At 38.6% G+C, this 258,626-nt stretch overlaps 10 protein-coding genes across 36 annotated transcripts; 5 read left to right on the top strand and 5 right to left on the bottom strand.

The window, feature by feature from the left end:
* Positions 1–42,975: 42,975 nt before the first annotated feature.
* On the bottom strand, positions 42,976–46,099 carry LOC131970734 (GTPase IMAP family member 9-like). Its single transcript, XM_059332155.1, has 2 exons — positions 46,042–46,099; positions 42,976–43,964 (listed from the first exon to the last, which is right to left on the bottom strand). The coding sequence occupies exons 1-2, from the start codon at positions 46,097–46,099 to the stop codon at positions 42,976–42,978; spliced, it is 1,047 nt and encodes a 348-aa protein (XP_059188138.1).
* Positions 46,100–48,988: 2,889 nt separating this feature from the next.
* yif1b (Yip1 interacting factor homolog B (S. cerevisiae)) lies at positions 48,989–56,843 on the top strand. 4 transcript variants are annotated; one of them, XM_059331934.1, is made up of 8 exons: positions 48,989–49,151; positions 51,765–51,861; positions 51,981–52,110; positions 52,266–52,370; positions 52,928–53,064; positions 53,764–53,919; positions 54,115–54,208; positions 55,309–56,843. In XM_059331934.1, the coding sequence occupies exons 1-8, from the start codon at positions 49,115–49,117 to the stop codon at positions 55,462–55,464; spliced, it is 912 nt and encodes a 303-aa protein (XP_059187917.1). In that variant the 5' UTR covers positions 48,989–49,114; the 3' UTR covers positions 55,465–56,843. The 4 variants fall into 4 exon arrangements, with proteins under 4 accessions (XP_059187917.1, XP_059187916.1, XP_059187915.1 ...); XM_059331933.1 differs by having other exon boundaries at positions 51,765–51,867; XM_059331932.1 differs by having other exon boundaries at positions 48,989–49,160.
* Positions 56,844–60,286: 3,443 nt separating this feature from the next.
* tnfrsf19 (tumor necrosis factor receptor superfamily, member 19) lies at positions 60,287–84,486 on the top strand. The gene is made up of 10 exons (XM_059331893.1): positions 60,287–60,649; positions 61,550–61,638; positions 62,410–62,523; positions 67,861–68,039; positions 68,187–68,272; positions 76,846–77,010; positions 79,981–80,109; positions 80,278–80,380; positions 82,480–82,772; positions 83,705–84,486. Exons 2-10 carry the CDS (start codon positions 61,570–61,572, stop codon positions 83,707–83,709), a joined length of 1,143 nt encoding a protein of 380 aa, XP_059187876.1. The 5' UTR covers positions 60,287–60,649; positions 61,550–61,569; the 3' UTR covers positions 83,710–84,486.
* A 1,430-nt stretch (positions 84,487–85,916) lies between these two features.
* Positions 85,917–124,614, bottom strand: LOC131970515 (mitochondrial intermediate peptidase-like). Its single transcript, XM_059331928.1, has 19 exons — positions 124,090–124,614; positions 123,813–123,986; positions 123,073–123,161; positions 122,066–122,152; positions 121,870–121,933; positions 121,555–121,737; positions 119,378–119,534; positions 118,762–118,810; positions 117,602–117,662; positions 116,672–116,724; positions 113,348–113,501; positions 113,093–113,170; positions 111,831–112,038; positions 110,478–110,587; positions 110,141–110,215; positions 109,036–109,152; positions 103,524–103,645; positions 102,058–102,131; positions 85,917–86,551 (listed from the first exon to the last, which is right to left on the bottom strand). Exons 1-19 carry the CDS (start codon positions 124,234–124,236, stop codon positions 86,451–86,453), a joined length of 2,103 nt encoding a protein of 700 aa, XP_059187911.1. The 5' UTR covers positions 124,237–124,614; the 3' UTR covers positions 85,917–86,450.
* Positions 124,615–125,394: 780 nt separating this feature from the next.
* Positions 125,395–156,862, bottom strand: brwd1 (bromodomain and WD repeat domain containing 1). 2 transcript variants are annotated; one of them, XM_059331104.1, is made up of 44 exons: positions 156,631–156,862; positions 156,461–156,519; positions 156,312–156,341; positions 156,047–156,106; positions 151,828–151,978; positions 151,502–151,600; positions 149,848–150,008; positions 147,818–148,039; positions 147,209–147,309; positions 145,813–145,883; positions 145,625–145,725; positions 145,432–145,472; positions 145,240–145,341; positions 143,016–143,169; positions 142,788–142,922; positions 142,236–142,364; positions 141,322–141,470; positions 141,093–141,169; positions 140,128–140,367; positions 139,861–140,044; positions 138,900–138,990; positions 137,974–138,096; positions 137,791–137,861; positions 137,347–137,578; positions 137,031–137,147; positions 136,174–136,281; positions 135,714–135,838; positions 135,265–135,347; positions 134,788–134,899; positions 134,244–134,305; positions 133,978–134,133; positions 133,230–133,350; positions 132,934–133,059; positions 132,739–132,805; positions 131,866–131,916; positions 131,550–131,675; positions 131,278–131,430; positions 130,904–131,064; positions 130,164–130,336; positions 129,815–129,940; positions 129,513–129,701; positions 129,084–129,416; positions 128,113–128,268; positions 125,395–127,998 (listed from the first exon to the last, which is right to left on the bottom strand). In XM_059331104.1, the coding sequence occupies exons 1-44, from the start codon at positions 156,665–156,667 to the stop codon at positions 126,566–126,568; spliced, it is 6,798 nt and encodes a 2,265-aa protein (XP_059187087.1). In that variant the 5' UTR covers positions 156,668–156,862; the 3' UTR covers positions 125,395–126,565. The 2 variants fall into 2 exon arrangements, with proteins under 2 accessions (XP_059187087.1, XP_059187088.1); XM_059331105.1 differs by having other exon boundaries at positions 129,513–129,695.
* Positions 156,863–159,712: 2,850 nt separating this feature from the next.
* hmgn1a (high mobility group nucleosome binding domain 1a) lies at positions 159,713–163,213 on the bottom strand. 2 transcript variants are annotated; one of them, XM_059330559.1, is made up of 6 exons: positions 162,995–163,213; positions 161,867–161,887; positions 161,128–161,157; positions 160,961–160,999; positions 160,706–160,834; positions 159,713–160,614 (listed from the first exon to the last, which is right to left on the bottom strand). In XM_059330559.1, the coding sequence occupies exons 1-6, from the start codon at positions 163,010–163,012 to the stop codon at positions 160,513–160,515; spliced, it is 339 nt and encodes a 112-aa protein (XP_059186542.1). In that variant the 5' UTR covers positions 163,013–163,213; the 3' UTR covers positions 159,713–160,512. The 2 variants fall into 2 exon arrangements, with proteins under 2 accessions (XP_059186542.1, XP_059186541.1); XM_059330558.1 differs by having other exon boundaries at positions 159,713–160,617; positions 162,995–163,208.
* Positions 163,214–163,390: 177 nt separating this feature from the next.
* Positions 163,391–167,582, top strand: get1 (guided entry of tail-anchored proteins factor 1). Its single transcript, XM_059330557.1, has 5 exons — positions 163,391–163,994; positions 165,311–165,476; positions 166,583–166,650; positions 166,780–166,894; positions 167,138–167,582. Exons 1-5 carry the CDS (start codon positions 163,905–163,907, stop codon positions 167,209–167,211), a joined length of 513 nt encoding a protein of 170 aa, XP_059186540.1. The 5' UTR covers positions 163,391–163,904; the 3' UTR covers positions 167,212–167,582.
* LOC131969510 (lebercilin-like protein) lies at positions 167,383–172,488 on the bottom strand. Its single transcript, XM_059330534.1, is given in 10 exon segments — positions 167,383–167,870; positions 167,872–168,518; positions 168,732–168,843; positions 168,983–169,110; positions 169,187–169,256; positions 169,720–169,857; positions 170,038–170,280; positions 171,068–171,339; positions 171,446–171,707; positions 172,277–172,488. Coding segments are annotated over 9 exon segments (1,905 nt in total). The 5' UTR covers positions 171,684–171,707; positions 172,277–172,488; the 3' UTR covers positions 167,383–167,813.
* A 2,926-nt stretch (positions 172,489–175,414) lies between these two features.
* Positions 175,415–193,938, top strand: sh3bgr (SH3 domain binding glutamate-rich protein). 21 transcript variants are annotated; one of them, XM_059330537.1, is made up of 11 exons: positions 175,416–175,681; positions 178,024–178,209; positions 179,547–179,627; positions 181,462–181,551; positions 183,320–183,526; positions 184,995–185,027; positions 186,819–186,842; positions 187,258–187,284; positions 191,355–191,387; positions 192,264–192,324; positions 193,258–193,938. In XM_059330537.1, exons 1-10 carry the CDS (start codon positions 175,637–175,639, stop codon positions 192,279–192,281), a joined length of 744 nt encoding a protein of 247 aa, XP_059186520.1. In that variant the 5' UTR covers positions 175,416–175,636; the 3' UTR covers positions 192,282–192,324; positions 193,258–193,938. The 21 variants fall into 21 exon arrangements, 20 of the variants coding, with proteins under 20 accessions (XP_059186536.1, XP_059186520.1, XP_059186519.1 ...); XM_059330536.1 differs by lacking the exon at positions 187,258–187,284 and adding an exon at positions 190,284–190,310 and having other exon boundaries at positions 184,992–185,027; XM_059330540.1 differs by having other exon boundaries at positions 175,417–175,681; positions 183,320–183,511.
* A 2,433-nt stretch (positions 193,939–196,371) lies between these two features.
* igsf5b (immunoglobulin superfamily, member 5b) lies at positions 196,372–224,178 on the top strand. 2 transcript variants are annotated; one of them, XM_059331172.1, is made up of 10 exons: positions 196,373–196,489; positions 198,465–198,560; positions 200,363–200,686; positions 210,510–210,637; positions 212,820–212,985; positions 213,927–214,061; positions 218,378–218,405; positions 219,095–219,183; positions 220,666–220,733; positions 223,330–224,178. In XM_059331172.1, the coding sequence occupies exons 2-10, from the start codon at positions 198,512–198,514 to the stop codon at positions 223,438–223,440; spliced, it is 1,098 nt and encodes a 365-aa protein (XP_059187155.1). In that variant the 5' UTR covers positions 196,373–196,489; positions 198,465–198,511; the 3' UTR covers positions 223,441–224,178. The 2 variants fall into 2 exon arrangements, with proteins under 2 accessions (XP_059187157.1, XP_059187155.1); XM_059331174.1 differs by lacking the exon at positions 220,666–220,733 and having other exon boundaries at positions 196,372–196,489.
* Positions 224,179–258,626: the final 34,448 nt, after the last annotated feature.

Raw genomic sequence — 258,626 nt, 5'->3', positions numbered from 1 at the left:
CAAAGAACTATATTCGGTAACTTCAGTGGATATCAAAATGAGGTAATATTTCGAGAAAAAAGTAGCAAATTTACTAGATTAAAGTGGCAAATCTACAAGAAAAAAAGTCGCAGACTTACGAGAAAAAGGTAGGGGAAAAAGCAACTTTTTTCTCCCACATAAATCAAATCAAATAAAGAAATTTGGAATTTTCAAGAATTTCAATGATTGCCCTATTAAGGGTTAAAACAGATTTTCAATTGAACAATAACCCATTTCTCAAAATGTTAATGAAATGTCACATTCTATAAGGCATATTATCAACTAGAGGATGAGCAGTGTGTATACGTGCATGTGGTTAGTGTAGCGTGTGTGTAAATAGACTTACCGCTACCATCTGTGTCTCATTATTGCCCAGCCACCTTTCAGATCAGAGAGTGACTCCCATCTGGCTGGCTGTCAGATACTTTATCACTCTGCACTCACTGATAGAAACATAATCTACAGCCAGACGCTCCCTCGATTAAACAGATCGATGGGCTCTTTATCATGTTATGTAACTTCATGGTTCATCACTAGTCTAATAGATTAACATGACAAAGTGTTGATGAATGTATTCTTTTAAAGCTGGGTCTGGCATTTGATTAGACAAAAGCGCCAAAATACTTTTTAAAATTTGGAACTCTAAAGTCGCTGTTAAGGAAATGTCTGAATATTTTACGGCTGTTTACATCTGAAACTGAAAGTCTACAAAGTTATGAAGCCATGAGAAGATCAGATCTGCCGAGACATGATCCGACTTGTGCCACGTAACTGCTAAACACTTTCTGCAAACAGTGTTTATACTTGTAAAATGTGCTTTAAACCTTTAGAATGACTGAGTCAGTGAGTCAGCCTTTACTGGAAAAAGATGCACACACACACAGAAACACACACACAACTCTGCTATCAGGGCTGTCAGCACACTGACTCCCACACTGTCTCTATCGTTGTTTTATTCTTTTACAGACACATAGTGTGCAGATCCTGAGGTCATATTCTAGAGTTCACCTCAAGGACACTTACATTAACACAATTTCATTGTCATTTTACAAACTGTATAACATTGCCTTTTGTATCATATTTGATACACAGGTTTCTGATACCTCTCATCACCAAAATCAATAATTACCTGACAAACCATGTAAACAATCTGGCATGTGGTAAATTCCCTCTTGTGGATTTTCAGTGTAATGCATTAAGCAGAGGACTACACACTTTAACGACTGCAACAGAAATCTTGGAAGAGCACTTTGCTGTTGGTGGAAGTGGGGTGTAAAAAATTAAACACAGTTGAAATAAAAACTCTGTACAACAACAAAACAAGGGTCAACTCTAGTTACCTACCTAATTTACTGATTAAAATTAGATTCACCATCTTTTCTGAATCTTGCTAATTTGACCAGTGGTGGAAAAAGTATTTAGATCCTTTACTCATGTAAAAGTACTAATTCCACACTGTGAAATTACTCCACTACGAGTAAAAGTCCTGTTTTCAAAACTAACTTAGATAAAAGTACAAAAAGTAAAATTTTCTTAAATTATCAAAGGTAAAGTACTTGTTAAGCAGAATGGACCCACTCAGATTGTTATTTATATTCTAAATGTATTGTTGTATGATTATTTTGATGCATTTATGTAAGCAGCATTTTCATTTTGTCAAGATGCGGCTCATTTTAACTAGTTAATAAACTCTTATGTCATTTAACTTAAAAAGAAATGTCTAATCATCCTAAATCTTGACTTGAAAAGTAACTGAAGCTGGCAGCTAAATGTAGTGGAGTAAAAAGTACAATATTTGCCTCAAAATGTAATGGAGTAGAAGTATAAAGTTACATAAAATGGAAATACTCAAGTAAAGTACAAGTACTTCAAAATTGAACTTAAGTACAGTACTTGAGTAAATGTACTTAGTTACATTCCAACATTGAATTTGAAAAACACATAATCCAGTTAAAAAGCATGTGAAAGTATCATTCAGTGTGCGATTACGCCAACATCCACCCCCACCACATGTTTAAGCCTTGATACTTTAAGAACACACTATTTGCTGCATTGTGGCTAATAGCTAGCGGCTATTAACTATTAGCCGCTAGCTATTAGCCACAGATCACCGGCGTTATGGTAGCGGGGCTATTAGCGCCGCTAGCGGCTATTAGCTAATAGCCGCTAGCGGCGCTAATAGCCCCGCTACCATAACGCCGGTGATCTCAGCGGAGCCGCCGAGAGACCTTTCGCCTTTCAACTTTCGCTCTAAACTATTTAAAACACCATCTACAGCTAAAGAGAGTTTCGCGTCTGCAGCAGCCATGTTGGATCCGGAAAACTACAAGCTTCCAAGTGCCGAGTAGTACGCGTCATCGTCTTGCCGTCCCTCCCCGCTCTGTGATTGGATCCCTAAAACAGAGCTAAGAATCCTTCCTGGTTTCCAGACTGGATGGAGGTTCAAAATTAAATTTGAGCGCGCAAGGCAGTCTGGGTATACCCAGGCTAATGTGCTGTTGAATTTAGCAGTGAAAACAGATTATGCATAATGAATGATAATGTGAGGTCAATTTTACCTACAAATCTGATCATCCCAACTTCTCCTGCAGTGTTAGTGTTGGTGCACACTTCACTCAGCTGATCTGACTGTTAAGGTGACAGTGACCCGTTGAGGTAAAACTAAAGTGCTAAATTGCCAAGAAAAACTCTTAAAGTCTCAAAGAGCCACGTTTACATCATTATTTTCCTTTGCCCTTCTCACCATATATAGACATCTTTGTACTTGGCTGGTACAGCTACTCAATAACAAGTGGTGTGTGTGTGTGTGTGTGTGTGTGTGTGTGTGTGTGTTTGTATGTGTAAGAGACTCACAAGACGAAAGACAAAGACTCTTGTTGCAGATCTTTTTACCCCTAAAAACAATCATATTTATGTTCATTTAAAAGACCTACATATAAAATAAAATGGTTTTACATTATATATTTTTTTATTTTACATTTTGAAATGAAAGAATACTTTTTTTTCATTTTTAAACTTTGAAAATGGTCAATTTGCAACATAAGATGAGGGTTAAATATTATGTAAAAAACAAAAAAAACATTGTGATGTGTTTACTGCACACACTATTAGTCAATGATTTATGTCGCAATTCACCACATTTTTTTTAAATTTAATTTTATTATTGAATTTATTTCTCCAGCTGCTTATCTTTTGGCTTCAAAGTTTACAAAGTGTTTCAGCTGGAAATGTGTCAACTGGTGATTTCCAATGTGGAAGACAGTAAATAATAATTTATGTCTTCATTCTGGTGAGTGGTTTCTGCGTAACATCTTGCTCAGATAAAGCTGTCAGACAGCCCTGCTCTTAGGAATGAGGAGTTAATCATATCACATTATTTAACCTTGAAATTGTTCTTTCCTTCGTCATTATCATGCATTAATCCCTCCCCCCTGTCCTGGCATGCCCCTCGTGTTGGATTAAATGTTCTGCCAAAGAGGCTGGTGATCACTGTTTTTGTCACTATGCAGCCAAAAGGGCTCTGGGCTTTTACAACCTTGACTATAGGCCAACACATTGCTTTACTTCTCTGGCAAGAGATCTTTTCGCTGTTTTCCAGTGATGACTTACTTTATTTGGTCACTCTGAAGATTAGATTGTTTGATCCCCTCCTCGAGGCCAAGACAACTTTTGTTTGGAGAAACAGTTCTTGTTCTTTCTATCTTTCGGGCTGGTCATGGTAACCTCTAAACCTACTTTTATTTTCACGTTGTGCTGTTATCCTTAATGAAAGCAGCCGTATCATTTCAGTATGTTAGTGAACCACTCACAGCTCATAAAAATAATCCCTCTAAAACCTCCCTTATGACCCACTAAACTCTCAAAAGTAGATAGATAAAAATACGATTTAGAGTAAATGCTAAATTATGAGTCCTTAATTTATGTGATTATTACTGTAAATACAAAGTCAGAATAGAAACAAAAGGTGTGACCTTTGGAAGCACTTACCTTAATGATGCATTTCGGTGTGTGTGTGTGTGTGTGTGTGTGTGTGTGTGTGTGTGTGTGTCATGACTTAATTCATCATTGTGTTTTGGGGATCTCTCATCTCCCGAAAGGCAGCACAGGACTACAGATGGAGTGTCTGGGATAGCCTGAAGAGCCAGCATCCAAAACATACACACACACACACACACACACACACACACCTATCAACATTCACAAAAAGCACTTGCTTTCAAAGCAGTGTGCAGAAAACGTCACAGAAAGGAATATTCATTACATTATTGAAATAATTTTTGTCCTTCTAACAAAAAAACGATAAGAAAACATGGAGAAAGGAAGAAATTAGATTAATAATTAATGACTTTGGAGAAGCGGAGAGGTTGAAGCACTGTAAGTAGGACCTGATTCTGTCTCTAATACTCTGTGTCACAAGTCTATCAGACTACAATTAATTAATCCCATCAGTCCCTCTCCTAAAGTTTATGGAACTGGAGTGACGTGGGGTATTTTAAAAAGAGGCAACAGTCCATTAAGATAAAAATAAAAAAATTATGATCCACATGTGAAAATCACATCAGGCCAACTGCAGAATATCAATATCAAATACCTTTTTATGACATTAGTTTGAATGTTACTTTACTGAAATCATATATTTTTTATATTGGTGAACTCACTCAACCAGTAATAAGTCAATGTAAACAGTATGCATAGCTACTATTCTCAGTAATATTGACATATTGTAAGCAGAGTGTTACTGTAAAACTGATTAAAAAAAACTTAATTAGCTAATTGACTGCAGCAACATCCAGACATTTTCACCAAAATGTATCTGTTCACAAAAAACGTCTTTTGTTCTGTTTAACTTGCACCATGTGCTTGTGTTTCCCTATTTATTAAGTTTAGTTTAAAAGTTTGCTGATGCAGCATATTTGTAGTCGAAGTGAAGATGTTTTCTCAGTGCTTTCTTGAGTTGCCGTTTACGTGTCAGTGCAGTACTATGGGAGTTGTGCTCCGAGATACAGAATATACCAGTTTTATCACAAAAGCGGGATTAGGATGATTTCATACAATTATAGTAGAATGACACCATTGATATTCTTCTTCTTACGTCTTTATAATAAAGCTGCAGTCATTACTAGTTAAAAAAGAAAAGCCTGTGATCATTATGAAGTCAGAGGAAGCTGATTCAAGATGAAGCCACAGAACCATGAATATACATCTAGTCAGTGTCAGGATGAAATCCTGTCTTTTCACATTCACTGGTAGATATCAAGACCAACCATTCATCATCTCAAATACAGATCAGACGACCAATTATAGGAATGTATCCAGAATAAATTGATCGTTGTTAACACTAATTATTCACCGTTCTGTCTTGTACAGTTGAACTGGCCTTCCCTGTTGAATGAGTAAATTAAGACCAATACCGTTGAATTAATTTTGAGACCTTTCAAATCCCTTTTTCTTTTATTCTTCTTTTGCCCGGCAAACTTAATGTGACTGTGGTTGCTATTTTTAAGACATTAGATTGAAATCATCATTGCATGATGAACTGCATAGAACTCCTGCTACTGCATGTGAGAGCATGAATTCTAAGTATAAATGTAAATGTAGTAGTACAAGTAGAATTGAGTCGGTTGAGTTGAGTTGAGGACAGACAAACATCACACATTCTTATTAATTTAATGCAGTTATATTACAGAAATCATTCAGTGGAAAGGTCTACCTTTACAAAACTTCCTTTGAAGATGAAAAAAATAATAATAACTACAATTCAAGACCAGAAAAATGAGAATCAAAGAGAGGAATTCCTCAAATAATACTTAAAACTGAGATGCATATTAAAAAACAACAACTTTTTGAAATCTAGAATCAAACATAAAGAATTAAACCTAAGAATTATTTTACAATTTTAGTGCAAATGACTGACAGGTATTTGTGAAGAGGCGAACACTTTACTCCATCAGGGAGGACAGTAATGGGAAAGAGAGAAATCTGCTGGTAGCCATGCATGTTAAGGGAGGAACACATAATGCAGAAATCATGTTAACATTTAACACTGAGTTGTGTTCCTGTTCTTCTCCTGCTAACCATACAGTGCTGCAGATGTTTGCATAGCAATCCATTTCTCATCATGTCTGCATCTGTCTGAGTGAGTGAGTGCATAGTACTGTAATTGCTTTTTGCCAATTTGAACACGACAACAACAGAATTTGATCTCTTGTTCACTTTAGGCTTTAGTTGTCACTATTACGATTAAGATTTAGATTATCTTATTAGTACCACATTGGAGAAATTCAACCTCTGCATTAATCCATCCTTTTTCTGTTTTTACACACCAGTGAACACACCATGCTGAGGAACAGTGGGCAGCACATTTCTGCAGAAATGGGGTTATGTGCCTTGCTCAAGGGCACTTCAGTCCTTGACCTGTCAGTCCTGGGAGCCTGATTCTCTAACCTCAAGGCCTTGGGCTGCCTCACTATGAAGCCTCCTTACCTTTTTATAAGTACAAGTACATCATCAGTCCTCTGCAAGTCATGAAATGTGAAACAAGCAACAGTTTAATTTAATGGTTAAAAGTCGCATCACAGTTTGAATGGCTTGTCTGTACAATAGTTTTTGTCCAGTATATCGTCCACCAAGAAATCATCAATTATATCCATCCAGTTCTGCTTTTTCCTTATCTCCTCCAGAAAGTGAAAGATGAAACGTCTTCAACTCTGCATTCCGCAAATATACTTGTTACCAAGATTAAAATATCTCAGCAGCTATCTGTACCACCTTGGTGTTGGAAATTTGTGGAGGGAAGGGATCTTTAAAATGTTCTTTGTCATCCAGTCTGTTGAACAAGCCAAATATAACCTTTGTGAGACATTTTCCATCATAGGCTGTTGTTACTTTTGTCTGTTTTCCCAGCTGGCAAAGGCCCTTTTGTCTCCACACTGCAGGGTTTTTTTTACACACTCTCCACAGGCTGGAGTCACTCTTCATGCAAATCCATTCTGTCTGATGAGGGAGGACATGGTCATCCTGTCACTCCTGTGTCTCCATCTTAATTTATAATCCAGGAAGGTGGATCAGAATGAAGTCAGTGCCACAATGTCGTCCATCAGTTTGTTTTGTGGAAGACGGACAGGTCTGGTTGTCACTTCTCCAAGCCGCTGTTTCCAGTCCTCGAAGATTAATGATGGGGAACTCTAAGGAGGCAGAAAGCATGCAGAAAGAAAAAAAACTTATCATTGAAGTATTATTTATTATTATAAGTGTTAAAAGGGACATTTGCCATAAAAGTTTTATGATCCAGCATTCCAGCTCCAACCCTATTAGTCATTTAAGTCGTATTGACGTTTGTTGTTTTGCTGCAACTTTTAGTAGGCATAGTTAGTGAGGAAGTCAGCTGATGCCAAAGGAGACAGGAGACTGCTGTTTGTGTCCCGTGTGAAAAAGTCAATGTTGAGTTATTTTAATTTAACAAAACAACATAAAAAATGTACTTTTTTAACCCAAACCACAATCTTTTCCTGAACTTAACCTACTACTTTTGTTGCTTAAGTATAGTAGTGTAAATGAGTAAATGATGAGTTACATAAATGAGGAGAAAGACTTAAGATAGATGGAAGAAAAGAGATGGATTGCACGAGTCAGAGGTCTGGTGAGGACAGTGTGTGTGTGTGTGTGTGTGTGTGTGTGTGTGTGTGTGTGTGTGTGTGTGTGTATGTATGCATACAGTGTACAGAGGAGGGGTCTCACAATGTGGACTTCACGGTCTGGTGCCTCACATGCATGAAAGGAGGAATGTGGGAGACAACAGAGGAAAGATAGAAGGAAGAGAACAGAGGGTACAACGTGACACAAAAGAGAAACAGACCACGGTGAATAAATGACTTTAAATAATACAGTAATAAAACCATGCGGATATGCTTTTTTCTACACCAAGGAGCTAATGAACTGACAGATGAACTGGGTTTACAGTATAATCCCTGACTGCTGTTAACCCTGGCACAGTGATCCGGGATGAATCTGTTAGACAAACATGCGCTAATGTTTTCAGGGTCAGACTGAGTGGAGCAGATATGAACTCCTGCTGCTCAGATCCTGTCAGCTCAGTTTGCAGCATCATTTAGCTTGTTATGCTGCCATCTTGGGTTCAAAACGAGTATATAAGATTTTTGTTTTTTACATGGGTGTGAAGCTCTTTATTTAGCAGTTAAGATTCCCTATTCTACAAGAAACAACTCAAACAGTTTCCCTTTTATATGTATTTTTATGCACTTATAGGACATAATTTCTGTATGATGGGTTCATTCTGCAATGGCTCATTCATACCACTCAGTGGCACAAATAACATTCTATTGTTGATGTATTTATTCCCTTAACTATAGCTTTTGAAAGTGTTTTGTCATTTCTCCCACAACATTCTTTACTTTCAGAGTGCCTTATGCATTTACTGCCAGAACAAAAATCTTCCCCTGGGGAGGATGATCTCTTCTGAGTTACAACTCGGTGACTTATGTCTAGTGCACACTGGCTCATCACTTTAAGTGAGTGATGTTACAGTAATACTGCTAAAGAGCTGCTTTAGAGGAGGAAGAAAAGAAGAAATATATAAATGAAAAATACAAGCGGATGTTCTACCGCAAAGGAACTCTTATTCCATTTTTTATATCTTGTCTGTGGTGCTGTTTATGGAGCTGGAGTACATTACATTTACATTTAGTCATTTAGCAGACGCTTTTATCCAAAGCGACTTACAGGAAGAGTAAAAGCAAACAATCAAGGTATACTGCAATAAGAGCTATTTGTGCATCAATAAGTGCTGGTGACAATTCTTTGAGGAGTAGAATTATCCTAAATTCTGTATTTTGCCTCTCACCTCTGGGTGCCTGGTAGCCGGGGTTACTGGGTTGGCATCTGGAGGTGTTTTCCTTCAGTTCCATGAGAAGATGAAGATGGAGGGAATGAAAAAACACCTGACCGCCTGGTTGGAGGGTGTTATAGATGGGCTTGTCCATAATAACAGATGCTCATGTTTGCATGCTTTCTTCTCGGGGTCACCGGATAGAAACACATTGGTGGAGTCTCAGTGGATGTTTCTGTTGGTCCTTGCTTCCACAGAAACTGGCTGCTGATTGGACAATGAGGGAGCTGGTTGAGGTGAACTGTAGGTGGTGGTGAATGATCAACCTGAGCATCAAGCGACCAGACAAGGACCACAAACACACTCTGTCTGCAGTATAAAAATGTGAATATGTACTGTATGGTTGAGTTCAGGATGCTTATTTGAGGTCAGAAATATAGCTAAAGTCAAATTTAAAGTTTAAACATTGGCCATAGATTGGTAGTTTGAAGCTTAACCCTGTATAGGTGTCAATCGCCATTAATTATACTCAGATTACTGTTTTTTTCTATCATCAATTTTTTTTGAGTGTGCCTACTTTCCCAATTAATTCTCATTGTCTCCTATTCTTTCTGTCAAACATCGTCCTCCTTAAACTACCCCTGTCCTTTCCGTTTGCTCATGGTCCTCAAACCCATCATCTCTCCACTCATTTCCTAACTCTTACTCTTATGCAATGTCCCTTTCCCCATCAGTTGTCGTAAGTGAATGCACTAATGGCGGAAATGAAAAATGAGCATTTCCTGCCTCATTATCTTCCATCTCTCTTCCACATCCTCCCTCTTCACTTCACGTGTCACTCATTGCCGTCCTTTATCTCACATATCTCACTAATGTTACAACTTTTTCTCCGTCCGCTCCTTTAGGCTCAATCTTCGCCTCTGAGGGCTGAAGTTAGCTCTGCTCTGTCTGTAAACTCATCTTCTAATAAAGTCAGCTACAGAGATAGCGTTGACTGCTCTAATAGCCAGCGAGGACACACTTCTCTCTGGGATACCGAGCGTGGGAGGGGAAGAAGAAAAAAACGGATCGGAAGCTCGAGAGGCTCATTACTGTGCCAAGGGCTGACAGCAGGATGAGTCGGCTCACACAGGCTGAGATAGTGACATGCATGTGCAAACACATGTGAATGTGTAAACACGCGTGTGAAGTGGGAGACACTGGCTGCATGATTTGTTCTGACAAGACTGGAAAGTATGTTGATATGTTGTCTTCTGAGACAGCATAGTGAATGGCAGTAGAATATACAGAACAACTGCTACTGTGAAAATGTTAAAGAGTCTTTGTTTACCTTATTGATTCGATGATGATGCCACATACATACAGTGTACACTGAAAAAAGAACCAACTTAATTGAATTGTTTCATTTGGTAGCACCTAAATGAATTAAGTTCTTTCAAATTCATTGAAAATCAGTTGTGTTAATCTAACTTATTAAATTAATTTGAAAGAACTTAATTAATTTAGGTGTTACCAAATGAAACAATTCAATTAAGTTGGTTCAACTATTTTCTTATTTCAGTGTACACCAAAATAATTTGTCTGGACCTGACAAGAGTATGTTCTCTGATATAACGCCAAAATGGTTAAGGTTTGTTTTACTTTAGGCACAAAAAAGACTCAGTTACAGTAGGGTTCGGGTAATATTAATAATTTATTTCTTCGTTAAAGCAACCATAATGAATAATTTAATACTGTATGTACAAACTGACTTCTTGTATGTGTAAGGATTTGCTCATAATGACAGACCCACAGAGAATGTGGACATCTTTCAGCTTGTTATTCTGGTTTTCTGGACCACAACTTTACTCTTTTGGTCCAGATTCTCCATTCCCATCAGCTTCATTTTCAGTCACAGCATGCAGCGGACAGCAAAAAACTGCAGCTAAGTTTGCAAAGCACTGATGAACAAGACATAGTTCCAGTTCTATAAAGTTTCTTCCCCATAGCTTTTTAAACGCCTCTGACCTGATCTACCCTCATCTTTCTCATTCTGTATCTCCACGTGCTCTCTCTGCCTTTTCTTCTACCACTCTTGCCGTTCCGCTCTCATCTTTATGAGATCTCCTCACTAGCAATCTAAGAGTGATTTGAAGAGAGCTGAAAGCGAATGGCGCCACCGTTTTAATGATGTATTTAGCCTTATAATGGAGGAAAGAGTAACCCTGACAGAAAGAGATGCCCCTGTGTGACCCTCCCTGCTTGTTAAATTTCACCAAATCACTGCTCAATCACAGCTGAGCCCTGCTCCTTTCTAAATGTTTCCTCTGGGCCTTTTAAAGAAGGCTACACTTTCTTCGAATACAAGACATCAGATAGAGTTTTTAAGCCATCAGTTTAGATGTGAACACTGGGCAGAAGTATCAGTTAAGGGGAATGGGGGGGAAAGTTTTAGTTATGCTAGATTCTTCCTTATTTTGTATATTTTATTTAAAATAATCATACAGTATTCACTAGAATTATTTTATTAAACAGCGATATTAAATAGTTTTCAGATTTTAGCATTAAATGTGCTGTTCTTATTTGACTCAGGATTTCAAGTGGTAAATCTTCCATTTTTTTATCAGTTACTGCCATGTTAGAACTTAGGTCTATTAGTATTAGGTGTGAGGCATTAGTCAACTAAATATACAGGGTGCAGGAAATGTAAGACTAAAAACAACAGAATAGAAAAAATGAGCATAGACAACGCAGGTTGGAGCTCAGCGCTTTGGTCGAGCATCATCATGGATGTCAAAGGGCTCAAACCTCTGGCCTCTTAACTACTAAACCCTTTATTACACACTGTAGATTTCAATTACAAGCTTCAACAGTATATCTCTTTCTGTCTTTTGATCCCACAAAAGAGATCAAATAGTGATCTTGTCTAATCCCTGTGACCTCTGCTGAGCCTGTGGTGTAACCAGGACTGAATTGGTTTATATAATGCCAGCTTGGCTTGCATAAGCTGCTGACCATTGGCAAGTAAAGTACTGTTATGCTAAGGCCAACGCTTTTTTTCAGCCTGGAATCCAAAATGAATAATTTAGTATTTTGCTACGGGGCTGGTGCTCATTAAAAAGTGTTAATTTTGTGTTCACGTGGGGGCTAAAATAAACATCCCTGTGACCCATTTAGAGTCTCAAACCATAAAGGGCAAACCTGAGGACAAATTTATCTGATTATAGTTTCACTGGTATTTAGCTGTTTGTTTAGTTATTTGTAGTATTATTATTAGTTGTTATGTATTTGATTGTTGCTTTTTTTCCCCAGGTGATATACCTGGATGGCAAAGATACATTTCTAAATTAGGAAACCTTCAATGTATTATTTCAGCAGCAACCTCTGGGTCTGAAAAGTGAAGCCAATTTAAAAGTGCCTTAAACCTGCATTCTTTCTAGTGACCAGCAGGGGGCGACTCCATTGGCTGCAAAAAGAAGTCAGATTGTATAGGAGTCAAAATGACCCTCCTTTTAATATGACTTTTGTTTAATTATGGGCCCATTTAGAGTAAAATAGACGATATGCTTTTGGACATGGCTAACTTGACCTTTTCATTGTGTGTTTTTAATTGGGAAAAAAATAGTTAAACCATTGTGGTTGCCTAGAAAATGTTGTGTTCAACGTTCGGTTATACCAAAAGACACTCTAAGAGTTGGCTGTTCATTTTGAATTATGGTTGCATCTTGCTAACTGAACTAGCTAGCACTACCTGGTAACTTAGCATCCTCTTCCCAAGCTCCACCCTCTCGTCCAAATATGGTCACATCTGGTTCCAAAAAAACAAGATGCTGATGTTTTAAAAGCCAAGCTCAAGGCTTCAAAACAGTCGTCCAAAAACCAGTGGGTGACGTTGTGGTGACTAAATCCATTTCTATACGGTTTGTTTTAATGTTGAAGTAGTGTAAAGCTCTTAATAGTTTCAGGCTATTGTGATAAAAAAGGTTGGTGGTTTCTGACTTGCAAAGAAAATCGTAAAGAAGAGTGGTTCAAGAGAATGAATGAAGTTCTCCTTAAGCAAGGTGTCTTCTGTAACTCAAATTCATATGGCAGGTTTTGTGTTTAAACTTTTCTGTGTAATATAACAGCAACCTGTTTTGTTTTATGACTGACCTGGACGCTTGATTTGGTTTATCTAAATATGTGCTGGGTAGTTTTCTTACTGGTTAGTCCGAATAGAAAATGTGTGACAAAGTTTATACATGCACTGTTTGTGGTCTTGTTTGGTCGGGATCTATATTTTAAGTAAGCTCTGCTTTAGTAGCCATTCTCATAATCCATTTGTGGCTCTGATGTTAAGTTTAACCATAATTTGGGGACCTTTTCTTATAGCATTGTTTCTTTGTTTAGATGTACTTGTATCTCCATTAGATCATTATTTATATCTGAGGACAAGTATTTAAATATATAAATAAATAGTTTTGTGTTTCCCTAGTATTTTTACTATTTAAACTCCCATGCAAATTCCCATTTAAAACTCTTCAAAAATTGAATCTAAAAGTAAGGCTGTTTTACATAATTTCTGAAGAAAAATATATATATTTAGGATGTACAAGATCTCCCACTATCCGACAGCAGCAGTATTTTTGCTCCTTTCTTCCATCTTGTCAGAAGGCACAGGCGCAAACCACAGCCACCACCACTATGTTGCCAATGGTTGCCAGCACGGCGATCCACAGCCAGATGGTGTCGCTGGACACTTTCCCATCATCCTCTGTTTCTGAGGGTCGAGAGTAGCCGGCGTTGAGGTTGGAGGTGGACGTCTGCAGGGACGTGTTGCCATTGTACGGAGAATCCATGAAGGCTCCGCTCACAGCCGGGAAATGCTGTCAGGAGAGACAGAGGAGGAAGATTCAACTCAGTCATCCACCAATCTGGATTCAACTTATTCCTGATGAGCCCTAGACACTTTAAATTATTATCATTATTATTCCCATGTTTTTCTCATCATGTCTTTATTCTAACATATAATAAATACTTTTTATACTATTGCATACATTTACAGTACAGGCCAAAAGTTTGGACACACCTTCTCATTCAATGCGTTTCCTTTATTTTCATGACTATTGACATTGTAAATTCATCAAAACTATTAATGAACACATGTGGAATTATGTACTTAACAAAAAAGTGTGAAATAACTGAAAACATGTCTTATATTCTAGTAAGCAAAGGGTGGCTACTTTGAAAAAGTAGCCACCCTTTCATGTAAATAGTCATGAAAATAAAGAAAAACGCATTGAATGAGATGGGTGTGTCCAAAATTTTGGCCTGTACTGTACATGTACTAAACTTTTTATTTATTTATTTATTTATTTATTTATTTATTTATTATTATTCCTCTGTTTTTATTCTTTTTTTCTTCTCTTATTATGGTTATCTAATTTTTGAATGTTTTATTCTTTTTCTCGTCTTTACTATTACATACAATAACATATAATAAATATTTTTATAATATTGCATACATTTACGTGTACTAAACTTTTTATTTATTTATTTATTACTATTATTCCTCTGTTTTAATTCTTTTTTCTCTTATTATGATTATTATCTAATTTTTAAATGTTTTTTATTTATTTATTTATTATTATTATTCCTCTGTTTTAATTATTTTTTCTCTTATTATGATTATTATCTAATTTTTAAATGTTTTTTATTTATTTTTTTTGTCTTTACTATTACATACATTTACATATACTACATATTTATTAGTGTAATGTTGAAAAGAATTATGAAAGGAACCCAAGTATGAAGCAATGAATTATCATTATAAGCATCTCCACCATGTAATGTCTTATATGTACTGTCATCTAATAAATAAAAAGTTAAAAAAAAAAAAATTGCTACTGATTTCAGCAACAAAGACAAGGAGAAAAAGAAGATATAAAATACAAATACAGCATATTAGAACAAACTACCAAACACGATAACAAAATTGTTCAATGCAGAGAGCTGATGAATCAGATTGGATCATCAGTTCTGATTAAGATCTGATTTTCCCCTTTTTGCTAAAATCACTGACATTTTAATTCTTGAGATATCCTTTGCCTGAAAGCAGCTAAAAATTAGATGCATTCAGCCTTAAATGAATCTTACAATGACAACGATGGCATGGCTGAACAATAACATGTTCTGCTCAGGAGGATAGCCCCCCAGCTGTGCCTGGTCTCAGGACAGCTGTACTGTACAGTGGAGAGGAATCAACATCTCAAAGGGATTAATTCTCAGACGGATTAACAAAGACACATGCTTCAAATATAGTGGAAGAGACAAAGACACAGAGGATGGAAGGGAAAGGCCAAAAAAAAAAAAAAAACCAAGTGAGGCAGATAATGAATCCCAATTTTATCTCAGCTGGATGTGTTTGTCCCTGGGGGGCTTCCATAGCACCCAATCAAGAAAGAGAGTTTAGAGTCAGTATACATGGAGCTGCCTCTCTCTGGTAATTAATAACCTAGAATATAATAGACTACCCTCCTGTATTCATTTCTTTCCCTCACACACATTTAAACACACCAACAGTACAAGCCTCCTCTAGTTTTAGCTGCTTGTGTTTCTGCTCGCTCTTTATTCTGGAGGTGTCACACCTGCGTTACAGACGTGCAGTTGATAAACTCAGGTCTGTGAACTTAATTTACTGTAACTTTTCACACAAGCTCACAACACAAAGCAAAGAAAACACAAGCGAGCACACGGGCGGTTACACTAACATACAACACAGTCTGAGCAGCTTGATCCAAACAGACAGCTCAGTGGCCATTAATAATTTAAGCTTTCACTCTGACAGCTTAAAGGTTCAAGTGATTTTGACCCTTTAACTTGTGGGTGTTTTAGCATATAAAAGCACTATTTTGCGAACAGCATCACTTCTAACCCGACTGTGGAAACATTGAAGTAAAGTCCGACGTTGCTAGAAACATCCTCTTATATAAACTTGTGCAGACAGTTGTACAGTTATCTTTTTGGGGGGGAAATTAAAATATTTTATCTGGGAAAAATAGGATGCAAATGAACCAAACTGTACTTAATTTCAAGGGTCAATTTAGGGAGGCTGAGAAAAGTTCACCCAAATCATATTTTTTCACTTTCTTGTGTGACTATGTAAGCAGATAGTTTTGATTTTTTTTTAAAAATCTCATTAATGATAAAGATCCACATTCCTCGCTGTGAACAGTGTTTGAATTCTATTCATCCCAGAGAGGGAAGTTGTACATGTGGATATTTAAAATCTCAGGAAATAATACTTGAACATACAAGTATTTACTTGATTTATAGTTAGGCACTGGTTATAAAACTATGGTTTGTTTACCACTAGTGCTACACAAGCTTCACCTTGTGGAAGCATAAATATGATGCTAATAAAATCATCGGTAGAAGAAGTATTCAGATCCTGAAATTATTCCACTACAAGTACAAGTTCTACATTCGAAACTTACTTCAGAAATAAAATGGAAATACTCAAGTAAAGTACAAGTACCTCAAAGTGATACTTAAGTACAGTACTTGAGTAAATGTACTACAATTGAAAATATGAAGTATATAATATGTAAGTTTTACCATTCCTGTAAAACTAGTAGGAAGAGAAGTACGGATTTCTAGCAGCCCTGTTGCAATTGAAGTGCATGACAGTCAAGCAGCACCTGATGGGGGCTGGTCCTTGTGGAGTATATAAGAGTTGTGTCCATAGCTGAATAGTAGAGGTGGGCGAAAAAATCATTACAGCATAGTATCGCAATATTTTGCGTGGCAATATCATATCAATTCATGGCCGCGAAGTAATAATTTATTAATATTTAGCGTTCTGGCCCTTTTTTCAGCCTTTACCGGAGGCCGTAGCGGGCTCACTTTTAGGAATATACTGGAGGCTTCGGCCGATTGTTGAACTTCAGATTTAGGAGGAACAATGGGGCTTCCGGGCCGTGGAACAACGGACCAGCTCTTTACCCTTTCAAGACTCCTGGAGGGGTCATTGGAGTTTGCTCATCCAGTCTACGTGTGTTTTGTGGATTTGGAGAAGGCTTACGACCGTGTCCCTGCGGGAATATCGAGTTCCGGGCTCGTTGCTACAAGCTATCCGGTCCCTATATAACCAAAGTGAGAGCTGTGTCCGCATACTCGGCACAACGTCAAACAGGTTCCCGGTGGGCATTGCACTGCGCCAGGGTTGCCCCTTGTCTCCGATTCTGTTCGTGGTCTTCATGGACAGGATCTCAAGGCCCAGCCGGGGGGAGGAAGGGATCCGGTTTGGTGACCTTAGTATTGCATCTCTGCTTTTTGCAGATGATGTGGTTCTTTTGGCTTCATCAAGCCGGGACCTCCAGCACTCACTGGGGCGGTTTGCAGCTGAGTGCAAAGCAGTTGGGATGAGAGTTAGCACCTCCAAGTCTGAGGCCATGGTTCTCTGCCGGAAAACGGTGGACTGCCCCCTCTGGGTGGGGAGAGAGGTACTGCCTCAAGCGAAGGAGTTCAAGTGTCTCGGGGTCTTGTTCACGAGTGAGGGTAGAATGGATCGTGAGATGGACAGGCGGTTTGGTGCGGCGTCAGCAGTAATGCGGGCGTTGTACGGGACCGTCGTGGTGAAGAAGGAGCTGAGCCTGAAGGCAAAGCTCTCAATTTACCGCTCCATCTACATTCCAACCCTCACCTATGGTCATGAGCTTATGGTAGTGACCGAAATTACAAGATACAATCGGCCGAAATGAGCTTCCTCCGTAGGGTGGCTGGGCTCAGCCTTAGAGATAGGGTAAGCAGCTCAGACATCCGGAGGGAGCTCGGAGTAGAGCCGCTGCTCCTTCCCCTAGAAAGGACCCAGTTGAGTTGGTTTGGGCATCTGGTAAGGATGCCTCCTGGCGCTTCCCGTTAGAGGTGTTCCGTGCACGTCCAACCCGGGGAGGCCCCGGGGAAGACCCAGAACACGGTGGAGGGATTATATCTCTCTTCTGGTCTGGGAATGGCTCAGGGTCCCCCAGGAGGAGCTGGATGTTGTGGCTGGGGAGAGGGACGCCTGGAATGCCCTGCTTAACCTGCTGCCCCCGCGACTCGGCCCGGATAAGCAGCTGAGAATGGATGAATTAGGCCTAATGTATTTTAATGTCACACGTAGTGGTGGTACTTGGAGAGCCTATTTTTGAGGTGATACATGGTTAAAATGTAAAAAAAAAAAAAAAAAAAAATGACTAAACACATGGCATAGCACCTCAATAGAAAGAGGATGTTTTAAAGAATATTAAGCCAATGAACTGACTCTCTGCCTCAGTGTGTCTGCAGCTGAGGTCAAACCACTGTGATTGTAAATAGATTTGTTGTGTTCTTCCTGTGTGGCTCTGTGGTGCTTTAAGCATCAGGTTCAGTTTGACCCCAAGTGCTCTTCAGGCTCCTCTTGTGTCCTCATCCACCCTATCTCTACCCCTTAATGGCAGCTGTGACTCCAGGGCAAATTCTCACTGTGGAAGCCCTTCATGCAGAGGGTAGTGAAAGAAAATCAGTTTTGTTATCACTGAATATTACATGAGAAACCCATTATAACACATGCAGTGGTGAAGCCCAGGTAGGACTTATAGTTGTGGTTTGATTCTGATGTCTTCACAGGAGGGTGGCGGTATTTAATCTCAAATATTTTACTATGTCGACCCCTTGAGGGGTCAACAAGGGATTTACTGGGTGCATGACATTAGGTGATCTGACACCACTTAGTCGCTGATGCAGGGTTTAAATGCTTCTTCAACCTTGCAGCACCTGAGGTACACATGATTTACTGCAGAGTCTGTGAACAAGAGAGACACAGAAGTGTTTCCAAACATCATTAAAAAAAAAAACCCAAGAAACCAAAAACCAGCTCTCTATTAGTGATGTACCCAAATCTAAATATGATTACTTTAAAGTACAAATAATGTGGATAATGAAATATTTCTACTAACTGAAGTTGATTGTTATTTTCTGTGCATCATCCATTATGTTTCTTGAAATATTGTAGAAATATATGCCAATATTAAATCAATTTAATGCTTTGAAAGCACAAGGTTGCATTGCCAGTAAATATTAGGTTAGAAAATTCAACATTTGAACCACTGACTTCTGGTAGGGCTGGGCGATATGGACCAAAAGTCAGATCCCAATATATTTAGGCTGAATATCGATATACGATACATACCCTGATATTTTTATTGCAAAGTGAGAGCAAATGTTCAGTCAAAGCCAAATATGACATTTCACAAGTAGTTTTATTGAAACTCTTTATTTAAGTGAGCATAAATACTGTATAACAACAGGAGTACTTTTTTTTCAATCAAAGTTCCATAAAGTGCACATTTAAATTAAAAATATCTTAAATAAAAACAGCCTATGAAATAAAATAGTCTTTTTCTTCAATCTTTTTCTGAAATTAATATATTTATATGGGAAAAGAATAATGAACATTACAATAGAACTAAATATGACATATATATTTTTTAACTATATCGATATATGCGATATGGTCTAATTCCATATCACATTTAAAAATATATTGAAATATTTTTTATATCAATATATCACCCAGCCCTGACTTCTGGTATAAACCACACCAACTTATGGTCTTTTATCCTTGATCCAGTCACCAGGATAAATGTTGCCATTGTGCGTTTCTGCAAAACCACATGTATGTTGAATGTATATTTTTTTGCCCAAAATATGTTAAATATGATTGAGGGTTAGGCTTAAAAAATGCTTATCTCAGACATGACTTCTGGACAAAAGTTCCAACATAAAGTCCAGTTTTTATTGGTCCCATCCAACTCCCCTCTTGACTGCCAGACGGCAAACCATTGCTGATTAACTATGTCGTATATGGTTTCCAATCAAATACAGATACAAAGACAGATAATTTTGTTGGGTTTTTTTAAAGATATTTTTTTGGACATTTTTGGGGCTTCATTGGTATGACAGAGTGAAGGGGGAGACAGAGGGGAAGACATGCGGGAAAGGGCTCTGAGTCGGATTCGAACCCGGGCCGCCCGCTTACGAGGACAATGCGCCCATGGTTCGGGCTCTACCAGGTGTGCCACTGGGAACGCCCCTTAATAATATAATAATTTTGTTGGTTGAACAGATAATGACCTCTCACGAACAACATCTGGGATCAAAAATGATGGATGAGATCAAACCTCCAGTGACTGGTACTAAGTATTAACTTTTCAGGAATGCAGATATAAAGGTACTCATTAAATGTCCCAAGCGATAGTTGTGGATTCCTGAGCTTACATGGTATATATTAAATCCCAAATGATTTTTCCTTTATGCACCATTATTCATGCACAACTGTCTCATCTCATCCCATTAAACACAAAACCATCCAAAACCATCTTTTGTGTGTGTGTGCGTGTATGTTAATCCCTTTGCAGAGGTACAAAAAAATCTGCAGCCGTTAATGTATGGCAGCATAATTTATAAGAAAACTTTAAGAGCTCTCACATCAGCCACTTAATATGTATATTTAATTAACTGCCTCCCAGGGAATTTTCGTGAGTGAAGGAAAGTTACAGGAGTAAATTTTGCTGTTCTCGTGCTGCTTTGTAAAAAAGTTAAAGCATCCAAACATGCAACTGACTATGCAATCGTATCGGCACAATCGCAACCCCAGGGACAAAGCACTGAACTTATTCACCTCCTCATTAAAAAACCCTGTGCCTAGAAGCGGTGTCTCAGTCTGTGAGTAAAACCACACAGGAAGGTCATCAACAAAAACAGCAGTCAGCACAAGCATGTTCAGGAGTTATTACACCACATGCCTGGAAGACAGACTACCGGAAGATATAATGAGTTTGTTTTTAAAATGGCACAGCCTAAAGTCACAAAGTTAAATATCCACTCCAATATCCTGCAAGTCTACATGGTCAACTGAGAGCAGCAATTTAAGTGGGTTCTTGATTAGAAACATGTTGTAACCTCACCTTTCCTTTGAGTTTAGTGAAACTGGGAAACAAATGTTACAGTGACTAAATAAAAAATGAGTGATTCAGTATGATGCCAGACAGTTTATGGCAATCTGGATTTACTGGTGAAAACAAAGTGTGTCACTTTCATGATCTTGTAGATCTCAGTCTTAGGGCTTAAACCAGGCAGCAATCTCCGTGTCTGAGCATGGAGGCCAACCAGGAAGTGCCTTAAGCCTGCAATCTACAGCAGGGGGCGCTAAGTTTGGCTCCAAAAAAATCTGCCCATTCATTTCAGTGCAAAATTTGAAAACTTCTCTTGATTTATTACCTCAGAAAATGTTTTCAGGACAACACTATATGGTCTCAATCGCTAGTAAAAAATCATCTTCTAAACAATTTGATGTCAATAGTTCTAATAATGGCCCCATTTAGAAGAAAACAGAAGATAAAGAATCATATGATTTGGGGCGTGGTTAGCTTTGATTGACAGGTGGCTAACGGGCGAGCCGTCATCAGGAGAGAAGCAGAGCAATGCGTATCCACGGCAACGTGTCAATAAAGTTATATATATAACGTTATATAGATAGAAAAGAGGACGTTTACCGATTTGGTCTCATAACTTTGACCCTTTCACACTGTATTTTCACTTAATTTTGTTCAGTAAAAATGTCTTGTTCAGCATTTGGTTGGACTAACAGACACTCCAAGGAGTCGCTGCTCAGTTTTCTGAGGTAAGTAACATACATTTTGTTTTTGTTTTTTGCTAGCCAAAACTAACATCCCAGTTAATGCTCCGGTTAATGCTAACATGAATTAACAGCAGCTTCTCTCAGTCAGGTTGAGGTGTTGAGAGGCTGTAGTCACTGTCGTCAGATCCCTCTCACTCCTCCACAGTCCAATTATGGTCTGTTCCGCATATCGGAAACAAGATGGCGACCCAAGATGGCGACCCAAGATGGCGACGAGTGTAACGCTGAACTCGAGGCTTCCAACAGGCAGTCTACAAACCAATGGGTGACGTCACGGTGACTACGTCCATTATTTATATACAGTCTATGGCTTAAACATACTTAGTAGTGAAGATCACATTCGCATAGACAGCCGCTGCGTAAATGTTAACATACTTGCCTAAGTACAATGCGTGTTACTGGAGGTTTCCTCTAGAGGAAGCACCACATAAATTTAGACCACATAAGGGCTCAAATAATACACCAAAGTAGAGCTTCCGAATATGCAAAAACACGGCGACACTCAAGGAAGTTGATGTAATGTTAATTCTCAGATCACGGTGGAGTTAAAGGCGAAAGGCGATCCATTGTTGATGGTACGTAAGACCCCTGGATGAAGCACGTCGGGGAAATGGCGAGTATGTGTCTCTCATTTTGCCAACACAAAAAATAGATGGCAAAACTTCCGCGATCACCATACAACTCTACACTGCTCCTAGTGGTTATATGCATATTGCATTTTGCAGGTGTGTAGCATTAATATCTGAGGATGTGCACAACCAATGCTCCAAACCACCGCAGGAGACACAAGGCTGATGTCATGCATTTGTCTATGTGTAGATAAGAGCAAGTATATTTGAGCACTTACAGTATTTACCCAACCAATATTGTTTTCTCTTTCTTTCATTGCCTTATTTTTCATCCTGAATCCAAACTGACAAACTGCATCTTTCTGACGTAGTATAGAACCGCGGACTCTCACCAAGGTAAAGGTGTCCCGTGTGAAAACAAAAGTTTTACAAACAAAATTTTATATATATATATAAATTCAATTATATTCCAGTTTTAAAAAATGACGTATTTTATGATGTATGACATTATAGCTGTATTTTTCTGCACACATGAGTTGTTCCACCTTATAGCCATAATTGTGCTGATTCCATAGAGGATAGGATAAGGATAGAATATGAGTGTTGGACTTATATATTGCAGTGAAATACAATGCCACAGTGAGTTTAAAAAAAAAAACAAGAAAACAAAAAAACAACGGCTTTAAACGGCTTTAGGTTCAGAAAAAATATTGAATTTTAGTTTCACACAGATCCAGACACTGGTCTCTTTGGTGAAAGTACAGTGTCTGTTTAACCCATCCAACCACCACAATGCAAACAAAGTGAAGCTCTGACACCAGGATGCTATCTCTCTGGATGTGGACAGTTTGCATTAACCTCAGCTGTAAATTTTAATCTGGTTCAAACATATTCCAGATGTCTCTGTAAAATCCTGACCTTTGATTGGCTTTTCATATCATTTTCTCACACTGAATGCTAAACAATCCCACATGGAGTTAATGGTATGTAAAAAGGATTCAGCTAGATAAATAATAAAAAAACAGCTGTGAGAAATTAATTAGGTACTACAATGAAATACACTTCTGTACATAGTGAGTGTCCACATAATACATGTAGATCTTATAGAATAACAAATGAGCGGTGGGAACAGGAACACTCACTCACACACACACACACACACAGACACACACACACACACACACACACACACACGCTTACAGTCACTGCACTAGAAAAGCAGCAATCTGTTCATTCAGACTAAAGTTACAGTTATATAAGTAAGTGACCTCTATATGACTGCTTCTCTGTTTGAATTCATCTACTCATAATGTTACATTCTTATGTGTTTGTCTTGGTCGATTTAAATCCTTTATATATATTTTTTTATATTAAACATGTAAGAACTAAGTAAAACAACAACAACAACAACACAACAACAACCAAGAACAAAAACAATAAATAAAATGAATATGCAATTATCATACACAACATAAACCATAAACATAATAAATATTACATATCCGAAAAGGGGCAGTTCCATTACTCAAACAATTAACTCATTATTTCACAACACACAAATAACTCCCTTAATGCCGTCTACAACCCAAATATCCACCTCGTTCAGGTATAATTATAATTATATGCAATAATTACCTCACATTCATCCTATCAATGCTTTTTCACCCCTATAGCTTTCAGAACAAGTCTGCAAAGACTCACACCAAAAAAAAAAAATTAAATCAAAATATTATTAGAATATAATACAATATTATAAATATTTCATTTGTATTACACTTAAATAGTCACCAATTATAAACAATTTAAACATATGTAAATCATAGATATAGACGTGCAAAAAAAGTAAAATTTTAATAAATATTAAAATAATAAAATCTTGACATAAGTAAGGTGACTCCTCATATAAAGGGTGGAGGCTATTTCGACAACATACCAGGCAGCGTTACAGAAAACTGACACCTGCAATATAAGTAACCTACAAACAGCCAGTCAGCTCAGGACCCCTATAGTAAAGTTTGTAAGACAATCAGTCAGCATAAAAACAAGTAAGCCAGGAAGTAGCAAAAGCAAAGGAGCCTAAATATGGAGGAAAAAACACCCACTTTCTACACGCTGTTGCAAACCTGATTCTGGTGCTGAAACTAGAGATCTTTTTGCTCCTGTTAATCATGAAACACTGTCAACAATGGCAACATTACAGAAGTAAGTGCTCGACTGCAGGTATCATGTCAACTCTATTAGCTCATGCAAGACTGCAACTAATGCACATCTGAATGTATTACACATTATCTGTAGGTGGAAAGAAAGTTTGCTCACTGACGATAGTTTCGACTCAAACTAGTGTAATAAAAAATGCATTTCAATGTTAGATATGTCAGACTTTGCATTGCAGCTGTAGCATGTCATGTTCACAACAGCAAACACAAACAGCACTCAAGTTACTCAAGTTAAAAATGAAGCTTCATCATTCAAGCTGAGTTAGTTACTCCTAAAACATGCTCATAATGGCAGATTATAGAGCCCCTGCTACTTGTTCTTGTTAGAATATAAGCTTAGACGAACAGAAAACAGAGACGCTTTCATAGTTTGTGTTGGGTTAGAGAAGATAGGAGATACACACAAATATGGAGCAAGAAAAGTAAGAAATAGAGTGAGAACAAGAGTTGTACCTACTGCCGGCTGTATGTGAACAAAGAGATCAGTTGTGGTGTTCCTGTCTGTCCTGTCCACTCTGACTGAGGATGAGTGCATCTACGAGGGAGGGAGGCAGCAGCGCTTCATGTGAGCGAGAGGCTGAACTCCATGTGGGAGAGATAGAGAGAGAGAGAGAGAGAGAGAGAGAGAGAGAGAGAGAGAGAGAGAGAGAGAGAGCAATCCCTCCAAGTGAAAGCGAGAGAGTTGAGTATAAACTGTGAGAGCATGTGTGTGAGACAGATTTAGACATCCTGCTGTGTGTGTGTGTGTGTGTGTGTGTGTGTGTGTGTGTGTGTGTGTGTGTGTGTGTGTGTGCCTGTATGTCTGTGTGTAAGAGATACAGGCACAGAGAGACAGATCACACCATGGACACGTGTAGGTGTAAAAAAAAAAACTGTATTGTTTGCGTGTCAGGGACAGAGGAGGGTTTTTCAGGTGATACTTTCATCTATGAAACAGCTGAGCTGGATGATTGTAGCCTCACGCAGACAAACTTCAGCTCACCAGCTGAGTTTCATCATTGATTTTATCCTGGTCAGATACGGACTGACCAACAAGAAAATGGTCAGTGGTGATACAAAGAAGTTGTTAAAAATTGGTCAAATTTAGGCGTTGCACTGTAGATGTGAAATTAGGCATTACATGGCTGATTTTGGTGGATAGTTTCAGAGAAATATGACGAACTTTAAAGACAGAAAGCATGTCTTTTCCAAATTGATAGTCCAAAAAGATCAATTACAGCTGAGCAATTGGTCTCTTATCCAGTCTGTTGTAAAAACGAGAGGGAAAATGATAAAACTGTCATCCATCTCTTGTTCTTTGAAACAGTGTTTTTCTCAAACTTATACTTCACTGAAAACAATACAGTTGGAACAACAGGGTGACTTTTTATATGACGTGACAGAAATTCTAAATCAGATTTGAATCGACAGCATTTTGAGCACATGGCGGTCGACTCAGCCTGCTGAATCACCAGGAAAATCAGCTTTTCATCTGAGACTGTGCAGACTGGACACGCACGACACACAGCAAGTAACTCAATCAAAAGTCGAGGCTTCCTGTGTGTGTTATACATGCATACTGTATATGAGTACATATGGCATGCACCTGCGCATCTGCATGTACGCTGGGGCCATATATGTGCATATTGGTGTGTGTGTACAAATATTAATAGCATGCATCTGTATGCATGGATGAATGCATGTGCACAGGTTAGAGAACATTTGTTGTGTGCATCCTAATCTGTGTGAATTAATTTGCAAAACATCTATATAACCATACAATGTGAAGCTGTCAGTTCTCACTAATATTTTCTTTTAAGTGAAATGCAAGTAAGGAAATCAAATTATCTTCCTTTTTGTGTCAGAAACTAATATTTCAGAAGAAGATAGATATTTTCCACACTCTAACCATGCTAAAGATCAGGTGTTTCCATCAAAAAACAATACATAAATCAAATCAACATCACCTTTTCAGCATCTATTTTTTATCCACCTATATTTCTTTCTTTCCCCTCTGTCCAGCGCTCTAAATGACTTAATTAAAAAGAGTGTCTCAGTCACCACTGTTTATAATTGCTGTCTTATTAGCTTCTACTCCCAAAAGGAAAACAAAAATACAGTAAAGATGGGAGCAGAGGGAGTAAACAGAGAATAATAAAAGGTTATGAGAGGATAAATGTGACATCATGACATGTTCTCTTGCCCTTGTCATCTTTTCTCCTCTTGGCTATTTTTTCTTTCCCTTTGTATTCTCTATTTTTCCTTATTTACAGCTTTTTTTTGGCAATGTAGCCTTCTGTTCTGTGTCTCACTTTTTGATTTGCCACCCTGTCACTCTGGTTTAAATCAAACAGTGACTGCCACCTGCTTGTCCTTTCTCCAGGACAAAATACTGAAACTTTTACCCACTTCTGTCCAACTCTATCCTCCCTCTCTGTCTCTCTGTTTCTACAAACTTGTACGTCCCATGTCCTCATCGTCTATCACATTAACTCTCTTTGTCACCACCTGTAGAATGTGTTAATCTCTTTCCCTCACCTTCTCCTCTCCTACACCATAGATTGTCTCACCTCTCCCTATTTCCTCTTGCAACCTTCCATCCCTTTATCATTACTGTCATCTCAATCCAGGTTTGGATTAGACACAGACAGGACATCCTGGTAAATCGTGCAGAGCTGTGGGGCTCATGGAATTAGAGACATAAAATATACAGCTTCAATCCTCCAAATCTCTGGAAATGAGAATTATTTTGCTGCATGACGTATGGAGTGCACAATCTTTTGTGTATAATAAGTGGGCATATGAGTGGTTGTCCTGTCCTGTGGGGATTTAGGTCTTTGTCTGTGTGTGTCTCTGTACATGTGTGTGTGTACGTGTGTATGTGTATGTGTGTGTGTATGTGTGTGTCAGTGTCTCTGTGCCTTTGTGTCTCTGTACGTGTGTGTGTGTGTGTGTGTGTGTGTGTGTGTGTGTTTGTGTGTGTCTCTCTACGTGTGTGTGTGTGTGTGTGTGTGTGTCTGTATGTGTGTGTGTGTGTCTGTACGTGTGTGTGTGTGTGTGTGTGTGTGTGTGTGTGTGTCTCTGTGTCCCTGTACGTGTGTGTCTGTGTGTGTGTGTGTGTGTGTGTGTGTGTGTCTCTGTACGTGTGTGTGTGTGTGTCTCTGTACGTGTATGTGTGTATGTGTGTGTGTGTGTGTGTGTGTGTGTGTGTCTCTCTGTACGTGTGTGTGTGTGTGTGTGTGTGTGGGTGGATGTGTGTGTGTCTCTGTACGTGTGTGTGTCTGTGTGTGTGTGTGTGTGTGTGTGTGTGTGTGTGTGTGTGTCTCTGTACGTGTGTGTGTGTCTGTGTGTGTGTGTGTGTGTGTGTGTGTGGGTGGATGTGTGTGTGTATGTCCAGGAAAGTGACAGTTTCTAAAGTTACGTAACGTTCTTCTAAGAGGAGATTCAGATACTGCCTCTGGTGATTACACGTACACACACACATGCACACACAAGGCACAAATGAATGCTCTCATATGCAGCAGGAACACACATTTATCAATCACTCGACGCGCAAACACACACACACACACACACACAACGCCACACACACACAACGCTGGAGGTTATTTAAAATGAGAGGAGTTTGAGCGGGATTTTGGGTGGAGGAAAAAATAACTCTCTCATAATTAGCTAAGAATGGGGTCGGGGGAAAAAGGGGCTAGAACTCACTTATCATTTATGAGGCATTTGTCTTACAAGCTATTTGTTTCATAAGCTATTAGTGTAGCCTGTGACGTGAAGTCTGCCCCCGAGCGAGGGAGTTATTTCAGCCTTGTGCATTTTGTCTCAGATAACTGAGCAGAGGAGGATTACATTTGCATTTTATGGATGAATTTTAAATTCCTCAAAATATATTTTTCCGGGGCTGGAAATTTGAGTCTCCATCTGTGTCCGAGTTGATAGAAAAACAAGGACAAAAGAAAAGAGGGGGAGGACAGGAGATAAAAGAAATGAAAGGGTGAATAAGCAGCCCCACAGCAGCCAGATGTTCCTCTCCTTCTGAAACATCTGTAATAGAAGTAATAAGAGATGGAGAGAAAGTGAAGATGGGAAAGAAAATATAGAAGCAAAGGGTTAAAGTTGAGTATAAGAGAAACTTGATTGATTTAAAGCACTGAAGGTCTGGTGAGCTGGGTCTTTAGTTACTGTAAGTACAGAACTTCATTTATTTTGTGTAAAATATAACTTAAATGATCAAGCAGTGCCTCTATACTTACAGATTTGCATCAAAATGAAACTTAGTTTAAAAAGAATCTGCCATGGAAAAACAGAATTTCAAGTATTTGAAGGAGGCAGTACATTTTAACTTGTATTTTACTTTTATTAATTTTATTAAGACTTTTGAAAGTCCTGGAGATACACTGTCGGTGGGTCTTGGTTTTGAATAAAGGCAAATTTTATTGAGTTCATGTCAAACGGCTCTCATCAGATAATGGTTTTGCCCTGAAATGATAAACGGCAAGCAAACTAAATCAAAAAGTAGAAGCAGCTGAAAATAATTTCCATAATTTCCAAGTTATTGAGCCGTGAGATGAAAAGAAAATACTGCTGCTAGAATATGTCCAGAGGGGACCTGAGCTGACTGAATTCATGGCAAGAATGGAGGGAGCAAGAATAACTGAGAGAAAGGAAGACAGAGATGAGGAACGAGAGGAGAGAACGAGGGAAAAGATGAGCGTGACAAGGCAGAGGTGTCCTATCTGTAGGTTATGGTGGGCGTGAAAAAGAGAACACTCAAGAGAGAGAGAGCAAGAGTGAGAGACATAGAGTTAGTAAACGGGAGAGAGAGAGAAAGGCTTGATCTCATGGCTGGTTGAATCTTTTCTTAGTTTTGCTGGAGGCTTCAGAGCCTGACAGACGAGCAAAAGAACAGCATTCACTGACATCATTCACTGACCTTATCCAGCTTTCATTCACGCTTCAAACACACACACACACACACACACACACACACACACACACACACACATATACTGGAAGGTGCAAATATGCACTGATATTTCAACACAAATAGATACTCATGTGTTTGTTTTGAGAAGTGACTTTTTGGTACTCGGGACGAGCATCCCTAGAGGTCTAGATGTGTGCCATGTAAACACCGAGGATCTTTGTTGAGCAGTGGTGGTTCTACACAGGGGCCTACAGGGGCCACTGCCCCTGTGAAGAGGCCTTTGGCCCCTACTGTGGCCCCTGTGTCAAATTAATAATAAAATGATCAATTTATAATGATGAAAAATGGAACAATTCTAACCTTTTTTTGTTCAAACAAGGAACCCAGAATGTGTACATTGTATAATAGTTTAATTGTGCAATAAAATATTGTGTGTGTGTATATACAGTACAGGCCAAAAGTTTGGACACACACCTCCTCATTCAATGCGTTTTCTTTATTTTCATGACTATTTACATTGTAGATTCTCACTGAAGGCATCAAAACTATGAATGAACACATATGGAATTATGTACTTAACAAAAAAGTGTGAAATAACTGAAAACATGTCTTGTATTTTAGATTCTTCAAAGTAACCACCCTTTGCTTACTAGAATATAAGACATGTTTTCAGTTATTTCACACTTTTTTGTTAAGTACATAATTCTTTTTTTTTTTAATTTTTGAAAGATTTTGAATGCTTAAATATAATCTTTGCCATTTTTTTATGTGCTAATGTGTTATTACAACCCTATTATGTTTATCGTTAGGTTCCAGCCTCTTGTGGCTGTCGTGATTGTGACAGGAGCAAAAGAGGAAGTCAAGTGAAGTAGTATAAAGAGCGACAAAGTATTCAGAGGGCGGATGTTGGAGCAGATAGATAGAGACCACTGTTAGTGTCTGGTGTAAAAAAAAATCTACTTCAAAGGCTTAATGTTTGACCTTATACCATGATCTAATAGTATGGTATAACTTAACATAATTATTTGTCATATAGTCATGTACTTACAAACTGAAATTAAGTAATTTAACAAATGTATTCATTTTAAGCCAAACCATAATCTTTTTCCTAAAATGTACACTGTAATAAATTATTCTGTAGTCATTTCATTTTAATGAATATATTTAAATAATAAAATGTATTAAATATAAATGCGTCCTTGATTTTAAAGGCAGTTGTTTAAGTAACTTTAATATAAAAATGTTTGAGATAGAATCTACTTATTTTGATCACATTAAATATAATCTTTATGTGTATGTAATTCTAAATCAAGAGAATTTTGAATGAATCCAACACAATAGAATGTCAATAGTCTGTTTTAATTAACAGGCACTTCCTGTTAAGTTGTTATTAACTCAACTTGTAACGCAGTTAGATTTTATTAATAATATTTGTGGGCAATCTGTTGCCTTAATTTTATTGAGCTATTGTTTATCTTTTTTTTACAGTGTAACAAGTAGTTTTGTTGCCTTTGAGTAACCAAACTGAGACTGTTTCACAATGTTAACGATGTGTTTCACACTGCAACCTAATTAAGGAAACACTCCTGTGGGTCACCAGAGTCACCGAGTTTCCTTTTTTGATATAATTTTTTCACCTTTATTTTATCAGGAAGTCCGATTGAGATCAAAAATCTGTTTTACAAGAGGGACCTGGCCAAGGTTACAGGCGTACAAAAATGACAACATATTAGAAATACAACATAGTAGAAAAACATCTATTGTAAGTGGCCTCTCAAGAAAAACAACCACATGACTCCAACACCTCATTCTTTATAACGCCCTAAATTCCTCAATGGATATGAATGTTAAATTGTAGATCTTTTTCAAGATTATTCCTAACCTTAATTATGTGGTTATTATTCTTGCCATGATTTTGGAGGTCCCCTAACCATAACATAGTAAAAGAAATGTTTCTACGACTACTATTATTGCTATGGAGCAATGTTTTTTTGCATGCATTCTGAAAAGTCACAGAAATGCACAAACAAAGTAAGGGAGGAAGGACTCCTTTTTCCCATATGATGTATTAAATAATATTTGAGGTGTACAGACCAGATTTTCTGGGATGTTTCTTGGGGGCGTGGGGTCGAGCCATATTATATCATATCTTGATGTAATAACAGTGATATATGTTGTGTGAGAGAGAGATTATCTTAATCCTTGAATGAAACCGAAAACAAAAAGACTCGACCATTGCGATTGAGATAATATTATACTGGTAAGGTATCCCGGAAAACAAATGACAATTTTAAAGCTTAAGCAACATGATTAAATGTGCTATAGAATTAAGCTTCTAGTCACACAATACCCTTTTATGTAATAAGGTTCCAGGTTGAACAGGCTTGTGGTTAGAGAAATATCAGTCCTGAAATTTTTCCTATCAAGGGAAATTTTATTTTCTAACATTTTGATCCTAGATCTGACCTTTATGATTAAGGCTGGGCAAGAAAATGCAGTGGCAGTTCTACACAGGGGCCTACAGGGGCCACTGCCCCTGTGAAGAAGCCTTTGGCCCCAGCTGTGGCCCCTGTGTCAAATTAATAATAAAATGATCAATTTATAACAATGAACAATGGAACAATTCTAACCTTTTTTTTGTTCAAACAATATCTCATTGTACACAAAAGGAACCCAGAATGTGAACATTGTATAATAGTTTAACTCTATGGAGTCTTATAGGGCTATTTTGTCCATTTTTGAATCCTTTTCATGTCTTTACATGTCTTTGTAAGTCATTTTGTGTCTTTTTTTGGTAATTTTGTGTCTGTTGTTGTGTCTTTTTTTATTTATTTTGTGTCTTTTTTGTCATTGGTGTCATTTATGTGTCTTTTTTGTGTCTGTTTTAGTTATTGTGTGTCTTTTTATGGTCATTTTGTGTCTTTTTTGTCACTTTTATGTCTTCTGTGGGTTTTGTTTTTTGGTTATTCTGTCTTCTCATTTTGTGTCTTTTTTTTTTGTCATTTTGTGTCTTTTTCAAGACATTCAAAGATTTTGAATGCTTAAATATCATCTTTGCCATTTTTTCATGTTATAATGTGCCCCTCTGATTAAACACTGGCCCCTCCTTGGCCACAGTAAAATTGGTCTAGAACCGCCACTGAGAAAATTACATTTAAGTCAGATTCTTAATGAACAAGCCGGTTCATCAAATCAAACCTGAAATTAAATTGTGTAATAATATAATATATACACTGTCATTAAACAAAATATGAATGTATTCGACTATAATAAACAATCTCTTCGTGCAAGAACAGATTGATCCCTGAGGTGAAGTGTGGGTTGACAATTGACTCATTTACACAACAAAAGTGTGTCTGTGCTCAAACATGCATACATATGTGACATGTCTGTGTCTAAGCCGTCATGCAATCCTTTCTGACTGAATGAAGCAATATTACAGCTTACACTGTGCGTGCCAGGAGTGACTCATCTGCCTGCATGCTTCATGTGTTCAGTCATAACCTCTGCTTATCACCACAGGTTATCTCAACTCTCTGTGCTAGAAAAATAGAGGAACAGACACTGTAAATATGATTTTATATTTTCCACATAAAAGAACCTCATGCATATTAAACCAAATATAAGAATCCCTCCACCTCAGATGACTCCAGTACTGGTCTGTACTGTACCCAGACAGACCAGACATTTTGCCAAGCATGCAAAACAAGCCAGTCTCAAGTTAGATAAATTATCAGTATCAAAACTAAGCAGACCCAGTTGTTTTTAATGGGCCTGAACTTCAGACTTCCTGACTTCAGCATCATTTTGCTGGCATCAGTAGTGTCTGTGTTACAAAATAAAGTATATTCAAGCAGTGTGACCTGAGCTTGTAGGCAAAAGTTTCTGTGAGAGTATTTTAGCATTTTTACCACTCCTTGATGAGAGCCAAACAATACAAACAATTTCAGAATAAAAGTGAGGTGAAAGATTCTTAAGTCACCATGTGTGAAACGTAATTACACTGTCGCCCATAAAGTTGGAATAATTTTGGGTAATGCTTCATAATAAGGTCTTTGATAACCATTAATTAACAAGTAATAAAGCATTGTTCTCGCTTTAGATCCGGTAGTTGCAAAAAGCATAGTTAACTTATAGTTAACTTATAATAGATGAGCAATAAAGTATATTTTAACATCAATAAGCAAACAAAATAAGATTAATAAAGGCATGGCAAAGACATAATGGGTGGGTCATGGGTGTTTGTGATGCCATTATTAACACTTATATAAGCTTATAAACACACAATAATGTTAATAAGTATCTCGTAAGGACTTACAAGGACCTTATTACTTGTTAATTAATGGTTATTACAAGGACCTTAATATAAAGCGTTACCTAATTTTGTTTTCAGACACAATCCTCTGTTAATTGTTGTTTCATTTTCATTGTGATATGTTTGGAAGAGATTGATTGAAGTTTTATGAGAAGATTTACACTTTATCTGTCAAGATATACACTTTATCTGTCAAGATGTACACTTTATCTTTAAAGAATTAATCACATTGTCACAATCATTTCATGGAAAGAGGTAAAAAATATTTTTTTCCAACTCCATTGGCGACCATGTGTGTAAGAATTCATGTTGAATTTTTGGTATTTCCTTCATAGAAGGCATGCCAGTTTTCTATACAATAAAAACAGATAAAATTGTGTAAAATAAAATAAAAAAGACATTTCTTTACCAAATAAAAAAAAAAAGTTTCACATTATGATCCTATAATACTGATTTGGGATGTCAGAGTCTCATGCTAGGCCAAAAACATAAAAAAAAAAAAAAAAACCTGATAGGTAACACGAAAACATTTCAAAATGAGAAGGACACATACTTTCCTTGAAATAAACAACTTAACCCTTTATCGGGCGAAGAACCGTATTTGGAAACTTCAGCGGATATCCAAAATAAAAAATAATATTCTCTAGGGTTGAAATTTGGAATTTGCAAGTATTTCAATGAATGCCCTATTAAGGGTTAAATGTCAGAATTTTGTCCATTTCAAGATTAGTTGCCTTTCTACTTTTAGGGGGAGATGCTACAATACTTGATAACTTTACTGTACATTTACTGCACGCTGATAGAAAGGCAGACATTCTAAGTTATTCTTCTGCTGTTTCAATTGTTATTGCCAAGAACATGTAAGAAAACCTAGTTTCTATTACACACACCCCTTTGGGACTAACTGAAAGGAAGAGGTGCTCATGATGGATCAGATCTGCTGTCTGTGTCAAAGACATGACCCTCTGAAGTAGCTGATAAACTCTTTAGCAGATGGTAATCTGACCTAGCTCTCCTTCACACACACACACTTTGATAGACACAACCTAATTAAGACCAATCTCACATTCACTCTGAAAAAAACAAGGTTTGGGATAGAAAGCGATAGAACCAAGTCAGTGACAAAAGGTCAGTGTCTCGCTCAAGGACATTTCATCAGTGAACAGGAACACCATCTGACATGATGTATGAACATATGAAATGTTTTTTATGAAGCACTCTGAGATATATTCCTCTCCAGGTCTTAGAATTAGGCTTTTATAATACAGTTTATTACAAATAGCTTTCTGCTGCTGTTGCATGAAACAAAAGCTTTATTTCATGATGCATTTCAGTAAAGCCGGAGTTTTTTCAGCTGCAAAAGAAAAGAAGTCTTGGGAAACAAAGTTGTGAAGGTGCATGGTTTTCTCTAACGCCGAGGGTTTGACTGCAGAGTGTGCAGAGACAGTTAGCGTGCAGTGATTAAAGACCACACATTGAGCACACCTGATTAACTATCTGAGAACAGATGGCTATCAGATGAGGCCTTCCATCAAACTCCTTCAGCTGGACAGGGTTCACGTCTGGAGTAGACAGGCTCAGCGACAACGTTCAGAGAATTAAAGGGGAATGCCGTCTCAATCCAGAAACCAGAAAATGGGACCTGATTACTGTCATGCAGTTTTACCCTTTAATTCAGAAATCAAATGTGGAAAAGCTTTGACAAGACTGCAACATATTTTGTCGTCACTTGAGTGTCACTGCACAGAGGGTTTGCTGATTAAGTACCTTTGAGCAGTTGGTTATCATCAGAGATTTTCCATCTCATCTGCACAGCTGGACAGAGTACACTGCAGGAAATAGGGACCTTATTCTGCACAACAGGACTGCTGCATGTGTCAGGCTGTAAAGAAATCTTCCTGTTTGTTATTTAGCACCACTCCTGGTGCACCTTAGTGTCATAAACTGTTTGATGTATGAAAAGCTGTTGGAATTTTTTTTTTTTTTTTTCAAAATCAACCAAGCTGACTGAAACCCCACTGATCACTCTGTGGTTTTATGTCTCTTTGTTGTCAGTTAATGTCTTTTGCTGTTGTTTTGAGTCTGTGTCACTATGACTTTTTGTAGTTAATTTTCCCCCTATTGTAGTCATTTTGTCTCTTTGTGGTTGTTTTGCATGTCTTTGTCGTTTTTGGGTGTCTTCCTAGTCTGTTTTCTGTCTCTTTGTAGTCATGTTATGTTTCTTTATGCTCATCTTGAGTCTCTTCCTAGTTGGTACATTATCTATTTGAGTGACATTTTGTAGGTTAAGGCTAGGCTGGCCCTGGCACTTTGGGCCTGTGTCCAGCTGGCCTGTTTATTAAACCTGCCTGCTCAATAATACCATCTAGTGTTCAGCTCCAACTTGAAACCTGTTTCAGCTTTAGTCAATCCAATTGGTCCAAACTCAGTTGCTATAAATATACAGGTTAGAGAAAAGGCACGTGTGGAAGAAATGATTTCAAAAATTGAAATGTTAATAGTTTATTTTTATCAATTAACAAAATGCAAGTGAGTGAACAGAAGAAAAAATCAAATCAAATCAAAATTTGGTGTGACCACCTTTTTCACACCTGCCTAAGACTTTTGTACAGTAATGCATATATATATATATATATAAATAATATTTTTGATATTATATGCATTATATCATATATATATATATATATAATATTATATTTTTAAGATTATATGCATTATATATTACTTTTCAATGTATAATTCTCAGTGCCAGAATTTGACATGAACTTGAAAATAATAACCTCAGTTAATCTCCATTATTTGCTTTTATCACACACAAATGCAATGTATATTTTATTTGTTTCATTTTAGACATTAAATTCCACTCCATTACAACTTTGCTCATCTAAAGCTTTAAAAAAAAAAAACTTCTTCTCCTCACTTAACCATCACCCATGTTTTGTTTTGTTTTCTGATGAGAAAGGAAACACACTCTTAATGCATTCCCTTGCAAACTGAGCAATAAGTAGCGATCCAATGCAGTAAAAGTAGGACTTTCACTGCTTGCACTTAAAAGCTTCAGTACAGTAATTACTTTGAAGCGTATCCGTAGGCTGCATTGCTCTACAGCTCACAAAGAGACCTTGATTGTAACATAAAGCTTTGCCCTCAGGCTAGTTAAAGCTCAACATCATAGGTCAGAGGAGACTGAGAGAGAAATAAGGCGGAAAATGGGACACGAATGTTTTGCAATGATAACGAGCAAGTGTGTGCCTAAGACTGCTGCAGTGACTGTGACACTGTAACAAACAAAATAAGAAAAACATTTTTTGCTAGGCTTATAGAGAACCATCATATTTTTTAAGAGATGAATTTCCCTCAGTTTAAATTTAAAATGTGCATAACGCATGCCTTGAAATACTGGAAGCCGCTTATTATTGCTGTTGTTTTACAAATCATTAAAATGATGCTAAATTAGCAGCAAAATATGCTTTGAGAAATAAACGGATGCAATAATCCTCATGGGTATCTATGTCTTTATGAAACTTTAAAATTGTGTTAAGTTGACACGAAAAGAAAGCTTTAAAAAAGTTTTTTTCTCTGCAGTGCAATACATGTTTTTCTGGCTCATGGATGCTTCACGCTACTCAGTCAAGAAGTTGCTAAAATGAAAGGAAGATTGTGAAGCAGCAGCCTCGTAGTGACTCAATTGTTAACAGAAAGCATGAGCGTGCTGGCGTGTCTTCCTTCGGAGAAGCTACTTTGCTGTCCTCTTCTGTGTCATCTCTGTTTGTGTGGACGCCTCAAATTATATATCTACCATGCAAATTTGTACTTTGGAAATTCACAAAAACTTTTCTAGCGTTCCTGTGACTCAATGTGTGCAGCTATGTGTCACTTTCTTTGCATTCTCTGGCTGATAAAAATAGACCCTGTAGCATCTGCCTTGGATCTACTCATGCATCAACTTTAAATGCATAATGTCTCATCAGAAAACTACCTGAGTGATTTCATGATTATATTGAGACTGTGGGCATGAATACTTTGTCAGTTGGCAACAGGAACATCTGATATGTAGAAAAATTAACTTTGAAATAAAGCCAAAGCGGTAAACATACAAGAAAAATTACGTTCAGGAACATATTGGTGCATTTTCCTTTGCTAAACTTGGTTAATGTGACATTAGATGCCATCCAAAAACTATAATAAGTACTATAACCTAGTACATTACTATTTCTTAGTAAAGTCTTAGAAGTAAGAACTTCAGTGTATAAATGTACAACATATTTCTGCTCCCTTACCTGTGCTGCCATCAGTGAAAGCTCCATTATCCCTGGATCAATAGTTGCCAGCTTGAGTGTATAAAAGTAAGTCTGTTAATAATATAAGAAATTCAAAGAAGAAGAAAAACAGCAGGAGGAATGTCTCTGATACTGCACCACTGTGCTTCACTGGATGAGTGCCGTTGTGGATGTGCTACATAACGACACAATGAACGCTTTTCATGCTTCATGGAAGAGTTCATTCACTCTGCACATCTCTCTCTCGTCCTGTATGGATGTGTATGTTGGGGGGGCAGGGTTAAACTTGAAGCATGCCAGAGAAACCCTGCAGAATTATTGATGCTGGTGTGGCTTCCGCATGTAAGCTCTTTTGACACTGCTATCCAGAACATCTCCCCGCTCCCACTTTCTTTTAGATAAACTTCATAATCCTTGAATAATTTATCTCCATCTGAAAATTAACATCAGAATAATCTTTGTGTATGTGTTGTTTTTCTCCATCTTTGTCTCTCTTGCATCCATCTCAGGCTCATAAAAGATTTAGAAACTAATGGCTTTATTATGAGTAATAGATCATTTTCTAGTGTTTAGAGATCAGTAATATTGCATTAATGGTTTGCTTTCCATCCTCCTCAACCATGACTGCTGCTTTGACCTTTTAGCTAGATTTTTAATTAATTGGGGGGAAAGGGCTTCAGGGCTTCAACATCTGCAGACTAGAAACCCTTTAATGATGACTTATCAATATTTATGATTGCAGATAACTTATTAATCAGCAGCCCTTACTGTTGGTCTGTCAAAAAGTGAGAAGCGAATGACTTAATGAATATTTATAACTGCAGACTTGACAACCACAAAATTAGTTAAAGAATTTGTTGCAACTTGTCAAGAATTTGTAAAAGATGTCCACTCAGAAAGTGGTACAGAATGTACAGTCATGGAAAAAATTATAAGACCATTGTTTTCTTCAGTTTCTTGTTTATTTTAATGCCTGGTACAACTAAAGGTACATTTGTTTGGACAAATATAATGATAACAAAATTAACAAATTATGAGTTATTTTTGTTGTTATCATTATATTTGTTCAAACAAATGCAGGCATTAAAATGAACAATAGCCTACATTGAAGAAAACAAGGGTGGTCTAATATTTTTTTTCCATGACTGTATACGTATAATGTTATAATACTGTTATTTTATTCTTTTGTTATTATATTTCATCAGTTTGACTATATCTAATGGATCTTGATTGTTCATGTTTTAATCACAATCTGTTTTCACAGCTGAACAGCAAATGTTAGCAAATGCATCTTGTCAAAGAACTATTTAACCTACATTATCCATCTGGCACTTTGTATGAATGTGTGTGTGTTGTGGGTGAGGGGCACCTCATAGTATGTGTAAACTATATGAAGTGAGTAACTCCATATGTCTATTCGTCCATATATTTAAAAGGGACAGCAAAATGATTATCAAGATAGGTGTCAGTGCCTTCAAAAATTACTCATATCAGAATTTTGTCAACTTTAACCATAAGGTTTTCAAAATTTTGATGAGTAAATGAAATGAGTAACTTTTTATGAGTGCAAATTTTCTAGAAATTCTGCTAATGAAAATATGTATTAATGCACAGTTTGATTTTTCTTAGCAAATTCAGTTAAAGTAGGCTGCTGTCATCAGGGACGCTGAGGAGAATCGTCTTAGTGTAGCAATTTGGAATGTTGCTGTTTGGCCAGCCTGGGCAAAGAAGCTGACGTTTTGTAGCTCAAAGTTCAAGATCAGCTGTTTTTGGGAACAATGGACTTCTTCTTGGAGGCCATCTTTTGGAGTTTTGGTGGAGTCATTGTCAGAGTCTGTTACGTCCACTGACCAAACCCAGCCAGCAGACAATAACATGACAATCAGAAAATCAAACAAAGTCAAAAGTGACGTGAACAATTATGATTTATTTTACAAACAACAAAAGAAAGACACACTAAGGTGGAGGAGGATGGGACAAGTGATTGTGCCAAAAGAAAGTTGAAACAAATATAACAAAAGAAGGCCGATCTAAACTAGCTATGAAGAAAAACAAACAAACAAAAGGCCTAACTAACTTCTCCACAAAAAGTACCCCCAATTTACCTAGTCCTAACCTCACCACCACAAAATAGCACTAACAAGTCGAATTTAAATGTCATAGCACACGAAACACCAGTCTCAGAGACACAACAAGAACAAGATGGCCGCGGTGATCTTCACAATGCTCCTTTTTCAGCCTGAACGGGGGGAGGCAGAAACACACACAAACAGTCCTCTGGCACGTAACAGAGTCCCAACACAGACTTTAAACATCAGAATTAGTTGTAATGTGTCCATTGCACTTAATGAATTTCTGGCAGGTGCTTTATACAAAAGTGTAAAATGCCATTAAAGCATGTGGATAAGAAGATACTTTAAGGCTCAAAACATACAAAACCAAGCTGTGCTTAATGTATATCACTTTACTGTCCGGGACCCTGTGCTGTGTATAAAGTACATTTCCTTGTTGGTACAAATGGGATAGGAAGAATTGAAAAAAAATCTTGCACAGATACATCACATTAGGACACATACCAAAATGAAATGTTGCTCAGATGCACATGGCTTTTTTTTCTTCTTTTCTTGTCTGTGCTTGAAATAAGCTTGTTGAATTTAATTTCCAAAGACAGATTCACCTCAAGCCACTTACGTGTCTCTAATGTCACAACAGACCAAGCTGTTAACTGTAGACCTCTATTGTACTCTGTGGCCTTTGGAACAATTATTACCGCATGAGAAAAGCCCTTAAAATAGGCCCTGTTGTGGCCTTTGTGTGTGTGTTACAAGTAAGAGCGAGAAAATGACTGTACATTTATTTGCCCTGTGTGAGTGTGTAGGCATGTGCATGTGAGGCAGGGCTAGCTTAGCGCAATGTGTGGCTCCTTTATGCACAGCACAGTCCATTTAAGGAGAGATGGTCATTTTCCCTGAGGGCCAGTGAGTCCAGCTGTCAGCAGACAGAGTGAGACACAAAGGGATTTGGAACAAAAGACACACAGGAGCAATATGAATGATGCATAGACAGGTAATTGACAGTGAGGTTTTATTTTTCCTCACATTTACTTAAACATTACTCCACCACAATTTGATCATTAATGTGTGTGTGTGTGTGTGTGTGTGTGTGTGTGTGTGTGTGTGTGTGTGTGTGTGTGTGTGTGTGTGTGTGTTTTCTTGTACTTCTTACATAGTGAGGACCGGAACACGTTTTTAACCAACAGAGTGAGGATATTTCGACCGGTCCTCACTTCTTTAAAGGCTTTTTTGAGATTTCAGACTTTGTTTTAAGGGTTAAAGGTTACATGATAATGATAATTAACTGAAACTGTATTGTATGGGTACAAAACTAACTAAAATTATAGTGAAAATGTCCTTCGTTTTCATCTTTGTCAACTTTTTTCATACATAATGAAGATGGATCAGACAAAGGAAATAAAGGCTAAATTTACTGTGACCTCTTTTAATCTCCCACCCAACAAATACCCCATTACAAAAAAAAATAAAACTAAATCTAGCAAACTCATTAAAACTAACAGAATTTGAAAAAAAAAAGTCACAACGAAATTAAAACTAAAACTAATGAAAAATCCAAAACTATTATAACCTTGTAAGGGAATTCACTGTTACAATGAGGGTCCTCACAAAGATAGAAGTACAAGAATGTGTGTGTGTGTGTGTGTGTGTGTGTGTGTGTGTGTGTGTGTGTGTGTGTGTGTGTGTGTGTGTGTGTACTGTGTATTCATATTAAGGAATACTGTCTGTCCAAGATGGATTTGCCTGAAGACTTCCTGCTTATTGTGTAAAATTACTTCCACATCCACTTTCCATCTGCCTAAAACAGCTTTGACATAGATAGAAAAGCACTTTGATGTCAATGGAGCTAAAAAGGCACTTAAAAAAATATATACTGACGTCTACCCCCCCCCCCCCCAAAAAAAGGCTTCACACACATTCAAATGCACAACTACTTTTACCGTGTATAAATATGGTTTGCTGCTGATGACACACACATTATTAACAAAAGAATTAGAAAAGAGTTAATTTGCGAAAGCAGATGAAGCCATTTCGAAAATTAATGAACACCATTTTGACTGACTTGCCTTTGTTTTGTTTTTTATTCCCTTGATGGAACTATAAAAATGTATTGCGCTATAAAAATACACACGGAAAGAAGATTTTGAAAAATAATCAAAACAGGGATGGTTGTATTTGCAAATGAACTCTATTCATGAACTCATAAATCCATATTTCAATTCATAAAAAAGGGAAGTTAGTCCTCAACTTGAATGCATTGAATATTCAATAATTTAACTATTCATATTCAATTTTATGAATAGTTAAATTTCAATTCAATTTCATATATTCAATTTTACTTCTCAATGATTTACACATTGAGAAGACCCAGAGAGGCATTAACATTAATTTCAGTCCATTCTCATTCCCACGTCACAGATTCTTGCTCGGGAGGGTGACTTTTTAACACACTCGGTGGCCCTGCACCACAATTAACTCACAATTGACACTTTTTTTGAGTTCATACAAAACATGAACATTGGTCTTATGGGTCAAAGCCGTCCATCTACTCCAACGTCCGCCCTTTGCGGACTTTCTCACTCTTCATACTGCACCACCTGACTAAGCACATGTTCAAAGCATCTAATATTGCTGTCGATGGGTTTAAATTGTTTGTTAAAAGCCTGGTGCCCCTCATGCTAAAGGGTGCCTTGTGCGTCATTATCATATGACAAGGGCTGTGAAAAATCGGCTGTATTTGACAACCTTAGAATGAGAACAGTCTGTTAATTTGGAGTTGTTTTTCTGTGCATTTGACTAATGTTAGACTCAATTTGTGCATTACAGAGGGAAAACATAATCACTGAAACCCAAAACAGTAAAGTTGTGAGCCTTTAAACCAAAACAATAAACTGAAAGAAGCTAAAATGCTCCATGGAGTTGAGGGGAACTGCAGAGTTCATCAGAACCCAAGGGAACCATATTGTTCTGCTGGCACTTAGCCACAGGTTTTTGGAACAAATTTACAGGTTGTTGTGTCCGTTCTTTGGCCAGATCCTTTGTTTTCTGGCAGTACATGTTTATTAATTATTGTACAGCGCATTTATTTTTCAGAGCGATTATTGCAGCTGGTGCCGCAACTCCCATCACAGCCCCGACAGCTCCGCCCACCACTGCTCCGAGGCCTATGAACAGCGGTCCTCCAGCAGTTCCTGCAGCTGCTCCGATTGCGATACCCACTTCAGCGGTTGTTATGATCAAACCAGTTTGAATATATTTGTTTTTCTTCTCTGCCTTTTCTCTTGACTTCCTGTGATACTCTTTCTCGAGATTCTTTAACTTCTCCTCCAGCAGTTCTCCTTCAAACATTTTCCTCAGTTCTGCTTCTTCTTTGAGTTTCTGCTCAGCACTAGCCCTCAGGATCTTTTCTTGCTGTTCTTGGATCGCCCGCTCGGCCTCTGCAAACATTTGATTCGTGTAAAATTTCCCTCCATTATGACTGATCATCCTTTGTATCTTTGCAAGCAGCTCAGACACCTGTGTGTTATGTGTGGAACGTGTGTTATCGGAACATGTGTTACTCAGTACATGATACCGCCTGTTGCATCTTTCAATCAAATGAGTAAGTGGTTGACTTTTTCTGAAAAAATCTTCAATACTTGTGCGTCCCAGCCGATCGCCATGAGTGAAGATAACCAACGTGTAATCTGCAGCTTTGTCACCAAACACCTGCTGCAGAAGCTCGACAGTTTTCTGTTCTTCTTGTGTGAATCTGTCCAACTTGATCACAATCAGGAACGCGTGGGGACCGGGAGCGGAGAGAGAGATGCATTCTTTCAGCTTTCTGACCACCTCTGCTTCTTTGTACTTTGTGTCATAAATTCCTGGTGTGTCAATGATGGCGACCCTGCGGCCATCCACCGTTCCTCTGGCCTTTTCACACTCTGATGTCACAGAGTGTGGAGAGAGGACTGACGCAAAAGCCTCACGATCAAGGATGGTGTTTCCTGTTGAACTCTTCCCGTTTCCAGTCTTTCCAATGAGCACCAGTCGCATTTCTTCATTTGGATCAAAATCTACAGAACAGTGTGAGAAATGCCTTTAGTAGTTGACTAGTTGCAGTGAGTTATTCAATATGCTATAGGAACTGTAGTGCAGTTTTAATAATATATCACTGTAGATAAAGTACAGGCCAAAAGTTTGGACACACCTTCTCATTCAATGCGTTTCCTTTATTTTCATGACTATTTACATTGTAGATTCATCAAAACTATTAATGAACACATGTGGAATTATGTACTTAACAAAAAAGTGTGAAATAACTGAAAACATGTTTTATATTCTAGTAAGCAAAGGGTGGTTACTTTGAGGAATCTAAAATACAAGACGTGTTTTCAGTTATTTCACACTTTTTTTGTTAAGTACATAATTCCATATGTGTTCATTCATAGTTCTGATGCCTTCAGTGAGAATCTACAATGTAAATAGTCATGAAAATAAAGAAAACGCATTGAATGAGAAGGTGTGTGTCCAAACTTTTGGCCTGTACTGTACGTATCTAAGAGTGCAGGCCTATGACATCCATGGATTCATGCACAGTGCAATATCCCTCTTGAGAAAAGTCTGTGATGCAATTATTAAAGGTTTTTCAACCATATTATGTGTTTTTAAGGGATAGTTCTGATTTTTGAAGTGGGGTTATATCAGGTACTTACCCACAGTCATTGTATTATCAGCAGTAGATGATGTCTGCGTGTTCCGGAGACCGAGACGCGATCGAGACAGGCAACGAATGAGTGCATTGCTGCAGACGGTGCCTGCAACAAAACATGTTTTAACTACCTAAACAAAGGCCCACCCTAAAAATATTATACCCATTCATCATGATACATTACTGTATCGTGGTTGTTTAATCAGTACACAAACAGTATTTGTTCTTTCACAGTGAATAATGTTCTATTCTACTATTGCCAAAAGCCACAAGCTGCTGGTTAGGGTTAAGGTGGACATGGACTGCAGAAATTCCATGTTCCTTTGTATAAGCACACAGTGCTAAATGAGACAGCTTATTTGGTGGCACAGAGGCAACTTGAGTTTTTCAGTCTGACTGGATGTGACAACATGAGGCTTGTTTTTGTAGATTAAAGATTTTATCTTCAGAAGATTTTCTTCAATTTGTAGAAGAAGTTGGGCACTTTAATTTTTTCATTTTTAAATTGAAACATTTAACAAAAATGTAAAACTTTAATTTTGTTTTCTAGAAGTTCCTTTCCTCTGTGAGAAAAAGAAAGTTAGTTAGCTGAACCGTTGAATGGATTGTGTTAACTTTTCTGATTCAACTGAGTCTGAGTCTACAGATGGAGTCAAAGCTAGAGCACCAAACTAAAGAACACATTGCTGATGTATAAGTGAAAGCAAAAGTGTTCTGTGCATTTAGCCTCAGGTAAATACCTACAGCTCACTAATTAACCAGCAGCTTGTGGTTTTGGAAAGTTGAAGAACATCATTCCCTCTGAAAGAACAAATACTGTTTGTGTACTAATTAAACACTCAAGATACACCAGTCAGTGATGTGCTGTGAAAACTGTTAATCTCTGTCTTAATTTGCTTGAGTGCTTATTCCTAAATTTCAGTGTTTTGAGTCTTCTCAGCCACTAAATCAGCATACATATAATAGTCTCAATAATGCACATTTTCCCTGATGATATGGTGTGTATATTGATAAAAGATGTGAGGTTTTCTGCAAATAAAATGAATAAACCTTAAAAATTAAATAAATTAGAACCAAACGCAATGATCAATTGTGTTATTTTCCAGACTAAGAATCAAGACATGGCAGCATGGGAAAAATATAAAATTGATTTTAAAAAATGTCATATAAAGGCTTTTAATTACCCGTATCATGTTTTGTAAACACATTACTGTATATAATCAGAGTACAAAATACAGAAAAATTAAAGAATCTTAAAAATAGAGATTATTGATACATTATTGTTAGTGAGCTGGATCTATTTTGTTTTGAGTTTTTCAGTCAGATGTTAGGGTCGTCTCTATTTTTTACATTTAAAGCATGAAATAAAAAATAAAATACAAGGCTATAGTTTTAAAAAAATACAATATTATACTAAAAAAAGAGGAGAAAGGGCAGATTACCTGTGTTCTGGTTGCTTTCAGTCTGGCTGCCACTATTCTCTGTCTGCCTCTGAGCCATACTGTCACACATCTGGAGTCCACACAAATGTCTCAGTCAAAAAGGAAGCTCTGTCTTCTCCTGCACACTTATAAGAACTGGTGCCTTTCATGGAATATATATATTTATCCTTCCTTGATCTCCAGCTGGTAGCTTTCCATCAACCTTTAAAAGGCAGCACTCAAGTTCTTTCACATTCACCAAGTGGAAATACAGGAAATGCATTGGTTTCGTAAACACCTTTATGCTACCGAGACAACAATGATTGATTGACATGACAAATGTTTTGGGGAAATTTTCTCAGCATGAAAAACAGAAACAGAAACAAAAAACACGTCACTCATGCACATTGTCCTATTTATCTGCAACCATACCTTCACAAGGTCATTATAAACTGTAGGTTAGTATATTTTATATAACTTAATGAATGTCTGGAGGGAGTTTTTGTTCTGTACTGACATTGTGTTCTCCTGTCAACCTGTTAGTAAACATAAAAATAACATAACATCAGATAAGATAACAGTAAAGCCATCATTAGGATTTCTCTTTTGGGAACCATAAATGTGTGAAGCAATCCATCTAAAAGTCATTAAAATATTGCAGTCTGGACCTAAGGAGTGTGTGGACTGACCAACCAATATTACCATCTGCAATAATAAATGACAGCACTGACTCATTGGCCTACCTGTTCCCATTATTGTACCCAAACATTTCCTGATGACCACATTACAAGGTGAAATAACCATGGTCAGTTGGGGAAAAACCAACTGCCAATTTCTTGATGAGTCTCCTGAAATCCTGTATCTTTTTTTATTCAAGAAGCACAATAGAAAAACATTTTTGCTGACTTGTTTTTAATTTTTTTTTTAATTCTTCCCTATAAAAGAAGAAGGCGGTCTGCAGACTGTTGGATGTTTATCACCCGTTTTTAACTTAAGCAGGAATGTGGCTGCTCCAATTCCAAAGAAAGGTAATTTCCTGCTGTAAATATTTGCAGTCACACATTCTCAGGCACAGTTCATATCAATTTCCAAGTTTGGATGTTACATTTTTCTTTGCCTCTTCAAATTTGGGAAACGAAGGGGACATAAATGCAAATAATTTGAAACAATAATTGATTACAAAATGGCAATGATATTTTAGAAGTAGAAAACAATTTACATCAGTGACAGATAAGATAAGATCAGATCAGATAAGACTTTATTTATCTCACTGTGGGGAAATGTAGACGTCACAACAGCTCAAGATACAGACAGGCGAGTTTACAAAAATATGAAAACAGAATACATGCATCATGGAATGATACAATCCTTTGTTGGACTGAATGCACTACACAGTATATAGCATCATGAAAACACAGTGGTATAAAAAGTTTCAGATCATTCACTCCAGTAAAAGTCAAAATACCATAATGAAAATTATCAATCACAAGAAAAAGTCCCGTTTTGAAAATGTAGGAAAAGAAAATACTATCATAACCAAACTCCTTGGACATGAAAATAATAGGAATGGACACTTGACAATGACAAAGTGCTGCAATAAAGAAAACAACTCAAAAACTATGTCTGTCAGTTATATCAGTGTTATCAACATGTGAGGAGGAATATAAGGCGTTGTAAAGTGAAAGCAAAAGTTAAGCAAAGGTCATCAGGAAATGTTTGGGTACATTAATAATCCAGTTTACTGGAATGAGTTCAGGTGAAAAAGAGAAAGATCATGATAGGAAACCATAATAATGAATACTTGGCAGGAGCCCATATCTATTAGCAACAGTGTCTATCTAAAGTATTGAAAGTAACTTAGTCATGCATTAAAGATCGTCTTTAAGTGAAATATAAATCATTGGCATTGAAATACGCTTACAGTACCCAAAGTAAAAGTAGCTATTATGGAGGGGAAAATGTGTTTCATTATTGATTATAATTATTGATGCATCAATGTGTTCATAGCTTTAACGTTGTTAATCTGCATCTGCTATGTAATGAGTAACACAAGCTGTTGGATAAATAAGAGAGTAAAAAACACAATATTTTAAATGTTAGGCTTGTAAAATAAAAATGCTCTAGTACCTCAACTTTTACTTAAGAACTGAACTTGAGCAAATTACTTAGTTGGTAAAATAAATGTTGAATGTATGAGAAAGTAAAAAAATCAAGGCAAGAGGCAAATTTAAGATTCAAGTAAGTTAGAAGAAATAGTTATAAAATGGAGCATTACAAAATGTTGGAGATAAAGGACAAACAGAATATGTATGCTTTATTTAACCAGGATGCTTCGATACAGCAGCAGGGCCGGTTCTAGGCAGGCATATATGAGGGGGCGTCATGTGTACACATCATGCTCCAGCACTTTTTTTTCTGTGTTTATAGTAACGATGCTTTCTTCATTGAAAGGGGTCTATGTGCCCAACCCCAACCTGGAGAAGTGGATTGCACTTTGTTAGGCCTTCAGACCTGTCCAGGTGTCCCACCTGAAGACTAAGCTCCTGCTGGTTTAGCTCTTAAGGTCACTGAGGCACGTAAACCCCCTGACCACAATAAGGTGGCAATCCCTCAGGGGGGAAACTGAAAAATAAAAATAAAATAAATTAATAAAATAACAAAATAACAATAACAAACATCCTTCATCCAGATTTCAACCAACAATCGTGTATCGTGTGTCCCTTTTTCAGCGGATTTTCCCACTGCAGATAATTTTGTCAAATTGTAATGTATATTAATTTTGTGAGTATATTAAAATGTGCTTTCATAACTTCTAAAATTTTGATTTGAGGGGGCAAGACATTTATTTAAGGGGGCTCGCCCCCCTCTTGCCCCAGCGTAGAGCCGGCCTCGTACAGCAGGTGGCGATAATCACTTTTCGCGTTAGTTTGTAACCCGTCATTAAAACTAGCGAAGAAGAAGAAAAGGTTTACTTCCGTGTGAAATGTATGAATGACTCCAACATCCCTGTGTAGTTCTTGCTAACCAGTAGGAGCAACAGCATCTCAGTGGAGCTGGTTCACCGACAGCTACTGCTGCCATTAAGTGACTCCAAATGGATTATACTGCAACTCAAAGCGGGTTCAGACAGCGTAAGTTACGTACGTGATTTCATCGATCAAATTAGCCTTTGATTTTCTCTAACGGCTGTATGTGCACATTTTGTACTCGCTAGCTTTCTGCTGCCGGTTGAGGCTAACAATTAGCTAACTAATTAGATACCGTTAAATAAGTGGGGAAAAACACATTTGCCAAAAGTGAAACTAAATTAACCATGCTAAATCGCTAGCTTAATTTACCTAACGGTACATGGGCTAAGCTGGCTAACGGAGACCAGATACGTAACAGAGTCGGTACATTTAATCTGCGTCTCTTCTGTGTGGAAGTATCTATGCAATGACAGGATGTGAATCTGTACAGATTGTTTAATGTGATTGCCTGTTATGTGCAATTATACAACGGTGAGCGTTTACGCATGTTAGCTAACGTTGGCTACTGCATCTGTTTCCAAGCTTCAATCTGGGTCAGACCTCAGAGCTTTGGTTTATTTTTGACTCTGCTCCATAGGCAGGAATGTCTTGTGAGTTTAAGGGCTAGTAACGATGCTAAATATTCCCCAAGGCCTTAAAAACAAGTATTTGTAACCAGAACATGTGCAATCATTCAAATGTAAACAAGCATCCCTAAATCACGCTCTTCAGAGGATCCAAGCACACACTTGAATACTCGTAACCCTATAAAGCCAAGTGTATCATATTAGATACAGTAATTGTTGAGACCTCTACATCATCAAAAACCTGATGTATACATGTGTTGAAGATAAACAAACTGAGCAACAAATTGCACAAAAATATCAGATGTAGCAAAAATGATATGCAGGTTCCACGAGTGGATCAGTCATTGCTGCATTAAAAAACTTAATATCAGCTGATGTATGATGTTGTGTTATATGGAAAAAATATGTATTTTGCATGTATGAGGAAAAAGGAAAAGTCAAAGTCTTAATAGGTTAAAAATGTTAGGTTTTATATGTTTTTGTTAGTTCAAGAAAAACAATCTGTGAGCAACAAATTGCACAAAAAGACCTGATGTATCAAATATGATACAAATTAGAATTCATATATGCAATTTATTTATTTTTTTAAAATTCGTCAGCAGGTTAATAAGCACTCGGTTTTTAAAAAAAAATAATTTTCTGGCAATTATTTCATGGTTCAGGCTTTATAGGGTTAAATATGGCTTAAAATTTCAGCTTTTCCGAAATCGGACCTGCTATCGAGCACCAAAGCCATGGCACACTACGTTTATAAGTTGGAAATCACACGGCTACGGTTGACAGACTGTGCCAAGTATTTTACTATGTTTGAGGATGTAAATATGTCCCTTTGTATGGACCTAAGTAATACTGCAAGTTTTATGGCATATGTCCGGCATAGATTCTTTGCCATCAGGGATGACATGGAAAGTAGGTCCAACTGAAACTGTTTTTATGGCTCTTTAGGGATGATGTAATCTGCTCTTGTGATAAGTGTGTGATACTGTTTTTACTCCCTCAGGGAATTAAGCCCTTTCTGCATAGAGCATACACACTGGTGCACAGTTGCAAACAAAATTTTAATTTGTAACGTTACTCAAACCCCACAAAATCTGTTGCTGATCTGTGTTTCTGATTGCACATGCTGCTAAAGTCACTTTAGCAGTGTATAGCCTATATAGCCCCTTCATAAGTGGAGAATTAAATTAAATTTCCCACATAATGTTTTTCACTCAGGATACTACACTGTCAAGATACAGTAACGTTTGTACTCCAACAAGATTAGGCGACACTGTTAAGGTGCATAGAAGTTAACAAACAGAGATCCAACAGGGTCAAAGTTCACGTCATGCATATTTCACAGTGGTTAATATCTGTGATATACTGTCAGCCTCTAATATTTTGAAACTTTTGAGCATATGGCTTGTTTTTTGTTTTTTACATTTTTGGACATACTTTCCTATTACATTTATCAACGCAATATTCTTTTGCGGTTTTGGGCATTTTTATAGCATAGCAAAGTATGCTGTGGCAGTTTTTTAAGGTTTTTCGACATACTATAGAATGACGTTATTTATTGTTTTTGAACATGGGATTTTTAAAATATTTTGGACATACTATACTTTTACAATTGTCAATGTATTATTCTCTGGTGCTTTTTGGCAATTCTTAGAAGTTCATTGACAGACTATATAGTATGGTGTTTAATGGCATAGCCTATTTGGCCATACTGTACTAAGTGATTTTCCTGGTATTTTTTAACACATTATTATAATTCTGTGTTTTTTGGGGCATTTTTAGACAAACTTCAATAGGACAGTTTTTTCACATTTTTCAAGGATTAAAAAACAGAAAGGCAATAACAATTTAAAAACGATGCAAAATAGCTAAAGTATTATAACATGTAACATTGAAACTAACAAATAATGCTGACTAATTGACTGTTCTGAAATGTATATGAATTTGAATATTACATAACAAAAAAGAGTGAGGGAAACAAGGTAAAGTCTCTTCTTACAAAGTGGTATTTACTATTGTAAAAGGCTGCCTTGTATTTGCTTGCTTTGCTAATTTTTCTACACAATTTGCATCCTAAAATTGTAAGTGATTTGAGAGGTTTATATCTTTGTTTGACTATCTCTTTATCTAACCTCTCTTTCTATTCATCCAGAGCCAAATATGCGTCTCAGGAATAACTCGCCGGATGGTTCAGAAGGCAACCAGCTGTTTGAGGATACAAGTGGGGCTGCACCTGGACCAAACACAGGGTACAGGTGGGTGGGTCTGTCTCTGGTGTCATCCCTGAACATCATATTTGATGTTATTTTTTAGCTGAAGCATCCATCATCTTCTTTCACTTCACATATTTATTTTGTTATTTTGGCAGTAACCAGCAGGCCGGGCCTCAGGCAGCAGGGTTTACTGGTGAGGCCTTCCTGTCAGACCCCATGTCTAACCTGGCCATGGCATATGGCAGCTCACTGGCCTCCCAGGGAAGGGAAATGGTGGACAAGAATGTAAGACTCATTCATAAATATTTTTAAATTATTGCTTACCAGAAAGGATGCAGAAGGGCTCAGACAAAACGATCCCAAGAGCCTGGTGATGCATCAGGCCATGGCAAAAGCAGGCTGAATGTGTGTGTGAATCTCTGTTTGCTTGGTTGTTTCAGCTGGACAGGTTCATCCCAATTTCCAAGCTGAAATATTACTTTGCTGTGGATACAGTGTACGTGGGGAAGAAGCTGGGCCTTCTAGTTTTCCCTTACATGCATGAGGTAAGTCTGCTCACACCTGCTACGTAGAACTTTTTCTAGTGTGCCTGCTACTTAGTACAGGTAAAAGCAATCCTGTGCATGTGAAAAATATTCTTGTTTTACCTCCTTTAAATCACTTCTTAAAACCCACTTTGTAGGTTTGCTTTTATGTAATGCTTTCTATTTTACGACTCATTTTTACTTCTTTACTTTTTACTCCTTTTACCTTTTAATTGTGTGTATCTTCTATTGTTTTTCTTTTAATGTAAGAATTGTTTTTAGCTTTATGGCATCATTCTCATTGTAATTAACTGCACTCTTTCAAAGCACTTTGTAAGCTGCTGTTTTTAAAAGGTGCTATATAAATAAATGTATTATTATTAATAATAAGATTGAGCCCTATTTCTGCCTGTTGTAGTTTAAAATTAAAATTAAAATTTTATTTTTTGAAAAAGTAATCCAGATTATATGCTATAATATAGAGAATGTTACGGGAATCTATTCTTCTAAACTACATGCTTTCAGCGAGTGTAGTCATTAAGGATTTGTAAGTGTGTAATCATGCGTGTGTTTTGTAGAACTGGGAGGTGAGCTACCAGCAAGACACTCCTGTGGCTCCACGCTTTGATGTAAACGCTCCTGATCTCTACATTCCCGCCATGGGCTTCATCACATATGTCCTGGTGGCTGGACTGGCCCTCGGCACACAGAACAGGTACATGCGATACTCTATGGCAACCACATCTGGCTGTAGATATCTTGATTAATTGTTATGTTATGACATGTTATGTCGTTCTATGTTGATGACTTGTGAAGAATGTTGATGAATGTTTTTGATTTTTTAGGATTCTGCATTTTTGTGTCTGTTAATTTGGGTGCTGCCTATCTTGATTTTTTTTTTTAATCTCAATGAGAATTTCCCCTGGTTTTATATTTTTTTAAAAACTAATACAAGCATGACACAGGTTTGATAAAGATACTAATGGTTTTTGATAATTTGATTGTGAATTCCAGGTGTTTTCCACAAAGACACTGTCCAAGTTTTTTCAGCTTTATTTTATTGACTGCTCTTTTTTTTTGATAGACACCCACAGAACAACAATAATTTTTATTTTTAGTAGATGAAACCACGAAGCCATTTAAAAGGGTTTTTCTGTTGATGTAATGAAATCAAGATGGATAACTATGGTGTTGCAATGATTCAACTTTTTCCAACATTATAAATCTAATAAATGGATCTCTTAATCATATTGAAATTTAAACGCTCGCATAGCCTTGTGCTAAAAACAAGAATATCACTGCAGCTTGATAATGCATAATAAATACTTTTCACTGATGACTCATTTCCTCAGGCGACTATAGAGTTCACAGTATATAAATCTAAAGAAACTGTATAATTTTGTGCACACTTCAGGTTTTCTCCGGAGCTGCTGGGAGTTCAGGCCAGCTCAGCGTTGGTCTGGCTGATTATGGAAGTCCTGGCAGTCCTGCTGTCACTCTACCTTGTGACTGTTAACACCGACCTCACAACCATAGACCTTCTGGCTTTTTCTGGCTACAAATATGTTGGGTATTTATATCTCTGCGTCTCACTCCTCTCATCACTTGTATTTCTGTATTTTACTCAGTGGTTTATTCTTTTATAATGGCTAATTTTCTCTTAAAGGATTCTGAGAAAAAAAAGTTTTTTCTTAGTTTAACACTAAGACTCTGTGGATATTACATCTAACCTCTGACTCTGTCTGTCTTCTCTCTGTTTCCTCAGGATGATCGTAGGAGTAGTAGCAGGCCTGTTGTTTGGGAGGCCAGCATATTATCTCTCTCTACTGTGGTGCTGTGCTGCCATCTTTGTCTTTATGGTGAGTAGCAGCAGCTACTAATTCCAGAGAGTAAATCATATTGATAGTAATAGACAAACTGCTTATTTACAAATAATTAAGGACAGATATACTATACTATCCACACTTTTCAACCTGCTATTCTCTGGCATTTCTTGGTCAAACTACACATTGACCTTTTTTTAACATTCCCTGACATACTATAGTATGGTCTTTTTTTTGCATATTTGGACATAGTATACTAAGTGATTTTTATCGTATTTTGGACACATTATAATTTTATGACTGTCAACGCATTATTCACAAAACAAGGATAATACTCTTCTTACAAAGTGGTACTTCTTAAATGTAAAGGATTGCAGTTGCTTGATTCGCTAATTATTCTACACAACTTTGCATCCCCTAAAACTGAAAAGTTATTAGAGAGGTTAATGTCTTTGTTTGACATGTAATTAAGGGCAGATGTCTCCTGCACAAACATATTATATTGGATGCCATGTCACTTTAGATAATTATTTCCTTCTGTTTCCTTCTTTGCAACTTGGACATTTTTCCTTCAATCTGATCTCACCTCTACAAACCATAGCTCTCTGCAATACTTTTACCAGTCAAAGACACGAATACACACACAGACAGCCTGTACCTGTGTACAGGTACAATCATCTGTAAGGTTTTGGAAAAGTCATTGAAATATTGCTGGATAATATTTTTTCTTTTAGAATGTGTAAAATATGCCTGCCGAATTCTTATGCATTAGTATTTCTTAAGCAGGTGTCAAGTAACGTAACCTGGAACATGTTTCAAACACTGCATGTGACTTGGCTGTAGCGCAAATAAAATTTCAGTCAGAAGATTTTTTTTTAACTTTAATTCATGTAAATGTGTGTTAATAAGAATTCAAGTTACAAATAAAACATAGCAAGGTGTATCAAAATGTGTATGTGGTTTGAGTTAGAGGCACCGACTACAGTGGTCCGACTAAAATGCGTTCATTTTTTGGTCTTGAAAATTCATTGAAAGGTTATTAAGTAATTGAAAAGTTATGGAAAACCATTGCTAAAAAAGTGTACGAACCCTGTTTAATGGTTGATAACAGAATGTCTGGTTGCGTCTCTCCTCAGATTCGCACCCTGCGTCTGAAGCTGTTATCTGAGGCGGCGGCGGAGGGGAGGCTAGTCCGAGGAGCCAGAAACCAGCTGAGGATGTACCTCACCATGTCTATAGCAGCTGCACAGCCCATCTTCATGTACTGGCTCACCTACCACCTCATCAGATAAAACCTGGAACACGCACTCATTTTGTTGAAAATTAACTCTGCTGGCCCCTTAAAAACACATACTCACACACACGTACATCAGAAAAGCTGGACTTGGATACAACGGCCGCAGTTGTCTGAAACATATCTCACCACTTCCAGGAGATAAAGACAGGACACACTCAAGACTCACTCCGTGTATTCATGGAGCAAAACAACACATGCTACAAGATGATTAGGAGAGGATGTGAGGCGGTATTGCCTGACCTCTCACAGCACAGCCCCGTGTCATTAGTGTTGCCTTGTTTTTGTTTTTGTTTTGTTTTTTGTATGTATGTAATGTCAAACATATGTAGCAACAGCAAGTGGCTTTAAGTTGTTTTTCTATATTTTGTAATTATTTGTTAATTATGTTTTTTAGGAATATTTAAGTGTATGTGTGTACAGCAGAAGAATTATTGTCGATGTTGCTCTGGTCTGATATCTCGTGATTGTTTTTCAGAGCCAACTTTAAAGAAAGCACACTCGCCTCTACACCGTCCATTTAATGACGACAAAGAACTCAAATTCAGGTTGAAAAGCGATCAACTGGCTCTGTTTCAGTGTTTGACTAATGTTTATTTCATGGCTGGGAGGAATACCTGTTCTGTCGTTGGTGGATCTGGAAACAAGGGTTGTCTAACTGTAAGTGTGGGTGTAGCACCAACACCTCTTTTATCTGTTTAATCTTTTTGTATGTGCTTTGATACATGTATGAGCTTTGCTGCCTGACTTGAATAGAAATAATAACTGTGTTTAAGCCACGATATGGGGATTTAGATCCTGTGATGAATTGTTGACTTTGATATCCTTTTTAAAAAATAATTAAATTATTTACTGCTTTTCATATTGAAAGTCGGATGGAATAAAGGAAGGGAAGTGATGGTCTGTTCTGTGAAAATTGTTTAAGTCCCCTTTGAGATACTTGAAATATTTGTCAAAAATACTTTCTTGGGCTTCAATGTGCTTGTAAATTATCTAGTGTCCCCATGTCCCAATTTTTTAATGTAGCCAATGTTAACTCAAATGAAGCTTCACATTTTGCCTAATTAATTCACTTAACTATTCACAATTCATCGTTTTTTCTCTCAACTGAAACTTATGCTTATTGATGAATGTTTAAGCACTGATTTCAGTCAACTGAGATGCCAATGCAACCTTTTCCCAAATACTTTGACAAAATTTGACAATTTTAAGATTTTATAACACAGCAGGTCATTTACTTTTTCCTTGTTGATAGATTTATCATGGATGGATCTCAATTTTGACTGTCTAAGTAGGCTGAAAGCAAACGGAACAAATAAAACCAAGCCACTGAAATGATATGACGACTGTTAAATAAAGTCTGACTGATGGAGATAATGCTAAGGTGTGATTTTTTTTTTTCACAATTGCAATTGTGTTTCACTATTTTTGGACAAACTATACTACTACATGTATCAGCACAGTGTAATTGGGCCATTTATAGCATTTCTAAACATTTAGAAATTTGACACTTTTTGGCAAAAATCGACATGCCATAGTATGACTTTTTTGTAGGGGGTCATTTTTGGACATCCCATAATATGTTGGCGGGGGGAGTTGTGTTTTTTTGTGCTATTTTTGGACAAACTTTACTACTACTTGTATCAACAGACTATAACTGACCCATTTTAAGCATTTTAGGCATTGTAAAATTTGACAAAAATCGTCATACTTGAGTATTTTTTAGGGGGTTTATTTTTGGACATCCCATAATATGGTGTTTGTCAATTCTGACCATATTATGCTCTAATATGTATCAACAAACTATAATTGACCCAGTTGAGACATTTTTAAATTTTACCTTTTTTGACAAAAATCGATATATAATATGACTTTTTTCAGATTTTGATAACCTATAATATGGACATGTCCATGAGGACATGATCTGGACAGTTCACATAAAAGTTATTAAAATTTCCTTATTTGTAATATGTGTTCATATGTTTTATGTTAATGTAGTAGTTTTTGAATCAGGCAGTACTTTTCCTGAAGTGTTTGAGAAATATTACTTAAGGCTTTTAAGTAAACTGGTAAAATTGAATGAATTAAGAAGTAGGTGGATTTTGTTCTTGCAAAAGGGCCAAAAACCCTGATCCATTTAACATCCAGATTTTGAAAACATGTGCCATGGCATAAACAGTTATGAAGCAGTGCAACAAATTTCATTGTTTCACAGTCAAAATTCATAACATTGTTGAGATAACAGATGACAATATAAATTGCATAATATTCCATACATTCTTTTGTTAGGGTATTGATTTGATTTTTTTTTTAATTTGATTTAAGTTTATTTCGAATATGAAAACAGATAATAATAAATAAAAAAAGAGTCAGACAAAACATTTAACATGACAGAATACATATTCGAAAAGGAGTGAGAAGAAGTAAAACTTATAAACTCCCACCCCCTCTCCTTAAATATGACAAGTTAACATCCTTGTCTAAACATGTCATGTATTACAAAAACATAAATATAATTTACCTATACAGCGAAATTGTACATACATACATACATACACGCGTCCACATTTGGATACATACCCAAACACACGCACACATACATATGAAAGGAAAAGAAACAACACAAGGAAAAGAACAACAACACAAAATGACAACCAGTGTAAAAGATCAAAATAAATAAACACAGTATCCTCATAACACTTGGTGCTACACATAAGAATGCAGCTCTGACAAACATTTCACAGCACTGATATAGAAATAACTGTCTCATAAACAATGACACCAATGTTCCAGCAGATGGAGCCAACAACCAAACCTTAAGTCTCCTGCCGTGTGAGGAAAAGCTTCACCTGCAGTACAATGCTTTCACAACTAGATGACTCATGTCCCTGTGATGTGTAGATCACTAGTCCACAGATTTAATTCAACACCGGAAATTAATACTTATAGTATTAAAATGAATGGGAGAAAGTTTAATATTTGGGCTGTAACTGGTACACTTTCATAAAAAAGAACAAAACTCAAAGCTAATAAAAGAATTATGACTTGATTTTTCACTCAGATTTATAATAACAGATTTGTGCTGCATAAGACACATGAAGCATGAGAAATATTTGTACAATAACAGAAAGCAACTAAATAACTAAGCTAATTACATTTCCAAAGTAGACTCTTATTTCCTGGAATTGATATACAACATGCCCAGACATGTACAGTAATTGGCCACTTTAGCTGCAGTGCTGAACTTTTGTCCTCTGTGGCTTTGCCTTGGTGCAGACACACCAGTGTGCACATTGCAGGGACTTTTGTTTGGTACAGGTGGATATGATTATGTAAAGTTTGTCTTAACATGGCCTTTGTTAAAGTGGATTTAATCTGCAGCTCAAATTAAGAAAATATCTTGTTTGAGGGAAGGTCAAAAGAATAATATAATAACAGTGTTGTTTTTTGTTTTGTTTTTAGATTAAAATGAAACATGAACAATTCTCAAAACGTTTACTAACTGAATTCTATTGGACACTGTGCATATCTTTGTTAAATGTGGTTTCTTTTACTCAGTGGGATTCAATTAGCTTCCTATGCTGTGTGTTGTTGTTTTTTAAAAATCTCCTTTGCATCAACAACTTATAACTTTTTGAGGTGAGTTTTTGGGAAAAGGAAAGGTCACAATTCATCCATGTAATAATCTGAATTCATGCATGATTCATATCTATTCGTGCCCCCACCATAAAGTCAAAGCCACTAACTTGACATTGAACCCTGCTCCTCCCCAGTAGATGGGTTTACAAGTCAAGGTTCGGCCAATCACGGAGCAGCACACTGATGTCATGACACCTGCAGCTCATAGAGATGAAATCCTACCAAATAATTGAATGTTGACAACTATATACAATATATTCTTTGTGATTATAGAATCTTAATCAGTTTAAGCAAATGTAATATATGTAATTAAAATAATCACAGTTTCTAAACCAACATCAACACACAAACATAATCATTGTATCAAAATCATATTGCCTGATTAATGTATAAATGCATAGAGAGAGAGAACCTCTCCAAGGTTTAGTGAATTACGCATACATAGTGACCTTTGACAGTGACCTGCGTCACGGACAGAGACAGACAACAGAGACAGACAACAGGGAGACTCAAAAAAGGGGCAGCAATCAAATCATTTTAACAGGTAGAATAATCAAATTATTCTAACACAACCTTTAAATATACAGACAGATTAGGCGCTGAACCAACACATGTAATGAGTGGTCACATTTCAGAAAGAAAAGGAAATAAAGAAAAAAGTTTGTGTGTGTGTGTGTGTGTCTGTGTGTCTGTGTGTGTGATGTATATATCCACAATATAGATCATCTATACAATATGCATAATAAGGATAATTTAGTGCAAAATCTAAGTGAGTGAGGTGACTCAATATACAGTTCTGTGAACTAAAACATGTAACTTTTCTCTGTCCTGGCACCCAAATGGTGGAACGAGCATATATATATGCATTCCTGTAGTGACAACAGTTGGCTCTTAAAGTTATGTGCTTACTTTATTCCTGTGGTCTAAGTCTAGTACCCTCAGGTTGAATGCACCTCTGCAATTGTAAGTCGCTTTGGACAAAAGCGTCAGCTAAATGACATGTAATGTAATGTAATGTAAGTGGGGACCGCAGGGACACTATGGCGGACCATTCAAGGTCCCCGGACCACAGTTTGGAAGCTGCTTGGTTAATGCTCAAAATTCAGAAGACTGACTCCCTTGAAACAGCCATCAAATAAACCACACACACTGTGTTGTGAGAGAGAAAGTAGACTTCTGATACTTCACTAATAAACCTGCTCAAAAGAAACGCTGCTGCTGCTCACACTTTGCTTTAACTGAGCGCAGTCAGCGCTGTGTGCTCGGCTCTCTATGGGAGGAGCGGAGGTCTTTGATGTCGGCAGGCTGATCACAGATCAGATACACGCGCTTCAGATCCATAAAGCCACCTCCCTCTCCCCGCCTTTGATCTGGGCGCTGTGAAGTCCTCGAGCTGCTGCTGCTGCTGCTCTGTGTTGTGTTGAGCTGGAGCAGCAGCGCTGACATGGTGAGCGGACCGGTGCGGGAAACACACCACCACACCTCTCACCGGTCTGCTTTCGACTTTTAACAACCACTTTGATTACAGGCTGATTTTTTAGCAGGTAAGAAGAGCTTTTGTTTTATTGTTTTTTGGACATTCACAGCAAACGCACTTACTAGAAACGACATGGAACAAACCTTTGGTTATAATTTCAGAATACAAGATATAGGCTACACCTATAGTCTTTAAACTTGTGTTAAAGTCAGATATAGTTGGTTTTTTTATAACGACGCTGTTCGCAGAAACTGACGGTAACGTCGCTTTAAAGTCACGAGTTTTTAAACTACAGACACACGTACTGTACGGATATTTGGAAGATTTTTAGTTCGGGGTGTTGGGTACATAACATTATTGCATTCTAGGTTTTTGAGACTTTTTGAGACATTTTATATAGTAGTCCTGTGTGAAAGTCTTCCTCGTGTAAACCTATGAAAGCTTGAAGTGTTGGACTGAGTGAACTCATTGGACTTTAATCAAACAGCATCAATTAACTCTGCTACAGTTTGCACGTGCGCGTGGTTATTTTATGCTTCACAGTTTTATTGTAGAAAAGTGTTTTATTTCTATTTAACCCCTTAACATCAAGATTCCAACTGTAAGTATTCTCCTGTAACTTAACTTTGGCAACGTCAGCTGTATGGCAGCATTATATGTATTTATGATTAATAATTGGAGCTATATTAACATTTACAGTGAGTGTAAAATATTCATCCCACAAGTTCATATTTTTTAAAATTCATCAAATCGAAAATATTTTAGTTGTGCATGTGTGTTTTATACACAGATCCCCAACTCCAGGCTGTAATATTTGATTTATTTGAAAACTCTCACAATGTTCACACCTAGACTATAAAATGAAATGTTGCATTAAGTTCCGGTTTGATAAGTATATTATAGAGAAGAGACGATATAATAACATACTTAATCTAAGTCTTCTATTATGTCCTTTTTTCTTATGCAGACAACAAGTGGCTCATCAAAATGGTCTGGATTCTTCGACACACTTTTTCACTTCTACTAACTGTGCATGTCATATATTCAACTCTGGTGGTAAGTGTTTTTTATTTTGAAGTCAAGAAAGCAAGGGAATGTAGTGTTTTTGATCTGCTCGCAACCTATAATTACCCCAAATCTATTCTTAATGTGTGTTTAGACTTAAACTTAAACACTTAAAAGGCAATGTGTACAAAGTTATACTGCAAAGTGGATGAGGACTTTACATCTTATTTCCATTCTACTCTTGTTTTATTTGAGTGTAAAAGTTCATTTTTGACCCATAGGAAATAGTGGTTTAACACATTTTTGGTCCACTTATTTTCAATCGTATTTCACACAATCTCCATGAAAAGTGAGCTACAGAGGCTACATTATTTAGTATACTAGAATAGTTTTTGCACAAACTGCACATATGAACTTGAACTGCACTGCATGCCCATGTTAAACAGGCAACTGCTTACACTGTGGGATCTGTGAAATCCTTGCTGCTGACACTGTGACAATGCTAAGTATCATTTTACCTGCAGTGCCCTGTTTGTATTTGCTATCTACTGTATTGTATCCCTGTATTGTTGCTTGTGACTTAGATTCTGCTGCTGCAACTATGCCGTTTTCCCACAGGTCTCATTAAGTTTCATCTTATCTCATCCCAACAGTATCAGACTTGTTTTCAAGAAGAGTCCAAGGGGGGCTGATCCCCTTTAACTAGTATTTGAGAGATTATGATGCATAGCTGTGGATTCAGTCTGCTTTTTTCTGTTAAGGATGAAAGTGGTGATGAAATACAGGAATCTCTAACTTTCACCAAATGACTGTCCCTCTCAGATTCCTGTGGGGGCCGAGGAGGAGACCAGGGAATGCAGAGAACAGGAGTACAAGGACCGGTTTGGGAACTGTAAACCCTGCAAGCAGTGTGATGCAGGACAGGAGCTATCAAAGGTAGGAACACTATTCACTTGGACTGACATCAACTAACTTAAAAAAGAAAAGGCTGCATCTGAAGTCGTTTGGGTATTTTCCATAAAGCCACTAAAAGTAAAAATGACTCTAGGACACTTGTTTATTTAGGAAAAGGAAAGTGTGGTAACACAAGGGATCCATAACGAGTCATTTGAATCAACTTCCTTTAACTGAAAATAAGTGGGATGGATTATTCCTATGCTGAAAAAAAATCTCGACAAGAAGTTAAACTGTTGAAAGGATTTGAGATCAGTGTTTGGAAAAGTGTATCTTATCCAGGGGACAACATTATTTATTACTTCCTCTCTTTCATGCAGAGAACAGCCAAGCCGTTATTAGCTTTTGTAGAACACCGACCCCTCTTTAATCAGTCACACCCATACTTTTGACCTTATGCAGCTGAATGGCTTCCATTGTTTTTCCCCATTGCACCCTGTCCAACTTATTGTCTTCACTGTTTGAAGCAAGCCATGCCTAAGCTTGCTGCTCTTTCGACTGGGAATACAGTTTTTTCCAGTTCCTTAGCCACAGGTTTTTGTGTGCTTTGTACAAACAGGCCTCTATAGTGTCAGCTCAGGCTTTCCTCTCTGCCAGCAGCTATGCACCTACTTTTGCATGTGTAGGCAGTGATGTAAAGGTGAGTGAAGTATAATCACTGAATCAGACATATTAAGGAACCCTTTTCACCTTTTTTGATTAATTTAATGGCAAATAATGGTGCACCTCAAAACCTGCTTATCTTAACAAGTAATCTATCGTATGCATGTTTTGCTACATACAACAATCATATATTTCTGCCCGTGCAGTTTCTCTTGTTTTAATATTTTAAAAGGTTAGTACAATAGGTAGAAGGTTAGGACAGTAAAAGCAAGATTGCTGCTGCAGTATAAAAAAGGTGTGATTTCATAAAAATTATTAACATTAGTTGGATTAAATCAGAGGCAAGTTAAACAGTCTCAACCAATTGGGCAGGCTTCCATTCTTGATTTAAAGTTTAAAGGCACCATCTTTAAATAAATTAACAAAAAAAAAGGAATAATCACCACCCATCACCTAAATGTAAAACATCCGATTGGAACCTGTTGTTACTTCCAAAGTAGGGGTGTCACAATTTCGATTCTGAAACGATCATCAAACTCAAAAGCAAGATATGATTCTCTCCAGGGCCACTTACTTGCTCAGCTCAGAAGAAAAAACAAAACAACAAAGACAAAGACAAAAAATGACAGTTTAAACAAAAGCTGAAAATTATAACCTGAGCGAATGAAGGACTCATTGCAGGTCTTAGACTTGCGAGGTGTAGCCACAAATAATAAAGCAACTAAACCCATATTATAATGTACTGGCTATTTATATAGTTGGAAGATACTGATGGATCTAAGAAAACAAGATAAGACTCTTGGCTAAATAGCTTACAAAAGAGATTTTCACCCACATAACTTAATTTCAGTTTATCCTAGATTAAGGTATATATTTAGTTTATAAACAAGAATGGCAGCTTTGAGTATTCTGTCAATTTAAAGGCTGGTAAAGTGACTTTAGGTGGGTTTACACTCCACTACATCTCTGAGTACTGATGAAAAAACTCTGTATCACCCTTGACATCTGTTGCACACATGCATTTAAGCCCAGTTGCCTTTAATCTCAGTGCACACAGACATGCACTCTGTGGTTGGTAATACGCTTCAGTAGTCCTCGTGTTCCTCTGCCAGCTCAACAGGCATGAATGCTGCTAGCCACCCTGGGGTCCTGGTTAATAATTGGCTGCCTCATTCTTTCTCTGAAGGTAGCGGGATGCCGGCTCACAGTGGCGACCTAGGCCTGCACTCACAGAAACTTTCCCAGAGAAACAACTTCTGATCTGAGCTCTGCGTAACCAAGACAATCTGTCCATATTCTAAAAAGGCAGGGCTGACTGTTGGAGGGAAGCAGACTTTTGGAGTCACTCTGTGCAGCTGCCATAGAGATCCCAGAGGAATGTGCCCCAGTTTGCTCTGGAAGTTTGCCTCTGGAAGCCGCTCTTAAAGGCGAGCTGACAAACATCAATTAGCCCCTTCACACTAACTGTAGCTAAAAGAACCACCCACACAGAGGGAACGTCCAATAAAACCAGTTATTCTTTTTCAGACATTTTTCATTCTAGGTTTCATTCACAGTAAGTTGCCTAGTTCTCTTCTGTTGTGTCAAGCATGAAGGATAAGGGGTGAATTGCTTTCCAGTGCATGCTGGAAAACTGCCAGTGGCCAAAAAACGGGCAGGAACACAACTTTGATGTGTCAACATCTTGTTGCATGTAGCAAGAGTGTAACATTTCCTTTAGCCACACTCCCAGGGCAAAGGACTCCTGGATGGTGACAGAAACAAAAGGAGTGCATAAGCAACAGAAGGGTCAACATGAGAGCGGCCAGACACAATTCTTGTGTCTAAAAAAAAATGTTAAAAAGTGGAATATAGAGACGAAAACAAAAGCAGCAAGAGTGTGCTGAACAGAACACAGCTTTAACTAACATGCATTGTTTTCAGTGTTGTTTCATTCCCAGATCAGATGACTGGCTGCCCCCCTTGTGATTCCCTCCTAATCTCAGAAATATCTCTGCGTCTGAACATGCTTTAGGTCCCAGCCAGCTCTCCCCTCTCTCGCCGCTCCTCTCCCCTCCACACTGCTGTTATGCTTGGCAGTCTCACCCAAACTAGATGAGAAGATAGGACAGGGAAACGGGATGTTAAGCATCTGCTTTTTGGATGGTTTTGACTTGCAACCACCTTAGAGAACATTTGCTTCATTTTTTCCCTTATTTTATCACACATACTCTACCTGTAGAGCAGCATTATTATCCATTATCTGCTGGCTACAAGAGACGCACACCCTAGAAATATGGTCTTTTCAGGGAGGTTTAACAGACATGTGTATTCTTTTGTGGATATTGGTGGCTGTTTTATGGTAGTTATTTGTTGGGAAAAGGCTTATTTATTGTGTATACACTTTTTTATATAATGACAGTTATAGTCTATACAGTCCAGACTATACTCTGGTCACAGTTTACCAGAGTATAGTCTTTCTTCCAGCTGCTAAACTAGTCTCAGTCAGTGCAGGATGTCAGCTCTGTGGAGCTTTGTTAGCGGGGATAAAAGAAGAAAGAGATCGTTCCTTGATGATCTGTGCGGCCTGGATCAGAGGGGCAGAAGTTGGCTCCGTTTTCCTTTTGTTTCAGTGCTCTGACCTGTTCCTGTCTACGTGGCATCAGCCCCCATCCTGCCATGTGGTGCCCCACAGGCAGAGCTTGTGCCAGTGCTGGGCTGAGGGGAGACGAATCATCACTGGGCCCGTTCCTTCATGTGGAAGTGGGTCACAGAACCACTGTGAGGAACCCTGCAGCGGTTGGGCCTGCAGCGCTTTCTTAAGGACTAGTATTAGAGTAGAGTGCTGTGGTAGTTTTCCAGCGTCCCCTGGCTCAGTCTGAGCTTCATTCCCCTGTAATAGGCAAGACCATGGTTCGCAACAGTGGGCGGCCGAGTCTTCTTTATTCTGCCTTTCCCCTCTTTATCACTCATCAGCCACCCCCACTCTGTTTCTCACTCTTTCTCTGTCTCTTCCCTTCTCTCCCTCTGTTTCCCCCCCACCTCCACTGTTCCCTTCCCTGCCCTGCTGGAGAGCCAGGCCTTATATGGAGAGTTCATAACAACAGCTGCAGTAGTCCAGCCCTAGCTGGTCCATCTCGGGCCAGGCCTGGCCCAAGGGTTCAATGTCAGTCTCACATGTGTTTGGCTGAAAGGACTGAAATCCTCATCTTCTCTCCCGACTGCACGGTGCCATCACAGGATCCCATCTTTGCATCTAACCTCCCTTTTTAATTTCTTGCCAGCCTGCTTCCCCACAAACCCAACCCCCATATCGGACTCTTGTGCCCACATTCCAGCAGGACTGCATGCCCGGGCAGTGAAATGGGACACGGGCGAAGAGAGAAGAGAAGAGAGAAGGCCTGTTTGAAGCTGGCCTTCACTTTAATGATATATGAGCACCCCCCCACCCCCACCCCCCTGTCTGTCCTTCTGGCTTTCGATTGCAGTGTGGCAACACCGGACAACAGGAGGGCAGCTGCTATGGAGCTGATAATGAATGATCAATGTATGATGTCACCTCGGCGGGGTCTTTTCACTCAGTGTGCTGTACAGTAATATCAGCTGTCATGTAAATGTCAGTTTGTCATTGAGGTCACCAGTCTTTCAACATAACTTTTTAGGGATGTGACGGAGAACCATTTAGGAAAGAGACAAAGATGGACATTGGCAGATGGAAGTTAGCAGCTGGAGATATAATAACAATTAATACATTTGGGTTTAATTACCTCCGCCCATAGAGGTTATGTTTGCGGTGCAGTTTGTCTGTTCAGTCTCTGTGATGGCTGCATTCATGTGCTGTTGAGAATAAGAGAACAAATTAGTTCTTGATCATATTTAATGACTTACCTGATCACATTTATTGCCTTAATTTCCACACAAATCCAACAGCTATTGTGTTGTTTTAAGTGCTCTGAGGAGAAAAAAATAAAATATGATGAAAAATATGACTCAAGCTCCATCTTAGTTCAGTTTTGAGGTTATGTTCCTCTCCCCATTAAATTTGTGTCTACATTGTCAGTTGCTGTATACAATGTTTAATGTGAAAAAAGTTAATCTATAAATTACCTTTAACTCATACAACCAAATGCTGCATATTTGCATATATTTCATCTTAAAAATGTCTTTCATAATGTTTTTGCTTGCTTCAGGTGCACAAATCCTCAAAAGGTGGTTCAGCATTAGATCAGTCACACGGTAGAAGGAAGCTGTGCTTTTTAAGAGCTCTTTCAATTGTTGATGACAAAAAGAGTATTCATCTTATTTTCTCCATATACCTCTCCGTAATCCTTGCCCCCTTCCTGAAGCGTTTCCTTTGCTTGCTGGCCTCTCAATCAACGGGACACTCACAGAGTCTGCCTGGAGAGGGAGTCACACAAAAACGCAGCAATAAACTTGCAATAATACAACAGTGGGTGTCCCCTAGGGCCTTTATTATTCAAATGCCTGGCCTTTCTGGGTCTTGCAGCGGAAGGCCGCTCATTCATACTGAGAGAGTCAGGGAGATTATTGCCAATGTAAGATGGACTCTCAAAAGAGGCAGGCCATTGTTCTTTTCTGATCCCGTGAGCCAAGATCATTCTTTAATTCCAGACCCTCAGTAGTCCACATTCAAGCCCCCTTTTCACCAGCTGCACATCTCCCCAAACCACCGACCCCACCTCTTACCCGGTGTATTTCTCCCGTTAATCCCCCCAGGAATGTGGCTTTGGTTATGGAGAGGATGCCCGGTGCGTGCCCTGCCGGAGCAGTCGCTTCAAGGAGGACAGGAGCCTGCAGAAGTGCAAGCCCTGCCTGGACTGTGGACTCATCAACCGCTTCCAGAAGGGCAACTGTTCCACCACCAGCAACGCTGTGTGTGGCGACTGTCTGCCGGGGTGAGAGAACAGACACTTATGATATTGATAATAAAAAAATGTTTAACTTTTTATAATAGTCTGTAGTGTTCCTTGAATATGTAACACTATGAAGGGGATTTGTGTTTGCTTCTGCTTTTAAAACTTGTCATTTTATGTCTTCAACAGATATTACAGGAAGACAAAATTAAGCGGTTTCCAAGACATGGAGTGTATACCCTGTGGGGACCCTCCGCCTCCTTATGAGCCTCACTGTAAGCACCTTCTTTTACCTCTTCTAACAGCTGGCTTAACATCAATTGGACATTTTGTTAAATGTTCCCATGAGTGCAGGCTATTCATCACATCCCACAATGGGTGATGTTTTAAGATGAAACAACAGGGATACAATAGCCTAAAAGCAAACATCACACTATTGAACTCCTAGCCAAATGCTACCAGAACCAAAAATCAAGCTGCAGCGCCACAACAGAGCCTGCCAACACACAACATGCCAGCACAAGGTCTTTGGTGTAACCAGAACTACAGACTTTACAGGGTGGAGCGAGCCATAGTTCATTCACTAAGTCTCACTGAGCCAAGCAGCAATGCTATATGTGCAAATAAATGCTGGGATTTACAAGCTGAGCAGTTGAAAAGCTGGAATGGATACCACTAACATAATACTGGATTTGCCAACACTGGATTATATTAGCTCAGAGTGTCACTCATTTTCAGCACTCAATTTGGATTAAATGAGCAAACTTCCTTGAACAAAACCTCCATTAATATTTCGAGACAAAACATGTCTCAGTAGAATTTAACACAAAAAAAAAAAACACAACAGGGAGTGTGCTGGTTCAAACAGAACAGTTTGTTTTTTCTTTTTTTAACCTTTTGTGCAAATCCATTATGCAAAAAGGAGACAGTGTTACAGTACACTCACAAAGCAGGACTCACATTCCAGTAGGCTACAGATGCAATTAACGTCTGTCTTCCGGTCATTAGAAGCAGTTAAGTACAACCTTATGATTTCAGATTTCCACATAAAACCAACAGGCGAGTGAACTTATACCTTTGGTAATTGAGTGTGACTTCCTGATGGTAGAGAGGGCTGCAGCTGTTACTGAGGAGGCTTTTTTGGCAGCATGAGCATCAGAGCAGTCCCAGCCAGGGTTAGCACTTCCATGTTAAATAAATGGAGAGGGCTCTGGGACATCAGACCACTAAGAAAAACATGTTTGTCCACGAGCCCCAAATGTAAAGAATCACAATTTCATCACACCATCCAGTGTTTGTTTGGTTTTTAATTAATTGTCTTCTTCAGGCTAGATTCTTTTTCAAATATGTTGTTGCAGGGTTGTGTGATGAGCACCAGCCTTGAGATAACCGACCTCCCCGCGTCTGCTCATTTGTCCATCTGTGCAGCTTCCCGTTTTGATACTGGAGGAGGCTTGCGAAACAAAATGGCCATTGTGTCTGAGAACATAGCTGGTAGTTAGCTCCTACAGGGACTCTCAGTGGAGCATTTCCAAATGTTTGAAAGTCCTGCTCCCTCCCTCCAGTGTTATCTTGAGGAGGGTGGTGAAAACTTGAAGGGCAGATCATTCTAATAGGCCACACTGGCCCGGGGGCAACGGTGCATCTGTGCAGGGGAGGCGGTCGTCGTCTGGGGTGGACTGTAAATCTTCAACCCCCCCCCCCTTTTTCTTCTCCTCCCTTCCTTTTCCCCCAGTGGCTTTTTGGAGCCGAGTTAAAAAACGAGATTGTGTTTTATGGATTCCTTCAGCCTCTTTAATGTGTTTCATCTGCTGGAGCTTTTCACTGACACTGTAGTTCTCGCAGAGCTGACTAAACCATGCTCACACACACACACACACACACACACACACACACACACACACACACACACACACACACACACACACACACACACACACACACACACACACACAGTAGAAAAAAATACTACCTGTTCTTTGAGCTTACTCCATATTTATTGTCCTTATTACTATTTCCAACCAAATTAATGCAAGTCAGATCAAATCTGTTATCTTTGATATTTAAGGTACAATATCCCCTTTTTTCTCATGTGAAATATTTATACATATATTTTACATGCTACTGCAAGAGCTTGAGAGGACAAGCCAAAAGAAACACGATCCATTAAACCTCCGTCCCTCCTGATAACCTCAACGCTCCATCTTGTAACATGAAGAAAACATAATCTGTATTCGCTCTGGCTGCACGCTCACAGACTTCAAAGGTTCATGCAATCAGTTTTCACCACAGATGGCGCAAAACACATCAGGCTTGGAAGGTTCAGGAAACATTCCTAACTACAATTGGCTGCCAGCAATTCAAACCAGAGCTTTTCAGTTTTTCTCATACTCAAACGTCAGCAGCGGGGAAGATGATCTCTGCTGATTGCAGATCAGTTTTTATTCTCACTGCTCTCTTATTTGAGTTATGCAATTATCAAACCACAACCTTACAGCTTTAATGATGTTTGGGGTTGTCAGGTTACAAGAGGTGATGATTATAAAATGTTTTACCACAAACAAAACACCTTGGGTGCCACACTTTGGGATGTTATAAATCATTCCCACAGATCCAGCAAATCCAGTTTGTCTTTAATGGTAGAAAGCAAAATGAATATGTTGTTTTTAGTCCTCTTTGAATTGCACTGCCAGTAATAAACTACGTCATAGGTACTAAAAGTCAGAAGGAGCTGGTGGAGAAGTGTTTTTGGGTGTACACGCAGTATACTTGCATCTGGAGAAGCTAATCTAAAACAGACTTCCATGTGAACGTGCTCCAACTAGTAAAAGAAACTGAATTCATGATCAGAAATTTGAGGCAGCAGCACATGATAAGATGATAACATGCACATCTACTTGAACTCATACATTTCATATTCTGTCTGAAATGGTATCAAATCAAGCAAAGCTGATACATTTGCAAATATTTCAAAGCCAGAGCAGTTAACTCCCCTGTTTATACATTCAATTAATTATAGTTTTGTGTTCAGAAAATCATAACGTTAAGATAAACTAACAAGTCACTATAGAGCCAGTGTTAGGAAAGTTACTTTTTAAATTGTAATAGATGTTACAAATATGATAAGTGTTGTAAATGTTTAAATTAATTCACCAAGTAATGTAAATTATTACATTTGATAACTTCTGTAACAAATGTTTTAAACTGGGCAAAGAGACATACGGTTTATAAAGACTTTTAATATGTAACATTTATATTTACTAACTGAACTAAAACTTTGGTCAAAGTTATCAATCCAAGGTTCTGGGTATTCATTTATACATTTAAGGTTGTTTTTTTTTAGATTAGATAAAACTTTATTGTCATTGAACAGAGTACAAGTACTAGGACAACGAAATGTAGTTTAGCATCTAACCAGAAGTACAAAGTAGTAAAGTGCAAGGTATTTACATATGAACACAGTGTATAAATATAGTGCAGGTATGAATTGAATATGCTATAGGATATATACAGTGAATGAATATGTTATAGAAATATATACAGTAAAGAATGTACAGTAAAGCAGCAGTGCCGGTAGATGAATATCTATAATAGAAATAGAAGAGAAAACACTATTTTCACAGCTCTTAACTGTAGATACTAGAAAAGGGCTGCAGTTTTTCTTTTGTGTTATTTAAAGCTCTCTGTAAAACAGCGCTCAGTTCTTCTAAAGAACCTCTTAAAAGAGTCTGCAGAGACAAAAGTTAAAGATCCCTCTGAGGTGTAAAGAGGTGCTCCTTTTATTTGGAGTATGTGGCATCCCATAAAGTCAACAGGCAGGGAGTGTATAAAAGACTGTGGTTTAACTGCTCTGGTTTGTGTGGAGATAATATCAGCAGGTGAGGCCTCTTCAATGGACCAGTGTTTATCTGTGTTTGCTGCAGCTGCCAGGCCTCTGATAACAAGCTGCCTTTGTGTTGTGGGCCAGATGATGCTCACCTTGGATGAGTTGGATTTTGACCTTGACAATGAAGACCAAATGTAAACAAAATGGTCAGATAATAAAACAGTAGATTACCAATATAATACAGTGTCTGTGCATGTGAAAACTACCTGTAGTAATAAGTAGCCTAAGATTATTTTATTGATTTAAAAAAAATCTAGTCACTCAAAATCCAAGGTGATGTGTTTAAATATCTTGTTTAATTAGTCTAACATCTAATCACTTTAAGATTTAATGAAGCAGGACACCTCCATGTTTTATATATATCTCCATATACTTTAGAGGCTGAAAACAGGATTTTCTGCCAGTTTTGTATGACAAATTAATCTATCATCAAAATACACAGTCGCCCATGAAGTTGGAACAAAATATTTTTTACCTTTTTCCATGAAATGATTGTGACAATGTGATTTATTCTTGACAGACCTGTCTCTTCCAAACATATCACAATGAAAATAAAACCACAATTAACAGAGGATTGTGTTGGCAACCATATAGTTTGTAATTATTTTTTCTTTGATCATTTAATTGATTAGCTGACTAATGATTGGCACTCTATAGTAGATTATTATTTTTAATAGTGAGACAACATCTCTGTTGTCTGTGATCTATGTTCCTATGTCTCAGCAGGCGACTGCTTAACTGAAATACAATTATATGAACTGCTTATTACTTAGAGCAGTTGCAATTATTTTAGCTGATCTTTTTAAGATTAGAAATGTGGCAACATGTTTTAATAACAAGTAATAAGTCATGGCTTTGACTTTATGTACTTTTCTTTTATATCAAAAAGCTCCTTTATTGTGCCCTCTGGGTCAAACTAAGTTTGAGAGTGCTGCTTTGACTTTTCCCTTTTTTTCCCTCTTCCCTTTGGAAGGAATGCTAAAATACCCTTATCCCCTATCTGGCTGAATAAAAAAAAAAACTGCTCAAAGCTAAAGTAATGTTTACAGTGTCTAACAAAGAGCTCTTGGACGTGAAAAGGTTGAAACCAGTTCCCTTTATGATTAATGTACTGAAAAGCAAACAGCAGGGCTCACTGAAAAAGATTTTCTCAAACAAAAAGTCATTCATTATATTTGCCATATTCATCAACAATCACTTTTCCCCACATGTTGTTGACTGGTCCGTCTGTTTCAGTGTCAGACCGGCATACTTTCAGTGTTTGCTCTGCAATAACCCACGCCCTCCCTATCATACACAGATTGATCAGCAAAATTATATTTGATTACTGATAATGATCAGAAACAATTATGTTAAGCTACATGTGAATGGCCTCAGAGGGAAATGTCACTCAACTGGAGAATTCCGTGCTACTGTTTCTTCTCTAACTCTTTCTTAACCCATTGAAGCCTGGAAAGCGGATACGTCGTTGTGTAGTATTTGTATAAGCTCTCAAATACTTTTTGAATTTCATTTCTATCTGCTACAGAGGCTGAAAAATCTATTATTTAGTAGAAGCGTTGACACTTCTGTTGAATTTCCAGAAAAACTTCAGGTTTTAGGGGCTTATTTTAAAATCGCCCAGAGGTTTTACAGGAAGTTTTAGGCGTCAATGGGTTAAAGCTACAAACCAGAGAGCTGAGGGTGTCGTGGGGGCACGCGGCTCTCATGCTGATGTAACACTGCTACCTCATATTTTAATCATCACACAGGATGTCTGGAAAGTCACAGACTAGTGTATTTTGTACTGTGTGGCTAACAGCTGCAGATACCAGCCAAATGATTTGTTAATGTCATGGTTCAACCTGCATTCCCGCTTATCCCTAAATTCCCAGATTTCTTGGCGACACATCACCAATCAGGAACTGTTTTTGGTCCTGGTAATTATCAGTGGTGGGAAAAGTATTCAGATCCTTTACTTAAGTAACAGTGCTAATACCTCACTGTGAAATTACTTAAGTAAAATTATCAGCATCAAAATGTACCTAAAGTATCAAAAGTAAAAGTAGTCGTTATGCAGAATGACCATACTCAGATTGTTTTATATATTCTAAATCTAATTGTATTGATGCATTTATATAAGTAGCATTTACATTGTCTCAAGGTAGTACTCATTTTAACTAAATATACTGCTATGCAGGGGTGGAAGAAGTATTCAGATCCCTTACTTAAGTAAAACTATTAATACCACACTGCAGAATTACTCCACTACAAGTAAAAGTCCTGCTTTCAAAACTTTCTGAAGTAAAAGTACAAAAAAAAGGACTGAAGTACAGTACTTGAGTAAATGTACTTAGTTACTTTTCACCACTGCTGCTATGTGCTTAAATAAATATAAAAATCTAATCACTTTAATGCTTCATGTTTTTTATGTTAAATCTCAACCTGTGAAGTAACCAAAGGTTTCAGCTAAATGTAGTGGAGTAAAAAGTACAATATTTGCCTCAAAATGTAGTGGAGTAGAAGTATAAAGTTACATAAAATAGCAATAATCAATTAAAGTACAAGTACCTCAAAATTGTACTTAAGTACAGTACTTGAGGAAATGTAGTTAGTTACATTCCACCACTGGTAATTATTTCTCTCTGACACTGATTGATGTCTCCTCGACTGGAATGTGTGGGATTCATTTTAGTTGCATTTTTCCCCTCACAGTATGAATCACTAGATTGATCACTGGATCTGATTTTCCAATGATTTTTTTTGTTACTGAGCTTCATTCAACATAAGATATGTTCTATATGACAATCACATCGTTTCAGTTTTTCCCAATGAAGCTCACCCCAGCTCTGTCTTTGTGAAGTTTTGCGCTCCACTTCACAATTTTCACTTGTCAAAATCCTATATGATGCATAGCCCTCTTTAACAAATCACAAAAAGTAATAACTTTTGCTGAGGAAACTATTAAACTGCTGCCCACTGCTCCTTGCATGGTGTGTTCACTTGTGTGTAAAAAAGGATGGGTTAAATGCAGAGGTTGAATTTCCCCATTGTGGGATTCATAAAGTAATCTTCTTCTTCTTCTCTAGTTTTGAATAAATTACTTTGGCACTTAGAAAGAGATGCAAGACTACATCAGAATGAAGAATCAGCATCATGTAGTTTTGTGTTTGTCATCTCATTTTGCTAGAAAAATAAGTATTTTTCTAACTTAATTTACCAGTGACAACAAACCTTAAAGTGGCTCAACATTTCTATATTAATGCTTTCATGTAATGTAAAAGATGTCGCTCTTTCTGACTCTGCAGTTCCCCTCAGCTCTATGGAACATTTTAGTGTCTTTTAGCTTACTGTTTCGGTGTCATGGCTTGCAGCTATATTGTTTTGGTTCACTCTCACCGACGAAGCAGGGAGCTGTTTTTTAGAGAAATAGCCCGATAAAACCTGCTTTCAGCTACCCGCCGTGCACCAAATAGCAGGCAGGCAGAGTTAGCGACTAGTGGGAGAACATGGTGACGCATTTAGCAGCTGAAGAGTCAGATATTTTCTTCAAAGGTTGGTTGAGACCAAAGACAGCTAAAACAATGAATATTGGACTCACATTTATTAGGCTGCCTGAAACACGACTCTGAATGAATGAGGATGTTGCTTCCTAACTGCTGGATGTATAAATGGGCACACAGACATAAGGTGGTGTTAAAGGTTATTACTCTCAAAGTGGTCCAAAAATCAAGTTTTACACAGTATCAAAAAACATGAATAGATGCTGTTTGTGAATGATGGAAAGTTTCCGTTGTGTTCTGCATTTTGCTACTCTTAAGTTTACATTTGGATCAAGTATTGTGCCTTCATCTCCAAGGAGTGCTTGAAAGGATAATTACATGAAGCAGATGCCAGTTTTTTTTTCTCTCTAACAAGAGTGCCTGTTCATCTTTAAGTTGTGCTATCTAGCGTTAAGCCATATTAAACCCCGATGCTCTGTATTTGTGGGAACTTGTATAATGAGCAGCGTTCTTGAGGCCAAAAGTGTTTTTTTTACATGAGAGGGTTTGTGTGTGTTTGAAGGCGGGGCTAACAGTGACATCACATTTCCCCTCAAGCAGGATGAGAACTGCAGCAAACCCAACAGCAGCTTAATCATGAAAATCAGTGCATGTGGACACAACTCACCACCACAGACACAATGACACACAGAAGTGTAAAAAACACCTTTCTGCACACTCATCTCTGCCCCATTTTATAAATGGTGACCAGCATGTCTGCTTTTTTTATGTCAGGGTTGGTGACGAGCATGTGATAGAGCCTGGGGGGCTTGTTGGGGGTGGGTGTCTGTAAATCATCTTCTGTAGGGAACGAGACAGAGGCAGATAAAGAGAGAATCCACCACAGGCGTTTTCTCTTTGAACTCTTCTGCATATTTCATTAGACCATAGCATAGAGATGACTGGCTCGAGGCGCAAAGGAATTATTAGTCTCACGTTACATGACTCTTGTCTGCTGAGGAGTGTTGGATTATATAAAGGAACTAACTGCTGTTCATGGGAGTTGTTGTGTGTTTACTCTCATCACCTTCAAATAAGCCGTGCAGGTCCGCTGTCAATCAAAGAACATCTTGCTCTTCAGCTGGGACCTACACTTATATAAATGGACCTGCACTTATATAGCGCTTTTCTAGTCGCTTTGCGACCACTCAAAGCGCTTTACAATACAGACTGCGCTCATTCACCCTTTCACACACACATTCATACTGGTGGCAGAGGCTACCCTAAACAGTGCCACCACCTGCCACCATTGGGAATTCAATCACACACCGATGAACACAGCATCGGGAGCAATTTGGGGTTCAGTATCTTGCTTAAGGATACTTCGGCATGTAGGCTGGTTGGGGGCCAACCGACTCTACCGACTGAGCCACAGCCGCCCGCTGTACAGCTGTACACTTACACTTACACTTTACACTCATCTCCCACCGTCTTTTCACAGGCAGCGGGCGTGTGAACCTTGTGCCGCTGCCCTTGGTGGTGACCAGCCCGCAGGACATGGCTCTGGCTGCGGTCATCTGCAGCGCTCTGGCCACCGTGCTGCTGGCCCTGCTGGTCCTGTGTGTCATCTACTGCAAGAGACAGCTGTTGGAGAAGAAGCCCAGCGGTGAGTCACAACATCTGCACATGTTTGAGTACATTTTCTTTTATCTCTGAAAAAGGATTTGGAAGTGTATTTAATAGATCCCAGGTAGAGATTTAGGAACTTCTAAAGGCATACTGTGCAGAATTTTCCTCAAAAATAATGTAGAAACAAAACATAGACATAAATAATTCCTCTAAATCATCTCTCATGAGCCACTAGAAGTGTGTGGCAATGTTCATTATCTGCCGGCTTTTTCTCTTTTCTTTTCATTTTGCTGTGTTTGGGACAGCGATGGAAGAAGTATTCAGATTCTTTACTTAAATAAAAGTACTAATAACACACTGTGAAATTACTCCACTACAAGTAAAAATCCTGGATTCAAAACTTACTTCAGTAAAAGTACAAAAGTATCAGATGTACTTAAAGTATCAAAAGTAAAAGTACTCGTTATGCAGAATGGTCCCAGTCAGATTGTTTTATATATTTCAAATATATTACAAGATTATTTGTATTGATGCTTTAATGTAAGCAGTGTTTTAATTTTGAAAAGATAGGGCTAATTTAACTACTTAAAATACATTCAATAAAAAAAAGTATAATCTCTTTTAATTTATCATGTTTCAATGTTAAATCTCAACCTGTAAAGTAACTAAAGCTGGCAGCTAAATGTGGTGGAGTAAAAAGTACAATATTTGCCTCAAAATGTAGTGGAGAAGAAGTATAAAGCTATGTTAAATCGAGATACTCAAGTAAAGTAGTAACTACCTCAAAATTGTACTTAAGTACAGTACTTCAGTGAATTTACTTAGTTAATTTTGGGATGTTTCTGGACGTTATCCTTTGGGCAAGAAGCTACAAAAATAGTGATCATACCGCCAGAAAAACATGAATATAGCGAGGCTCAAAATGAGAGTGAATCTGGGGTTGGCTTTCACTTTTGTTAAGCTGTGAAGGATCAGCCAAAGTTGAGTGTTGTGTCTACAAGCAGCACATGGAAATTCCTGCATAGTATAACTCAAAAACAATTAACTAATGTGTGGCGCTTTGAAAAATCTATGCAGTCTTGGGAGCAGTGCAGAGGTCTAAAGTTAGGCTCACACTATAAAGACTTGTTATGCACCACTGCAACTGCTCTCTATGGAAGCAGTGCATTTCTCACAAGCCAGAGTGCATGTGGTTCTATACAGAGAGCATTGAACTTTGACCTCCCCCTCCCCAGGTGCTGGCATTTCAATGCACAGCCAATGAATCCTTAGTAGAATCTGTTCTCTAGTCAAGATGACCAAAATGAAAGGAAAGCTTATACTTTACTGGCTTATACTAACACATGTTCAGTTATTAGGAAGACCAAAAAAAGTTGAAATACCCTGTGATTAATGATCCCAAATGTGTTATTCATTGAGCAACCAAACAAAAAAACAAAAACAAAATGCTTATTTACCATATATTTAATTTCTGAGTGCATAACAGGGATCACACTGCAAAAAAGGGATGTCTAAAAACAAGATAAAAACACTAAATCTGAGGGAAATTACCTTTCTGCATGGACAGATAATTTCACTTGACAGTATTTCTTGAATTAGGATTCTTAAATCTAGAAATAAGCATGTTGAACACTTAAAATAAGAAATTAACTCTTAAAACAAGATACATTATCTAACACTTCTAAATCTAAGTTGTTGTTTTTTTTATCTTGGTAAGAACCAAATAATTTGCATTGCAATGTTGTGCAAGAGCTAAATACATGTTCCGTATATTAAAATAATGAGGGGCACTTACTGTAAAGAGTACTTAACAAGGTAAATAAAGAGAAGTCTACGCTGTTGGATGAGCATGATTTCATCGCGCTTTTGTAACACAAACAGAGTGCCAGTTCATCTGTCAGTTGTGATCTCCAGTTTTAAGCCTTATTAAACCCCGATGTTGCATATTTGTGCGAACTTGTATAATGAGCAGCATTCTTGAGGCCAAAAGCGCTTGAGTATGTGAAAAGTCCCGAGGCAAAGAATTAATGACATCACGTTTCCCCGGTAAGCTCGCCCTAAAACAAAGAGTGTGGCAGGAGTTGCCAAGGCGTTAACCAGTTACGTGTTTTTCTCACTGCGATGAAGTTAAATATTTTTCATTCAGTCCAAACATGCACTCCACCCTTCACCCAAGCTGCTGCAAAACAACACAGTTGCTTTTTAAATTATACAAAAGAATTTTAATCGGCCTCATGGACCCGAGGGTTGTGAAGCATTTCCCAACACATAACAGAGCGAAAAAGTTCAGCGAGATAAAAAACACAACTGGAACTGAGAGCATTAGTCTTAAAGTTATAATATGCGTTTAAAAAAGATCTGTTATATACAGTACAGGCCAAAAGTTTGGACACACCTTCTCATTCAATGCGTTTCCTTTATTTTCATGACTATTGACATTGTAGATTCATCAAAACTATTAATGAACACATGTGGAATTATGTACTTAACAAAAAAGTGTGAAATAACTGAAAACATGTCTTATATTCTAGTAAGCAAAGGGTGGCTACTTTGAGGAATCTAAAATACAAGACATGTTTTCAGTTATTTCACACTTTTTTTGTTAGGTACATAATTCCATATGTGTTCATTCATAGTTTTGATGCCTTCAGTGAGAATCTACAATGTAAATAGTCATGAAAATAAAGAAAACGCATTGAATGAGAAGGTGTGTCCAAACTTTTGGTCTGTACTGTATTTAGTTATTGTGCACCAACATTATTCTGTTTCCAACCATTTTAAACCTACAGCAGAAGAAGCAATCTATTTATACCGTTTTAAGCCACAATTTTATGTTAGCTCTTGATAGTTCTGAACTATATATTTAAACAGGATAAAGGATTTTAGTCATGTGACGTCTTGATTTTAAGTAATCATCAGTGGATGCTCGGCTCGCTGCCCCTCTGGGACGTCCTGTGTCTGCCAGGAGACGTCTCACTGGTTGACTGTCTCCATCATGTTTCCTCAGCGGCCTCCCTGCAGTCCCAGGATTGTCCCTACAGTGGAGCAGAGCTGTCCTGCCTGGACCCACGCTGGCTCCATGACTTTCCCCAGAGACCCTGCTGCCAGTGTCACCTGGGCCCCGGACACACCTGCGGTAAGAGATTTTTATAACTCCAGCTGTAGCTGATCAAACAACCGAGGACTACAAGGAAAGCATTGTATTCTAACTTCAGTATAGTGGCTTCATTGTGTCTTTAGACTAGGAGGTGATGGCAGGTGTGTCAATTTTATGTAAAGTTGTGTTTGTGTGTGTGACGTTCAGGTCCAGTCCACCTGATCCCGTCTCTGTGCTGTGATGAGAGCTGCAGTCTGGGCCGTAGCCTGGACAACAGCCCATTCCCGTCCCAGATGAGTCTCAGTGACGAGTGAGTAGGACAAAGAACATCATCAAAGTTAGACTCAAGAGCTACAGTTGATAAACTCCAGTGCTGCAATGTAACTAAGTACATTTACTCAAGTACAAGTTTGAGAAGTGGTGGAAAAAGTATTCAGATGCCTTACTTAACCCATTGAAGCCTGGAAAGCGGATACGTCGTTTTGTAGTATTTGTATAAGCTCTCAAATACTTTTTGAATTTCATTTCTATCTGCTACAGAGGCTGAAAATCTATTATTTAGTAGAAGCGTTGACACTTGTGTTGAATTTCCAGAAAAACTTCAGGTTTTAGGGGGTTATTTTAAAATCGCCCAGAGGTTTTACAGGAAGTTTTAGGCGTCAATGGGTTAAGTAAAAGTACTAATACCACACTGTGAAATTACTTCACAGCAAATGCATTCAAAACTTACTTCAGTAAGAGTACAAAAGTATCAGCATCAAAATGTACTTAAAGTACTTGTCGTGCAGAATGGACCCACTGAACTTGTTATTTATATATTCTGAATATAGTATTGGATTATTATTAGTGATGCATTTATGTGAGCTGTGTTTGGATCTACTCAAGATATGGCTCAGTTTAACAACTTTTTATATTGTTATGGGGTTTAATTAAAAAATGTCTAATCACTTTAAAATGATCAAGGTTTTTTATGTTAGATCTCGACCTAAAAACTAAAGCTGGCAGCTAAATGTAGTGGAGTAAAAAGTACAATATAGAAATACTCAAGTAAAGTACAAGTGACTCAAAATTGTACTTAAGTGCACTACTTGAGATAATGTACTTAGTTACTTTCCACCACTGATTTTGAGGTACTTGTATTTCAATTTTATGTTACTTTTCATTTCTACTTCACGAAAATTCTTAGGCAAATATCATACTTTTTACTCCACTACATTTAGCTGACATCTTTAGTTACTATTGAGTACATTTTGATGCTGATACTTTTGGACTTTTACTTCAGTAAAGTTTGAATTCGGGACATTTACTTGAAGTGAAGTAATTTCGTAGTGTGGTATTAGTACTTTTACTCAAGTAAGGGATCTGAATACATAATATATAGTATATAACTTTACTGCATCCAATCAGCGCTGAGAAAAAACAAGTTTAAATCAAGAATTTGAATCGAATCATGGATTTGGAGAATTGTGACACCTTTGTACTTGACTAACGAACACACAGTGTGTGGTGAACTCCTCTGCAGCACCATGAATGCCAACATTTTTCAAGCCTGGAGGAAATAACTGCAAAACCCTCCCCACTGCTGACTGAGCTGAACCTTTACAGATGGATAACAGTTAGACGCAACATTAAATACCCAACAGAACAACATTTGGTAACGCTTTATATTAAGGTCGTTGTAATAACCATTAATTAACAAGTAATAAGGCCTTTGTAAGTCCTTACAAGATGCTTATTAACATTATTGTGTGTTTATAAGCTTATATAAGTGTTAATAATGGCATTACAAACACCCATGACCCACCCATTATGTCTTTGCCATGCCTTTATTAATCTTATTTTGTTTGCTTATTCATATTAAAATATACTTTATTGCTCATCTATTATAAGTTAACTATAAGTTAACTATGCTTTTTGCAACTACCGGATCTAAAGCGAGAACAATGCCTTATTACTTGTTAATTAATGGTTATTAAGGACCTTATTATAAAGCGTTACCCAACATTTAATTAAAATCATGTAAAAAAAATTGCATGACTTTTCTATGTAAATAAATCATGGTTAACAAGAGGATGATTACTGTTGCTGGTTCACACTAGATAGAATATTGTACTGTAAACAAGGGGTCATGTAAGGAGTGTACTTATAAGATAAAAAATAACTTCACACAATGTCATTCGCCGTCAGCTACTGTTCGCTCCGCCCTCCTGGTAACAGCTGGCGGGCAAAAAATAAGCAGCTTTCTCATTTATGTTGCTTTTCAAGGTGTTGGAAACATTATTTTATGAGGTTAATTATATTCTTTGAAGTGCCGAGAACAAACAGAGGCATCGGTCATAAAAATGGAGCACCACAGGGTGTGGCTGTGAACAGAAATTCATGTCAATATTAACCAGTTTTCTTTTTTAGGAATACACACCAGGATGAGGAGGACACCCAAATGCAGCTGGGAGGACATGAAGAGGCTGCTGGGATAACTGGGAGCTTAGAGCCTGCAGAGGGCTTCAGGCTTCCAACGTGCAACGCTGAGCGTGCAGGGAGACTGGATGTAGAAGGACAAGAGGGGGATGAAGAGGAGGAGGAGGAGGAGGAGGAGGAGGAAGGGTGCAGGTCAGAGGAGACTTCACCTGAGAGGACCAGGCAGAGCTACAGTGAAGCCGTTACAGACGCACTTCTGCCCAAACAGCACTCAAGTCAGGAAGGTGAGCAGAAACCTGTGAATATGATTTTGGATAAGTTAGTAATTGAGCATTGCTGCTGAGCCCTCTCTGGTTTGTTTACCACTTACTTGGACATGAATCAATTTCACTTATTAATGTTACGCGAGGTGAGTGAAGACACTCCCTTGGCATTTTAAATTAATTGCCTCTAAGCAAATTGCTAAATGATCCTCATATTTTAGAGTGTTCAAGCACAGTGGGAGAGCAAACTGAAAAGAAGCCTCTCCCACTCCGGAAAACAAAAAGAGACTATCGACCCTCTTGGAGTCTGTAGAATTTTAGTCATTTCTAAAGACATTTAAAAGACTTTGAGACTAATGAAACTTTGAGACAGTTGCAATGTTTGTTCATTAAAAGGGTCTCATAGTTTTCTGTCTTGGTTCAGACTACAGAGCCTCCACAAAATGCCAGACTTTAAACACAAATCGACACAGAAGCGATACTGGAATAACAAATTCTGGGTCTGTCAAGTGATGCCAAAGACTTCCCACAGACTTGCATCACAACCGCCATAAAGTGACATTTGGAAAGCGGCACAATGACACGTTTTTCCTTTCAAGTTAGTGATGATGCCTTTATTTTCTTGTTTGAAAGGTCAGAACAATCTACCTCCTCTAGAAAAATATATCAACGTGCAAATTAATCACAGGAAAAATATGTCCCCATTATAAATCTGTGAGAGATTAATTTTCTCTCAAATTGCTACATGGTATTAACTCTCGGGCTCCTTTTCATGGCCGGAGACATTGCTGTGTGTGTGTCCATGAAGAGCAGCTGGTAAAAGAAACAAGAGATACCACGATTGCTTTGATGTGGACAAGACTATCCTGTTTTAAGTCGGCCCCTGGCCGGCTCTGGCTAGATACGTTACTAATCACTGCGTGTCTGTGTTTCTCTTCCTGCTCTCTCTCCAGGATGACATGGATTTCTTTGGCTCGTGTTCCACCCTTAAACCACCCTGGACTCAACAACAGCCGCGGCCAGATCCCAGATCAGATTACTCACTCGTCCCCCCCCCCCAACCGCCCCGTACAGACGAGCAGCAGCCACTCTCAAGAGTGTCGCACCGCCTCTTTGAAACGCCTGCTGCTGACCTCAGAGCCCCTCGTCAAAGGGTCCAAACAGAATCTGTACATACATGCAAACAAAAAGCACTGCTGAGGAAAAGCAAAGCACGAGGGCAAAGGGACACACACACACACACACACACACACACACGGACACACACACACAATGTGAACTCGTTGGCCCAGAAGGTGAAATCGAATGAAGTTCAAACGTCGAGGAGTATTGACTTATTACCGCAGAGCAAAGTGAATCAAAGTGAGCCTCTGCTCTGCCTCGGGAATGTCTCACATATTCACATGTAGGAGAACAGAAACTAGCGCTGATCTAGCAGCTGGTGTTATGAAGCTTTTGTGTGTAAAAGGTAACAAATTTGAGGTGTGAAGAAAAGTGTTGCACATTGAAGATAATCTTGATAATATGGAACAAGTTAATACGAGGAATGTTTAAGTGATAAAATGTGTTGTAGATACTGTAAAATATTAAATAGGTCAATATTTTTGTAACATAGACATGACTGACAATATGTTTGCTTTTCTTCTCCCAGTTATAGTGTTGATGGTTGTGATTGGTCACTTCCACATATTGTTTTTGTAAATAAAGCACTTGAACAAGTTTACATACCAAGGAATGTATTTTTGTCTCAATTCTTTAGTGAATTCATTGTGTTGAGTGATTTAGTAATGCACTTCCATAGAGCTTGGGGAAACATGTAAGACAGATAAAAAAAATAAAATAAAAACTGGACTGTGGCTCGGACAAAACGAAGCAGTTACGTCAGAAGTTATAGGCAGCCAGGCAGGCGCGAATATGTGACTGTAAAATTGATAGGTGCTAGATCCCAAACACTGAACAACGGCTATAGTTTTTTCCCCACTCCAAGATGCGAGGACATGACACGCCCTACTTGTCCTCTGACTGAAGTACTCAGTTATTCCAACCGTACCCAATGTAACTCCTCATGCCTAAATCTAATCAACAAACCAATTGGGATCTAGCATCTACCAGGAAAATTAAGAGGTCTTAATTTGTTTTCAGAGGCAACTTTGAATTTGTTTTTTTTTCAACAGAGGCACCTCAAGCAAGCTCAAATTTGTGAAATTGAGGACATTTTATCTAATTTATCTGTTTCCATTTTGATATCGTAATGCAAAATGTGTATAGAAATATGTGAATGAAAACACAGCCAATGACAGAGATGTGTCACATTTTAGAATAACCCTGATGTCATTATTACTTAATAATTAGCTTATTATTACTATAAGTGATGCAGTCTAATACAGCAATCCTGAAATAAATCCTTCATTTATGAAGATTAGTTAATTTGATTAATAAATAATATATTTGTTAATTCAACTTCTCATTTTAGATTTATTTTTTACATTTATTTTTTATCAACTACATCCTCCAAGATAACAATAAAGTCACGTTGGAGACCCCTCACATCCAGACTCTGAGTGAAGCTGCTGTGTTGTAGCCTCTGAGTGGTTCGAGCCACCCGGCTCACTAACTTGCTCAGTTTCTCTTTGATGGCGTGTTCACACCTTCACTAACCATGAGAAGCTGCTCCTCGCCGCCTGCCTCGGGTCTCATATCTGAACTAGGCAAGCAAGGACATTGTAACAGGGAGCAGCTGCAGTCCCAGCTCAGCTGATAATTACTGGCTGAATCTGTTCAAACAGATGCAAACAGCTGCTTTGTAGAACAGATCTGCAGCGTCCGTGTAAATGTGGAAAAACTTATTTGGAAACCAAACTAGAACAGGCTCTGCTTTAACTTTACAATTTCTGATTGAAAATTGAAATAACAAACTGCTGAATGGTTTCTGTCAGACCTCCACCTCCTCCTCCACCTCCTCCCAACAGACAAAACAGATGTAGCGGTATTAATTGAAAGTCTAAACAATGACCACATGACAGGAAGACCAGATTAAGTATTCTTCCTCACGCTGATTTGATCAGGAAAAAACAACGTTCTGCTAGTATGTGAGCTGAAAATGAGAGAAGAGAACACTGGCTGTGGCATTAAAGACAAAACCACAAAAATACGAACATTGTGACATTTATAGCACTATGTTACATTACAGAGTATATTTCTGTTCATTTTTAACAATATCAAGTGCTACAAAAGGGCGAAAATATGTATTTACAAACCAAAAATTGTTTTATGATATTTAATGAATAGTTAAAAGTTACTGTTGAATCTGTTGAAACACTGTTAATGTCGACACAAACGGGGTCCAGAGCTTCGGGAAAGTGTCTGTGAATGGATCATCTGCAACATCTAATATTTAGAGGCAATCAGGAGTTTTCAGGGTTTGTAGAAAGTCTTTAATTCTCATCATATTTTTATCATATATCATATTGACAGCATAATTAGCCACATATATCAAAATAAGTCAATGTGACTTTAAGAGAGCCAAGCAATATACAAAACACTAACGATTCATTTACAGACTTAGTGAAGATGCTTTAGTGAGTGTGAGCGCTCATCCTGCTGCCACGTCTTTCACCTGTTGGCTCGGCATTTTTGTGCATAATCGTTTCACCTTGTAAAAAGGTTTCAAGTCCGTTTCCACGGCAACAGAGGCACCGTTTAGCTTTCGGAGTCCATGATGAAGGTCTCAAAGTTTGGGTTGAGCTCAGACACCAGCGCATCCACGAAGTCCTCGATTGTGGGCCGTCGCTGCAGCATCCCTGTCGCACAAAAACACAAAGCAGCAGGGTTTTTAGTCTGTGTGCGTGTGTGTGTGTGTGTGTGTGTGTGTGTGTGTGCACGCACATCTGTCTCTGGGAAGGGGAAAAAAAAACCCTGGCAGGGCATTGGGATGAACTGGTTTTTGTATTTTCCATCATCTCACCTCATACTACCAGGAAAAGTGAAGCTTTCTGGAACATTTCAGCTCAAGTCACTGCAGTGGTTTTACAAAACAGAGCACAAGAAGGGATAACAGGAGCAAAAGGACTGATCTTTTTTTATACCTAAATTAAGCTAAAATCTAATTAAGTTCATGCTGCTCCTGAGACTTTTTGCTCCAATTCAAGTTGTCGTGAGGACTTGAGTCATAAAATTGATGAGTTCAAATTTGATTCGACAAAATAAAAATAAAAACTTGCAACTCCACTTGATATTTAAAAAGTGTGCCATGAATTAGGTTATCACCCTTAAATTACAATTCAAATCAAAAAAGAGATGGATAAAAAATTAAATATTATATGGTAAATGGACCTGCACATATATAGCGATTTTCTAGTCGCTTTGCGACCACTCAAAGAGCTTTACACTACAGACTGACTCATTCACCCGTTCACACACACATTCATACTGGTGGCAGAGGATATCCTAAACGGTCCCACCTGCCACCATTGGGAATTCATTTACACATCGAGGATTGCAGCATCAGGAGCAATTTGGGGTTCAGTATCTTGCTCAAGGATACTTCGGCATGTAGGCTGCCATGGTCAGGGATTGAACCACCAACCCTCCGATTGGTGGGTAACCCGCTCTACTCTAATATTAATATTGGATGCAAATTAATAATATCAACTTGGTTTTTTGGTTGCATCTCCACAACCTACTGAAAAACACCAAACATGCACTCACCGGCCACTTTATAAGGTACACCTGTTCAACTGCTCGTTAACGCAAATATCTAATCAGCCAATCACAGGGGAGCAACTCAATGCATTCAGGCATGTAGACATGGTGAAGATGAGCTGCTGGAGTTAAAAGCGAGCATCAGAATGAGGAAGAAAGGTGATTAAAGTGACTTTGAAAGTGGCAGGGTTGTTGGTCTGAATATTTCACAAACTGCTGATCTACTGGGCTTTTCACTCACAACCATCTCTACGGTTAACAGAGAATGGTCTGAAAAAGAGAAAACATCCAGTGAGCCAAAATGCCTTGTTGATGCCGGAGGTCAGAGGAGAATGGCCAGACTGATTGGAGATGGTAGAAAGGCAACATTGACTCAAATAACTCGTTACAACCAAGGTCTGAAGAAGACCATCTCTGAACGTACAACACGTCCAACCTTGAAGCAGGTGCCACTTTATTAGGTACACACTTCACCTAATAAAGTGTCATCTGAGTGTATATTCAAATATATGTAAATAAGTAATATAATACACTATACCACATAAAAACACTGCCAAAACCTACTGAAACCTGTTAAACTCAGGTACGCTGAGAACATTTAATGGTGCTTTATAGGGGCGATACTGAGCTACATGCACTGTCGTTACAGCAGACTGCGACTAGTGCTGTAGAGCAAATATGACTGTGCAGCCGGCGAGCGAGCCCTGGGAATGTCTGTCTGTGTTTTGAGAGCCTGTCTGCCAGCTCATGCGTGGAGGACTCCCTCTCTCGCTTTACAATTCAGCTGCACGCCCGCTTTGAAGTCAGTTCATTTCCCCTTGTGTAGCTGCCAATGTAAATAGGCGCCCTCCCCCTCCCCCTCTTTCCTGCATGGGTCACCTCCAACACACACACACACACACACACTAGAACACACACACTTACTCAAGCGCACACACACACTCAAACACAAGCATGTCTGCACAGGCACGCATGAATGGAGATGCAAAGAGTTTCACACAGCGATCCTGAACGCATGGACACACAGCGAGATACGGACAGTCGAACACACACGCACGTAAACACACACACAGTCGAGGTGGCTGCCATCCTGAAACTGGCTCAGCAGGTAGAAACTGAGTGGAGGTTTGCATGAGAGCACCAGAGGAGGGATTATCATCTCCTCTTACCCACCGGTCGCTCCCTGCCCCTCGGCTACAAGATGATACCAGCATACAGGGGTCTTGAACGCACCACAACCACAAGGCCTCTGGATCCCCAGGAACACGGCAGCCACATGAAAGAATGATTTCCAACCATAAATTATAGTCTTAATTAACTGCCGCAGGGTGTTTCTGCTGTGACCACTGATGACATCTATGGCATTTTGATGGCCCCTTTAAAGTGGAGACCAAATCGCTATCAACAGCTCAAGCTGCATTAATGGGCGTTAATACGGAGGATATTGAGGTAGGCTCATCAAGTTGCACTTAAATCCATCTTCAGAGAGCTGGCATTGTATGGAAATGCAATTTAGCGCTGAGGTATTGTAATTTCAATCCCGAATTTCCTTCCAAGATAAAGTCATGAAGTCGGAGATGAGAGGGGACAGGTTCCGTCCGATACTTCAGCACAGGATGTCTCATTCTAGAGTTTAATTTAAGAGCTGATATCTAGCCATTTTCCATGGTTTTCTTGATAATGATTGTTTTTTTTATCAAGAAAACCATGGAAAATGGCTAGATATCAGCTCTTAAATTAAACTCTTATGAGCTTATTTTGTTGTTATCATTATATTTGTCCAAACGAATGTACCTTTAGTTGTACCAGGCATTAAAATGAACAGGAAATTGAAGAAAAAGGGTGGTCTAATATTTTTTTTACCATGACTGTATTCATTTTTATTCATTCATAGCCATTTAATAATAAAAAACAAGAGCAGCCTGCTAGAGGCTCTGTGACTGTACTCAGGCACAGTGGTGCTTTAAGCTACATGCTAATGCAGCATGCTCACAAAGCAAACATCGTGATTTTTCGCAGTTACAATAAGATGCAATGCTAAGTGCCCTTGTGCTATTTTACTCTATGTGCCTCCAAAGTTTTTGCCGGAGTGCCCTGAACGCCTTGAGCTGACTAAACAACTCTGAGTGGAAAAAGTCCACATGCCATTTGTGTTTTTTTCCCCCCATATTCTGATCGGATAAATAGACAACTGATTGATAAAATAAATAAATAAAAATAACCCTCCACCCAACCATCACACAGCTGAAGCTCCTGGAGAAAACAACACTTACTGTGGGTCGCATGTACCCACACAGATGCATGTTACCCTGCACTATTTGAGAGCAGTCTCTCATTCTTAATCAGAGCTAGAGCGAGTGCTTTTTTCATGCAACCTAAAACAATAAAAAGCTAGAGATCAGTGGATTTACTTTGGATAGGGGACAACAGATATCTAAAGGGAACTGCTGAGTCGGGTGATTATTCTACCATTCACAGATTTAAAAAAGGAAAGGAAAAGAAGAAGATATGTGCAGCTTCAATCTAAAAGGTTTTGTGATCAGGTTTATGGTTGCTCACAATTGTCATTGAGACATTTGACTAATCCTTGCGTTAATATCATCTCCAAGTCGCCCAAGTCCGCACAAAGGTCAGAGGTCATTCCCGGAAAAGCAGCCTGGAAGCTCAAAAGGCAGAGTCAAGGACTGACGGGTATTTATCTTCCAAAGTCACAACAGCAGTGTGCAGCAGAGCGCGCAGGTACACACATGTTCCGACATGACACTTGTTTACTTGGTTGATTTTTACAGCGTGTGAGCAGACGGAGATGTGGGCTCAGCCACTTATTTGAACTCTGCGTACACCGTCTTCAGCATCAACAGCACTTTCTCTCCTAGATGTAATTTCCTGACTGCGTGTCCACAGGGGGATCTGATGCCGGGAGCCTCGCCTGACACAGGTTAGTGTGTTAAACAAGCAAAGTTGGAGTGATGAGAGAGAGAGAGAGAGAGAGAGAGAGAGAGAGAGAGAGAGAGAGAGAGAGAGAGAGAGAGAGAGAGAGAGAGACAGAGAGAGAGACAGAGAGAGATAGAGAGAGATAGAGAGAGAGAGAGAGAAGGAGGCGTGAGCATGAAAGAGGTTAGTCAGGTAAACAATAGTGCCCTCGCCGGCTTCTCATCACCAACAGCTCGTGGTGTCAGCACCTGGGTCTCACACGGCGGCCGACAGTAGATGAAGAGAGGTACAACAATAAGCAGCGAGGAGTGAGTCTGTTCTCAGCCCACATCCCTGGGAGAGTTTGACAGGAATGCACAGATAACCTCAAAGTCAAAACAACACTGTGGATGAGTATCTGATGTGAGAAGCTGCTTTTATAGATACACACAAGAAGGTGTGGCTGAGTCAGACCAAACAGACCGCCAGGGTACAATAGCACAAGGTGAAGCAAGATGGATGCACCTACAGGTTAACTCCCCTTCTTAACTGGATGCAAACAAGGAAACATCAGATGGTTTTAGTTTTTTCTGATGATGTCCTAACTTGCTCTGTGAGTCAGTGTGCAGGCTAAGCAATGTGTTGCTCGTTTTCAAAACTGCTCGCTCTTGCTCTGCTTTTGTGAAGTTTCTTGCCTCGAAACAATTTTCACTGAAACTGTCCTTAAATTACATAGAAACAAGGCTGATTAAAAGGTAACTTTCCTTAGCAATTTTGAGCTAATGTTAGCGGCTCGTTAGCAGAATAATAGTGGAGTGCAAAACTAGCTTCCTTTTAGAGGAACACACAACAGCAGTGGTGGAAAGTAACTAAGTACAATTACTCAAGTACTGTACTTAAGTATAATTTTGAGGTACTTGTACTTTACTTGGGTATTTACATTTTATGTAACTTTATACTTTTACTCCACTACACTTAGAGGCAAATATTGTACTTTCTACTCCACTACATTTAGCTGACAGCTTTAGTTACTTTTCAAGTCAAAATTTATCATAAAAAACCTGAACAATTAAAAGTGATCAGACATTTTTTTCATTAAACGTCATAACATTATATTAACTTATTAAAATGTGCCCTTTCTTTAGAAAATTAAAGCGCTTACATAAATGCATCAATACAAATAATCTAAATATATAAAACAGTCTGACTGGGGCCATTCTGCATAACGAGTATTTTACTTTTGATACTTTAAGTAAATTTTAATCTTGATTCTTTTGTACTTTTACTTCAGTAAGTTTTGAATGCAGAACTTTTACTTGTAGTGGAATAATTTCACAGTGTGGTATTAGTACTTTTGAACAGTGAAAGGCAATGCTCGCAGGCATTCTCAGGGATTTTAGTTGACTGAAAAAGAGCAGAATTAGCTGAAGATCACAAAGAATACAAAAAAATAATTCGCCTCTGCTTGCATAAAATTGAAGTAAACAGGAAGAGAGTTTTTGCACTGCGTGATTACATTACACAAGAAACTTGCATTTGCATACTGCAAAATGCAACCAGATGCACTGGTCATTCTCAGCATCATTCTCAGACTTCACTGGAACTACTCTGCTAAAAAAAGTAGTTCTATCCACAGCAGCAGTACCTCCACAGTGCAGATAACGAGTTGACAGCATTACAGTGGGCAGACCTGTACACTCAGTCTTGGCAACGCAGCGAGGAAACACAGAGCCAAACTAAACATAGGCTGTGCTTTGTGTCCATTGTCAGTAGAGCCTTAGGACAGAGGCTTTGCCGTGTGAGTCATCTCGTATTTAAGAGTTTCCATTTCCATTCATAATGGCACCGACACGGCCATTGAGGAACAAGGCTTCTACCCATTACAGTCATCTCAGGGACGGCAGTGTTGGCCAACTTGGCCAGCAGAGTTTGGGCAGGTGTTAAAAGACACATGACGGACAAAGTATTTAAAATAACAGTGGATCTTTCTTTACAACTGTATCCTCAGACAGTGGATGATTAAGAATGCACATTTTAAGCCAAACTCTGCTTTGCAGTTTGTCCTCTGAACAGCCCCACTAGAGCCATGGGCAGTTTGCTCAAGGGTACTTCAAGAGTACTTGTTGGGGAAGCAAAGTGCAGTCCTCATTCTCTATCTGAGGCAAATCTCTCCAAGCTGGTGTGGGAACGTTCAACTCAGACGCTCTTCTTTTGCTCGACTTCCACGGCCTCTTTTAGTCTGAAATAGTTATTTTCTCAAGACAGAACAAAGGGATTTTTCCCCACTGAGAAACTAATTTTGTGTCGACAGTGCACTTAACATAGCTCTTAGCTTTTGGCTCTTGGCCACCTGCTTTAATAACAAATCTGCTAAACATGCAAATAGGTAAATCTGTTACAGTCCTCCCTGTGGACAACGAAAACAAGCTTATTTTTCCAAAGTTACACTTAGAATTCAAAGTTACAATGCCATCTTTTGAGTAAACAGAGCTTTATCTCTCACAGGAGAACATACACAGCATGCACAAAATAATTTATTTACTTTAAGGGTGGTGGGCGATGGGTATCAGTCAAATGAAGACCTATGTGGCTGTCTAACAGCTCTGAGCCTTCGTAATGAGAGCTCTGGGGACAAGAACTCCGCAGAAATGATTCAAAATTGCGGCCGAGCCTGCAGCTACTGCTGGTAGTAGTTATCAAGCATCTGAGTTACGCCTTAAAATGTTTTTTTGTTTTTTTTAAATGGGATCAACGTGTCTGATGACCTACATTCTTCTCAGAACAGATATATAATATAGCATTCACATTTCAAAGGGATATTTTAAATAAAGCATTTTCAGAATAAAGAACGGACTGCACAGTAGGGCAGGATTTCTTCCTTGGCTCCCTAAAAGCAAGTATAGTAAGCACTTTTACACTTTAAGTGCTCTAATGGCAGAATATGGGTTAAAAAAAAAACTGTTTTCTGCTATTTGAGCACTAATCAACACTGCTGGAAAGTGTCTTTACCAATCAGGTAAAGAGGGTTCAGCTGAAACTGGCTGTTTTTTAACAGCCATTGATCACAGTCTCCCGGGCTCGGCTGCGTTCTGTTCTTTCATGATTTAATTGGTTGCTTTTATAGGCCAATTACACCCACTTGCAAGCCGGGGAAGCAGCAGTGCACCACCATTTGTACATCTAAAATAGAAACAAACTGCAGCCTGCAGTAACTGGAGCCTCTGTAGTGACACATTCCCTGTGTGTGTCTGAAACAATACTCATATGCAGACTGGTGCGCAGAGCTCTCAGTCACTTAAGAATTTACGATCGCACTTTTCAAAACACGTTTCTGGCTGCTTCAGAAGCCGTTCAGCTGCTGCTTGTTACCATTCGGAACATGTCGAGGTGTGAAAAGCAGTTACCTCTGTGAAAGCTGGAGGCAAACCCTGGGCTCACTGCCTCTGTAATTACTCCTTTGAAGATCAGGAAGCTTTTTCTACAAACAACACTTAAGACAGGCCCAGAAAGCAAGCAAGACAAGGGTGATGACAAACAGTGCAGGGAGGCTCTTTGTTGAGGAAGTGCCTTCACAAAAGAAGAAAAACCTGCAATGTTATGGAAGATAAAGCCTACAAAACTCAGTAAGTCAACCTCTTAATGTAAGAAAATGTTAGCACGCATAAAATAAAAAAATCTGTATTAAAATGGACATATTTATGAAATTAGTACAGTACAGGCCAAAAGTTTGGACACACCTTCTCATTCAATGCGTTTCCTTTATTTTCATGACTATTGACATTGTAAATTCATCAAAACTATTAATGAACACATGTGGAATTATGTACTTAACAAAAAAGTGTGAAATAACTGAAAACATGTCTTATATTCTAGTAAGCAAAGGGTGGTTACTTTGAGGAATCTAAAATACAAGACATGTTTTCAGTTATTTCACACTTTTTTTGTTAAGTACATAATTCCATATGTGTTCATTCATAGTTCTGATGCCTTCAGTGAGAATCTAAAATGTAAATAGTCATGAAAATAAAGAAAAACGCATTGAATGAGAAGGTGTGTGTCCAAATCTTTGGCCTGTACTGAACATAAATGTTTGTAGTTTGAATCAAATGTAATTTTGATTCATCTTATGACTAGCAAAAAAGTGTCACTCTGGAGATGGTCTACCACTTGTCCAGACTGCATTAACAAGTCTTTCCATTACATTCATAGTCCTCTGAGGATGCATCATACTAACTTTAATGATATGTTCTCTGGCATCATCATGAATTTCCCGTTTGTCGTTATAAGTAACATATTTCAACTCCTTTTAGATGGACTGCCATGAAATTGAAATTCGGTACATACATTTCCCTTAGGATGAACTGTAATAACTTTCGGTGATATTTAGTTAATTCAGCACCATCATTATGTCAAAGTTTTCAATACTTCAATACTCAATACTTCAATACAATCAATACTTTGATTTATGATAAAATGCCTGCAAAACTAATGACACCCCCCAGCATCAGCTATACTTCAGTTAACATAAACATCAGCATGTTAGCATTTAGCTCAAAGTGCTGTATGTCACAGTGCAGTCTCACAGAGCTGCTAACATGGCTGCAGACTCTTGTACTGAGTTCCAATCGCATAATTTTTCTTTTCATTTTTAGTGTGTACCATTGTACCAGCACTTTAGCTACAGACAAACTATGCACTGTTGCATGCAGCAAGCATAAAATTAAGACATATTACTTTGTAATATGTTTGACTTTGAATATCATCACTCCTAAGGGGAGAAGATTTTTCAGGAGTGATGATATTACTGCGCCGAGTCGAAGTGCTCCCAAGTGCTATTCCGCCATACATTATAGTTATCCTTTTTATCCGCTTAGAAAAGCGCCACGTTTTATTTTGTGTCGCCATACTTGGTCGTTTAACTACTCGTGTAGTTGTATTTAAATAGGGAAAACGTGGAGGAGTTTGGTCGCTTCTAACTGTCCATCTGTTTGGATCCTAATGAATGAACTGGGCTAAGCTAAGTGCTAGCCAAGTGGCGCCGCGCGCCAGGGCGATTGAGTGCATGCATTGAGACGCAAGAGGTCTGTATCAACTCGTCTTACTTGACCGAATAACATGTTTTGATATGAAAAAACGGTGGAGTGTTCCTTTAACTTGTCAGCTAAGTGTAGTGGAGTAAAAAGTACAATATTTTCCTCAAAAAGTAGTGGAGTAGAAGAATAAAGTGGTTGGATTTCCATCACACAAAAACCATAACAAATTGCCTACACTAAAACTATCATTACTTTCTTCTTGACAGCACTGTGTTCATTAAAAGGCAGAGCACCATCAGTAAATCATGATGAGACACTTCCATATGAACACAACTTGTCATAAAAGCACAAAAGGAATTTTCAAATCACGTCCGTTTTTAAGTGATGGCTATAAATTATGTGTTTCTGCAACTTAACATCTTCACTGTGAAGTCCCTCTCCTCCTGGTTCAAACTGAACTATGCAGCATTGTTACAAAGTGCTGTGGGACTGTACAGACCACCATGCTCTCGGGGTGCGAGCAGTCATAAGAACGCATTCAGCCACGCTGCTCCCAGACAAAGAGCCCAGCTACCGAGCCGTAGTAGATCCATTTTCTGTGCTCGGCGGTCAGGGCTATGGGAACAGTCTGGGCCATGAAAGCCCTCTCTGTGGCAGGAGCCGAGCTTCAGTTCAGTCAGTCGATCACCTTTCACTCTCTGCTTCCCTTTCTCTCCCCTCTGACTCTTTTTCTCTGACTCGCTCACTCAGTCCTGATGCTGCTGCTGCTCTGGATTTAATGCCCGGGGTTTACATTTCAACACCGTCTTTCCTGGGAAACATCCAGTAGCGGGGAGGGAGCCGTGCAGATAAAGACTGGCCGCTGATTAGCCTTGCCGGGTCTGCTCCGGTTCCCTGTGTGCCCTCATGCCCCCTCTACCACCTCGCCGAAGGGGAGAGCAGGGAAATGTTACACACCTCCATTTACAAGCGTCTTTGTTTGAAAGGATTATGTGTAACGGGACTGATCTGGATTCTGTGTCCTCCCTCTAGTCCTCTGCTCTCTTCTGGCCTCAATACTGCTTTAGATATAAAAGGACCCTTCTTAACTCAAAATCCTTTTCCATTCCCCAATAGGAATTCAAGATGGTTGCTATGAACCTCTCAACCCCGAACTCAACCAACGAGGAAGAGCTAAATGTTTCAGCATGTGCGCTGATGTACTTTTATAACTCTGAATACGGCTTTCATGATGTTCGGTTATGAGGACATATGTAGCCATCAAAATGGCGAGGCGGCTGGATGAGTGTCTTTTAAAAAGTGGGGACGTTTTATCTTAGTTGAAGCATTTCTCCAGACACGGAATAGATTTTATTATGATAAAAAAAAGAAGAAGAAAGAAAGGGTTCTCAGATGATTATCATAAATGCAGGTGTGCAGAGTGGACTGAAAACTATATTATGCAAAACTGCCAAAAAAAAAACGTGAGACAGAAACTTACCATTTCAAGGCTCTTTTAGTTTGACCTACACTACAGGCCAAAAGTTTGGAAGCAACTTCAATTTTCTGTTCACAATGGCTTTCTTAAAAACCAGTATGGATTCTTTGGATTTTTGGATGCGTTTACTACATGATCAGACTTTACTATCATTGAATTGAACCATTTCTTTCAATTTACCTTTAGGTATACACTGATGTTACCAGACCATTGCTGAATAAATGTTAACAAAAGAAAATAAGTTTTAGGGTTGAGAAGATTTGTAAGAGTCACAACTTCAGTGCAAAAGTAAAAAAAATAAAAATATCACAGTTTGCATTATTCACTTTAGCTCATTGGCTTTTGAGAGATTGGATACAAAAATCCCATAAATCTCAACTGTGTTCATATCTCTGACAAAAGAAACAAGAGTTCAGATTTATACATTAAGGAAAGAAGGATACACAAAGTCTAAGCAATAAAAACCCAAAGACCTGATAATTATAGTAAAAATGTGTTCTAATAAGTGACTCTTTATATAATAATCATGTTTATTTTGTTTACAAAGTAAAGCAATGATGATTTTTTTTTTAAACAAATTTGAGCTTGCTTCCAAACCTTTGGCCTGTAGTGTATATATTCTGTTTGAAAGTGAAATGATTTTGGCTAAGTATTATTCCCCAAGCAGACATTTTTACAGTCTCGGGGCTTGTACAATGACTTATGGCTGAGAAAGACAGCCAGAGGGATCAATATGACCCTGATAACTATTCAGCACACAGGGCCTTGGCCTATAATTAGAGTAGCATTCACTTCAAAGGCAGCCATAAAAGCAAATGTTGTCAGTTCAACAACAGTTAATTGGACAGTAGATCTAATAACAAGGATCTGATCTGCTGCTGGTTGTAATTTCAGAGGCTGGGCGCAGCTCTGGTTGGAGCTGTCAGAGGGACAATCCGACGGAGGAGGGAGGAGGTGGTGACCCTGAGGGAGAGATTTACAGTACACTCCCAATGTCACCTGATCTCACTGCTCCCTCTCCTCTCACCTTCGCTTCTGTTGTCCTGTCCAGACATGCCGCAGTGGCTGCTCAAGGAGTGGAGGAAGAAGTGACGGGAGGATGAAGGGAGGAGAGCAACAGGAGGAAGTCGTTTGTTTTATTTTTTGCCCTTCGTGCCTCCTATTTTTAAAAAAACAAAACTACAGCTTCTGCGAAAATCACATGATAAAATATAGTTTGATGGTTACAAACAGAATATAGCCAAACAAGACAATAAAATATGTCCCACTTGTGAATTTGGAAGCTTTTTCATGACATATAAAAACCTAATTGTCAGTGTTGTAGTTTGTTTATAGCCCAAAGCTGTTCGTTTCTGGCACACTGCGCTTCAAAATTCCTAATGGTGGTGTTTATTTGTCTTGTTGAACAAAGCATGTAAACAACAACACAGAGATTACTTTCTGGAATAATCCGAGTCAAGGGAACCGGGGCGAGGCTAACTTCTGGGTTGGCCTACAGAAATATGTAATCACTGCAGCACTACGGCAACGATAACAACAAGTATGTTGTTTGCCAGGTTCACCATCCTTGTTTAATATGTTAGCAGGCTAAGTACAGCTGAGGCTGATGGGAATGTTATTGACTTTGCAGGTTTTTGGTTATAAATCTAATTGAAGCTGCAAGCAGCGATGAACGGGCCCGAGCAGAGTGGAGCCGGAGGGGGAGCCAGTCACGATGGGTCCATCGATCGTTGAAGGGGCGAGTTAATCAAGGACTCTCTACTGAGTACACTGACACCTCATGCAAGTCTCTATGACAAACGGTTCATTAGTTGGGAAAAGGGGGCGTTGCTAATCGAAAAGGGCGGGACATTATGACATATTGTTATGTAGAACTATTCAGTGATGGACCATCATCATGTATGACAAGTTTGAGGCAGATTGGACAATGTATGGTCAAGTTATACAGTCTCATGTTTTATGCCAAACCGCCATAATATGCCTCCATGCCACGCCCACATAGTATGACGGTCTGCAAACCTTTTAATAACTTTTGATGTCAAAGGCCTTGTGATGGTACTGAACACGTTTGAAGTTGATCGAATTAAATCTGTAGGAGGATTTCGTTAAAGTGTGCGGCGTGGAAATGGCGAAAAGCGTCTAAAACGCCATTTTCGATCCAAGATGGCCGACTTCCTGTCCGTTTTTTGGGTATGGCTTCTTGAGATTTTTTGATGCGTCTTCCCATGATACATGGATTTCCCAAATTTCATGTCTCTACGACAAACCTGTTTTAGGGGCTTAATTCTCGGGGGTGCTAGTAAGTCATTTTGCCACGCCCATTTCTGAAACCAATAAAATACGTACATTTTCGACGGGATTGAATTTTGTCCCAAGTTTGGTGAGTTTTGGAATACGATAAAGCCCTCAAAAATGCGATTCATTTGCTGTTATAATAATAAACGGACCAATTTCAATAGGGTCCTCGCACTGTTAGTGCTCAGGCCCTAATTATTGAACAAACTGAACATCTGACCCACTGGTGAAAAGTCTGAGAATAACAATGTTATTTAAATGAATTCTGAAGGGGACTATTAAATTTCATAGAAATGCATCTCAGAGTTGTTGAGATATTTCAGTCTGGTGGACCAACTGACTGCCGTCTCTAGAGCCCTGCTGCTAGCATGCCTAAAAAAAGTTGGTTAAACACAAAGTGGAATGTACCAGTCTCTGTTTTCAGCCCTGCAGAGTCAGCGGTTTTTAAGGCTCAAACCAGTAATCTTCCACTCTTCCCTGCCTTCTGGATTTTGTTTGGGGGGAAAAAAAGGATAATGCATAATGTCATCGGGTAAAGTTTTTTTGTTTTTTTTGTTTTTAAAGTAGATCAAATAACTGACCACAGAAAAGGCTTGGACTGGTATGAATAAAAGGAGCTGACTCAACTCTTTATTCCACGGCAGGACTGAGCTGCTCTTGTAAACAAAGATAAGAGACTGTGGGAGGTGTGTTAATTGAATAAATAGGTGCCACTGTGGGAGCTCGAGCAGACAGCGAGCCTGCAGCAGCTGTGAACACCTGGAAAACCTACAAGGTGACTAATGGACTCACAGCTGCTTCTGTCAGATGTAAAAACTCAGGTTAAATTTCCCCTCAGGTAATGTTCAATACAGTCTTTACTGGATAAAGGACTGTGATGGACTGCATTAACCCTTTATCGGGCGAAGAACTATATTTGGTAACTTCAGTGGATATCAGAATGGGGTCCCCATGTCTCTCTGTGAGGTCATAGAACCACATGGATTTCTTCCAGCTAATCAACAAAGATCAGGCTACGTCACAGATGGTGACACCATGACATCGGACCAATCAGTATGATTATAATATAATAATAATATTAACTTTATTGACCTTGACCTCCAATGAAAAAAATAAAAATTTAGAAAAAAAATCTGAAAGAAAGAAACAGTCGAGTTATTCTTCAATTACTTGTACGAGGAGAACTTGACTATGACGGCATATTAGGGCCAAGTATGAATAAAAATAATAGTAATATTTTGAGAAAAAAGTTGCAAATTTACTAGATTGAAGTGGCAAATCTACAAGAAAAAAAGTTGCAGATTTAAGAGAAAAAAGTGGGGGAAAAAAGCAACTTTTCCCCCCCGAAGACTCACCACTTTAAATCTCATAAATCTGCACATTTTTTCTCATAGATTTGCCACTTTAATCTCGTAAACTTTTTTCTCAAAATATTATCCCCCTCCCCTGGTCCGTATGTTTTTTTTTTACACATTCTGGCTATATGTAATTTGGAATTTGCAAGTATTTCAATGAGTGCCCTATTAAGGGTTAAGCATGGTCAGTCTTACTTAATATATAAATACACATTTGCCCCAAAATTATTGACAACGCACAACAATAACGTCTGTTATTTCCAGCTGTGTATAAAGATCCCATTATTTTTTTACCTAAGCCCAACAGTTATTTATGCCCAATGGTAAAAGTCTTTTTTCTTAACATCTATGGAAATGTTGTGAGCAGTGAGAGCGGTTGACATCCAGGCTGTCAGAACAGAATCAACAGCATTATGTCACAGTAATTATACTCAACTTATCCTACTGGTGCTACGGGTTCGGCTGTGGCTCAGTTGGTAAATTGGTCGCCTACTCATTGGAAGGTTGGTGGTTCGATCCCTGACTGTGGCAGCCGACATGTCGTAGTATCCTTGAGCAAGATACTGAACCCCAAATTGCTCCTGATGCTGCGTTCATCGGTGTGTGAATGATTTCCCAATGGTGGCAGGTGGCACCAGTGTGCCCTGGTAGCCTCGGACACCAGTATGAATGTGTGTGTGAACAGGTGAATGAGCATAGTGTGTAGTGTGAAGCGCTTTGGATAAAATAGATAAGTGCACTCCATTTACCATTTACCATATATTTACTGGAAGGACTGACACTTAAATTACTAAACTGAAAGTAGCCCGGAGATAAACTCTGACAAACCCTAAAACTGTTAAACTGTCGTCTGAGGAGGAATGATGGCTGCCTGAAGGCTGCATGGTCAAAAGGTCAGGCAAGAGCAGAGAAATAGTAGAGGGCCAGCTGAGGCCTTTTAGACCACATGTGCAGTAGCTGGTGAAAAAGTTGAGGCTAAAAGTGTTATTTTTATTTTCAAAATACGTTATTTTGATGTAATTGCACTTGTGTAGCGCTTTTCTAGTATCTGCTGATTCACACCTCTAATGGTGACCAAATTGTGGTCTGCTCCCAGAGCATACTCTTTGTGTTCTCAGAATTTTTTCATGCTTTCTATACAAAATGCCTGTATGGATATTGGAAAAAGGCCTTTTGTTTACTCCGTACCCTCAGCATGAAACACAATAAATGAATCCCATCAAATCCAAAATGCAAGAACAAGACTAGCAGATTCCTGAAGATGTAAATTTCAAATTAACCTAGTAATATAGTTCATCTTTTAAAGTGTGTTTCTTATGCTTGATCTTCTCTTTTTTTGTGTGTGTGTTTTTGGCCAGGTCTCTCTTGAAAAAGAGAATCTTAATGGGAGTTTTCTGAACAAATAAAGGTTAAATAAAATAAAATAATTAAAAGTGCAATTCCTAGCTGCAGCTTTTAATAAAATAAAAGTGCTTTGTTGAATTTTATGGGTAAAAATGTGCCTTTTTGGTGAAAAAAAAAATGCATGTTACCTTCCACCATCAGCATGGGCTCCTTGGCTCCTCCGTGGGCCAGCATCTCCCGACGGTAACGCTCACCCATGTCCCTGACAGAGACAAAGAGCAAAGACAGACTTAGAAGAGAAAGATATAAGATTACAGACACCTGTAAACCCTTCCACTGCTGCCACCCGGAGCCCAGGGCCAAGTCTCCTAAGCTGCCTGTTCACAACAGACAGGTGACAGGAAACAGAGATCTGACAAGTGCAGGTGCAACTAAAACAATCTCAGATGGAGAAGGAAGACAGGAAGACGGAGAGACGGCAAAGGGAAGAAAAGAGGGGCAGGGGGAAACGGCTGCAGGGCTCCACTCCATGGAGGTACTGTAGAGGCTTTGTTTTTTTAAACAAAGCTGCTGCGCTTTGTCCAGGGGCAAACACTTGTGATAAGGGAGGGTCTGGATGTTTGTGAGCTTCTGTGAATTACAGCAGACACCTGCCAAGTCGGCGTGAGTTTCATATTAATGTCATGTTTAATGTCAGGCGGCAGAGGCTTAAACAGTATCCAGGGGAAGGCGGCCTGTCAGGAGGCATCTGTCTCAGCGCTCTGAACGCAAAACAGGTTTACACCGTTATATCATCATTAGTGTAACTCTTTCACCATGGACACAAGCTTAGCAGCTAAACAGAGTGAAAACTAAACAAATCACATCTCATACGTCTGTGGAAACTGAAGTACAGGAGGTTATGTTTTCTACTTTTCTGAACGATAACATATGCCTCACTACGCTCTGATTCTACTGCTGTAAACTATCATTGTTTTGACTTTAAATTGAATATTTAACACTCAGGGCAGGTTGAGCACATTTTACACGTTTTTCATTCTTCATTCGTTAATAGTTTTTGCTGTGTTCATGCAATTGGCATGAATTTTGGCAAGATTGTGTATTTTTATTTGATTTTGTTCTTTCAAAATCAATGTTGCTGCTAATTATTGACAAGTTCCAGACTGCAACAATTTTTTTACTTTACTTTTACTTTTTTGTCGTATATTAAAAAAAAAATCATATTTTACTTTTTTTTCCCATCTAAAATCATGGTGGCATTATGACAAAAACATGGCATTTAAAGGGTTAAAATATTTAAAAATCAATTTGTGTTTGATATCAAATATAAGTTCAGATGTAGGGGGGGAAAATTGTACAATGAAAGTACAATATAATAATGTATAATATTTTTTTATAGCTTGCTTTAAAGTGCGCATTTTATGCCCTAAGCAGTACAAGTGTGCATCAAATTTGAACAGGCCCTGAGGGTTAAATGAGTCATTTTCACGACTGTGCTGCAACTCTATCAATAAAAACCATCATTAATGCAGGAAAACAATTGAGGACATTAACATTTTTATTAGAGGAAATTTGAATAATTTCCCTCACATTTCCTCCTGCTCTCCATTTTATATTTTGTCTCACAATTTTGAACCTTGAGCAGCTGTCTCACCTGTTTAAAGGATCTTGAACGAAGCACTGTTTCCACACCATCGAGGCCACGGCACGGGACATGAGGTAGGAGTAGTATTTGGCACCGTAGCCAATCAGGTGACTGAATCTCAGCTGCCACGCCTATAGAGGAAATTAAATTAAACAAAAATTAAATCATATTATCATCCCCTTCACCTGAGTGGAAAGCCAGGGCAGTTTAAAGTAAGTTGTACAATCTGAACAGGCTGTAACTCAAAACAAACTCAACTCTGGCTCCCAAATAAAACATCCGTCTCTTGACACTAAGCTAAACTAAGCTAAACTAAGCTAAGCTAAGCTAAGATGACTTTATTTTTTATTTTTTTTATGTAAGTAATTAAATTCAAAAAGTGGAAATAACACATTATATAGATCCATTACACACAGAATGAAACATTTCATGTCTTAATTTAATTATTCTAATTATAATGATTATGGTTTACATTTAATCAAGACCTAAAATTCAGTTATGCACTCAATACTTGGTTGGGGCTTTTTGACTTGAACTACTGGAAATGGACTTTTCCATGATAATCTATTTAGTGAGATGCACCTGTAGAGGACAAAATAAGAATATAAAAAATAAGACATATACATACATTCTGTACACATTATATACATTATACCAGGGATGGGCAACTGGAGGCCTGGCCCGCACCCTCACTTGAAGTGGCCCTCAATACAACTGCATGCATTTGAGCATGAAATCTTAAAAGTGCAGTGTAAAAATGCACAAAATTACTTCTTACAATTGTTTGTCTGCTGTTCTTGCACTGAAACCAAAAATAACAGTAAGTGGCTATTTTTTTATTTGCTTCAAACCTTTTTATTTCTATTTATACTGTTATACATGCATTTGAGCATGAAATACGTTAAGTTACTGCACTGTAAACATATTTAAAATTGCAGTTTCATCATATCAGGTTAAGTGCACAGTCCAATGTGGCCCTGTGGTAGTGTTGATGAAAAATTGTGGCCCCCTCCAGCATTTAAGTTGCCCATCCCTGCATTATACATTTCTATTTGGCATTCATTATTAATTTGTATTTTTCGTGTTTGTTTTCCTGAAAGAGAAATTATATTATAGCGTGTTAAATAGCTTAAATAAGTTGTTGCATGTAGTAGTATGAACACCATAGAATAAATATATTTAAATATATGCAGGGATATACACAGTATAGTATAAGTGGTCTAATACAGAAGGCCTAATATAGGCCTAATGTGGTTGGATGTAATCAGAGATAAGTATGAATTAGTTTTTGACAAAGAAAAAATTGTTATGAGTTGGTTGAATACAGTGTGTGTTTGTTTGAGCGTGTGCGTGTGTGTGTGTGTGTGTGTGTTGAGGAAGCAGTGTGGCAGAAGGAACCTAAATGTTTCTACTCATAAAACGTGTTGAGGGAAGCTGTTCCATCACCACAGCAGTAAATCGCACAAAGAGGCTGTAGACGGAAACTACAATTGAAACCTAAACTGGGGATAAAAACCTCTCCTACACTGAAATCAAAAACTAAATCAAACAAAAAGCCATATATTACATATATACATAAATGTCAACTTTCCATACATTTTAGTCTTGGTACTGCAACTAAACTAAAGTTTTGAATGAAAAATAAATCACATATAACTTGAATGACTTTTCATCTTTTGAGCTGCCTCTATTGTCTTAATTGATGTCATTATATTGGTGGAATAAATACACCATTTCCTCCTACCAAACATTAAATCACAACCTGCCTGCTGCTTATTTAAAAGGACAAAACATGGAAATTCCTAAATGGCAGAAAGCCCCTGTCTGCGCTCCTCTGTTCTCCCTACAGTTGCCTGAGGGGGCCCCTCTCCATATCTATAAAGACGAGCTCTTTTATGATCTCTGCAAACGGGGATTCTGGGGGAATTCAGCTGGCAAACACTCAAACATTTAGAAAAGACAGCAGCTGCCATAGTTAACAAAACCATAACAGACTGCAGACGCCTCCCTCCACCCCCAAATAAAAAATAACTTCAAACATGTTAATGATTTACACTCCAACTGTAAGGGAAATAACGGAATCAAAAGGATGAAGACAACTTAAATACTGTGTTTGTGCACAAATTACCTTCAGTGTAAAATCCTGGTACTTTTCATTGTTTCTGGTGATTTAAGTGACTTAAATATCTGCAGCCCAAAACTAAACCTTTATACTGATGAGAATGCCTTATACAGCACCTTACTGTATTTAATACTGTATCTAAACTCTAAAAGACTGTATACAAGAAGTGGACAAAGTGACATCACCCCTTGGTTTGTGGACTGCATTCATAATTTGAAATGAACAGCTGACACCTTGTATGTCTTTTTGTATAACCAAACACTGAATTCTTTTTTTTTTTTCATGAACTGTGAAAGTGTCGACTCGATGCCGTGACTTTAATAAGAGTAAACGGCGCTCCTGAGGGGAGTTTTGACTCGGGCAAGCTAAAGTTGACTAAGTTTGCTTTGTTAGCTGGACGCAGCAGTGACACAGTGCCTCCATCATGTAGGTCAGAAGGCTGTGTGAGCTTGGGGCGGTCTGTGGCCGAGAGGTTAGGAATCGGGCGTGTAACCGGAGGGTTTGAAACACAGGACTGACAGGTCAAGGACCAAAATGCCCTTGAGCAAGGCACATAACCCCCACTACAGCTCTCCGGGAGCAGTAGTACAGGTGCATCTCAATAAATTAGAATATAATGGAAAAGTCAATTTCCAGTAGTTCAAGTATTGAGTGCATATAGATGGAAATACTTTTCAGAGGCCAACATCTCCACATTAAACATACTTTTTAAAATTGGTCTTTTGTAATATTCATTAACGTTAGCCATAATCATTATAATTAGATGAAATTAAATAAATGAAGACATGAAATGTTTCCATCTGTGTGTAATGGATCTATATAATGTGTTATTTCCACTTTTTGAATTGAATTACTTACATAGAAAAAAAAATTCTATGATACTCTAATTTATTGAGAGGCACCTGTATGCTGCCCACTGCTCCTTGTGTGGTGTGTTCAGTTGTGTGGAAAAAAATGGATGGGTTAAATGCAGAGGTTGGATTTCCCCATTGTGGGATTTATAAAGTAATTCAGAGTAATCTAATCTGTTAGGAGATCACAAATTCTTCTGATGCATAAAAACAAGAGTAACCTAGACTTGTTGTAAAGAAATAGGACCATATGATTAGCGTGCCAGTTGGGTAATTGATCTTCTGACTTTAGTGTATTGATTAAGAAGTAATGTGGAAATGACGCGCACGCTATGAAGACGACGTGTGGTATTTCACTGTGTTTAACAACATGTCGATAGCTGGTTCTAGGATTTGTGTGACAACGAAGAGCAAAGAAACTGATCAGGTGAGCCATGAAATATGATCAGGAAACTCATGTTTTATTCAACACCACATCAATCTAGCACAAATGTTGACAAAAGGGAAGAATAATTTGTGGGTGTACCATTGGCTCACTTGTAGAGCGCATACCACAAGGCTTAGTCCTTGCAACGCAGCGGGCCGGGGTGTGAATCAGGCTCGGAGCCCTTTCCTGCATGTCTTCCCCTCTGTCTAGCCTTTCGCTCTGCATCTTTTTTTGGCTGGAAAAAAGCCCCCCTAAACAATAAATAATAATTTGTGCTTGCCCAGTGATTCGGATCCAATTCATAGGGTATTCCTCGGCTCATGCTACATGCTACATGAAAACATAGCCTCTGTGGTGAATGTAATTAACTCATATATTGAAACATTTTTAATTGTAATTCAAGTTTTAAATCTATGGGAAAGCCAGCCTTTCGTTTAAATACTCTGACTGTATTTCCTCAGTGGTTTATGGTGATATGCTGATATTCAGGAAACAAATAATAAGCTGTTGAAGAGCCGTTTGGTCTTTGACAAGATGCTTTAAACACGTCGCCCGAACGTGCCACGGAAATTATTTTCAGACTTCCAAGCTCCTTTATGTTTTCATCCTTTTTGCCTCACATTAAAAGATGATTAATGTCAACTTGTGAGAGCGTGTGGGTGACATGTCAGCGAGATATCTTTTTGATCCTTAAATACAAAAGGAGACAAAGTCAGCACAGGCCTTTTGCTCTGCTCCTCTTGTAAGTCAGATAAAAGACACTTTGTTCTTTCTAAACTCAACTTGTGGTGTTTTGTTCATGGTGCTAAAGTGCATTTCCACATTTTTACAGGACAGTGTGGATTTTTATGTGCTTGAGCATTAAAAACACAGCTCATTAATAAAAGAGGAGCGACCACTTGGTTCTCAAGCATTCGTGCCAGGAATCGCAGATTAAAGAAATGTCAACACAGCGAGCAGAACATCTTGCTTTCTGCCATTTATTTCCAAATATTATCTTCGGCTCAAGGGTGAGCATGTGGTCTGTGTTACTCGCAGCTGATCCTCTCTCTGTGCACACAACGGGAAATGATAGCCCCTCTCTGTAAACTATACACATGTCAGCGTCACCCCAGTGTTTATAATCTGCGGCTCTCCGTTAACCTATTAGCCACTCAAATGTTCGCTTTGCTGTGGAAACTTTTTCTTCAGCCGTGTTTCCATGAGGGACGGCTGAAGAGAGAGAGCAAATTTACAAAAGAAACAAGTTTACGTAGATCTAAACAAATCTGTTTTCACTTGCTCTGATCCAAGGAATGATCCAATTTGAGAAACTTAAGCGCTGATCGTCCTCAGATTCTGCAGAGTTCAAATGAGGAAAACGATCCTGGTGTGGTAAGCTGTGCACATGCAGGAGAAGTGTCTGTTAGAGCTTTCAGAAGTTGAAGAGGAATGACTGCGACAGTGGGAAACTATATAACAAACCACAATCTCTGGAGAGGGAGCTACAAAGCAGGGGCTCAAGCAGAAGAGTGGGAGGACTCCTGTGAGCAGAAACGCTGGCCGGGACGCTGACGTTTGGGAGAATATACAGCAGTTCTGTAATCTCTATTCCTGATGGCACCCCACATAATTATAGCCCAGAGTAAATGCTCTATGAAGGCCATTCCTGGCTAAATTATGACTGTTTGATTCCCTTCTCCCTCCTGGCCTCATTCACTCGCCCACAGCTGCAAAAGTTGGGGAAATAGAGAGCTTTTTTCATTAAAGGACCGGGAGGAAGAGTTTCAAATATTTCCCCCAGGGAGAGCTCATTCAAAGTATACCTCTGCTTTGTTATTTTAGCAGGGTTTCCCAAAAAAAGAGGCTTTAATCCCTTAAACGCTGCTGTGCCTGGGTAAAAGATATAAAACCAGAGAGAAAGGAGAGAGAGCAGAAAGCTAAAAGGACTCCTCAGTCAAATTGTTGATCAACTGAGCAGTGAGAGGAGAGTCTTCAGGGAATCGTGCACAGAACTTTCCCCCAAACTATCATCAGCCTCAAAGACTGTAATCGATCTACAGACACAGATTAAAGAGGCAGCCTGCTCGGAAATAGTCAGAGACAGTGTGTTAAACAGCACAAAGGGAGTTTGGGATGTACCGTATTGGGTGTATAAGGCAAGCCGTAGAATTTCTGCTGCATCTCCTTCAGGACGTCAGTGGTGGAGCGGTTCTGAGGTTGGCTGTGGTAGATCTGGTCCAAGACTGCATAGAAAACCTGTCCAGGAAAAGAAAAACATAGTTCCTACTAAATCATTACTGCATATAGGAAATGTATAAATGCAGTCATGGTCTCTGCAGGTTCCAACAAGTCAAATTTAAGACTTTTTAAGACCATAATGAATACAATTTAAGACCCTTTTCACATCCATACTTGCAAAAAAGTACAAAAGATATGAAGGAAAATCGGAGGCCTGGAATTACTTGCAAAGTATATGAATTTATTCGCAGCTCAAATTGTGACTGGGCTGCACAGGTACTTACGGTCATGGAAAAATTATTAGACCACCCTTGTTTTCTTCAATTTCTTGTTCATTTTAATGCCTGGTACAATTAAAGGTACATTTGTTTGGATAAATATAATGACAACAACAAAAATAGCTAATTAGAGTTTAATTTAAAAGCCGATATCTAGCCATTTTCCATGGTTTTCTTGATAATCATTTTGGTTATTATTCATTGTTCATTAAAATGAACAAGAAATTGAAGAAAAAAATGGTAATTTTTTCAATGACTGTAGTTTCGTTTTTTACTTACGTTATAGTGTCCTCAAAAATAAAATATATATTTTTGAGGACATATTGTATATATGTACAAAACAATTTCTGCTGCTACACTTCTGTGCAATGTAAAATTATATTTCTTACAGTTTTGTATTCAATATTCAACTCTATTTAAGACATTTCAGAGAACAAGCACTGGTAGCCAATGCAACAGAATTTCGTTCATGTGCATATTTTTCATGTATAACTGAATGACAATAAAGTCTGTCTAAGTCTAATATATTGGAGTGAAAAATCGTAGCCAGTACAACGTGACAGGTGCAAAAAAAACACCCTGAAACTGCTCGGGTTTCAGAAGGTTTCAAAGAACTGTACTTGAAGGATTGTTCATCATACAAGACTCTGCAGTTATGTGTTCTTGTATAAGTAAAACAGACATTTAGATATAATTGTAAGTGACTGGTGTGAGGTTGGTCATCGTACCTGCAGCTGGGTGTCTGCTGCTCCACACACCTTCTTTGACTCACACAGGCGGGCCACCATACTCTCAGGCAGAGGCTGTGCAGACAGTGACAGAAGGAATAAACCACACAGTTAAACATCACTTTCATCTCATCCAAGTCCATTATTTTTAATGATGTGTCATGATAACAACTGGTGTGCCACAATCTTAGGTAATAACATCACAGCTAACATGAAAAATAAAGGTGTTCCCATTACTTAAGTCATATGTTTAATTATTTACTTATGATGCTTTGGAACAGATCCCTCATTGAGTAATGTTTCTTCACATGGTCTTTATTCTGCGGATTAAGCGTACCTGTCCAGTTTCATAATGGCGTGCAAACTGGCTGATGACTCTATAGTCCGTGGCAAAGTACTCCATGAGGATTGACGGGACCTCAGCGAAGTCAGTCGCACATCTGGTTCCTAGAGGACATATGTCAGAGCTTAGATATAAGAGCACGAAGATTATCAAACAAAGGGAGGTCTGGCCAAACCTCACCAGAACTGATTTGTCACACAACTGCAATGTGCTCGGTACTGTACGTACTCTTTAACTATTCACAGACCATCTTTGAACTGTAAAAGCAGAAATCATTGTCAGATTTAAGTATTTTCCATCAGATAAGATAACTAATTCTCTTCAAATCACTTTTTTTCCAACATGTGTCATTTAAAATGTAGCCAGAAATAAAACATTTGCACAAATCCTATGCTGGAAAAAAACATTAAATTCAGAGCTCCTCAGTGCAACTGGGAAACCATGAATGATCCGGCTGAGAACTGAACTTTGACTGAACTGGATGTTGTTTACACAGAGCAGAGGGGAGAGGACAAGAGAGGCTACGAAAATGTAAATACTTAAATCTGTATGGCATGTGGAGCTCTCTCTTGTGACACTTGTGAGTCCTTGGAAAAATGCTGTAAACAACCCAGATTCCAAAATAGTTGGAAAGGGGCTGTTTATAGAGTTCATTCCATTTTTTATAATTTTTTAAAATTTGAAATTAAACAGTGTTTCTTTCTTTTAATGAGATTAATGACACTATAAATGTGTTACACTGGACAAAATACATCTTTGAGTTCTCCAATCTCTAGTCATAATCGTTCTGTTTCCATAGAGGTGCAGCACTTCACCTCTTTTCCACAAAGAAAAACAATGCCATGGTGAGTAAAATGTCACGGGAGCAAAAAAAACACCCTGATACTGCTTCGGGGTTTAGAGGTTTAAAAATGTAATATCAAGTAAAACATCTGATATAAAAAGAGATTTAGAGGAGTGATTTAGTTACTGGTAATCCAACTGTTAACATGTAGTCCACTGAGGTAACAGCCTCCAGTTGAGTTAACGGATACTATTATTAGTGTAAAATAAATACTTTTGGGATCTTATATTACTGGAGAAGATATTCATCAACTTTTTTGACAAGCGAAATGGCGTTGAATGACAAGAATAATCTAAAGCTCTCCTCGGGGCTTACACTTAATAGGATTTACCCTCCATTTTCAATTCGCCACACTGTAATGAATAACCTATAGGGCCGTATCAAACATTCCAGTTTGTGGCATTTGGAAACTGCACAGCCATCAATTTAGGATTCAGGGCTAAATCCTCTGCCAGTTTTAAATAACACGTTGTTACAGTAGTCAGTCTGCGCTCCCGTCTCACCCGTCACATGCTGGTAGCGAGTGCGTCCCAGCATGGAGTGCATGGCGTGTCCCATCTCGTGGAAGAGGTTCTCCATCATGCCCGGAGTGAGCAGGGTGGGGGCGCTCTTGGTTGGCTGGGGCAGACTCAGCATCAGCACCACGACTGGAAGCTGGTACTGACCCGTTTCCTGGCACCAGCGGCCACCACGGATGGTGAAGTGACAGTCCTGAGAGCCGGAGGAGGAGGAGGAGGAGGAGGAAGAGGAGGAGGAGGAGGAGGACGAGGAGGAGGAGGAGGAGGACGAGGAGGAGGAGGAGGAGGAGGAGTGGGTAAGGAAGGGGAGATTGATCAAAGTAAAGTTTTTATCACTGATTCAAATAAGAACAAACAGACTCTTTTAAAAAAGGCCTAAAAACCGTTCTTTTTAGAAAAGCCTTTTATTAAATGTATCGTTGTGCTTTGGCCTTTTAACCTGTTTTTAATCTTGTTGTACTCTGTAGCACCTTAGGATTGCTTTTAACAATGAAAAGTGCTTTACAAATAAAATGTATTATTAGTATTATTATTATTATAAGAAAATAACATAAGAGCATGCCACTGATTGGAACTTTGCCTTTTCTATTCTGGTGTCTGATAGGGCTCAACGAAGTATCTAATTGTGATTATTTTAAATTATATTTCAATATGCTTTTCATGACTCTTTTATTATTATTATTATTATTGTGTTATGTTTTTTAATGAGAGTATGATGTATGGTCTGCGGGTGGTGATGTGTTTTGTCGTTTCCCTTAATTGATTAAAATAACTAAACATAATTGGGGGGAAAAAAGTAAATAATGATATTGCAATAGCAAAATGGTTGGAGGGAATGCATCATTTTTCTTATTTTCAATGATAAATATATCAAAATGATAACTATGATTTTTGCAAGCATCTGTAAATGTAATAATTGGAAGGATCAGTCTTTTTTTTTGTGCAAAAAATACTATGTATTGATATGTCTGATGTTTTAATTTGCATCTTATTAGTATTTTATGATGTATGTATTTAGTTAAATTTTCGACTTGCCCAATTTAACTTTACTTCATTTTGTCAGTTTTCCATTATGTAGTACATCAGTGACATGGGCTTTTATTCTGTTAGGTCAGATTTTCTTTATTGGCATGATAGCTGAATAGAACTGTAGAATAACTGAGAAAAATAAAGCCTATGTCCGTTTCTCACAGGAGAAACTGACATGAATCTGCAAAAACAGTGTAGATGACAGTGTGTATACACACCTGATGAGGTTTATCGTGGCGGTGGAAAAAGTCACAGTAGATATATCCAAGTAATCCCTCCGTCTCATGTACCACAGCCTGACAACACACACACACACACACACACACACAGACACACAGACATAAAGACACATTAAACAAACAGGAGTGATAAACTCTTTGAAAACCAGACTTTTGCTACCAAATGGGAGAAAACTGTCTTTGGCATTGGTCCCGACACAATCCCAGACAATTGACACCATTTGTAAGATTTACCAGTTTGCGGACGTCCTCACTCCAGACCTCTCCAGCGCTGGGGTATTCGGACATGAGGGACACACCGTACAGCTGAGAGAAGAGGTTGTTCAAACCCTCCATACAGGAGCCCAGAGATAAATACGGAGTGTACAGACTGGGCTCTATGTTGTACCTGCCATGAGAAAAAAATGGATTTTATTATAAAAAGCCTAATATGACTCAAGACTGACCAATGTCTGGATTGAAAACCCAACCTGATATAGACTCTTCTTATAGCAGAGCATTATTTCAACACACAATATGCGATCTTATTGCCATAAGGGGTTCTCGCTCACAACAATAACAAAAGGTGGAGTTTGGTGATGTTGTAAGGTAGTGACGGATTGTTGTCGTCATCATTATTGCTGTAATAACATGCAACTTCTCACAGTTAAGAAAGATCAAAACAACAACAACAACAAAAAAAAAAGACTTGGTTACTCTTGGATTTCTTCAGTGTTCTTCAGTCCGGAGGTTTTATAAGGAGCTAAATTATCATCAGAGGTACGGGTATTAAAAAAAATGGTAAAAACACAAAATAAAGCAGATTCACTTTAAAAATCTGTGCTTTTTAGATGTTGTTCGGCAGACAAAGGACGTCCTGGAATGGCTGTGAGTTCAGCTGCAGCTTACATTTGTACGTTTGGTGAATAAAATCTTTCATCCGGTAACAACATAGTGTTAAAAATGAAGATCTGAAAAGTATAAGATACAAATGTGGCTTTAACTAGATAAAAAGTACATTCATGACAATTTTTGGCAGACAACCACAATGCTGACTAGACGTGTGAATTGTGAGTATTGTGATACAATATATTGCAATTTAACTGTTTAACGGCATTGTGTCCTCAAAATTGAAGTCTATTCATCTCACTTCAGTCTTTTTATTCATTTACACAATGAGTCAAACCCACAGACTGACCATCAAAGTATTCAGTCGTATTGAACTTTCCTCAACTTTAAGCTTCAAGGTTGTGATTTTTTTTTTTTACACATGTGCCTATAGATTCCTTAGATCTTCTTGTTTCATATGATACCAGTATCTCCACTATATTCCTCAAAGAAAGCCAGCTACGGCCTCCAGAAAAAATAAAATAATAAACAGCCTGCTGGCCCACCGAACACTAAATATCACTACTTGGCAGCCATGAATCTATATAATATTGCCACGTAAAATATTGCCATACTATGCTGTATTGATTTTTTTCCCCACACCTCTAATGCTGACACATACCCAAATGGGATATGACGCAAGCGACAGGCGACCAAATGACAATAAGTATTTCAGATTTGGGATAATTCAAGTACACAACTCAAAATATATAGCATACCCCTCGTCCTTTATATACACTTTACTGCAGAAATGTTATATGTTAAATTATACCTTGCAAAGACAAATGAAATAAATAATGACCACACTACTTAAACTGAGCACGAGTTGTGTAACTGTGGCCTTGCAGGCTTGGGAGCAGTCTGACTGAAAGTCCCCTGACCATTACACATTAGTGATATCAACCAGCAGGGCAAAAACCACATTACTGGTCTAGCTCAGGTCAAGGGGCGGGCCACCCGGGCTTAAAATGGATGCATTCATGCTGCTGTGAGGCACTTTAGATAAAGACCACCAAACCAAAACGCTTGTTTAGCTTGAACACCACATCCAGTGTATTATCAGTGATGAATAACAGACAGCTGCTGAGCACAGTGCTGTTTACCACACACGCACACACACACACACACGCACACGGTTTGAACATGTTCCAGTTCGAATGGTTACCGATGGAAAAGTAGAGATAAAAAGAAAATTACTTTTGGGAGAGAAATTTAAAGCTTTCGAGTGTGTGTGTGTGTGTGTGTGTGTGTGTGTAGACCTGTGTGTAGCAGAAAACAGAAGCAGCTCAGAGGAAACCGCTTTCTAATGCAATCAGACTGCATCCTAAATTTCTCGAGGAATCTCCTGCCAACAAGCAAAACCCAAAACCACAAGCAGGAGAAGACATGTGTGGCAGCATGACAGAGCACTGGGAACAGTCACCAACACATGGTTACACACACACACACACACACGCGATTTGGTGTCGGCTTAAATCCAAAGGACACATGAGGGATCCATAATGTCTGCAATAAAGATTTATTTGGAACGTTTGGCTCGTTATGTTATTAGTCTCTGGTGAGTGCTGAGAGGGAAAAAGTGAGGCTCATTAAGAACAGAGATATGTTTAAAAAGCTGGAGACAGTGAAGGAGACTGCTCAACTCTGAGCATGGCAGCTCGGACTTCAAATATTGAGTTGTTGAATGCCGGAGATGATCACGGTTTGAATGAGTTTGAATGTGTTTCAGTAACGGGGCTCCCTGGTGGCCTCTGGGTTGAGGTACAGGCCGTGAAGTGAGCGGCCCCAGGACCTGTTACACATCGTCCTACATCTCTCTCTAATAAATTAATCTAATAAAAAAAAGCATTAAAAACAAGTGTTTCATTAATAAGATCAAACCAGCTCGACACTATTGCAACATAACAGCAGCTGTTGCTAAGGGCGGCAACCAACAACTTTTTTATTGAAATGAAAAAAATAAACAGATTAAGAACATGTGCTCAAACTGTCTCAAATAGATTTTAAAGTTCATCAGTTTGAACATTAGAAGATGTAGTTGTAGATATAAAAATAACCTCAAAACATTAAGAACTTCTGACTTAATCAGAAACTTTACAGGGAAAATTTGGAACTTAACAAGCAGCTCCGTTCAGCTGCAGTGACACAGAGTAATGAATATTAGTAATATCAGTAATGTGTATGTTGTTACATGGAAATATTTCACCAGTTTTCTTCTGGAGATGTAAAATGTGTTAGATAATGTGGCATTTAATTGGATTTCATTTGTCCAGTAACCTGGAGCACTTTTATTTTATGATTTGTAAGAATGAAAACTACATAAGGTCCTGTAACGTAGTGCAGTTTGGGAGAAATGTAAGTTATTTAATTCAACAGCCATGGTTGAATTGAACTTTTCCATGAAAGAAAAGTTAAACAGGACCTAGACATAAAATCGCCCAAAATGCCACAGCTGCAAACACAACAGGATGACGCAGGAGATTATACCAACAGATTGTATTGTCCTGGATAAGAAAGGAGTTGGAGAGGACACTTAACTCCCATGCTTCTCCTTTAACACCTTTTGTAACATCTGACACCCGAGGATGAGCTGAGACCCAATAACAACATCTATAAACCGTCACAAAGACGCTGACCAGGACGACTTTATCATATGACAGCAGGCTGTTTCATAAGATACCACCCGCTCACCTTTCAGCACGCAGGACACCACTGAGGTACGGATGATCCCAGGGCATGAGCTCCTAGAAAAACAACAGGGTTTTATTTATTTACATGTGATATCAAAATTATTACTTTTGTAAAAGTACTAATACCACACCGTGAAATTACTCCACAAGTGAAAATCCTGCATTCAAAACTCACTAAAGTAAAAGTATCAGCATGAAAATGTACTTTTTTTTTACATTACATTTTATTGTATTTTTATATTTTATTGCTTGAAGTATGCCTAGGTTGTTCTTTTTATTTAATTGTGTTGTCATTGTCTCTGTGTGTAATGCTGCTGCTACACTGTAATTTCCCAGCTTGGGATAAATAAAGTATATCTATCATAAAAGTACTTGTTATGCATTGACCCACTCAGATTGTTTTATATATTCCAAATATATTATTAAATTATTATTATTATTGATACATTTATGTAAGCAATTCATTTTCTCCCAAGGTAGGGCTCATTTAACTACTGAATATACTGTTATGAAGTTTTATTTATTTTTTTAAATGTCTAATTACTCTAAATTAATCACGTTTTTTGGGTTAAATCTCGACCTGAAAGGTAACTAAAGCTGGAAGCTAAAAGCAGTGAAATAAAAAGCACAACGCTTGCCTCAAAATGTAGTGGAGTAGAAGTATAAAGTTACAGAAAATAAAAATGCTCAAATAAAGTACCTCAGAATTGTACTCAAGTAGAGTAATTAAGTAAATGTACTTAGTTACATCCAACCACTGGATATTATACTAAAATAGACAAAACAGGATGATAGTGAATTTAAAATAGAAAACAAGTGATTTATGTTAAAGCTAACATCACTTTAAACCATTCGGCGATCAATACTGATTAAGAAAAATTAGTAATATTTGCAAAAATATATACATACATAAATACTGTTTATCACTCACAGAATTACGAGGGTTGAGTTTCGTCTTCATGCCCTTCATCATCTGAAAGTCTTTGGCTGTTCTGTGAGATGAAAAAGGAAAACAAAAAAACAAGTTATGAGCTAGTTGACTTGAGGCACTCATTCCAGTCTTTACCCACCTATCTTTACTCAGGGTCAGGGGAGGGCAGAACTAATCCCAGCATGCATTTGGCTGAAGGCAGGGAAACACCCTGGACAGGCTGCCTGACTAACAGGCTCACATTCATACCTGTGGCTAATTTAGAGTCTTGGGTGCACCTGACTTTGGGCTCTTTGAAGAATCCGAAACTGGCTCAGGGAATGTGACTCGGATGCAAATCAAGGGTGGAAAACGTGACAAGAACTCATCAAACTGCGATCGCCCAGAGGAAAAAAACCTGTAGGTCACTTACTCAACAAAATATGTGCTGTGTTCCAATACCCATACTTCCCGTACTTACTATACTTAGTTTGAGTACGCAGGGTGTTCCGATTCCGGCGAAAAGAAGTGTACCTAAAGGACCCGGATGTTGCCCTGATAACGGTCAAAACGCTGAGTGTGGAACGATGTACACTATACGCACTCAACGGCCGCCATCTTGTCTACGTAGCAGAATAGGCGGAGCCAGGCAGAGGCGCTCAGCTCGAAAAAAATGTTTGTAATGGCGGCCGACGACGCCGGCGCATTCTCCACATTTGCTGCGTTAATGGAGCCATATTGCCGGATTGTAGAAGTAAAGATTAAACAACACAAAGGGTAATTTTTTCGCCGTTCAAAGCCAGAAGTTTTTTGCGGGTGACGAGCCGCGGTGGCTGTCGCGAGTGTCATTTCCGGTAAGTGCACCACGGAGTATTAGATTTGGAACAACACTCACTAAGTACGCAGATTTCAGCAGGTGAGTGTGGATAGTGTACTGTGTTTAAGTGTACTCATGGAAGTATAGGTATTGGAACACAGCAATGGACTCTTGAGCACCAACTTTTAGCTAACTCTAAAGGGAAGCATTGGTTTAATAGTCTTTGACAATACAACAGTATTTACAGAGAAAATAAAAAAACAAATGAGGTCATGAAAACAACCATCCGACAGAACACTGCATCTCTACTTTTCTATTTGAAGTTTTTACACCTTTGACAAAATCTTTTCAGAGCAGACTGTACCTGTCTGACAGCTTGTCTGTTAACAACTGAAGAAAGCTCATCACCGTCTCTGCAAAGAGAAAAAAAAAAGCAAAAAATATATATAATAATTGCAGCAGGTAAAACTATCGGAGACCAGTTGCAAAAGACACACAATAAATAATTATCTGGAGTCTTTTCTATGTACAGTCATGGAAAAAATTATTAGACCACCCTTGTTTTCTTCAATTGTTCATTTTGATGCCTGGTGCAACTAAAGGTACATTTGTTTGGACAAATATAATGATAACAACAAAAATAGAGTTTAATTTCAGAGCTGATATCTAGCTATTTTCCAGGGTTTTCTTGATAATTAATTTGGTTATTATCAAGAAAACCAATGAAAATGTCTAGATATCAGCTCTTAAATTAAACTCTTATGAGCTACTTTTGTTTTTATCATTATATTTGTCCAAAAAAATGTGCCTTTAATGGTACCAGGCATTAAAATGAAAAATAAATTGAAGAAACAATGGTCTAATAACTTTTTCAATGAATGTATTACCAAATATACAACTGTTCATTATACCCATACAGTGACAGCACTGACTCATGATAACTACTGTATCTTGATGCTAAAGTTAAGAGACATATTAACCGGGTGTTTTGGCCATCGTTCCCTTCAGGGCTCTGTGTCCGTAGGATTCGTAGCCCACCAGCTGTGCCAGTTTGTATCTGCATTTTAGCAGCTCTTCCAGACAGTCCATCAAATCTGCATTTGGATACAGGTAGATCCTGTAGGCGATTTCTCGCACCTGCAAGTGGAAGAGAGCAAAATCTTTGATACACATTTAAAAAGCAACATAACCAAAGTGTAGAGGAAGAAAATACAAACAATCCAAACAAGAATTACATGAATTACATGCAACACCTATCACCACATGATAATTCTACTCCTCAAAGAATTGTCACTAGCACTTATTGATGCACGAATAGCTCTTATTGCACTATACCTTGGTTGTTTGCTTTTATTCTTCCTGTAAGTCCTGTAAGTTGGATAAAAGCGTCTGCTAAATGACTAAATGTAAATGTAAATGGAACATTGAGAAGTCTTTGGCAGGTATTAAAATAATTTGATTATTCTCTCTTGTTAAAATAATTTGTTTGTCTGTCTCTGTTGTCTGTCTCTCTATCAAAGGTCACTATGTATGCGTAATCCACTTAACCTTGGTTGTACGATCTATCTCTCTATGCATTTATATATTAATCAGGCAATATGATTTTGATACAATGATTATGTTTGTGTGTTAATGTTTGTTTAGAAACTGTGATTACTTTAATTACATATATTCCATTTGCTTAAACTGATTAAGATTCTATAATCACAAAGAATATATTGTATGTTTCATATTTTTTAGACTTTAGAATACATGTAGACATTGAAAAATAAGTGGCTCCAAATTATATCTGTAACACATAACAAGGCAGAATGTTTGTCCGAACAAGTTTTGATAGAAGGTCAGGACACAGTGTGAAGGGCAGAAATGATTGTTGTCCGGTGACATGATGTGTCCCTCTATTGATTAAAACTGACGAATCGACGGATCAAGAAGGCGGAACTTCCTGGAAGGAATCCACCTTCATGATTAGTAAACCATTGTTAGATATAAAAGAGGGTTCAAGGGACAGAAGGGGGGTCAGACCTAATCAACTGATCCTCCTTAATCATGTAAATCAGGGAAGTGAGTTTTGAACCCGGAGATCTCTGTATTAATTGCATATTTCTTCCCACTCCCCATCAAACAATCTGCGCAGAGAAATAGGTGAGGATTTTCAGTTGGTGTCAGATTATTCAATTTTCAAGGTTTCCTCAAGCTATTTTTCTAACACAGGTCAGATGTAGACAATACTGATTCATTTATACCTGCACTGTCAGATTGTTGTGAAAAGTGTCCTTTTTACATGTCACCACAGTGCTTTGACTCTATATTGTATTGTATACATATTGTTGTATCATTTTGCTCTCTACTTAAAATCTGGATGGCGCTTTTAGCCTTCTTCATGAGAGACACTGTTGCCATTACTACTAAATAATAAAATCTGTTCTTTCTTGGGTCCTGCACCTATTCCAAAGTCAAATTCAAGTGTTTTTCAAGCCAACAAAGTGCATTCTCAAGCTTTTCAGCTGTGGCAAATTACACATGTCTATACAGTAGATACAGTATACTGGTAATTTCACTTCTTCATCGCATTTATTTAGATGTAATCGTGCTATAAACAACCAAAATTATGTGTCAGCAGTATTCTATAGAAGGCTGACAAATGGAATAAAAAGCACAACAAAGCTTCATGTTTCCAAATATGTCACCTAAGTAGACTTAGCCGACTATATATCAAGCAGTTTCAAGCCCTTAATTTATCCAAGCACTTTTCAAATGGTGAAAGCACCACATTTAATTTCAAGTGTTATCAAGGATTTCCAGCACCTGGAGGAACCATGTATAACATAAAGATACAAAAATAACAGAAATATTAAAATTGCTATTTAAAAGATTAAAAGTTATTAATATTAGAAGCGACAATATCTGGTCTGATTTTAGTTACAAGAACAGAATGCTGACAGGATAATGGAGCCAATATTCCATAAATTAAAATGCTCTCAAAATCTATTTTTTTAGTATTCTAAATGTTATTACTAGTCAGGGCAGCACAGGTTACTGTCATTTTTCAACTTGTTCTAACATCCGTTCCTATAATCATATATAAGGTAATGGCGCCACCTGGTGAGCGAAAGTGAGAAATGTTCCAGTCACCCAGACCACAGAAAGCACTTACCAAGTCATCCGGGGAGTCTGCATGTAATCCCCCAACTTGGATGAAGCTTCCTTCACTTGCAAAGTGCAGGTGCAGATGCTCAGGAATCACAGACCTCGCAATTCTGTTCGGCAGGTGAGAGCCAACTAGAAACTCGTTGTTTAGATCCAATAGCTTCACGTGAAGAGCGACTGCCTCTTTCCTCTGCAGAAAAACCAGCAGCAAGTTCAGTAAATATGTTACAGCGCAGAGGGGAGAGGTATATAAAAACATGCTGTCTTATGTTTTATTTTATTTTATTTTATTATCTGTTACTACATATTATGGCCATCTCACCAGTTTTTCATCCAGATGAATTCCACTGATTTCAAAGTCGAACATGAACAACTCTGCCACTCGTCTAGAAAGGCAGAAAAAATCAATAATTTACCATCATTGGACATGGTATCAATAACATATTGATATAATAATGGAATGAAATACACAATAAATGTGAGATCCATATAATTAATAAGATGACAGTGAAAATGACCTTGAATCAGGGTCCAGCTGAGCCACAATATCCGGGTTGTCCAGCAACACTTTTAGGCTCTTGCATAGTTCAACATTAGTGTTCAGCCTGAAAGACACAAGCAGCAAACACGAACATCAAAGTCCTACTCAAGATCCTTCTGAAGCTAAAGCTTGCTGCTTTTTTAAAGAGTGCTGCTTTTTTTAACAAGCAGCACTCTTACTGTTGCACACAGCATAATGCAGCCCAGTTTTCTTTTTGAACAAAAATATAAACACAGCACTAGTTTTTGCTCACATTTTTCATGAGTCAAAATTAATTATATAAGACTGTTTCTATGCACACAAAAGGCTTATTTCTCTAAAATTCTGTGCCAAAAGATTGTTAAAAACAACATTAGCGATCAATTTGCCTTAACCAAGATGATACATCCACTGGACAGGTGCGGCAAAAAAATATGCTGATTTAACAGCGTGATTATTACACACATGTCCCCTGGGCTGATCACAATAATAGGCCAATGCCAATGTAAAATGTGCATTTTCATGTCAAAAGTTATTGAAAAAAATGTATTAGGCAGGATTAATCCATGAAAAGAACACTTCTTCAAAGTGTCGGACCCCATCGAAGGTGAGCATGCAGACAGGCTTTCCTGAGACGGTTTCTGACAGTTTCTTCAGAAAGTATTTATACACATTATGCATTTCAACTGTTGTATCAGTTGTCCCAGTGGATGGTCTTGGACAAACTTGACATTGAAGAATTGTTTAACTTTCAGAGGTTCAAGGCTGCTGTAGTTGCATGTGGTCAACAGATGTAAATCTTCAAACGGTATTGAAGACAGCCTATGATAGTAAAATGACGGCCAACAGCTCTAGTGGATGTTCATGCAGTTAGCATTCCAATCGCCACTCCCTTAAATCTGTGGCAATATGTTGTGTGCTAGAGCTGCACTTTTTACAGTTTTTCCATTTTGGCCTTTTACTGTGACCAGCACAAGGTAAATCAGGATCTTGACATGGTCTTACTTCTCCACAACTGTGCCAATCTCTATGCAGGTCTTCTCTGCAGCCTCGCGAAATGCTGGATCTGGATGTGCTACTTTAACAAAGTCTGCCTGGAATAGGAAGAAAAATGACAACTGGCTTACAACACTACAGATAACACAAGAAGCATACAATGCACAATACAACAGCACAGTTTCAGAAGAAACAAGTGATCAGAAATCAGTGGTGCAAAGTAACTAAGTACATTTACTCAAGTACTGTATTTAAGTACTATTTGGAGGTACTTTTACTTTACTTGGGTATTTCCATTTTCTGTAACTTTATACTTCTACTTCACTATATTTTGAGGCAAATATTGCACTTTTTACTCCACCACATTTAGCTGACAGCTTTAGTTACTTTTGGTTGAGATTTAACATGAAAAAATATATCAATTTAAAATGATTACACATTTATAAATTAAACCACACAACCGTGTATTAAGTAGTTAAATGAGCCCGACCTTGACGTCATTAATAAATGCATCAATAATAATAATCCAATAATATATTTGGAATATATAAAACAATCTGAGAGGGGCCATTCTGCATAGGGAATACTTTTACTTTTGATACTTTAGGTACATTTTGGCAATGATACTTTTGTACTTTTAATTAAGTAAAATATGAATGCAGAAATGTAATTGTAGTGGAGTCATTTCAAAATGTGGTATTAGTACTTTTACTTTAGTAAGGGATCTGAATACTTCTTCCACCACTTACCAGATCAGCCACTTTGCACAAACCATCTGAGAGCTGGTCAAAAGACTCTACTGTCTCGACCCCTGGAGAACATGAACAAGCTTTCTCCACCAGCCGCTGTGTGTTCTTCAGAGCTGCCTCTGTTGCTGCCTGGAAGCCTGCAGGACAGCTGAGCTCTGGCAGTCCAAACAAACCCTGCAACCAGAGGTCAAACACACGAACTGATGCAATCTCCATTTACATTATTTCACTGTAGCAGTTTTATAAAATAACACATATAATGAAAACGAATACAAACCACGTTTTTCTCGAACATGTTCAGTCTCCTGTGAGGTTTGGAATTGAAGGCAGCTCCGACAGGAGACCATGTTGTGACATTTCTCCGATAATGCGTCCATAAGCTTCGGTGCTTCACAAAGTAAAGTAACCTTTTACACGCAGACATATTGCACTAAATCTTCTGTCCTGGTGATGTCTATTCAAGCTTGTAGTGCTGACAGTAGCTGACAGAGGACATGCTAAACTTGAGCTACTATGTGAGCCTGCGTTCAGCAGCCGAAAATAACGTTAATATATTGTAAACTTTTTTTTCTCCGGGAATTAAAGGTTTATTTCATGTGTTAATAGCTAAGAGCAGTACATGTCAAGCAAACAGACAAAACTACTCACATGTTAGTTAACTAGCCATCAAAGCAAATCTAGTTTACTGTAGCCGGTGGTATTTTCGTGAGAAAATAAGAATTTATATAAATACGTATTTTAAAAAAAAGTTATCCTCATAGTAAATAGAAGCTTACGCCACGGTGTATATTTTTCGGAACAATGATGCATTTTCTAATGTTGCTAAGTCATGATAATTAAAAACCAGTAAAGTCAAATGGGACGAAACTGCGACAAGCTAGCAAAAACCCTTACGTGACGTCATGACGCAGAAGCGACGCTGCTTCTGGTTTTTAATGCTCCTTCACAATAAAAGCAGGTTAATATCGTCCACAAAAAAAACCCCAATACAAATCATGTTACCCTGAATATTTAAATTCCGCATGAAAAGGATATTCAATTACACAACATATTCGTATAACATTGCAAATATCACCGGAAAATAGGTGATATTTGCCTTTATAATGAAAGCAAAAGGGTAATCGGTTTTAGTTGTTGATTCATCTGGAAGCTGATAAATTATTTACCACGAAATCAATGGTTTCGTTCTGCCTAAAAACATTTTAATGGGTATTTATCTTGAAACATTCAGAAGTAGAGTACTACTGGCAACTTGTTACATGATTGTAATTTTATTCATTTACATTTATTAAGAGCTAGATAAATGTGTCTTCAAAAAGATTTGAAAATATAGTAATTGTCATCTAAATTATTTGATCAACATATTGGGAACTACCTTACTCCCTGAAAGCATTTTTTTCCCAAAACAGTAGTGATTTCTATGCGAGCAAGGATAGTGTTCCTTTCACAAATATAAATAATAGATATGCACTTGCTGTATGTTAAGTTTATACCTGCAAAGAATAAACTGAATAAGACATAAGCAATGTAATTACTGTATAATCATGTTGTCAATGAGTAAGATAAAGTTAAACACAGAATGCACCTTGAAATGATGTCTTTATTAATATGAGGAATAACTCATTCATTGCACTCCACAACCACATTGCGTAATAGTTTTCCTGTGAAATAAATTCATTAAAGGTGTAGTACGAAAAACATTAAGCAAAATGTCATAAAGCGACTGTATTTAGAAACCTCCCCATAAACAAATCTAAACCATGTGACTGGCAAAATGTTTTAAGTCAACTCTGAAAAAGAATTTAATACTGAAAGGAGTTAACACAGGACACCAACAAAAAGTCTTCCCAATATGAGAAATCACAGTTTTTTGCGATAAGTACTTTTGGTTACTTGTACTTGGCAAAAAGGTACCAATTTGTGACATATGGCAAGACAATGCAGTTAAATGTAAAAAAAAAGAAACAAAGAAAGAAATTTTAAAAAAATCTCAAATTAAATAAACGTTTTGCTACTGACTGATCGCCAAACCTCTCAGACAATGTCATCTGTAATCACATATTTACATCTATTCACTAGAATACAACACAAAACTAACTTTAAAAAAAAATGAAATGTTATTGTTGGGGGAGAATTCATATTCGTTCATTTGGCTCATTTCAACTTATAATACAGTCAAGCATTAAGTGTGTGGATTTACAAAGGAGTGCTGTAGTCAAAAGTCTGAACATGGATTTGTTTTGTCCCAGTGAGTGTGCTTGGACATCTGCCGACCTGGAATTGTTTCTCGTCCTTTACCCTAGCTCAAAAAACAACTGCATGTCTGAGACTACAGTAAACTTATTTGACCCCTGAGTTTCTAATGCAAAACTAGTGTATGAAATACCTCATTACAGTGTAACTTAGTGCAAGCCAGCAATATGCTTGATTAAACCGAGGTATATTAGATAGCACCCAAGCTGACAAGATTCCCCAGAATGGTTACTCTGCTGGCCAAATCACAACAAGCAGTATGGGAGGTGGTGTTTTGCTTTGTATCCTTGTGAAAACCAGCAGTTCAAATGCTTGAATTTGTATTACATCTATAAACAAGTTTTTTTTTCATAGAAAATATAAATATCCCTGAATGAAACAGATTCACAGCATTTTCTCTCGAGGACTCCAGTGCTACTACCATAACGTGGCCATCAAGTGTATTTAAAGGTCTCCAGTTAATGTCCGTCTCTCCTCTACAGTTCCAGCCGATGCGTCCTTTATTCACTGTCGTGATAAGTTACTGTCCGCTTCCCCCGGTTACGGGTGTTCACGCGTGATTTTCTCCGTGTTTTGCTGGACGACTCGTCGCTGTCCTCCTCATCCGAGTCAGAGCGTTGGCGGCGCTGCCTTAGCTTGCGGCTGGCAGTCCTTTCGCCAACTCCTGCCCGTCTGTGACTTCTCCTCTTTGGACTGCTGCGGGACCCTGAGCTGGCAAACGAGTTTTCGGAGGCTGAAGACGAGTGCTCGCTTTCGGAGTCTGTACTGTGGCTGCTGCTGCTGTGGCTTTCCTTTCGCTTGTGTTTTGGCTGCCGTGCGTTCTTCTTTCCGCTCCTTGAACGACCAAAGTCTTCTTTTTCCGCTTCCTCGCTGGAATCTGATTGGGAAGAGGTTTCTTCTTTGTTGCCGTTACCTTCCTCTTGTTTGCGATCCCTCTTGGGACGCTTTGAGGAGCCCGACTTGCTATTTTTACTTTTCTTAGACACGGGCTCCTCCTCTCCATCCTTCTCCGCATCTTCAGAGTCTGAGGTGTAAATACGTTTTCTGGTGGAAGACAGCTGATTCCTGGCTTCGTTGGGAGAGGTTCTATTAGACTCTCTCGTTTTATACCTGTCTTCCCTAGATGCTGTGGCTGTTTTGTTACCGTTTCCCTGTTTACGCTGGCTCGCAGAAGCAGAGTCTTCCTCGGAGAGAGAGTTGTCACTGATGTATTTCTTTTTTGGTAGGGCTCGGAGATTCAGCCGTCTATTTGATGCGTTGTCTGAATTATCCGACTCTTCGTCTGATGAGCCAGTGGAACGTTTCCTCCGCGACTTCCTCTTGGGTTTGTATTCCTGCTCAGAACTCTCTGAAGCCGAGGTGTCGCCACGAGGCCGTTTAGATTTTGTCTTGTTCCTCGTTGGCCTCTTTGACTTGGTTTCAAATTCATCGCTGGAGTGATTGCTTTCTACTTCATCTTTTTTCGGTGTTTTCTTGCGTGGGCTGGATCTCTTTGGAGATTCACTGAGTTCCTCAGATTCAGCACCATCCAGTTTATTAGCTGAGGCAGATGTTTGTTTATCTTGGCTTTTTGAAGGTGAAACTTTACACTTTTTCTTATAGTCCTTGTGGATTGCTTCCTCCACGTTTCTCCCATTTTGGTGTGGGTGTTTCTGAGAACTGTAGTCTTTGTCCTCTTCATCTGAGCTGACAGGATGTTTGTGACTTGTGCTCCTGCGTTCAGTGTCCTCCTCCTCCTCTTCCTCCTCCTCCTCCTCCTCCTCACTTGTAATCTTCTTTTTCCTGGCTGCAGCGGTTGTTGCCCTTCTCGAGGGTTTCTGAGACACAGAAACATCAGCTTCTCCAGAACTCTCCTCTGCAGCTTCCTCTTGCTCAGAGTTGCTGTCAGACGAGTGATGTTTTGCGCTGTGTCCGTTCACATGGGACAAAGTATCTATGGAAGAAAGCAGGAAAAAATCCAATTGATAAGAGAAACTGTCATCACATTCCAAGCAAGTGGCAACAAGAAATAAAAAATATAATTATGACTGATGAGGACATTTCTCACCATTTCCCTTCTTAGCAGTCTTAGCAGCTTGACTTGATGTCTTCTTTTTGTTGGACCTCAGGTGTCCATTTTGCCGATTCTGAGAAGATGATGAATCGTCACTTCCATCCTCCTCATCCTTGGATTCCCCACCTGATTCTTTTGTTTTCCGAGAAGCTAGAAAGACAAAAAAAGAGCTGAATTTAACAAAATCTAGCCTGTAAACTGAATCAATCTTAAAACAGCTGATGTGTTTTGCATTTATTTAAAGGACTGTTTGTATTTACAAGATCTAAGAGCATTGTGTCTGTCAAGTGGCCATCCAGCTTTTAGTTACGTGTCTTTGCTGCTTGCATTGGGCTTGTGAACCTATTATGTGATGAAATTCAGGTTAAAATGTAAGAAAGTATTGAATAAGTTATGTGATTAAAATGCATGTTAAAATGTTATATATTTAATATCATGTGGGTTGAAAGCACACTTAATAATGTGGTGTATTTCTAAAAGTATTCAAGCTTAAAGTAATTTGATAAATAATGATGTGTGCATTTACGAAAGTGAAAAGCTGCAAAAAAAATAAAAAAAATTGTAAGGTTAAAATCTTCATTGTATAGTGCTTTAAAATGTATTTAATTAATTTTGGGTGCTATGGGTATTTTCCACTAATTTTCAACATTAATTTCTAGTACTTAAAAAAAAGTATTTGATTTTGGGTTATGGTGATTGATTATGGTTTCTTGGGTTACATTTTTCTTGACCTGTTTGTGTTTAAGGTTTTTCAGCTGTGGCATTGCCAATTGGCATTGGCAACTTCAAAATAAAAGAGAGAAAAGAAAGAAAGCTGAATTCTGTTTATTGAGTGAATTCCAGTCCAATCTTCCGAAACAAGTTGCCTTTTCAAGTGGGTGAAGCTGCAGTTTAAACCTCACAAGATTGAGGGCCACTTGTGAGTATCTGTGCATATCTGAATTTAAATGTCATGGTTTGCCTACCTCGCCTTGACGGATGTTCCTCGGACTCTGAGCTGCTCTGGATCACTGCGGTGCGTTTGCTGGTCCGGACTGCGGGGCGAAGGCGGCTGCTGCTCCTTCTCAGCTTCTCCTCCTCTTCTTCTTCTTCCTCCTCCTCGTAGTCCTCATCTGATACTTCGAGGAGTTTCATCTTATTCACAGCTGCCCTCGCCGTCTTTCTCTTGAGTGACCTGCGAACGGTCACTTCGTCTTCCCTGTCGGAGCCCTCGGATGTGGCTCGGTGAGAGTCCCGCTTTCGATGTCTCTCCCTGCCAGACGACCTGCTGCTGTGGCCGTTCACCTCTGCTCTGCCCTCTAAAAAACAAGCCATGCAGAAGGACGTTCAACACATTGGCACGTGGGTTTTGTGATTGGCTGAGAGTGAGGCTGAAGGCGTTTTAGTGCGTTTACCTGTGCGCTTCCTGTCAGCACCGGCATTGTTTCTGGTCAGCCGTGTGCTCCTGCTGTTCTTACTCCTGCTGGGGTAACGACGACCTGAAGACTGGGAGGACATGTGTCCATCCTCTCCGTCTTCACCTTCACTGTCAAACTCCTCCTCCTCTTCTTCTTCGTCTTCTTCTTCACTATCACTCTCTGCAACTAGCAACAATAACAATTAACAACTAAAACAAATCATGTTTTTTCTCTGATTCTGATAACAACTGCTGAATGTAATGACTTTAATGTAAGATTTTAACAGGTTTACTCCTGACCTTTTTTCCTCTGCTTGGCACGGTTACTTCTTGTAAGCCTTGCTTTCTGTCTGAGTTGATGGTGCCTTGAGCTACCGGGACGTTTCTCCTCCTCCGACTCACTCAGCTCGCTCTCACTGTCAGACTCTGAAATACATTATACCTCGTCACTGCATGTACCTTGTCGCTCTTTATTCTAGTTGAATCCCATGTTTTCTGAAATAAGCCCGCAAAAAACTGACTAGGTTGTCTTATTTCACAGTTCGTACTCACAGAAAAGCTAGAGTATGAGCACAAGCACTGAAAAAGTGAGATTTCCATAACATGGCCCCTTTAAAGAACCAACTAGGAGGCAATGTTTCCTTTGTACCTGGTGTTGATGAAGCAGCTTTGGAGCCGGAGTCGTCATCCGAGGAGCTGTGACCTGAGCTGTTGCATCGACTCCTCCTGGCTCTCTCAGGAACAGACACTTTGGCTGAGGTAGATTTGGTCACTGACGTTGACTCCACTTTTTCCTGAGTTTTCACAGCAGCTCTCTTGTGACTTGAGTAAAAGAAGAATGCAACTTTTGAGACACTGAAAGGACACCCCAAATGTTCCAACCTGCTCTAACTACTTGGACCTAAGGCTGTGACCGCGGTTATGCGACAATACTGAGTTGATGAGGTCATCACTGACATCACTGCTGTTTTTTTTTTTTGTTGGGTCAATGTCCTGTTATTCCAGTCGGATCCCAGGGTGAACTGCTGCTCAGCGGGCAGCTGTGTGGAGCTCATAGACTGTGTATAATACAGTCTGTAGTGGAGATTAGCCTGAGACTCAACAACATCAAGCTAGTAGTACAAAGAGACCAGCAACGGCAATGAGAGACATCATACTTGTACATCTCATTTGGTGAATTAAGGATTCGTGCGATCAAAAGGGAGTTGGCAGTTGTAAGAACAGTAAAGAAGAAAGATGAAAGATTAACTTGATGAGTCAGGCATTTGCAGTTAACTGCAAAATCTCAAAGCTTTTTCACCGTACCGTCACAGCTCTATTTACATCTGGACCGTTTCCTATTTCCTGGTTTATTTCTGAAGCGTTTGTGAAAACATGTCTCAAACAAACCTTGATGTGGCGTTGGACTGATCCTGCTGCTGCATTTTCTTGCGGAACCGCTGACTGCGGCGAAGCCTATCGCTGCTCTTGATGGCAGTTTTGTACTCTGATATGACCCCTCTGATTTGCTCCTCGAAGAAGGCAGCAAGCCGTAAGGTCATACTGTAAATCTACAATAAGACAGAAGAGGTGAGTCGGATAAGCTCAAACATGAACCCTGAAGTAAAAAAATACAAATATACATACATATTACTTAATACTTCTATCCAAAATCTGTACCAAAGACAGTTTTATTCGACAAACAACCATAATACCAATTGTATAATTACATCCTCCACTGGACAGCAGTTATTTCTTCCACAAGCTTTTATTACCGTCCTCACCTTGGAGCGTTTATTGGGTGTGTAGGCTTTAGCATTGGCAAATATTAGCCGTGTGTCTTTGCACAGCTCTACAGGGTTTTCATAGCGGTCTTCCTCCAGGGTCCTTTTCACTGTGCCAAAGTCCATAGGTGTATCAATGATGTCATGGTAGTCCTGGACATGCACAGAATATGATTTTAGACTTCATTTTCATCAAAACGCTGGAACATAAAACAATACCTGCTGATGTTATTTTGTTGTCACAATGTTCTTATATTGTTGTGTTGACTCACTGGATAGTTCTCAGGATCCACAGGCTGTCTGAAAGGTTCGGAGTCCTCACACTCAAATATGTAGTTGAGTAGATTTTTGCATTGTTCCTTCCAGGCGTCTCTGTCTGGCACAACTTCTACAGAGCGCTGCAAATATTGATGAGAAAGAGCAGAAAGAAGTCAGTCAAATTCTACCTAAACAATCACATTTTTCAGATTCACAATACTGATGATCTAACAGTTTAAACAACCAATGTTGGTCATTCTCTATTTAGGCTGTCAAGCTTTTTACAATGCCACTGTCCTTTGTCTGTAACCTTGTATGATAAAGGTTTACCTGACGCAGCCTGTGTCCAGAGGATGTTCCTGGTGCTTCTGTATCTTCTTCCTGTAGGCAGTGATCAAATTGGGATTATTTAATCTGATTAATACCCGGATTACTTTTTCATATGCAAAAAGTAACCAGAGATAAATGACTAAAAATGGAAAAAAACTGCCTAATAATCAATTATAACTGCTTATGGGCAATTTAGGTTTCCTCCAGTAAACTGCTTAAGTCGTTACACACACATAAAAAACATATACACATACACTACTCTGCACCGAGATCCCTCAGATCTCAAAATCAGATACTGTTAAGCGTCCCACGGTCTAGGCTCAAGACAAAGGGAGATCACGCCTTTACTGTCTTAGCTCCAACGCTGTGGAACAAGCTCCCCCTCAGTATCAGGGCAGCTGAGTCTGTGTATCATTTTTAAAAAACTTTTAAAAACTCACTTGTACAGACTGGCATTTGTACAATGATTTCTAACGTTTTACACATATTTTAATTTTGTATCCTATTATTTTTGCTTGTTCACTGTTTTTGATGATGTTCTGTTATTTTTGTTTTAACTGTTGTATTGCCTCCATGATAATGTACTTTGTAAAGCACCTTGTAACCCTGGTTTTGAAAGGTGCTATAGAAATATAGTAATAAATAAAATATGTTTTTAGGACGATCATGTCATAAAATATGACAGACATTCAAAGCTTCATTCAAAAACTTCAACAGTAGCTCTGAATGTAAAAATAATTACATTTGCGACAGCCCTGTTATTCACACATATTTGCTAGTCAAACTAGTATAAAGTATTCTGACAGTAGTGCATAGTATTTTAAACAAATATAACACAAATCACAACAACTGCTTTCATTTAGTCAGACTTACCTCATCATCATCATCCATTTCCTCAACAGCATTGTAAATCTCCATGATATCTGTGCAGCTTGGATTACTGGAAAACCAAGAAGAATGTGTTAACTTAGCATGCAAGACACTTAATTTGAATGATACCGTGCCTGTAATTCGGGTTGCATCACGTGATCTAGAATAGTCAAGACAAAAAAACACGTAAAAACGTACTTGACGAATTTCTGGAGGACATTTGTGATGATCTTTGCAGAGTGAGCAATCTTGCTCCTTGGCTCATTGAAAGTGCGGGCGTTATGTGCAATATACCGTGCATCCCAAATTAATGCTGAGAGGCGCCTGTGGATCACGAGAGATGAGTCAATACACAGTCTTTTCTGAATTTCAACAGCTGAGGACGTTTCAATGACAGGGATGGGTCAAAAGTCAGGAGTGCAATTACATCTGTGCCTTTGCTTTGACCTTTACCACATTATCAGGAGGGTAAAAAGAAGGCGGGTGAGACTGACCTGTAGAACCTGTTCATGAGTCGCAGTCTGATGGTGCCCAGATCAGTGGGATAGGCGATCACAGTGCAGTAGGTGGGATACTGGATTAAGTCCACAGGACCAGAGAAGGGAGCTGCAATCTCTGTAGTAATAACACAGGGAAAGATGGGTTTGTATGACTGGGAAGACATGTGTGTGAATGTGTGAATGACGCCTGGATTCCACTGGATGCGTAACGGCTGCAGATCCGTCGTCGGAGCCGTTACGCACCCATTATAATCAATGTGTGAGATTCCACCGACTGCAGATCCACTGCGTAATGAGTCCGACGACGCATGGCCATCCGACAGCCCTCGCAACACTTGCGCAGAGCTTCTATTTTTGTCGGACGACGGAGCACTGCGCATAAATTCAGCACAGAGCAGATCGTTCGGGACAGGAAGTCTTGCACAGACACAAAATAAAACACCGGTATATTTTCAAAATAAAATACCTCGGGTTAGCGCTCGTTAAGACGGAGTCGCTGGATTTGTCTCCAGTCATTAACGAGGAGATGTTGATTATCTTCCAGTTATATCAATTGATTAGACGTGAATTCGCGAGATCTCGTGCGTCCTCGGGACTACGCTGTCCGCAACAGCTCCAACACAGACGGATCCGGTGGGTGTTGACGGACTGCGTAGATACGCAGCCGTTGCGGACAGACCCCTGTCAGAGTCGTTACGCATCCAGTGGAATCCCGGCGTGAGAGCAAGCGATGCATACACACCAACAGTGATGAGTTGGTCAATGGCGGTGACGATGCGTTCACATTCGGCGTCCCTGCTCCTCTCCCCCCACTCCCCCGTCAGAGGCTTGTACATCAGCTCGCTCATCTCGTCTGCAGTCACAGGGATACCGCCTCCTTCTTGCTCTGGCTGCTGGGCTGCACGGCAGAAACACACTTATTCAATAACAACAACAACCCTACTTTGTGAATGGTCACAGCTATTGGTGTGGATGTCCCACGATAAGACGGCAAAAAGTCTTAATTACCATCATCTGGAATAGGCTCCACATCCCAAGGACTCAGTTTCTCTGTTTCCCCGTTGTCCCATCTGGTGAAAACACACAAAAAAGGGGCCAAACTGTCACAATTCCAGCAAGACTTGATGCTTCTTTTTCTTGGCTTTAGTTAAGATTAACATGATGTGGTTATTAAAACTAGGCTTTTGTTTTGTTTCATTAAAAAAAAAAAAACTAGAAATACATGTATCATAAAAATAACAATGTCATGCCTCTTAATAACCACTAGGGGGCAGACAGGCTGACTGACCAATTGGATGAACTGTTGACTGTAAAAGTACATTTAAATATGCTAAAAAATAAAGATGTAACATCTGATGACAGTGTTTATAAAAAAAAAATCATTGTTTTTACTCCTCATTGCAATTGCTGCAGTCTCGACAGGCAGACAATAAAAAGTGTCAACCTCAAATTTTAGTATCAAAAAAAAAAAAAAGCAAGTACGTCCTAGGAACTTGCTGATATTTAGTATTGTTGCAGCTGCCCTCTAATCACCACGCATGGGTTTTCTCACCTGACTTTGAAGCACTGGAAGAGACTGTCAGGGTATTCAGACTGGTAGGGCTCCTGACACACGATGGTCCCAAACCACCAGGCATCGTCTATCACTGAGCGGAACCTGTCGTCTGCAGAGGAGAAGATGTTTAGGAACAAATTTAGGAAAAAATGTTGTAGTGTAAGAGGCTGCGCTGATTAATCATTTGAAACATACAGTACACTAGCAGGAAAAAGGATGTGAACCATTTGACATTACCTAGTTTTCTGCATTTGTCACAAAATGTGAATTGATCTGCATCTTAGTCCCAAGTATAGACAAACACAATGTGCTTAACCTAATACCACACAAACGGTTATATTTTCACTCTGTCGTCTAAAACAGTGACAAAGTTATTAAATTCACTTAAAGGGAGCACCTTTCTCCTGTATTTAAAACTGATAAAACAGAAAAAAAACAAAGATTTCCCATCTCTAACAAGGAGTGCAAACTTACTTGGTTGCCAGTTTCTCCGGAGTGCCTCATCATAACTTTGCCTCAACACGAGAAAATCTATCACATCTGGCATGTCGTGATACCTGCAGGAGAAATTAGCTTCACTTTAATGCAGAAGTATTTAAAATATTTAAGATTATAACAGTGTCTAAAATCAGTCAGTACCCATTATAACACAAGTTTGCCATTTTGTAGTGCTCTAGAGTTATTAGATCCTGTATAGTGAACTCAAAGAATCCTACAATTCATTGTGAAAATAACAACCGATCACCACTAACTAAGCACTTCATACCATCAAGAAAAATAGCAGGCCGAAGAGAGGAGAGAGATGTATGCATTCACTACAAAAAAAGCCACCTTCATGTTTGGCTGCTAATTTAAGTAAGAACTGCAACAATCTGTAATGCGCTTCTCTTTCAGGAGCTTGCCAATGAAACTGAGCTGCTTACTTGACAGAAAACGACTTGTCTGATATTTTGCCAGTGCCGTGGTCGATAAGAGTCAGCTTCAGACAGCAAAGTGTTGGTGGGCAGACTTCATATTTGATCCCAGTGATCTTCACAAACTCCTGGTCCTAGAAAACAAAATAAGACTTGCATTTTGACTAACACATTAAAAAAATAAACAATAAATAATAGGTTCAGTTGGGGAAAATAAATTACAAAACAACAACAACCGGGAACGTTAGGAATCACTTTGATTTTTAGTGGGTTTCATGAGGATTATGTGCATTGTGTCATTTACATTTAGTCATTTAGCAGACGCTTTTATCCAAAGCGACTTACAGGAAGAGTAAAAACAAACAATCAAGGTATAGTGCAATAATAATTAGTGCATCAATAAGTGCATTGTGTCAGTGTATTTTCCAAATGTGTACTTTCATCGTCTTCTTATTTGTCTTCGCCTTACCCGCAGCTCCATTTTCTTCCAGGGCTGTTTGTCTAAGTTGATGGGGTACAGTTCACTCCGGCTAACTGCCTCAACGTAGGCCTCATGTCCCTGTCTGAAGTAGATCACCTGACAGACACACAGAGACTCACAGCTTAGACAGAAAGCTATTATAATGAGAAACAGGATGGGAATCATGACACCCTGTTAAACCATGAAAACATTTGGCAGGATAATGTAGACTACATCTATACAGTGGTTGTATTTTTGCTATTGATACTCTAAAATCTAAATAAAGGGCTAGTAAAGCTTTTTAAGAGCACTTTTAAAACACTTTCAAGGTACCTAAACCAAATATTCAGACTCCTTTATTGTCACATCTAAAAGAAAATTTGATAAATGGAATTGCAAAAAAAGTTTACATAATTTGCTTATACTCACAGCAATCAATGTATATAGTCACTTTGTTTAGTTGACCAGCTTTTCATATATATATTTGATTATTATACATATTTGATTGTAGGTTGTAGGATCATAATTATTTAATGCTTGCTAATTTCTTATGTATTTTTTAGTTTACATGAGTGATGGTTTAGATTGTGTAGAAGACTAAATTATGTTGAAAATCTTTTTCTTTTTTTTAATGTAAGGAATATAATCAAATTCACAACCATATTGGTTACATACTGGTGAAAATTAAGCATTTTTCAAAATCTGTATTGTATATACAAAATTCCTGTCTTTCCAACTGTGCAGCTTGCTTGACAAGTTGAAATGGTCAAATCTTTCAAAGTTTCTAGCAAAAAGAAAAATCCAAACTACAGAAATGTGTTGGCATGGTCCTGTAAAGCGACTCTCATAGTGTCTGATGTACATACCTCATCACCCATTTGGGGAACAAAAGGAGACTTCCTGGGAATGACATCAGTGATCCATGGTGAGGGCCTGAACTCATTGGACACTTCTCTGTTGATGGAAGGTCTGACCTTTGGACGCTGATTGGAGCACCAAGATGTGAAGTGTTAAGCGAATGAATATGAACCTGTTTTATAATATTTGTTATCACTAAATTTCCTCACTGACAGAAGCAGAGTCTGAGCAATGATTAACCAGTTAGGATTCAGACGGGTAAATGTCAGGATTTAGTAGGATGCTACATATAGTGTACACACACACTGTGTGCAACAAACTCACCCTGGGTGACTTGTTCTTTGCTTTCTTGGACTTCTCTTTGCTTTTCTTGCCAGCTTTTTCCTCGTCTTCACTCTGCTGCTGCTGCTTCTCCTCCTCTTCCTCGTTCTCTTCCTCCTCCTCTTCAGAGCTGCTGATCCTGCGTTGCACTCGTTTCCGTGACGACAAGGGGGTGGAGGGCTGCAGGTTGATCCCGGCGTCTGCTGTCCAGTCCGAGTACTCGCTGGATGAGTGGCTGTTGAGTGAAAAGCAATTATGATTACAATTTTTAGTTTATATTTTCAAACAGGCAGTACAAAAACGTATACTATAACACTTATCTAAAAAACGTATCTATAACACAATGTCAATGTTTATATCGTTTTTACTATCATTCAGGAAAACCGTAACATCTGGTACTCCAAACAAGTTCAAAACAAATTTGAAGGATGTGTCTATAGATTATACCTCGAGCTGTCACTGTTCCACTCTTCCTCATCATTGGAGGAATCCAAGTCACTGCCATCCATCTCATTGTCCTGAACAGATTAAAAATAAAAACAGGAAATTAAAAATCCCCCCCAAAAGAGACCACAGGTGCTTGGAAATGACACTTCTATAAAAGTCACAGGAGCGCGAAGAATGTGATACCTCAGTGTGCGCCTCTGAGCTTGCCGTCTCCTCTCCCTCTTCACATGACAAGTCGAGTAATTCCAACGCGTCGCCGCGGCCGTGTGCTCGCTTCGCAGTGGGAGGCTCGTCATCTGAATCATCCTGAGGGGACAGATGGGGCTGACTCAACACCAGTGCAAAGATTTGTACAGAAATAGTTGTGAGCAAAGGACAAAAAGCTGAAAATGGCTGACATTTTTTTTTTCAATCTTTGAGTACAGATAAATAAACAATTCTGCAGAGGGCACAGTGAGCATACTTTATATGTACACAGTATATATAGTATTCTCATGCCTCTCAAAACATCACCTTCAATAAATATGCTGATATAACTGATGATTATTTAAAAAAAGTACAGATACACACACTATTTTTTCAATTGCCATTTACACATCGGGTCGTTAAAGAAAGGATCAACGAATAAGATTCCATCCCCTTATAGAAATAACAACCCCTTATATCTACTACTCGGCATATCTGATTTGTCCATCACCGACAAATTTAAAAGAAAACTTTGTGAATATGTGAATGTATCATGCATGGCAGTACACACTATAAATAAAATTGAAAATTGAATTATCCTATTTGTGTAGGATGACTCCTGAATCTCTCGCCTAAATCTGAATTTAGATATGTACGTGAGTCAAATGTATGTTTTTTGTTTTTGTCATGTATGTGTTCCTGTTTTGTCTTTTGAAAATGTAATAAACACATATTTAAAAATAAAATATAATAATAATAATAATACATTTTATTTAAATAAAAAAAAGAGAAAAAAAAAGAAAGGATCAACAAAATATGTGAATGTGAATATTCTGCATCAAAACAATTCATACAGGCAGGGATGTAAATTTGAGAAAGTTGCAAAAACTTAAGACTCCCCGACAAAGAAAAAAGAAACCTACTCGACAGCTGCTGTAGATAATGCGTCTCTTCTTTGCATTGTACAAAGCCACCTCCTCGTCTCCTCTGGCTGTTCGAAAGTCCTCCTGGTCCCTAAAAAACAATTTTCATGATGTTAGCAAACTAAATGTTGTAAAATCTTATTAGGTATGTGAGCCGCTCTCTCTGATGCTTGATGGGTACATTAAGACGTTATTGTTTTTTGACAAGCAAGCATAAAACGCTGAATTCTATCTAAATTTGGAACTATTTTAAAAAGGGAGTACGATTTATTTCCATTTAGATAAAAATATTACAAAACAAATCCATCATGCTTCATATAAACAGTGTCATCTAAAACCAGTGATGGAAAGTTAAAGACATAAAGTATTGTACTTAAGTACAGTTTTAAGGTACTTGTGCTTTGAGTATTTCCATGTAACTTTATACTTCTACTCCACTACATTTTGAGGCAAATATTGTACTTCTTACTCCACTTTAGCTGACAGCTTTAGTTACTTTTCAGGTCCAGATTTAACACAAAAAACATGATAGTGGGGTGATTAAAGTGACATTTGTTTAAATTAAACCTCATAACGGTATGTTAAGATTATAACTTTTATGCTTAAATAATACATCAATAATAATCATCCAATTATATATTTGGAATATATATAACAATCTGAGTGGGTGTCTTCTGCATAACAAGTACTTTTACTTTGGATACTTTAAATACATTTTGATGTTGATACTTTTGTACTTTTACTTCAGTAAGTTTTGAATGCAGGACTTTTACTCGTAGTGGAGTAATTTCACAGTGTGGCATTACTACTTCTACTTAAGTAAGGGATCTGAATACTTCTTCCGCCACTGCCTAAAACATAATTCAATGTTAAATATCACAAAGAGCATAGTTGTTTCCATTCACACACATTTAAAATTACTTGAGCTGGATGGGAAAGCTAATAATGCCATCTCAGGTACCTGTAGCTGCTGGGTGCCACCTCAGGCACCACCACCCTGCGTCTCCAGGCCTGCAGGTCTCTCTCTGTGGCCATCTGGCTGCGAGGAGCATTCTGGTGCATCTGCCGGACGCCCTCCACCTGTCCACTGCGACGCAAACCCACATTAGGGGGTGACTGCACGTCAGCTCGATCGTTCACAGACACTGTGTGAAGGGAAAATACATTAACCCTCATGTTGTCAATATGTGAGATAAAACAATCCAAATCCAGAGGTTTTTCTTGATACCTCTCCGTGGTGTGCTTGGTGCTGGTAACAAGGCTGGACCCTGTGCCTCAGCTGGCCCTTCTTGTCCTGCTCCAGCCCCAGGAGCTGCCTCCGCCCCGGGCTGGGTCTGCCGGTCCTGCCGGTCCTGTTGCCGCTGGAGCTGTCGGATGGCCTCGTCCAAAAGGCTGCTGCGTCTGATTGCAGCCTCGTCGTGCTCTGCAGTCTGCTGGCTGATCACCTGCTCCACGACCTCGCCATCACCTGAAGATGACACCGAGAGCATGAGCAGGTCGTCAAACACTTACAGTGACTTGTAAAGACATTGTAGCAGGAAAGATATGGCTAGTACAGCTTTTTAAGAGCACTTTTAAAACACTTTCAAGGTACCTAAACCAAATATTCAGACTCCTTTATTGTCACATCTAAAAGAAAATTTGATAAATGGAATTGCAAAAAAAGTTTACATAATTTGCTTATACTCACAGCAATCAATGTATGTAGTCATTTTGTTTATTTGACCAGCTTTTCATATATATATTTGATTATTATACATATTTGATTGTAGGTTTTGATCATAATTATTTAATGCTTGCTAATTTCTTCTGGGGTTTTTTAGTTGACATGAGTGATGGTTTAGATTGTGTAGAAGACTAAATTATGTTGAAAATCTTTTTTTTTTTTTATGTAATGATTATAATCAAATTTACAAGCATATTGGTTACATACTGGTTAAAATTAAGCACCTGCTCCACGACCTCGCCATCACCTGAAGATGACACCGAGACCATGAGCAGGTCGTCAAACACTTACAGTGACTTGTAAAGACATTGTAGCAGGAAAGATATGGCTCATGTTCTTAAATTGACTTATTGGCTGATAAGCAGTGAATATGGACCTGTGATTTATACATAGATAAGTTCCTTTTGCCTTTAAATAAACAAATCATGGTCACAGGAATGCCTGTGTGTGGTTGTTTCTGTTCTTACTGGTGGCTACGTATCCCAGCTGAGGAACCAGGTGTTCAGCAGCAATGTTCTCCCGGCCTGGGACAAGACGCTGGTACCTGAAAATCAAGTAGAGACATTTTAAAACCCTACTTATTATTGTTTTTCATAGTGGCCGGGGGCATCAAGAACTTGCATGGAACTACATTCTAACATCTGGGGGTGCGGGATATATCGGCTGCTGTTAACTGACAGAAGGTGTCTGCTGTACCTTGGTGGATGGGGGTTTCCATCCACGTCCACCAAGAAGGGTGGGGGCATGAGATGTGGCGCCTGCTGTGTCTGTTCATCCAACACAAAGCCATTGGTGTCCCGGATCAGCGGCCGGTAGTCTGTGTGGAAGAACACCTGGTCTGGAAGCTGTGGGGACCAGGAGAAAATGCAAGTTCCAGATTTCGTTACATTCATGTGATCGGGAGTTATTTAGACAAAAACTTGTTTTTAAATTAGGGATGGGAATAATTACTCGATGATGGATTAATGGTGATTAAGAACTTGTATTGTAATCGTTCTGTGTATTTTTTTTATTTAATTTGAATTTCATCTATGACTGTATATCAGTACTCACTAAACTGAAATACGGCCGAGCGTTCAGTTCTGCAGCCGTATGTGAATAAGCCAATGAGCTGACTAGCTTACTGTATCAAACCTTGCTAGTATGAATTACTGAGTTTGATTTTATCCTAAAATTATTTAAACACAAAACACATAAAATATGCAAGATTACTGTGAAAATTAACCTCATGCCTCTTTGGAGGCTAAAACATACAACATTGAACTCCTTATTGACGTTATCTTTACAGTTTAATCTCATTTGAGTTAGTTTTATGATTGACAGTCTCTTTTTGTCCTTTCAAAATAAAACCATACGTTATCAAAACAGGCTTTTGCATAGTACTGTATGTATACATGCATCGTTTAGTCGATGAATTGATCGTTAACGTTATGGATAATCAAGTTAACAGGTTTCTTCCATTTCTGAATCTGGAAAGTGCCATACTGTGAAGTTGTCAAGTGAAAATAAGCATCCCTAAAAATCTTGTTACTATAGATTTGTAGATTTCAACCGGTTACATTGTTTATACGATTGTTTGTATAAAGATTTAAATGTAACATTATCCTCGCCTTCTCATACGGCTTGGAACTGCCGAATCCGAAGATAAGCAGATGGCCATGGGAGTCCGTGCAGGCAAAGCGGTGGCCATCAGGGGTGAATTTGCAGTCAAAAACGGCTCCGTGACCCTGGCCCTCAATCTGGATGAGAAACACAAACTCAGCTTCAGAAACATGTTAGGGACTACAGAGACAAACGTCCTTGCATGATTTTTTTCCCCCCTTTTCACATCCTGCAGGACCTCAAAGTAGATTATCTTTCAATCAAATTTGATTTCCTTCTCTTATCTACTTGGTGCACAGAGAACAGAAAGTTCACAATAATTAGTCAGACTCGTCAAACAGCTCACAAATAGATAGAAGGTGAAGAACAGGAGAGTAAACAATGAAGTAGCAGCCTCAGGAGAAATGGGACAGGGACAGTAACAGGATTTTGCAACTGTCGTTTATTGCCATCAGAGTATCAGAGTGTGTCTCTAAATGAGCAGTGTTTTGTTTATCATGTTGCAGAACTGTACCATCATTTATATGCAATGTTACTGATAGTGCTCAGTGTCAGTTTACCATGTTGAAGTAGTGCTGTGTGTTTGTCCCTCGCAGCAGATTCCAAATAAAGACGTTCCCATCGTGGCCAGCAGACAGGATGATCCTGGGGTCAAAAGGGTGCGGCTCCAGAACAAACACCTCCGACTCATGGCCCTGAAAACAATGTTCTGGTTAGCACCTGGTTTTAAAATGACTGGCTTAAAATATGTGGTTGACAGAGAGAGAAAGACAACATTGTGCAATTACTTTAAGGATATGTAGCAGCTGTCCTGTGTAGGAGTTCCACACTTTGAGGAGATGGTTGTTAACAGCCGTGATGACTGTATTGTCATGGCGATCCCACGCTACCATGGTGACTTTGGGTTTGAAGTAGCTTTCCTCTTCACTCATTGGTTCAACACTGAAAGAAAAAAAAAAACAGCACATTTAGAAAATGCACACAACTACATGTTGTACCTTTCAAAATATTCCATCTTGTAGATATACAGTTGATTAATTACTGAACACAAATTAAAATACAGTTATTGGTAGCTTGTATCTGATGCTGTAAAATGATATTATGCATGTTGCTAACTGTTCCCCCATCTACAGCATGAGAGTCTCTGCACAGGCACAAGTGAAGCAAATGCATCCCCATTATAAAGTCAAACCAGGGGAAGAAAAGGTTTAGTTTTTCTGCCCCACTTTTCTTTTGTCATATAGTCCCCGAAATCATGCGATTATGTTTAAGCAGACTATATTTATGATCATTTTACTATTTTTAGCAACTGATAAAACAAGTAATTATAATAAATCCTACTTTTTTTTAGCCCACCCTATGAGTAGGTTCAGTCAATCCCATTGCTGATTGTTTGACTGCCAATCACAGTCTGTCAATCCACACAGGAGTTGATGCAAGATGCATGAGGACCCCCACACACCTGCCAATTATTTATCTATACAAGTTTGCTCCCCTCCCACTTTAAAAGATAACCAGGTGCACATGATTCTATGCATCTTTTCTCTTTTACACAACTTAAATCTGTAATAATGAACAGAATATTGAACAGACGGGTGCATTTAGTGTGATCGAGGTGTGACTTCCTCTGCCATATAAACACATAACTATGGGAGGCAAACTTAACACAATACCAAACTGAATAGATGTAATGATTAAATGGTGAGATAACAGCTATGAAAGTGTTTTTGTACTTTGATTATAAAAAGTGAAAGGAAGTGAAAATTCTGTTGGCAGATGAGCCCTCATAAAAACTGCCAGTGAGTTTCCTTTACACAGTAGTTCCTCTCAGAGCAGACAGATCTGAGCTCTGGGTGGTAAAGCCCAGTTTTTCCTGCAATCCAAAATAAAATCCGAAAATCTAAAACCTTAAAGTAGTTAGGTTAGGCTTCAGGGAATCGAACCGGCGACCTTCCAGTTACAAGCCAGATTCTCTAATCTCTAGGCCAAGGACAGCCATTATGTTATTTTGTCAAGCAGGACTATTCGATGGTGAACAGGAAGTACAAACTAAATGCCTTTTCCTTTTGTTAACCCCCCCAATATTCTGACCACACTGAGATTAAATGTACTGTAGCTAGTCTCTGGTTTCAGCAGGCAGATCACACAGCCATTGTTACAAACATACAACATGCAACAAGGTCAATGCACATCAAGGCAGACAAAACAAGTATTGTGGATGTACCAATCTAACTTTTTAGTCCCGACACCTGGGATTTGGGATTTATGCCTTGCAGTGTGGAAGTGACTGGGATTATTTTTTTATGTGTAAAACACTGCTTTGAAAAAGAAATCTAATAAATGAATACATAGATATAAATGTACTTAATTGTTCTATTAGAACAATACAATGTGCACCAGTAACTTGGTAAAAAAAAATCCAGAATGTAATACATTATATATAAACACAGAATTGTTTCCAATTCACTGATACCCAATCCATCTATTTGAGTCAGTATCAGTCAGACAACCAACGTTAGTATCAGATCGGTTCATCCTTATTGCTTAACAGATATAGTCAGAGTACTTAATAAACTTTGCATAAGCAGGCAAAGGTTTTCATCAGTCAGAAATCATTACCCATTAATAATGATGCTGCATGTAAAATCGGACTGTTTCAGTCATTAGCTGGAAGTGATAGAAAGTCTTGCTGATGTAAAGCCAGCCTTCTCACAAACAAGAGCCGGCTACGCTAAGGCTTATACAACCTGACAACTGAACAAATAAAAGATTCAGTAAACGTAGTACTGAGACATGATCCGACAGCTCTTTGAGGCAGCCAAGGGAGCACAGGATTTGTGCTTAATTTAGCAAATCTTCCAAATATTTTTTTACAGCAAATTAGAATCTTGTTCTTGCATGGCCTGTTGCCTTTACCATCTTTGTGTCACCATTTGTTCTTGACAGAGACATGACTGATGAGGATACATCAAAAGAATCCACAACGGTGAGCAACAGCAAAGTGCTCCTTACCCTGGAAGAGTGGCAGACATGTTGAGCAGGATGCACCTCCACTGCTGCCGCAGATGGAGCTTCCAGATCCGTGCTGTTCCATCTCGACTTCCACTCACAAACCTGAGACAGGACGTTACATTTACAACGTTACATTCAATTCAGTATCTATGAAAGAAAACATATGGTGAGTAAGTACAAACACTACCATACCTTTCACCTGAGTGGCAAAATTGGATGCTATCAACTTTGTCCTGGAGAAAAAATACAGAGAGTGCTCATCAGTAATTGTGTAATTACTAAATGTTTAACATGTTGAAGCAGATAATGCAGCTAGAAGTTTATGTCAAATGTTATAAATGCAGCATGCTGATCATCAGATTTTGACTTCTGAGAGGGTCCTCACCGTGTGCTCATGGAGCTCTGATACCTTTTCTGGACTCCCACCTCCCAAATAATATATTCTGATGACATCATCAGTACTTCCTGTTGCTAGGAACATCCCACCTGAAAAAAAAAACAATCTGAAGTTAACTTTTGAACTTTTTTTTCTGTATTAATTAACATAATAGTCTGCCTTATATGATCAGTTACCTGGACTGAATGATGAGCACACAGTCTGAACTCCCGGCCTTGGCCGCTCTGTAAACTTGTATGGCCGATCACTTGAAGGATAGAGGAGAAAGTGTTACTTATTTTCTACAGAACAGGACAAGATGTGACTATAGTTTACGGACTGGAAAAGCACATTCTACTGACGCACAAATGTTCAAAGTAAAAAAAAAAAAAAAACAGTATTTTGGGCCTTCTTAAACCATCTTAAACATTTTCCCCACATCATTTGTCTACACATGCCTCGTGGCAACCAGCAGTTTAATTAATAAATTGAACTACTTGAGGACAGATGGTTAGATCATTCCTTTGTCATCCAGACTCATCAGCATACTCTGAGGAAAACAAAGACCACTAAATACACTTTTTCGTTCAAGTCTCTCTTAATATCTTATTAGTGTCGGGTTTGGAATTCATACTGTATACAAGTAGATGCTTGCTAGAGTACAGGCTCTTTGAATACAGCTACATTAAGGGTAGGGCTAATAATGGAATCACAATATGGACCTGTGCAATATCCAACATGCAGGATTGCGCAATATTTCATATATTCATTATCCTTAACTGCTTATCTGAACTCGGGTCGCTGGCCCAGCTGGCATTGGGCGAGAGGCGGGGTACACCCTGGACGGGTCGTCAGACTATCACAGGGCTGACACATGGAGAGAGACAACCATTCACGCTCTCATTCACTCCTACGGGCAATTTAGAATCACCAATTAAACTTAAGCCGGTTTCGACCACACGACCCCCTCGCTGTGAGGCGAAAGTGGTAGAATATGTGTCTTAATACCTTGTGCAAGATGTCTTGACCTACAAGTTGTTTACTACAGACTTGTGAAAAAATCTGTTTAGTAGAGATATATATATTTTTTAAAAATCATATTACAATTGCAATATCAGTCAAAACCATCGCAATTAGATTTTTTTTTTTCATACAGCACTAATTATGGAGCTTTATTATCAATTTAGTTGCCGTTGTTGGGACAGAAAAAAAAAGCCTTTCCAACCCTGGCTGTTGCCCATTGCTGGCTTCCATAAAAAGAACTGCCATATCCAACTAATATTTTTACATAACTGCCTTCAGTTTATCATGTCAAACTGTTAATAGTCTTAGATCTGGTACACAAGAAATCACAATGTTCAGATATCACCAGCATCATGTTTCTTGTCAATCCATGATACACTGTCCTCAAGCTTTGCTCCTTGATAACAGCTTTTAAAAATGACTTGGTGATTTACTCATAACTCATCACAAGAACACACGTGAATATAAATTGAATTACCAGTATTTATGTTTTTTTATACTTTTTACAGCTGAATATATGTGAATGTTGCCATTTCAAACATTTCTAAATGGTCATGAAGCAGCACGCACCCAAAGTTGATGTTGTTGACGTCCCACTGCCAGAAGCAGACAGTAGCATCAGTTCCAGTGGACAGCATGTAGCGTTTTGAGCCCTTGGCAAACGGTGAGAACTGAAAACACAAGACACTCACAGATCAGGCATGAAAGTCTGAATGACTCAAATTATACTGAAATCAAGAAATGCATTCTCAATAGAGGGTCCAAAACAAAGACAACAATAAGTACGTTTCCATGCACTCAGCATCATGTGCATACTGCAAAAATGTGTTTATAGCCAAGTTGTCAGAACAATGAAGGCTTGATGGAAACATATTTTTAGCATAAAACAAGACATTGCCAGACCTGCTTCCACCTCCTCTTCTTGTTGTATTTTAGTCAGACTCGATGCAGCAAAAACTTGTAGTGCCAGCCAATGTTTTAAGTCCCTGCTCCATTACAAAAGTATGCTATGGTATATCAAATTAATTCATTAAAATAACAAATGAGAATGAGATGCAGTGTGCCAACATTATAGGCACTCTTAATTCTGTAATCTTTTGGCCCTTTTAGCAATATTCACAATCACAAGGCAGTAACTGATGGGAACAGGCATCGCTTATAGTTTCTTCTTTTCTTTACCTGTAGGGAGGTAATGGATCCACTGTGACCCTGCAGCACAGCCACAGGGGCACAGGTACGAAGGCACCACACACGGATGGTCTTGTCACAGCTTCCCGCAGCGATAAGTGTGTTTTCATAATTAACCGCCAAGTCTGTGATCTCTGCAGAGTGTCCTCGCAATGTCGAATGAAGCCTTCCATCAAACGAAGACCAAATCTTCACCAAACAGTCATCTGAGCCCTGATGAAGAAAAATACCAATTCTACTTTAGTTCACATTAGAAGATGGTAACCTAGTACTCCTCCTATGACATAAACAACATGGATCAGATCATAACAACATCAAATATGTCCAGTCATAGTCAGTTGAGTGTCAAATTTAAAAATGTGCCCGATTAAAACTTCACGGGCGAATTCACAAAGACTGGACTGCAGTTGCTGATAGAACCATGAATTACCCATCACTTGCAACCGCCTTCTCCGTTTTAAGATCAAATTTACAAAAGAAACTGCACTAATGATATTACAGCACAAACAGTCCCATAATGTATTGCAGCTGAGTGCAATTAGCCCCTTTTTGAGTCTGACTGGAATTATCTATGTGGAAAAGTTTGAATGTTGCCTTTGCAAAAAGAACAATGGCAGAGAGAAAAAGAAAGACTGCGAGCTACAGGTCCTGACCGACAGGATGCCTCAAAACTTCAGGCAAGGAATTTAAATATGACAGAGAGGAATCGAAATTTGGATTTAATAACCCAATGTGTAATTGCTGTCGGTGTATTTAAATTCACACCTTCCGACTGTAAAAGAAAATGGCATGATTTCAAGTGGATGACAAAACAAAGAATCATCAGACAATGTCACGCCTGACACCTCCTATAAATTTGCTTCATTTTCCACCAACTTTCTTAAGACTAATTATTTCACTGTTACTGCATTTGGCTATTAGCACCGATCTTTATACTGGAATGTTAGGGCGCTTTCACACCTATCTCGTTTGGTCCGGACTTTAGGACTTTTCAGTTTGATCAGAACCTAAATTCCAGGTGTGAAAGCCAACAGAAATTCCAGGTCCGCACCAAAGGAGGTGGTCTCGGTCCGAACCAAACGAAACAAGGTCCGAACCTTTTGCAGTGTGAAAACAACTTTTTTTATGGTTCGGACCTTCATATCAATGACAGGAAGCTTTTTTCTTCTTCTGCTCTCGAATTATGGTACAGGAAAAGACTTTGCCATAACTGGCATGATTGTGAGCAGTTTTCTCCTCCTCTCCTGTCGACGGCGATACAGTTTTCGCATTAAGATGAGGAGGCTCATCTTGTCTCATTAAGCTGGTGCTGCTGGTAGCAAAAGACCAGCAGAAGTATTAACACAGGTAAAAGGTGGTTCGCTGGATTCATTTAGTGTAAACACGTTAAGGAAATAACACTGACGTCAGATGCCGGCCGGCCTAACAACGCATCGTTACCAAAACAAAATGAGCTGCGGAAGTACACAGGGAGATGACGTGTCCAGTAGAATTGTCTTGTAAAGTCCGTTATTTCTTTTGCAGGACCAAATGTATACAATGTAACAGAACACGGACCTTGGTTCGGACTTTCGGGTGTGAAAACGCCCTTAGACACCAAATGTATGCATATTATAGAGGTGTGGGGAAAAAATCAATACAGCATAGTATCGCATGGTCATCCTATCGTGACTCAAGTATCGGGATAAAATCGTATCGTGGGGCCTCTGGTGATTCACACCTCTAGCCTATAACCTCATTAAATATGTGCAAATTGCACATGAGCACCAAGACGCTATTTGCTTGGCAGCACAGTTAGGGGTGAACTTTACCCTTTGAAATCACACACTTTCTTTTTGTCTTATTTATGCAGTTTAGCCGCTGCGACCCCATGCAATCATTTTGTGTATTTGCCTCCCTGTGGCTTCCCACTCTGCTAATCAGAGTTTCAGGAGAGAAAAAAGGATAAATAAATTCACTGTTATCGCTGCACTTTAAGATATGGGTACATTTGTGAGCAGGGTTGACAAGTTCAATCTTACTGTGAAGATCCTGAGACCGGTGCGATCAAACGCGATACAGTACACTGCAGACAGATGCCCCAGGATCCGCCTATGCAGCCGCATGCGCTCATAGTTGCTGACTGGATTAATTGAGCTGAAGCACTGCACTCCCGTCAACTCTCTCCCTCGATGGACCTTCACTGTTGATGATAAGACGCCAATCATCAGAATATAGTGAGGAAATTACAGGGCTGCAACAAAACTGAGATCAACACAAATACAGTGGGCGTGGAATACATTTACTATAATGTGATCAGGAGTGGAGGAGCGTGATCACAGGATGGGATTAAAAACATGAAAATACAAGAGGCTTTTCTTCAGTTTAACCAAGCATGTAAATGCATTGTCGTCCAATAAACCTTATGCCTCTAAATACAGCACAAAAAACTCCCACTCGTCTCCACGCACTAACTTGTTTTATCTTTTCTTTTGATACATACAGGGTTTACACAGCTTTTTAAGAGTAGCATTCAAGAACTTTTAGATCGCTTTTAAAGTACGAAACAAAAGATTTCCAAACTCTCAAGGCCTTTATCAACACATCTTAATTGTTACTATGAATGGAACTGCGAATACTAACCTTCACAAAATTAATTAATACCCACAGAAATAAATGTACAGTCACTTTGTTTATTTTACCAGATGTTCACAATAACTTTGATTGAATGTTTTGATTGTGATTATTTAATGAATAATTACACGATTGATTGCAAAACATTTTTCCAGACTTTCAAGACTTTGTACAAACCCTGTCCTGAACATTGGGTTATGTAAAGTTTTGATTTAAATATCAACAGAATGAAACAAACCACCATCCCCAACTTCAAACAATAACAAAATAACTGCTGCTCTGAAGTCTGATGCATCTGGATTGTATCTGTTGCTACGGGAAACGACAAAATATCAGAGAAACAAGATCACCCTCCATGATGATTTCATCTGCTTTAAGTTCTCACTGCCTCAAAGCGAAGTTGTTTTGGATTTCATTAGGCCTAATCTTAGTGCAACAGTTGAGTAACTCCAACAGCATTTCTTTAAATAAACAGGAAAATCCAAAAGGCAAACATGTGTAGTATTTTCCCTAAGGTAAGACAGGTTTTAAATAGGAAACGTTGATGCAAACAGGTGTAACAAGAATCTTTACAGGAGTGTGCAGGAGAAAAATATCATAGTAAACTAGAATCACTGGAAATTCTAACTAATTGATTGGCTAAAGCACTGGAAAAATACAAATTATTCCTTGCAAACTTCTAGAAGAAATGAGTACTTATGATCAATATAATAAGCATCATGTTAATAACAACTAATACTGCCATGTAACAGACTGCATTAAGGCGATCAATCTGGCCAAGTTATGGCAGTGCACCAAACTGATATCTGACGACAATAGCCTTCTACTAAAATCTGGACAGTCAGGGAAAGGAGGAATATGCAGTGTGTACAGTGTATAGCCTCAGTCCTTTAGGAATGAATGAGGATTTAAATTATTCAGACTTTTTAAGGTGCAGTAAGGCATTTTTAAAAAAAAAACACTGGCAAAGATTTCCATGCCAAATACATGTACCAATTTCCAGCATTTCCATTTGTCCATTTCATTGTTAAAAACACACAACAGATGAATATTGGGACCTACCTAGGTGTGGAGGTTTTTTGCAGTTGAAAGGCCTCTCTGGTGGTCTGCCCCGGTGAAGGGCTGCATATGATGAAGCATTAAACCGCACATTGTCGCAGTCTGAAAAACAAAACAAACAGTTTACACAATGATTACCAGCTGCATGTGGGAAGAGGATAGTAGCAGTTCTGGCAACTGCACAAGCCAAAAAATTATTCAAATCTTTATATTATGTAAAATTCAGTAGTTATCAGTATAAGAGGCAGATTGGATTTCCACTACAGAACAAACTCATTAGTCAAAGTCACTTTTCCCACAAGAACAGAGGTGCCATGACAGTTGTGTACCTTTTGCGGTCCTAAGCATTGACTGCTTTCCAGACCCCAGGAGAGAGTGTACACCTGGGACACATGATGGCACTTCTTTGTCAAGAATTGGTCCAATCTGCTTACAAATCTGTAGCAAATGGTCTGGCGCAATATGTCTGTTGGCTGCAACCTGTCAGGGCAAACAAGACAGAGCAGTGACATGTCACTGAATACAGATCACTGCTGAAACAATTGACAATTACTTTGGCGACTAAAAGTGCCGAAAAATCTTTAGGATTAGCAATTTGAATATGTCATCTTAAGCCATCAAACATTGGGTTTGACATATTTCACAGTTTTGTTATATTTTTATACATTATCAACAAATTTATCAAAAAATGAAAATCATTGTTACTTGCCCTAATATAACCATCATAAATGTAAGGATTTAGAAGCATTTTGGAGATGTCATCTTGGGCAGTCACAACGCGTGTTCGACATATTTCACTGTTTTCTGATAGTTACAGTTATGACATCATCAACAGATTCATCAATTGTGGTAATGGGTTTTAGTTGCCCTAATGTCGATGATTCTTTGTAGGATTTTATGTCATGTAGGATTCTGGTCTGGTCAGCTAAAGTTTACTTACAGCCAAGAAACCATGATATTTATGCTTTTATATTTCTTGATTTGAGACTTATATATATATACATTAGGGTGCATCAAAAAACACAATTCTTGAATTTTGATATGGCTGGGTGCTAAAAGTGTTCCAATATATGTAGAAACAACACATGCAAAATATTTTCCCAGTACATGATGATTTAGGGGTGCCACCGCACACCTGTTTTTGTTGGATAAAGTGGTTAACAGTGCTCAATGGTCGCCATGGAGATCTGAGGTAAACAATACTAGAGCTCAAGAAAACTGAGGTAATCTTTCTGTTTGAGGTGATCTTTCTGTGTTGGGTATGTATTATTACATATTACCATCATATCTGTAGTTGTGTCTTTGTATACTTATTTATCATAAGTCATTTAAGTCATATTTATAGGTATTTAGACTATATACAGTTAAAATTTGAGTATCTACTATCACATGACCATAGGCCACTACTACTATTGCCATCACTATAGACCAGTACTCCTATCACATCACCACAGACCAGTACTCCTATCACATCACCACAGACCAGTACTCCTATCACATCACTATAGACCAGTACTCCTATCACATCACCACAGACCAGTACTCCTATCACATCACCACAGACCAGTACTCCTATCACATCACTACAGACCAGTACTCCTATCACATCATCACAGACCAGTACTCCTATCACATGATCACAGACCAGTACTCCTACCACATCACCACAGACCAGTACTCCTATCACATGATCACAGACCAGTACTCCTACCACATCACCACAGACCAGTACTCCTATCACATTACCACAGACCAGTACTCCTATCACATCACCACAGACCAGTACTCCTATCACATCACCACAGACCGGTACTCCTATCACATGATCACAGACCAGTACTCCTACCACATCATCACAGACCAGTACTCCTATCACATGATCACAGACCAGTACTCCTACCACATCATCACAGACCAGTACTCCTATCACATGATCACAGACCAGTACTCCTACCACATCATCACAGACCAGTACTCCTATCACATTGCCACAGACCAGTACTCCTATCATATCACCACAGACCAGTACTCCTATCACATCACCACAGACCAGTACTCCTATCACATCACCACAGACCAGTACTCCTATCACATGATCACAGACCAGTACTCTTATCACATCACCACAGACCAGTACTCCTATCACATCACCACAGACCGGTACTCCTATCACATGATCACAGACCAGTACTCCTACCACATCATCACAGACCAGTACTCCTATCACATGATCACAGACCAGTACTCCTATCACATGATCACAGACCAGTACTCCTACCACATCATCACAGACCAGTACTCCTATCACATTGCCACAGACCAGTACTCCTATCATATCACCACAGACCAGTACTCCTATCACATCACCACAGACCAGTACTCCTATCACATCACCACAGACCAGTACTCCTATCACATGATCACAGACCAGTACTCTTATCACATCACCACAGACCAGTACTCCTATCACATCACCACAGACCAGTACTCCTATCACATGATCACAGACCAGTACTCCTATCACATGATCAGAGACCAGTACTCCTACCACATCATCACAGACCAGTACTCTTATCACATTGCCACAGACCAGTACTCCTATCATATCACCACAGACCAGTACTCCTATCACATCACCACAGACCAGTACTCCTATCACATCACCACAGACCAGTACTCCTATCACATTACCACAGACCAGTACTCCTATCACATCACCACAGAACAGCACTCCAATAACATTACCACAGACTAGTACTCCTATCACATCACTATAGACCAGTACTCCTATCACATTACCACAGACTAGTACTCCTATCAAATCACTATAGACCAGTACTCCTATCACATCACCACAGACCACTACTCCTATCACATCACCACAGACCAGTACTCCTATCACATCATAGACTAGAGGTCTGGTAGTGGTTGGTAGTGCAATCGCCCACTGATTGGAATGTTGGTGGTTCGATCCCTGACCATGGCAGCCACATGTCAAAGTATCATTGGGCAATACTGAACCCCAAAAGGCCCATGATGCTGCATTCATCAGTGAATGAACTCCCAATGGTGGCAGGTGGCACTAGTGTGAATGGGTGAATGAATGAATGCGCCATCTGTAGTGCAAAGCACTTTGGATAAAATCTCTATATAAGTGCAGTCCATCCATTTACCATTTAGACCACTACTACTATCACCATCCTTGTCCACTACTACTATATAGTGCAGCAGGCAGTTGAGCATGACCTACCAACAGCCAAACATTGCTGCTGCAAATGCAAGCTAATCCCTGAATAGGACGGTTACTCTTGGGTGGCGGGTGGGGAGACATATCTGGAAGGAGACGCACTGGCTAGGTTCAGAGCTGAGGTTCCATTTCCTCTCTCTTTCTCCCTGGTGATGTTGTTCAGTGGAGCAGACTCTGGCACAAGTTTAGTTAGTGTCAGCTCTTACCATTAGGCCCTGTTAGTTGCCAATGAGTTAGCCACTAGAGAGGGTGTCTCAGTAACGCACCTTGTGTTTAGCAATAAAGTCAATTAAACTTTATATGTGTGTCCAACATCCATCATGCTGCACAAAATTCAGGGTAAGGCCATGTGAACATGTCCCATTGACTTCCATTCATTTCGTCTATTGGACAAATGAATAGAGAATCTTGAAAGTTGAATTCTGGGAAATGCCCTAGTTGCCCAAAGGGCAAACAAACAACTTTTGCTTTGATAACCCTATAGAACATGTTAGTGTATAAAAGTTCACTGTACTCAACATTTCCAGGTCAACCTTTTGGCAATTAGACCAAAAATTGCAAATTTTTCGAAATTTCACCAAAGTTCATGTGTTAGGTGGCACCCCTAAATCTCAATGGAATTCCTCAAAACTTTGCAAAAGTCATTTTTATGTTAAGTGGAACAAAATGCAATCCCAGCCAAATTGATATTTTGAAATTAAAAATTCCCATTCAAATTTGATGCACCCTAATATACATATAGGTATATTTGACTATATTCATGTCACAGTGTGGTCTTCATCGTGTGTAATATTTCAGGGACTGCAGACGGCCAAAACTGTTTTGTCAGAATACATGTCTGACAGGCTAGTTGGTGGTTTCATGTGCTTCTCAACTCACATTCTGAGAGGCGTGGCTTCTTATGCAAAACTTTCTCTTTTTATGGACCAATCACAGCGCAGATCACATGCAAAATAACGCAGAGACAACGCATCTCGGTCTCTGATTGGCCAGCGGCGCCGTCTCGACGTAGCGAGAAGCCGAACTACCCACCCTTTCTGCAGTACAACAGACGGAGCTAAATAATATTAAACCCTCGATCCAAATACAGTTTTCTGAGCGTCCATACAGTTCACTCTGACAAATTAAGTCAGTGGGAAAGACTTGTGACCTTGTCGATCATCCCAACTCAAGAAAATCCTACTGTAGCCCAGCAGGGGAAAGAACAAAGACCGTAAACAAGAACAGAGCATGGACACAGAGTCCCCCTGTCACAAGACAATAACAATGAACGTAACAACAGATATGAAGTTAAATCTTACCACATCTTCATATGTTCTCGGGTGCTCGTTTCCCAGCCAGTCCAATCTCCCGGGTAAAAGCTGTCGAAAACAGAGTTTTGTAAAGCGGAGTCACCAAACAAAACACCAGCAGGTACACATTCAGCTAGTAAAAAAAAAGCCGGGTGAGACGTGCAGAGGTATTAAAAAGTCGGCTGAGTGAGACAAGTTTTATGCCCAACCTCAGTCAAACCCGACGGATAGCAGCTAGCAGTGAACAAGCAGCCGAGGCAGCAAGGATACACACCTGATATTCCTCTAGTTCGCTCGCCAGGACCTGCAGTGGATTAAAAGAGGCGATTCAGATTAGATAGCCCCTATTAACTCTATTAGAAACTAGCTAGTCAACTATTTTAAAATACTACACACTGTACTAGTCAAAGCACACTAGCTCACCTCAGCCGCTCTCCGACATGGACCCGTTGTTAGGAAACGAGAAATTAAGTAATAGAGCTCTGGAATTGAACAGGGAGGAAATTAAGCGTTAAAAGCAGTTGGGATATCAATTAGCACCAGCGTTATGGTTGTAAATTAAGCGATCAATTGGGTTTACTTCTGCGGCTTACCCGACTCAAGGAGCGAAATGTTCCGATTTTTGGCCATTGAATCGGCCGTGATTTGTTGCGGTGAAACAAATGTAAGGCTAACTTTATGACTACAGAGAATATGATATATTTATTTAATTTCGGTTACACAGCTCTGACCCCCTCCACGGTTGCTCCCGCTTTCTATTCAGCCTGTTTGCAGTCGCCATTGGAAGGATGAGGCCCTAGCGATACGACTTACTTCCGCCACAGCGGAGTAACACAGGAACAAGGGGGTGGGGAGGAGCACTTTCAACAAAAGACTACGTTAGCCTGTTGGTTAGCAACATTTGCATTATTTTATGGAATTTGATAATCAACACAATTTACAAAAAAAATCCAATAAAAATAATATAATATGTATTTATTTCAAAATTACACAAAATGAGGTAATTAAAAGGCCGCCCCCTTTTTTTTCTGACGAAGGTCGTGAGTTCTACACATGACGTCATAAGTAAAGGTTGCCAATTTGCTATAGAAATCTCTTAAATATCGTCACCCTGTTAAAATAATTTCTTCACTCATTTTTTCAAGTTTTGCAGGAAACACAAAAAACTTCACCAAAAGTGTAACATATGACATTTATTGATCATTTCACTCAAAAAGGATGTAACAAAGGATGGCTATTGGCATAGTAATAACACTGTATGTAAATTATGTAACTTAAGAGAAATAAATGACTCAGGCAAATTTTTGAACATGTCTTTGTGACTTAAGCAAGATATGGTAACACTTTATTTTGAAGGTGTCTACATAAGAGTCACACAAGCCTGTCAGAAACATGATATGACAAGTATCATGAGCATTAACGTTACTTCAAAGTGTCATTAATGTTCATGACACATCCCATGTCATGTGTATAACACACTCATGTCACTCTTATGTAGACACCTTCAAAATAAAGTGTTAACATATCTTGCTTAAGTCACAAAGGCATGTTCAAAAAAAGGCATGTTCAAAAAAAGTCAAAATAAAATGTGACTAAAGCAATTTTTTGAACATGCCTAATAAATCTGCTTAAGTCACACACTTGACATAGGCCATTATCTTAAAGGGGTAAAATCACATGATCTGATCAACTGAGGATGTAGGTGATTTTACCATAGGTGGCCAGCGTCATGAGGAGATCATTTAGGCAAAAAAAAAAAAAAAATTTGACAAAAAATGACTTTATTATTTTAACAGTGTGACGATAAGTAAAGGTTGGAAATTTGCTTTAGCAATCTCTTAAATATTAAAGACATGGTACAATAATTAATATTTTCAGCCTACTTTACTAGTATTTACACTAGTATGTACTTCCATTTCACTACATTTATTTAATATTTTTTAATATTATTCATATAAAGTTATTTACTTTACTAGTTACAGATCACTAATACAAAAATGATATATATGTATTAATAAAGACAGAGGTACAATAATATTGTCAGTAAATTCATTTCTTTCTCTCTTCTAAGAAATGTTTACAGTGCTAAACTCCTCTGGTCAAGACAGGCAAGTCCTAATGTTTACATTTACAAAAATAATGAATGCTTTTTAATACTTGGATTTCTAAGATTTTAAAAAAAGATAACGTTTTTAACTTGAGTCTGACTCCAGTCCAAGTCCTGTAACTGGAGTCCACACCTCCTGTTAATTATGGTGCATTTTTATAGATTAAGCTACTCTGAAGTGATGTGCACATAATCCAGTTATTTATTTATTATTTTTGTAATGTCATTCTGCATGCAGAGAACTCAAATTTTTATATCTTAATTGTACTTTGGTGTTGCTTTTACTAAATACATCTTCAACCAGTGATTTTTGTCACATTTGACCTGACCAGCCTTTCTCAAAATGGGAGGTTAACCAGGCAAATTAGGCAACCGCCCCAAGGCCTTTAAGGTAATCAGTTATACATTTGTTGGGGACTTTTTCACAACTTTCTCAACTTGTTACCAGCATCATTACATACTTTTGTGGCCCTATCATAGAGGAGTCCCATGTCACTGTGCTTAAATGGTACTGTTGCCTGAAATAAAAACATTTCCAAACAGGTTCATTTTGCCATGGGATCAGGACCCTATCCGCATTAAGTGCCATAACCTGAGAAGAAGAGACTACAGGACTGAGAGCCACTAAAGACATTGTTTATAACAAATAATACAGATGTTAAATATAAGTTGCATGCTACAGTGCTCACATGATGCATAGTTTTCACTTAATTACAACAACCCTCCATCCAGATAGCATTCCTGCAAATTAATACTGTGCACTAAATACAGTGTGGAAGGTTAATACGAGAGTGCTGTACATATTTGTATGTTCTCCCAAGCACATTCGTCTGTTAATGATGTCATACAAGATTGTCCCTAAATTCTTAGATATAATGATGCCATCAATTAAGAAATGTTTTACCTGCTTACTTACCAAAGTATTTTATTTATATTCAGTATATCTGCATTAAAATATGCATTTTACACCTTATTTTGCACTCTGATAGTAAAGCCCTGCCCTACATTTATAAACGACGCTATGCCTTACATTATTTTGAATTTTCCTCATTATGACTTAACCTATAAGAGAAACAGCATTATATGTATGGATGTTATGTAACTAGCAGGGCACTTAGCAAATCAGTCCACCTAATGCAGGTTTACATCCAAGTGATTTTATATCACATCCTTATTATAGATCGTTTCATATGTCCATAAAAAATGGCATGTTTTCTGCTAATAAATTAAATCTTTATGAAATTATCATGGTGAAATTCTATTTTCAGCAGATGGAATCATAACTCTATACAAGAACGATGGCATTGATAATAGATTTAGTGTATCGCCCAGCAGAACATAATATGCTCCTGGTTCTATTAAAGTATACTGGAAATTGGTTTCAAATGAAAAATACACTTTGGTCGGGCATTTAAGCACAAATATTTTTCTATCAATCAATTTAGACTTTTTTTTTTTACATTAAAGTGGTTGAAAAATAATCAGAATAATTTTAAGTAGCAAGGAAACAGTAACTTTAACTTAATCACTGTACACTTGATGCAAGTCAATAATTGAGGAACAGACACTTCAGAGGAATTCCCACTTTAATCGGCATTTCATACCATTCATAACAAAGAAAACATTTTTTTTCTTCTTTTTTAATTTTTTTTTAAAAATGAAACTGTACATTGGTAGAGAAATCCCAAAACCATAATGTGCATATCCACAAATATGTGGCATATACATTTTGCTGACTGAGGTGAAAATACAGTTATCCTAAGAAGGATGACCAAAGTATGATTAGCTCTGTTGTTATGCATTTTGTTGAGCACAGCTGAGAGTATGATGAACTCTAAAACACCCTCAAATGTACCATCACTAACAGCATAAAATAACAAGCAAAAACAAAGTCCAGTACTAGTGAATATGATTGAAGTGAACAAAACTTACTTAGCATAGATCACAACCCTCAAACTTTCAATCTATCTATTCCCTATCAAACACACAGTATTACGTTGTTTCAAATTCCAAAACAGTACAGGTTACAAAATCCCTCAATACGCCTCCGGAATGTCTCAGGTAAACTCTCCCGGAGTTCAACATCAAATTCCTGATATAGGCATGATTTTATGTCATGCAGAAAACTACAACCTAAAGGCAGAATAAGAAGCCAGAGAAAGAAAAAAAATGAACAATGAAAAAAACAAAACACAATGCCTGGAAAGGCCATGAAACTGAAATTGTAGTATTTTTTAAAAATGCATTTCTGCAATAACGTGCCTAAAAACATTACTGTCTTATGAAAATAGTAGATAAAAATATTCTCTGCATTGTACAAGAAACGAGGTACAGGGAGTCCTGATGAATGAGTTTAGGGGTGTCGTTTTTACTCTGCGTCCTTATCTTCCTCCTCAGCCTTGTCGTCGTCCTCCTCCTTTTCCTCCGCTTCCTCTGCATCATCAGCTGCTGCTGCTTCTTCTTCTTCAGTCTGCTGAAAGATGAAGAAATATGTTTTCATATACTACAGAAATCTACAAATTTCACATGGCAAGAGTCATGAAAAGGAAAGCATGTTATACCTCCTCAGCTTTTGCCTCCCCGTTTTCTGCAGGAGCTTCTTCTTTCTCAACCTCGGGTTCTTCTTTCTTCTCCTCTACCTTGGCCTTTGCTGGCTGTTTGGCAGCCTTTTTGCCCTTGGCTGGAGTTGCCTACCATATCAAAAAAAAAGGAGCATAGAATGTACGGTCAAATGTATGCAACACTGAATAAAACGGTGCATTTTAAATGATACAGTGATTTGTTTGACAGTGGTGACCCCAGAGTTTTTCTTTTACCTTTGGCTTTTCTGCTGGGGCTTCTGACGGTACCTCTTTCTGTAAGAAACAAACACATACACAGTTATACAACGCCAACAAACTTAGCAAAGGGAAAAAAAAAAGAAAGAAAAAAAAAAAAAGAGTATGCATTGAATTTATTGCAATGTTGTCTTTGTCGAACTTACTACTGACAATCGTGCAGACTTCCTTTTAGGCTGTTTAAGAAAATATAAGATCGTTAGTTCAGTCATTTAAAAGTTTTGAAACACAATTACAGAGCCCAGAAAACACATTTGCCTCCAATAAAATGTGCACATTTGTCTTGTGATTAGAGGATTATAAATCAATAAGTTTCAGTTTATTAAACAATTTAGCTCATATACATGCATCAACTAAGAAATTACAATAACATATCAGGGTGGGCCATAGTTCTATTCTTGCTGGAAGGAAAATATAAGTACTAGTAGGCTATATGTTCATTTTATGTGCTTTAACATTATTTATATTTGCATTGCACTGACACAAAATGAACTGTTGTTTAATCTGAATTTGTTAGGCCATCACATGCAGTAGAAATCGGCACTAAAAACAAAGGGACAAAGTTACAAATAAGAGACCATGTTGGGCTGCATATTGAACAGCGCCCCCTATAGGCCAGGCTGTTCCTCAAAACTAATAGAAGGCTTTAAATCATTGCACGTACATTTAAACCAGCAACTGAAAATTACACTGTCGACCACAGAAGCTCAGTTTCTGACTTCAAGATTAAAAACTAGGCTGCACTAAACTGTGTAAAAGCCCTCCTGCACCAACTAAGACCATATATTCGTACTGACACAAAGTAGAACAAAATGTTCATTTGGTTGCAAGTTGGGGGCAGATATCAGTTTTGGTCAGTTTGTGAGTTAATACTTGAGTACTAACCTCTGTTGGTTCGGCATTGTCCTGTGAAAGAAGGAGAAGGTAGAAATAAATTAAAAAGCAGAAACAACAACCATTCATGGATGAGCTGAAGTGGGTGTGTAACGCAAAGGGGGGATGGGCACCTCTCCCTCCCCTCAAGTCACAAAGAAATTATGCAACCTGAAAAGTGGGCAGGGGAATAATATAAGAATCTAAGTTAAAAAGAGGTCCAACCAGGTCTAGTTTCTTCCCGCCAAGAACTACGTTGCATCATTCATGAGAAAGACGTGTTTTTGTTTCGTAAGCATGGTGCTGGAGCTACTTTTTTGGGAAGAAAAGCGGGAAGAGGAAAGCAGTGTCCCTGCATCTCCACATGCGCTTTCATACATCAACACAGTAAATCCTCTGTGTTCCCGACGTGACTAACTCTTAAAAAATATTTAATAAAATTCTCCAACACGATCATACTGGCTTGAGGCAAAACGACCAGATGTGTCGCTGTCTTTTAGAAGATAGATCGGCTGCCATGACGCTCCGTAAGAAAATACTGTATACTTCAAGGGTGACGCTCACCAGCTTTACAGTACACGCAAGCAGAGGTCAAAAAACAGTGTGGGCTTCAAATACGCATATACTACCTCGACATATACTATGTGCAAATAGTGGCACAAGTCGAAACGCATACAAACCACGATATAATCGGAGGCAATTGCGCAAGAAATTTCCTTGAAATGGCAACCTGTTCATCGACGGTGGTTACACCCCTTTGTTTGATCTCAGCGCACTGTGAAAGCAAAACTATTATAAAAGAACAGTCTGATGTAGGTTTTAGAAAATAAACCACAAAGTGTTCGCATTAGATGTGACTATGCATTTCTGCAAACGCGTTCGATGAAAGGGCATGGTGGACTGCACTAAGTAAAAAGGCGCCACTTCCCTGTATCAACAGGACAGACACGACAGACCTGACCACGGCAAAGGTGGACTCCTCCATGCATGCACACGGACACACTGGTGCAAGTAACGTTACATTAATGCGCATGCAGTGTAGAAAAATACATTTTAGTTAAATAGAAATACAAGAATTTCATTGAACATTTTTTAAGAAAACCACTGTATCAGATTTCACAGAATGTACAGTTAACTTACTTTGCTTTTCTTTCCCATTGTTGCGTAAGTTTTGCGGCAGAGATGCAAGAGTAACTAACGCAGGCTTTCACAGTTTAGTAAACTAAATGATATGTAGTGTATCAGTAGTACACCTCAGCCAACTACACCTCCAGAGCAGTCTGTAACTTAACATAAACGTCCGAGCAGTACTAGAACTAGCTCAAACCGGATTGGATCCCCCTTTCTGTATATTTTATCCCTTATCCTACCAACCTAGCAGGGAAAGTAATTCCCCGCCCCTTGCTTCCAATGATTGGCTTTGAGGTCGAAGCAACACATTTTTGAACCATAACATCTTACCTGTGTGGGCAGGACTGTATGCCAATCAGTCAACCAAACCAGCTCTTACTTTTTAATCACAGAGCAGGCTGTTCCTAGAGTGTGCGTTTTTGTTAGCGTGCAAGACCTGGAAAAAGACAGCCACGTACATTTTAGGAGCTATTAGATAAGAATGCATAAACCTAACATCTAAAGATGCATGCCAAGTCTTAAATTAGCTATTATATAAGGATGTACATGCATAAACATGATATCTAAAGAAGCATGCCAAGTCTTTAAATATGTGTGATCTGTAGCCTTTCTTCTTTTTAAAATTCCCATGCATAAGGACATCATCAAAGCCTTTAAAGTCCCGTGGTTACTACTAAGTTTCAGACACACTAAATCATGTCCGACTACAGTTGTCACGATAAACCTATTAAATAAATTAGTTCGTTGGTGTTGAAACGATTTGTTTTTTGTTTTGACTTTTTACCTGAGCCCTTACCAGAATAACCTGAATGACCTAAATATTAATACGGCTAATTAGCCTCTTATGTAACTTCACCGTGTAGCCTCGTCCAGTAGCTCCACAGCTGCAACAAGGAGGCTGAACGGAGGAGGAACAAACATGGCGTCTGGCTATGCGTGGTTTCTTGTGCTGGGGTCGGTGTTTCTGTGCAATCTCATGAAAACACTGCTGCCCAGCATTTCTTCTTTCGTAAGTAGGGGCTATTTTTTAATATATGAATCGTGTGCCTAGAAGAAACACACTACAGCTTTTTATTATGAGTGTTATTCCTGTAGTCTTACAGGAATAGACAGCAGACTATTGTTGACTAGCTTAGCTTACTGTGAGCTAATGGCTAATGCTATGCTAGCTAGCTTGAAACAGTGTAGCTGCTCGGCTAATCAGAGGGTGGGGTTTTTCTCCCCAGATCCTGCTACACAAGGGGGAACATTTTGTGCTGCATCATTATTCAGATATAAGGAGCCGACTGTAACGCTAGCCAGTTGTGCAACTGCTAAAGATGGCTTACTAAAATGTACAGATGCACTCTAAAACTCTGTGATTAAGCATATGTAGCCATAAACAACAACCTATATTGGGGGAAGAATTACTCAGATATTTTACTTTTGTTCCACAGTGTAGAAATACTCTTGCTTGCCAGTAAAAGTCCTGCATTCAAAACTTGACTCAAGTAAAAGTACAAAAATATAAGTGTCAGGGTATACTTAAAGGGACAGTTCACCCCAAAAAGAATCAAAAAATGTTTTACAGCTATATAGATTGTTTCAGAACTAGATGGCACTTTGCTTGAATACATTTGAAAAACTCAACAGCATTGTCTTTCCAATCATGACCCAGATACTCCAGACCAGAATACTAGAAAGTTTCTAGTATAGTTCCTACATGAAATTACTCACAGCAATATATGTAATGAGTAACTGGGTCATGATTTCTGCAAGGAAACATTGCTGTTGAGTTTCTCATTTTGGTTATTGTTGTTTTTTTGCTTTGAACACTACAAGCCAAGTGCCAAATAGTTCCATAATATTCAAACCTGTAAGCAGAAGTCCTTATTATGCAGAATCGTACATTCCTGAATAATATATTTTAGTTCACTGCTTGATACATTAATGTGCTAATCATTTTAAAGCAGCTGGTAGAGGTGGAGCTCATGTTAATTACTTTATATACTGCTAGGTAGCTTCATGTATAATAATACATCACAATTTATTAGTTTATTTATATTCCTGATTAATAATGTATATCTGTAGAGTAGCTATGCCGTCAGATAAATGTAAAGCACAGTATTTCCCTCTGAGATGTAGTGGAGAATAATAATAAAGTTGCATTAAATTTAAATGCTAAAGTGAAGTATAAATACCTCAGAATTATACTTAAATACAGTACTTGACTATATATATATATATATATATATATATATATAATTGGTTACATTCCACCACTGCCTACATTGAAGTTGGAGTCTTTCTGTCAATTACTTATTAGTATTTTTACCTTCTTTCAAGCTCTCAAAGATGGTGCAGAAAGATGCTGAGCAGGAGAGCGAGATGAGGACTGAAATCCAGGAGATGAAGAAGGAGCAGGCCTCGATCAGCATGATGGATGAGTTTGCTAGATATGCCAGACTGGAGCGCAAAATCAACAAGATGACAGACAAGCTGAAAACACACGGTGAGAGACAAAAGTTGTTACTGTAACTGACATACATGGCATATAAACAATGTGATGGGAGCCCTAAAAAATAACAACCCAGTACAACTTTAATTTTGTATACATTGCATTCACAACGTCTACATGAAGTAGACACAAACTTTATAAATTTAGCATTTAATGTACAGCTGTTGTTTTGTGTTTTTGCTCCTTGTTATTTAATGCACCCCATATAAAATATAGCGATACACTGTCACTTTTACTGTAAAAGGCACACATTGTGACTTCCACACCTGTGTGTGTCTACTACAGCAGATTCACACATTAAAACCACCAACCGCAGGAAGCAGCAGAAGGTTTTGGATAACACACTCACCAAGTGTTCAGTGGGAACAGCTGCTGCCTGTTGCTGTCCTTCACCCTCAGCCTCAGGATTATTTTGTGCACAGACAGAACGTGGCACATCAGAATTTCAGTATTCAGTCGTGATACACGTGTACAGCAGAGCAAAGGCTGTTTTCGATCTTTAAACTGCACACTGACAATTATCTCACACATCAAAGCCACACCGCCGATGTTGTTCCCAGTATGACTTGAATAAATAGCGATCGTTGTTTTGCACTAGATTAACTGTGCTTCAAACAGCTGAATCATAGTCTAATGTTGTGTTCATCAATGAGATCTCTCCACTGTTTGAATTAAAAGTCCAACATTTTGGGAAATGTCCAAAATAAACAAATATTTACTTAATGTGTTATATTGATATTTATTTTTCTTTTTACAAATAGCATATTAATTAAAAATAACATTAATTATGCAATGTACAAAAATAAGCCTGGATTCAGACCTCTGAATCAGTGCACACACTGATTTCAATCTGGCCATTCCATCTAGTGAGCAGGCTAAAGGCCACTGGGGTAGTGTTAAAAAAGGCTGCATATCAAATCAAATCAAATAGCCGTTATAGTTATTATACAGGCAACTATACAACGAAATTGAAAGTGGCACTGCATAAGGTGGATAGTAATGACAATCATAAAACAAAACAACACGAGTAAAAACATTTAAAAGTACCGAACTAAAAACCAGTGTATTGAGTCTAACAGGTGTGTATTTTCCTTTCACAGTGAAATCAAGAACTGCGCAGCAAGCCAAAATGAAATGGGTTGTGAACATTGTCTTTTACATACTGCAGGTAGGTGGAAATTGTAACTCAAATGCATTTTTAGTTTACTAAATCTAATGCAACTATAAGACACACAGAGAGCTACTTCAGCACCAAAAATGTAAGTGTGACCATCTATTTTTTTCTTATATTTGTCAGGCCGCTCTGATGATCTCCTTGATATGGAAGTATTATTCTGATCCAGTGACAGTGGTCCCCAGTAAATGGATTGCCCCTGTTGAGCGCCTTGTGGCCTTCCCAACAGGAGTGGCAGGTAACTGATCTTCTTTTTTTCTTCACATCTGATAGAATAAAAATATGGACACACGCTCTAAGTAACTAAACATAGAGTAGTATAATAAACAAATTCGGTATACACATTAATAAAAAAAAGCACTGTCCTTTTCAATCGCTTTTTTGTGTACTGATTCAAACACAATGCTGATTGACACTGTATAGATTTCAGTATATTTCCCTACCTTATTTATTCACTCACAGAGCTCTTCTTTCCCTTCAGGTGGAGTGGGAATCACATGCTGGCTGGTGGTTTGCAACAAAGTGGTTACACTGGGTCTCCATGCTGTCAGCTAGAGATAAATACACTGGTTTTCTAACTTATTACTCAACATTCAGTTGATGAAAGCCACATTTTTGTGTCATTATTTGCCAGCTGCTTTAAGTCAACATGTAAAAATGCAGTGCATTTTGGTGTTGGCTGTTTTGTATTGCAATTTGGTATTTTTCTGATGTTGAATTTTGTTCTTTGTTTTGATGTTTTTTTATTAAGTTAATTGTGAGGATATTTGACTGTATTATTTTAAAAATATATATGATTTGGAAATGCCTTTTTAAGAAAATAAAGCAAACCAAAAATATATATGTATTGTATGTCTTTAAGTGTAAATCCACAAGCAAAAACATGTAGTTTTCCTTGATTTAACATTTCAACAGATTAAAACAAAAATTCCAGTGGGCTGTGTGGAGGTATTTGTCAAACAATCATTTATTCAGTGAAATACTTGAAGAGTAATCTGCTGCCACTACTGACAAAATTCCATAATCTCCTTTTCCTCTATGTGCCACAGCTGGTGAGTATAGGGTGTGTGACATTTCTGACCTCAGCTATGTCCAGTCACTAAATCAGTGACCAAAGGGCTCCTCATCAGTCTGTTTTTTGTATTTTGAACTGACGTTTAGTCGCCCTGAGGACAGCCTGCTCCACCTCTCCTGGATTTCACAGCTGGTAGAAAAAAGATCATGAATCCCATGGCTGAGGTTCTCCACCTTGATTGGGCTCTTGGTGCTTTGACAGGGACTTAAGCCCACACTGCTGTAGGCAGGTCTTCCACTATGGAGGTTCTCAATAGATTGTTTGAAGGTGTAGTTGTGTCTGATTTTAGGGAGCTTGTATCCTTTTCTCTTGGGTTCAGTTATATTCAGAGACGCTTCTGAAACGTCAGAAAAATCAGACTCATGTTGGTCTATTTTACACTCTTCTAACACCTGTAAGTTTTCTGAAATGTAGGACGTCTCGCTCTCCTGATCCTCTGTTTTCCACTCTTCTTTTAACATCTGTGCCACCTCTTTTTCTTCATCACAGTCTCTCCTAGTTTGATTTTCTGGGCTCTCCTCTGAACTACTCTGCTCAGTATTCGGAGACACTTCTGAAACATCAGAAACCTCAGCCTCATGTTGGTCTATTTTACACTCTTCTAACACCTGTAGGTTACGTGTAATGTCTCTGAACGTCTCGCTCTCCTGATCCTCTGTTTTCCACTCTTCTTTTAACCTCTGTTTTCCACTCTTCTTTTTAACCTGTGCCATCTCTTTTTCTTCATCGCAGTCTCTCTCAGTCTGATTTTCTGGGCTCTCCTCTGAACTACTCTGCTCACTGGTTTCTGAAGACAAATATGTTTATACTTAAAAATAATAATAATAATGACCCAAAAACAAAACGCTTTTAATTCAGTTAGTTATTGTATAGGAGTTAATGGTGGGTTTTGATGTTGATGGTGTTTGTTGTCATCTTTGTGAAATTATGTTTTGCTTGTCATTGCTTGTAGTGTCAGTTTGTTATTCAACTGTATATGTAACATTATTTGAGTGCTTACCTGCCCATGTCTCAGTATCCTCTTGGTGATTCTCTTTTAATGTGACATTTGCAGAAGCCTCTGTCTCCGGATTTTCTATTACCAAAGACTCCTGCACTGGATTGTAACAGCACTGAAATGATGCACAGGTTTTATTAGTATGACAGAAAAATCTCAAACTATCTGGATAATGAATGTATTAATCATGAAACATTACATATCCAAAGAATCTTGGGTAAACAAGCAAAAAGGGCTGTACACAATTATCATACCCAGTTCACAGAGTGCTCTTGCTTTTCCAGCTTCTCTTCAGTTTCTGTATATTCTGAATCCAAAAGACTTTCAGCCCCAGTGTGGAGAAGGACTAATCCATCTGTTTGAACAGTCTTGCTTTCGCTGCCTGCAAATCAAAATTTATTCTCAAACAAAAACCACAAAGCCATAACAAATTAGATGTGGCTAAACTGTTTGTATACCTTTTTTAGAGGATCCTTTAAGGAATCTGTGGGAGTATATATTGTGCATTTCCAGTTCTCTTTCTCTATCCTGTAGAGCGGAAACAAACAATACATCATGTCATCATAGTCTGATATCCGATCTCTCTCTTGCACATGCAACCATGTAACAGGTTGTAATATCAATAAAATGTTAAGATATTTTGAAATGTACACCAGGAATATGCTAGCACAGAACTTTAATTCATAATGTTTGGTTTTTTCAGTGTCAGAGACTATCAAGCAGGGATTACATCATCAAACGCAATCATTAAGTCCTCAGTAACAGTGGTTCGCTAATGGGCAATCATATTGATCCAGACATCTTAACCAAATTCTCCCCCAAAGTTTGGCATCAAATGGAATATGTGAAACATTATTATGAGATACAAACCCCTGTGGAACTGCTATCTTCACTGGAGAGAGAGGCTTGCACAATAAACAATACTGTAAGGATGAGAACATGTTTAATAGTAAGGAAAATATTGCCTGGTAAACTGCTCTTTTCAGCTTACTTCAATTCCCTTGTTTAGCTGATATATTTGCTCTTGCAGATAGCAGGATATCTTTCTCGCCTCGTTGATCTTTCTTTGTTCAGTGACTATTTGGCGGTTGAATGAGGCTTGGCTCAACTCAAGATTCTTCTCCAAGTCCTAAAACAGTGTTAAAGAGAAAGCGAACAAAAGAATAAACTCATTTACAGTTCTCATTTATATCCCCAGTGTATTGGTGTTAAAATATAATATGTATTTCTAAGTCTGTGACAATGGGTGCTGCTCGGAGTGACTGAACAGTATCACCCACCACCATACCACCCTCCTTATTCTCCATACCAGTATCCTCTTGTCCTTGTCTTTAAGCTCTGCAGAGGCCCTTGCCAGCCTGAAAGTGAGTTCCTCTCTCTCCAGCAGGCTGTGATCCTGGCTGAGCAGCTGGAGGTGCTGGAGAGTGGACTTTGTGCTGAGCAACTTTTTTTCTGTGGTTTGTAGCTGTCTTGCTAGGTTGTCACGGCAGGCACGGGTCTCACGGAGTAACTGCTGCAGGACCCGGGCCTCGTTGCTGTGCTTGGTGATGATCTGCGAATAGCAAAAGCGTCAAGAGGAATGATTAGTAAATTGCTGTTATCAGTGCAGGAAAATGATACAGGCATTAATTGGGAAAAAAGAAAAAAATAAGATTTTCTTCCTGGAGAGGGGGACCAATTAGCAGCTTTTGAAATTTAAAATGCTAGTAGATGTAGAATGAATGGTTTGCACACAGTGGCGGTTCTAGACCAGTTTTACTGTGGGGGCCAAGCAGGGGCCAGTGTTTAATCAGAGGGGCACATTAAAAAACAGCAAAGATGATATTCAAGCATTCAAAACCTTTATTTTAGCTTATGTAAAAATTATATAAGACATTTAATTATATTTGGAAGATACAAATGCATTTCACACAATTACATTTCTCATTTTCATGCACAATTACTTTTTTTTATTTTGAAAGCGCAGTGCAGGGAGAATAATCTTTTTTATATATATACGCAAGCTTTTGTTGCACAGTTAAACTATTATACAATGTACATATTCTAGGTTCCTTTTGTGTACAATGAGATATTGTTTGAACAAAAAATAGGTAAGAATTGTTCCACCTCTCATCTTTACAAATTGATCATTTTATTATTAATTTGATACAGGGGCCACAGCAGGGGCCAAGGACTTCTTCACAGGGGCAGTGGCCCCTGTAGGCCCCTGTGTAGAACCGCCACTGTTTGCACAGATAACAGCAGTCTGACTTTCAAGGGTGAGTACCCACCAGAAGCCATATTTTGTGGCAGTAGTTCAAATCTGAGCAGTGACACCAAAGGGACAAAAAACAACTAACCTGTGAGAGGCTGCCCTCGGAGTCTTGGAAGTGCTGCAGTGCCACCATGTGGCGATGCTGGAGCCTCTTCAGCAGCTTGTTCTCGGTCCTGGCCTCGCTCAGCTGCTGCTGCAGATCCCACACCTGACTCTTCAGCTCCCTGATGCAGGTCAAGTTGGCAGACTGGATCTGTGGCTTTGAAACCTGCAGGGGCTTGATTGGAGGCAACTTTAGGACTTCCCGGTTTGCAGCGTAGTTTGTTGTCGGCTTGTGGGGCCTTTGTGCATTTTTACCTAAAGAAGACACAACTCATGATAGTGTAAACTGCTTCCTGTATGTTTAATATATTTACAAAACAAGTCCAACTACTTAGGTTTTAGTTAATATTAAATAAAATGCCTTTTTTTCTTCCACATGTGTTTGATCCCTGCCACTTGTCTGGTGTCTTGACTTGTGGGATTTTGTCTGGAAGTAAGTCTCCAGAGTCAGATGAGTGGGCAGAGTTATTAGAGCTACAACGCTGCCTGGACGGTGAGGACCACCAAGAGGTGTCAGTGCTGCGGCTCACAGCATCACCATCACCATCCTTGTTGTGATCAATAGCCTGCTGCATCGGGCTCAGCTGCCTCACAAACATCACTGTTTTACAGGGTTCTCAACTCTGAGAAAGAATAACATTTTTAGGAAAACAGAGTTAACTTGCACAAAGTAACAGTGGAGTAGGGGATAATTGACTTTTTTGGCAATATATATATATATATATATATTATTATTATTATTATTATTTTATTTATTTTTTTTTACAGACAGAAATTGATATATTATTAAATCCAAGGGAGAGAAAAAAGTACAAACGACGAAACAGAAACAAACAAACAAAAAACAACAACACAGAATACCAGCTAAGAATGAATGAAACATTAAAACAATCCAGAAAATGCCTGCAACATGATTACTAAATATCTGTTTTTGAATGCAGTATGAATATAACGTTATAAAGCTTTAGAGCTTAACAAACCAACCTATGAAGTGTTTTTTATTGCTTTTCTTTCTGGGGTCAAAAAGGTGTGCCTAACTTATATTAGAAATCCCTCGTTAGAATTTTATAGCAAAAACGTTTATCTTGGTCAACATTTCCTCCACCATTAACTTTGATGATTTCATGAACATTGTTTTTCACATTTTTTAACCGATGTAGGCTGAGAATATCAAAGCACAATAGTTGCCTACCGTTCTTGCTTTTTACTAGCCTGGCTAACACCAGACTAGCCTGGCTAGCTTTTTTCCCTCCTTGTGCACCATAATGACGGTAGGCTTGATGTTAAAGTTTGTAAATATTTAGCTCGCTAGTAGCTTATTAACGCTTAGCTTATTATTTTACCAACGGTTGCTGGGGACCTTTTTATGAGAACACAGTCACGGTTGTCATGTCAACCAGCGGGACAATTGATAAAAAATTAAGGGGGAAAACCATAGACTAAAAATAAAAAGGAGATAAAGAGGAAAACCCTTAGTTGCTGTTAGAAACGTTGCAATATAACGTTAAAAAAACATCTTTTACTTTGAGTTTTAAAAATAAATAAATTAGGAAGCATAGTTTTTCCACATATTATTGCATGTAATCGATGTAGCCTGAGAAAATGTAACCGAAGTGGAAATAGTGACTGGAAACAGACAGTTTAATTTTAATCAATTTTTAAATAATGTTGTAATATTTTATTGTACAGTAAATATTCAAGTGAATTTTATTATGAATTACCACAGTGAAAAGTCCTGTCAGTTTGTGAGAATATAACTGAGGTCCTGTAGAATGAACCTGCAGTGGAATTAGTGACTGGAAACAGTTTAATTTTAATTAATTTTAATATAATGTAATATTTTACTTTACAATCTATATCTAAAGGCGTTTTATTTAAAAAAAAAACAACAAAAAAACCCACAGTGAACAATTATGTGAATATCATGCAATTAATCTTATTTCCATTTTTAAATGATATTTGGGCCTGGTTGTGTAACACTTTATTCTGAAAACTGAAAACCGCACGTCGACACAACAAATACATTTCGGCGCAACGCAATTTGATTATTTCACGTGGTGTGTTGCTGTAACGATACTTCGTCTCCTCTCTGCGGGTAATGACAGTAAAGTGTTTATCCTTCATATCAGCTTGCTTGGAGCACTTTCAATGAATTTACCGTAAATATCACAACACGGGCGCACTACATTATATAGTTACCGCAAATATCACAATACGGGGCACTACATTATATAGGGACGGCTGGTTTGACTACAGAGAAGCGAATGACGCTCACTTGACCGCAGTGAAAATAAGCATCATACCTTTTCTTTCAATTAATTTCGGTCTTTTCACCCATGGTGCACATTACTGACGACAAAATAATATATATAATAATAATAATATAAATATTTAATATAACATTAGCCAACTAACGTTAGTAGCTCATTGACGCTAAATGAATGTGCCTATATGAATATATATATATATATTATATATATATATATATATATATATATATATATATATATGTAATACATTTAATTGTTATACAGTAAATTAAAGCAACCAAAAGTATAAAAAATAATACAATTAGCTCTGTTGCAGCCAGCTATTCACGCTACATGTTATTGCATCAATAATAGTAGCCTAATATAAACAAATGTAGGCCTAACGTTTAAGAGCCCATTTAGCTGCATAGTAGGCCTACTTGTATTTTATATTAAACACTTACATTAACTATACTTTTATATAGGCTATCAGTATAGGCTGGATGATAAAGCTTGTTAATGTTGAGCTAATTACTTTTTTTCTTTCCCAAAACGGTTGCTAGGGACTTTTGTAAAGACACAGTCACGGTTGCCATGTTAACCAGCGGGACAGTTTTAACTTTAACTTTAAAAACTTTACAAACTTTATGAATAAAAAAAATAAATAAATAAATAAAATAAATTAAGGAGCATAGTTTTTCCACATTATTTATACAATCAATGGTTGCGACCTTTTGTAATGACATTGTCAGGTTGTCAGTGTACAGCCAGCGAAACAATTATCAAAACTCTTTGGAAAATCTGAAATATAAAATTATATCCCAAATATCATGGTTGTAAAGTAACAAAGTACATTTACTCAAATAGTACTTGAGTAGGCTACCATTTTGAGGTACTTTACTTGAGTCTTTTTATTTTTTTAAATTTCACTATTTATTTGATGACTTAAGTTAGATATTTAAAAACATATAGGCTAAGTAGGCCTACATGAAGTACAATTGATTGTTGTAGTCAATTAAACCACCATGAAAGAATAATAATAAAAAGAACAAAATTAGCTCTATTGCAGCCATTATGCATATTAACATTATATGTTATTGCATCAATAATAGTAGCCTAATATAGGCTAACATTTAAAAACCTATTAGGCTGCATACTTTTACTTTACATTCTACATTATCATACATTATCTTTATATTATATTTCTAAATTAGTCTTTAGGCATAGGCTACTGGTTTTTTTTTACTCCAGTAAGATTTGATGAAGATTTTTGAACGTTTTAAAATGTGATATTAGTATTTTTTTTTACTTAAACCTCTGAAGTCCAGGAGATTTTGGTTCAAATTTGTCAACTTCCTATGCATTCATTTCTGTCTCTGTTTAGCATCTTTTAGTCTGTCCTCTCATCACATGCATGGCTCCTTTTTCTCGACACAAACTTGGCTATCAGTCAGATTTTTCATTTTATTTTATATAACAAAGTATATAGCTGCCAGGAACCCAAAATACAAACAAAAGACAAAGGTGTCAATGGAAATTTACTTTTTCTTTTTTTTTTTTACTATTTATACACACAAAAACAGCAGAAAATAAATAAATAATAAAACTACAAAAAATGTATGTGCATGTAAATTAATAATAATAATAATAATAATAATAATAATAATAATAATAATAGTTTTCATTGTAGAAAGAAAATCCACCATTTAAAATGGTCTAGAAACATAAATGGCACACTGAAAGCTCATGTGATTGCACTTTCAACTGGCTTTCCAGCTTGTCTACATATATAAATAAAGTTATTACTGTAAATAAAACATGTATTTTCAATAAATAGATGGACTCCAGAGGGTTAAATTATCTTCATAGTTCTTTCACCACAACAAATACAGGTTATAGGCCTATATGAACTAGCATATGTTTGTCCGCTTTTCATGACCCTAAACAGGCCCGAGGTCCTGTGTTTGGACACCAGAGGCTGACAGCCTACAGTGCTGGTCAGTGCTATTTCTGTCCATATATGCACTTGGTCAGGAGCTGGAGACAAACTTCACTGTCCCCTGCGCCGACAGACAGCTGAAGTTGCCAATCAGTCCGTGTGGTGCTGCGCCCCTAGGGGCCAACCCGCCAATCCCGCACTAATGGATCCCGGGGACTAAAATAACCTCAGCAGTGTGTGTGTATGTGTGTGATCTCAGTGCTATGTCTCCGTCCTGGGTGAGCTCTAATAATAGAGGAGGCCGCCTGCTCCTTTAAGAGCCTACTTGTTGCACAGGCTACTCTACGAAATATATTGTAACAAAATGGTTATCAAAGTATTTCTCGCCACTTCATCGGGATCCACTGCGGTAAGCATTCAGCCTGTGCGACTGATTTGTCATTAGATACAACTTTCCCGGTTGTTAAGTCCTTATGCCTTAAACCGATCAGGACTTTCACTCACTCTGCGTCAAGCCTCGGAATTAATGTCACGCATTGCCGTTGATTTCGAATACGTAAAGTATACTGACATGTTTGTGACTCGGTGTGTGCTTAGTTTTATGCTTCAGCAGCAATTATACTTTATATAGGTTAATTATTTTGCAATAGCCTACTATGTGATTCACATGCAGAGATTTCTAGAACAGGGGCTCCCAAAGCTTTTCATGTCACGAACCCCAATATAGTGACGTATTTGTAGAGGTTTTACCCTACAGAAACAGCCTTTTCATAATATGTGTGATCAAATACACTTTGAGGTAACTGTTGAAACACTATGTGGGGTGAGAACCACAGCAGGGAGGGGTGAATTTGTAGATCTACTTTTGGCAAAGCTACATAAGCAGTTTCAACTAGGACCAGGAATGGCATGGTGGCCCAGTTGGAAGTGCTGTTGTCCCAAAGCAGCAGAGTGGTTTTGTTTGCATGTTTGCAGGTCCCAAGTTTGTCTTTCTTCCCCCCCAGTGTATCCTGGGATGTCTGAAAGGACCCATTGTGTTCAGAAATGTGTAAAAATCTGTTGATGACTGAATGCACTAGTCTACTTTTTATATTACAGTATTCGGCTCTTTTGTAATATCCGTTTTGTGCTTTGTTTTCAAGGTGTTTACATTATTATCGAAGAACCCAATTCTTTTTTTTCTTTGATTAACCCTCTGAACCCCAAGCCGTTTCAGGGCACTTTTTATGCGGTTTTTTTACATTTACTCAGTGTGGCCTTGTATTTCACTGCAATATATAAGTTTTCCACCGCTACAGAATCAGCACAATCATGGCTAGAAGTGTGAACGGTTAAATAATGTCTTTGTGCAATTTAACACAGTTAGAATGAAATAAATAATAATAATTTAAAAAACTGGTTGAATTTCTCTGATAAATTGTTAAAAGAAAATTGGTTGAAAATGGAATTTATATTTACAATACCTTTCCAAGTGCCCACAAGTATAGGAAAACAAATTGGGTATCCACATGTCAAACATATTGAACTATTTGCATTTTTACAAACTCTACTTCCCCTGTCCTGTCCTCTCTGCTCTGTGTAAACAGCCTGCAGTACTGTCTGATTTTCAGTAAATATTTGTCACGTGACCGTTCGTCTTATTGGAATCAATCACGGCTTCACATTGTCGCTGAGGAGCGCAGAATTTAATGTTTTAAACAGGACCTAGTTATTCCAAACGGTTTATTTTTGGCAACATTTTAAATAAGATTTATAGAATAAAGTGATTTTGACAGAAATATCAATTTTACAATTTAAAGTATCGCCGTGGTTGCTTTTTCTGATGGGAACTTTAAAGACTGTCAGTTTTTACAGTTTCTATATACAATAAACTATGTATTTTTGGCGATCGTTGGAAGAAAACAGACGTTTAATTGTGTAAGTTTAATTGACTAATTTGCAGAGGTGGGAGCAGTCATTGTTTTGCAAGTCACAAGTAAGTTTCAAGTCTTTACAGTCAAGTCCCAAGTCAAGACTGACATTCTCAAGTCCTAAATTTTGAGTTTCTAGTCTAGTCAAAATGCCAGTTCAACAACAGATTGATAATAAAAACATTTACAATAATCATTCATGCTTTTAAAGCTAGACCACTGCATGTATATGAATTAAATCATCTTTGCTATCATTTTTTCCAACTGGCCCTCAGGAATGTAACAGTTCTTCATGGTTTTCTCCTGCAACTTGATTGGATGCTTTTAGATTTGTTCAAACAAAGTATTTCTGGGGAATGCTGGGAATGAATAGCATTACTGGAAGTTGATTCAGGAAATGAACTGATGCATGGCATGGTTTTTAAAATAACTTAGTTTAACATCTTTGGATTTAGGGGAAGGTATCAAGAATTTTCAAGACAAAAGGCTCAAGTCCAAGTGAAGTCACGAGTCAGTGGTGTTTAGGTCCAAGTCGAGTATTTTGTCAAGTAATCAAAGTTAGTAATCAAATTTGTGTATTCTGACTTGTGTCTAACTCATGTGACTCAAGTCTACAGTCAAGTCTACAAAGTCTTCATATTACATTTCCTGTCAAAGTTACAGACCAAAATATTAAGATAGCCAATCTGCAGTGATATAATTTGCATTTGTGCTTGACAAATAACTTCACAAATAGTGAATTTGATGTCAATCAAGTCATTGTTTGAGCCCCAGTTTATGTGTTTATTTGGTCGAGCAAAGAGTAACACTCACTTGTGTTACTAATTTCTCTGCTTCCCAGATCAAGAAGAAGCAGCAAGATGTGGTCGGCTTCCTGGAGGCTCTTAAGGTGGATTACGCTCAGCTGGACATCGCCTGCAATGAGGAGAACCGCATGTGGATGAGGCAGAATGTCCCTGAGGAGAAGAAGCCCGCCAACGGCATCCCCCTGCCCCCACAGATCTTCAATGAAGAAGGCTACTGTGGGGTAAGCACACAAAGACATTCTCCTAGTAAAGGCTCCTCTGTAAGGCTCTAGACCATTTGTCTCAAACTCGCGGCCCGCGGGCCAATTGCGGCCCTCGTCACAATATTTTGTGGCCCCCACCTTCATATGAAAGTTTAATGTGAGTTTTATATGAATGACACTTTACTGTGTTGTGTGTGGAAGGTCCCTTTTATTACGTTTTTGGGGTAATTTTGTCTTTTTTTAAATAATTTTGTCTTTTTTAATAATTTTGTGTCTTTTTTGGTAATTGTGTGTCTTTTTTGGTAATTGTGTGTCTTTTTTAAGTAATTTAGTTTTTTTTCTGTCATTTTTTGTCTTTTTGGTCACTTTGTGTATTTTTTTGGGTCATTTTGTGTATTTTTTTGGTCATTTTGTGTCTTTTTAACTTAATTTTTTTAACGTAATGTAGTGTTTTTTCAGTCATTTTGTCTTTTTCTGTAATTTTGTGTCTTTTTTTGGTCATTTTGATACTGCCTCCAGCGGCCCCCAGGTAATTTGAGTTTGAGACCCCTGCTCTAGACACTCTAATATGGGTTAAAATTAGAGGTGGGGGAAAAAATTTGCGTGGCAATATTATATTGATTCATGGCTGCCAAGTATCGACATATAGCGTTCGGACGGCCGGCAGTATTTTCACCTTTTTTTTCCCTGTAGGCCGTAGTTGGCTCTCTTTTAGGAATATCCTGGAGATACTGGTATCATATTAAACTAGAAGATGTAAGGAATATATCGATTATGGATTAAGATATCATGTCAGGAAGTTGTCGAAAAAACGCTGCAAAGTAAGGCATTTTTTTTATGTTTCATTAAAAAAAATTCAGAGCAGCGAAGCTTAAAGTTGAAGAAAGTTTGAGAAAATGCTGCAATTGTTGTCGTTGTACATGTTTGATATCAGTTCAGTTCAGCTTGACTGAATACTTTGTTGGTCAGTCTGTGGGTTTGACTCTCATTGTGGAGAAATAAAAAGACTGAAGTGAGATGAATAGACTGAGAATTTTCACTTATTTGACAAAACAATTCTTGATTGAATTAAATTTTGAGGACACAAAATGCAGTTAAACAGTTAAATCGCAACATATTGTGTCACAATACTCACCGTGTTGCAAAATGCTTAAAATTGCAATAATATCGTATCTTGACTCAAGTATCGGGATAAAATCGTATTGTGGGGCCTCTGCTGATTCCCACCTCTAGTTAAAACATGCATGATTTAATGTATAAGCATAATGACACAGAACAAACCTGCTCCACTAAGTGCACATAATGAGTCAGTAGAAATAGAAGATAAAGTGAAACATTTGTGTGTTTTCATGCAGGACTATGAGACATTCTTCGATGCCAAAGAGGACAACGCTGTGTATGCCTTCCTAGGGCTGCCTCCACCTCCTGGGTCAAAGGTTGGAACTATTTATTTTCTTCTTTTCTAAACAATGTCATATCATTTCTTTCACCCCTATGCCAGGCTGTAAATCTGCTGTATTGGGACAGCATCAACAGTGTTTTTGTCTAATCAGAGAGCTAATATATTGTTCTTTAGCATTTTTAAAGTTCAACAAATTCTGTGTTGGCTTTCTGCATACATCATATCCTAGAGCTGTTTGTCGTGAATATTATGGGACACCAGCCAGATAGGATATTTCTTTAGGATTTAAGCACTGGAATAATAAAACATGGGCAAAATGGCAAAAAGATCAGCAACTGAATTATTCATGCAGCCATCAAAGTATGAAACAATTTAAACCCCTGCACAGGACTTGAAAAAAACACCTGCCAAGAACCTTTATATAGGATGATATTTTTATTATTGTATCATGCATACAGACCACCAGCAGCCCACATGGGCTTACAAGACAGGACAACTAATTAAACCAGATCCAGAATGCTGCACAAGCTATTTCAAGCTTGTTGTCGACCGATACAGGTTTTTCAGTAGCTCATATTTCGAGAGCAGATCGACCAGTGGCCGATATACACTGTTGCTCATAAAGTTGGAATAAAATATTATTATTTTTTACCTCTTTCCATGAAATGATTGTGACAATGTGATTTATTCTTGGCAGATAAAGTAAATATCTTGTCAAACTTTATCAATCAATCTCTTCCAAACATATCATAATGACAATGAAACCACAATTAACAGAGGATTGTGTCCGAAAGGAAATTATTCCAACTTTATGGGCAACAGTGTACAATGCCAATATCACGTTGTTTGTTGTATCTCATTAAATACAATTTAAACACAAAATTGCTGAACATTTATGTAACACTGTCTGTATTGTCTCTGTTTGCTTTTGTAGGTCTGCAGTGCACTTTTTAAAAAATATAAAAAATTATAATAATGAATATACAGTCATGGAAAAATGATTGATAATAACCAAAGTCATTATTAAGAAAACCATGGAAAATGACTAGATATCAGCACTTAAATTAAACTCTTATGAGCTATTTTTGTTGCTATCATTATATTTGTCCAAACAAATGTACCTTTCGTTGTACCAGGCATTAAATGAACAAGAAAGCAAGGAGAAAACAAGGGTGGTCTTATATTTTTCCCACAACTGTATATGTCCACAGGTAATAAAAAATGTTAAATTAAACAAAACAAAAAATAATGAATAAAAAGTTATGGTGCACTTAACAACATCTGTTGTCAGCAGATAGCAGCAGAACAAAAAAGAAAAGAAAAATAAACACAATTAAATAAACATAATTGTGTTTTTTTATTGTGTTAATATAATAAATAGGTTAACAATGTATTGTAGTGGCCTTCCCTGCTGATGGCTCAGTGAAGAACTATAATAAATGAATAATTGGCGTTGTGATCGCAGCAATCGTCAGATGCCGATTATGTCAAAATAGTATTAATTGGCCTGATTAGTTGGCCAACTGATTTATTAGTCTGCTGCTATTTCAATACTAAAGAATCCAGAATACTGTAAATAACCAGATGCTTTAACTAACATAATCATGCTGTAAGCTTTAAATGCTCTACACACAATAATAATCATAAAATAATGTAACTGATAAAGCATATATAAATGTAACCTAATACTAGCCTTCTTATAATAATAATCATGTCGAAATGGAGACAATAGATTTTATTTTTTTAGGAAAGCTGTTTAATTTGACAAGTGGCTGACAGCTTACTAGCTGGTGGTCTAGCCAGTTAATTTCGACCCCAGATTCTGTATTATACACTTACGTTAAACCTGATCACTTTTATCGACACAGGAAGCAGAACAGGCCGACAAGGCGCTCATAGTGGAGAACGGGACCCATGCTGAGGAAACTACTGCAGAAGAGAACCCAGATGATTCAACAGTAATGTCGTCGATACTTTCATTTCCACTCATGTTTTGTTTCCCTTCACCCTCTCACCTTTTCCTTTCCATCCAGTGTGACTTCTGTCCATACCTGTCGACTTGAACAGACCCTTAATTTCCTCTCCTCCTCTCGTTCCCAGTCATCACATTGACTAATCTTTTTGTGTTTTGCATGAGTGAGAACTTTTAGTTCACACTAACACAATACACTGAGTTGTCATTATAACACTGTGACATTGCATCACTGTGTTCGGACTGCCACAGAGGTGTGAAGCATCATGTTCCAACAATCCTGTGTACACTTAGCTCTTTACAAAGCTGAGTATGTTTGATTTGATATGAAACATTGATGTTTTGTTTCAATGCATACTTCTTGATTTCAGTGACTTTCTAATACATTTCAGTTTGATCACATTACAGATTAGACCCTCTTTGGTCCATTCACTTTGTACATTAAAATCTTGAAAATTATGCATTCCAGATTCTAATAATATTTAGGTAATGTTAGTACAGGATATGAGCAAACATTCATCATAAACCAGATTTTACTCCACTTACTTTCTGCTTTGGGATTTAAAGTAACTAAAGATTTTCTGGATTATATGGTTAGCTAAAGATGATAGAGATAGATACTTTATTCATCCCTGAAGGGAAATTAGATCGTCATAGCAGTCCAGTATTTGAATACAATAAAAAATGGAATAAAATACTGAGGTAGAAAAAACAAATAACAGAAATAACAATAGGACAAGGACACTTAAAAAAAACACAAGATAAATAAATAGGTAAATAAGGTGCAGTGGCAAGATAGCAGTAATGATACTGACGATATGATGGTAGTGTTATTGTTATTAAACAGTATAAACAGTATACAATAATAATAATAATAATAATAATAATAGTAATAACAGTAATATCAGCATAGTAACAGCATATAGTAATAATAATAGTGATAGCAACAGTATATAATAATAATAATAATAATAATAATAATATACACATAGAAATGTGTCATATATTTAGCCTGTGCAAGGTGTGCATATGTACATAACTGATATATAATATGTACACATGTATATATATATATATATATAAACACAACTGAAGAGCTCTGTGACTTCCTTTGACTGTCCCACAGCGTATAATGCAGTTCTGCAAACTGAGTTTATTTAAGGTGCATCTTCTGTTGCACCCTGTGCGTTTTCCTGCACAACATTTTTGGCAAAAAAACGCGTATTTTCTGAGTAAGATGAAAAATGATATGCCACTCTCATGTCTGTAATGTAAATATGAAGCTTCATCCAGTGGCCCGAGAGCTTAGCTTAGCACAAAGACTGGAAAACAGATAACAAAATTCACTTACCAGCATCCCTAAAGCTCTACCTTAACCTATTATACCTCATTGATTTTAATCTGCAATAGCCTTGCACATACAAAAAAGTGTTGAACTATTTCTTCTTGACTGATTCCCACATGCTGCAAACAGCCTTTCTCAAATCCATGATGCATCATTCCAAACCTTTGATTTTTGTAGAGGAAGTACTGACGCATCTCCACCCTTTAACTGCTCCTTCTTCCCCTCCTCCACTTCATTCACAGGTTTGACTAACACCTACCATCTTAGAACCTCTCCATCTGATGAGCCGACCGTCTTTGTGCTCTTGAAGCAGTGCCTGAACAACTGTGCTGTTAATATTCTAAGTTCTGTTTTTATCACATCGTTTGTTTCCCTTGATCACCAGTTGTTGTTTTCACCTCACAATAAGGAGGTTCCAGTGCAGGAGCGCAATGGGGATGCACACGGAGAGGAGGAGCAGGCGGCTGATGAGGAGGAAGGTGAGGGTGGCGAGAAGGCGGAGGAGGAGGATGTAGCAGAAGGAGAGACTGCAGATGATGAAGCCACAGAAGGAGAAACAGCAGGAGACGAGGCCCCCGCAGAGGAGGAAGAAACAGATGAGGTCACAGAAGACACAGTAATTGCCACTCAGCTACATTCGAACCTCTCGTAGTCTTGCCTCTCCCTCCGTCCTTCGAATGCTTTGAATTGAATGTCTTCTCCTCCACCTTCCCATCATTCCTTGAATGCTCTGTTTTTCCACCCTTCAGCGTCTCCACTCTCCCTTTAACGTTGCCCTTTTCTTCCCCATTAAGGGTTTGCCTGTCGTCCTACTGAATCTCCCTGTCAAGTCTCTGGATTAATTTATTTATTAACCAAATATGTGTAGTGTTCCTGTTCACCGCCTCATTCAGCACCATGGATGGATAGCTGTGTCTTGATGACAAATGACCACAAAGAGACTCAAAACAACTACAAATGGTCTCAAAATGACCGCAAGGAAACATTAAACAACTACAGACAGACACAAAAAGAGCAGACAACTACAAAGACAATCATATTTACCATAGAGACTAAGAACAACTACAAAGAGACTCAAAATTAACATGAAACACCAACAGAGACTACAACTTACAACAAAGACACTCAAAACAACTACACAGACTCAAAATGAACATGAAACACCAACAAAGATACTAAAAAACACAAAGAGACTCAAAACAACCACAAAGAGACCCAAAATGACTACAAATAGACTCAAAGTGACCCCAAACAGAAACAAAACTACAAAAGGGAATCCTATTTACCACAGAGGAACATAACAACTACAAAGAGACGTATAATGACTATGAAACACCAACAAAGAGACTTCAAATTACCACATAGAGACTCAAAACAACTACAAAGAGACTCAAAATGACCCCAAACAGAAACAAAACAACTACAAAGAGACTCAAAACGACCCCAAACAGAAACAAAACAACTACAAAGAGACTCAAAATGACCCCAAACAGAAACAAAACAACTACAAAGAGACTCAAAATGACCCCAAACAGAAACAAAACAACTACAAAGAGACTCAAAACGACCCCAAACCAAAACAAAACAACTACAAAGAGGTACAAAACCACAGAGAGATGTGTAACAACTACAAAGAGACAAGGAACAAAAAAAAAAACAACTATGAAGTTGGTGGGACCTTTTGCATGTCTGTGCCTGGGGCCCATTGTCTCATAATCCACCTATGTTCAGTACCAGACATTTAACCTCTTCACTATTGTATTTCCACAACCTTTTATGGGTTTCTGTCTTTTTTTTAAATTTCCTTCCATGTGTCTTTATGTTTTGCTGATGACATTGTTACCACTTGTCTTCCATCCTGCATTCCACTGCACACCCAGTCACTTTTAACTGCCCTCGTCAAGGTGTGTCTTTAGGGTCCTACAAACATTCCACTTAGTCTGGTTCAATAAGCCTGATCTGTGGATGTTGCTGTCTTTGAGTATGAATATACAGTATGTGTTACGTGTTGGGATTAGTCTGTACTGTATGCACACATATCTAATACTATCTCTCTAATACTATTTTATCGCTTCTGTTAGCAGGCCCAAGCAGAGGAGGAAGAAGAAGAAGAACAGGTAGGTTTATCGAACACACTGATGTCTGCCTGCCAGTGATCTGAAAATGTCCCAAATAATTGTTACTAATATGAAAAGTATTTTCTCAAGGTTATCTTTGATATTGCAAAGTAGAAGTTTGGCTGATTGTTATTTACCATTGGTTTTAAGAAGAAGAATAATCTATAAATGAGAGTTTCTCCTGCCCCTTTAACATGAGTGGTATTATTTATCTATGTCTTATTTAGGCTACTCAAGCATGTGTTTAATCAATATACATGTGAGATTTGTTGAACTGTGTTTCACAGTTTTTTGAATACTTAATTCTGGTCAATTACAGCTTTCTATGATGTGATATTTCTGAATAACACACTGTTGCTATGTTGCTGTTGCTGTGCATGCAGTTCTGAATTTAGCGGAGATGTAGTGAAGTCAGTCACATCATAATTTAGTATGAAATTATTGATTTCTTCAGTAAGCAGCGGTGTATTAAGTAGAATAATGTCCAGCGAGCAGGTCATTATTTCACAATAGTGACTTGCTTCCTATCCAATATCCCATACATATCTTCAATCAATCTATCAATCTTCTTTTCATAATGATACAGTGAGTTATTGATTGTTGATCCAATCCCAACCTCTAATGTCAAGTATGTTAGCAGATAATCAGCCATATCAGCTGCACCCACTGTGACTTTAAATTACTGTGTACTGTATTTGCAATGTATGACTCAGTTTTAGTGTAACTTCTCCCGTTCTCTGTTCATGGGCAGCGGAAGATTTTTTATTTTTGCATCCTTTTGAGTGTGCAGAAGCATTTAAATGCTTAAAAACCTCTTTTTTTACCCCTATTTTGTAACCTAATAACTTATATTCAGCCCTAGTTTACCAGACTCATGTGGTGGGAATGCATGTCATGATCATCAAACAGCCTCAAATATATAAAAGGAGACATTTTGGAGTGATGGCTGATTTAACTGAATATTTTCTTACTATAATGCATCATATACGCATTTTATAAATTCAATATTCCGCTTTTAACTTATGAGTTTGGCACTTGTACCATTACTAAGGCTGGGCAATACGGACCAAAAGTCAAATCCCGATATATTTAGGCTGAATATCGATATACGATATATATCCCGATATTTTTATCGAAAAAGTGAGAGCAAATGTTCAGTCAAAATCAAAGCCAAATATGACATGTCACAAATAGTTTTATTGAAACCGTTTATTTAAGTGAACATAAATACCGTATAACAACAGGAGTATCATAAAGTGCACATTTAAATAAAAAAAAAATAAAAATAAAAATAGCCACTGAAATTAAATAGGCCAATCTTTTTCTGAAACAAATATATGTATATGAGACCAACATTAAAAAATAACTGAATATGACAAACCCTAGTAAGGGCACCATTTATATATAAAGAAAGAAAAAAAATTGAAATATATCGATGTATGCGATCTGGTCTAATTCCATATCACATTTAAAAATATATTGATAGATTTTTATATCGATATATCGCCCATCCCTACCCGTTGCCAATAATTTGGGGTTTATTGAGTTCCTGTAGTCATACGGCTGTTTTATCTAAGGATACACACTTCAGGTAGCTGCATGTACGAATTGGCATATTTCTTCAGTTTGTGTTCCAGTCCACTGAAATCGCTTGACCCACATCATGTAGATGCATCCGTTTCAGAGGTCCTTCTGCTGGTCTTCACAACAGTCTTGTTCCTCATGCACGCACTGTACGGCATTTGACCCCTTCTTTGCCCTTTTGTCCATCTCTTGGTTTGCTCCCTCCAGGAGGAAGAGGAGTTGCAGTCAGAGGTAACTGTGCGTCGGTGATCGTCTATTTCTGCGGCTCCTCCGTATAGTCATCACTAGTGTGGGTTTGATGATCAGGGAAGGCTGCTCTGGTTGGGCTGGGGGTGGGACAGAGGGGTGGGGGGGTCTTGGTCTGCTGTTCCCACTCATCTGTGTACTCTTTAATTTGCTCACTTCACCTTTATCTCCCCCTCTATCTGCTCTCTCTTCATCACTTTGTTCCATTTCCTCCTCTCTCTCTCTCTGCTAACATCATGTTCCTCATTTCTTCCCAGTTTCTGTAGCTGCTTCCTGACAACCTCAACCGCCCCCATAACATTTCCATTTTAAATTGGAAGACTTTTCTATAGCGCATGCCTGTGATGCTCTTTTGCTCCCCACACAGCCTGCTGACCTGCTATCTGTTATTTACTTCTAGGAGGAAGAAGAGCTACGGCAGCTTGAGGTAGATTGATGTGATATTTTTTTTAACCTAGCCTTTCACAGTTTCCTTTCTTGCTTCCTTCGACACCTCCCAGTCTATCGAGCATTCCTTCAAATTCTCTCTTTCACTAGTTCACGAGTACACGTAGTCCCAACAAGTAGTAAAGAGTCAGAATCTAATGTAAGATTAAGGACAACACTGTTGGCCATACCAAGGGGTTTTGCTCGCAACCTCAAGCGTGTATTGTCTCTATCCACTCACATATGCAGTATGACCTTCAGTGCTTGTCATAAGGATAATATAAGGATTATTTTTTGAAGAGGTAATAATGTAATATCAAGTTATAATTCCCTGAAAATGTAAAAACACCCGGAAATGTAATACAATTTGCACTTAACCTGATTGAAAATGTAATATAATTCAGGTGGGTCTATTTTCTCTCCCTCCAAAATGAATACTTTTTTTTCTTTGCAAGAATGCAAACTATCTAATACTGTTTCTAATGCAAGTGTAATGTTAGCCTTCTTAAGACACCAACATTTGACACTGATTTCATGTTTAGAAATGCTAACTAGGCTTTCTGTAGAATAGAAATTGATCAGCATCAAAATGTACTTAAAGTGTCAAAAGTAAAAGTACTCCTAATGCAAAATGTTCCCGCTCAGATTGGTTTATATATTCTAAATGTTTTATTGGACTTATAGGGCTAAATTTGAATATTTAATATACTCCTATAAGGTTAAATTACAAAACATACTGAATCACTTTGTATTGATCTTGTTTTTTATGTTAAATCTCTACCTAAAAAGTAACTAAAGCTGTCAGCTAAATGTAGTGGAGTAAAAAGTACAATATTTGCCTCTAAATGTAGTGAAGTAGAAGTATAAAGTTTCATAAAATGGAAATGCTCAAGTAAAGTACAAGTACCTCAAAATTGTACTATTCTTAAGTACAGTACTTGAGTAAATAAAAAATAGTTAGTTACATTCCACCACTGGAAGGATCCAATCATGGATTTTCTAGTTTTTAAGGGGGGTCTGAACAAAAGAGCTGTAAAACCACTGCTTTAACTCATCTTCAGTGTCTTTTCATGATATCAGTCAGGATATTTTATTACATTTTCAATCAGATTAACTGCAAATTATAGTACATTTTATTGCATTTTCTGGAAATGATTTCATTATTGGGTGCTACAGTCCCTTCACTTACATAAATCACATTAGTTTAATGCTGCATTCTAGTATGTAGTGCAATGAGTTTACAGTATGTTCTCAAGGATTCATCCTTTTCTGCATCCCTGTTTGCATTCACACAAGCTCAAACCCATACATACATCTGAAAAGTACACTCACACAAAGGGATGGAATTTCCACTTAGGACAGGTGCCTCTTTCACATTTTTAAAATATATTTTGCGACCTACTCACTTTTACAGTTTCAGTTCAACTTACTCACTAAAATCTCAGACGACGTCCTTGTCTCGCCTTCAGTTATTACAGTGTACTCACAGCAGTTAGCTTCAGAAGCAGCTGTGAGTGCTTTGTGAACTTATTTTTGCACACATAGAAAGACCGACCCTCAACTTCATTCCTGAAATCAGACGTATGCACTTGCTCACATTGTTTCTCACACTGCACATTAAGCTATGAGCACAAGGTTTCTTGGTTAAGACTCACTCATGATCAACTCAGCAGCTTTTCTCACAGCATTGCTTTTAACTCAGGGTTAAAAAAAAGAGAAGAGAGTTCAGACTTAACCCTTGTGCCTCATGGAAACATTTCTGGCTTTTAATTTTTTAAATTTATTTATTTATAACCATTTTGGCTGTATTAATGTATATGGCATACATTTTGGGAAGGGTGTGATCTATAGATCACACCCTATATATACAGATCCTATAATAAGTTTATAATAAACAAAAATGTTAATTTAAACCACAATTTGTGATCTCATGGCCATTAAAGCGTAAAATCCTGCACTTTACTTGTTCATGCTTTCAAGCTAGAACCGTGGCTTCAAAATTGGAGTTTTTATTATTTTAACCCTCCTCTTATGTTGCGGGTCAAATTGACCCATTTCAAAGTTTAAAAAAAAAAAAAAAAAGTTAAAAGTATTTTTTCATAAAAAGAAAAAATGTAAAATGAAATTAAAAAAAATGAAATGTCATGTAAAACCATTGTATTTTATATGAAGGTCTTTCCAATAAGCATAAAAAAATGTAAACATGCATTTTTTTTTATGAAAAACGAGTGAATTATCCTCATTGAACCATGATCTGTGAGAGGTAAAGAACACAATTGCACTAAATATTGATTGGGTTGGTTAGTATTGGAGTTATTAATGAAATATAAACAATGTTTATTGGGATTTTTAGTTTCTGACACTTTTGGATAACAAAACATGCCTCAGATTATTGCTGTTCCTGAAAAAAACTAACATAACAGGAGGGTTAAACTGAATTGAGGACATCAGAGCACCTTTTTTAATATATTGGGGCACAAGAGATAATAGATCCCAGGGTTTAAAACCGTCAGCTTGAAAAGTGTCCCTGGTCTGAATGCTGTGTGAAAAGAGCTGCTTCAATGAGACATTCCAACCTCTGCCTGGTCTTCTGTCACGTATGCTTTACTGCTTTGCTTTGCTTTGCTTTTCCTTCTTTCCTCTCTATCTCTCCATCTATTTTGTTGTTGTCCCACCATCTCTTGCAGGAGCAAGACAAACGAGGCACTGAGGTAGTTTCTGTGGTTTGTGGCGTCTTGTATTTTTTAGGCTTAACAGACTTTAGAGGTTTCCTCTATCCTTCCTCTTTCTTTTGTCTCTCTCTGTGTGCTGCACGGACTTATTTTCCATGGAGATGCCTGATGGTGTGCAGCATGACGAATATGACAATATTTGACTTAAATCATAGGTGGATTTAGTGTGGTAACAATGTTTATGGACCAAACGTGTACCAAATTACACTGATTTTCCCTTCTTTGTGGCATTATCACACTAAATACGACATGCTTTCATCTTCCATAGGAAGAAGAAGAGGGTGAAGTACAAGAGGTATATTTCCCCTGATTTGCATGGTGTGAATCCTATTGGGATTTTTCTGCACGACCCAATTGCACACAAAGACTGTTTTTACAGGTGTTTGCAAACATTTCTACTATCTCCATCCAACTGTGTCATGCAGTCCAGTGCACACTGTGGGATTGTGACTCAGCCCTAATGGGCGTTACTTAAAAAATGGCACCACGCAATATTTGTTGTTGGTTCAGTGTTGCAGTGTGCATTAAAGGATATTTGTTCAGACATTCTCTCTGAGTCTGCCAAGACATCTTTACTTCATTGTTTGGATGTCTTGAGAACAGGTGGAAAGTTCTGTTGTGTTGTTCAACTCTGCCTGCGTGCACACGAGCATCACTCAGACATGTTTGGTTTTGTTGCACGGAGCTGGGACACTCTGACCTGACAGGGGGACACGTCTCTTTTTTTATTATTTATTTTCTTTTTTGCCAAGAGCTCCACAAAACAAAGTGAATGTGACAAGTTCCAAACAAGACGGATGAGATGGAGCTCCTCTTATTTTTACAACACTGGGAGGAAAAAAAACAGAGAGAGATATGGATTATGAGCTGCTGCCTAATTTCCAGTTCCTCTAGATCTGTTTGTGTGATAGTGTTTGCACATACTATTGATACAGGATGAAATCAAGGGATGCCATCTAATTATAGATAACGATGTCAACTCCCTTTGTCCCTTGGTGACCTTGTTGTTTACTTCATGAACTGTATGAACAAGGAGCAGTTCTCAGCCACAAATAATTACTTATACACATCATCTTATACGGTGCACCGTCTTAAGCACCACTCTTGTCTCACCCAGGTCATCTCAGGATATACAGAACCGTGTGGGTCATTAGTTTCCTTAGTGTCTCTCGTCCCTGCTGTTGTTGCCACCGTCCACGCCTCTCTCGGGTTACTTCTCCATTTTTAACCCACCCCTCTCTACAAACACTAACACGTGAAGTCCTCTCACCCTCCTGCCACCCGGACCATGACTTCACACAACCCTTGTTTTCTCTTTCTTTTTTTATACGTGTTAAAGGAAGAAGAAGAAGAAGACTTGGAAGAAACACAGGTAGTATTACAGCAACGATTCAAATACATTTTGCCACTTCTGAACTGCTGCCTGTGCTTGACATGCCTCCAGAAAATCTTGCTTCGCTGTTATTAAGAGGACAGATTTGGATAATTCAGGCACATTTTTCACTGATAAAGAGTTATGAGTCTAGGTGGAGAGCGAGACGAGACAAGATAGTTGTTTTTAAAGAGAGGAAAGCTTTTGGCTGTTTTTTATTCCATCTGTCAGAGGAATCATCGCTGCTTTTATTTGCGCAACAAACTAAGCAGATCCAACTATAATCTTTTTTCTTAAATCCACTAAGCTTAAAGCCCCACCTGCCCAATGGATCTGACCTGGGTCACCGAAACAACAAGAAACAAAGACTGCACTGATTTGTACTGAATTATTTGAGTTTTTAAAGACTTAAGATGCTATAAGAAAGCAACTCAAAACACCTTTTTTCCTTCTTTTTCTTTTTTCTTTTGGAGGATTTGGAGAAAACGCTACAAAATTCCTATAGCATGCCCTGCTTTATCATCTGTTTTACTGTAAATGGGACCATAATTTACTAAATGAACATCATGCTGTACTGAAGAAGACTTGAAACTAATGATTGAGACCATAAACTCATTAGGAAAATATTCACTGAGGTAGTAAATCAAGTTAGAACTAGGCTCTTTCATAAAACTGACTTAATTTAGCAGCCAGTGGGATAATTATGTAATTTTGTCTCCATTCAGTCAGGAATAGGTACTAACACACAGTTTAAAATAAATCCTGCATTTTCACAGTGGTGGGCCTCACAGGCTTAATACATTCTCTTGGATTTTTATCCTATGTCATGCTTCATTGTTTTCTTGCAATTATTAATATGACTATTTCTCTTAACAGGAGGAAGAGGCTGAGTAGTTGAAGCCAGTTGATGCCATTGATGTTCACCTGCGATATCCAGGTAAAACACAACACTTTCTCCACTGTCTTGCTCCAGTGCTTTTGCTTTACCACTGGAGGGCAGTAAAACATTATGTGAACTGGTCGTCAACATTACCACAACATGAATAGGTCCCCTTGGTGTTGCTTATATATTTGGCATTTATGTAACCAGATTAATTAAACTGTGTTTTGCTTCTGTGTTCCTATTTGAACCTGCTATCAAATCAAAGGCCTCGCAATAATAACACACAATTACTCAACCTCGCTGCTTTATCTACATTGTATATGGTGCCTATGGAGCAGTTTTATCGCTTTCACTGCAATGTAATGTTCTCGCCTTTACATATGAGATGCATAAATCGCACCAACTCTCCTTGCTTCACCTTGATGTTTGCATGGAGTTGTCTTTTGTTTTCTGTTAAGGTGTTCAGTCACATAACAGAAAATAATGCAGCAGCCTATTTACAAGTAAAGAGACTGTCTGCCACTACTGTGTCTATCTGCAAACAGCACCAGTGAGCACACAGAGTGCCCGGGGATCATCTGGAACCATAAACACCCCACTTTTTTTTTTTGTTCCTCTGAGGCAGTGGCAGTGATGATGATAGTGATGATGATAATAATAATCCTAATCTTCAAAGCACGTCTTTTAGTCCTTCTCTGCATGTCAGGCATCTATGACCCGCTGCAATAAGAGCCACAGAGCGAGCTTTGAAGGAACGGCAATGCTCGTCTCCCTCCTCCTGTAGCTGTCTCCCAACCCCTGCGAGCCCCTGTCACGCCTTGTTAGAGGAAGCTGCTAAGTGAGCTTCAGATGTGCCTCCGGTGGAGCGGGCACGCTGGGTGGCACAGGCGGAGCGTTGGTGGTGGCTCCCTCAGCCACCACAGACAAATGGATAATGTGTGACCTCGTTTTTTTTTTTTTTTGCTTCCTGTTCGCCTTGTGTTTCAGCCTGAAGGAGCCTCCTGTTACGTCCCCTGACGCTTGACCCCCTTCACCCCTCCCCAAGGCCACACTGGACCCCACTGGAAACTGTCGGCCATGTGCTTGAAGGCGCCATCCCAACCCCACATTTGCCCGGAACCCCCCCTTCCTTTCCCTTTTGACTGCAATGTTGACTTAATTTTTATATTTTGCGTTTAGAGACATACTATAATGTAAATGCGCAGAGTAGCCTAGTGGTGTCAGTTTGTTTTTAATGAGTAGCTTTTGTAAAATGCAAAACAGTTATTTTGTTAAACTCAAACATATTTCTCATGTTTTACTTTTAGAAATTCTAGTTTTCTAACACAAAGAGGCAGTGACCTTTTCAAAAAGTATTACCGTGGCATACCTTTGGTTAAGATTCACTCACTCTCTAATGTGTTCTGCTCTTTCATCAGTAGTTTTACCAATGACTCCCTCCGTCAAGTGAATGTATAAATGCAAACTAAGAATTCTAATGGCACATTGGAATGGCTCTACACATGAGAAGAAGAGAAAAAAAAACAGCACATTCTGCAAAACGGCGAACTACCCCACCACCACAATTACTTCTGCCAATACTGCTGTCTAATCAATGCACTTTGTTGAATGAAGGTTGAAACTTGTTACTAAGACTTGGATGCAATTGAAAATGCAATAAAGTAGACTTGTAAAAAAAAAAACCCTCAGTGCTTCTATTCTGTTTTATTTTAACCCTTTTGTTGGCATATTTATAGATCACTGGCCATTGTGCAGTCTGAGCAGTGCAGGGCAAACAGGAAAATGGAGCAAATGACAGAGTTGTCTCGAGAGATCCTGAGGAAATGAGGACGGGAAATACGATAGCATAGAAATATATTTTAGCAAGGCATTGTAGGAACTGTACAATACTATGAAAGTGATGTTAACATGCTAAATATACAATAGGTTGTAATCTACACCAGACCACTAATGGATAGTTACCAAGATGGAAGAGGAATTTACTCTTTGTTTAAATTGAGAGTCAGAAATAAGATGTGACATGCAGTTGACTGGCCTAAGACTCACATTTAAGATTTAAAACTTTATAAGCTCAGACAGTGACGGCATTGAGACTTAAAGGGAACATATTAGTTTAATACGTCTCTTTTGGGTTTCTACTGGAAAATGTTTACCTACCTTAATGTTAAAAAAACATATTATTTTCTTCTTACTGTCTGGGGTAATATACATGTATTCACCCTTTGTCTTAATAGCTCTGTTGTAGCTCCTGTCTCTTTAAGCCTCCAGCTGAAAAAGCCCCTTCTGATCTGATTACACATATCACACATCATTCAGTGGGAGTTAAGAAATGGCAAGTTAAATAAAAAAATAAAAGAAAAAATTATTAAAAGTTCTTAGAGGTCCAGACTATACTTAGATATTGATGTGAACTAAAATATGAATAGCAAAAAAAAAAAGAAGACAGAAAAATAAACAAAATAAAACTTGTTTTGGCTGTAAAAAACGTAGACAAAGTTTAAAATGTATATATAGAAATAGTGAAAACATACATAAAAGCAACAATAAATAAACACCTGTGCAAAGCATAGCAGGGACAAAACTGTTTTTGTGTCTTTTTGTTCTACACCTAGGGATTGTAAACCTACGCCCAGAGGGGAGGAGCTGAAACTCTGTGTGCAATGGATGGGAACTGTCATTTAAAATTGAACCAGTAATGCGCTGTAATTGTTTTGTGTGCAAGGTCTCCATGTTGAGCTGTGGCTCACCAATCAGTCTGCTAGACCACTTTACTATTTGGTTGACTGAGTTTTTATTTTTCAATGAGAGGTTGCCGTCGGTGTGTGCGTTACAGGGGCCAGTCTATACCACCCCTATGAATTTCATTGCCTTAAGTGTTATAGTGTGGCCACGGTACCAAATATGAAATTAGACTGCCACCACAGTGCCACCTAGGGGCTGATCAATAAAAACTTAAAGGGTCATCCTCAGGAGGGCATTGACAATAGTTGTACCAAGTTTTGTATAATAATGCACAAACTATCCCTTTAATCCTCATACAGTTTCTGAAGGAGGACTCTTAACTGATATGTATAAGTTAGAAGAGGCAGGTAACAATTGTGGAAAGTAAGGTACTTTTATGTACATTTTATGTAACTTTATACTTCTACTCCACTACATTTTGAGACATATATTGTACTTTTTATTCTTCTACATTTAGCTGACAGCTTTACTTACTTTTCAGGTCAAGATTTAAAATGAGAAACATGATACATTTAAAATGATTACCCATTTTTATAAATTAAACCACTTAAAAGTTTATTAGGTAGTTAAAATGAGCGGAGTGGAGTCATTTCACAGTGTGGTATTAGTACTTGTACTGGAAGGATTTGAACACCACTGTCTTTTTTACTTCTTTACTTTTTTTTATTTATTTTTTTTTTTTACATTTATTTATTTATTATTTTTTATTATTATTATTATTATTATTATTATTTATTTATTTATTTATTTTTATTATTATTTTTTTCAGCATTTCTGCGCATGCGCGGCCCTGCTGTGCTCCTGCGCATGCGCGGCTTTTTTTTCGCTTCTGCGCATGCGCGGTTTTTTCTCCCGCGTCTGCACATGCGCGGGCTTGTTCACTTCTGCGCATGCGCGGCTTTTCTGCGTTTCTGCGCATGCGCGGACGTTTTCGCTTCTGCGCATGCGCGGTTTCGGCGCATGTGCATTGTCCAGAAAAGCAGTGCATGCGCAGAAGCGGAGCAGGGACGCGCATGCGCAGAAACGCAGAAAAGCCGCGGATGCACAGAAACGCAAAAAAAATAATAATTAAAAAAAATAATAATAATAAAAATAAATAATAATAATAAAAAAATAAATGAATAAAATAAAATAAAATAAAATAAAATAAAAATCCACTGGCTAAAAGTTATCCTTCTGCCGTACATCATATTGCCAGAATACATCACCCAGTGTATCCAAATCCATTAATTTGAGGAGGGTGGAGGTCTTCTTGTGAGGCCCACTGGGAACGGGACTTACAAGGGGCATTGTTTGCAGTCTGAGTCACTCTATATTTACATCTGTGTGTAGCACGGGGGCAAAGTTCCCACTGAGTTTGGTAATATTTAACGGGACAGTTTTGGCTGAGAACCAGGCATGAAGAAGGAGCAGCATTGTTGACATGCATCCACTGTGTGTGACACTAGCCGCTGATCCACAGAGACACCCGACTGAGGTGAGTCAGACAAACATAGTGATATTTATGGATATTTACTGTTTACTTAACTTAAACTGTATTCATGGGATGCTGCTTTAAGCTGCGTGTGAAAGAAATGGTTGGGAGACAGCTGCAGAGCTATTTATGCATAAGATCTCAGTAATTCTACTGGGTTACTAAATGTCTCTAAACAATTAATCATACTCTGACCTGAATTAAATTTAACTAAAATGGTTGCACTTGGACTAAAACACAATTTGTGGTGAAATAATCTGAGTTCTCAGTTTCTTCTGTGGAGTAACTTTACAGTCCTATCAAGGCAGCTTTATCCGTTATTATCTTGTCTGTCAGGATGTCCCAAAACTTTCTCCAGCTCAATGAAAACACATCTGATCTCATTCTTTTTGTTCCGACAAAGTCTATCCCATTTTACAAAAATGTCAAGCCTGCACCCAGACAGTGACAATGACCTTTCATTTGAAAAATAAGTTCCAAAAGTCATTCAGTCCTGTTTTTTATGAATTCAGGAGCATCTAAAATATCAGATCTTATTCCTTCCAACCTGTGGATCACGAGCAGGTCTTTTATGCTTTTATGTAATTTTGGTTAAAATTTTATACAATCACTGTGTTCAGGGTAAAGCCAAAAAACTCACAGCTTCAGGTAGTAAAAATGCATTTTTTAACAAATACTGGAAGATCATGTCAGCCCAAACTTTGCTTATTATCCTTATCTTTATTCAACCATTTGTGAAGTACTTTGTACCATCAGGACTGTATAAATAACATTATTATTATTGTTATGATTATCATCATTATCATCAAAACAAGAAAACGTTGAACAGATGAGTATGTTGCATTAAAAAATGTTGTCAAGTTCATTCTGTCATGAATGCACAAGGATGAGTTAAAGCAACTACATGCAACTTTAATTTTTTTTTATTGGTTCTTGGGTCCTCTATGAACAAACCACTGCCTTATGTAGTAAAGATCTTGATCTGGCTAGTGCTAGCATTTGTTTTTGGAAGTAAGTGGGGGGAAAAAAGAAGCAACTTAAATAGAGCTGTTTGCAGAATGCAAGTATGATAATTGTGAAACAAATTGTATTAGCCACCAACATAAATGTTGTATTTAGGCCCAGAATGAGCTAAATACTAACTCTAGCATGCAAACCTGTTGACGTTAAGCAGGAGTAGTGTTTACCATGTTCACCATTTTACTGTAGCATGTTAGCATGCTAAAATCTTCTAAAGCACTAAACACAAAGTTCAGTTAAAACTGACGGGGAAGCAGCAGTAAACATGGATATGTACAGGTGGAAAAAGTATTCAGATCTCTTACTTAAGTAAAAGTACAACCACACTGTGAAATTACTCCACTACAAGTAAAAGTCCTGCAATCAAAACTTACTTAAGTAAAAGTAGAAAATTATCAGAAAATGTACTTAAAGTATCAAAAGTAAAAGTGCTCATTAAACAATGCACCCGCTCAGATTGTTTTATATATTCCAAATATAACATTAGATTATTGTATTGATGCATTTATGTTATGTTGATTTTAATTTTGTAAAGGTTGGACTAATTTTAACAACTTATAATTAAATTTAAAAAATTGATCATGTGTTTCATGTTAAATCTTTACCTGAAAAGTAACTTATGCTGTCAGCTAAATGTAGTGGAGTAAAAAGTACAATATTTCCCTCTAAATGTTTTGGAGTCGAAGTATAAATTAACATAAAATGAAAATACTCAAGTAAAGAAGAAAATAATCAAGTAAAGTACCTCAAAATTGTAGTGCAGTACTTGATTAAGTGTACTTACATTCCACCACTGGATATGGATAGCAAATTTCATGGCATTGAGATAGTAACGGGATGGTAGAGATGGTGTAAAAACAACCATCACTAGAGCATTGTTGCCAAGACTTGGCTGAAGACTTGAGACTATGATCAGCATGCTCCTCTGTAGGGAATAATTCAGTTCTTCTTGTTTCAGGTCCATTCAGCATTGAGCAATGGATTGACTGGATGGACTGATTAAACATGGACATCTTTTCTCTGTTAGCGCTCCTATTGTCATACAGGATTCAAGGTGAGAGTTCAGGTCAGAACAAACAGCAGCTTGTTTGATTGGAGGCGTGTCACAGGGGCCAGTAATGTTCTTGTACTAACGGCCACATTCAGAGCCTAACAGCAGCAACCTTCAGATGAAACCCACCATCCAATAAGAGGCCCTAATGATCTATCTGCACTTTATAAGTATTTTTTCTTCAAAAATGGCTGCCTATCTAGTTAGCAGTAAGATGTAGCCGGTGGTCAGGGGTCTTCAGAGTCACTGGTTCATGGTCCCAATAGCAGCACGCACAAATTATGCTCATTAGAATTCTTTGATTGCAATGAAAAGAAATATATAGGCTGGCCTAGATATTTCTCAGGCCTAATTTGCTAGACGGATTAATAATTTATGCTTCTGCACGCTGGCTGTGGAAGGTAACACGGTTAGCTCACCACAAACAAGTTATACATCACCCAGAGTACTGTGGCGTAGACCTCTTAATTCATATTTCACCATTTGCCATTAATATTTATTCCTTTTCTTCTTCATTTGTCAGCGATAGAAAGCCACAAAGACACGCTGGAATTCAGCCGGGGACGTGTGCACTGATGTGTTTGTGCATGTGGGATGTTTACAGAGTAAATGAGGAGTTCCTGCTAACAGTTAGTGCACACTGGCTTATGAATATTTCCTGATAAAAATGTATTCTTCAATAATCCTTTGAGGCTTTATCAAACTCTGCAGGTTACTGTTAAAGTGTTCACCCTGCAGAATGATGCCGTGGCCTGTTGCTGACAGCTACAAATTAATTTACACTCTCCTTTTTGTGTTAGTTTTTCTTCTCTAAATCCTATTTGCCCTCATTCATGCACCTGGCCAAATCCCCAGTCTCCATCTGTACAGCCACAGTAAGAAACAGATTTGTGCTGTCATTGTCTTTTTTTAAATCTTTGCATCCCTCTAAGGTCTTTCTTCAATAACTCAGAAATCCTGACTCTGGTTGCCTTTACTACACCACCTTTACTTTATTCCATGTCTATATAATTCAAAGTCTCTTCTCAAGTACTATATTTGTGACACATTCTTCAATAATATCAATCTAATATTGTTTGGATGTGTCAACTCTTCAGTCATCTTGTATAGCAAAAAATATATTTAAAAAAACAAAATATGTCAAATTATTCCATGTCCTGCTTAATGTAAATGCTACACACCCAGCCAGGAAACAGTCCTACCCATAACAAAAACACGCAAATCTTGCTTAAAAACATATTATTGTAAGTATGCCATTACAGGATTTGTGGCCTAAATACACATTTGTCTGCTAAGCCACTTCTTGAAACAAGCAAAGACATTCTCTTTACTTTACTTTTATTATTTTATATTATTTTATTTTTTTTAGTTTCTCATATGTAGCCACTTTACACAGTGTTCATAACGTTTGTGTACCCTTTTTAATTTTCTTGATAAATTCATTTTTTTTCTTGTAAAACACTTTATAACATTATTTAAAAATGCTACATAACAAATGACCCCCTCATAAAAAGTCAAGTTTATTTTTATTTTTTTTCTCAGGGTAAATGTATATTGTAATTGTTTGTAATTTTATTCTATTTTGTAGATGGTGTAATTGTATATTGGATTTTTATAGTATTGTGATTTTGTATGTAGTTGTAAAAGCCCAACTAGGGACGGGAGTTGACAATTAGCTGAAGCTATATCTCTGTATGCAGCACATCAGATGCATGCCCTGTATCTATGCTAGCTGCATTGTCCCTATCAAATAAAAATAAATTAAGTGTTTTATGCTTTATGTCTGTTTCTCTTTGGACTTTTAGCAGTTGGAGCTCAGATACAGCTTCTGTCACCTGCAACATTAACTGTCCTGCGAGGGGAGGAAGCCAGATTTACCTGCAGTCCATCCTCCTCCACCAAATGGACCGTTATGGTGTGGATGCTGAACAATACAGCGGTTCTCACCATCTCTAAGGATATTGGTGTCCTGCCCTCCATAAACCCCAATGTGACGGCAGAGAAAGACAGTGGCTCGCGGGATGACAGCTGGGTGTTTGTCCTGAAGAACACACAGAGGCATAACCAGGGACCAGTGACCTGTGACCTCCAGGGCATTGATAGGAAAACAGCAAGCCTGTTTGTACAAGGTCTGTATGTCCCCATGTGAGTGTATGAGGAGGTACTACAACTGTATGTGCACGTGTTTGTGTCACCTTGATTCATTGTAGCATGAAGGCAGCAAGGAACTGTTTATTTCTACTGCAGGGAATGTCTTTTTGTGCAGCCAGCTCCTCTCAGGGATACTGAAACACGAGTCTGCACACACACTCACAGACACACACACACGCAAAGCAGTGAAGGAAACGCGAAACAGATGGCAAGTCTCAGTTATTGCAGTGTGAGAGAGTTCAGAAACACACTAAATTTAACCTTGACGAGACAAAAAACAGCATGTAAAAAACATTTTTTTAAAGAGGTAAATGAAGACATGAAACTTGTGTAACTGCTTTCATTCCGCCCACCCACACATTGCCATCTCTTCTCACCAAAAAATAAAGAGCACAAAGCCAGAGAATTTTCTTTTTTAATTTTTTTCTTCAGAATTCAAGGTGCTCATCCTAATCGAGAGGCTTTGTTTTAATTTATTATCTGTAGAAGCAGCACAACAAGCATCTGGGCCGGTGTGGTGGAGTACAGTTGTCCAGGCATGTTTGATGGTCTCTGTGACATGGTTAATGACAGTGTGGGTGGTGTTGGAGTTGATAGAGTTGATTGATCCTCAGATATAAATACCAGGTGGAAAGCCCTGGACTCCATGCCAGTCAGACCAGGCAGCAGAGCAGGATTTACACTCTCCTCTCCTCTCCTCTCCTCTCCTCTCCTCTCCTCTCCTCTCCTCTCCTCTCCTCTCCTCTCCTCTCCTCTCCTCTCCTCTCTTTCTTGTTTGCATCCTTTCCTCCCCTCCCCTTCTGATGTTTCCTCCCCCTTACCTACTCTTGCTTCTTCTCCTCTCCTCTCCTTTCCTCTCCTCCTCTTGTTTCCTCTCCTCACCACTCCTGTCCTCTCTCCTCCTCTTGTTTTCATCTCCTTTTCTCCTCCTCTTGTTTCCTCTCATCTCCTTGTTTGCCCTCTTTTTCTTTCATCCCATCCTCTTCTCCTTTCCTTGCCCCCCCCTCTTCTACCTTCTTCTTCTTCTCTCCTCCTCTTGTTTCCTTTCCTTTGCTTGCTTCCTCTCTTCCTTTTGTTTCCTCTATTCTCCTCTCCTCTCCTCTCCTCTCCTCTCCTCTCCTCTGTTTCCGTTTCCGGTGAGTGTGAGCGTGAGTGGCGGCGGTGGTGGTGGACGTGTGAGTGGCGGAGCGTTTGAATGGTGTTTCTGTCCCTGTACTGGTGAAGTTTCACTGTTTTCTTCTAACGATTTTGCATGATCAGGTAAGCTTTATCATTATTTGTAACCTAGTGTTGCCAAGTGTATAGTTGTTGTTTGGTGTTTTTTGGGAGGAATGGCGTCCGCCGAGACGCCACCTCCGTCTATCCGACAGGGTGTGCGGATAGTCCCACCGGATAACAGTGTTTCCGTGGAGGAGGTGTTGTTAGCTGTAGGTGAGCAGGTAGGTCATGACAAGTTGTTATATGCATCAAGAATGAATAAAGCTGTGGTGGTGTTTGTGGAGGATGTGCCTTTGGTGTACAAACTGATAGAGAGTGGAGTGTTTCTGAGGGACGTTTACACGCAAGTGTCCCCGCTGTCAGTTCCCTCCACGCGGATCACCGTATCCGGTGTTCCGCCGTTTATTCCAAACGAGCTGTTGGAGACAGAGCTGCGCAGGTTTGGAAAACTGGCCAGCGGATTTAAAACTGTTAGTTTGGGATGTAAAGATCCCAAACTAAAGCATGTGAAGTCTCTGAGGCGGCAGGTTTTTATGTTCCTGGAATCGCCCACACAGACTCTTGACGTTTCATTCAGGGTAAGGTTTAGCGACAGTTTTTACATGGTGTATGCCAGCTCCGGGCAAATGAAGTGTTTTGAGTGTGGTGATGTGGGGCATAAACGGTTCGCCTGTCCGCACCGGCAGCAGGGCGAGGCTCGCGCACCGGCCGGCTCCGCGAGCGCTGAGGAGGCGGCTAGCGAGGCTAACGGCTCCGTGGCTAAGAGCTCCGCGGCTGACGGGTCCGCGGCTGAGGGCTCCGCAGCTGGCGGATCCGCGGCTAACGGGTCCGCGGCTGAGGGCTCTGCGGCTGGCGGATCCGCGGCTAACGGGTCCGCGGCTGAGGGCTCCGCGGCTGGCGGATCCGCGGCTAACGGGTCCGCGGCTGAGGGCTCCGCGGCTGGCGGATCCGCGGCTAACGGGTCCGCGGCTGAGGGCTCCGCGGCTGGCACCGGGGCCGGGGGTGCGGCGGCGGCCCGCGTGGACATGGGAGATGGGGTTTCTGATGCACAAACAGGAAAAAACGTAAAACGATGCCAACCAGAGCAGCAACCGTCTTCTGTAGCTGAAGAACACCTGAGTGCCCCCCAACTTGCAGCCACTGATATAACATCGCAGGCTATTAATGATGAGCAGGGAGCTTCCACTAGTGGTGCAGGAGGAGGTCACACTGTGGGCAGTGAGGAAGGGCAGGGAGTGATGTTCAGCCAGGCATCAGAGGAGATGGAATATGATACAGAGTCTGACACTGTTTCAGTAGCTGAATCAGTGAGCAAGAACACAGACCTTTATTCCCTAGAGGACATTAATCAGTTTCTAGATGAAACTTTCAAAAAATCTGTCAAGGTAGGTGATTATTTTGGAGACACCGATAAGTTTATTAGATCAGTAGATACACTGAAGAGGCTGGTAGGTTTTGATCTGCTAGATGAGAAGAAACGCTTCAGACTTAAAAAACACATCACGACATTGAGAAAAGCCACAAAAGGCAGAACTGTCCGAAGAACTAAAAGGTAAGCTAACATGACCATGCATCCCACGGTGTTCTCCTTTTTCGATTGTTCTCTCCTTGTTTTTTCTTGTCTGCTTCTTCTTCCTGACTTTCCTATGAGGAGCCTTAAAATAGGAACCCTTAATATTAATGGAGGGAGAGACAGACAGAAAAGGGCTTTAATATCTGAAGTCTCCACACAAAAAAAAGTTGATGTCCTGTTTTTGCAGGAGACACACAGTAGCCCCTCAGATGAGTTGGACTGGCTGTCATGGTGGGAGGGTCCTTGTGTTTTAAGCCATGGTACCAATGTCAGTGCAGGGGTGGCAGTGTTGTTTTGTAAAGCTGTTGATATTAAAATTCTGTCCTTTACTGAAGTGGTGAAGGGACGGCTGCTGTTAGTGAAGGCAGAGATTGACAATTCTGTTTTTTACCTAGTAAACATTTACGCACCAAATCAGGGTAGGGACAGAGTCGCCTTTTTCTCCCTTCTAAAAAATGAACTTTTAAAGTACAGTCAGGACCAGCTGATCTTGGCTGGTGATTTTAACTGCACTGTTGACTTCACCAAGGACAGAATAGGAGAGGAACCACATCCACTCTCATCTGTGAGCCTAAAAAACATCATTACACATTTAGATCTGGTAGATGCATGGAGGGTTAAACATCCACAGTCCACACAGTATACATGGGTTAGGGTCAGCAATAATAGGGTAAGTGCAGGAAGACTGGATCATATCTACATTTCAAAAAGTCTCAGCTCCAGAGTAACACACAGCACCATCACTCCAGTTGGATTTACGGATCACCACCTTGTCATTATGGATTTAATAACTTCACCTGCAGAAAGAGTCAAATCATACTGGTCTTTCAACAACAAACTATTGCAAGACAGTGCTTTCTGTCAGAGTTTTGGTCTCTTCTGGGACCACTGGAGAACCAAAAAAGAAGATTTTGGCTCTCTGAAACTGTGGTGGGAGGTTGGCAAGACACAGATTCGTGTGTTTTGTCAGCAGTACACCTCCCACTCCACTGCCAGGTTCAAAGCAGCAGTCAAGGAGCTGGAAACCAGCATTCATAAAATCGAGGCGGGTCTACACAGGACCTCTGATCCTGCTACTGGTCAGCTGCTGCAGGAGAAGAGGCTGGAGCTGAGCTCTTTCCTGCAGGAGAAAGTCAAGGGAGCTATGGTACGATCTCGCTTCCTGCAACTAAAGGATATGGACGCCCCGACTTCTTTTTTCTTCAATCTCGAAAGATCGGTGGCTCAGAGGAAGCATATGACCTGCCTTCAGCTTCCAGGAGGCAGAACAACAACCAGCCCGGGTGAGATGAGGAGCCACGCTATGCAGTTTTACACTGACCTCTTTGGAGCAGGGCAGTGCAACTTGGAGTGTCGTGGGGAGCTGCTGGAGGGTCTTCCTCAGCTCAGCCCGGGAGAGAAAGCCTCTCTCGACTGTGAGCTGACACTGGAGGAGCTCACTGTCGCGGTGAACCAGATGGCATCAGGGCGGGCACCTGGGATAGATGGTCTCTCTGCAGATTTCTTTCAGCAGTTCTGGAAATACATTGGGCCTGACCTGCACGGTGTGTTTTTGGAGTGTTTCAGGTCAGGGTCCCTTCCAGTCTCCTGTCAGCGGGCAGTACTTTCTTTGCTGCCCAAGAAAGGAGACCTGGCCTTATTGAAAAACTGGAGGCCAGTAGCTCTATTATGTACAGACTATAAATTGTTATCCAGAGCTCTGTCTAACAGGCTTAAGGACTTTCTGGGAATTATTGTTAATTCTGACCAGAATTATTGCGTGCCGGACAGAACAATAATGGACAATGTTTTCCTCTTGCGTGATGTCATTGATGTGTGTAAATTGTATAATGTTGACTGTGGTGTGGTTTCCCTGGATCAGGAGAAAGCTTTTGACAGGGTTGATCACTCGTATTTGTTTGCTGCACTGAGGGCTTTTGGTTTTGGTGATGGTTTTGTGTCTTGGGTTGGTGTTTTGTACAGTGGGGCTCAGTGCATGATAAAGATGGGGGCGGGGCTGAGCCGACCTATCCCTGTGCAGCGAGGGATCAGACAGGGTTGTCCTATTTCAGGACAACTCTATAGTTTAACCATTGAGCCCTTGTTGTGCAGGTTGAGGGGTCGACTCAGTGGCCTCCCATTGCCTGAGTCTCCTGGTTTATATCCTGCTCCAACTGTTTCTGCTTATGCAGATGATTTATATGTTTTTGTTTCCTGTGAGAGGGATGTCCAGGCCTTACAGGACACTCTGTCTCTGTATGAAAGGGCAACGTCTGCAAAGGTGAACTGGGCGAAGAGTGAAGCCCTGCTGCTTGGACAGTGGAGAGACCGGGCAGTGCCCAGTCTACCTGGAGGGCTTGAGTGGGGGAGGGAAGGACTCAAAGTGCTTGGAGTCTTTCTGGGCACTGAAAACTTTGAGCTCAAGAATTGGGAGGGAGTGAAGGAGAAAGTGTGTGCTCGGTTGTCTAAATGGAAATGGTTGCTGCCGCAGTTGTCATATAGGGGAAGAGTTCTGGTTTCAAATAACTTAGTCGCCTCGACTCTTTGGCACAAACTTATGGCCCTGACACCACCAACAGGCTTGGTGGACCATATCCAGAGAGCCATTCTGGATTTCTTTTGGTCCGGCAAACACTGGATTTGGGCGGCAGCCCTTTACCTGCCGGTGGCTGAAGGAGGACAGGGCCTGGTCAACATCCAGGCAAAGATCGCCGCTTTTAGAATAAGGACTGCACAGAGACTACTCTATGACTGTGGCCCAAGCTGGTTTAACACCGCTCGACTGCTGCTGAGGAGAGCTGGCCGTCTTGGTTATTTTAAACAACTTTTCCTTATACAGCAGGACGAAGTGGATTTAACTGGTCTGACGCCGTTTTACAGCTCTGTTCTCCAGGCATGGCAGATTTTCCATTTCAGACGTGTTCCAAATGAGATCCTAGGCATGTGGCTGTTCGAGGAACCTCTGCTCTTCAACAGATTCATCGAGACCCAAACACTGCAGTCTGCGAGCCTGCGTACCAACTTCAGGCTGGCTGGCTGCACCAAACTGGGGCATCTGATGAAGATGACCGCAGCAACCTTGGACGCCCTGAGAGCCAGCAGCAGGATTACTTCATCCAGGCTGATTCATCGAGTGGTGGAGGAGGTCTGTGCTGCTCTGCCACAGTCAGCAAGAGGTTTTTTAAGGAACCAGTCTCTGTGTGGACAGTGGTTTGAGGACAGTGAGTACAGTTTCCCCTCCCTGTCTATCACCCCAGCTGTGGGGGAGTGGCAGGAGGGTGGAGGTCAGCTACTGTCCTTTAAAACGCTGCAGCTGGACAAGTTTCAGGATGCAGGAAAGAAGGCAATCTACCTAACTTGTGTTAAAATCCTGAACCTGCGTTCTCTGGCAGGCATGAAAGAGTCGAGGTGGACTGGTTTTTTTGGTCCAGGCTTTTCTCCGAAAGGCAGCTGGCGGTCCCTGTACAAGTTGCCTGTTGAAAAGCGGGCAGCAGACCTCCAGTGGAGGGTTGTGCATGGGTTAATAGCTACAAACAGATACAGAGTACACCTTGATCCGGAGCTGGGGGAGGGGTGTCTTTTCTGTGCTCAGACTGAGACCCTGGAACATTTATTTGTAAATTGTTGTCGGCTTACAGGATTGTTTGAACTTTTGAAAAAGTGGTTTCTGGGTCTTGGTGAGTGTTTTTCTTTTGACTTGTTTGTTTTTGGCCCAAAATACAGTGCCAAGAAAAAGACTGTGCACACTCTGATGAACTTCTTATCTGCCTCTGCTAAGTTAGCAATTTGGCTAACGCGCAGGAACCGGACTCAGGGATCCGGCAGTGTGGACTTGGTGCTGGTTTTTGGAGGACTGGTTAAGGCCAGACTGAGGGTGGAGCACACCTATTATAAAATGATGAACAATTTGCAGGCCTTCAGTCACACTTGGGCTGTGAGGGAGGTTTTATGCTCTGTGGGTGGAAGTGGAGAGCTTATTATTAACTTTTGATTTTTGGTTATTGGAACACACATATGGTTTTGAATCCTAAGTTGTTGTTGTTGTTGTTGTTTTTGTTTTGTTTTGTTTTGTTTTATTTTATTTTAATTTGTCTTTTTGAGTGATGGCGTAACAGTGATCTGGTTTCTCCTCCAAATGATTTAATAAAGGGACTTTGAAAACCAAACCTTGTTTTATTCCTTTTCCTCTGCTGTCCTCATCTTGTTTCCTCTCTTCTCTTTCCCCCTCCTCCACTTCTCTCCTTTTGTGTCCTCTCCTCTCCTCACCACTACTGTCCTCTCTCGTCCTCTTGTTTCCTCTAATCTCCTCCTCTTGTTTGCCTTCATTTCCTTTCCCCCCATCCTTCTCTCCTTCCCTATTCTAGTTTCCTCTCCTCTCCTCCTCTTGTTTCCTCCCCTCCCCTCTCCTCCCCTCTCCTCTCCTTTCCTCTCATTTAGTGTATATTTCTGTATGCAGATGCTGTGCCAAAGGGGGTATGCTGTGTGAGGACTGGATGGCTCATTTGCTGGCGAGTTATAGTCATCACTTGATAAGAATCAGTAGTTCTCTGCAGTTCTGATGGTGTTGATATCTCAAGCTGGAAACACTGCGGCATTTTAACAAGAGGGACTTCCCGAAAGTAATTGCCAAGAAAAAAACAAAAGTCGAAACAAGCAGGTTGGAGCCATTTCAATTCAAGAAATAATCTCAGACCAAGGAACAATCATTGGAAAGCCAGTTTCAACAATAAGCCCCTATCTCAGTGCTATGATAAAGGCAGCTTTTGGTACTTAGTGAACTAGATTCGTACAACAGTGTCAAACTGATCCATGAGAAGGCTGGTGTGGCTGGGGAGCACACCTGACTCGACCTCACACAGTTGATTTGTTGTATCAAGTGTGCTGTCGCTTGGTTGCAAGAAAAACCTGCAGCCTCACCTCTGGATCAGTTAAAAGACATTTTTATCACTCTCCTTTTTGTCTTCTTTGTCTCCTCGTCAACAGGGCATTTTTTCCTGTGCTGGGTGCGGCTTCCACAATAACTCATAATGATTAGTTAAAGCAAAATAAGTTGCAGTTTTGTTAGCTTTAGGGAACAAAACCACATGGTTAGGTTTAATAATTGTAAATAAGTCAACTTTAGGACTATTGTGGATAATAATCCTGCCTTTGTTTGGCCCATCCACCCACCCTGACCTCACCTAGAGGTCACAAGCTTATGCAGACTTCGAAATGTATGACACATCAAAAACAAACATAATCCAGGAGAAAATATGTTTCCTTTATAACATAACTGACAAGGCAGAAACATTTTTTTTCAAGTTGAATTCACACAGCACAGTTTATGCTCACAGAGAGGTGACATGCCTCACACCAGATGACAACGTATTACACAAATGCTTCAAGACTTGCTTGTGTGCTGCAGTATGTCCAAGCTGAACTGAGAACTCAGCTAAAAAAATCTGCGTGGAAGCATCCCCTTTGCAAAAAGCGAGAGGAAACAAGACCAATGACCCATCGCCTCCAATATATTACGGAGAGAACCTCCATTGCTGCCACTGCCACAAATCCCCACTGACATATGCAGCCATTAACAGTAGTGCATGGTGAATCAGGCCCTCCCGTCTAGATGCAGAGGATCACTATGGCCTGACACAACCTTTGAATTAATTGTGCATCCTGGCACGCCCAGTTAACAGTCAGCAACTCTGCCTGTGATTTGTGTACTGCAGCTTCAAATATACTGTTGGACCAGAGCCACAAATCCACAGTGGGCTGGTTGACTCTGCATGCTATCATCCACACTCCCTGCTTTAATTGTCCAGTATGAAGATTATGTAAATATGACAACACACTCCTGCTTCCTCTCACTTCTCTTCTTCTGTTTAATTATTTGACTCACACACAAACCACAGCACACACACACACACACACACAAATCTTTCACTCGAGCAAATCAATACGGTTGCAAGCACTGTTGAGGTCTGCGGTGAAGGAGAACTCACACCCACACACATAGTGCATGTGTTATACACTTTTCCTGCAAGACAAAATCCATGTGCAAATGCACCAATTCTGCACACAGACATAAAATGTCTTTAAATGCTGCCCTCAAAGCAGCAATTTCCCCTCTGAGGACTCCTGCTGAGAAATCACTGGAATTAGCTGAGGGCTCCCCGCCTCACACAGTCTGCCGCAGCAGCCCAAAGTCTTCAGAGTTTCCCTACAGTGATTAACCGACCTTATGAAACCTTATTTCAGAGATCACTTAAATTGGAGCTTTGGGAGAGAGTGCTGATGTCGTTCCTTCCTCTATACAGATGTATCAATCTGCCATGATCGCCCAGAGCCCCTCATCAGTCAGTGCAAATGAGGCTGCTGGTTCCTCGCCAACCTTTATTCCATGGCGCAGAGATTCTCTAAGAGCAGCCAGAGTCCTCTCTTTTACAAATGCATGGTGCAATGTTTATGACACCAAAAATCAGGCATCAAATAAAAATCCCAGGAGAAAAGGGACAGCCAATAATGCATACAAAACATCTGAGGATTTGAACCTAAATCAACACAGACATGTCATTCGCTTAGACAAAGCGCCAGAGCTTCTGTAATTATCTTTCTGTCTGTTGCAATTGTCTGTTGCATCCACCGCCTTTCATTGTGCCAGACAATAGACTTCACATATGAGATACTGTATCTCCCAGGGCTTTAAGTGGCTTATTTGGCTGGGAGGGAAGGAGATGAAGGGAATAAGAGGAGAAGCATTCGTCAGGCAATTGAGACTTTGAGACATGCGATCAATCACCCGGGACGAATGAAATCTGTCTTTTGTAAGTGAGCAGGTCAACTGGAGAGGTTATGCTCATCTTTGGGTGCGGGTGCGTGCAAGGAACAACATGCATTTTTACAAAAATTCATAGATTCCTACTTTGTATTTGTATTCATAAACCTAAGCGCTTTCTGCTGCATGTACACAAGTATACAAAAGTACATGCATGCAAGCACATAAAGAAAAATAAAATCAAGTTTGTGAATGTACGTTCTTCTCCTTACAGAAAAGGGCAGTGTGAAAGTTGTTGGGGATGACAAGTTGGCATTTAAGGGTCAGTCGGTCCTGTTTGAATGCCAAGCAGTAGGATGGTATCCTCAACCTACGTTGGAATGGCAGGTGCATGGCAAAAAGGTAAGTACATACATCCTCCTCACTATTTTGCAAACTTAAAAATGCATTTCTATAAGGAGACGTTCATCAAAATGTAGTTAAGGTGCTGCTAAAAAAACTTAGAAAGAAGATAGAGATAGGCAGATATATTTGCTAAAGAAAAGAAGTGACTGAGCACTCAAAAATGAAAATAAGCTGCAATCCTGCAACCAGAAAACAATTTAGCCTCTGGGGAATCATATTTATGAATGACCCTTAAGAGAGTTAACTTGACTCATAAGAGTTTATTTCCAAATTCTGCGTCCTTTACAAGTACATGCACATGGTAAATTATGCAAATTAGGCAATGACGTCATTTAGCGACTTCAAGCTTCTGTATGGTGCATGTACAGTCGTGCATATTGGGCCAGGTTCAGGATCAGGCCACTTCTGAGAGCATCTAACTCAAACTCTTGTTCAGTGTGTGCACCCTGACCTTAATAACAAGTCGCTCATTAACATAGTCCCTGAGCTGAGAAATCAAAGGCTGAAAAGAGTCGGTCATGAGTTGTTTGGCTAATGGCAGGTGAATGACATGAACCAGGTTGCTTAAAAGAACCAGTCTTCTCATCACTATAACAGACAGTCTGATTAGCAACTGCATCTGCAGATGATCCAGAACACGGTGGCGAATCTGGTCTTAAACCAGCCCAAGAGATCACATTTAACTCTGCTACTCATCTCTCTGCACTGACTTCCAGTTGCAGCCCGCATCAAATTCAAAACCTTGTCTCTTGCCTACAAAATAGCAATGGGCACAGCTCCTGCATATCTGAACACCTTGGTTCATGTTCACAAACCCTCCTGACCACTATAAACTGTTCACACTGACTGCTTGCATGACCTAAAGCACTTGTGTCCTAATGGACTCAAACTTAACGCATGGCACTCACTCTTGTGTTATTTCTTGACTTCAGGTTTGCTTGTGTTGTTTTAACTCTCAAATGTATGTCGTTTTGGATAAAAGTATCTGCTAAATGACATTGTAGATTTGTAGAATTGTAGCATTGATTTTGCAGGTGCTTTAGGTTAAGACTCATTTTGGCTAATCTTCATAAACAAATAAATATCTGATTGGTTAATTCTACTTTGAATACAAACAGAAACCAAACCACTTTCCATAATCTTGTCCCAGTGCCCACACATTCTTTATCTCCAAGGCAGATGGATTCTCATGTTATCACTGTATCACTAAAAAATTAATCTTGACAGGCTTCAAGTAATGCATTTGTCTCCAGACCACCAGTGGTTGGACCAGATAGCATACTGTGAGGAACTATTGGCATCTACTGGTTGAAGTTGGCCCGTGATAAACGTTGATAGACAGATGGTTCATCCAATCAACAGCCAAGTCATTTTTCAAGTTTCCAGCATTTTTTCAAAGAGTTTCCAATGAGGACTTTTCAGGTGGTTCTGTATAACAAACCATCTGGTGCGTCAGGTTAGGAGAGATTATTATAGAGATTATTATTACATGCTGTAGCACGAACACAGTACAGTGCAGTCGATAACATTTGGTTTAAAGCATTAGAAGAGACAAAAAATAGATTTCTTTTTGCCATTTATAAATAAAAGACATTTCTCACAAAATTCACAGATCTCTTTGTGAACATTTGAACTCAAAACCACTTTCGTTTCAAGTACCCCCGCAAAAACAGAACAAGCTCTAATTTTGTGCCTGTGCAGAGGAGCAAATGTTGCATTAGTCCTTCTAGTCAGTTTGTCACGGTGAGCTGCAGTACAACACTTTACAGGGGTCAAAACAAAGTCTTAGGATTAGCATGTCCTAATATCTGGAAATACATGTTGCTATGGAATTTTCTCAAGTATATTTTTTTGCTGCTAAGTGCAATAGAGCAAATGGTATTGAGCGTCACACTGGTGTGATCTACAGCTACACTGATTCTGCCAATGAATGGAGTGTTCTTTTGGCTGAACAAATCTAAAACAGAAATAGAACAGATCTGTCATCTGCAAAGCATTTTAAAAAGCAGTGGCTGCATCACAAGAAGTTTAATATGTGTACTGTTCCTTTAAATACAGTTCTGCTTTGAGTATTTACAGAATTACTGCAAAATCTTGTCTAGTCTGACTGTAACCATCCCAATCAGTGAAACAGAATGTAAATAATACTAAATCTTTGTGTCTGTGCATTGGCATGGAGGTGAGCCAGGGAGAATATAACATCAGTAGTGAAGAGTCGAGGAAGAGCCTCTTCGCTGTGACCAGCAACCTCACTGTTAAAGCAGCGAAGAGCTCTCCTGTGGATTGTCTGGTGTCTGTGTCTGCCCTCACCACACCACTGAAGAGCAGTGTCTGTCTGACCGTGGGTGAGAGAACACCGCTGTTTTGTTTTACCTTTGTTCTGTCTTGGTTGAGTTCTCAGCCTCTACTTTCCTTATCTATTTCTTAATCTTTCTCTCTACTTGTGTTTGTCCTTTCCAGTGGTGGAAAACGTTTTCAGATACCTTACTTAAGTAAAAGTACTATTACCACGCTGTGAAATTACTCCACTACAAATAAAAGTCCTGCATTCAAAACTTACTGAAGTAAAAGTACAAAATGATCAGCATCAGAATGCTAATACTAATACTAAATACTAAAGCTAATACTAAAACACAATCTGCTGAATCCCTCTCAATTTCAAAAAAAGGCTGAAGACCCAGCACTTTACTGAACACCTACACACGTATCAACACTAAGAACAAAATTTAAAAAGAATATATATATATATCTGCACTCATTATTGAAAAGCACTGATCTAGACCTACAAAGTAACTAAAGCTGTCAGCTAAATGTGGTGGAGTAAAAGGTGCAATATTTGCCTCAAAATGTATTGGAGTAGGAGTATAAAGTTATATAAAATGGAAATACTCAAGTAAAGTACAAGTACCTTGAGATTGTACTTAATTATTGTACTTAATAATATTCCACCACTGGTCCTTTCCCCTTTTACTGTCCCCGCCTGTAAATTATCACTGATTATTATTATTATTAACAGAGAGAAAAACAGATAGAAGCTGCATGAGTTTGCATCACAAAGCAAACCTCACTAAAAGTACAAATACGGCATTATTATCTTTGCAATGTTCCATTTGAAGTAGCTTACACTCAGCGCAGCTCACCTCAGCAAACACCCTCATGCAAATTAAAACAGGAAACTGAACAGCTTTCTTTACACTATGTCTGCAAAACTGTAATTGAATTGCAAAGTAACAACACTGCTTCAGCATTTCTTTACCAAAACACTGATGTGACCTTCTGTTTTCAGTTGCAGAGGTGATGCAGGAGGAAGGAGATGACTGCATCGTCCCTCTGGCGGTAACGGCCTCCCTCTCTGCTCTTCTGCTGCTCCTCCTGCTCTGCATCTGCACTGTCCTCTGGTACAGACAGAGGAGACAAGCAAGTATGCACTTTTCTCTTACTTGATTTGCTCTAGGTGAAAAAACGTCACCTCCCCCTGCACTTTTCCAGTCCAGAAACTGTGATTAAAGTATAATGAAGAAGATGGGTGGTTACACGCTGTGGCTCTGCACTACCCCACGCTGGCCTTCACCAAGGGCACACAATATATTTTCTGACAAAGGTGGAACATTAGTTGTCAGCAGTTGTAAGCTTTTCTTCTCAGGAAACAGCAGCAGCACAAAGGTGATATAAGTATGTGTATTGTTTGACTGCAGGGAGGTGGGATGTTTTAAATACAAGAAAAACTGGGACAATTCATACAGCAGGGAGTAATCACTTCTAATCCTCACCCTGAACAACTAGACATGCAGAGCTGCACGCAAGCATGGATGCATTAATAAAACAGGTTTAATAGGCACAAAACCCAGGGGCCTCGAGATGTTAGGGCCCCCCTGGCCATCACCTGGAAAATGTCACTTGAAGAGATACATACCAGATACAAAGAGATGCAAAAATACCACAAAGGGACAAAAAATGACCATACAGCAACTAGAAAAGAGACACAAAGCAATTGAAGAGAGAGATAAATAATGACAAAAAGGAGCAACATTTCCACAAAGAGACACAAATGATGTAAGAGACGCAAAACAACAACAAAAAAGAGGCAAAAGCATCCCAAAGACCATTTCTTGCTCCTTTGCAAGAAAGATGGTGGGGTCTTTTGCATTTCTATGCCCAGGGGCCCCAAGTGTTAGGGGCCCCCTGGCCTTCACTTGGAAAATGTCATTTGAAGAGACACACACCAACCGCAAAAAGATGCAAAAATACCACAAAGAGACACAAAATGACCATACAGCAACTACAAAGAGACACAAAGCAACTGAAAAGAGCCATAAATGATGACAAAAGGAGCAAAATGACCACAAAGAGACACAAATGATGGAAGAGACGCAAAATGAATTTGCAGCAATATCTTTCACAAATTAGATAAGAAATGACTGTGCAAAGATACTTCCGTCACTGTAATTATAGCAACTTTATAGTAGACCAACTGAAATTAAGACGCACCTTTCTTTCTGCTACATCATTAAGTATGTCCTGGCCCTTCAAAAAAACCAAACAGACAAAGGAAAATAACGGCTCTAGTCTAAACTTACTACTTTTCAATAAAGTCTTCTATCAAATACCAGCCAAGAAACAGTACTTCCAGTTTAATAGAAATGGTGGTCTTTACTCTGCTGATGGATAATTTATTAAAGGTATAACAGGATGTTACTGAAAAATAGTGTGAAAGAAATAGTAGATTATACTGAGTTTCTCTTGGATAAACAAACCTGGCTTTGTATCTAAACCCTGCCAGTTTGCCTGATAAGGGCCATTAAGATGTGCTGATGAGTTGTCAGTTGGGAAAGTGGCGACCTTGGACATGCTATCAGCCTGTGTGCTAAAAGGATTACAGCTGTTGGTACACTGGCAGAAATTGAACCTTGGGGAACACGAGGTCCTGACTCACACCTGGTCACTGCCAGATGAGTCAGTTTATTTCACTGTAACACAGAGTCACATGAAGCTTTTGACACTGCTTGTTTTGCAGAGGTAAAGGAAGAGTGTTCACTTACTTGTACGCTAAATTTGAAACTACAGCCATCAGTCAATTAGCTTAGCTTAGCATTAAGGCTGTTAACATGGTGAAACAGTTGACCTGGTTCTGGCCAAATGTAACAAAAGTAAACTAACAGGACCAGGATCTCGAATTAACACATTACATCTTATTTATGTTTTCTACTTGCACAAACTCTGAGCCCAGCAGCATGATGTGTAACTATAGCAGTGTTTCCATTAAAGTCGAAGCAAATTTGAAGAAAACGCAATTTAGGGGTGTTTCCATTGACTAGTTTAGAGCTAATAAACAAAGCTGCATAAACATATTTTGGTCAGAAGATGGCAGTGTAATGTGTTGCTGTAGGCTAATCCATCAGTAGAAGAAGAGATTGTGTGAGAGAGAAAAAACAGACAGCTAATCGGACAACCTTGGCCACCCATGAGAGAAAATTTTCTTCTTCTTCTTTTGGGTTTTCCGGCAGAGCGGAAACAGCTGATCAGTCATGTAAATGTTCGCTAAGTCATAACCTATTCCGAAAAAGTGGTTTCTTCTCCCGTTTAGCGCATTAATTAATTTTTCAAAAAAGACCAAAAACACCTCAAGTGACCGTGAAAACTTTTTGTGCTCATTTCTGAAAGTTCTATCGAAATTTGGTGTTTCCATCAAGCTTTTCTCATGCAAATCTGCAAAATGTGCTTCACAATTCCACAACTACTGATTTAGTCTCCATGTTCCATAGATCTCAAGTACTCACACTCAAGAATGCAGTGCCTAGGGTCCTCAGCAAAACACCTGACATGAGAAGTCAATCGGATGAACAGTTGTCGAGAAAAGGACAGAGACTCCTTCCAATTTAGTAAGATGAGCTTTAGGGGCATTCAGCATGTTTTCTCATCAAAAAAACATCAATATAGGTTGTGTATACAGGCAGCAAAAAACTTATTACACCGTCCACCGCCATAATACGCCCGCCGCCATCTTGCTGGCGTAGTAGTGACTGACAGCAAAGTTTAAAAGGGCGGATTTCCCCATTCAGTTGGTGGATGGGTTGAACTAGCGGTGGACTTTCACCCGGGTGAGCGGGATTCGTGTCCTGTGTGACTACGGCATTTCAGTACATTTATTTACTGTTTAAAACTGTCTTTTATAACACCTCACCAGAAGTTTTTTGACCTAATCCACAGAAACTGCAGGTTTTTTTTCTTTACAACCGCGGACCGTACGTGTGTGCTATTTTCAGAACGCGCCGTTGTACTGCGAGCCCCGCCGCGATACGTTAATGTGTGCCGTGAAACGTGAGCTGCGATACGTGCCTACGTACCGTAATTTGTGGTACTGACACACAACCTATTCTGCCGTTTATGTTGGAGAACTTGTTGGGGCAGTAGTAGGCAGATTTTTTTTCCTTTGGACAGAGCCAAGCTACCTGTTTCCAGTCTTTGTGCTAAACTAAGCTAAATGACTGCTAGCTGACCGACATTACAGTCACTTTCTCATCTAAGTCTCTGTAACAAAACCACTCAGCATAATTCCCGAAAAATACTGAACTATTCCTTTAAGAGAGACATGTGGAATTGCTGCTGTTAAAGGTGACTAAGGCAGTGCCAAATTGCATGACTCAGGTAATTCTAAAGAGTCCATCAATAAGGGTTTAAAACCACCACAGTCAGACAATTTTACTGCAACTCTTTCAGCCCGACACAGATTATTTGCGAGGTGGCCGAACTACTTGTCACCTCTCCGAACAGAGAGGTCGATGCCTTGGCAAGTTATGGAAGTAGTGTGGTGTGATGTTGTAGAGAGTCTGGCCAGGAGACAGGGACGTCACAGAGATGTTACTGGAGTGCCATCTCCGAGGGGATCGTCGTTCTATAGCACAAGGAGGCCGAGGAGGCCTGCTTGTGCGCGATAACAAAAAGTGGCCCTAAGTCACGCATTTATGAGTCAGTGTAATCCCCGTGACTGATTCTGGACTATTGCAAATCACGGCTATGGTTTAGAGCTTAGGGATTATCATAAAGCAGGTGTGACCTTTCTCCTCCGGCTGCTGATTCTGTACCTGAAAAGTCTGACACCTCCTTCACCGCCGTCCTTACAGCTTTAATGTAACATCCCTGACCAAGTTAAATTAACTTCACGAGGACGTTTCACATGTTAGATGATGTGGCATGCTTCCAAAGCCACTAAGCTTTTTCTTTGAGTAATCCACCTCAATGGGGACTAATGTATGCTTTGTAATTATTTGGGGGGGAAAATGAAGGGATCTAATATAGTCACCCTCAAAGACTTTGGCCAGCATGACAGCAGGGATTTAAAGTATAATGACGAAGGCAATTTCTCTCCCTGTAAAAGAAGAAGTTTATACGTCTCCTGGGGCAAGCGCCATCTGCACCATTGTTATATTGTTGTTTTTCGCTGTGGCCAGGAGGACCTTTGGCAAAGACAACCATGAAGCTGTGTTATAAAACTCATTAACACTCAGCTCCAGCTTTCACTGTTGAATTGCAAACTGACTGGAGGCTATGATATTAGTGCAGAACCCAAAACTAATAAACGGCGGGACATTTACAGCTCTCATATTGCTGTAGATGCAGTGAGCAAGCACAATGGTTCTGTGGTCAATGCAGTGAGGATAATAACGTTTGCGGCTGATAGCTCATAATAATTCTGTAAACTTAATGCCTCATTTTTTACATTTTTTTTTTACCTTTCAGAACCATGCCCACAGGAGGCAATAATAAGGTAAGATTTAAGAGCTCTTTTTGCTAGACACCTTGTGCTTTACGAGGCCATTTTCCAACAATGAAAACCTCAGATTTTCTTCACTTTTCAAACTAACAAAAAAGTTGAGGAGACAGTAGCTGCCAATAATCTGGGGGAAAAGCAGAGACATAGAGTCACTGCTGCATCAAGCTCCAATAAGCGGATATGAAGACTCAGCTTGAATCTTGCTTAATGCGTAAAAGTTATTTCTGAGAATGAATGGCTTTTTATTGTCCCTCATTATAAAATAAAATTGAAGACATGAATTTGAAATTACATGCATTAAGTAGTCATTACATTTTGTAACAACTTAATTAAGATTCCAATTGTGGTTAGCTCGTTTAAGAAGCAGATATATTACGCATTATATTTGTCAGCGTTTTCCATGCAGCTGAAACACTTTTTACAGCTTTCCCATTGAGCACATTGAAGTCAGAGTTGAGCACTTTGGTTGGCTCTAATAAAATGCAATGAAAAATGATGATGTTCATTTTCTATCTGTCAAAGCACTTTATGATGAAAACAATGCAGAGGCCTCTGATATACTGCAGTTTTGTGAGCAAAGAAAATTGTCTGTTCACAACAGCATAGCGTCTGACAAAGTGTCTCTGCCGTATCGCAGCTAAAGGTTATCTTTTCCATTGGACCGCTCACTTGGGCATTTGCAGGTTCGACCAATCAGTGAGCGGGAGAAGCTTGGTTGCTGAGGCGACGGGGGGGAAGGTCAACCTGGGATACTCCAGCGAAGGCCCCACAGGTGTGAGAGTGACACATTGTACACCATGAGAATTATAAACCTTAACTACAAGTGGTAAATCATAATAACTGTTGACAGCAGAACATCGGAGTGTCGGATAAATAGTTCAGTTATATTCAGACAAACTGTGGTTTTAAAAACTGCACAGGGAAGTTTTATAAATCCATAAAACTAAAGACCACATTATTTCTGTTGGGGCTTCAATAAGGGTGTTATTTTACATGACAATGTGCTGCGTTTAGCCTAATACGACAGTATCAAGTTTACAGATTCAAAAAACTCCCTAAAAGAGGTCAGCACATGTAATAGATATTAAGTTTCATTCACCTTAAAGATGCAGTGTGTAAGATAATGGCCAGATTGTTAGTACAAAATATTGCAAAAATACGAACATTATCAACAGAATGTAAAGAAGTGAACATGTTGATGTTATTTAAAAGACGTCTATCTATTGTGTTGCAGAGATATATACTGAAATTAGCATGCTAACCAGCTAACCCTGGCCGTCCTGTCTTGTAATAAAGAAGGGGCCTCAAGAGGCGATAGTGAGCTACTGTAGCATCAAGTCTGCCCTCAGAGAGGATGAGGAATTAGATGCAGCTGCAGCATTAGCACTAGCTACAACAATTAGCAGCTTTATGGTTTTACCCTTAAATCTTAAGACCTAATGTTCCAAACAAACTGAGATTTAAAAATGGTGTAGTGGTTATGTCCCCTTAGTGGTTTAAGGTTTATAAATGCTGCTGACTAAATGCTTAGTAAAATAAAGCATTCCTTGCACAAGGTGAAATGCTGCCCTCTATTTTTTTTTTGCACATGTGGCCAGGAATTACACATTGCACCTTTAAACAACCTTTCCCAAATCTTTCCATGTTTTAGTTCCTTAACTTCAAATTATAAACACCTTACATTTTGCACACATTTCAAATAGATGTTACACCTTTTTACATATTTGTTTAATATGTTATTCATGCCATTTCTGGAATGTAGTGTTTTGTATTCATTTGCATGAACTATGAAACCAATCTGGAAATCTTTCCTGCGATTGCACATTTAAAGATATTATGTGGAATTTTTAGAAAATTCTTGTTATTAATTTATTATCTGTAATTGAGTTATTGTTTACTTATAATTACTTATTTATCATACTTATTATCACTTTTATTAGAATATAGAGTTAATAATTAGTGACATAATACTTGAAGGAACACTGAGCAAGTAAAATCTTAAGTCAGGTAACTGGCCAGTTGAGCATCCACATATTATGTTCAAAATCAAGGGAATCATTGCATATTTTTCTAATTCAGAAACAAAAGATGGATTTAAAATCAGGATGCTGTGTTTAGTTGGCACATATCTCAGCTAATTCTCGCCTAATTCTTACTATTTTGCTGCAGTCAGCTTTAAGTCCAAAACGGGCTGCAGCTGGTCAGAGGGGCAGTGAGGTTAGATCAGGCTGAATTGCTGTTTTTCACCCTGCAGATGCAGTTTACAATGAGCTAATCATGGCAACTCGTAGGCAGATGGCAGACTATGTCAACCTTCAAAAGGTAAGATAGAGAAAGGGAGGTGGGAGGGCAGGGAGACAGAGAGACAGAGGTCGACTGGAGCTGAATAATGCAACCATTCATTCTGCAGCTGGAGTCTCTGCCAGCTCCCTTTATGTTGTTGAAAGCAAGAAAGAACTGTGCTGTTACACTGTTGCACCTCCACTGGCCTCCAGTCAGACAGCCTGATGTCAGACAGGAAAGTGGTAAACACAGTAGGGATAGGAATAATTAATCGATGATGGATTATTGTTCATTAAGACTTTGATCGATCACATGAATTTTTAATTGATCTGTGTATTTTTTTCATTTTAATTTTATCTATGACTGCGTATCAGTATTACTGAACTGAAACAAGGCGTGTTTCAGTTCAGTGGCCGTACGTGAATAAGCCAATGAGCTGAGAATTAAGTTGGATAAAGCTGCAGTTTGCAAACTGAAAGTTGCAATAACAATTATAAAACACACAGAAATACAATTTGATTTAATTTGAGCAAAACTAGCTTACTGTATCAAACCTTGCTAGCTTGAATCACTGAGTTTAATTTTATCCAAAACTTAAGACTTAAGACTAAATCCTATTTAAACACAAAACACATTTAACCCTCTGGAGTCTGAGCCTATTTTGTCCATTTTTTAAATTCTTTTCATGTGTTTTCGTGTCTTTGTAAGTCATTGTGTCTTTTTTGGTCATTTGTGTCTTTTTGTGTCTTTTTTTTGTCATTTTGTGTCTTCTGTGGGTTTTTTTGTCATTCTGTCTTCTCATTTTGTGTCTTTTTTTAGTCATTTTGCGTTTTTTTTGTCATTTTGTGTCTTTTTAAGTCCTTAAGTCCAACATAAAATGTGATTTTCAATCTTTTTTTAAACTTTCAAAACACTATGATTCTGAAAAAAAAATTTTAAATGTTGAATTGTGAACAAAGGTTGCAAATATATCATATAAGAGGGTTACATCCAGTTCTATCATTTTATACTAAATATATTTGACCTTATCTCCAGTTGGTATATCATCATCAAACTGAAACTGGCCTCATGGAGTTTACAGCCAGAGCTTTAGAGGTAAATTTACAGTAGGGCTCCACGCTGCTTTGTTTTCTAGTCTGGATGTCATGAAGAAGTCTGGATTTGGAGCTTTTGGAGACCTTAGAGGGTTAAATATGCAAGATTATTAGGGGTGCTAAAACATAGAACATTGAATTCCTTGACGTTGTCTTAACAGTATCACCTCACTTGAGTTAATGTTAGTTTTACGATTGACAGAAAGTCTGTTTTCGTCCTTTCAAAATAAAAGCATCCATTATCAAAACAGGCTTTTGCATAGTACTATAGGCATATCTTTTATTTTGCCCATATGCATGTTTTAATACATACTGAACTACATATAAAAACATAGCGATTAATCGCTTAATTGATCGTTAACATTATAGATGCTGGAGTTGGCAGATTTCTTCCAAACGCCCATCCCTAGTACACAGTGCTGTAGTGGAGGGTATATGCAGGTAAATGGGGTATACCCACCTATCAGCCAAAAAGCCATTGGAATATAAAGGAGAGTATACCCACTTCCTCTCCGCCCTGGGCGTGCAGGCGGACATGCTGGCAGGGACTAAACCAAGACCTCACTGAGACACAAATTGAGAAAAAAATGTTTATTTTCTTTCTGTAAATATGGAAATTGCCCTGACAAGATTGCAGCCTGTCGATGCTGATGAGGTAACTGTGCCTCGGGTAGGGGGGTTTCTAGGTCTTTCTTTTTAATCAATGAATAGATTGTCACATTGATTCTGGATAATGCACTGTATTGATATCTTGTGTAGTGTCCTTGTATCTAATAATGGATGCAGGGACAATCTTCTGGGCTTTTTTTATGTGGCCTCTTCTTTTCCCAATTACATCTGATGTGGAGCAGCTCTGACTTGAGGTCACAAGTTCAGTTCTGATTCACTGTCTTTGAGGTAATGAGTTTGGTAATAGGATCACCTTATCTGGAGGGACTAAAAGGTGGGAGACGGTCACTTTGAGGCCTTTAAGGCAATGGTTGTCGTCCAAAGATAGGTCTGTAATTGTCCACTGGACTGTTTGGAAACTACGAAACACAAAAACTTCCACAGTGTCACTGCTGCACTCATGTACACTGTAATAAATTATTCTGTAGTCATTTCATTTTACGTAATATATTTGATAAAATGTATTAAATATAAATGCGTCCTTGATGTTGAGGCAGTTGTTTAAGTAACTTTAATATAAAAATGTTTGAGATGGAATCTACTCATTTTGGTCAAATTAAATATAATCTTTGTGTGTATGTAATTCTAAATCAAGAACATTTTGAATGAATCCAACACAATAGATTTTTAATTGACAGGCACTTCCTTTTAAGTTGTTTTTAACTCAACTTGTAACGTAGTTAGATTTAACTAATAATATTGCATGCAATCTGTTGCCTCAATTTTATTGAGTAGCTATTGTTTATCTTTTTTTACAGTGTAGGAGAAAGGTTTCAGGACAGGAATCTCTGTGGCTGTTGTTAATCTACAGTGTCACAGAAAATGAAATGATACATTGCCACTAAAAACCTCAATTTCATGGTGTCCCCCAGGTCCCTGATGTGGTGTCCTCCAGCAGCTTTAGCAGCCAGTCTGAGAGCCAATCCCAGGTGTGTCCATCAGAGCAAAGCTTAAAGACCGTCAGGAGAATTACCACAGTATAAATGTGTTTGTTATGATATAATTTGATATAAAAATGTTGTTTGTACAGTATAATGTTTTACATTTTTATAAAGTTAAAAGCTAATGGTATTTCATCTTTAGCTAAGGTTATATTGAAGACATTTTTTTTTATTCCTTTACCTGTTACATTTAATGTATCCTTAAAAAATGTCAACTGTTTTTAGAATACACATTCAATTCAATAAATCGTATTTTTTGTTCCATTGTGTTTTGGCTTATATTATAGTTTGAGCTGGATATAACATATATACTTACAGTAAATTGTTGCTGAGATCTGTAATTGCATGATCAGACAAACAAACCAACATTTAAACCAGATTTTCTAAAACACCTTATTTGAAGGTAAAACTGACTGTAAGTGTCCATTAATGTGCAGGGTAACTGGCTGCACACATACAGTAAGCAGAGAGGGTCAAAGTTGAACCAGAGTGACGGTCTGTAAACTGTGATGGATGAAAACGGAGAGTTTGCAGTACTTTACTGCTTGCCTGTGACCTAGGGGATTTAATAAAAGAGATAACATCTGTAAGATGTAGGGGAATATATAGAGCTTTGGGAGTTTTTTGTTGAAAAAAAAATACACTGCCTTGCCAAAAGAAGCTGTTATGTCTGACTGTAAAGAAGCAACAGTGGCCACAAATATCGCTATAAAAGGGCAAATCTTCAGACTGATTCTCATCGCATAATCACACGGCCATTCCTGCTCCCAAGAAATTCTAGTTTTGGCAACAGAATGATCGTCAAAAGCTGTAAGTCGCTCATATATCTTTAATATTATTACTATTTAATATTATATATTGAGATTATGCTGAATTGTTAAGCTGATATCTAGACATTTTCCATGGTTTTCTTGATAATAACCAAAATCATTATCAAGAAAACCATGGATAATGTCTAGATATCAGCTCCTAAATTAAACTCTTATCAGCTATTTTTGTTGTTATCATTATAATTGTTCAAACAAATGTATCATTACTTGTACTAGGCATTAAAATGAACAAGAAAATTAAGAAAACAACGGTGGGCTAATATTTTTTCCATGGCTGTATTTCTAGTTTATAGTGCTGTTTACTATTTACTATTACACTCTGTTGCTGTAACTCTTAAATTAATAAAGGAAATCTTGATCTTAATCTTAATATGGATTATTTTGTAGTCGGAAGATCATGCCATGGCTGGTTATCAGGTAGGGAATGATAGCACGGAAAAAGAAAGGCGGTAAAATGTCCAATGTGAAAGTAATGAAACAAGTGGGATGCAGGTGAAATAAAACCTGAGGATGGATCTGAAAAGCTACAAAAAGTGCCATCTTTGTGGAGGTCTGTAAAATGCTTAATGCCTCAACTTTACCACAACAATAATTGAGTGATGGAGGGGGAATGGATGGTTCTTCACTCAAGGCATCAGGCTGGATGGAGGCTGACACAAACTTAAAATGATGTCTGAATTGAAACCAAACCCCAGGGGTAGACACCACCACAGGGCTACTTGTAAAGCTGGATATATTGATTGGTGGGGAAGAGGAGAGGAGAGCCACTGGGGAAGATGAGGAGCATGATTGGAGCGCTAACCTACACCACAACGACCCCGGTGATTGAAGCCAATAACTTAAGCTGTCAATATTTGCTTATAGTAGTATAGAACATTAAATAATACAAGTCTGCCACTGAAAAAGAATAAATTGAGTGTCAGCGCTGGGATTCTCCTGCATAGTATGGCTGGGCGATATGAACCAAAAGTAATATCTCAATATATTTAGGCTGAATATCGATATACGCTATATATACTGATATTTTTTTTAATCTCAAACTGAGTGCAGATGTTCAGTCAAAGTCAAAGCCAAATGTGACATGTCACAAGAAGTTTTATTGAAACTGTTTATTGAAGTGAACATCAATACTGTATAACAACAGGAGTACCTTTTTTTTAAAAAATAAATCAAAGCTCCATAAAGTGCATATTTAAATAAAAAAATATTTTAAATAAAAGTAGCCTATGGAATAAAATAGGCCAATCTTTTTCTGAAATAAATATATTTATATGAGACAATAATAACTAATGTTACAAAATAACTTAATATGACAAACCCTAGTAAGGACAGCATTTCTATATAAAGAAATATAATTTTTAAAAACTAAATCAATGTATGCCATATGGTCTAATTCCATATCACATTTAAAAATATATCGATATATCTTTTATATTGATATATCGCCCAACCCTACTGCATAGCCTAGCCACACTCTATTCAGAAAACAAGCATTATAAAAGTTGTTTGCTAGGCATCTTGTGCACAGACCTGACAAAACATGACTTCAGACTTTCTACAAATTGTCATCATGATTAAGTTATTCTGGCATCCTTTTCATCCATTTATTGCAATTAAATCACAGCAAAATCAGTTTATTTTGGATTCGCACCACTGTAGTAGGGGCAGTCATCCAACAGCAGTTCCTAAAAAAAGGAGATAAAACTTGACTTCTTTTGACAGATGCTGTTGTGTTCTGAGATCTCTGCAATAAACAAGTGTGTATTAAAATTATACAGAGAAACAACTGGCCAAGAGTAAAAAAAAAAAACAAGATCCAAGTTGTAATGAGCCAGAAATATCCTTTAATGCATTAGAGTGTGCAAGCTGTTAGGCATTTTCAATCTGGTGTTATTTTCTTCTCAATCATCACCTGATGGACAAATATGTGTGATTTCAAGGGACTCTCATTGTGCTCTTGCATATAAATTGATTAACCCTTCGCTGTGTGTCTGAGCTGGAAGGAAGTCACGATCACGTGATCCATAAGACTTTCTCCTCCAACAATACATCATAATGCAGCACATTATCAGACGTGTCATTTAGAGTTTTAAGGAAAGCCATAATCCAACATATGCCTCTTTTTATCTTTAATATGTGGTAGCATATCAAATTAAATCAGTTTCGCAGTCATGGCTAGGAAATGGTTATAGAATACAGTATCATTGGGCAAGGTTGAAGTGTAAATTAACACCATGTGACTGGTGCTGCAATGAGAACGATGTGATGGTGAGGCTCTCTGCAGTAATGCACGGAATAACAGATTTATCTCTGCGTGAAGTGGGTGACATAACATTTGCATTTTATAATAGTAAAGGATGGAGGGGAGCAGGGTGGTGGAGATGGAGGCATATGAATCTGCCAGACACTCTATAGTTTCACCAGCACTGCTGTTATTAAAGGAGTTGGCATGCATTAAAAAGATGACATGCCTTTTGCTGGTGTCCAGGAAAACATGTCCTGCAAAAAAAGTGTCAGGAATTTAACATACTTCTGTAGTTAAGTTTCCTATTGACACCCACACATTTATTTTTCACATTTCATACAGTGAATGAGCTTTATGCAATTATTCACCACATGGAGTTATCATCACTGTTTGACATTGTTTATGTCACAATATCTGAGCTTTTCTGTATGATGATGTGCATTTTTAGTATTCTTGTATCATTTGTCACCTCCCACAACTGCATCGGCCCTGAATGAAATCGCAAATCATGCAATCGGCATTTTTACATTTTGTTGAATGGGAATTGCTCTTTCATTTCACTGAAAGCCAATGCACATTCTGATTGAACCTTTTAGCTTTAGGTTTGATTTATTTCTGCTGGCAGCATTGATTAGCTCAATATGACTCCAAGCCCATGAGAGAAAGGCATGGTGGCTAAAGCTCTGTAAATACAATTGCTACTAAAAAACAAATGCTGTCATCTGCACTGAACTCTGTTGTAGGATTGAATATTTTCATATCACTAAGACTCACATATGAAGGAGATATTGTCTTAATAACCCAGGGCAGAGGCCAGCCAAACAAAAGGCTAAAAGCTTAATGCTCATGTCAACGTGCTAACAATGATAATCTTAGCACGCTGATGGTGAGCCGCTATAGTGTTTACCATGTTCACAGTCTTATCTTAGCACTGTAGCATGCAGGGTTAAGCAGCAACGGACTACACGTAGTTCAGATTACGTAATCAGATTACAAAAACAATCAACCCAGATAACAACTGACAAAATGTGCAGTTACGTTATCGTTACATTGTCAAAGATAACTTCCTTTTTTTAAATTAACTCAGATCTGACAAGGTTTCAAAAGAAAAAAAAAGAGAAAATGTTAAAAGGGGGAGAGGGGGTTGTCTCCAGGAATTTAACTGGTTTAGAGCGGCAAGGTGTAGGGTTGGTGTTCCCCTTAAATAATTATTTTGCTGTGGTCTTCTGGCATTTGCACAGCAATAAACCAGGGAGGTACAGGTGATTATTGGGAAAAGGCAAAGGAAATTACAATCTATCTGCCGCTGTATCGAGAGAAAACTAACATTCACAGCACGGCAATTCACACACAGGTATGGTGCATTCAATACCATCAATACAGCTATTTCAATGTTTAAGGAGAAGAAAACAATTTCTTTAACTGCATCCATTTTTTTCAGTAGAATAGAAGTGCAACATTTTCAATATTTTGGACTTAAAGTAATAAAGTATTCAGATTAGATTCCATTTTATTTTGTCATCCAATGATGTACAATACTAATTACAAAAATAGTCATTTGTATTGAGTTACTGTGTACATTTAAAAGCACTTAGACCTGACAATATATTTTTAAATGTGATATGGAGTTAGACCATATTGCATATCTCAATATAGTTTAAATTGTTTTCTTTCTTTATATATAAACGCTTCCCTTACTAGGGGTTTGTCAAATTTTGTTCTTTTGTAATGTTCATTATTCTTTTCTCATATAAATATATTTATTTCAGAAAAAGATTGTCCTATTATATGTCATAGGCTATTTTTATTGAAGACATTTTTTTTATTTAAATGTGCACTTTATGGAGCTTTGATTTTTTAAATGAAAAAATGAAATTAATTAAATTAAAAAGGTACTCCTTATGTTATACAGTATTTATGTTCACTTAAAAAGACGGTTTCAATAAAACTAGTTGTGACATGTCATATTTGGCTTTGACTATGACTGAACATTTGCTCTCACTTGGCGATAAAAATATCGGGATATATATCGTATATCGATATTCAGCCTACATATATCGCGATATGACTTTTAGTCCATATCGCCCAGCCCTAATCCAGAGGGTGTACAGAAATGTTTTTATCAAATCTTGTTGTTTCACTAAGAAACACATTTTCCCATTTTACTCAAAACTACAAATGTAATCCTTGTGGTGGGGTTGGAGAAAATGTGAGCACAAAATGTTGTGGCAATCCGTCCAGTTATTGTTGAGACATTTCATTCTGGACCAAAGTGATGGACCGATAGATGCCACAGAGCCACACTGCAAACCAGGCTGAAACCGGATGTGCCAAAAGACACAATGGTGCCACTCTTCGCAGGGATTTAACACTGAATATTTACCACAGCACCCTCCAAATGCGAAGCTCTGTTTTGTTCTGACGTTGTGTTGAAGCCAGTTCAATTTTTCTCTGTTTTTCCACAAAGAGAAACTGAATAGAAGGCATATAGAATACACACAAAAAGTTGACATTTCACAGGAATCTCCCCTTGAATTGTCAGTTATGAAGTGACAGCATGCATGCTTGCATTATTGAAAAATAGCATGCTGACATGGTTTCCTGCTATTCTCCATCACCAGATGGCTGACACAGATCTTCACTTTGTAAATCACATCTTGCCAGTGAATGTGAGGAAAGTGTTTGTCCTCCCTCTCTCTCCTGCTACGCTTTCATCGCTGCTGCCTTCTGTTTTCTCGCACAAACGCCTGGCATTGAAGCGGCAGGCTATTAAATAAATTAGGTTTCCTCCAGTGGGCCTGACAAAGACAGGCGCAAAATGAGAGGCCTATTACATGACCTGCTTTAGTGTTTTGTTTTCCAGCTTAACCTTACCCTTCCCTGGGGCTTACTTAGGCTACTACACTGGTGTCAGTTTACGCTCCACAAAATGGTGCTCTTGAATCGTTTGGAGGCATCTAAAGCTCTGAGAGGCAGCCAGGCCCGGTCAGTATCTGCCTTTCCAACAGCGAGGCCGTAACAATCTCCCTCACTCTCACCCTTCATAACTGTAGTCATCTTCTGGAGTCCCTGTCACTCAGTAGCTGTCCCCTATCCGTCACAAGCAGATCTCCTCCTCACGTCATGATGTAACACTACAGTTACACTGCACATGCTCAGTCTCCAGTGCCACCAGTGCACTCCCAGACTCTTACGTCAACGTGCAAACTTCTTCGGTCTGCAAGGGACCAGCCGTCAGTGCAGCAGGTATCTCCTTCCTCCCCAAGTGCATCACACAAAATTACAGAGTGGAACACAACCATCAGGGACAACCAGAGAGGAGTCTGCTGCTAGGGTCCAGCTCCCAAGCTTCCTCAACAGTTTTCTGTTGGCAATTAGCAAGAAGCCACTGCACTCTTTTTTTGGTATATTGATAAATAAATGGAAACTTTGGCTAATGGCCCTCTGGAGTACAGCATGATGTCTCCAGTGGCTTGTTATAGTCTGCTTTCCACTTCCTGTTCGTCAGGGTCTATTAGCAGTCCATTCACTGAACTGCTGTAGGAAGAGAACAGCAGCAAGGACACAATTACAAATATCTAAGCATGGCCTCCTCTGTGTGTTTCATTCTCTGCCAAGCATAAGGCTGGCAATATTCTATATTTATGTTTTTGTTATAAATGCCATGACAACACCAAAAAAAAAAGTGTTTCCATAAACAACTGGTCACTGTATTTTTATATACATACTTATATATATAGATACTCAAACTTTTTTTCAGCTGAGGATTTATACACATTTGGTGACTCAGTGACAGCAGCAGGATGGTATACATGCTAGTCTCATCCACTGTTCATAAATAAACCTATGATGCAAAAGTAGTGCACTCAAATTCATAGATAACCCAAGTAACTGTGAGCCAGAGACACAGATTATTAGATGTGTGTTGTTAATGGTGACGTTTAGTGGCTGTTTTATTAATGACGTGAGTAGAGCAGGAAGTGATGAAGTGAGACGACGTAGTATAAAGACCTAGAGGGTCCGTCTAGGGAGGGTGGGAGGATTCAACATACGCTGGACTTTGACTCAGGAGACCGGTGTCCCTGTGAAACCAAAAGTCAACATTGTTATTTTAAGTTTATTTCTATGTGACTAACGCCACCACCTTTGTCACCTACGTCCATTAGTTATTAACCCAAACCCTGGACTTTTTTTCCTAACCTTATCCATGGAGTTTTGTTGCCAAAACCTAACCAAGTAGTTTTGTTTAACAATAGTAACAAAGTACTTCAAACAGTCACTTTGGGCTGTTTCACAACTTTAAATAGAACGGTCATAATTCAGATATCATATGAGCTATGTACAAACCCTGTCTAAGACATCACATGAACCTGTAAATGACAATACATTATGACTATAAACAATTACCATGTTCATTGTAATAAAGCAAAATGTCACCCAGTGAAACAGAGTGTTTTGTCTTGGACAACAATGAAACTCAATACAATAGACAATACTTGTTTGGAAAATCAATACATTGTTGGTTTTGGTTTTGAATGGGACTTTTAAAAAAAAAAAGAAGAATATAGAATTACACCAGACTTTTTCTGTATGCATGACAAAAATAATCTCAAATATGCGATGTGATTTGAAGACAAACAAGGATTATTTTACTAGTTTAAGGCTCATCACCTCATGTGAGCAAACACAAAGGTGACGACACAATCGTGCCTTATGATTGAACTGAAAACCCAGGGACACAAGGACTTTGCAGTACCTCCTCCAACATGAATATGATAATTGAACACAAGAGAGCACTTCATCATAAGCTTGATTAATATATATTCATGCACAACAGACCCCGGTGACATGTAAAAGCGCAGCTGCTTCAGAACTCCACTGCATTGATTGACTTGAATTAAATGGGCCCTTTTGGCACTGGTCAGGGCAAATTAAGAGGGCCGTGCTTTGTTTGGGCTCTGGAGGGCCGGCACTGGTAGAGCGCCACTGATGAATAACTTAACGCGTCCTCTCATTATTGAACGGCGAAGCTTTCAAGAGCATCGTTCCACGGGGCTCCTGCTAAATTAAAGGCCTTCAAAAGTAACTCTGTGCCACTGTATTATGTGTCGAGGGCCATTACCGCCAATTGAGGCTAAAATCCTTGACACGACCTTGTTAGCATAGGGTACTCTTTATTAGCTGTTTAATGCAACTCAGCAAATGATTTTGCAGGCTAACCACCAGAGTGAAGTTAACTCTTATCCAGTGATCAGCATTTAAAAAGACAGAAAAATAGAGTTACTTGTCTCTTGCGTGAGGTCCTTGTGGCTGGTTATCGGGTGTCAGTGGTGGCTGCAGCCTGCAGCCTGGCTGAGTACAGCGATCCCTTTGCCTCAGAGGTATTTCCAATCACATCCAGTCTCTCTCTCTCTCAACTCTGTGAGTGTGACTCACTGTGTTATGTCAGATCTCATTCAGCCTTTCATAATTGTCATAAAAAAGGGAAAAAAAAATGCATTTTAGTTTAGTGACCCACAATAGATTTTGCTGCTTAAATTGTCACTGAGCAGATATAGAAATGATTGGCTGTGACATTTTGCCATGTTCTCCTTCAGGCTGTACTCATTCGCTGTTAGTACTTCAATCTAAAATAGTAACACTATAATTCGTAACCGATATAACCATGAGCTGTGAGACAGGATGTGCAGGGAGGAAGTCAGGTGACGCAGTGTAAAGAATGACAAAGTCCGCTTAGGAAGGTTGGATGGAGACCACTGTTTGTGTCCCGCGTTACATACTTAAAACACAATCTTTTCCTAAACATAACCAAGTAGTTTTTGCCAAAACAAGTTCAAAGACACAGTGATTGTAAGTGTTGCTGGATATTCATCGGATAACACAAAAAAATGGTGCATAAGAAAAAGGCTTGTGGCATTCATAAAAACAAAGTTAAACAACTCATTATGATGATTCTTAATAGTTAATATTTAGTCAGTCTGACTTGCTGGATATAGACTGTTGCTATAAGCCTGCTGGTTGTTGCTTAATGCTGCCCAAGACATGCAGATTATTTAAAAGTAAGTTTCTTGACCCAGGGCCCGGAACAACTGAGCTGATGTCCCAGTGGCCCTGCTCGTCACTATATGACAATTTTAACCCTCTATTAAATCAGAAAAAATTGCAAAATAAAGCTGAGACCCTCTTTGACCTATTGCGCACTGTCTTGACTTGTTATTTTCTGTATCAGGACACCTTGGAGGGCATTCCTGCACATTCACTATGGCTACGTGGTGTTCACATAGACATCCATTATTAAAGGCTTTCTAAGTAGTCATTTAAACCCTTGGGTTAAGTCAATTAAAGCAGTAACAGTTAGCTTATCTTTTACAAGTACTGTTACAAGAGAAACCTGCAGTTTGATATACCTGATTAAGAACAATGGTCAAACTGTTGACTGTTGGAGGTGTGCTAAATAAATGATGACATGGTGAAGTGATACCAGTCCTGATCAGTCCTGATCAAGCTCATACTCTTAATGGACACAGTCCCATAGTGTCTCCCAAAGGGACCGGGTCTGCTGAAACTCTTCTGGCCCTTTTTTTCATGTGTCCCCACATGCCCATCTGTCACGGCCGGGCTCAGATGGCAACAACGTTGGCAGTGAAGGGGTAGCAGTTCAGCACGTCAGCGCTTCTGCAGACCACATCCCCTGATAGTGCTGTCCTGATAAATGATATCAAGCTGTCATTAAATGGGCACCCAAAAAGACTTATGCACCAACTCTCTCGTAACAGAAAGCACTTCTCGTAAAAATCCAGTACTGACTCGTTGCTCAATCTGACAACCTGGTCTGGTAAAGCAATCCCCACAGAAACACAGAAGCTTCTTCTCTGCTATGCACATTACATCACAATCAGCTGACTTATGAAAACAGCTAAATATGATAATACCGTTAATTACACAGAGATTAAAATGATTGGAAACAGTATATTAGTGATCCTCGCCTGCAACAAACCTCAGAGGAAGATGTCCTAAATATTCAGAGAATCCTCCAAAGGGCCATCGGATACATTTTCCTCCTTGTGTCAGTGCATCCAACAGGCCTTTCTCTCTCTATCTGCCTATCTTTGTCGCTCAACTTTCCTTTTATCTTGATGGTAGAGGTAGTTTCGATCGTTCTGTGGGATCTTAGGCAGTGGGGGGAAGATGAAGAGTATTTTACAACTCTGTATGAGAGAATTCACCTCAGGCTCAGGGAGGAAAGACGCCCACACTTCATCTGCCTTACGCCTCAAAATAGTATAAGAAAAAAAAAATCAATGTTGTCTTACACACACAGGAAGTAAAGGATGATTTTTCTTGGAGAAATTCAGCAACATGATGATGGGTGTAATTGATCAGTGGCCAGTGCTTCTATGCCATACAGTACATTTTGGAATAAATTAACTTGTTCATATATATATATATATATATGTATATGTATAAAAAAGGCATATTTTGAGGGACAAAGCAGCTGAAGTGGAGCTGAAGTTTGTTGCACAAATCGGTTGCATGTTTGGCTCCTGAACTGCTGTGTCAGGTGAAAAAGTGCAAGTGGAGAATGTAGTTGGTCCTGTAAGAGGCTTTCAGTTCATCATAACATGCTAGTAGAGCTTAGTCCACTCCAGCATTTTATCAAATGGCACAGCTGTCATTTTTGGATGATCCCCTTGTACGCCCTCTGCCTGGACACCATGTCCTAAAATTCAACATTTTCAAAAAACGCAGATAAGTTTTAACATCCACAGACTTATAGTTCTTGAGTGCCTGTAGTGCTTTGCACAAAGGCGCATGAAAAGGCCATTTTTCTAGTGTGTGAACCAAGAGTAAGTCAGAATAGATTTGACATTCAAGATGGGTTTGAAATATAATGTAATTTGAAAAGCAATTTAACAGAATTTCATTACATTTGTTAATGGTTTCATCTTTTTTATTCTTACCTCTGACATACTCATTTTCTCAGAGCAGACAAATCTTGCTTTTATACTAAATGCATGAAAAATCACCTTTGAACTGTCTGCCATCATGTATTATTATACAATGCTGACCAATGGCACCACATTTCCTGATTAATAAACTCTGATTATTTTTCTCTATATAGAAGTCAAGGGGGATTTTTTCTTTTTCTCCTCTCTTCACTTTTTTTCTAATGTGGTATTGTTTTTTTTCTCCTAAATGAAAAGATCAAATCGAGCATTGACTATCATGTCCTCTGGGCCATTAGGAAGCAATTGAGCAATTTCCTCTATTTAACTGAAACACACCAATCAATGGCAGCAACATGACAAATGTATTCACTGCATAACTGATGGCAGTTTGGAATATTGCAGTGGCAGCCTTATTTGTTTAAAGTCAGCTAATTTTTCACTCTAACAGCTTTTGACACGCGTCTTGCACTTGTTTGACAAACTTGCTGGAATCTGGAAAGCTTTTGCAGCTTGAGGGCGAGCTCTCTTCTTTCATTAATAAACTGTTGTTATTGGATATTGTATTTTAGCTTTATGCCCTCAGTATGGTGAAACAAGTTTTATTCATTTTCCTTTTTACATGCAGAGCATACTTTATATCCTGAGGATTTCTACAAACTCATATGTTATTGTAGCTCATATAAAAAATCCATAAAAAAATAATGATGTTGGTTCAAATATTTGCATCTGGTGAAACACTCCTGCGAGTTGAAAATGTTTGCCATGATGACATTATTTCAATATTTTCATTATCAGTTCATTTGCAGATTATTTAAATTAAATGGTCGAGAAAACATCAGAAAACAGTAAAATATGCCTTTCACAATATCTTTGAGTACAATATCTAAAATATGTTAAATATAGTAAACTTCAAAGAAAAAGCAGCATTTCCCCTCATTTGAGAAGCATCAACTTTCCATCAAAACAATCTCATGCCACGAGACTATAAAGACCGAAGCTAGAACCACAGATTTTGCAACAGAAGATACATTTGACTGGTGAATATGTAAACTAATATTATCCAGTACACTTAGTACTAACTTGAATTCTTTCCTTTTGGCTAAGCAGACTTGTAGGACTTAGCCATCATTACTGTATCACTAGCTATTTGTAGCTGAACCACAAAAGAGCTTTGCCATGTACTGAAAGACAATTTCTGTTTTTTACTCTAAAATGTATGCATTTTTATCTGAGCGTCAACTTTCTGAATGTGAAATGTTTGTGCTATCTTATGCCCTCAAAATATCCCATTATGTACCAAAAAATCCATGGCATGTACATTTGGTTCTGCTCACAATGCCCTGATGAAGGCCGTAAACCAAACACATTAAAGTTAATATGGATACAACAAGTGTGGCTGGGGTTTTGGCCCCTTTAGCTGTTTTCCCCTCTACATGCACCTTGAAGTGAGTGACGTTGTGCCCGAACTACTCATTTTCTACAATGCCATGCAACACATTTTATGGATGCAAAAATGAACAATCATGCGACTCAACATTTGTCAGTGATGACGATAATTTACAAGTGACCAAAATCTCAACACTGCTCAGTGTTTACTTAAAAAGTAAAGTACTGCAGAGTGCTTACAGTATTATTTATGGTGTAGTGAATGAGTAAGAGTGAATGAGTAAGAGACCATTATTATGTTGAGCATATAGTGTATACAAAAACAATATGCCTTTATTTATGAAAGGTTTTGAAAGATTTGCTAAAGACTTATTTAAAGATCTGGGATTAAACAAAGAAGAAATTGCATTTATGGTCAGCCGAAAGGCCAAGCACGGTTCAGTGTTAATTTTGGCCGATCAGGCAAGAGGGTCAGAAATCCATTTGGCCAAAGTAATTTCTTACTTGCCCTTATAACAACTGTTTTATTTAGTTATCAAATAACAACAATGTGACCATGCAAGTGAGATGCTGTCTGCTCTAAAAACAACTCCATTCTATCCGTCTTGCTCTCAAACTTGCACACCTAACTAAACTCCAGTTTCCAGGATTTACCTACTGCTATTTTCTGGTGATTGCCCTAATAGTACTGCACATGTGCAACACTTAACAAAAAGATGAGATGGCTAACTCCTTAGCTGTTAGATTTACTTGACGACATGGCATTTTACTGCAACCAGGCAATCCTTACTGTTGGAAAATAGGTGTGTGTGTGTGTGTGTGACGGGGGTGAGATGCCCTGGGTTAAACTTCTGTAGCTTCATAAAGACAGAGAGTGACTCAGTGGTAAAGCTACACACACACACACACACACACACACACACACACACACAAACACAGACTGAAGGATCTATGAGGATGTAGTACTCTAATCATTCACTTCAGTAACACACACTCAGTTCTCCTGCATTAGTCCAGAGCACGGTGTGAGATTTCCTCTCAGTCTCAGGTTCCAGTTTTCCACTCTGATGACACTGAACCATGAAACCTGGGACCTGGACAAACGTCTGAAAGAACTGGGTGTAAAAACTGACCAAATGAGGTTTCTGGCTTGATTATTTGAGAACCTTGCTGCAGTTAGTTTGATTGTAAATTCTGGGAAATAATACTTTTTTTGTAAAAACAAACAAATCCAAAGTTCAGAGACATGGGAAATCAATCCTGCTAAAGAGCCATGCATTTTTTTCCTTGATTTATTACTTGCATATTATATTTTACTACCAAAATATTTCCCAATTAAGACACCAGCCCTTATTAATGCCACTTTGCCACAGAAGCAGTGATGTGTTTTTGGGTCTCTTTGCACTAATTGCATCTTGCTGCAGAAAAAAACCCATAAAACCCATAAAAATACGGCTACTTATATTTGGGTTTCCTAACAGTTAATATGCATTCAATAAAACTCTTTGTACGCCTACATTTTTTTAGTTTTATGTTCCTGCATCCCACATGGATCTGTCTATGTCTCTCTGTCCGACTCTTTCTTCTTCTTTCAGTTGTGTAGTTGGGTGAATGAGGAATGATTAATAGGTTTCTAAGCTGATGGGTATTGATAGGCCATCAGTAATGTACCCTCATGCTCAGCCAGAGCCTTTCGTGCTGTTCAGGAGGTCTTTTGCCTCGTTCAGCAATTTCATGTCTCATAAAATACAGCTTGAAGTAATCTGGAGAACCAGTTTCCAATAATGTCATTGGCAAGTTGGAGGAAACCAAGGTCTTCTGGCTGTGTAGTAATTAAGCACTGACTCATCATGGCCGCTGCTGACTTGACTGGTTCTCTCTTTCAGGACTGTGCTCTGCTCTTTGGCAACAACATCGTTAGTCAGTTAATGGGAGAATCTACAGCGTCTCCGTCTTTCCCAGCTAAGCAGAGGACAGTGTGAAACAATGTAATTGCACACCTCCTCCGGTGTGGATTTTTTGCGTGCATGCTTGATTTTCCACCCTTTCTGTTGAGAAAATGAAAGTCAACGGAGAATCAGCCTTTATCCATGAACACTGAGCGGGCAGACTGTTTTTCTCTGTCCTCTCAGGCAGTGAAAAAACTACCACTAAACCAAACAGAGTGTTTGTTTACCTCCAATTGAAACTCTCTGATGTGTCACTGTACTTTCTGATTTAACCTGACATTTTCAGACTCACAGCTTGGAGTTTTTATTATGTAACCGTTGCAGTGTACAGATTGTCTGCCTGTTTTTGGTTTCACCGTTTCACAGAGTTGCTGTTTTTGTGTGCAGCATGACGAGGCGATAAAAACACTTTAGCATAATGGAACAGCTGCTTTTAACGGCTCCATAAATGTGGGCCTGGTAATGTAAAAGGCGTTTAAACGTTTCTGGCATGAAAGTGCTCAACAAATAATTTCATATTTTGTAGAAATTGACATTGTTACAGCTCTATATTGGGACACAAATCTCTCTTTGATATTTTTATGTAAATCTTGTACAGGATGATGGCGTAAATGTGGCAATAACCATCAAGCTTCTCTTGTCTCCTCTAAAAGCCACACGCCTCTTCTTCCATCTCACTTGTGTCAACTACTAAACTACACTGATATCATATTAATATATACAGTATACCAAACAGCCAGGGAGCACACATCAGATGTTGACAGGTTTATGTAGTTGTTTGAAATATTTTAGATGATTCTTATTTGTATATTTGTGGCACATTTACATTCTGGTCACAGTGGATGAAATAATAACTAATCAATTCAAACATTAAAGGCACAATGAGTAGAAATGATTCCCATCCCTAATACAACAATGTATTGATGGATGGGATGGGAATAATAAATCGATGATCGATTAATGGTCGTTAAGAATTTGGTCGCTCACGTGGAATTTTTAATCAATCTGTTTATTTTTTATTTTAATTTTATCTATGACTGTGTATCAGTATCACTCAACTGAAACACGGCTGAGTGTTCAGTCCTGCGGCTGTATGTGAATAAGCCAATGAGCTGAGAATTAAGTTGGATAAAGCTACAGTTTACAATTATAAAACACACAGAAATACAAGAGTATTTATTGAGCGTACTGTATCAAACCTTGCTAGCATGAACTTCTAGGTTTAATTTGATCCAAAAACGTATTTAAACACAAAACACACTTAAATATGCAAGATTACTGTGAAAACTAAACTCATGCCTCTTCGGGTGGTAAAACAAAAAACAATGAACTCCTTGATTGGTTATCTTTACAGTATCACCTCACTTGAGTTAGTTTTGCGATCGACAGGAAGTCAGGCTTTTGCATAGTACTGTATATATATCTTTTGTTTTGCACATGTATGCATGTTTTTATACATACTGGAGTATGTATAAAAACATAGCGATTAATAAATTAATTGATCGTTAGTTGGCAGGTTTCTTCCAAATGCTCATCCCTACAATGTATAGACACAAAAACAATCCCTCAGTGTCTGTACTTGTGAAGATCCTGTCCTCTGCTTATATTGTATCTTTTCTTTTCCTTTTGCTGCATTCTGGACATCTAGATAGTGACTAGGTGCCAAATTGTAAGCATGCATCCAAGAGAATGGTGGACACAGTGCTGAAAAAAATCCCACTAATATAGTGATGCTAGACGCCAGTCAGGTACAGTTTAGTCAAGAGCTGGAGATTAGGAGCTCTGCAACAGACAAATCTTACACACTGTGCCTTTAAGGATAATTAAAAAATTACAAAAAATGCATACAGAAAAACTACAGTTGAAGTGTAGAAAAAATAGGTTAACACCTGAATATAACTGCCAAAATTTAAACATTCATGTTGTCATGTTGATAACTTTGCAGACTCAAATTAAGTTGTAAACAATAATAACACCAAGAATTTGCCACATCTGGTGTATAGCGCGGTGCACTGAATTAAATATTAAAATTAAAATTAAAGATATACTGCAAAGTGTCACAAAAAACAGTAACCAAAAAAATACAAACAAATTCTAACTTATTATGACAGAATATTGCAACAAATCGTTTTGGGGAATTAAAGGACGGAAGGTAATCTGTCTGTTTAATATGAAGCTACAAGAGATAGTTAGCATAGCTTAGCATAAATACTGGAGACAAGGGGAAAGAGCTAGCGTGGCTCTGCCCAAACCTAACAACAGTAGCTTATCAGCAACTTCAAAGCTCTTTGGTTTACACTTCTGACATGCTTCTGGGAGTTCCCTGATCTTCCTTTAAGGAGATGGGTTTTGCATTGTTTTGAGCTTTAATGCTTTGTTAATTTTATTTTCATATTCCATCACACATGGCTTCTCTAGACTCTTCATTCCCTGCTGTACAGTTGTCATGATACACAAAGCTCCCTGTTGATCCTCACATTGACTTTGTGATCAAATGACAATACAAATATCCTTAATTTGCTATTGATATACATGATGAGAGGGATTGGTTTAACATGGATTCAATTACTATCAGTGTGTTTCTCCCTGATATGAATAAAGAGCAGTAATGCCAATATTCACAGACCGATCCATCTATGTGCAGGTGCTGACAATGCACATTGGTTTGGCCCCGCTGCCCTTGTAATACAGTTGGTATTGATCAGCAGCACAGACAAGGCAAGACAAATTGAATCCAGACCTCACCAGTACAGAAAAAACGCTAAATTCACTCTCAGGGCATCAAGTCGGTGGGCTTGAGTTCATTCACTGTCTCTCTCAGTCAGTCAGGCAAACATTCAACTGGCGCCTGACATGAAGACAGCCTATCATCACTTTCCTTTGACTGGCAACAGTCCTAGTAATTAGGCACTAATAACTGCAGTGTGCAGAGCTGAGACATGGAATGAACTGTCTGTGCTCCACTGGAGATCCCCACCGGGCATGGCAGCTGGAGATCTGCACGGTCGGGAAAATGCATGTGAAGAGGGCGAGGAAGGTGCATGTGTGTGTGGAACAGGATGAGGATGTGTGCTCATGCTGCATTCACACGAGTGTCTCTTCTATATTTGCATGAATTTGACTGAGTAATCACATTTTAGGGTCAGAAAGGAAAATTCTTTCATTATCAGGATGTGCTGTTACCTATTTTTCTTCATATTCATCCACTTCAAAGGAATTATTCAGCATTTTGTAAAATATTTGATAAATAAATACTGAATATACCAAATACTGAAACTTGGTCAGTGCTCCTTAGACCTGGGCCACACTGCAATACTCTATATGTGTAGAAATACAGCCATGTAAAAAAATATTACAACGCCCTTGTTTTCTTCAATTTCTTAATTCATTAATGCCTGGTACAACTAAAGGTACATTTGTTTGGACAAATATAATGATAACAACAGAAATAGCTCATAAGAGTTTAATTTAAGGGCTGATATCTAGCCATTTTCCATGGTTTTCTTGATAATGATTTTAGTTATTATCAATAATATTTTTTTATTATCAAATATAATTTTTCCCATGATTGTATGTCACAGGCATTAAAAGAAACATTTTTAAAACACATCCTGTTTCCGATTCAAATTAAAGCCCTGTAGCATCTCTGTGGACAGAATCCCTTCACTTGATAACACAAGACATTTATTCTGAAATACATGCAGGACCATGTTGTGGAAAATGTCGTAAATTGCACAGCAAAATAGTATTGACTTTGACGTTGAAATACAGCGGTAGAAATTAAGTAATACATTCTATGATTTATGGACATTATCAAAGGAAAACTCAATGTAGATGGAGGGCAGCAGCAGAAACGATGTCTGTGCGGATGGCGCTGCGTTGTGAGCCACAACAGTTCAGAGAGTTCATGCAGGCTTTGTGGAGTTAGCGTTGATGTGAGATGCAACATCCAATGCACATCATACCTCATCTCAGAGCAACTAACTAACACACAAAGAGAGTCAATGTGGTTATTTTAAGTTAACATGTACATTACATACTGTACATACTTTGTAAAAATACCTCTCCTTTCACGTGACATTCTATGCCTCTGCACTGTAACAAATTGCTGTAAGAAAACAGCCAAATTGTGACAGTAACATACTGTTTTCCATTAAAAAGTTATTATACTGTAGAAAACAATGCATTCTGGGCAATATTTGTAGGTAGCTTGCCGTTTCCCATAAAATATATGATGATATATGTATATATATATATGATATTTGATATATGATAAGTCTCTTCTTGTCCACATTTTTTATGGCTGTATTTTACTTAACTAACTCATTCAGTATATGGTATATTAAAATTACTGAGGTTATAGTGAAGACAGCGCTTAATTCATAGTAATTGGCTTTCAGGCATTAATATGCTCTATTAACAAAAAATGACTGCATTGTATACTGCAACAGTATTGCAACTAGCTTCAGCACTATAGTGTGTTTTAGTCTACTGTAAAAATCAATGAAATGCAGGATTTTACTTTAATTCAGTATGTGGTTTTATCACAGTACCATAGTGTAAAGTAAATAACAGTAGATGAACTGTAAAATTAACAGTATAATGCTGGCAACCCTGCTGCCAGTATTTTACTGTTAATTTACAAGACAATTGTTTACAGTGTGAATTATCGTCCAGCTCTTTCCTTTCAGATTTAATGGTCAAAAATACCTCAATAGTCAGGTTTTGTTCTTTCTAATCTAAAGAATGAAGTAGAAAAATGTTGTGATCTACTCTATCAGGACACCCTTTGGTCCCTGATGTCTTCCAGCACTGATCTGGTATATCCCTGTTTTTCTTCTCCACTCACAAACACACAGTCTGCATCTCATTAGTTCTACACTGTCTTCAGTGAGCTGTGTGCTAATAGAGGCTGATTGGCTCTGTGGCTTTCAATGCCCAGCAGCTAGCACTTATTATAAAAATGGCTCGGCACACTCTGATGAGGAACATCGTTTCGCCAAGCGGGGACCCAGGCCTCGGCAGACGCCGCTTCACAGAGACCGGGGGAGCATCACAGGAACGGACAGTGACGAGGAGTGTGACAGCAGTTGTGAGCCCCACAGAGGAGGAGATTATAAAGCAAGGACATAAAGGGAAAGACAGGAGTGTGGAAGGACGGATAGAAACAATGGCTGTAGATCATGAACAGGAAGGTCCCATGCAGGAGGAGCTGTCAGGTTTTCCCTGTGTGAGATTTCATAATGCAGCTGTCTCTGGCTCTCTAGTGGTGGCTGTGCTCACAGTATTGGATTAAGTTGCCAACCAGAGTCATAAAAACAAGGAGAATGTCCCCAGGCTTTTCTGACACAATGTTTGTTTAGAGAGTGTGAGGAAGTGCACAAATCAGTGAGGGTTTGCACATATAAGAGCTACAGTAAAGCTTAACTGTACAGAGGAAGCTGAACGGGAAAAGGTTAATGCTGCTTTATGCTAGTTATCATTATAAAACCTGCAGTATCAAATAGAAGCTCCACCCCTCACTTACTGTAAAAAATATGGGTATATATTTTCCCATTTGAAATTCCACTGTTGCATACATTTGTTAACATTTTATTTAAGCTATAAGAACATGTAAAACCAATGTTGGACACACTAGAGAAAGCATAGAAAGCACTTACGCCTTGACTGCTCTGTATATTAATTATAAGGGATATGCATGTTAGTTACGAGCCATATAAATCCCTGTGCTATTCCAGCAGAAGCAGCACAATTTTAGCATTGCACTCACACATCCCAGCCTCCCTGACCAGAATTATAAGAGCTGCACTTGGAATGGAGCGGCCGTGCGGTTGTACTTTAATCAAACATGTGGAGACAAGAGATGTAGCGCTGAGCGATTCGATGGCTCCAGGCTTACAAACAGAACAACCTGATACAAGAAGAAATGAGGCTGCCTCTCTTCTGTACCTTCTGGCTTTGTACTGAGACTTGGCCCCTGGCCCACAGACAAACTAACAGACTGAACGTAGGTAAGGAGCAAGTCTTGTTATATCAGTCCAAGCCAAAATACACAAGCTCTGAAATCCAATGCTAGGGGGAAACTGTATGTTGGCACTCTTGGCAGATCACAACAAAAAAAACTGAATGTTGATTTAAATAAAATGGCATGGTATTCTATACATACAGTCATTGAAAAAAAATATTAGACCACCCTTGTTTTCTTCAGTTCCTTGTTCATTTTAATGCCTGATACAACTAACGGTACATTTGTTTGGACAAATATAATGATAACAACCATAATAGCTCATAAGACTTTAATTCAAGGGCTGATATCTAGCCATTTTCCATCATTTTCTTGATAATGATTTTAGTTATTATCAATAATATTTTTTTATTATCAAATATATTTTTTTCCTTGACTGTATGTCACAGGCATTAAAAGAAACATTTTTAAAACACATCCTGTTTCCGATTCAAATTAAAGCCCTGTAGCATCTCTGTGGACAGAATCCCTTCACTTGATAACACAAGACTTTTATTCTGAAATACATGCAGGACCATGTTGTGGAAAATGTCGTAAATTGTACAGCAAAATAGTAAAGTATTGACTTTTAATTTTTGAAATACAGTGGTAGAAATTAAATAATACATTCTATGATTTATGGACATTAAAAAATGGCTAGATATCAGCTTTTTTTATAAAACTCTTTTGAGCTATTTTTGTTATCATTATATTTGTCCAAACAAATGTACCGTTACTTGTACAATGATCTAATAATTTTTTTCCATGACTGTAGATACATCTATAGCTTAGATTTTGTGCAGATATAACCAGTTGCATGTTTAATTTTTATAGCATGTGATGAATTAAACTCTGTACGGGAAATACAATGTGGAATGAAATCAAATGGAACAGAACCTGGATGTTGGATTGGGACTTTTGCTACTTGGAGACTGCAAGCAAATTCAATTTGTTTCTCAAATCAAATCTTTCAGACAGACGGGCCGCACTGTCACTTAAAAGTAATCAGATCAGGTTTGTGTGTCCAGACGTCACCATATTCAATGGGAAGTATGAGAAATGGCGGTGCATCATTTCACCCTCCAAAGTATTGATGGGCGTTTTGAAGAAACCTGCCAACTTGAGCATCTATAACGTCAACAATCAATTAATTGATCAATCGCTATGTCTTTATACATATTCCAATATGTATAAAAACATGCATACATGTGCAAAACAAAGATATATTTTCAGTACTATGCAAAAGCCTGTTTTGATAACAGACGCTTTTATGTTGAAAGGATGAAAACAGACTTCCTGTAGATCGTAAAACTAATTCAAGTGAGGTGATACTGTAAAGATAATGTCAAGGAGTTAAATGTTTTAGCCCTCGAAGAGGCATGAGGTTAGTTTTCACATTAATCTTGCATATTTAAATGTGTTTTGTGTTTAAATAAGTTTTGGATTAAATTAAAACTAGTAATCCATGCTAGCAAGATTTGATACAGTAAGCTAGTTTTGCTCAAATTAATACACTTGTATTTCTGTGTGTTTTATGTGTGTTTGCAAACTGTAGCTTTATCCAACTAAATTCTCAGCTCATTGGCTAATTCATGTACGGCCGCAGAACTGAACGCTCTGCCATGTTTCAGTTCAGTGAGTACTGATAGGTAGTCATAGATTAAATTAAAATAGAAAAATACACGGGCCGATTAAAAATTCCACTTGATCGACCAAATTCTAAACGACCATTATTCGATCATCGATTAATTATTCCCATCCCAACTCCAAACACGTTAATAATAATTCACAATAATAATAATTAATAATTAACAACGCCTACCTTACAAGGCGACACCTGATTATCAATAAATAACCCTTCACAGACTGATGGTGCAGCATCAGGAACAATTTGGGGTTCAGTATTTTGCCCAAGGATACTTTGACATGTAGACTACCGCGGTCAGGGATCGAACCACCGACCTTCTGATCAGTAGGCGAATGATCTACCATCCAAGTAACAGGAGGAAAACTTCAGTCTCCATCTATCAACCCCCCAGATCTCCACACCTATCAGCTTCTCTAAATATAGGACATATTTCTTCTGGCATTGGCACAGATTTGCCCAAAATGTACAAAATTCCTAGGGATACTGGGCTGGTGTTTGTTGAAAGGATAATCTTCTGCAGGTCAGCCTGAGCTCCTCAGAAGCAGCCTCCTCCACCCACCATCACTGTTGCTCTTTGCCTTTCAACAGAAAGAGCTCCAGAAGTCCTTTAACAGAGAAATACTATATTTTTTCATTTCACTTTCGGATACTAAGTTGTGTTTTGAGTCCAAAGAACCATGACTCCAAAGCAATGATCAGCTGAGGCAGCGTCCCTGAGTGTGATCTCAAAGCAAAGGTTATAGTCGCTGTGGTGACTTAGGGCACTTTCACAACCCAAAGTTTAGTCGGTTTTAATCGAACTATGGAATTACACTTCTCAGCCTCCCCGGGAAAGTCTACTCCAGGGTGCTGGAAAAGAGGCTCCGGCTGATTGTCGAACCTCAGATTCAGGAGGAACAATGCAGCTTCCAACAACGGACCAGCTCTTTACCCTTGCAAGACTTCTGGAGGGGTCATGGGAGTTTGCTCATCCAGTCTACATGTGTTTTGTGGATTTAAAAAAGGCTTATGACTGTGTCCCTCTGGGAGTCTTGTGGGGGGTACTGCGGGAATATGGGGTACCGGGCTCGTTGCTACGAGCTATCCGGTCCCTATATAACCAAAGTGAGAGCTGTGTCCGCATACTCGGCACAACGTCAAACACATTCCCGGTGGGTGTTGGCCTCCACCAGGGTCCCACAAAATGAACCAAATGTATCAATTTCACTCTGATTCGGACTAACCAAATGGACTCTTGGGTTGTCAAAGCGCCCTTAATCAAATCTTTAAGGTAATTAGTTGTGCTATGCTTTTAATTTCAACATGGACTGGAGGGAAGACTGGTATGGCAGGCCTGAAACATCTTTATGATTCTTCATGTGGAGACCACAGGGACAGTCAAATGACCTTAAATCTGTTGAAAGTATTGCCACCATACGAGAAGAATCATTTTGCCCTCAGATGTAGAAAAACATGAGATTGCTTTGTTAAGGCTATGATAATGAGGATGGCTGACCCAGTTTGTTAAACATCGAGAGGCGGAGAGTAATTCTTTCTTGAAGGTACTGTAAATGACAGTAGTGTTATTAATTACAGTAGCTTGGTGTTTACTTCTCATGCCAAACAGCTTTCTTCTTTTGACTTCTGCTCTACTACTGCTTCCTTAATTACACAATATGTTGTTACATCCCCTGGAATTTCAGAGTATACATTGAGAAACAATGTGTAGAGCAGAAACTGTGGAGGCCCACACCATGGTGTCTTGCAGACGTATAAACTTAACCTTGCTGTGCTGCGTTTGAAGTCTGAACAGTCACAAATCACATGAAATCCGATTTTTGCAGACCTGATCGAAACCACCTTCGGAGGTAGTTTCAGATCGCATTTGGACAGATGCGTCTCAGTCTGAACCTCCAAACACTCAGATCGGTTTTGACTGTCCGTGACGTCACTCTACACGGCACGCGTAGTGCGGGCAGCGCGGCGACGACGACGTGTTGACCGGCAGCCGGGCCCGACTCATGCGGGCCCTACGAGGGCGTCCATCCGCCCGGTTTCTCCCCTGGTGCGTCTGAGATGTTGTGCACCTCTACTGGACAGTGATAAGGCCAATGTACTGAGGTGACCTGTCTCCATCATGTTTGTTGTTGTTGTTGTTGTTGTTGTCGCTGTCGCAATTACATGACGTCTGACGCCGTTACGATAGCAACCTGTCAGATCAGTCAATAATGTGGCCCAGTCTGAACAGAGCCATATCCGATTTGGACACTTGCTAAAAACAGTGTGGACAGTCAGCCCTAAAAATCGGATTTGAGTAGGAATCTGATTTGAATCAGATTCGCCTGCAGTCTGAACGCGGCCTTATTTTCCTCATCATCTCCAGTTCGTCTTTCTACAACTCTATCACTCTTATCACCAAGTCCTCCTCATCCTAAGGCAGCTCTTTCCTAAACCTCTCATCAGAGCATCACATTAATATCTCCACTTGTTGTTGCTCTAAATCACATCACTCTTCTTCCAGATCAAGATATGTCCATGCATTTTTGCACAAGACTCTTTTTTTGTTTTCATAGCATGGGTTCTATAATTCTCATATTCACTTTCTTCTGTCCTTTTTTTGTATAATCTGTAGCTCAGTATCTTTTTCCCATCACCAGCTGTTCCTCTACCTAGACTTATTTTCACTCAAAGGCACCTTTGATCCTCTTACTCTTCTTCCAGGCAGCTCTGATCTAGTTCTTCTGAGTGCAGAGACTTCTCTGGAGGGAACAAGTTTCCTTTATATCTCACTGCATTCCGTATCATCTTGTTTGAAACATACGTCTCTTCTTCTTGCTTTCCTTCTTCTTCATGTTTCTGCAAACAATAAGTTGTTGTAGCACTGAGCTGAAAGTCAGCTGTACTTTTGAAAAAAAAATTGATTTATTTTATCATTTAATTAGCTGTAGAAATTAAACCCTTGTCACACTGGGCTGAAAAATGGACGTTTATCTCCTCCCAAGATCATATCTGGCTCAGTCCAATCCCAAAGGCAACATTTACAATACTAGAAAAAGAAGATGTGTTGGAGAGAAGTACATACAGAGATTACTCGGAAGGATTTAGTATTTATTGCTGCCAGTCAAAGCAAACAGTATTATCTGAGGGTAATTGAAAGCCATGGGCATGTTCTTCTTCATGGTGCTAGTGATACATATCTGGGGTCAGGATAACTGCAGGCAGCAGTCTGCAATTGCAGCTCAGCTTCCTTCAGTGGAGTCTGAAATAACATAATGATAAAGATAAATCACTTCCCTCTGCAGATACAATCATATTGTATGGTACACTGCGTGAGAACACATAGTGCTGTATAATGCTGCAGGGTGGATGTGTATGTGTGGACCATATATCTGGTGATGTCCCTTGCAGTGACTGTGAATTATACTGTGCACTTAGCTCCTGTTGTTCAAACTGTGTGTACTGTGAAACTCTGTAAGCTGTCGCTGAGTCTGCGCCAGTGTCATCAAGACAAATCTGTGTGCATCTATTGTACTCGGTGATTCAAGGGACTGTGAATCCTACTGCACGTGAATAATATACAAAAACGGGCTCTAGAAACTTTTCCAGCCCAATTATTTTTATAAAATCTGGATGAATCTAATGAAAACAAGCAGTGCTGCAGTGAATCTGAATTTTATGGAAAAGATCATCTCAGTCTGACTTTAGCTCAAGATTATATTTGATCATATCATAATATTACAGTTCATTCTGTTGGGACTGTATATGTGGTCTCATGTACAAGAAGCTTATAACCAGTGGTGGCATCTAACTAAGTACATTTACCCAAGTACTGTACTTAAGTAAAGTACAGAGTATTTTCAGATTTGTAACTTTAAACTTCTACTCCACTATATTTTGAGGCAAATATTGTACTTTTTACTCCACTACATTTAGCTGACAGCTTTAGTTACTTTTCAGATCAAGATTTACCATTATAAAAGTGATTAATTTAAAATGATTACACAGGTTTTTAACAATATATTAAATGTTAAAATGAGTCCTACCTGGACAACAGTAAAATTCTGCTTCCATAAATGCATCAATAATAATAATCCAACAACATAAATATGTTTACCAATCTGAGTGGGTCCTGCTGCATAACTAGGACTTTTACTTTAGTTACTTTAAGTACATTTTGATGCTTTAATTAAATAAGTTGAATGCAGGACTTTTACTTGTAGTGGAGTAATTCTGCAGTGTGGTATAAGTAATTTTACTTAAGTAAAGGATCTGAATACTTCTTCAACCTATAACAAACCATATTTACACATGTTGTTAGGTGGTGACCATTAGTGATTTGAGTAGTTATGATGGGAAGTGGGGTTGGGAGTATAAAGGGCGACAAAGTCCGCAGAGGGAGGAGTTCAGGGCTGTTGTCAAACAAACATAGGACTTTGACTTAGGAGACCGCTGTTTGTGTCCTGTGTGCAACGAAACGTCAGCATTTAGCTATTTCAACCTTACTCTTGGTTTTGTTGAGGTCATGTGACAGTGTTATGTAAAATGATGCCACGTACTATTCCTCAACCTATCCGAGTAGTTTTGCAGCCTCAACAGAACCAATTAGTCCAGTTTTACAACTTTAACCACGTGACTGAAAACTGTTATGATACGACCATTTTACAACGTTAAATATTTATGCGGTTTTGAGAGTCTCTGGTGATCGGCCTTTTATGAGGATGTGTTAGTTGTGCATGATGTAGGATAATGCAGTATTCTACATTTTTCTTTTGTCAGCAAGACAAAAAAATGCAATATTCCACCTCTCAATACTTCTCTTTGGCACACGTCACACTCTCCTTGTAGTTTGTAGCAAACATTACTCAAACAGGACTAAATAAGTTGGGGACTATTTTCAATAACACATACAGTACATTTAGTGCTCTAGGGAGTGGCAGGACGGTGTCAGTGAGACTGACTCAAACTACATTAGTCAAGTTTGTTCATCGTGTTTTTTATTGGTTTTTGGACAACATTGAGGCTCTATGCAGTGAGGAATAAGCTGTACCAGGTTTGGTTTCACAAACTATATAGAATCAATTCATCATTGGTTTATGTCTTGCCTTGGGATTTATTGGCAGAAGGAAAAATACAGAATATTGCAGACCTTAATGTTTAAATTGTGAAAACTGTGTTCACTCTGGGCAGCTGTTTTAACTTCATTGAATATTCACCCTGTGGAGTTTACTACATCATTATAAATAAAATAGCCAGAGTTGTGTTATAGTCACATTTTTATGTGACAAATTTTCATTCATTAAGAAGAGTCCTTCTTGCTGTAAGATGAAAGTGCTAACTACTAGACCACCGTGTAGCCTGTCACACATTTTACATTTCATGTTTTTTTAAATTGCAATTATTATACATATCTGGAACAGAATTAAACAAAATGCATTCATGTTTTACTTTCTGCAAAAGTACTGCCAAATGCTATTTGACAGATTTAATGGTTAAATAACATAATAATGTTTTTTTCCCTTTCAAAATGCTATTTGATATATATTGACCTGACTTTAAATTTTGAAACAACACCTTATACAATTGTGGTCATGATAAAAGTGGTTATGTTTGCAATCTATTAATATTCCTACTTTGTTCATACTTGTACAGTTTCAACTGGTTCAGGTGTTTATTTATATCCACATTGCTCCACGGTAAGAAGGGCACGGAGGTCACTCTCTTTGTTCCTGCGTATCTACCTGCTGGGCTGAGGTTGGCTTCTTCAGACACAGGGAGATGAAAGGAAAAACTGTCTGTGGTCCAAAAGCTCTCCAGTTCTCCTTTGATAAAGATGCTTTATGGAGAAGGTATGGAATGGAAACATTGTTGAGCACACACCAGGTTGGTTAACTTTCATGTTTTGGTGCTCTCTCCTCTCGTATTATTACTCCTAAGTGGAAAACTGATATATTGGTTGTAGCATTTTTTTCAGATGGAAGAAATTAAGTTGAGTTATACTTATAGAGCATAAATATACTATATTACCAGGATCGTAGAGCAACATAATGTAAAATTGGTATTAGTATTTTTTGCCTATAGAGTTACATTCACTTGTACACTGCTGTCATAAATATGAATAGCTGTATAAGTGCATTTGTTATAATTACATTAGTTGACAACTTTGCTATTAGCCAAACATAAAGCAAGTGCAACAACACAATACATAGCAAGCCGGCTTATATTACTCACTAGTCCAACAGCAAGAAGACCATCTGGTGTCTGCCTGCTGCCTTTTTTATTGTGTAGCTCTCTGCAACGGCTAAAACCAGTCTGAGATATATTCTTGTCTGACAGCCTCTTACTCGGTCACTCTCTCCTTTTCTCTTCTTAGCTTCCTCCGTCATAATCCTCATTTGTCTCTTCACCTCAGACATGATGTCCCTAGACGCTGCTGAACCCAGTTCCATTGCCTGCTCACCTGGCTCTGGTTCAGGCCCAACACCGGAGACAATTAGCTGTTAGCCTTACTTCAGTAACATGTTAAGTGAAAACCAGAAATATTTCCTCCATAAGCTATAATCCAGTTTTACAAAAATCAGTGGCAAGTGGTGTGTTGGTGCCCAAAGAATTTCTTATGGCAGCTCATACCAGCTCACAAAATTTACATTGTGCAGGAACTGGCATTCAGGCTACAGAGTGGGGATGACACAGGCACCATTCTCTAGAGGTGGGAATCAGCAGAAGCCCCTTGATACGATTTTATCCCGATACTTGAGTCACGATACGATATTATTGCGATTTTGAGCATTTTGAGTTATTATGAGTTCTGAGATACGATATATTGAGATTTAACTGTTCAAATTGAATTTAACTGATATCAAACATGTGTGGATGACAACAACTGCAGCATTTTCTCAAACTTTCCTAAACTTTAAGCTTCACTGCTTTGATACGGCTGTCTCAGTGAAATAAGTCACGACACATGGTGCCTATAGATTCCTTAGATCTTCTAGTTTCATATGATACCAGTATCTCCAGTATATTCCTAAAAGTGAGCCTGCAATTTTATTTTATTTTTTAAATACTGACGCTAAATATATATGCTAAATATTGATACTTGGCAGCCATGAATCAATGTAGTATTGCCATACATAATATCACAATACTATGCTGTATCGATTTTTCCCCAAACCTCTACCATTCTCCATATTACAATTCAGTGTAGCATCAAAATTACCCTGAAACTGTTATTGTAAGGTAAAATAAGAAAATAAAAAGCAGTTTTGGATCCAGGCTTTTGTTCAATATTACATAACATATTGGCGTCTGGCAAACGAAGGAAATATTTATTGTGACATTTAAAATGACAGACAGCCTGGGCTCACTGTGTGTATTTTGAGCTTTCAAACAAAACAGCAAAACTAATTTCAATCTTGAAAAAAACCTATGCAAACATCCCCAAAAAGGCCTAGTTAACATACATTTACATATATGTATGTTACACACACACACACACACACACACACACGCATGGTACAGAGTATATAATTAGATTCTGTGAAACTCTCTGAGGAAGGAGTATCTTCAGCACAACAAAGCAGAATAAAGGTGTTACTTGAGAATAATTCATGAGTCAAAAACCTCAGTGGAAATATAACACAACGGCATCACACACTTACACAATGGAATGTGATATAAGACAGGAAAGACCTAACCGAGAGTTCAAAGGAGCAGTGAACACCAAGATATAATCAATACAGACAAGCTTTCAGTCACTATGTATTATGCTGCGTGGAGTGTAGTGTGGTTTTAACTTCACAGGAATAAGAAGTACAGGCTGTACATGCATCTTACTGAGTGGGATAAGTGCAATATCACATAGAGATAACCTTTGCCCTAAAGGGAAAATCCACTGAAACTGAGTTCACCAAAAGTCATTTCTATATACATGAAAAAGTTCAATGTTTGCCACTATAGTGACTAGGGCTGTCAACAAATATTCAAAATTTGAATATATATTGGAATATATAAAAAAAGGACATTTGATTGTGAAAATTAATATTTGACTGTGGAAAAAACAAATCAGTGGCTCCTTTGCGAGTAGGCGCACTGCATGATGCATCAGGGACAAGTCACAGGATCTAGTAGTCTGTCCTTAGCCAAAAAAATAAAGTTTGAGAAAGGTCTGCAAAGGTCAGCTTACAGTTCCTCATCACTCACTGAGCCACCATCCGATCCTCCCTCACTCACATGTTTTCTTTTCATTTCTAACCGGTCTGTTTCAGTTTTTGCCAATACACACCCGGTGACTCCTCTCTTTCTCAAATCCAAACGTCTGTGAGACCGTCTTGGCTGTTCGAGTGTACTGTGTACATAAGAAAAAAGGCAGTTGAAAGTTGTTGTTCGATGTTTATCACAGCACAACTCGCTCTGAGTGTTCAATTACATCGTGCATAGAGAGAGAGAGAGGCAGGCGAATGAGAGACAGAGGTCTAAGTTTTACGGTTAGTTCATTTACTTAATTTGTAATGTGTAGGTAGGTTTTATGTTAAAACTGAAATAATAATACCTAAACTACCTAAGTAGTTTTGGCTCATTTTGGTTTGTCCTCCTGTTATTAACATAATTGACCTAATAGAAACTGAAATATAACAATCCATCATGTCCTGAGCAGACAACTCAGGTGTCACATGAATCATGTACTGTACAAACCTGACCCGAGTGGCTGCAGAGTCGTGGTTATACATCTTGGATTTAGAGCTCGGGTTGGTTTACTTTACAATCATCTCATCAGGGACTGATGGACTATGCAGGTAGCTATTCTCATCACATGCAATACACACTGCCAGCATACATTCCCCTCAATGTGCCCTCTCTGTCTATTACACACAGAGAATGTATATAAATAATGGACGTAGTCACCGTGATGTCACCCGTTGGTTTGTGGACTGCATGTTGGAAGCCTCCAGTTCGGCGTTACACTCGTCGCCATCTTGTATCTGATAGGGGGAGCAGACCATATTTGGACTGGGGAGGAGCGAGAGGGATCTGATCACTGACTACATGCCTCTCTACACCGGCAACCCGACTGAGCGAAGACGCTGCTAATTCATGTTAGCATTAACTGGAGCATTATCTGGGATGTTCATTTTGGCTATGAAAAAACAAACACAAAATGTATGTTACTTTCCTAAGAACATAGAAAACAGAAAAACAGCGACTCCTTGGAGTGTCTGTTAGTCCAACCAAATGCTGAACAAGACATTTTTACTGAACAAAACGTTCAAATAAACATTAAGTCATTAAGTGAAAATACAGTGAAAGGGTCAAAGCTATGAGACCAAATCTAAACGTCCTTTTTTATATCTATATAACGTTATATATAACTTTATTGATACGTTGCTGAAGGTAGCCACGCCCCAAATCATACAATTCTTTATCTTCTATTTTCTTCTAAATGGGGCCATTATTTGAACTATTAACATCAAATTGCCTTGAAGAAGATTTTTTACTAGCGACTGAGACTAAAGTGAATCAAGTGAGAAGTTTTCTCATTTTCACTGAAATGAATGGACAGATTTTTTTTGCAGCCAAACTTAGCGCCCCCTGCTGGAATTTTCGGTAGAATGCAGCTGAAGGCACTTCCTGGTTTGCCTCCATGCTCAGACCTGGAGGTTGCTGCCTGATTATACACAATATTCAATCCTTTGTTCCTCTGACTTAAAAATCATGTCTTGCCTTCAGGTGGTGTCTCCTGCGGGACTACCAGCTGTTTCCCAAAATGTATGTCTGATGTCTCTCCACTACGAGCTGGCTGACGATGTGCCTGCTCATAAATGTTTCACTGCTGTCTACCCCGTGGTCAAAACCAATGAATTCTTTCTCATTTTCCTCAACGCTGATCATTTACCTTTCAGTTGCTGCTGTTTGACATCTCTAGGAAGATTAATGTAACTACACCTACACCAAAAATCTGTATAAGTGTAAGGGAAATAGCCTCGCGAATGATGAGGCTATTAAATGTTGTTGTCTTCTGCTGTGTGCCGTTATCCTGCTGGACACCGGATCGTCAGCATCCCCTTCACCACCAGAGGTGCCTGAATAGAAACATTTCCAATCAGCGCTGCCAAATGCTCCTCTAACTAGGACATCATTCTTAGTAAATGTAGAGAGGTGAATAATATCTTTCCATCATAATAATAACAATATTTGGATGTTATATAGATTATTAGGCTTTATACATCACGATGTATAAATAAATAGGCTATTCCAACCTCGCCAGAAGTTTAATGATCTGCTACTCTGCTGACAGCACCACTGATTTCCTTCCTTTTCAGTTTTTATGCTGCCAAACAAAACCAGTTTGTTGTGTTGCAGCTGTTGGACATCAGCGTTTCACTTTCTGCCTCTGAGAAATTCCTCTTCTTTTGGGATTAAAACTTACTTTAAAACATTGTTTTCCTCCTTCAACTAAAAAGCTGTGAAAACATATAAGTCTGTGCTCCAAATGTAAAATATTCAGTGAACTTGTTTGAGTTTATAACTATAAGTACTTTTATTTCATAAACCTCCATCGCTGCATATTTCTGTAATATGTCTATATCGCTACTGTTGTTATTTGTAACGGTGCATGTTGCTAATAAAGCTGACTTTAGGGTGAAAAAATCCTCTTTTTGGCCGTATTGCATCCTTCGGTGTCGTAAACTCTGGAGGCGAGACGTCTGAATCGGGAATATATTAGGGCGTGACATTAAAATGACGCTTGTTTCGAGCCGCCACATTTATCAACAGCTGATCATTCTTACACTGTGATTGGAGGGATACGATCGTTTGATGAATCCCACGTGAACCGCGTTGTAAGACGAAATATGCGCTCAGATCTGCACTCGTTTCTACGCTCGTTTGATAAATGAGGGCCAATATACTGTAGATGTCCTGTACACTGTGAAGGACAACATTAGCTCAGCTCAAATACTACACTGCAGACATCACATATTGTGCTCTGCTAGCTTCCTAAGCCTTCACAAAAACCTTAGTAGCATCGGATAAACATTACAACTTCTCACCCTTTAATTATCTTAGAAGGATAGTACAGATTTTTGTCAGTGGGTTGTATGAGTTCTTTATCCATAGTTCGCTTATTATTAACAGTAGATGGTCGTCGGCACACCTTCAGTTTGGAGAAGCATGCAAGTGTACTGATTAGGGATGGGCCATTGGAAGGATCCTGCTAACTCGAGCATCTATAAAGTCAACGATCAATTAATCGCTATGTATTTGTACTATACTATACATACTTCAGTATGTATAAAAATAAAAGATATATATATACAGTACTATGCAAAAGCCTGTTTTGATAACAGATGCTTTTATTTTGAAAGGACAAAAAGAGATCATAAATCTAATTCAAGTGAGATAATACTGAAAAAATAACGTCAAGGAGTTCAGTGTTTTATGTTCTAGCCCCCGAAGAGGCATGAGGTTAGTTTTCACAGTAATGTTGCATATTCAAGTGTGTTTTGTGTTTAAATATTTTTTGCATATTATTAAACCTAGTAATTCATGCTAGCAAGGTTTGATACAGTTAGCTAGTTTTGCTCAAATGAATACTCTTGTATTTCTGTGTGTATTTTTAATGCAACTTTCAGTTTGCAAACTGTAGTTTTATCCAACTTAATTCTCAGCTCATTGGCTTATTCATGTACGGCAGCAGAACTGAACGATCGGCCGTGTTTCAGTTCAGCAAGTACTGATACGCAGTCATTGATAAAATTAACATTTAAAAAATACACATTGATTTAAAATTCCATGTGATCGAACAAATTCTTAACAACCATTAAGCGATCATTGATTAGTTATTCCCATTATTCCCATGTAAAACATATTTTTGTCTTTTTTTTGGTCATATTTACACAGCATTACCTTCCCGTTAGAGAGCCAGTTATAACGGTTCCACTCTTGTCAAAGCCACCAGAGTCCTCTGACAAACCCAGTCATTTTACCTCAGGTGAATAAGGATAAGGATAAAGCTGTGAAAATATTCTAAATATAGTGTAAACTTACTGTAAACTTATATTGTTTGTTTTTTTTAATGTTTTTTCTGCTGCCCCCATCCACAGCAGTACATTGCTTAGCTTCTCTGTTGGTGCTCCTCCAGTGTCTCCAAACTGGAGGTGTGCTAACATTGATCTACTGTAGGTATTACACTAACTGGATAAGTACCTTATACAACCCCAATTTTAAAAAATCCAAACTATCCCTTTAAGATAGTTGAAGGTAAGGAAGATTTTTTGCAGATGCTGCTGAGGTTTTTGTAGAAGCTTAGGGAGCCAGCAGAGCACAGCACAATATGTGATGCCTGGATAACCCCACTTCAAAAAAATTGAACTATCCCTTTAAGCAGAAGAATATGAGGACTATTTTTGCAGAACAAGGAGCCCAAAGCCATATTTCAGTGCAAATCCGCTCCAGCATGTCAGGCACATCGACAGTTACCCAGAGACACACAGGTCAGGTCAGAGCAGCAGAGATGTTAGGCTTCATTTGTAATCTGTTTCCTCTACCCCCATCCATCATGGCTCTGTTGGGACTTCACTGGCGCTGCAGTGACAGTCCATAAGGAAGCTGAACAGCCTTCAAGTTGCATCCAAATCAGAGGTTTGCGAATATTGGTGCCTTTTGTCTTTGTCTGAGACTATTTCCATTTAGATGAGCAGGCACCAGATAGAGGTTACTGTGGATTTTGGACTTGCTTGCTATTTGAATGTTCAATTTGACAAACACAGCCTTTATTGAATTTTTGCAAATGGATGTATGGATTTAGGACAGACGATAATTAGCTACCTCAATTTGAGAAATTGATATTGAAAGGGGGTGTAAAAGGAAGGATTGAGCTGGATGCAGCTAAATTATACAAGCCTGCTGGTAATAGCCACCTTTCTTCCTGAAAAATCACCAAGAAATTTAATAAAGTTAAAACGCAAAGCTTGGCCTCTCTGATGCAATAAATTTAACATGCTGCTGTTTGGGAATTCACCAGAGCAAATTTAATTAGCTTATTATACCACAGTAAACCTTTACTAGATATAATTAATCCAACAATAAATGTGAGGGCAGTGCAACACAACACATCTCACAAAATAAAATAACTATAAAATGTAGTATAGAGACATTATATAGACATTATATTGGATTAAAAGAAGCACGTTGTGTTGCAGTAAAGCAAACAGTAAACTGGCAAAGGAGGAGAAAACGACAGA

Source organism: Centropristis striata, chromosome 4 (genome assembly GCF_030273125.1).
Source record: "Centropristis striata isolate RG_2023a ecotype Rhode Island chromosome 4, C.striata_1.0, whole genome shotgun sequence".
NCBI classification, from domain to species: Eukaryota; Metazoa; Chordata; class Actinopteri; order Perciformes; family Serranidae; genus Centropristis; species Centropristis striata.
Note: the sequence above shows the minus strand (reverse complement) of the source record. Positions and strands in the feature narration are given on the sequence as shown.

Excerpts from the sequence above, each read along its gene's own strand:
- LOC131970734 (XM_059332155.1), bottom strand. The coding sequence starts at position 46,099 with ATGGCTCAGAGGCAGACAGAGAATAGTGGCAGCCAGACTGAAAGCAAC. Across the intron at positions 43,965-46,041 it reads TGAAAGCAACCAGAACACAG|ATTTTGATCCAAATGAAGAA; the intron begins GTAATCTGCCCT and ends ACTGTTCTGTAG.
- brwd1 (XM_059331104.1), bottom strand. The coding sequence starts at position 156,667 with ATGGCCAAAAATCGGAACATTTCGCTCCTTGAGTCGG. Across the intron at positions 145,473-145,624 it reads CAGAGCTCCATGAGCACACG|GACAAAGTTGATAGCATCCA; the intron begins GTGAGGACCCTC and ends TTTTTTCTCCAG. Across the intron at positions 141,170-141,321 it reads GGAAACCCCCATCCACCAAG|GTACCAGCGTCTTGTCCCAG; the intron begins GTACAGCAGACA and ends CTTGATTTTCAG.
- hmgn1a (XM_059330558.1), bottom strand. Across the intron at positions 161,158-161,866 it reads ACAATGCCGAACCAACAGAG|CCTAAAAGGAAGTCTGCACG; the intron begins GTTAGTACTCAA and ends TTTCTTAAACAG. Across the intron at positions 160,835-160,960 it reads CCCCAGCAGAAAAGCCAAAG|GCAACTCCAGCCAAGGGCAA; the intron begins GTAAAAGAAAAA and ends TTGATATGGTAG.
- get1 (XM_059330557.1), top strand. The coding sequence starts at position 163,905 with ATGGCGTCTGGCTATGCGTGGTTTCTTGTGCTGGGGTCGGTGTTTCTG. Across the intron at positions 163,995-165,310 it reads TGCCCAGCATTTCTTCTTTC|CTCTCAAAGATGGTGCAGAA; the intron begins GTAAGTAGGGGC and ends CCTTCTTTCAAG. Across the intron at positions 166,895-167,137 it reads CTTCCCAACAGGAGTGGCAG|GTGGAGTGGGAATCACATGC; the intron begins GTAACTGATCTT and ends CTTTCCCTTCAG.
- igsf5b (XM_059331172.1), top strand. The coding sequence starts at position 198,512 with ATGGACATCTTTTCTCTGTTAGCGCTCCTATTGTCATACAGGATTCAA. Across the intron at positions 200,687-210,509 it reads AGCAAGCCTGTTTGTACAAG|AAAAGGGCAGTGTGAAAGTT; the intron begins GTCTGTATGTCC and ends TTCTCCTTACAG. Across the intron at positions 212,986-213,926 it reads CAGTGTCTGTCTGACCGTGG|TTGCAGAGGTGATGCAGGAG; the intron begins GTGAGAGAACAC and ends TTCTGTTTTCAG.
- sh3bgr (XM_059330536.1), top strand. The coding sequence starts at position 175,637 with ATGGTTATCAAAGTATTTCTCGCCACTTCATCGGGATCCACTGCG. Across the intron at positions 175,682-178,023 it reads CTTCATCGGGATCCACTGCG|ATCAAGAAGAAGCAGCAAGA; the intron begins GTAAGCATTCAG and ends TCTGCTTCCCAG. Across the intron at positions 181,552-183,319 it reads AGAACCCAGATGATTCAACA|GAGGTTCCAGTGCAGGAGCG; the intron begins GTAATGTCGTCG and ends CCTCACAATAAG.
- LOC131970515 (XM_059331928.1), bottom strand. The coding sequence starts at position 124,236 with ATGTCTGCGTGTAAAAGGTTACTTTACTTTGTGAAGCACCGAAGCTTA. Across the intron at positions 122,153-123,072 it reads ATTGGCACAGTTGTGGAGAA|GCTGAACACTAATGTTGAAC; the intron begins GTAAGACCATGT and ends TGTGTCTTTCAG. Across the intron at positions 121,738-121,869 it reads TTCATCTGGATGAAAAACTG|AGGAAAGAGGCAGTCGCTCT; the intron begins GTGAGATGGCCA and ends GTTTTTCTGCAG.
- tnfrsf19 (XM_059331893.1), top strand. The coding sequence starts at position 61,570 with ATGGTCTGGATTCTTCGACACACTTTTTCACTTCTACTAACTGTGCAT. Across the intron at positions 77,011-79,980 it reads GTTGGAGAAGAAGCCCAGCG|CGGCCTCCCTGCAGTCCCAG; the intron begins GTGAGTCACAAC and ends ATGTTTCCTCAG. Across the intron at positions 80,381-82,479 it reads CAGATGAGTCTCAGTGACGA|GAATACACACCAGGATGAGG; the intron begins GTGAGTAGGACA and ends TTTCTTTTTTAG.
- yif1b (XM_059331931.1), top strand. The coding sequence starts at position 49,115 with ATGGATTATACTGCAACTCAAAGCGGGTTCAGACAGCGTAAGTTAC. Across the intron at positions 53,065-53,763 it reads GCCCTCGGCACACAGAACAG|GTTTTCTCCGGAGCTGCTGG; the intron begins GTACATGCGATA and ends TGCACACTTCAG. Across the intron at positions 54,209-55,308 it reads CTGCCATCTTTGTCTTTATG|ATTCGCACCCTGCGTCTGAA; the intron begins GTGAGTAGCAGC and ends GTCTCTCCTCAG.